This window comes from Oryctolagus cuniculus, chromosome 8 (assembly GCF_051225735.1).
Source record: "Oryctolagus cuniculus isolate XC-2025 breed Fujian yellow rabbit chromosome 8, ASM5122573v1, whole genome shotgun sequence".
Taxonomy (NCBI): domain Eukaryota; kingdom Metazoa; phylum Chordata; class Mammalia; order Lagomorpha; family Leporidae; genus Oryctolagus; species Oryctolagus cuniculus.
In genome coordinates this window covers 76491208-76779565 of record NC_142874.1, presented here as the reverse complement: position 1 = coordinate 76779565, position 288358 = coordinate 76491208, and the positions used below count along the sequence as shown (strand labels likewise).

The 288358-nt window shown below is 37.5% G+C and overlaps 2 protein-coding genes across 6 annotated transcripts; both read left to right on the top strand.

Annotated features, from left to right (window-relative positions):
• Window positions 1-51911: 51911 nt before the first annotated feature.
• LOC149125062 (cytochrome c) lies at window positions 51912-52819 on the top strand. The gene has a single exon (XM_089302584.1). It carries the CDS (start codon window positions 51987-51989, stop codon window positions 52302-52304), a length of 318 nt encoding a protein of 105 aa, XP_089158710.1. The 5' UTR covers window positions 51912-51986; the 3' UTR covers window positions 52305-52819.
• A 37565-nt stretch (window positions 52820-90384) lies between these two features.
• Window positions 90385-276591, top strand: LOC100350425 (bifunctional heparan sulfate N-deacetylase/N-sulfotransferase 3). 5 transcript variants are annotated; one of them, XM_051820057.3, is made up of 14 exons: window positions 90397-90997; window positions 101506-102644; window positions 157915-158002; window positions 163599-163753; window positions 183765-183950; window positions 190153-190281; window positions 241840-242022; window positions 244399-244495; window positions 250680-250803; window positions 255764-255938; window positions 258572-258742; window positions 260556-260665; window positions 272167-272269; window positions 273939-276591. In XM_051820057.3, exons 2-14 carry the CDS (start codon window positions 101676-101678, stop codon window positions 274056-274058), a joined length of 2610 nt encoding a protein of 869 aa, XP_051676017.1. In that variant the 5' UTR covers window positions 90397-90997; window positions 101506-101675; the 3' UTR covers window positions 274059-276591. The 5 variants fall into 5 exon arrangements, with proteins under 5 accessions (XP_089159009.1, XP_089159008.1, XP_051676018.2 ...); XM_051820058.3 differs by lacking the exons at window positions 272167-272269; window positions 273939-276591 and adding an exon at window positions 263777-268290 and having other exon boundaries at window positions 90393-90997; XM_089302885.1 differs by lacking the exons at window positions 90397-90997; window positions 101506-102644; window positions 163599-163753.
• Window positions 276592-288358: the final 11767 nt, after the last annotated feature.

Sequence of the window (288358 nt, the reverse complement as noted above, 5' to 3'; positions counted from 1 at the left end):
TCCCCCATGTGGATGGCAAAGGCCCAACTACTTGGGCCACCTTCTGCTGCTTTTCCCAAGCCATTAACAGGGAGCTGCTTGGTAAGTGGGGTAACTGGGACACAAAATATGGGATTCCAGCTTCACAGGTGGCAGCTTTACCTGCTACTGTACAACACTGGCCTCTCGAAGTAAAAATTATTTTAAAGATTTTATTTATTTGAGAGGTAAAGTTACAGACAGTGAGAAGGAGAGATAGAGAGAAAGGTATTCCATCTGCTGGTTCACTCCTCAAATGGCCACAACTGCCAGAGCTGCGCCAATCCGAAGCCAAAAGCCAGAGTTTCCTCTGGTGTCCCACATGGGTGCAGAGGCCAAGGACTTGAGCCATCTTACACTGCCTTCCCAGGCCATAGCAGAAAGCTAGATTGGAAAAGGAGCAACCGGGACTTGAACTGGCACCACAGGCAGAGGATCAGCCCAGTGCGCCACAGCACTGGCTCCAAAAGTAAAATTTTAAAGAGATTTATTTTATTTATTTGAAAGACACAATTACAGAGAGATAGATGGAGAGACATAGAGAGAGTGAGCCCTTCTGTCTGTTGGTTCTGTGGGGAGCAATCCGGACTGGACTAAGTTACTCGAATTAGGACTTATTCTATGCATCTGCTCTCCCACAATATGGCGCTGGGAGAGAAGTAAACAGCTTCCGCACAGCTGCCTCCAGTTCAACCAATTAACTGTAGGACTTGCTCCTGATTGGAGAGCAGCGTACTCAGCCGAGTTGGGATTGGCGGAGGAGGACTATAAAGGAGGAGAGAGACGGCATGCACCAGGAACATCTATGGGGAACATCTAAGGGAACCCGTGCAGCCCCCCAGAGAGCCGGCCGGCGGTGTGCCGCTCCCCTGCGGAAGTGGGGAATGTGGCCAGGGGGAACTGCCCTTCCACGGAGGTGGAAGGGATAGTAGCCAACCCGGGAAGAACCAGCAGCAAACCCGGGGAGGGCCGAGCAGACGAAAGAACAGCGCAGGGTCCTGTGTTGCTCCTCCATGAAGATGGGGAGCGAGATAATGGTGCCGTGACTCGGATAGGAAACTTAGGACGGATATGAAACTTAGGAGGGAAGAAACGGGAAGAACTAGGGAAAATATCGGAGAGACTAGCAAACAGCCTAGGGAAAAGCCGGACGAAAAAGGAGCCGGAAGAAGCTATTGAAAGCCTAGGCATAGACTCGGATACGGACTACGGGGGGAAGCTGGGAGAAATCTCTAAGGTCGAAAGCGAAAGTGAAAGCTAGAACAAACAGATTCGGACGCGGACTGTGGGGAGAGGCCAGGAGAAATGAGGGAGGAATATCGTTGGAGGAAAGCTTGGGGAAACATACCGGGTAGAGAAAAATGTTAGGGAAATTGAAGCCGCGGGGGCAGGCCGAGGCGGAGACGAAAGCCACTTTGGGATTCTCAAGTTAGCCCGGGAATAGGGGGCGAAAAGTTAAAACCAGAAGCTGAGACGCAAGCCAGATTGGGATCCGTCTGATTAGCCCGGGGAGCAAAGGACGGGAAGCCAAACCGTGGGGCGGAGACGTACGCTGGGTTGAATTCGCCAGGCTAGCCCGGGGAACTTGGATTGAATGCTAGTGGTGGAGACGCAAGCTACGCTGTGTTACTCGCGGAAGCCGCCGCGTGCAGAGAGAGCACGGGGCGTGAATAGATAGGGAACGCTGGCGTAGGCCGTGGTTCAGACACGAAAGGGTTAAGCGTGGAGACCGCGGACCGCGCAAAGCCGGGAAGCCGCGCAGAGAGGCGCGCGGGCTGAAGCAGCGCAGAGCCGGGAACCCGCCGGCGGGGCGAGGTGCCGGAAAGCCGCGGGGATAAGAGAAACAGAAGTTTGGAAGTGAAGTAAAAGAGAAATAGGAATGTTGGCAGACAGAAGTAAAATGGGAGAAATAGAAATGCCCGGAGATAGAGAAATAGAGAAAAATAAGGCCTCCCCTCAACATGCCAATTAGAAGGCTTGGATTCGGTCTGCCTAATCAAGTGAGGCGATGAGCACCTGCGGGCAGCTAGCAGCTTATGCGCTGCAGGTCACCGAAGACAGGCACGAATTAACATCAGTAAGGCTTCCCCACAATACAACAATATTAAGCTTGGATTCGGTCTGCCTGATTTAAGGCGGTAAGCGCCAGCAAAGCTCGACCAGAGTATGAGCTGCAGGTCACCGAAGATAGGCACGAACCAACACTAATAAGTCTCCCCCACAATACGGCAATGAGAAGGCTTGGATTCGGTTTGCCTGATAGGTTTTGTAAACACCTGCAGGCAGTTCTAGCAGAGTAGAGCATGCGCTGCAGGGCACCGAACACAGGCACGCATCAGCGCCTAAAAACCTCCTCACAATGGCGAAGAGAGGACCCGGATTCGGTTTTCCTGATTGATAGGACTTGTAAGAGCCTGTGGCAACTCTAGCAAGTAGAGCAGAGTGTGTGCCGCGGGACACCAAAGACAGGCGCGTATCAACGCTAAAAAATAAAAAGAAAGGGGGATCTGTGGGGAGCAATCCGGACTGGACTAAGTTACTCGAATTAGGACTTATTCTATGCATCTGCTCTCCCACAATATGGCGCTGGGAGAGAAGTAAACAGCTTCCGCACAGCTGCCTCCAGTTCAACCAATTAACTGTAGGACTTGCTCCTGATTGGAGAGCAGCGTACTCAGCCGAGTTGGGATTGGCGGAGGAGGACTATAAAGGAGGAGAGAGACGGCATGCACCAGGAACATCTATGGGGAACATCTAAGGGAACCCGTGCAGCCCCCCAGAGAGCCGGCCGGCGGTGTGCCGCTCCCCTGCGGAAGTGGGGAATGTGGCCAGGGGGAACTGCCCTTCCACGGAGGTGGAAGGGATAGTAGCCAACCCGGGAAGAACCAGCAGCAAACCCGGGGAGGGCCGAGCAGACGAAAGAACAGCGCAGGGTCCTGTGTTGCTCCTCCATGAAGAGGGGGAGCGACAGGTTCACTCTCCAAATGGCCACAATGGCCAAGGCTGGGCTAGGCCAAAGCCAGAAGCCAGGAGTCTCTTACATGGGTGGCAGGGGCACAAGCACCTGAGCCATCTTCTGCTGCTTTTCCAGGAACATTAGCAGGGAGCTGGCTCAGAAATGGAGCAGCCAGAACTCAAACTAGACAGCACCAGAGACAGTGGCTTAACCCACTATGTCACAATCCCAGTTCCTCAAAATAAATTTTAAAAAATCCAAGGTTGTCAACTGGGATAACCCAGTTGGATATCACACACACACACACAAGCAAAATTCATTTTTGTCTTTCACTTTCTTTTGTCTCACACTGCCAAAGAAACTGAACACAGTCTCACATAGCTGTTGTGAAATCACACTAAAGGGAGGTTATAGGGGAAAAAGCCACAACAATGCAAAAGTTGTACCTTATAAATTTATATTTATTAAATTGAAAAATGAGTAAATAAAAACTTTAAGCCATTTAAGGGAAACAATAATTTGGAGAAATTGGAACAGACTCAACCAACAAAATGAGGTCATCCGCATGACACAGAATTCCTAAAAACTATACAAGGGAACTGCAATATAAATGTTATGAGAATGGATAAGCATTTATAATTAGTAAGAGCAAAAAAATTTAAATTAAATATGATTTAATAGTGCAATTGAAAAAGAGAATGGTCACTGCTAAACATTAGTATGCACAATATTTGCATAGAAAAATATGCCATAACTCAAAAGCAAAAATAAATACAAAAGAGGATGAATGAAATATTCAACCATAAGGATAGATTAGAAGACAGATTACATAAATAATCAAGTAATAGGAATTTCAAAGAAGAAAGAGAATGGAGTACAAAGTAATGATAGATTAATTACCTCTCTAATTTAAAGACCTCACCTGTTCTCAGACATGATTAATTAAGGTAATTGAGAAAATTTCTGACTTTCTGGACTTCATTTAAATCCAAATCTTAAAAATAGAGTGGAGTCCTTCCTTCCCCCTCTGTATCTCCGTTTCCCTCTCCCTCTTCCTCTCAAGTAAATAAGTAAATAAATGCAAAAGCATGCAGGCATTGGGAACAGCACTTAAGCCACCACATGGAATGCCCGCATCTTATATTGGAGTGCCTGAGTTTGAGTCCAGCTCTGCCTTCAATTCCTGTTAATGTGCACTGTGGCAAGAAAGCAGGTGATGGCCCAAGTATTTGAGTCCCTACTACCTACATGAAAAATCTGAATTAAGTTTCCCACTTTTAATAATTTGGGGAGTGAACCAACAGATGGATAATCTCTCCACCAATCTGTCCCTCTTCATTTCTGTACTTCTCAAGCCAAACTAATTAATTAAAAAATGTTTTAAATATTTACATAGGAAAGTAACTAGTGATAGAGGGGCAGGGAGTTGAGATCATATCTAAATGTGATGATTCCCTGTGATAGTCTGCACTGGAACTTCCATTAGCAAGTGTTGACAGAGCCGCATATGTCTAGCCAACTGCTTATCACTTCCCCTTCACCATCTGGTATTCTGAAGTTCTCTCTATTTCATGTTCCATTTTACTACTCCAGATAGCTCTATAGGAATATCTCTTACTTTTCCAATTTTGATAATAATTTGAAAGTTCCAGAAAGAATTCTAACTATGTAGTACATATCTGATCCATAACTTCCAATTTGGCCCTTCCCTTTCCTCTGCTCCGCTGTTTTGGGACAACATAAAAAAATAGACACAGCATTTCAAATTAGCCCTTATAGTCTCTTAAATTCTGAGAACACCTGTTCATCTTTCTGAATAGTTATCTTGAAGCCCTTTTATTTTAACAGATAAAGTGGAACAAACCTGTGTACTCTTCACCCATAGTCAGAAGTGGGAGAAAAATGCAGGCTATGTCATTACACTCCAACAATGCTCTATAATGGAATCTTTTCCATACTGTTATCAATCTGTTATAGGATCAAGTTAAAGGACTTCTAATTTTGGTAGAATCCCTCTTACAGACTCAACCCCTGGTACCTAAGTCTTTAGGTTATGTGCATTCTTGCACATATTGCATGATTTTTTTCGGGGCAGGGGAGGGTAAGAGGCTTTAATGTCTCAACTGAACTAAGAAGAGAAAAAGATCCTATTTTAACACCATAGAATAAAAGTGAAGGAAAGTGAAAACAGCTCAGTTGAGTGGACAATGGAAGATGATCTGCAAAAGAGAAATGTTTAAAAGAAAATGAGAAAATAGGCAGAAAGTCTTTGGTGGATATGCATCCAATGTATTTGCTAGAATTTCCACATAAACTTAGAAAGATAGATGAAAAGAATATGAGATGTTTGCATATCAGAAACAAGATACAAGAGAAATTATGGATACAGCAATTTCATTTATTTATTTATAACTATTGAATAGACATTTATTGAATGCCCACTATGTTTGACAAAGGAAGTACGTGGTGAAAATGACGCAACACTTGCTTCACACAAAGAGTGGATAATTCCATGACCGAGACAGACTTGCAATAATATGTACCTGCAAGTAAAATGTACAGGAGAAAGAAATAGAAGCTTCAGTGATTGGCTTGCATTAAAGATTAGCAGTAATAAAAATTGACATGAAATGGACTGAGATGAAACAGAGACAATTGAATAATTAAGTGATATTTTAGTGAGTTCTACAAAATGAAAAGGCAAACTGCCCCCTCCACACATGCACTCATCCTCCAATAATAGATTTTGTTTCACTTTAAGTGCTATTAAGATTCTTCTCATTTTATTTTTTAATAGAAATTCTACTCAAACAATAAAGGAGAAAATGAAAAACAACAGATGTATACATTGGGAAAGGGGATACAATTATCACTAATAAAGCAGAAAGGTACATGCATAAGTGTATTTGCTGCATTATTGTTTAACAACAACAATTGCAACAGGGGCCAGCATCATTTTGCAGCAAAGCTGAGGCCTGCTATGCCAGAATCCCATATGAGCACCAGTTTGAGTTCCAGATGCTCCATTTCCAATCCAGCACCCTGCTAATGCACCTGGGAAAGCAGTAGAAATGGCAAAAGTGCATGGGCCCATGCCATCCACATGGCAAATCAGGATGGAGTTCCTGGATCCTGGCTTCAGTCTGGTTGAGCCCCAGACCTTTGCAGCCATTTGCAAGTGAACCAGCAGATGGAATATCTCTCTCTTTCTCTCTCTCTATCTCACTCTCTCTCTCTCTCTTGCCCTGACTCTCTGTAATACTGCCACTCAAGGGGCCAGTGCTGTGGCATAGTGGGTAAAGCCACTGCCTGCAGTGTCAGCATCCCATATGGGCGCTGGCTCTAGTCCCAGCTGCTCCACTTCCGATCCAGCTCCTTGCTATGGCCTGGGAAAGCAGTAGAAGATGGCCCAAGTCCTTGGGCCCCACACCCGCATGGGAGACCTGGAAAAAGCTCCTGGCTCCTGGCTTTGGATCAGCCCAGCTCTGGCCGTTGTGGCCAATTGGGGAGTGAACCAGCAGAGGGAAGATTCTCTCTCTCTCTGTCTCTCTCTCTCTCTCTCTCCGCCTCTCCTTCTCTCTGTGTGTAACTCTGCCTCTCAAATAAATAATTCTTTAAAATAAATACTGCCACTGAAATAGATAAAATAAATCTTAAAAAACTGGAAAGAATTAGAACTAATCAAGATATCAAACAATTAACATGTGAATTTTATCTTTGAAAGTTTCTACTAGGGAATATTTCTCATGTATACCTTATACAATAGAAAAAAATCCAAATTTTCAAAGTTTATTATGGGAAGTGAAGCATTCTGAAAAATATATATACAGTTGTACCTCAACACAGTTGGCTCCACATTTATATAGAATTTACACTTCATTAGGTTTCATAAGTAATGTAACGATAACTTAAGCTATACAGGAGAGGGCAAGAATTTAGCCTGGTAGTTGAGATGCTGGTTCAGACATTTGAGTCTTATGTCAGTTCTCGGGTTTGATGCCGGGCTCCAGCTCCTGAATCCAGTTTCCTTCAAATGAAGACCCTAGGAGGCAGCAGTGATGGCTCAAGTAATTGGGTTACTGCCATGCACATAAAAGATCTGGATTAAGTTCTCAACTGCCAGCCCCCCTCAATCCAGCATTTAGAGAGTGAACCAGCAGATGGCACTTGTTCAATGTCTATCTCTTCATCTTTTTCTGTTTTTCCCTGTGTGTCTGCCTCTAAAAAAAAAAAAAAAAAAAGTATGAGGGCTAAGGATGTGCAAAAGTCATCTACAAATACAACACCATGAACTGTCACAAATTTTGGAACTCACAGAGGATCCTTGAGCCAATCGCCCATCAGATGCCAAGGAGCGGTTGCATATACAAACTGTAGATGCTTTACCTACAACACACACAGACTGTATGTAACCTAACTATTCTACATCTTGACCTAAATTGACTAAAGAATTAGAGATATATTGATAGGGATGAAGGAATGAAAGAAAACTTACCCTGTTCCAACCTTGAAATTCTGACCCATAAAATATAACTAATTGATCATGTTTTAGTTTTTCTACTTCCTCCTACCTAAGTTTGCTAAATAGCAAGTGTAATACTAACTAGAAATACAGTAATCTAGTTTTTATTAATTGGATGTAAAAATAGTTGTTTGGAATTAAACAAAACTTAATTAGTAAACTGCAAATTTATCTTTGATGTTAGTATAAATATGCAGATATTTTCCAAATAGCCTTGCACTGGACAGCCTGACCCAAAGCAATGTTGCTGCTATTATCTTGTCATGTTTCTATCACTCTGGCTGCCCCCAAACTCCAATTATTTTGTATTTTATGCTTAAACTTGGGTTCAAACCAAAATATTTCTATGTGTTATTCAGATCCATTTCCTTGAACTAAATTTATCTAGCTCTAAAAAGACCAATAACCTTATTAACTAACACAAAGGTGAGATGAAATGTCTATTTTTTTGATAAATTTCTGTCCCAATGTGTCAGCATTTTAAACAATGAAATTCCAAAAGGCAAACTTTTGCCAATATATTCGAAAATATAGGGTCTTTTCTGGCCAAATTACCACAAACGTACATACACACAAAATATGTAAATCCACATTATTTTGACATAATATACCTCTGTAAATTACTCCCAGGAGATGGAAGGGTGCACAGGCCAAACCACCTCTCACTGGCCAGCAACCCCCTCGCCAGCCCCTGTGACTCAGAGCTAGTTTCTAATGACTCATGGCTCCCCCTTCCTCCAGATAACGGTCTGTACCTGACAGGAGCTCAGAAAAGTTTATGCCCCACCTTACAGTGCAGCCATGTACACAAACTCCCAGCAACGAACAGCTGACAACCATTCCCTGGCTTCAGGGAAGGGTGGTGAACGTGAAGTGGACTTCATGTTACAATTTATGCTCTTGAACCTTCCCGTGTGGACCCAGTGAGATAAACCAGATCCTTATTTAATTCTGTCCCCCTCCTCCAGGCTTCTTTCCCTTCCTTAAAAGGTTTTCTTGAACCACATCACTCCCTCGCTGAAGCATATGTACCCGAATCTCTTGTCTCAGTCTCTATGCCTGAGTAACCCAATCAAAAACAGTATATGAGCTGCTTTCCTCTAGAGGAATTGGGCACTTAACATGATTAATCCCTAAATTGACTAGCTGGTAAATGCATCACATCCACTTGTCAATGCAAATAAGAAAGAAATGAAAGCAAAATAGAGGGAGGGATGGGAAATGACTGTTTTCAGATTTTTTTTCTTTAAATAAATATATCCATTCCTGAGTTATATAGATGACACTTCAGGCCTGGAACAGCTTTCCCCTGTACCAACTCCCAGATCAATATTAGTCACAACCTTCATGCCTGTTTTCAAAAAATCATCTTTGAAAAGGCTGGGTTTATGAAACTAAATGCACATTTTTACAATATTTAGCTGTGTCTATAAATTCATACTTTTATTAGAGGACTCATAAATTAGTTACATATTTAAACAGACTGCATAAATCTAATTCATAAAAGCACTAAGATACGAAATAAAATATTTGCTTAAAATATCAGCAAAAGCAAAGCAACCACGTGTATTTATAATCCATTGGGGGAAAACAACTCAACCAATTCTATTTAGACGAGAAGTGCACATGCAGCTTCAATATTTTCAGAAATATTTTCCTCTGTTTTCAGCTTCTTTGTTAATGAGCAAATAAAGCATTCTGTCAGCTAAAACATAAAGGTAAGGAGTCTGAGAATAAGACATGCCATATGACCACTTTTTCTTTGCAATGCCAGAGCGGAATCTATAGAGAAGAAAGGAGGCTTGTAATGAGACATAAGTAGTTGTGAGAAAAGGCATCACAGGCGGTTTCCTGACAGAAAGACTGAGATGTAATCACCCCAAGCTGCTTTTGCAGCCGCTCTGCGGCACGTTTGCCTCACTGTCAGGAAGCAGGACGCCCGTCAAGACCGCAGACAGCAGCCGGAATCGCTGCCAACGCGCTGCCTACCGACGACAGATGAGTCTCACGCGCCATTTATTTTACTTGTGCACATTTTGATCTTGTGTTGTGTTATCTATAGAAAACACTGAGCCTGTATATCACTACAAAGGGACATGGAGAGAGAAAAGATTGTTATTCAACCTAGGAAAAGGGAGAGGGGAGAAAAAGCTTTGAAATTCATTTAAAATACTTGACAGAATCTTCCTGCTGAGCAAAGCAGAGATTCGTTTTAATCATAACTTCAAAAGATATTACATTTTACAGGCACATAATTAAAAATTTTGACTTGGGAAGAGGAATGGGATAATGAGCTTTATGCAATTCGTGTGTTATAGGTATAATTCTGTATATAGGAATGTCCCTTAAGTGAGCTAAGTCACATACACTGCTTATTTGACCTTGAACAAGAGCATTTACCCATGTGTTAATCTGTGTTGAAAATGGCTTAGTGGGTACATCTTCGATTAATAGAAGAGCAAATGAGATAAAATATACTAATGTCAAATAGATCAAGTTCCCTCGATTCCACAAAAATACAGTAAATTCTCATATTATCACATATTACAATGGTATCAACTTCCCATTCAGTGCTAACATCATAATTGACCCTTAAATATTTATTAAAGTACTACATAAAATTTAAAATAATGATTGTGTGTTCTAATATGTAGGGCTACATAGATGCCTGTGAGAACACAAAGGGAAACATGTTGACAGTATTGAAAAAAGTACTTGCCGGCGCCGTGGCTCACTAGGCTAATCCTCCGCCTTGCGACGCCCGCACACCGGGTTCTAGACCCGGTCGGGGCGCCGGATTCTGTCCTGGTTGCCCCTCTTCCAGGCCAGCTCTCTGCTGTGGCCAGGGAGTGCAGTGGAGGATGGCCCAAGCACTTGGGCCCTGCACCCCATGGGAGACCAAGATAAGTACTTGGCTCCTGCCTTCGGATCAGCGCAGTGCGCCGGCCACAGCGCGCTGGCCGCAGCAGCCATTGGATGGTGAACCAATGGCAAAGGAAGACCTTTCTCTCTGTCTCTCTCTCTCACTGTCCACTCTGCCTGTCAAAAAAAAAAAAAAAAGTACTAATTAAATAAATAATTGTCACTCATTTCTGAATGATTCATCTTGATACAATGTTGTACCTACAGAAATGGAATTACATGAAATTGGAACCATTCAATTGATTATTACAGAAGTTACTTTTAACCCTAATGAAATTATAAGGTTATGACCATAATAACAGCTGCTAAGTGTTGAGTGATACTGTGTGCTCCCTAAAAGTAGTACTCATGGGTTTAATGATGGCAGCCTTCCACCTACTTGAAACCTCCAAAAGCAAACTTATTTGGAAAAAGGGTAAAGACACAATGAAATATCTTCAGACAAGATCATTCTGGATTAGGAAAGGCCCTGAATCCAGAGACAAATGTCCTTAGAGAGAAAGAGCAGAGAGAGATCAGACAGATACACACAGGAGAAGGTCATGTAAAGACAGACAGGATTGGAATGCTACAATCCCAAGGAATCTTGTTCACCACCCGAAGCTAGAAGAGGCAGGGAAGGATCTCCTAGAGCCCTCCACAACAAAAAAAAGCATCCATGGGAGTGGCCACCAACACCTTGATTTTGGCCTCCAGAACTTGAGAAAATGCGTTTTTAAAAAGATTTTTAAGCCTCTTTGTGATAATTTGTTATAGCAACCATGGAAAAATAATACATTATTCTCATATCATCTTCTTAGTAATTATAAAAGTAGCTACTACCGTCCCATTTTCTGTGTTAAGAAACTACCTTGGAAAGGAAAGTCATTGATCAAAATCTGTGAGCAGGAAAGTGACTAAAGCAGGACAGACATCCAGATCTATCCAGGAGGTCCTTTCTTTTAAAGCCAACTTTAAGCATTTTCTTGAAGACACCTTTCACTCTTCTAACTCATGGATTCTCTCTCCTAACTCCATGGCTTTTCTCTGACCATTTACTTACCATTTCCTGAGAAAAGAAAGTAGGTTTTTGCTATGCATGCATTAAGATGATTTAATTAACACTAAGAAAAGATGCTCCCAAAGTGGGTTAAGGAAGAAAGAAATTATTAAAGGACCACTTGTTTAAGGAACAAAGCACTGTAAGCTCATTCCAAGCATTGGCTTGGGGTCTCAGAATTTAAGGAGACAACACTTGCCTGGCTTTCTGTGTGGGTGCTGAACCTCAGTAGCGGCTTAACTCTACCGCTTATTTATTCATGGTTCCTGAAAGGAGCCTCTAAGTTCCTAGATGATAGTTCCCAAAGATCTCAGAGATGCAATATCATCTTGGAGAAAATACTAACTGGTCCCACTGGAAACATGCCTCTTTGTACAAAGTGACTGCCAGAAGATAGCCCCAAAATCAGATCCAGCCTGGGACATCTATGTCTACTTCCCAGTGGTCAACTGCCATATATCCACAAGGATGAGTATGGAAATAGTTTCCCTTTCCTGTCCACTGTATTATTTTTTCTTAATATTCTCTTAACATCTACTTTTTAGCAGCTTCCTTGAGGTATAACTTAGATACAATGAAATTAACCCATTGTAAGTGTGCATTTCATGCAAATTGGCAGTGTACACAGTCCACCACAGCAATCAAAAAAGGAACATTTTCGTCACTACTAAATTTTTCCTTGGGCCCTTCTGAAGTCAGTCTCCTTTCTCCACAGCTATCCTCAGGCATCTATTATCAATTTTCTCTATATAGTTCTATCTTAGAACTTCATATAAATGGAATTATCACAGCATATAGTCCTTGGTGTTGATTTCTTTCACTAAGCATAGTGTTTTTGCAATTCACTCAAAATTCAAATGTCTTTTCATTGCTCAGCTTATTCATACTTATTGCTGAATTTCTATTATATGGCTGATGTACCATGATTTGTTGATCTATTTACTTGTTGATGGATATTTGGATTATTTTCAGTTTGAATATATTATGAATAATGCTGCTCACATCTGATTTTATTTATTCACTGCATTTATCTTTCTTTTCTGTTCTTCTTCCATCCTTTCAAAATGATCTTCCTCTTTCCCATCCTAAACTCCCCAAAAAATAAAATCCAAGGGGCCTATGACAGGGTTCTCAACTATGGATGATTTGGGTCCCAAGGAGATATAGGACACTGCCCACATTTTTTATTTTCATGATTTAGAAAGGGAGGTGGTCCTGGCATCTAGTGAATAGAAGAATGCAAGGATGATGTCAAACATCCTGAAATACTCAGGGCAGCCCTCCACAACAAAACAATAGCCAACACACACTATCCATAGTGCCAAGGTTGAGAAGTCAAGGCCTACAGAATGATATTAAACAAAAGGACTTATCACAAAATCTAGTACTCTGGTCTGATTGTCAGCTTCCCCTCAATCCTCATATGACAGATTCTAACACTCAATGTGATAGCATTTAGGGGTGAGGCCTTCTATGAGGGCTTCACACTTGTAGAACCTTACAAAAGAGGTTGAAGAGAGCTGCCTTTCCCCTTTCTGTGCATGTGGGCATAGCAATTAGTCCCTGCTTTCCCTCTTCCAATCCAGCTTTCTGCTATGGCCTGGGAAAGCAATGGAGGATGGCCCAAGTCCTTGGGCCCTGCACCCCATGGGAGACCAGGAGAAGCACCTGGCTCCTGGCTTCAGATCAGCAAGGTGCGTCGGCTGCAGAGGCCATTGGTGGGGGTTGAATCAACGGAAAAGTAAGACCTTTCTCTCTGTCTCTCTCTCCCTGTCCACTCTGCCTGTCAAAAAAAAATTTTTAAAAAAAGAATAAACTTTATTACTCATAGATTGTTCAGTCTATGGTATTTTGTTATAGAAGCTCAAATAAAACAAACTATTGTGAGGCAAGAATTTTAATAAAAATATCTTTCATATTTCTGAGAAAAACTACCCCAGAATACAGGATAACTTTTCACTTTTTACATATATAGGCTTTAGGTGGCAAGTACGTTGACTTCCAGGAAAAAAAAAAAAGAAGGTAAGATCTGAAACACCGAAAAGTTTAATAATTCTGTTTAGGAAAACCACACAATGGAATCACCTAGCTCCCTAGGAGAATCTTTAGGCTATTTATATCTGATCAAAAAGATCAAGTATGTTAGGATTCACCAACAGGCAAATGTCTATTATACCCCTGGCACCCACCAGCCATAAAGGGTAGCAGTGTTATGATATCCTCTTTCCTTCCCCAGAGAAATAATGCTTTCTAAATCAGAAACTCCTAGGCATCTCAACAATTGATGGCCTCAGCAAGGTGAAGGCCAGCAAATGAAATAATTCTTATCCTGAGGAAATGACCAGTCATGATAATGACTGACTCAAATTTTAGAATAATCTCATTTTAGAAACAAATTCAAGGAGAACTTGTACTAAAAATTATCTGAATTTAGCATAAAATATTTAATTCATCCAAAAATGTTATTAGTCTTCAAATCTTTTTGATAATATTCTAGAAAGAACATAGATATCAAGCTAGGCAGTTTTGAAATTTATTCAAAGCTCCAGGACTTGCATTTTATAAAAACAAGGCCAAATGTTTTAAAATCTCTTAGCCAGGGCATCTTCATCTATGAATAAAGGAAACAACTAACCTAAAGTTTGTGTAAGTAAGGTTCTAGTAATATATCATATGTAACAGGACTGGTACATGTACATTTGACAATGGTTGATTTCCTTACTGGTTTCAACTGTCAGCTTCAAACTCAGTAAATTTTTAGAAAGACTGGTGTCACCTTCAAAAATAATAATTATTAAGATTTTAAAATAAATATTTAAATATTATATTTATACCATACTTAAACAAGTATATTTCTTATCTAGTAGTCATGAAATCAGAGTAAAACTGATAGTACATAGGAAATTTCATGAACCCCACCAATGAAGCTAAATAATTCACAAAGGAAAACAATCATAAGATCATACTATTTGGACCTAGCTGAAGTCATGTATATATATTTTAAGTATAAATTTGGCACAGCAGTTAAGATACCACTTGGGATGCTGACATCTCATATCACAGTTTGGAGGATTGAGCTCCATCTCTGCTTCTGATTATAGCTTTCTGCTGATGTGCGCCCTGGAAGCAATACAGGATGGCTTATATACTTGGGTTCCTGTTTCCTCCCCACCCTCAGTGAAAGACCCACATTTAATTCGAGTTTCTTGCTTTGATCTGGCCCAGCCCTTTCTGTTGCAGGCCTTTGGAGAGTGACCCAACAGATAGAAGATCTCTTTTTCTGTGTTTTTCACATAGAGATAAAAAATATAAGTTTTAAATAAAGAAAATTATCTGTTTTGTCATTTGTAATTTATTAGTCCCTTTTCTCAATATGGTCATAATTTGGAAAATGTACTTCATTCAAAATAAATTATATAAAAATTGAACTAACCATACTGCTTGTGAGACAAATTATATCACCACTTTTTTTCTTGTGTATTATTCTCTCATCCCTTCAAATAAAACCTTTTAAAAGTTTATATTAATACTTCTATTTTGAGCTGTAAAATTGTCTGCAACATGTTATTTGTAAGATGTTATAGAAGCAAACTTATGCTATCATTTTCTAATTTAGAATGTGAATATAAATTCACACTTTCAATGGAAGTAGTATGCCTCTGTCTCTTCACTAATTGTAAATAAAAAGCGAAGGAGAGGAGAGAGATCAAAGAAGGGGAAAAAGATAAAGGATAAGAACCGTGTCCCCTTCACAATGAACAGCAGCCACAATAAGGAACTCCATTGTGTTTGTAAAGCACTTTCCATCCTGTTCTCTGGGGACCTGGTTACTTCTTGGTCTTTGAGCTTGCACCTCATGGAAAGTGCTAACACTCCTGATAATAATCTATTCAATGATGTATGGAAATCCTGTTCCTGGTTCTAAGAAGAAAATGGAAACAGATGTCTTTCTTTATGCAAGGATTCCTGAGGGAATTACATCACTAAGGAGCAGAAGGACTGGAAGAGGTGGAAGGAAAAAAAAGTCCATGCTTAGAGGCAAAAATGTGGAGTGGGACATTTATTTGACAGTCTCCTAGAAATTAAGTGCACCGTTGGAGTCCTGGAGACACATGGTTCTGTTACAATGGCTTTTCCAAACACATTTCCCAAATAGCCAATTCCATATGTATTTTTTGTTACGTTAGCTTGAAATAGGACTGCTGCTTCTTGATTGGAAAATTGACACTGGCTGTCATACGTATACATTTCAAAAATTAGTTTCTTATCTAAATAGCTATGACAGTTTCATGTGAAATTGAACTATTAAAGAAATATGTAAGAAAAGGAGGGAGAGCATTTGAAAAAAATAGAGAAATGAACTGGATCAAAAGGTGCTGAGATATATACCCATATACACTAATATTTATTATATCTCAAAAAGTTACCAAGATGATTTACATGAATGAAAATCTATTCCTGTTAGTTCTTTGTTCAAACTTTTTCATTTGCTTCTGATAATATAGACTCTGTAGTGGCGTAGAAAATCATTTCACTACAAGTGTCCTTAACATCTATCCAACTTCATCCTTTTCCATTTCACTTCTATTGGAAACACTCCAATAATTTAATCTCTTCTGTTGTTCACTGGCAAATCTCTTATATCTTAGCATGGAACTCCCCTTCACTGTGATCACCTGGATACTAACTCACTTTCCTTTATGACTCAGGCCTCACCTTTTGCAGGAGGTCTTCTTCCTTCACTCTGTCCACGTGACTAGAGATCCTCTTCCTCTGCACTAATCTTCTTTTACTGTGCATATAATTCCATTATACACTCCAAGATATTATAATTACCACTGTGATTACTACTAGATCACAAACTCCACATTATGAGTGTAGCAATCATTGTGAGCACCCAGTAAACATTGGTTGTGAGAAAACCTGAATGAGCAACTGATGAATGAGTGAATAAATTGACATCAATTAGAAATAGAGGAAAAAGGCTCATGAGCCTTGAAGAAGAAAAAGTTAAAGTCAAAGCAGAATCACATTAGTTCTTAATCAGAATTAAATAAATGTAAACTGAGTAGGCGTAGGATTCAGTCCTATCAAAGCAATAACACAACTATTATATAACATGCAATGTTTAAATATTCTCTTCTTGTCCCCACATAGGTACAAATCTCCAGTCTTCTGTAAGGTCTGTCCTCTAATATTCTTTGAGCTTATGTCAGTTCTCAAACCTACATTTGTACCTCTTCCCTTGACCTTCCTTTGCTGACCTGTTTTCTTCTTAGCAATAACTTTTGTCCCCACATCTGGTTGAAGGTGCTTACTGATGCAATATCTGGTGATGCCTCTCATGAGAAATCAGCACAGATACTGTCCTAAGAGTCCCAAATCCATGGGACTCAAAAAGGCACTAATGAGAGTGCTTGTTCCTGTATTTATCATTTTTTTGCTACCTAAGTGCTTCAAGTTGAACTATTGTGCTGGCTCCTCATCATATCTGGAAATGTTTTTCATGAAAAGAGCACTTCCTCCCCTACATTTCCATGTAAATGCTCAAGAAAATATATATGGAGTTTGAGAGAGGACCTGACCCCTAATGAATCCTTGGTTACATTCTCTCATTTCTCAAAGATCCTGTGCACCAGTTTTCCTTTCCTTACACAGCCAAAATGATGAGACTGTCATGTAAATAGACCACTGATTGCCTGTAATAACCAATTCCTCAAATAGACTAAGGAAATCTGAATTCTGTCTGGGTTCAGCAAGGATTCAGGCTACAAAAAGATTAGGCTGATGTCATAATTTTAGAGATGATGCCCCTCAAAAAGCACCAATGCTTCTTTTATGTTTTCTCCATGTGAGAGAAGAAAAGGAGCAAGGGTGAAATAAAAACATAAATCATCAAGATTTGCCTATGAAGTAACCAGAAGACACACTAGCATGATACTGAAAAGCAGTTTTGTATTGTTTTGTTTTGTTTTTGCTTGTTTGTTTGAAAATGGAAAGCTAAGTGAGACAGGCCACTCCAGTAAAGAACATTCACAATCACAGAGAATAAAACTTTAGAAGTTCTCTAAAGTCTTCCTGTGAAGACTCACATTCTATATAGTACACTCAAAAACAAAGAGATCCCAAAATGGGCTTTAAATTAATCAATGACAGCTTACTTCACGGAGCACTCTTCTGCAAACCAACTAATCAATGACAGGCCTTAAGTTTTGAAAATTTGTCATTTAAGAATAATCTCAACCCAATGAATAAGCTTCTAAAAGTCAATCTACGAAATATACTCTTACCAAGTGCCCATGTTTCTATAGCTGACATCAGCTCATCTCTAAAACTCTATTTAGGCTCTGACTCTGTATTTCCCAAAGACCAATCAGTGCCCTGCTATGCTCAGAGAGGATGTACTTAACCACCACAACTCTCCATGACTTGAGTAAACAACAAACTCAGCAATGCATGTACGTATCTGTTTTCAGATATGAATATTAAATGTTGCTGTCTTCTGTTGATAATACCAAAGTTAAAATGTGACATGGAGTCAAAAATCTATTACGAGGAATTTTAAGAGGGGAGGCAATAACTAAAAAAAACAGGTTGGACTTAGCATTGGACCTAGTCAATAAGAACAGCTATGCTATTCCCACTAAATGCCTTTTGGGGTCACTTTCTAATTCTGATCCAAAAAGCTGTTTGAACTTGCACACTCAGAGTCCTTCAAAAAGTTTGTGAAAATTGAATAAAAATGTATTTTGATGCACACATATTTTGAAATCTATGAATACAAATCGTGTATTTTTTTCCATAAGACAGATTTTTCTTAAACTTTTCTTTTTAAAAATCTATTTATTTATCTTAAAGTTAGACTTACAGAGAGGGAGAGGGAGAGGCAGAGAGAGAGAGAGAGACAGAGAGAGAGAGAGAGATCTTCCATCTGCTAGTTCACTCCCCAAACTGCCACAGTGGCCGGGGCTGGGCAAGGCAGAAGCCAGGAGCCAGGAGCTTCATCCAGGTCTCCCATGTGAATGCAAGGGCCCAAACACTTGGCCTATTTTCCACTGCTTTTCCAGGCACATTAGCAGGGAACTGGATCAGAAGTGGAGCATCCAGGACTTGAACCAGAACCCATTTAGGATGCGGGTGCTGCAAGAAACAGCTTAAACAGCTATGTCAGAGCACCGCTCCCCCTCCTCAAGAACTTTTAAATGAGTATGACTCAATCTCTCTGTATTAATATAATTTTCAAATTACATAGTAATATTGCTATAAATGATAAAGCGTTCACATATTGGTAGGCACTAGTTATCAATTCACACATCTTCACTCATACTTTGAGCAAGAAAAATGTGTGAAGAAAGATAACTCTTCCACCTGGTTCTTCTCTTTTCTTCTGTGCTCCAGATGCAATACATGCCATCGGTTTCCATGAGTTCTCCAGCTGCATTCCTATACTGACAGAAGTATGTGCATGTTCTTTTTAAAATATTACACAAAAATTTACACATATTATGAATTTGTTCCATTTCTAACAATTTTTCATTTTCTGTAGTTCTTATAGCTCATTTTATAACAATATGTACAGGGTCACTTTATTTTTTTAATGTCTGCTTAGCATTCCACATATAGTGTTTCATACTTTATTTATACAATGATCAATATGGGTATGTAGGTAGATTTCAATTTTCACTGTACCAAAAATTCTTCCACTAATGAAATTATACATAAATATTTGACACATACTGGGCTGCATATACAAGCTGTTGAAATAAATTATGAAAATAGAATTGCTTAATAATATAATATATACCCTTTGAATACTTTAATAGATATAGTCTAGTAACTCTCCATATAATTTTCACCAATTCACTCTCATCAGAAGAAAGAATAAATCTCCCTCCAATATATTTATCAATTTTGTTACCAAAAATGTTCTCCATCTAAAATATGAAAAGGTTTTTGAAACTTAAATTTATTTTGTTTAAGATTTGTTTTATGTAAAGTTGAATGTCTTTTATTTAAAATTCATTTTGATTATTTTCCTATAAAATCTGATTATGTAATTCATCCAGATTTGAATTATGCTTATATATCCTTTTAATTGATTTAGAGAAGCTTTTTATTTTTTTATTTTTTAAAAAGATGTATTTATTTATCTGAGAGTCAGAGTTACACAAAGAGAGGAGAGGCAGAGAGAGAGAGAGAGGTCTTCCATTTGCTGGTTCACTCCCCAGATAGCCACAAAAGCCGAAGCTGTGCCAATCCAAAGCCAGGAGCCTGGAGCTTCTTCCAGGAGTTCCACGTGGGTGCAAGGACCCAAGGAATTACTTGGGCCATCTTCCATTTCTTCCCCAGACCACAGCAGAAAGCTGGATTGGAAGTGGAGTAGCCGGGACTTGAACTGGCACCTTTATGGGATGCCAGCACTGCAAGTGGAGGCTTTACCCGCTATGCCACAGCGCCAGCCCTTAGGAGCTTTTTAAATTTTTGATTTATTTTTTATTACCTTTCATGTATGAGAGAAAATACATGGTATTTGTTTATTTTATCTAGCTTATTTTACTTGATATAATGATTTCCAATTTGATCCATTTTGTTGCAAATGTCAAGATTTCATTCTTTCTTACTGCTGAGTAATATTCCATTTTGCATACATATAACACATTTTCTTTAACCATTCATTGACTGATGGGCATCTATGTTGATTCTGTATCTTTGATACTGTGAATAGTGCTGTAAAAATATGGGAGTGAAAGTACCTCCTTAATTTGCTGATTTTCTTTCCTTTGGATATATTCCCAGATGTGACATAGCTGGATAAAATGGCAGATTTACTTTTATGTTTTAAGGAATCTCCAACTGTTTTCTGTAATGGAGGTAGAAATTTGCATTCCTCCAAAAGTTTATTAGGTTCCCTTTTATCCACATCCTCATCAGCATTTATTATTTATTTACTTTTTGAAAACAATGTAAAAGGAATGAGATGACACCTCAATTTAGTTTTGATTTGCATTTCTCTATGGCTAGTAACACTAATAATTTTTTCCTATATTTATTAGCCATTTATATTTCTGATTTTTAAAAATATTCAGACACATGGGTCATTTCTTAACTACACTGTATATTTTTTGTTGTTGAATTTCCTGATCTCCTTATACATTTTAAATATTAATATTTTATTAGATGCATAGTTTACAAATATTTTCTCCCATTCTCTTGATTGTCTCTTCACTTGTGATTATTTCCTTTGCTGTGCAGAAGAGTCTTAGTTTGACATAAACTTTTTTTGCTTTTATTGCCTATACATTAGGGATTTTATCCAAAAAATTGTTGCCTATGCCAGTAGTGTTTCCCCTATGTTTTCCTCTAGTACTTTTATAGTATCAGATCTCACCTTTAGATCTTGATCCAGTTTGAATTGATATTTGCATAGGCTTATGATAGGAGTCTTAACCTCAAAGCTCTTCATATGGAAATACAATGTTCCTAACACCATTTATTGAAGAGCTGTGGAGTCAGGCCTTTTTCCTGGGAGTGGTATAGTACGTTTGCTAAAGATAATTTTGTTGTAGATGTATGGATTTATTTCTTGAGTTTCTGTTCTGTCCTGTCAGCCTCTATGTATATTTTTATGGCAGTACTCTTCAGTTTTGGTTATAATAGCCTTGTAGGATGTCTTAAAATTTGGCATTGGGATGCCTCTCTTTTTTATTTGTGTTTTTGTTTTTAGTTGTTTTTATTTTGTTCCAAATTGGTTTGGCTATTCAGAATATTTTGTGCATATTTCACAAATAGGTCTTTGTTTACACATTTTCCAAATGTTTTCCCTTAATTTATTTACCTTTTGGTTTTATATATATTATGTTTTAACTAAGATACATTTGCATTTTGTAGTGATATTTTATGGCTTTTGAGTTTTTATATTGCTCTTCTTATCTGAAGTAATATGTTTTTGTTCTAAGTTATATTCTAATGCATTTTAATGTTTTATATGGGTTTGATGTAAAGGATGAGACAGAAATTTAACTATTTTTCCACATGTTCTTCAGTTGTCACTTATTCATAATTTCCACTTACATGGAATGCTACATAAAATTCTTGTAAATATCATTCATTGCCTATTTTTGTTAGTTCTATAAATTACATTAGAATCATGTTGGTTTAATTGTAGCAGTTTCATAACATGCTATAATAGCCAATGCTGCTAATCTTCCCAATTGTTATCATAACACAGAAATAAAAAGTATAACCAGGAATTATTTAAAAAAATAGCTAAATTCCAACAAATTATAAAATATAGAAGAAATGGATAGATTTCTGGACACATACAATTTACTAAAATTGAGGTTTGAAGACATAGAAAACCTAAGTAGAACAACAACTAAAATACAGATTGAATCCTTAATAAAAACCCTTGTTACAGAGAAAATATCAGGACCAGGCAGGAGTCCCCCTAAACTCCTATTATGAGGCCAGCATCACCTTAATTCCTAAACCAGAAGATATAACAAAAAAGGAGAACTAGACACCAATATCCCTGATGAACATAGATGAAAAAATTCTCAACAAAAAACTAGCTAATAAAATCTAACAACATATTAAAAATATCATCTACTCAGACCAAGCACTATTAATCCTTGGGATGCAGGGATAGTTCAATATTTGCCAATCAATAAACATGATACAACATAATAACAAATTCAAGAATAAAAACCATATGATTATCTAAATAAATGCAGAGAAAGTATTTATTACATCCTTTCATGATGAAAGCCTAAATCAAATTAAATATGAAGGAACATATCTAAACACAATCTGGGCAATATATGACAATCCCACAGCCAGCATCATATTTAATGGGGAAAGGATGAAAGATTTTCCACTAAGATCTAGAAACAGACAATGATACCCACTCTCAAAATTACTATTCAAATTCTTCTAAATGTTTTATCTAGAGCATTTAAGCAAGACAAACAAATAAAATGGACACAAATTGGAAAGGAGAAAGTCAAATTATCCCTATTTGCAGATGATACAATCCTATGTATAAGGGAACTAAAAGACTCCACTGAGAGGCTATTGGAACTCACAAGAGAGTTTGATAAAGTTGTAGAATATAAAACCAGCACACAAAAATCAGTAGCATTTGTGTGCCTAAAAAATGCCATAGCTGATAAAGAACTTGTAGCATGAGTCCCATTCACAATAGCTACAAAAAATTTATATACCTGGGGATAAATTTAACTAACCAAAATCATGAAAGGTATCTACAATAAAAATTACAAAGCATTAAGGAAACAAATAGAAGAAGATACAAAAAATGGGAAAAGTCTTTCAAGCTCATGGATTGGAAGAATTAATATAATCAAAATATCCATACTACCTGTCGCTCCCCCTCTTCGTGGAGGAACGACACAGGACCCTGCACTGTTCTTTCATCTGCTCGGCCCTCCCCGGGTTTGCTGCTGGTTCTTCCCGGGTTGGCTACCATCCCTTCCACCTCCGTGGAAGGGCAGTTTCCCCTGGCCACATTCCCCACTTCCGCAGGGGAGCGGCACACCGCCGGCCGGCTTTCTCGGGGACTGCACAGGTGTTCCCTCAGATGTTCCCCTTAGATGTTCCTGGTGCATGCCGTCTCTCTCCTCCTTTATAGTCCTCCTCCGCCAATCCTAACTCGGCTGCCCACACGCCGAGTACGCTGCTCTCCTCCAATCAGGAGCAAGTCCTACAGTTTATTGGTTGAACTGGAGGCAGCTGTGCGGAAGCTGTTTACTTCTCTCCCAGCGCCATATTGTGGGAGAGCAGATGCATAGAATAAGTCTTAATTCCAGTAACTCAGTCCAGTCCGGGCTGCTCCCCACAGATCCCCCTTTCTTTTTATTTTTTGGCGTTGATACGCGCCTGTCTTCGGTGTCCCGCGGCACACACTCTGCTCTACTTGCTAGAGTTGCCACAGGTTCTTACAAGTCCTATCAATCAGGCAAACCGAATCCGGGTCCTCTCTTCTCCATGTTGTGAGGAGGTTTTTAGGCGCTGATGCGTGCCTGTGTTCGGTGACCTGCGGCTCATACTTTGGTTGAGCCGCCTGCTGGCGCTTACCGCCTTAATCAGGCAGACCGAATCCAAGCTTTCTCATTGCCGTATTGTGGGGGAGACTTATTAGTGTTGGTTCGTGCCTATCTTCGGTGACCTGCAGCTCATACTCTGGTCGAGCTGCTTGCTGGTGCTTACCGCCTTAATCAGGCAGACCGAATCCAAGCCTCCTAATTGTTGTATTGTGGGGAGGCCTTACTGATGTTAATTCGTGCCTGTCTTCGGTGACCTGCGGCGCATAAGCTGCTAGCCGCCGCAGGTGCTCATCGCCTCACTTAATCAGGCAGACCGAATCCAAGCTCTCACATTGCTGTGTTGAGGGGAGGCCTTTCTATTTCTCTATTTCTCTATCTCCGGGCATTCCTATTTCTCCCATTTTACTTCTATCTTCCAGCATTCCTATTTCTCTCACTTTACTTCTAAACTTCTGTTTCTCTTATCCCTGCGGCCTCCCGGCGCCTCACCCTGCCGGCGGGCTCCGCCCCGAGGCTGCTTCTCGGCACCTCGCCGGCTCTGAGCCGCTTCAGCCCGCGCCTCTCTCATCTGCGCGGCTTCCCGGCTTTGCGCGGCTTGGCTTTGCGCGCTCCGCGGTCTCCACGCCCTTCGCGTCCGCACCACGGCCTCGCGCCAGCCCCGTTCCCTATCTATTCACGCCCCGTGCTCTCTCTGCACGCGGCGGCTTCCGCGAGTCACACAGCGTAGCTTACGTCTCCGCCACTAGCATTCAATCCAAGTTCCCCGGACTAACCTGGCGAATTCCAACCTGGTGGCCCACGTCTCTGCGTCTGGTTCCAGATCTTCGCCTCTTGCTCCCCGGGGTGACTTGAAGAATTCCAAGGTGGCTTACGTCTCCGCCTCGGCCTGCACTCGCGGCTTCATCCTCCCTAACATTTTTCTCTACCCGGTATGTTTCCTTAAGTTTTCTTCCAACAATATTCCTCTCATTTCTCCTGGCTTCTCCCCACAGTCTGTATCCGAGTCCAAGCCTCCTCCAGGTTTCACTTTCGCTTTCAATCTCCTAGCTTCCCCGCCATAGTCCGCATCCGAGTCTATGAAAGCTTTCACTTTCGCTTTCAATCCTAACTTCTTTCCCACAGTCCATATCCGAGTCTATGCCTAGGCTTTCAATAGCTTCTTCCGGCACCTTTTCCGTCCAGCTTTTCCCTAGGCTGTTTGCTAGTCTCTCTCTCCGGTATTTTCCCATTTCTTTCCTCCTAAGTTTCCTTATCCGTCCTAGGTTTCCTATCCGTCCTGGGTTTCCTATCCGAGTCACGGCACCATTATGTCGCTCCCCCTCTTCGTGGAGGAACGACACAGGACCCTGCACTGTTCTTTCATCTGCTCGGCCCTCCCCGGGTTTGCTGCTGGTTCTTCCCGGGTTGGCTACCATCCCTTCCACCTCCGTGGAAGGGCAGTTCCCCCTGGCCACATTCCCCACTTCCGCAGGGGAGCGGCACACCGCCGGCCGGCTTTCTCGGGGACTGCACAGGTGTTCCCTCAGATGTTCCCCTTAGATGTTCCTGGTGCATGTTGTCTCTCTCCTCCTTTATAGTCCTCCTCCGCCAATCCTAACTCGGCTGCCCACACGCCGAGTACGCTGCTCTCCTCCAATCAGGAGCAAGTCCTACAGTTTATTGGTTGAACTGGAGGCAGCTGTGCGGAAGCTGTTTACTTCTCTCCCAGCGCCATATTGTGGGAGAGCAGATGCATAGAATAAGTCTTAATTCCAGTAACTCAGTCCAGTCCGGGCTGCTCCCCACACTACCCAAAGCAATTTACAGATTCATTGTGATCCCAATCAAAATAACAAGGACATTCTTCTTGAATCCTAAAAGAAGGATCCAAAATTCATATGGAAACACAAGAGATTCTTAAATCTTAAACAGTAAAAACAAAGCTGGAGGCAACACAGTATCAGATTATAAGACTTATTACAGTGGGGCCAGTACTGTTAACTCTCTGCCTGTGGTGTCAGCATCCTGTATAGATGCTGATTCCAGTTCTGGCTGCTTCAACTCTGTTACAGCTATCTGCTGATGGCCTGGAAAAGCAGTGGAAGCAGGCCAAAGTGCTTGGGTCCCTGAACCTACTTAAGAGAGGCAGAAGAAGCTACTGGTTCCTGGCTTCACAGCAGCCCAGCTCCAGCCATTGCAGCCATTTGGGGAATGAACCAACAGATGGAAGATATCTCCCTGTGTGTATCTCTCTCTCTCTCCCTCATTCTATCTCTCTCTCTTTCTCTCTCTGTAACTCTGCCTCTGAAATAACTAAATAAATCTTTTAAAAAATATGGAGGTATTTCAAAAATCTTAAATTTGATCTACTATGTGATCCAGTCATCCCAAACCTGGGAATTTACCCAAAGGAAATGGAATCAGCATATGAAGGAGTTATAAACATGTACCCCATGTTCATTGTTGTTCAATTCACAATAGCTAAGATATGAAATCAATCCAGATGTCCATCAACTGTTGACTAGATAAAGAAAATGTTCTATATATACATGATGGAATACTTCTCAGCTATAAAAAAGAATGAAATTCTATCTTTTGCAACAAAATGGATGCAATGATAGATGATTATGCTTAGTGAAATAAGACAGGCCCCAAAAGAAAAATATCCCGTTTCCTCTGTTTTTTAGTAGCTTATATTTACAGCACAAAAATAGCAATACATATGAATGAAATTAACATCTTGAGATTTGATCATTGTTTATAGTCCTTTTCTATACTCCTTCAGAATAGTGGTTTTTTCCACTCGTTGAATTCTTTATTTAGTAGAGAATTAAGCATGTAGTTATAAAGTAAGTTGAAAGTATGCTACCACAAAAATCGAAGAAAAAAAAGGAAGGAGGAAGGAAGGAGACATGGTGGGTCATATCATTACATGCTTAAAATTGTATATATGGAATAGATGAGACCTATTCTCTTTATATAAATAAAGAAGTAACAATTCAAGTTCCATGAATCCAACCTCTATTGTAAAATCATTATATTTGATTTTTGAAAGGAAAATCTTTCAAAATCCCTAACATTATTTTTTTAATGTTTTAAGTTTTCTTTATTAAACAGAGTGGAGAAAATATTTCATGATCAAAATTATATATGCCCATATGTTATTCTATGCATTTGCAGCTCCCATCATTTCTCGTAACTTTATCAGTGCTACAAGTATTTGCAGAACTTAGCTTCATAATTTTTAAAAACAAAATGTACTTATAACTTGTGATATTTTTGAATTGATTATCTGAAGCCAACTATAAAGCTGACAAACAACATTATAACATTGAAAATGCACAGAAATTTCAAACAGCAAATATATATTAGAAATGTCTTAAGGGATAAATACCACTTGTTCTCCTTGATAGGTGACAACTAACTGAGCACCAAAAAGGAAACCTGTTAAAGTGAAATGAACACTATGAGAAACGGTGACTTGATCAGCCCTCACCCTGACTGTTCATGAGCAACTTAATATGTTATCCCTCTTAGTATTTTTTTGTTTGTTCTACTTAATACGTTTAGTTAAATACTATAATCAATACACAATTCTTCTTAAGTGCTGAAACTTAACTGAAAAGTGATCGCTGTTAAATATAAGAGTGGGAATAAGAGAGGGAAGAGATGTGCAATTCGGGACATGCTCAAGCTGACTTACCTCAAACGGTACAGTTAGAAACATACCAGGGGATTCCAATTCAATCCCATCAAGGTGGCATGTACCAATGCCATCTCACTAGTCCCAGTGATCAATTTCTGTTCACAATTGATCATAATGATAGGACTAAGAACCAAAGGGATCACATAAACAAGAATAGTGTCTGCAAATACTAGCTGATAGACTAAAAAAGGGAGAGAATGATCCAACATGGGAAGTGAGATACACAGCAGACTCATAGAATGGCAGATGTCCTAAACAGCACTCTGGCCTCAGAATCAGCCCTTAAGGCATGCAGATCCGGCTGAAATGCCCATGAGAGTATTTCAGGCATGGAAAGCCAAGACACTCTGGGAAAAAAAAAAAAAAAAAAAAAAAAACCTAAATGAAAGATCTCCGCGAGTGAGATCCCAGTGGAAAGAATGGGTCATCAAAGAAGGAGGTACCTTTCTCTGAAGGGAGGAGAGAACTTCCACTTTGACCATGGCCTTGTCTAAATATGATCAGAGTCGGTGAACTCAGGGGGCTTCCATAGCCTTGGCAGCTCATGACAAGAGCCTAGGGTGATTACTGATGCCATAAACAAGAGTGTCAATTTGTAAGTCAACAACAGGAGTCACTGTGCACTTACTCCTCATGTAGGATCTCTGTCCTTAGTGTGCTGTACATTGAGATTTAATGCTATAACTAGTACTCAAACAGTATTTTTCACTTTATGTTTCTGTGTGGGAGCAAACTGTTGAAATCTTTGCTTAATGTATGCTAAACTGATCTTCTGTATATAAAGAAAATCGAAAATGAATCTAGATGTGAATGGAAGAGGAGAGGGAGTGGGAAAGGGGAGGGTTGCGGGTGGGAGAGACGTTATGGGGGGGGGGGAGCCATTGTAATCCATAAGCCATACTTTGGAAATTTATATTCATTAAATAAAAGTTAAAAAAAAGAAATGTCTTCTCAGGATATATTTGAAATAACTGAAGAAGAAAATTGTTCTTCTCTCCTATAGCAGTTTGAAAAACAGTCACTTATACACCTGTCTGTCTTCATCTTCATAACCACAAGGCAAAACTCAACAGGATATGGTTTTTTGGTTTGTTCCCCTTCTTTTGAAAGGTTACTGCCTTCGTCCAAACATGGCCCATGGGTCCCAGATAAACACCAGCATCAAAAGTAGAGAGATGTTCTGTGGAAATATTTGTAACTTTCTAAAGAAACTTCAAGAATATCCATAATGCAGAAAGAAAACATTTTGCCTCCATAGCTGACTGGTTAGTCAGGCATTTAGGTGGCCTTGGGATAAAAGAAAATAGATTGAGTCAAAAGAATATGCTATAGATTTTAATTATTCCTTTGCGAACTACACCATGAACAGGAACTATAAAAGTTTATCATCTGATAAATTTTCCCTTTTCATTGAAGTATAAACCCAGCTTTAACAGCCATTGTGTTCTAAGCTATTGGCTCCAAATGGTTAGAAAGCAAAAAACTGCAGGCAGAGGCACAATGTTTGCATATGCTGCACCCTCTACATTTTAGCAATCTTGCATTTGTAAAGAGCCATCCTGAAGTGTCTAGCAATGCTTAATAAACTCAGATGGGAAAAAAGCTGCAACTCCCCTTTTAATGTTTCCTGTAGTAATGTTGACATTGCCTCTCCAAGTGAATGGTCTGTATAAATGAAAATTGGCATTAAAATGTGGTACATAAGCAAATCCAAGTGGACTTCTGGTGACACTGGTTAGAATAGCTGTTCTGTCTTCCTTTTGTTTTCATGGTGATAGATGTACACAGATTCATTGGCATTCCAGAATACACACTTGGGTAACAATATGTCAAGGGTGAGAACCCATTCATTAATTCTACAGAATTTATTGAAACCCTACTCTAACACAAGGCAGAATAATATATATTATAAAAACTATGCCAGTAAGTTACCTTATAGGGAAGACAAAATCAGCTATACTTCATGAAGGTATAATTTCATATTGTCAATGTATAGTCAACTCGATCAGATACTGGTTTATGTAACAATAAAAAAGAAAAAAAAATACAGTAAGGGTAACCACAGTTGCCAGTACTTATTGAACCAGTGACCACTGTAAACCAGTAACATTGCTGTCCTAAAATATGCCAGTATACTTCAAAAAGCTCCTGAAAAAAAATGGAATTAAAAGGTAATTCAGGAGGTGGAATTGTGGCCCAGTACATTAAGCCAACACTTGCAATGAGGATATCTTATATCAGAGTGCTGATTTGGGTCTCCACTTCCAATCCAGCTTCCTGATAATGAACATTCAAAGACAATACAAGGTGTTAAGTATTTGGAACCCTGCCACCTTTTTTTTTTTTTTTTTTTAGATTTATTTATTTGAAAGGCTAAGTTATACAGAGAGAGAAAGAGAGGCAGAGAGAGAGAGGTTTTCCATCTGCTGGTTCACTCCCTAATTGGCCGCAACAGCTGGAGTTGTGCCTATCCAAAGCCAGGAGCCAGGAGCTTCTTCTGGGTATCCCACACAGGTACAGGAACCCAAGAACTTGGGCCATCTTCTACCGCTTTTCCAGGCCATAGCAGAGAGCTGGATCAGAAGAGGAGCAGCCGAGACTTGATCAGGCGCCCATAAGGGATGACGACATTGCAGGCAGTGGCTTTAACTGCTATCGCACAGTGCCAGCTCCCCCTGCCACCCTTGTAAGTCACCAGGAGTTCCTAGTTCTCAGTCAGGCTAGCACAAATCTGGCTGTTGCTGCCATTTGAGGAGTGAATCAGTAGATGAAGTATTCTCTCTCTTTCTCTCTCTCTCTGCTGTTTCTCTTTCTTTTTCTGTCTCTCTCTCTGTCACTCTGCCTTTCAAATAAATAAGTAAATATTTTAAAAATATGTGCATTTTACATGAGCTTTTTGAAGATTCCTCATACATGCATATATTTGGAAATATGTATATAGTCTAATTCAATATAATTTAAACTTAATTTTAAAGCTATTTAAAGCTATGTATTTAAAGCTATGTTATTCCATAACATCAATCCAAGTCTCTCCTCTGAATTAGCATATCCTTGATAGCTAACTTATCTTGTGAGATGTCCTCTATTACTTCCTGGACATTCACACAGTCAAAAAGATAAATTCAAAGTCATCCATGAAGGGAGAACTCACACACTGCCACTCATAGTCAGAAGACTGTGTACCAGCTTTCCCAGGTAACTGGTGTTCCTACTCACTCACTACCCATGAAGACAGCAGGAGTTGACCCAGGACGTGAAAGTTGTGATGGGAAATCAAGATTGCTCTCTGATAAAGAGCAGGCAAATGGCAGGGGTGGTCCTTTCTACTTTGGGAGTGTAAGACCATGATTCAGGACTTCCCAAGGCTGTGGAGACTCTGACCCCAGATAGTGGTCACTTCTTCACCCCTCTTGCTTAGCATTTGTTTATAGGTTTCAAAATTCAGAGAATTTATTCTCAAAATGTACTTCAAAGAGCTGTGAGACTCCAGAAAGTTGCCTCCAGGAACACCCAACACAGACTTGACAGGATGAGGTCCTGCAACAGGCAAGTGGTCTTTGGCCTGTCCCTTCCTTTTCTCAACAGGACAGCGCCACTCTGTATTGAGACTTTACATTTGGGGTAAAATGGTTTGACTGTTTAAGAATATTTGAAAATCATTTACTTAGGAGCAATGTCATTAGTAAGGTTTTTGGAAATGAAAATATAGATCCCGTGGCACACATTTTGTTAATAAGTTTTTTGTATCATTTAGTATAATGAGTCATTCCAGCAATTCCTGAGATTTTATTTATAAATCTCATGACAGCTGTAGGTTTGAAATTATATACACTTATCTGTTAGAGAAGGAGAGAGAGAGAAAGAGAGAGAGAATCAGACCTCCTTCTCAGGAGATTGTGAATACTCTCCATCATTTTGGGTAGGTTGTCTTACAACAAAGAAGGGAGGGGGAAGGATGAGGGGAAATGGAGGTGTTTAAGGCCTGCCAGTGATGGTTTGCTTTAACAAATAACAATAAGTTGTTGTGTCCTTGTGGAGATACAGCAATGTAAAAGGCATTTATGCCTGTGCTATAAGTAAAAGACAACTCTCCCAAGAATAGAATTGTGAAGAACTCTCACTTGTGAGAGCTAAATTGTGAAGAAGTGAAGGAAGCATGGATTATATTTCAGAACTAGGAAGAGTTGTTTGAGGGTGCAGGAGAGGAATTAATATAAAATGGCAACAGCATCATTCAGATGTATGTAATGGGTTTATTCGGATTACCTCCAGTAATGAAAGCTTTATTGTAAAGATAAGTGTTCATATGAATACCACAGAAATGTCACAGGAATTCTGGAGCACAAAACATCACAGAAACCGACACACAGTTTGGATACTGGAAGCTCCAACAGAACTCTGGAGAATCAATAGATTTTCTTTTTACCTGTTGAGAGGCAGGAGTTTATTGCTACTCTGCCTGCATGATATTGAGCTGCTGTCTGTTTTTTGTTTCACAAACTGTCAACAAGAGCACCCATTCCTTTTAACTCTTTTTTTTTCTCACAGGTCTCTATCTCACTGCTTCTCTAAATGTCTTTTTCACCTTCTGCTTTTACTATCTAATATCCTGGCCCATGTTTCTAATGGAAGAGTCTAATTTTCTTAGCTGATCCTCATTTGGGCAGAGTTGTCATGTGTCAAGGTGCTTCCTGGGTCAGCCTATGCAGTGGTCAGGTGCACAGCCCATTGAAGAGTGAAGGAGTCACATGGTACAGAGCATGGCCACCCCATCTCTGAAAGTTAGAGCTCCTCATACAGGGGCTGTGGATGAGGTGATTCCCTTTGGACAGAATAATGTCATATCCAACAGAGGCACGATTGGAAACAGAAGAAGGGAACAAATTTAAAGAGGAGGATGGCGGAACAGAGTATGGAGAGGATGAGGAGCAGAGAAGTGGGAGCATGCAGAGATGGGGCATAACGGGACCCACATCAGGATCAGGGGAAGAATCGATGTGCTCTGGGGAACATTTTTTAAAAGTCCTGAATTCACGAGGAATATGACCATAAAGTCAGATCTGTTAGTTGATAAAAAAAATAGATAATAGACGATACTAGATTAGATAGGTAGATGATATAGATAAGAGAGGGAGAGAAACAAGTACAAATAGAACCACAGCAAAAGTAAGGTTGAATTTTAGTCCTAAGAAACAATGAAATTTCCACCAAATTCTTTGTCTTCAGCCTGTGTAGCTACTTCCATTAGCAGTGCTTCATTAATTTACCACAAGGGCCTGACTAAAGCTGATATCATGCATATTAAATAAGAAAATAAATAAGGTAATCATATAAAATATGAAGATTTGGGTATAATTAGCTAGTTATTTTGTGTAACTTTTAAATGAAAGCTGTTACATTAAATAGAAAAAGTATTTAAAAATGAACAAACTGCCCAAACTGGACAGGACACATTTATTGTTCCAAGAAAAGAAAGCAAATAAGGAAAGAGAGAGTGAAAAATGCAGTATTGAGGTGATTAAAAATTGCAAACTTCAAAATGAGACACACACGTGCATGTCTGTTGCTGAGATAAAAACAGTGTTCCTGAAGTGCGTGGATGTCATTTTTCTGCATCTACAGTAGCACACAGGCACCATGGCAGGTAGCCCTGAGAGGGAGGAGGAAAGAAGCAGAGAGAAACCTGGGGGAATCCTTTGTAGATATTAGAGGGAGGGCTCTGTACTTCCACGGACTTCACTTTTATTGGTGAGTGGAAAGGCAGAGATTTGTTGTAACCCACCAGATAGCCCTGGTAACTTTGACATACAAGGTATAGAAGCCAAAGTCATTTCCTATTTCCATCACTGAGACTTAGTGGTTTATATTAGTATTCCACATTCATACATGTGATTCATATTCCCATATTCACTTTGGACTCGGTAAGCATTTCTACCATTTCTGCCATTTCCTCTCAAATCCCTGGCGGCACTAAACACCCCATTGCTTGTGAAGAAACATTCACTTTGTATCATATTCACAGCAACTAGACCTACACTAGGCACCCAGGAGACATTATTTCAATGACTACTGAGTGAATGAAAGGTTGTTTGGTAAGTCCTATTATCTAGAAACAATGTAATGCAAAAAGCTAAAAAGAAAATAATAACTCCAAAAATACAAAATAAATTTTAAGATTTCATATCAGTAAAGGAACAACAGTTCCTTTAACAAGAGTTGTGACCAATAGGCTACAAATCTCAGAATGGTGTCACTGTCTTTAACTTATTTTTAGACAGAGAAAAGTACTAAACTTCGGCAAGCACCGCGGCTCACTAGGCTAATCCTCCCCCTTGCGGTGCCGGCACACCGGGTTCTAGTCCTGGTTGGGGCGCCGGATTCTGTCCCCATTGCTCCTCTTCCAGGCCAGCTCTCTGCTGTGGCCAGGGAAGTGCAGTGGAGGATGGCCCAAGTCCTTGGGCCCCGCACCCCATGGGAGACCAGGAGAAGTACCTGGCTCCTGGCTTCGGATCAGCGCGGTGCGCCGGCCGCAGTGCACTGGCCGCGGCGGCCATTGGAGGGTGAACCAATGGAAAAAGGAAGACCTTTCTCTCTGTCTCTCTCTCTCACTGTCCACTCTGCCTGTCAAAAAAAAAAAAAAAAAAAAAAAAAGGAAGAAAGAAAGAAAAAAAAGTACTAAACTTCTCCAATGTTGAAACAAAGTGTTCACTTTAAGGCATAATACAACTTGGCAAAAATATTCCACAGATTCTTTTGTTACATATACTGCCAAGTAATTGAGCAAAAATATCTTTTTGAATACAAAAAGTGAACGGCAAAGAATTGAATCAGTGTCACTTTTAATAAATATATTTGAAAAGTTGATTCTCTCAATTCAATTACATAGCACACGAAATGACTGGGCAAATTCTAACTTAACTCTGAGAACAATTTCCATATTGTTCTATAAGAAAAATACAATATAATTTACATTACAAAGTATTATTCAAACAGATTACCTTTAACAAAAAGATAAAAATACATTCTGTTTTGCAAGAACACTTGTCTGGATGGTCTAAAACCTCCTCATGAAACAGGAGGACAAGATGACACAATCACTGCTTCTAAGGTTAACATTTATGGCTAAAACACAGAACTATTGTGTCCTTGATTTAGAAAACTAAATCATAATTGCGTTTTCCAAATTTTTATTCTCGCATCTTATAAAAAAATGCTTACACACTAATAACAACACTGTAGTAGCACAGAAATAATACTTCCATCTTTTTCCCATGCTACTACAGATAAAAAGAGTGAAACACATCCTTTCACATTGGAGTATCAATTATAATTCTCTTGATATTTTAAAATGCCCTTCAAGTTATAAACAAGTATCTTTCAAATCATTTTCAAAATCTGTCATTTTGCTCCTAGTGGTTAACAGCTTAATTCACATGCTAAAGTGAGAGTTGCTGAAGTGCTTGTGATTTGAAAAGTGTCAGAATTGCTTGCCACACCCCACTCCCTACAGAAAACCTTAGCAGTCAAAGCTTTTCGATTGCAATGCCCAGAAACCCAACTCAAATCAACAAGTAAAAAAGTGTACGTTGGGGCTGGTGGTACAGTGTAGCTGGTTAATCTGCAACCTGCAAAGCTGACACCTCACAGGGGTGCTAGTTTGAATCCCAGCTGCTTCATGTCCAATCCAGCTCCCTGCTAATGTGCTAGGGAAGCAGTGCACAATGGCCCAAGAATTTGTGCCCCTGTAGGCACATGGGACACACGGAGAAATCTGGGGTAAGCCTGACCCAGCCCCATCCATTATGGCCATCTGGGAAATGAACCTGTGGAAAATCTCTCCCAATTACCCCACCCCGCTCCACTTCTTTAACTCTGCCTTTCAAATAAATATTTTTTCTAGAAGTGTATTGTTTCACATTGAGCAGGATGCCCTAAGAACCAGCAGTTTCAGATACTGCTGCAACTCAGTATCTTGATACCATAAACAAGCCATAATCTCTCTCCTTCTCTCTCCCTCACCTTTACTCTCTCCCTCTCACCTTCATTCTTACTCTCCCTCTCACTGGCTTTTCCCATCTTCCTTCTATTTTCCCCCTCTGTCCCTCTTTTTCCTTTGGTTTTTCTTCTCTGTCTCCCTCCCTATCCTAGCAATGTTGTAAATACCAAAGAAACATAAAATACCCCTTAGAATCATTCAGATTCTTGGAAGATATGAATTAATAAATGCTGCTACCTTGCTCCCATAAGATAAATAATGGATTTAGTATAAAGAGAAAACTGAATCGGGGCCGGCACTGTGGTCCAGTGGGTAAAGCCGCCACCTGCAGTGCCAGCATCCCATATGGGAGCCAGTTTGAGTCCTGGCTGCTCCACTTCCCATCCAACTCTCTGTTATGGCCTGGGAAAGCAGAAGATGGCCTAAGCACTTGGGCCCCTACACCTGTGTGGGAGACCTGGAAGAAGCTCCTGGCTCCTGGCTTCGGATCAGCGCAGCTCTAACCGTTGCGGCCAATTAGGAAATGAACCAGCAGATGGAAGACCTCTCTCTCTGCTTCTCCTTCTCTCTCTGTATAACTCCAACTTTCTTTCTTTCTTTTTTTTTTTTTTTTTTTTTTTGACAGGCAGAGTGGACAGTGAGAGAGAGAGACAGAGAGAAAGGTCTTCCTTTGCCATTGGTTCACCCTCCAATGGCCGCCACCACCAGCGCACCGTGCTGATTCGAAGGCAGGAGCCAGGTGCTTCTCCTGGTCTCCCATGGGGTGCAGGGCCCAAGCACTTGGGCCATCCTCCACTGCACTCCCTGGCCACAGCAGAGAGCTGGCCTGGAAGAGGGGCAACCAGGACGGAATCCGGTGGCCCGACCGGGACTAGAACCCGGTGTGCCGGCGCAGCAAGGCGGAGGATTAGCCTAGTGAGCCGGCGCGGCATAACTCTGACTTTCAAATAAATAAATAATTTTTTTAAAAAGAGAAATATGAGGAAACTATAAGAAATCCTTATGGGAAAAGGCCATTTGAATCGTACGTGGAGAAAGGGTTCAACATACTCTGAGTCAGGAAACTGGAGAAGCAATAGCAATTGCACTTCTGCTCTTGCTTCTCCCATAGTCTCCTGTTGTTGCCTAGGGAAACCAATGCCTGCTCTGTGTGCAGGGGTTCCCAAAGCCCAGAGTACCTGTGTAGGCCATCAGACCAGCGCAATCAGAGCAACACACAGTACGGTGTGAGAGAGGAGCTGAGGAAGACCATTGACAGATCATGTGCCCTCACATTGGGCCCTTCCCATATCCCAGAGAAGAGCAATAGGACATCTTCATGAGTGTGTAACTTGTGCAGTTGAACAGGGTTCTGCACCCAAAATGGCTCTGCTACTCTCTTCTTGAAATTCTTAATGATTTTATCTTTGGCAGGGAGATCAATGACAGTAATCAAAGTTGATAGGATGTAGTGAAATGGATACTCATGTTTATGGGGTTAAATGAATTGTCACAATTGATTTAAAAAGTAGTTTGTTAATGCATTTATACTAAAATATTTTAGGTATCAAAATTCTACTTCATAGAATGTATTCTCAGAAAATAATTCAAGATATTGATGAAGATTTATGCACAAAGCCATGCATTGCCACATTTTCTCTGATCACTAAAAACAAGAAGATCTAAATGGTTAGCAATGGGTAAGTAATACCCGAGTAAATTGTGCTGTATTCCTTAATTTTGTCATTCCATGTCTTTCATGTAATAATTAATTAATTTTGAGTTGATTTTTGCATATGATGTAAGGTAAGGGTCCAACTTAATTGTTTTTCGTAGAGATAAGCAAGTCTCTCAAAAATCATTTATTCAAGGTAATTATACTTTCTTCATTGTGTGTTCTTGATATGTCTGCCAAAAATGAATTAGCCAACTACAAGCAGTATCAGAATGAGGGACATATTTGAAGAAATAATAGAAATGCATTTCCAAAAATTAAAGATGACAGATATAAAATAGAAAGCACTACTTATCAGTAAAATCATGTATAATTGAGGAGTGGAAGCTTACCTACACTAACCAGTTCATGTAGAAATATATTGACAAGAGTATAAAATTTGGATTGTCATGTTTTGTAAAAAACATAATTTATTTTATTTCATTTCTCCATAAAGAATTATCTTTAGACATTTTGTATAGCACTAGTAAGTCAACATGTATATGACATTAGTGAATTTAGTCTGCCAGTCTTTATATTGTATGCTTCAAATGCATTCTTTGTTGCTTAAAGCTAAGAACATTTTGCAGAAACGAGTAACTGTTGTTTTTCTACTTTCTTAATTTGATTTGATTATGCATAACATTCCAGTTTGAGATGTAGCTATGTCTCTCTAGCTAACAGGAATTGCACTTTAAGCCATTAAGATTCTATTGTGTACAGAAGATTTAAAACCATCTTAGCCACTTTCATGAAATTATAAATTTTACTTTGACACTTTTTAACCACTTCCAGTAGCTTGTCATTTTTTTCCCTCCTCCACAGTATTAAGTATTTATAACTCCTCCATCCTGAACATATGCTGATTTTTTTTTTTTTTTGACAGGCAGAGTGGGCAGTGAGAGAGAGAGACAGAGAAAGGTCTTCCTTTGCCGTTAGTTCACCCTCCAGTGACCGCCGCGGCTGGCGCACTGCGGCCGGCGCAGCACGCTGATCCGATGGCAGGAGCCAGGTGCTTCTCCTGGTCTCCCATGGGGTGCAGGGCCCAAGCACTTGGGCCATCCTCCAGTGCACTCCCTGGCCACAGCAGAGAGCTGGCCTGGAAGAGGAGCAATGGGGACAGACTCCGTTGCCCCAAATGGGACTAGAACCCGGTGTGCCGGCACCGCAAGGCGGAGGATTAGCCTATTGAGCTGCGGCTCTGGCCTTGGTTTTATGGAATTAACACATAATTTAAAAGCTTATTGTAAATTTTTATAAATGCATACTTTTATTATTTAGAAATATACATTAAATGTATATTATTTGAAAACTACAAATTTGCTTTTTTTAAAGAATTTTTTTAAAGGAGAATTGAAAGATTTTATTTATTTGAAAGTTATAGGGAGCAAGAGAGAGACAGAAAATGAGATAGGTCTTCTATCTGCTGGTTCACTCTCCAGATGGCCCCAATGGCCAGGGCTGGGCCAGGAGAAAGCCAGGAGTTTCATTCAGGCTCCCACATTGGTGGCAAGGCCCAAACACTAAGGCCATTTTCTGCTGTTTTCCCAGCCCATTAGTGGGGAGTTGGATGGGAAGTGGAGCAGCCAGGACATGAACCAGCACCTATATGGGATGCCAGTTTCGAAGGCAGTGGCTTAACTCGGTATACCACAATGCAGGCCCCTGCAGATTTGTTTTTTAAACAAACTTGACCTATATGAATCCTCTAGCTTTGCTGCTGATACCTATGCACACAGGACAGGTATAGGTTTTCCCAGGCAACAACAGGAGGCTATGGGAGAAGCCAGACCAGTAGTGCAATGATTTTTCTGTCTATCACTACAGAAAGAATTCAAGTTTAATCTTGTGGTTAATTGTATTTCCTTAAAGCACACTTGTGGCCAATATAGAATCCATTTAACACAAAACAGCTTTGTGAAGTTAAAGGGGAAAAACATCTTGTTCCCCACCAGGGACAGAGAGGCAACATGAACCATATTACCACTGGCATAACAAGGATGAACAGTATAAGGTAGGTAAGAAATGGCTCAAATTTTTAAAAATTATTTTTGTTTGTTTGTTTAATGTGAAAGCCAGAAGTTACAGGTGTACAAAGAGGCAGAGGGCTCATATCTATTAATCTACTTCCCAAATGCCCACATAGCAGAGGCTGGACCAGGTGCAAGACAGGAGCCAGGAACCCAATCCCATTTGAGACTCAACTGCTTGGATACTTCTGTCTCCAAGGGTCTGCCTTGACAGGAAGCTGGAAGTCAAAGTGGAGCTAGGACTTTATCCCAGGCACTCCGGTATGGGGTGTATCTCAAGAGGCATCTTAACCAGGGCACCAAAAGTACATCCCCTAGTTCAAGTTCTAACACAAACAAGAGCATTCACATTCACACACTGAGTTGTTTTCCATGGGCCTTCACCAGATGTTATGAAAAGGCTAGGGTGCGGAAGAGGCTGAGAGATACTCCTCAGTGATGCAAATGTACAAAATTCCACACAGTTCTTAAGCCCTTCTCTCATATCAAGTAAAAACCTATAGCTGCTGAGAAACAAGTAGTAAACCATCCCACTCTCAGTGTCCAATCAAAACAGAATCTCCCAGCGGGAGGGAGAGTAGAAAGAAAATTTCTATGACATTGAAAAGTTGTTCAGATCTAGGGTCTTGCGCTGATAGGAAGAAGAAGTCTAACTCCATTAGGAGCACATGGGGAAACTCTCTCCTAGTCCATACATGCATTTATAGAGGGAAGAGATCGATTCATTAAAGGTGATGGAAAGAATGGTTGAAAATTACATACCTGGGTCCCAAGTACCCAGGGCTTGCCTGCAACTGAAGCTGGACCAGGACAAGTAAGAAACCTCCATCCTAATTATGAGGCTAAGACTGAGTAGAAAGCCATTCAAGATTATCATTGGAGGCTGAAGCAAAAGCATGGAGATGGAGCCTCTATTATAGCATTTACATTCAAGGAGTGCTCAGAGTAGAGACTGGACTAGAAACATGGAAAAAATGCATCCAGAACCCGAAACCAAAATCTAAGAACAAGAGAGCAGGAATCTGTATATAAATGAACCTGAAGAGTGTTGGGCACTGAATTTGGATATAGCAAAAGCAAAACAAAACCTAGCTAAACAACTGATTACAGTTATTAAATCATCAAAACCAATGACCAGAAAGAAATTATGAGTATTTCAGGTAGAAATATTATTTATGAAAAAACAATAAATAAAGTATTTTACAGAAAATAATCCAGAGATGGCTGAGATGTTGGAATGAATAGAATCTTCAAAATTACTATACTTATTATATTAGAACTTATGGTAAATGTGATAACATGTGTGAGATACACAGGGAAATATGGCAGAAAGATGGAAATAGTAGGAGTCAGATGAAAATATGAGAAATATGAACATGATATTAGAGACAAAGAATTCTTTGAGCGAGCCCTTCTGCAAACTGAAAAAAAGCTGAGGAGAGAATCAGCAAGATAGAGGCAGGTTGACAGAACGTATACAAATATCAAAAAGAAGTACAAAGTAGATCAGAACATCCAGGAGTAGCAGGACAATCACAAATCGTATAACACATGTAGCATTAGGCTCTAGAAGGAGAAATTAAGGGAAATGGGACAGGAGACATGTTTGAAGAGTTAAGGAACAAAAACAAATTACAGATCTGAGAAGCTTAAAGAAATCCAAGCAGGATATATTTTTAATTAGACATATTGCAGTCAAATTGCTAAAAAGTAAAGAAAAATAAAATCTGAAGACAAGCAAATAAAAAAAGAAATATTGCATTCAAATAAAGACAAGGAATTCAACAGACTCCTTGTCAGAAATACATAATGCAAAACTAGTCAACAACAAAGTATTTAAAGAAAAAGCTGTCAAAACAGAAATCTTTACCTAACAGAAATATCTTACAAAAACAAAGGCAAAATAAAAAACATTTCAGCTAGTCAGATTGGATAAGATGCTTTGTCAGAAGACCTGCCCAATCAGGATATTACAGGAAGTTCTTTAGGCAGCAGATTTGATACCCAATGAAATTCCTATTTACATAAAGAAATAAAAAGTGCTGAGGAGAACATTCAGGGTTTTACACAGGCTACATCTGTTGTGAATTTCAGCACACACTAAGGATCTCAGGCTACAACTCAAGAGTGTAAAATAATTATTAAAAAAAATGATAAGCTGGGAGTGCTAGGATAAAATTTTCATTTAAAATTTCATTGTTACTTCCTAAAGAAAGAACTGCTGGATAGTGCAAAATTAATTCAGTAAGGGCAATTAATTTCATCAGTCTAAGTACCAAACAGCGGTCTTGGTTTGCCTTAGAATGGATGCAAGAGGCAGGGGAGGAAAAGGGGGGTGATGCCAAGTAACTCAAGAGACATTCAGGAAGCAAAATCAACACCATGAAAAGAAGTGCAAGGTGGCTCCAAGGTTTCTTTTTCTCTCTTGAGTATACAGGACCCTTCTACACGGTTTATTTCCCAGGCAATAGAAAGTTAAGAGAGTATTCAGGAAACAATAAAACATTCATATAAAAGTTCCTTAGCTTGCAGGATGGCATTGTGGTGTAGTGGGTAAAGTTGCCATCTGCAATGCTGGTATCCCATACGGGTACTGGTTTGTGTCCCCAGTGCTCCACTACCAATCCAACTCCCTACTGATTGTTAGGGAAGTGCAGTGGAGGACACCCAGGTGTTTAGGCCCCTGCATCCATATGGGGACCCAGATGGAGCCCCTGGCTCCAGGTTTCAGCCAACAGAGTGGACCAGTGGATAGAATCTCCCCCATGCCCTTTCCTAACTGACTTTCCAAAAAAAAAACAAAGTTCCTCAGGTCCAAATATGGGTATTTTAGGATACAGAATACAGTATAATACAGTTTCTCCTAACGCGAACAGCAAATTCATACCATAGTATAGGTATTTCAGATATTTTAATTCCTCTCCATTTAGTCTGATATCTGGCTTCATGTACTGAGCTAGGCTACCATTTATGAAAACAAGTGTGACAAGTATACCTGTGTCAGAACCATTCAACCAAACTGTTTCTTCACAGTACACTGCTGTTAGTCGTTTAAGGACATGTTAACACACCACAGCATTGGTTTGTACAACCACAAAATTTGTAACTTGTGAAAAAAAATTTATCTTGCTATATGATTATTGCTATAGTTTGTTTCCCTCTAAAATGTCTTGAAGTTGCACACAGTAAAATCTATTTATTCATCCTGCTTTACTTGGAGTTCACTTCTACTGGATCTTTAAAAGCAGAGTAACCAAAAGCTCTGAGGTACAGGAATTTCTTTGGCATTCACAAATATATATCTAGACTCCTTTTTCTTAAATTCTTTAGATTATATTCCTCATCCCACAAGTATGGTTCTAAATTGCATATCTATAATATGAATACCAATAATAATGATAATGTCCCTTATATCTACATATACTTGGAAATAAACAAGAATATTAGTATAAACAGGTGAGACAAGTATATAAAAGGTGTTTTTCTCTGAATGTTTCATTCAAAAATTATCACATTAGTTCCATTGTCAACAATTACAATTATAACTAATTTTAACTGTAAAATATATTCAGAAAATATTTGTTACTTTTTTGTTTGATATGAAAGATTTTTTAAGTTTCATCATTTTCCCTTTCTTGGCAGTCTTGCTGAAATATAAGAAAAATAAATGGGAAACGTACCGCATGAGTGCAAGCTCTGGAGGCAGAACAGGATGTTGTAGAGATGACGACTTCTCTGCACCTGCAGTCTAGAGGTATGACAAGCTTGGTAGTGACCACAGCAGAGGCAAAAGTCAACTACGAGTGATCATAAACTTTATCTCACTTTATTTTAAATGCTCATTTATTTGTTTGAAGACAAGGAGACAGAAATTGTCCATCCTCTAATCACTCTCCAAATGCCTGCAACATCCAAGGCTGAGACAAGCTGAAGCTGGGAGCCAGGAACTCAATCCATGTGTTCCACGTAAGTGGCAGGAGACCAACTACTGAGGCTTCATTTGCTCCCATTTGCATCAGCAGGAAGTTGAAATCAGGAGCCAAACAGGACCTTGAACTCAGACACTCCAACATGGGATGCAGGCATCCGAGGCAGCTTCTTAACCACTGCACTGCATGCTCACCCACCATCAAGGCTGTTTTAAAAAGGACCACAATAGGGCCGGCGCTGCGGCTCACTAGGCTAATCCTCCGCCTTGCGGCGCCGGCACACCGGGTTCTAGTCCCTGTCAGGGTGCCGGATCTGTCCCGGTTGCCCCTCTTCCAGGCCAGCTCTCTGCTGTGGCCAGGGAGTGCAGTGGAGGATGGCCCAAGTGCTTGGGCCCTGCACCCCATGGGAGACCAGGAGAAGCACCTGGCTCCTGCCTTCAGATCAGTGTGGTACACCGGCCGCGGCGGCCATTGGAGGGTGAACCAATGGCAAAGGAAGACCTTTCTCTCTCTCTCTCTCTCTCTCACTGTCCACTCTGCTTGTCAAAAAAATTTTAAAAAAATAAAAATAAATAAAAATTTTAAAAAAGGACCACAGTACACTTGCTTAGAGCACTGCCAGATGCTACAGCACTGCCAGATGCTACAATTGAAAACACTGTCCAATTGCACCCTCATCCTCCCGTTCCCCTCCACAGAAGCCACCACAGTCTGGTTCTTTATTTCCCTTTAGCTTCTCTCAAATGTTTTATGATTATTTCTGGTTTATTCTTACTTAACAGAAACTAATGAGCAGATTGGAAGTTCTTCATGAATGTTTAGTGGAACCCTGCCAATTCAATGAGATGTCCCCAAACATTAGTAATCATATGGCTTTCCTCAGGAGCCATAGAGTTTCTCCAAAATATAGTCTTCTGAATAAACTTAATTGTCCTGGAATCTAGTGCCTAGAGGCACAAATCCCAATGGTACAAGAGAGGTGGATTGTCTCGTGATTCAGTATGTGTGTTTGTAACATCAACTTACCTTTGTAGTTTGGCAATGCATGCTTATATTCTGGAATGTCTTCTGTCCCTGGCATAGAGACTCTTGGTTCAATTTCCTTAAGGAAGAAACTTCTAGATTCCTGCCAAAGTCATGGAGCGATAGGTTGATATGAGTATAGAATGCAGCAGGGGGGCAAAAAGTTTAACTGACCTTCTTCAACTTTCAAACATTGCCTTATTTACACTTTTCTGTTCATAAGTATAAGAATTTACATTACAATAATCACCACTACCTTTTAGAGCAAATGAAATATTAGAGGCAATGATTTTGTAATTTCTATGATGATTTTATGCTCTTTTAAACTTTTTATTCATACAAAGGGAATAAACTTTATGTATTTCATATATACTGTATTAAGAGCATAATATTTTCCATCCTACTCTCACTCTCTCCTTTCTCCTACTTTTCTTATTTTTTTTAAATTTTACAATGACATACTTTCAATTTTCTTTGTAACCTAAGCCTAACCTTCCACTATATAAAGAATTCAACAAGTAGTAAGTAGTAAGTAGAAAACCACTGTTCCTCAAGAGTATAGGCAAGGGTTATAAATAATCATCACATCTCAAAATTTTTTTACCCAGTCTTCAGTTGATGGACATCTGGGTTGATTCAATACCTTAGCTATTGTGAGTTGAGTTGCTATAAACAGGAGAGTACAGAGATAGCTTTTTCATATGCTGATTTCATTTCATTTGGATATATTTCCAAGAGTGGGATGAAGGGGTCAAATGGTAGACTGGAGACCCAGAAGAAGTCTTAGCCTGGCTTCGAATTGTCCCAGTTCTGGCCCTTATGGCCATTTGGGGAGTGAACCAATGGATGGAAAACCTTTCTCTCTGTCTCTCCCTCTCTCTCTCTGCCTCAGATAAATAAATAAAATCCTTTTTAAAAGGCTGCTTAAAAGGTCCTCTATCTATTAAAATATCATAACATATAATAAGATACATTTAACTTGCAAAAATCGAGAACTTTCCATTTCTGTCCTTCTTCAATAATTTTATTTCTTTCTTAATACTTCCAGGGTTAGAGTTTTTTCTATAAACATGTAAATAATTGCATATTATAATAGTAATTTATAATTTTCAAAGCACTTTTGCCTGCATTTTCCCTCTAATTGCAATAGTGACATCAAGGAAATTAAAAGAATAGGTGCTGGGTTTACCTTCACTTCCCTGATGACAGTAGAAAATCTCCTAAGTGTCATGAAACAGGTGTGGCAAATTAAGGACTTATAACTGTAGGCCTGATTCCAATATCTTGGGCTACTTTCCCTACTGGAAAGGTTCTGAAGAACACACACACTATATTTGTGTGTGTGTGCCTGTGTGTATCTAACTTATTAAAGGCCAAAATTAGCTAAAGTTTGTGAAACACTAAGCATTCCTCACAGTGTTCACTTCTGATATAACTTCCAGATTTCAAAAGTAATTTTTACTTCATGACAACCTAGATCCACAAATTTAAGCACACTTCTGTGTTGATGGAAGTCAAAACCTATATATGTCATTTTTAATATTCCACAAGCTTCTGAGTGGCCTGCATAGTAAATGCAGCCATAAAAGCTGATGAATTATTCAGAATTATTTGTAACTCTTGTATTTCAGCTGAGCACCAAACTTATATCACAGAGTAACGTTTAGATTTAATTACTTAAACTATCCACAGAGAGCAGTGCATCCTCCCTTTGTAAATTCCAAGTGTTCTAAACCATAAAGGGACACTAACCACTTGTTAGGTAGAGTGCCTCATGTACATCTATCATTTTCAGCACTGGGTGTGTGTCCCTCCATGCCATAGCCACTGCCCTTCCTGGAGTTAAGGGATCCTATACTTTGTTCCCTCAATTACTTCCATTTGGCTTTGAAGCACAAAGAATATTTCAAACTGTCCATGAGGAATGCCCAATTTAGCATCACCTTCATTCCAAATTGATGTGACCCCTGTCCTCAGAATAGGACTCATTTCTTCCAGGAACTTGTGAATGTATTCCAGCTCATTTTAAACTGTCAATGTCACAAAAATGTATTTAATCCAGAATTCACCAAAGCAAACGATGTATAGAAATGGATCATTTCATCCCACCTCCTGTGGATAATTCCCAAATAGGACATAGGTCCTTGAAAAATCATGTCCTTTCTATAATCACATGAAAAATAGGCAATGAAATTTATGAAGTTTTAATACTGTGCTATTGCCTAAGCATTTAGTAAATTTGTTGGCTTACATAACTGAACTATCTAGATATATGACTGATAAAGTGATGATATAATTACTCTGACAATATCACATAGGACCTGTTCTTTTCCAACTCTCTGCTTTGATTTATGGCGATTGCCTGGAGTGTCCTGAGCCTTCTTGGTAGAAAAGTGCTTGCAGGGGAGGAGGGCAGCACTGTGACACAGTAGGTTAATCCTCCACATGTGGCGGTGGCATCCCATATGGGCGCCGGTTCTAGTCCTGGCTGCTCCTCTTCCAATCCAGCTCTCTGCTATGGCCTGGGAAAGCAGAAGATGATCCAAGTGCTTGGGCCCCTGCACTTGCATGGGAAGCTGGGAAGAAGCACCTGGCTCCTGGCTTCGGATTGGTGCAGCTCCAGCCGTTGCGGCCATTTGGGGAGTGAACCAATGGAAGGAAGACCTTTCTCTCTGTCCCTCCTTCCCACTGTCTGTAAGTGTACCTCTCAAATAAATAAAATAAAGCTTAAAAAAAAAAGAAAGAAAAGTTTTTAGGGGAATCACAAAATTCTTATCCTCATGGCCTAGAAAAACTGATCTTCCATTTCATTGGATTATTTACCCACGTCCCAACAGATCTCTATGGAGAAAAATTTGACCAATTCCAAGCCAATTCAATCATATTAAATTAAATGAATATTTTTTCAAACTGTAAATAATATCTTATCTGTGGGTCATACATTCAACACAGTGGCTGCAAGCAGTACTGAACACAAATAGAAATATCAGAGTGCATCCCTATTAATAGTATTGTTTGTTGGAATTTCCATAGTTTTATATAAATACTTATGATTTGGTTGGAAAGGTTGTGATTTTCTTTTGTATAAACCACAGTGGTAAAATGTGAAAGTTAGTATGTAGAGTCAATTGGAAATGGAATTGGTAGCAAATGAAAAATAAGCATATATTGCACAGTATTTATTTGCTACCCATTGATTTATTATCTCTCTAATATGCAAATTACTTGCTTTTTGTTTTCTAACTACAGTTTACTAAAGTTAGAGCAACAGCTGTTTGACAAATGTTTTCTGTGAATTTGGCAAAGCAGTATTTTTTAGAGGCCATTTAAATCTGCCATCTCTGCATCCTGAATAAGAGGTCTATTTCCCCATCTCTCAAGCTGAATCCTCCCACGCTGTGAAGTAAAACCCTTATTTCTAAAGGTCTCCTACACAATCAAATCCTGAATAATTTTCTTACCACTTCCAGTCTTCTTGATTCATGAAGGTTATTTTTATTTTTAATCTGAAGTCTTTTCTGAAACCAGTGTCTGGATAGCATCTAAGTGTGTTTGGAGATAGAGGGAGAAGACAGGACCAGCAATCAGAATTCCCAAGCACTGGCTAGAATCTTAGAACTTCAAGTTCTTGGTGGCTTAATTTCTTTAAATGTTAAAAGAAGTACGATGTTGAATTTCACTCCGAAGAGAATTTTATCTTCACATGACTCATCTGGGGAAAGGTAAGGTGAAGAGGATTATTGAGTTGTTAAGGTGGAAAAAATAACACCTTTTATTTCTGTGTCACAACATAGTAGGAACAAAAAAGTCTCCTTCCATCAGTTACCTCAGGCAAAACACTTCCACCAAGAGGCAACATACAAGAGGCTGCTGTAAAGGGATGAGTTTACTCTCACTATCTGCTCAGTCTGGGGCTATTGCTCCCTATATCTTGCACTGTAACTTTGCTTTGCCCACAAAGTCTTCATCTGTTTTTCTCTAGAATATTCTACAGACCTATGTCTTTATTTTCTTCTTCCCAGATGTTAATCCTGTGGTCTGGAACCTAGGGTGGTAAGAGGTGATAGAAGAAAACAAGTAGAGTTTGTTTTTATACTGGCTCTGCAATTTCTGTTAAGTCTCATGAACATTCAGTTTTAATAAAATAGAGATAACAAGTATTATGTTTATAAAATGAGTTAGCATGTGCACTACATGTAGCATACTGGATGTAGGATCTAAGTAGAAGGGAAAATATCAGTAAAAAACATGGTAAATAATGCTTAATTCTATCAGTAAAAATGCATTATGACATAGTATTCTACTGTTTTTCACCAGTCCTGTTAGCAAAACTAATCAAGGATGATTTTAATTGAAAGTGTTTTAGGTATACATAATCACATAGAGTATGTAAACAAAAACATCTGGAAGAAAATAATATTTACCTCTGTCAAGGCAAGTGTGGGGGAAAAGAAAGTAATAAGAACTTGAAAATATTTTTTAAATAATCCAATATCTTTTCCTTGAGCAACTGCTCCAATAACCCAAACTTGCCTATCGTTTAACATAGCTCTTTGAATCTTACTTCCTTTGTTCAGAACACTAGTGAGAATTTAATCTGGAAATGTTGTCAGGAAATTTTTAAGTTTAGTTTTTGTGTTTGTTTTATTTGAAAGGCAGATAATTAGAGAAAAAGAAATAGAAATCTTTCACCTACTTCCACTTCAGTCTTCAAATGCCTACAACATTTGGGACCTGGGCTGGGCCAGGCCAAAGCAAAAGGAACTCAATTACTTGAGCCTTCACCTGCTACCTCCCAGGTTGTACATTAGCAGGAAGTGAGAATTAGGAACAGAACCAGAGCTTGAACCCAGGTACTCTTATATAGGATGCAGATATTCCAAACAGTGTTTTAACCTCTATAGTAAACACCAGCCCCAGAAAATAACTATTGTTTCTCTTGTGTCCCTTGTGTGTTCAGCCATATATTGTGATGATTTCAAACCCAGAAAATAAAATAAAGAACTATTATTAGAATACACATAAGCATATGAGGATGACAAAGTTTCAGATCAAACAGTAGAAACCTACTCTACAAAGAACAGAAACCTAGAGATAAGCGGCCAATTGTGGAACACAAGCTAAGTGTTGTGGAATTACAAAGAAAACCTGGACAGTCTAAGAAGTCAGGAAAAACCTCATGTAAAACATGGGTCTACTGTATAGTTCTCCAAAGTACTACTTGTGTTTCCTTTGGTCTCTAAATAACATTAAATTTAACATGTATTTCCAAAAGCCTCAGAAACTTACAGAGGTGAAATACATACGGAAATGGTGTTTACAAAATATTGCAAAGTCCCTGCCAGTGCGATCATTCCAGCTAGCATTGCACTCATGTGATCTCCCGCTCTGCAGTTAAAAGATTGTTCCTATCTGGAACAACACTTGCAGGTTACTGGATCATCTGCAGCTGTGAATGAAGCAGTCTCCTCTGTTTTAAACCTGTCTGTGGCTGTCACATGTCAGTTGTTCTCAGATAGAAAATGCTTACACAGAGTTTAGAATGTAAGGCAGTTATTAGAAAGTGCTATTGGGCTCAGCACCTGTTGGAAATAGGGGTGGGAGAAGAGAACAAGACTGGGCAAAAGAAGCTGAGCATCAGTGCAATTTCAGCAGAGACCTCAGCTGGCCCTGTGGAAATGAGGTCCTATGGAAAGTTATAAAAATGAATGACCCTTTGGAGATGTCCTGAGTTAAAGGGATACAGATAACATTTTATATCAAATCAGCCATTGGATGAAGGTCACTCCAGAAATGCAATGTGACCCTGGAAGGGGTGACTTCTCAGCATAGATATAATCTGTATATTCTGTAGAGGCAGGACAGATTTTTTTTTTCGCTTATAACATTTCACCAACTGGGAGATTAAACCATTCGCCTTGCTGCAGTGGAAATTGGGGTGGTACATCATAGTGTTCACTGTGTGGTTCATGCCGTTCTTGCTGTACCATCCCAATAACACAGCACACAGTTCTGCTGTCCATCTCCATGTACATTCCTCTTCTTCTCATTGATGTTGCTTATTAAAGACCCCAAATTATACCCACCACTAGAAAGACAGGGAGAAGAAACCTTAGCATATCTGTCAGAAATCTGGAATTGGAGCACCTCCAGCCACAATCTGATCTATGTGTGTTGCTGGAATTATTTCTTATCCATATCAACTAACCAAGTGAGGGAGCAAGGACTCCATGTTCCATTGGAACAGCGGCATGCCTGCTGTTCTTTATAATCATTATGTTTGAACAAAGTAGGCCCCCAAAATGGAAAAACTGAAATATGTCCTCACACACTATACTAAAGTAGTACTTCTGCTGCTGTGTCACACCCTTCCAGGATCTAGAAAGCAGGAGGGTTCCGGACCCACTTCAGAGGAATGCACCTTTCTTATCCACCCCATCCTCACATTTCTCATCCAATTCTGAAAGAAAAAACACATAATAACCAAGGCATTTCCCACCTCCAACAAAGGTTGAATTCCTTTCCAGTCCAGCAAGACTTCTCACAAGAGATGAATAGGTGCTCACTCTTCCTCTCTAGACCTTCTCAGAAAACACTTCCCACACATTTCAGCAAAAATGATATTGTCATAATGTGAAAACAACACTGCATCTGGGCGATAGAGTTATATGAGGCTACTCTCCTGTACGTGTGGCTGAAAGACTCAGTCAAGAACAGTAGAAATGGAAGAATCTGGAAAATGTAGTTGACGAGCATAACATCATCATTCATTTCAACAGGGCATGCCAGAGATCTGGTGTTACAATCCACCAAAATTGAGTCATGAAGACAAAGAAAACCTAAACATACCAATAACCAAGACAGAAATTGAATCAGTAAGAAAGACTTTCCCAATGAAGAAAAGCACAAGACCAGATGGCTTCCCCACTGGATTCTACCAGACACTTAAAGAACTAACTCCAATTCTTCTCAAGCTATTCAAAACAATTGAAAGTCAGGGAATCCCCCCGAACTCCTTCTATGAATCCTGAATCACCTTAATTCTTAAAATAGAAAAAGATACAACAGAGAAAGACAACTACAGAATAGTACCCCTGATGAACACAGATGCAAAAATTCTCAAAAAAATACTTACAAATCAAATCCAACAACACATCAGAAAGATAATTCACCCAAACGAAGTGAAATTTATCCCTGGTATGCATAGATGATTCAACATTTACAAATCAATAAGTATGATACACTACACTAGCAAACTGAAGAACAAACACTGTATGAATATTCTAGTTGATGCAGAGAAATTATTTGATAAAATAAAAAATCTTCTCACAGTGAAGACCTTAAAAATTGGGAATAGATGAATTAATGCTATAACTAGTACTCAAACAGTATTTTACACTTTGTGTTTCTGTGTGGGTGCAAACTAATGAAATCTTTACTAAATATATGCTAAACTGATCTTCTGTATATAAAGAGAATTGAAAATGAATCTTGATGTGAATGGAAGGGGAGAGGGAGCAGGAGATGGGAGGGTTGCGGGTGGGAGGGAAGTTATGAGGGGAAAATTCACTGCAATCCAAAAGCTGTACTTTGGAAATTCATATTTGTTAAATAAAAGTTAAAAAAATTGGGAATAGAAGGAACATTTCTAAACACAATTAAGGCAGTTTATGACAAGCCCATGGCCAACATCCTATTGAATGAGGAAAAGTTGGAAGCATTCTCCCTAAGATCCTGAACCAGAAAAGGATGCCCACTTTCAACATAACTGTTCAATATAGTCCTGGAACTTATAGCCAGAGTCATTAGGGAAGAAAAGGAGATCAAAGGTACACAAATTGGGAAGGAAGAAGTCAAATTATCCCTGTTTGCAGATGACATGATTCTATATATAGGGCACTGAAAAGACTCCACTGAGAGACTATTGGAACTCCTAACAGAGTTTGGTAAAGTGGCAGACTATAACACCAACACACAAAAATCAATAGTCTTTGTATACAGACAATGCCATAGCTGCAAAATAACTTTTAAGATCAATCCCAGAGAGAGCGGGACGTCCAGCTTCCTGGTGCGATCCTTTAGGGCGCGAGCTACTAACGAGCGAGTTAAAAATGGGTGATGTTGAGAAAGGCAAGAAGATTTTTGTTCAGAAATGTGCCCAGTGCCACACTGTGGAAAAGGGAGGCAAGCACAAGACTGGACCAAATCTCCATGGTCTGTTCGGGCGGAAGACAGGTCAGGCCGTTGGATTCTCCTACACAGACGCCAACAAGAACAAAGGCATCACCTGGGGAGAGGACACGCTGATGGAGTATTTGGAGAATCCCAAGAAATACATCCCTGGAACCAAAATGATCTTCGCTGGCATTAAGAAGAAGAATGAAAGGGCAGACTTGATAGCTTATCTCAAAAAAGCTACGAATGAGTAATAGCTGGCCACTGCCTTATTTATTACAAAACAGCAATGTCCCGTGACTTTTTTATGTGCACCATAATTTAATTCTTATACACCAGAATTCAGATCATGAATGGCTGACAAAATATTTTTGTCCAACAGTCTAATATTGCCTTGTGTGGTTAAATAGGAAATTTTGGTAGTAATTCCAGTTCAGTGAATGCCCTCACTGTTTTCCCCTTCTAAGGATATGATTGGACTTAACTAACAAAACTTGTCAATGCCATCCCAAAACCTGTTGGGAGATTGGATTTAGATTTAAATGCTGGGGAAATTGCCTCACTGTCTCAGAACTGAACGAGATTCCCTTGTTCTTTACCTACCTAAGGCAAGAGCTGAAGACATTTGGAAATGTCTACTTCGTATTTTTGGTCTTAGCTGTGGCAATCTCATTAGAATTTCCTGTATCTAAACTTCTGCCTTTTACTTACTGAAAGGCATTTTAGTGTGGTTTATGCATATCAAATAAAGAATATTTAACACTTCTCACATTTTATAGATGATCTGTAAGGTCAGGTGCTTTGAACGTCAGCATGACCAGGTGAAGTAACAAGTTACACTTGCTGTTGAATTCTGTACTACCTTAGACTGAGTTAGAATTCAGGATTGTCTATAAGCAGCCATTTGGAAACACATAACACTGAGGAGCTACTGTGTATTTGTGTTTAGTAATGGTGCTTTTGCCAGCTCAATGGAAGGACTAAGGTAGAGGAGATACCATCAGCACAAAACCTCTAAAATATGTGATCACAAGACTTAAGAGAATTAAAAACAGAATTATAGATCATGAAAAAAAAAAAAAAGATCAATCCCATTATAATAGCTACAAAATAACTAAATATCTTGGAATAAATTTAACCAATAATGCCAAAGATCTATATGATGAAATTATCAAATGTTAAAGATATAGAAGAAAATATTAAAAATGGAAAAATCTTCCATATTCATGGATTGGAAGAATCAGTATTATCAAAATGTCCATACTACCAAAAGCAATTTACAGGTTCAATGCAATCCCAATAAAAATACCAACGACATTCTTCTCAGATATAGATAAAATGATGCTGATCATATGGAAACACAGAAGACTGAATAGCGAAAGCAACTTTATACAACAAAAACAAAGCTGGAGGCATCAGAATACCAAATTTCAAATCATACTACAGAGCAGTTATCATCAAAACAGCCTGATACTGGTACAAAAACAGACTTGTAGATCAATGGAACAGAATGGAAATTCTAGAAATCAATCCATGCATCTGCAACCAACTTATTTTTGACAAAAGAGATAAAACCAACCCCTGGAACAAGGACACTCTCTTCAGCAAATGGTGTTGGAAAAACTGGATCTCCACATGTAGAATTATTAAACTAGACCACTACCTTACACCTTACACAAAAATCAACTCAATATAGATCAAAGGCCTAAATCTGTGTAAATGGGATTACTTGAAGCTGAGAAGCTTCTGTACTGCAAAAGAAACACTCAGTGAAGAGGCAACCAACAGAGTGGGAGGAAATATTTGTGAAGAAATTGGTTAATATCCAAGAGCTCTAGAAATTCAACAATAACAAAACAAACAATCCAGTTAAGAAATGGGCAAAGGACTGTAACAGGAATTTTTTCAGGAGAGGAAATTCAAATGGCCAATAGACACTAGAGAAAATGCCCAGAATCACTAGCCATCAGGAAAATGCAAATCAAAACCACAATGATGTTTCAACTCACCCCAACTAGAATGGCTTTCATACAGAAAACAACAAACAACAAATGAGGGAGAATATGTGGATGAAAAGTTACCCTAAACCACTGTTGGTAGGAATGTAAACTGGTGCAACCACTATGGAAGACATTATGGAGATTCCTCAGAAATCAGAATCTAGGCCTATCATATGACCCACCAATCCCACTATTGGGAATTTACCCAAATGAATTGAAAACAGCTTATGAAAGAGTTACCTGCATCCCCATGTTCATTGCAACTCAATTAACAACAGCTAAGGACATGGAATCAACCCAGATGTCCATCAAATGAAGACTGAATAAAGACATTATGGTATATATACATTATGGAGTACTACACAGTGGTTAAAAAAATGAAACCCTGTCTTTTGCAACAAAATGTTTCAGCTGGAAACCATTAACTTAGTGAAATAAGCCAGTCTCAAAAAGAAAAATATCATATGCTTTCTCTGATCTGTTGTAACTAATAAGAGTACCTACTCCCTTTTAGTATTTTTTTTTGTTCTACTTAATACTATTGGTTGAACTCTGTAATTAACACACAATTATTCTTAGGTGTTTAACTGAAAAGTGATCTCTGTTAAATATAAGAATGGGAATAAGAGAGGGAGGAGATGTACAGTTCGGCACATGCTCAACCTGACTTGCCCCAAATGGTGGAGTTAGAAATGTGCCAGGGGATTCCAATACAATCCCATCAAGATGGCATGTACCAATGCCCTCTCACTAGTCCAAGTGATCAATTTCTGTTCACAATTGATCATAATGATAGGACTGAGAGCCAAAGGGAGCACATAAACAAGACTAGTGTCTGCAAATACTAGCTGATAGAATAAAAAAGGGAGAGAATGATCCAACATGGGAAGAGGGATACACAGCAGACTCATGGAATGGCAGATGTCCTAAAGAGCACTCTGGCCTCAGAATTAGCCCTTAAGGCGTTTGGATCTGGCTGAAGAGTCCATGAGAGTATTTTAGGCATGGAAAGCCAAGACACTCTGGGGGAAAAAAAAAAAAAACCCTAAATGAAAGATCTTTGTGAGTGAGATCCCAGTATAAAGAATGGGCCATCAAAGTAAGGAGGTAACTTTCTCTGAAGGGAGGAGAGGACTTCCACTTTGACTATGACCTTGTCTAAATAAGATTGAAGTCAGTGAAGAAGTGAAGTCAAAAGGCTTCCATAGCCTTGGCAACTCATGACTAGAGCCTAGGGTGATTACTGATGCCATAAACAAGAGTGTCAATTTGTTAAGTCAACAACAGGAGTCACTGTGCACTTACTCCTCATGTAGAATCTCTGTCCTTAATGTGTTGTTCGAAGTGAATTAATGCTATAACTACTACTCAAACAGTATTTTACACTTTATGTTCTGTGTGGGTACAAACTGATGAAATCTTTATTTAATATATGCTAAATTGATCTTCTGTATATAAAAAGAATTGAAAATGAATCTTGATGTGAATGGAAGGGGAGAGGGAGCGGGAGATGGGAGGGTTGCGGGTGGGAGGGAAGTTATGGGGGGTCAGGAAGCCATTGTAATCCATAAACTATACTTTGGAAAAAAAAGAGTACCTAAACTGTAATTTATAAGAGTGTATTTGACACTTAAAATGTGAAGATTTTGAACAGCCTTTGTCTCCACTGTTTAGGAACAGTGTTTTCTTTTTTTATTCATTCTATTTGTTGAACTATTTACTTAGTGTAGTGTTAATCTTATGAGTATAAAGTAAACTGAAAATAGATCTTTGTGAAATTTAAGAGTGAGAATAGGAGAGGGAGAAAGAAGTGTGGGAGCATGGGTGGGAGAGATGATGGGGTGGGAGGTATCACTTTGTTCCTGAATCTGTACATATGAAATGCATGAAATTTGTATATCTTCAATACATTTTTAAAAAGGAGGGGACCTACCAGCATTGTGGAAATAAGCCTGTAGCAAGGAAAGCAAAGTCCTAAGTGAATATTTTTCTCAATTTGGCAAAATGAGAAAAGCTCCTGCCTCAGAATCATATTTGAGATAAAAGCCCTGCTTTTTGGCTAATGAGTTTTGCTGTGTATTACTGGTTACTTTACCTCTCAACTACCAATTTCAGATTGGCAAATAGAGGGAAATATCATTATCACCATTATTTACAGGATGTTAGTGAAGATCTAATGAAAATAAATAAGTGATACTCCGATACAGCAAATGGCTGATAGTAGACACTCAGAAAACAGGAGCTGTGATTATCACTTCATTTGGAATATGATGGGGCTTGTCTTCTTCAAAGAGCAAGCTTTACTCTGTAATCAAGAATGTTTTGATTTATTTTATGTTACATTTATTTTCCTCTGTCAGCTCTCCCCTATTGAGTAAGATGTTTGAAAAGTTTGTTTTCTGCCTTGCTTTTATATGAAAATTAATATAATAATTCAGGTTCATGCACTAGCCAGATCACTAAAGGAGTTGAATTGCACCCTGTGGTTGGTCACCATAGTGGTTGCACCCATGGTAACTGGAGCATAAAAATACACCAAAAATGTTGAGCCTTGGACTCCAGAGTCTTCTTCATGGGGTATAACCAGGGCTCGCAGTCTGGTTATTATATTAACCATTTTGTTGTTTTTTATAATACCTGTATTATTACATAAAAAATATATCAAAATCTTCTTTGAGAAAATATAAGTCTAATATGACTAAGCATCATCACTCAAATGCCTACAAGGGTTTGGTGGGTAACTTACATAAGTAGAGCATATAAGATGTAAAATAGTTTTGAGAGACAGCAGGAAGTGTTCAGGGCATATTGTGGAGTATAGGATATTAATACAGCATACACTGTACCCTAAAGCAGACACATTAACAGTTTGAGGATATAGACTACACAGTGCTATAGATATATTTTATCTTTAAGGGAAGAGTGAAATAAGGTCTTGTATGTGAAGTTTATCAGTTATTCAAAGTTGACCACCAATTCAAAATTTAAAACTCAGTTCTGTCCAATTTGTGTAAGCTCTAAATCTCACATAAGAGGTAAAAAAGGGTAAGAGGATTGAAGTCATAATATGAACACTCTCATAATTACCTATGATTTTTCTTTATTAATAGTCCTTGGTATTTCATGCATAGAAAATATTCCCTTTCTAATTAAAATCTGGTGGTATTATAAATAAGGATTCAGGAGAGGACCTTGGTGCAGAACATACCAGCCTGGAACATTTAACAAGATCCAAGTGAGTATACATAAGTAACTCCATCAGTTTTCATTGTTAATCATTCACATGTATACTAAATTACATGTGTAATTACCAAATGAAGTCCTCTATGCTGATGTTCTTTGCTTCATGAACATAAATTAGAATTCTCTTTTATTTCCCAACTTTCAAATCTTTACTGTAATTCCATCCATTCTTCAATTGTGACTTTCCAGAGTCAATATTATTGTATTAATACTCCACCACTTCTAATTCTAAGCCAGACAAATGATCAATGGAAAAGGAAAGTTTGCCCAACTCCTTGACCTAGGTTGGGACACAATATAGTAGGTCACAAGACAGCATTTGGGGACAAATTTTCCCCACTGAGGGAATTGCAATGCAGAGGATCATTAGTTTCAGTGATAAGATTCCATCCAGGAGGAAGAATTGTGTCTAAAATAATATAGCCAAGTTAGGTTGATGTCCAAACATATGATGAAGGCTGTTTGCACATGCTACCTCATAGACCTGCCAAATTATGAATGCTGAGCTAATTCCAGCTAGGACTACCTCATGATGGCATAATTAATTATTACTATATAAAATGAACTCCAGGTTTATGATACTGTGTTCTTAGATCTAAACACCACGGAAAATGCCTGGTCTCTGAAAATCAGACAAAAATAACTAAGCAACAAGAGCTGCTATATTTATAGAGTGATTGTTGCATTTTCATGCTGGAGTAGTAATTTTACATGTGATGATATCATTAGTAGATAAATCTGTGTACTTAGATGAATACAGTGATGAAAAGTAAACCACACCAATCCTGAGATCTTGTCTAACAGAAATACTGGACACAATGCAAATGGTGTTAGGGTTTTCAACTGTCTTTCGGTTAGCTATATGAAAATCATGTACTCTCATAGCAAGCAAAGATCTTCCCATGGATTGCAGAAACCATGGTAAACTAGTTCCAGTCATGCCAGTAAGTAGCAAGATCAACATTGTTTAATGTGGGCATCTGTCTCATCCACCCATCCTTATAGAGGGCAGGGGAAGCTGTTCTCATACCTGACTTCCTATACTCTCATTGTTATTTTTCTTTGGGTTTCATTTACTTCATCTCCTCAGTAAGTTTAGCTGAGTTTCAGAATAATGTTATGACTATAAAATACAAACTAATCAAAAAACATTATGAGGCAGAATGCAGTTCGGTTTGAAGGAAAGGGTGTGGGGTATCAGAGAACTCCAAATAGAAGCAGATAGAGCTCTATGGTAAATATACATTAAGGGAGTATAGATGAAGACATTGAAGTACCAGGAAAATTATTTAGATATTATTAAGGTTATCAAGACAGAAGCAACTTTCTAAACTCAGGGTATTCAAGGCACAGCAATTCTCAAGAACAAGTCCAGAGCAAGCCTACTAGAAAGGACCTCAGAGTCCTACACCAAGTACAACATTTATCTCAGAACCTGTCTAACAGGGTAAGCTATGCAAGATTCCTGTTTTATAGAAATGTGGACCTCCCAACTTTTAGAGAGAAGACAAATTTAATGTAAAATTACCCAATATTCAATGTTGGTCACCAATTCTAAATTGAGGCATTGTTCATTACTAAAGGTAGCAGTTAAGAGATTCATCTATACAGACTACACATTCAAGGGCAGAACTTAAGAGAGGTTAGTACATCAAAAAATTAGTAAATTATACAGAAATAGGCTTATCAAATTTGAGGGAAAACAAATTCTTTAAAAATATTTATTTATTTGAAAGGCAGAGTTAACAAGGAGAGGAGGAGAGATAGAAAGATATATCTTCATCTACTGGTTCACTACCCAGATGGCTGCAACAGCCAGGAAACAAGAGCTTCATCTGGGTCTCTCAAATGAGTGGTAGTGGCCCAAACACTTTGACCATCCTCTGCTGATTTTTCCAGGCCATTAACAGGGAGCTAGATGGGAAGTAGAGCAGCCAGGACTCGAATCGATGCCCATATGGCATGCTGGCATTGCAGAGGTTTAACCCACTGTGCCCTAATGCTGTCCCAGAGGGAAAATTATTTTTACATTAGTTTTAGGAGGAAACAATACTTGTACAAATAATGTGTAATTTGGGAAATAAATACAATATATTTCTTTTCATTATGAATTAATAGAAAATATTTTTAATAATAACCATTTTAGATAAGTGGATAGCTAAATAAAAGCAATTAGGCATTTAATACATAAATTATTTAATACATAAAATATTTTAATACATAAAATATTTATGCCACATTTAAGATCATGCCAGACTTGAAATATGCCACTCTTTCCATAGGTTATGGCTTACACATTTCCTGTGAGCTATTAAAATCCACTCTGGGAATAGAATTCTCCAGAGCTGAGGAAAAGTTGCATTGATATGAGGCATTCTCACTTTGTGCTTAAAACTGTCATTCTTCCAGTCAAAAAGAAGAAAATGAACATGCTTCTTAGTCCTAGGTATGGAAGATTGTGTTTTCTTTGCAAATGACCAAAGTATTCTGAGACGAATTTTTTCTACATTTTATGTTATTTCTAGGTCCAGTGTGATACAAAGGTTACACTAAGGAAAGGAAACCAAGTAGAGCAGAGCATTTCCCTTAAGAACATCAACTGAGCCCCAAGGACTGTTTGTATATTGGATAGTAGTTCATTCCCCACTCATTCTGGGTTCAACGCCATATTCCTTTTTTTTTTTTTTTCACAAGAAAGCTTTACTTATTTGAAAGGCAGAGTTACAGAGAGAGAGAAGGAGAAAGAGAGATCTTCTATTCTTCTATGCCCTGGTTCACTCCCCATATGGTCACAACAGCCAGGACTGAGATAGGCTGAAGCCAGGAGCCAGGAGTTTTTTCTGGCTCTCCCATGTGGGTGCAGGGGGCCAAGCACTTGAGCCATCTTCCCCTGCTTTCCTAGGCACATTCACAAGGAGTTGGATCGGAAGTGGAGCAGCCAGAACTCAAACCAATACTGTATAAATGCACTTTTCAAAAGGGGAAATCCAAATGGCCTACAGACACATGAAAAAATGATCAGGACCACTAGCCAAAAATCAATAAATGCTGGTGAGGATGTGGGGAAAAAGGTACCCTAATCCACTGTTGGTAGGAACATAAATTAATAAAGCCACTACAGAAGACAATATGGAGATATCTCAGAAATCTAAATATAGACTTGCCATATGTTCCAGCCATCCCACTCATGGGAATTTACCGAAAAGAACTGAAATCAGCATATGAAAGAGTTATCAGTACCACCATGTTTATTGAAGCTCAATTCACAAAATAGCTAATATATGGAATCAACTCAAATGCCCATCAACCAAAGACTATATAATGAAATTATGAGATATGAACACCATGGAATACTACACAGTGGTTAAAACAAAACAAAACAAAATCCCAGGTGTTTTCAACAAAATGGATGAAACGTAACTGGGAAAAATCATACTTAGTGAAATAAACCAGTGTCAAAAGGACAAATACCATATGTTCTCCCTGACCTGTGATAAAACTAATAGAGCACCTAAAAGGTAATCTATGGAAGTGATATTGACACTTTGAGAAGCAATGACTTTGAACAAGCCAAGCCCTTGTCTTGACTGTTCACTCACTTTTCCCTTTTTCCTCCACTCCTCCACAGTCTCCTCTGTGCTCTCCCCAAACTCCTATCATAAAACTTCCAGGGCTTTGGGGCTTCTAAATAAAACACAATCTTGTTAGCTTCTGTTTTGTGACTATAAGAAAATTTTTCTCCTCACCTTACCCCTTATTCAAGAATCTACAAATATCTTTGGACCTATTTGGACAAAGGGTAGGGGGAGGACATAACAATACAAAGTAATAGCTCAACAAATTATATTGCCATATATGAAAAGTACATGCACGAAATTGCAGGTTGAGAAAAATTATCTCAAATGTTGGCCGAATAAATCAGGATTAAGAGAATTTGGGGCAGACTATTGGCCTGATAATAAGATGCTCATAACCTATATCAGAGTGCCTGGTTCAGTTTCCAACTCTGCCTCCTGATTTCTGTTTCCTGATAATGCAGGTTCTATAAGCTGAGCAAATGACGGCTCAAGTGATTGTGTCCCTGCCAACCATGTATGAGATCTGGATTTATACATTGAGCTTTAGTCTGGTGCAGTCCGGGATGTTGCAGGTATTTGGGGAGTGAATTATGGAGTGGAAGATTCTCTCTCTCTCTCCCCCTCCCTTTTTTAAACTTCTTTGTAAAAAGTCACAGACAATGAATATATCATTCTGATGAAACAAACTCTTTTTTTTTTTTTTAATTTTTTGACAGGCAGAGTGGACAGTGAGAGAGAGAGACAGAGAGAAAGGTCTTCCTTTGCCGTTGGTTCACCCTCCAATGGACGCCGCGGCTGGCACGCTGTGGCCAGCGCACCGCGCTGATCCAATGGCAGGAGCCAGGTACTTCTCCTGGTCTCCCATGGGGTGCAGGGCCCAAGTGCTTGGGCCATCCTCCACTGCACTCCCTGGCCACAACAGAGAGCTGGCCTGGAAGAGAGGCAACTGGGACAGAATCTGGCGCCCCAACCGGGACTAGAACCTGGTGTGCCGGCGCCACAAGGCGGAGGATTAGCCTAGTGAGCCGCAGTGCCGGACAAACTCTTAAAATAAGTAAAATTTAAAGCAAATTAAAAAGAATTTGGGTAATAGCTAAAGGTCATGGAATATAAGACTAAACCTCCTACATAATCCTTATCCAAGCTTTCTTGATTTATGACACTTTTTTATCTCAATATTTTTTCTTAGCACTGCTATACCAAAAGAAATACCCAATACTTCCATTTATTAAGTAATTGGGTTCAAAGGACCTAATTATTTATGTCCTTAACTCATAGTAATAATTTGAAAAACAAATATACAATAAGTGAAATAAGAAATTACATTTTATTTCACTCTTAGGTAACTTCAATTATTCATTAACAAGATGTTTATGCCTACTGGGCATTCCGTAATTGCTTAAACGTCAAAATCAGATAGGACACCACTACCTTAGTTCATGCCTCATGTTGTGTTCTGAGTCCTACTTCCCTTTATCACAACAATTGTTGAAACTTACCTTTGAAAAGACAGGAAGTCATCAAAAGGGATGCAACATAATCAAATGCTAAAACTTTCATCTATTCCAGAATAATCATTTTGGCAGTGTCTGGCATAAGTCCCATGTACTTTCCTCAATTTTTACAAAAAATCTTTGTCATTCCTGTGAATTCATGATGGCATCCTGTGTGCCCCAACATATAGTTTGGGAACGATAGGTTTTGATATGAATTTCCAGTAAAATACAGTGAAGAGTTTTATTTTTGTTTTTGTTTTTATAGCAGAATTACCTTGTGGAAGCAAAGTATTAGGAAGACTTATTGAAGATTGATAGACAAACTAGGTTGGGGAAAATAGCTAAAGAGGAAAGACTCAATAAGATATCCAATTCTGCTAAGACATTTTTTATGTTAACTATTGTTTAATACATGTGAAAACACTTGTAAATGGAGTACTTTTGAGTCAAATGTAAAAAGTAGGGCTGCTACATCATGAAAAAAATCAGAATGTAAATACTCTTGATTTACAGAATGTCATTCATACATAAGAAATGTCAAAAAGTAAATAATAATCCAAATTATTCATTATTCTGAAACTGCAAGATCTAGAATTCGGCATTCTGAAAACTTCCTTCTTGGAATAGAAATCTACTCAGTCAGCCAGGCAGCACAAAAAGCTCTGTTTAAATAGTATCTCATATAGAGATATCTTCTATTTTTACCTTTTTTTTTTGAGGAAACTCCATACTATTTTCCATAACAACTCTACCAATTAACATTCCCACCAACAGTGTGCATGTTTTTCGTTTTCTCCATATCCTCTCCAATACTTGTTAGCTTTTGTCTTTTTTATAACAGCCAATATAATTGGAGGAGTGAGGTGGTATCATATGGAAGTTGTGACTTGTGTTATCCTAACGATTAGTGATGTTTCCATTACTGAGTATATATCTAAGGTAAACAAAATCTGCTTTTCATAAAGACATTTGAACTCCCATTTTTATTATAACACTATTCATTATAGCTAACAAATGGAAACAGTCTAAATGTCTCTCCACTGATGAATGAAGAAAATGTGGTACAGAGACATAGTGGAATAGTATTCAGCCTTAAAAAATTAAAACCTTGTCATTTGCAACAATGTAGGGAAAGTAGAGATCATTGTGTTAAGCAAAATAAGCCAAGCACATAAAGAGAAGTATCACATGATCTCACCCCTGTATGGAGTCTTAAAAAAGAGTGATCTCAGGGCTGGTTCTGTGGCATAGCTGGCAAAGCCATTGCCTGCAGTACCAGAATCCCATGTGGGCATCAGTTCGAGTCTCGGCTGCTCTACTTCTGATCCAGCTCTCTTTTACAGCCTGGGAAAGCAGTAGAAATGGGCCCAAATCCTTGGACCCCTGCACCCTTGTGGGAGACCCTGAAGAAACTCCAGGTTCCTGGCTTCAGTTTGGCTCAGCTCCGACAGTTGCAGCCATTTGGGGAGTGAACCAGACAATGGAACACCCCTCTCACTCTCTCTGCCTCTCTGTAACTCTGCCTTTCAAACAAATAGATAAAAATCTTGTAAAAAAATAAAAAGAGTGATCTCATAAAAGTTAATATATATAATAATGACTGCCTGAGGCTGGGGAAGGAAAGGGAAGAAGGGCTGGGGAAAGTCTGATTAACAAGCACTAGGTTGTAGTTTGACGGGTGGAAGCTAGAGCTCTGTTGAAAAACAGGATAACTCTGGATGGTGTTAATGTACTGTATATTTCTTTATTTAAAAAAATTAAAAGATAGGAATTTGGATGTTTATACCATAAAGAAATATTTCATGTTTTAGGGATAAATGTGCTAACTCCACTGGACATTACACAGTGTATACATGTGCTGAAACATTGCATGGTATCCATAAATATATATAATTCACATGTCTTTTGTGTAGATTATAATTTAAAATAAGATAAGTTAATTAATTGTCTTAAAAGCCAAAGTTATCTATAGCATGGAAACATGATCAAATTTCTACTATTCTATCCGAAGGCTTCTTTTAGAAAGAATCATTTGCTCTAATATTGGCACAATGTTTATAACTCAGGATTTGGGAGTGTTTGTGCATGTGTATGTCTGAGAGATGGGGTGAAGGTGTTGTTGGAAGGAACAGAATGATTTCTGTTTGGCTTCCAGGGGAAATGTGAGGTTTAGAAAATGTGTATATAGGCATATGTAGGAGCATAAAACTAAAATACTCTCTAAAAGTAAAATACTCTCCACAGCTATGAATACCATTAATCCTAAGGACAAAAAATTAAAATCAGTCTTGCCAAAAAAGCCAAGGCCTAAGATTTAAAAAAAAAAAAAAACTGATTCTACGGGAATCTCTGGAAATCATTTGCTGTAATCTTAGACAAGTCACCACACTTCTATAAGTATTATAACTTAATTTATATAATAAAGTAAGATAAAGCAAAACAAAATGATTTGTACTAGAACTAGAAGTTCTGGGCTGATCAAGACTGGAGAAAACATGCAAATAAATAAATGTACTTTGACCCATTATGCTCTCATTTTTTAAGTTGAATTAATTTCCCATGCTAAAATGAGATTTCATATAACATTGTATTAATTTTTTAAGATTTTATTTAATGAATGCATTTTTTCATAGATACAACTTTAGGAATACAATGGTTCTTTCCCCCATACCCACCCTCCACCCAACCCCCCAACTCCCATACTATCTCCCTCTCCCTCTCCCATCTCCTTCTTCATTATGGTTCGTTTTTAGTTTGACTTTATATACAGAGGACCAACTCCATGTTTAACATAGACTTCAACAGTTTGCACCCACGCACACATACAAAATACGAGTACAGTTTGGGAACAAAATTTGCAGTTGATTCTCATAGTACAACTCATTAAGGACAGAGGACCTATGTGGAGATTAAGTGCACAGTGACTTCTGTTGTTCCTTTAACAATTAACACTCTTATTTATGACATCAGTGATCACCCAAGGCTCTTGCCATGGGCTGCTAAGGCTATGGAAGCCTTCTGTGACCATAGATTCCATCGGTATTTGGACATGGCCATGAGCAAAGTGGATATTCTCTCCTCCCTTCAGAGAAGAGTACATCCTTCTTTGATGACCCTTTCTTTCCGCTGAGGTCTCACAAAGATCCTCCGTGTAGGATCATAATACTGTATTTATTGTCTGCCTTCTTTTCAATAGTCATTCTATATTTTCCCAGAGCAACCAGTAATACCCGTCACAGATACTCTCTTTGGATTGAACACAACACTGTAAACAGATCCCAACGAGCTTTGTCTATTTATGCTACTAGTCTGGCCCTCACCAGATTTAAACTTCTATATGCAACCTACATGATCCCTAAATTCCCAAAATGTGTAAGTCCCCTGAATGGACACTGAAAAGCATGGAAGTGATTAGATATGTATGTACATATATGGATGGATTTATTTAATTCCATGAATAATTTATATTTTTGTTGTATATCTTTTTCATTAATTTCATTATCAAATAACATACCCTTGTTCTACAGCTTTAGCACTATTAAATTTAACCATCTATATGATTATATATGTACACACACATATAAATAATTTCATTGTAAGTAAATACAGATGTGTTTTATAAATCTAATGAATTACATGTATATAAGTAGACGAAATCAAGAGAACATATTTTACCAGATAAGCAAATCTAAGTAATGCACTCATACATATCTTCACAGAACACTTCGTAAATCTATCTCATGCTGCATCTGTGTTTTAATGCTTTTTTATTTTAATTTTTCAATTAGTTTTTGATAGATTCAATGTGATTTGTAGATGTAATTCTAAAAGCATAATATTCCCTACCTCCCTTCTTTCGTCCCTCCCTCCTTTCTCTCCTCTCTCCCGCTCTTTCCTTCTCCATTTCTTTTTTATTAATTTTTGAGATAACATATTTTAAAATTACATTACAGTAAAAAAGCCTAATACTTCATTGAATAATAAGTTTAGCCAGTAAAAACCAAAGAGACCCTACCTTAGTGCATCTGTTTGAATATATAGTGCTGTGAATCCATAATGTTAAATTGGAGATGAATGGGACTTAAGGTATGAAATACAGGAAAGTGAAAATTTCATGAATATTTCAATAAATCATCAATAACCCATTAGCTAATTAGTCGCTAAAATACAATATACACATTTAAAAAGTCAAAGCACATTTTCAAAGAAAAAAATCTCCAATTTACCTGTCTAAAACTCTTTAGCTTTACTTTCTTAGCTTATCTTTCTAGAGTATGTCCATATGGACTTGCATTTTATAGTTGAAATATATTTGCTATTCAGTTTTTTCCATTTAACCTGATATCACAAAACTTGTGCATGCTGAAGCATTTTTGTATTTTTTACTTAATGATACCATAATATCATATAAACTTACTGTATCTTGATTTAGCTAATTATTATATTCTGTTTTTAGAATTAAATTTATTCCTGATTTTTAATTATAATCATTGCTATAATGAGCTTCTTTATGCTGCTTCTTTTAAAGAATTTCCTCGGAGTAAATTCCCAATAGTAAAATTATGGAATCAAAGATATAAACTTTTCTATGATTTATGATTTATAGCATCAACCTGTTTTCCAGGCCATATCTGAATTCACATTTAATGTACCAGCTTTATTGGGAACTTGCCAGCATTAAGCTATTATAATTTTTAATGTTTTTGCTAAACTAAAAGTTGTTAAAATTGTCTCATTATGGTTTAAACTTCTGTTGCACTGAATATTAGTCATACCAAAATTTTAACATGGGCCTGGTATACTAGATCAAATGGTTAGATAATCAATTTTTTTGGTCCTAAATAAAACATGGGAGAGAGATATCCTCATAATGAATCCTAATACCAAAGGAACACTGGAAAAGAGAAGGAGATTGAAAAAGAACTGTCTGAACTTATCCCAACATGCAATGTTATAAACACAATCATTTGTCATGAAATCATCCAGCCACATGGAATTATTTTCTTCAATGTAAGTCCTACAAATGAGGCATCCTCATATTCTAAATATACCTATTTACTGAATAACCTGAAGGCATTTTCCTTTAGTTCTGAAATGGTTCTGTTATGTAAACCAAAGAAAATAAGATTCACAGAAAGTTTCTTCTTAAGGCTGCCTTGAATAAACAAAGGACTTTTCTTTTTCTTTTTCTTTTTTTTTATTTTTGACAGGCAGAGTGGACAGTGAGAGAGAGAGACAGAGAGAAAGGTCTTCCTTTTTCCGTTGGTTCACCCTCCAATGGCCGCCACGGCCAGCGCGCTGCGGCCAGCGCACCGCGCTGATCCAATGGCAGGAGCCAGGAGCCAGGTGCTTTTCCTGGTCTCCCATGGGGTGCAGGGCCCAAGCACCTGGGCCATCCTCCACTGCACTCCCTGGCCACAGCAGAGAGCTGGCCTGGAAGAGGGGCAACCGGGACAGAATCCGGCGCCCCGACCGGGACTAGAACCCGGTGTGCCGGCGCCGCAAGACGGAGGATTAGCCTAGTGAGCCGCGGCGCCGGCCAAAGGACTTTTCTTAATGGTAGAGCTCACAAGTAGGAAACAACTCAGGAAATTTTAATAAGGCTTCAACTTTGGAATTGTATCTAAATATTAAATATTCTTAGAGAGTGTATTAAAGATATTTTGTTAAATATTTTTAATGTTGGATTAACATGCAATATTTATACATTTTTATGTAGTATACAGCAGTACTTCAACAGCTATGCACAGAGCAAACTGATCACACCAGGCAATTAGCCTTTTCATTTCCTTATCTTTTGTATTTGGAGCCTATTAGTGCCTCTATTCCAGTTGTTTATACAGAATACAATAGGTCCATTCAACTGTGATTTTGTATCCATTCCCCAGCTCACCACTCCACTCATCCTCTAGTAGTCACCATTCTAAGTTCAGGTATCTATCGACTGATCTATAGTTATCATCTATCTCTATATAGACTTCCACATATGAAATAGAACACATGATATTTGTTTTTCCTGTGTTTGTCCTGTGTCTGGCTTATTTCACTTAGCACAATGTTCTTCAATTTTATGCATTTCATGCAAATGTTAGAATTTCATTTTCAGTGGCTGAATAATATTTTCTTTCTTTCTTTCTTTTCTTTTCTTTCTTTTTTTTTTTTTTTTTTTTGACAGGCAGAGTGGACAGTGAGAGAGAGAGACAGAGAGAAAGGTCTTCCTTTTTCCTTTGGTTCATCTTTCAGTGACCTCCGTGGCCGGCGCGCTGCGGCCTGCGCATCACGCTGATCCGAAGCCAGGAGCCAGGTGCTTCTCCTGGTCTCCCTTGCGGGTGCAGGGCCCAAGTGCTTGGGTCATCTTCCACTGCACTCCCTGGCCACAGCAGAAAGCTGGACTGGAAGAGGAGCAACCAGGACAGAATCCGGTGCCCTGACCGGGACTAGAACCCGGTGTGCCGGCGCCGCAGGCGGAGGATTAGCCTATTGAGCCACAGCGCCAGCCTGAATAATATTCTTGTGTGAGTGTTTGAGTAGGTGAGATGTTTTCTTTATCCATTCATTAATGGACTCCTTTACTGATTCCATACGGCAATTGTGAATGAGCATGAGTGTGGTAGCTCTTTCATATACGTATTTCACTTCCTGGGGAGACATACCCACAAGTGAATTAGCTGGATCATATGTTTAGTTTTTTGAGACGCCTCCATGTTGTTTCCTTAATGATTATGTTAACTTATGTTCTCAAAAAGAGTATACAAGGATTCCAGTTACTCCACATGCTTGCAGTACTTACCTCTTATCTTAAGAAAGAGAGAGAGAGAGAGAGAGAGAGAGAGAAAGGAAGAAAGGAAGGAAGGAAGGAAGGAAGGAAGGAAGGAAGGAAGGAAGGAAGGAAGGAAGGAAGGAAGGAAAAATAGAAGAGAAGAAAAGAGAAGGAAGGAAAGGGAGGGAAAAGGGGAAAAGGGGAGAGGAGGGGAGGGGAGGGGAGGCGAGGGGAGGGGAGGGGAGGGAAAAGAAAAAGGAAAAGAACTCTCAAGTGACCTAAACAGTAAGAATGAGGCCAGACTGGAATCAGGAGGCCAGAACTCAATCCACTTCTCCGTGGAGTGTTAGGTATCCCAAGCATTTGAAACACCACTGCTGCCTCCTAGGGTATGCATTATCAGGAAGCTGATATGGGGAACAGAACTGGGCCTCAAATCCAAGCACTAAGAACTGGGATGTGGGCATTCCAGGCAGAATCTTAACCAACATACCAAATGCCTGTCCCTCCCTTGAGTTTTTAATGATAATCATCCTAACTGGAATGAGATAGTATCTCATTGTGGTTTTGATTTGCATTTCCCTGATGGCTAGTTATACTGAGTATTTTCCCCCTGTATTTGTTGGCCATTTGTATTTCTTCTTTTGAGAAATACCTGTTCAGATCCATGACAAAAGATGTTTTCATTTATCACCAGCAAAGTCCATGTTTTCTGCTTTGTCCTCTTGTACTCTTGCAGTTACATGGTTTTTAAACTGTTTATCTGTGTCATCGCTGTTCTATATAATATCTTCCTCATTTCAACAAAACCTATTTGTCTAATTTTGACTACCACTAATGTATTAGAAGTATGTATTCCCAATAAAAGGATTAGTAACACTAAAGACTATTTGCAGAAATCACAGTTATCTTTCCATACCTTTGTTTTAAACAAAATAAGAAGCAATAGATATTGTATGCTTAGGATATATGCCAGGAAATTAAGTTAGAGTTGAAAAAGATAACTACCCAGGTGTAAATATTAGTTATTTAAATTTATTTCCTATCATTTTTCTTTAAAATTATGCTTTAAAGTGGGCTAATAATAAGTGTCTTTATTGTAATTCTGAAGGAAGTAATTTGAAAGCCTGTTCTTTATTTTTATTTGAATAGATTTATATGCATTTTGTCAAATAAAGAACTGCATTTTGGGAGGTTTTGCACTGCTGCAGAACATAGTTTAACTCAGTAAGTATTTCACAAAATAATTTTACAGAATTTTTTAAAAATACCGTTGAATCAAGGTCCCAATTCATCACAAACAATATTTATAGTTAAAGATGAAAAATATTACAATAAAGAATAAACACTGGGGCCTGTGCTGTGGGTAGTAGGCTAAGCCTCTTCCTGTGGGCGCCGGCATGCCAAATGTGTGCCATTCTGTGTCCTAGCTGCTCCTCTTCTCGTCCAGCTCTGCGCTATGGCCTAGAAAAGCAGTAGAAGATGGCCCAAGCACTTGGGCTCCTGCACCTGCGTGGGAAACCTGGAAGAAGATCCTGGCTCCTGGCTTCCTATCACCCCAGCTCTGGCCATTGCAGCCATTGGGGAGTGGGGAGTGAGCAGATGGAAGACCTTCCTCTCTATCTTTCCCTCTGTCTGTAACTTTAATTCTCAAATAAATAAAACCTTAAAAAAAATCATCACAGACATATATTGTATGTTTACTAAAAGAGGAAGACAGGAAGGCAGTGAGGGGAAGAGGTATTTCAAGAACTTCATACATAATTGATTAAATTAATAGCTTGGGTTTTTAAAGATACACCACTACCTCAGTTTCTGAAAAGATTTTTCTTTGGATTAAAAGGAAAAGTTAAGTTAAACAGCAATAAAATGAGCCATACTCAAACTGATAAATACAACATATCACAAAACATTACCTAATGCCAAATGCCAAAGACATTCACATTCACATAGGGAAAAAGTCAAAGTTATTACCTACCAACACTAAAATCTAATAATTATTCTGCAATGTCTATCTAATGCCAAAAAATAGCTAACATATATTTCCATTGGAAAAGAGAAATAAAAATTATAATTTTGTTATTTGATTGGTTAACTAGGAAACCTAAGATAAACAACTATAAGACTCTTTGATTTAACAAGAAAATTCAAAGTCAATGATAAAACACAAAATTTTATACTTTTGTTTTTCTTATTACAGTATTAATTAAAATTAAGACTGACTTCCACTCTCTTGCAAAGCATTGAGAAAACCCTTAAATACCAGGTGAAAAATGAAATAAAAGCAATATAAATACAGGTTAGAGTAAGCAAATTATTGTCAATAGTTGATTTTATCTTCATTAATAATGAAAAAAACACAAGTAAAAATAACATGGAAATTCCTTATTTTATTTTATTAAATTTCCAAATATTTGATAATTCTCAAGTAATAGAAAAGAAAAAAAAAACTCACTTTGTTAAGAAGACCTGGCACTACTTATTAAAAAGAAATCAAGGATATATCAAAGGTATGTATTAAATATTTTAAAATACTTACCCCACTTGATGAAGTTATACTTCCAGAAATGTGACCAAAAGAAATAATCAAAGATATGAACAAAATTGTATGTATATACCATTACCATTTGTACATCACAAATATCTGTGATGGGAGCAGATATTGAAAACAGTCAAAATAGGCTGGCACTGCCTGTGGCGCCGGCACACCCGATTCTAGTCCCGGTCGGGATGCCAGATTCTGTCCCGGTTGCTCCTCTTCCAGGCCAGCTCTCTGCTGTGGCCCAGGAGTGCAGTGGAAGATGGCCCAGGTCCTTGGGCCCTGCACCCGCATGGGAGACCAAGAGAAGCACCTGGTTCCTGGCTTCGGATCAGCGAGGTGCGCCGGCCGCAGTGGCCACTGGAGGGTGAACCAACCTCTCTGTCTCTCTCTCTCACTGTCCACTCTGCCTGTCAAAAAATAAAAAAAAGAAAATAGTCAAAATGCTCAACAGTACAGAAATAGTCTGTCAAATTCTACTTACATAAAAATTCATTTGTTTTCATGTATGTTTATGTATGTGTTCAAGTACAAATACACATTCATATGTGTATAACATATAATATTTATTTTAATTTTTATTATACATACAAAATACACAGAAAATGGAAGAATAAAGTAAGTCAAAAATTGCCTGTGCTTTTTAATAATTTCTATAACATGTATTGTCTTAATCAGAAAAGCAAAAAGGTTATTTAAATGAAAATTTTAAGTGGAGGTATTTATTGATTTTATAGCATGCTCACAATGTCATAAAGAAATCACTCTCCTTCCTGATTAGAAAAGTCAAGAATTGATAACTTTATAGAATTTATGAAAATAGTAGATAGATTTCTCTAGGTAACTGGAGACAAAGCCAGTATTACTGTGTTTTGATTTAGGAATTATTGTGCCACTTCAATTTTTCTCCCAATCAGAGTATTTAAATTATTGTATTATTTATTTAATATAAAATTTAGCAAGTTATTTGTCTATTATCTGCTATTTTCATTATTAAAATGAGATAAGATTTGGGTAATAAGCTTGTGCTCAATTAGCTCACCTCCTTTCTGCTGAAAAAGGAGCAAAAACTGCTACATCTAAAAAAAATATTTACTGATGAACAAAAAATTTTGGAGGTCTTATTCTCTTGTTTACCTTTTGACCTTTTGATCATACAATCAAATCAAAACTTGTTTTTAAGAAATTTAAAAAAAAATTGGGATCCCGACTAAATTGGCACTTAATATTGCTATATATCTGTAACACAATTTTATTTGAAGGTTTTCTTTTTTAAAAAATATAAACAACTATGCACTTTTCTAGCCATGAAATATGTACTACTTAATTTTTGGAGCAAATATTGCTCCAAAATAAACCTTTCAATAAACCTTTTAATATCCAAATTACTTGTCTTTTCCATTTGACCTTTCTACACATCAGTGGAATCAAACAGGAAAAATCAAAGGATCTCCACAACCCTAAGCTTAAAAGCATCAGAGAACAGATTTTATGCAAAATATTTCCCTGAGGCTAAAGGGTGAGGTCACACAACCTTTCTTTGGCTTCTTAAAAACTCTTAATTCTTTGCCTTGGCACTTTCTGACAAAACAGCAATCAGGCTGTGAGTGATACTACTCTACAGAGTGATAAATTGTAGCACAAGATAGTGCACATTTATGAAGTTAATGATAAATGATCCTTTTCTCTATTAATGCATTACTTTATTCACCATAATTATTGATTGCCTAAAAGCCATTCTTTGTGCTAAAGTACTTTAACCAAAGAGCCTTATTAGAAAGTTCATTAGTGACCTCATAAAATGACACACACAGGCAAAAGGAAAACAATTAAGAGTGTTAAGACACATAGCACAAACTTAACAATGATGTATACCACTGGAAATTTTTCATTAGAAATTACATTTTAACAACTAATACAAAGAGATATCTAAAGCTTGCACATACTGGGTTCTGTCCAAAATGGATTCCAACTCAGATTTCCTTCAGGGAATGATCAATCATACAGCAGGCATCAGAAAGTCAAAAAACAGTGTAATATGTAGAAATATATTCTCAGTAGAACTCAGAATAAGATACCCACATACAGAAATAATGAATCTGGAGGAAGAGAATGTGTTGTGTCCTTACATTATTCTTTACCTAGTAAAGCATAATATGCAAGGAACTATGAAAATCATTTGTGTTTATTCCATTTATATGTGTCCATAGAGAATTTTTTGGACTTGCTGATATTGAAGGAAAGAAATATGATAGCAGTTAGCCAGAGAAATGTTACATTCGATTGTTAAAACACAGAATTCGTCTTTACTGATATATGATTAGCAACATGTTCCAAATGGTTGTTAGAATCAGAAAAATTAGAGATAATGCAACTAGAACTCTCATGCCTAAAAAATACCTTATGATAGCAAACAACATGGCTTAGTCAACACAGTGAAACAAAAGTATTCCAAATTCTGCCTGCTGTAAATTTTCCATTAGGAACATGTTTATTAGAAAATGAAACAAATTCAATTAATTGTTTTCTGTGGAGGAAACTCTTACAATTTCATTCCATAGATAACATATACAATTAGCAGACTATAACTATTTTCTAAGAATTAATAATTTATTTGATACTTGAGTGTTTATCCCCGAGCTCTCTTTTATTGTTCTGTTAGTATACTTCAGACTTCTTGTCAGGCCATTCCTGGGAGATCTATTTTAAAGCTATTATGAGAAGGATCAGAAGGAAATACATTGTAGAAGGCACATGTTTAACAGTATCACAGGTCTGTAAAGAGGTAAAGTGGATTGATGAGTGCTTTAAAAAGGAGACTTGAAAAAATTACTAACACCGCTTATTTATGCAATGTTGCCCTTACTATTATTTGTTTATTCAACCACAAAAAATAATGACATCTAACACTACAGTAACTCTAAAGTTGTTACTTCCTTTTTAAAAACACTTGTTAGGGCCAGCGCTGTTGCATAGTGTGCTAAGCCTCCACTTGGCGGTGCCAGAATCCCATTTGGGTGCCTGTTCCTGTCCTGGCTGCTCCTCTTCCAATCCAGCTCTCAGTTAACGGTTTGGGAAAGCCGTGGAGGATGGCACAAGTGGAGATGACCAAGCTCCTGGCTCATAGCTTCAGATCAGTTCAGCTCCGGCCATTGCAGCCATTGCGGCCATCTGGGGAGTGAACCAAAGGATGGACTACCTTTCTTTCTGTCTTTTCCTCTGTCTGTAACTCTACCTCTCAAATAAAATAAATAAAAAATTTAAAATCACTTGTTATAAGTCAGTATTTAATCAATGATAAACACACTCTGAAATGTTCTCAAAAAAACTTACCATTCAGACTCAAGTTCTTTATTATTTTAACTATACATTTTAGAAGATAAGGAAAATCATTTCCTATTGGAAGCTGAGGATGAAAGCTAAACTCTCGGGGCCAGCGCTGTGGCACAGCAGGTTAAAGCTCTGGCCTGAAGCCTCGGCATCCTATATGGGTGCCGGTTCTAGTCCTGGCTGCTCTTCTTCCAATCCAGCTCTCTGCTATAGCCTGGGAAAGCAGTAGAAGATGGCCCAATCCTTGGGCCCCTGCACCCACATGGGAGACCTGGAAGAAGCTCCTGGCTCCTGCCTGCTAATCAGCCTAGCTCCAGCCATTGTAGCCATTTGGGGAGTGAGCCAGCGGATGGAAGACCTTTCTCTCTGCCTCTACTTCTCTCTGTAACTCTGTCTTTCAAATAAAAATAAAATAAATCTTTAAGAAAAAAGCTAAACTCTCAAATCTAACCTAAGATCTGGGTTCTAGGTTAGGAAAGTACCATACTGCTGGAGAGAAAACAATGACTAATTTCCAGCCAATGCTTTTTACAAATGGTAGGTCTACATATATGACATTACTCCCAAGACAAAACTAAATCTATTTTTCTTTCCTAATTCTGCACAAAGGCCTCAGGCTGCATATCCTGTTTTTATAGCTTTTCCCATTAATACTATATTTGATGAGAAGTACTGAATCTATTCTCTCCAGTGTAATGTGGTAGGCATATATAAAATCAATATAAGATATAAGATATGAGGGCACTGGGGGCATGGGAATAGGTGAACTCATACTCTGATTGGCTCCAGGCCTCATATATTATCTTCAAGCATACTTGATTGCAAATGTACATTCTCCTTTCTTCCTCTGCAAATTTCACAGGGAGTGTATCTATACATAGGAATTACATGTTTTCTCCCTGCGATTCAGTCAGTGGAAGGAGGAAAAAAAAGATGTTAATAAGTGATAATATATTATTTTAAAAATCAAGAGAAAATGCTACTCAGAGGAATTTCAGAAGATGCCCCTGGAGTGTGTGGCACTTACAGAGTGGTAAAGATCCATCATCATCTCTAATTTTAGGACCTCAGTCAATAATTTTATTTTATTATTCTCTTCATCCCTCTTCAAGCCTCTTCAATCATCCCAGTTTTATTTTCAGTGTTTTTCTTTGCACCAAAACCTTGCTGAAATAAAATGTGACTGTGGAATCATTATAAGATTTGTTGGCTGTGTGATGGTTAAGATTGTGTATGCATTTCCTTTATCTTCTTTATATCTTTATTCTCCTTCTAGGGGTGTAACATAAGACTAATATTATACTTCTTGTGGCAACAAATGCTTTTCTGTATGTAATAAAACCAGAAGCAAAGGGAATCACACAGCACTAAATTATTCTGAAATTTTGGTTTGAAAATAACACAGACGAGAAACTAATAGATGGCTACAATGTCTATAAGGTAAGTTGCTAACAATACTCATAGGTCATATTATTTTCATTTGTAAAGATAATAATAATTCAAGCAAAGTAACTACTGTGCCCCCAAAATATGATACCTAACAAATAGAATCAATTGACTTAGGAAATAAAGAGATATTTAAAATTCTTAAATTGCTTATAGCTAAGAGAAATTTAGGAAAAATAAAAATAGAGGATCTCAAACTTTAGCGTGCACAGAAATCATTTAAGAAACATGCAGCTTCCAAATATGTCACCATCAAATATTCTAATTTAATAGATATGGGCAGAATTTTGCTTTTTAAAATTTTTTAAAATTTAAAAAAAATGTATTTATTTGAAAGGCAGGGCTTTAGACAGAGTGAAAGACAGAGGTGAGGGGGGGAACTTCCATCCTCTGAGTCACTCCTCAAACAGCTGGAATGGCCAGAGCTGGACCAGGCCAAAGTCAAGAACCAGGAATTCCAGCCATGAAATGCCACATGGGTGGCGGGTACCTAAACCCTTAGGCCATCATGCCCTGCTTTACCTTGTGTATTAGCAGGGAGTTGGACTGTTTACAGCAGTTGGGACTCGAACTGGTGCTCTGATGTGGGATGCTGGAGTTATACGTGGCAGCTTAACCTACAGTGCCACAATGCCAGCCCTGGGATCTGTCTTTTAGCAAATATTCTCAATGATTCAGACTCCTAGAGTCTATTTGAGAAGCACCTATGCAAAAGCATCCTTCAAGGACTCTTGACTCTAGGTCTAGCATTGTTTCTGATATACTGCAACATCTTTGGCTTCTATGGAATTTTGAAAATCCATTTTAATTGAGAAGCTATTAAAACTGATACTTAAATTGAACATATTAAAACTCCAAAGTGTTCATTGAGTTTTAACCATGAATTACAGAAATTAGCAACTTGTAATGTTATCATTTCTCCCTGGGAGCACTTGATTTTGCCTTCTTTGCTATACAGCAATCAATCTGTCTATTTCCATGTTACTGTGGTTCTAGCTTCAGAGAGGAATGATCAAAATCTGTTTGGTGGTTTCTGATCAAAGATATAGCCAGACTCAAAACATGAATTCTTATTACAATAGACAGTAAAACTCAACAAATTCCAGTTACAATAGCTACAGTATTATTCACATAATAAAGTAATAATAAATAAATCATAATGATAAATTATAACGATTCAGTAACAAGCGATAGAAAGTAAATAAAAATAGCTCAAACTAGATAAATGCTTGTGCTCACATGAGTGCTCCATAGGACCTAGATCTCTCCCAGCTCAATGCCCCATAATGCTGAAGGTATAATCCTCAACTTCCTGGTCCAGCTGATTTCCAGGCAACAAGATGGCAGATGACACAAAAAAAAAAAAAAAGAAAAAGAGGGCCAAGCATATGTCATCTGTCTCTGAAAAGTGTGTTAGTTATCTATTGCCACGTAGAAAATTGCTACAAATTTAGCAACCTAAGCAACAGAAGTTTACTATCTCACAGTTTCCATGGGTCAGGAGTAGAAGTGTACTTAGCTGGTTCCTCTGCTTAGGGTTTCATGATGTTGTCAAGATGTGGGTTGGGCTGCATTCTCATCTGGGGACTCAAATGGGAAAGAATGAATTTCCAAGACGACTGCAATTTAGCAGAATGATTTTCCTATGTCTCTAGGACTGAGGTTTCCAGATTCTGGCTGGCTTTTGGATGGAGACTTCCTTCATATTCTAGAGACATAGTTCCTAAGGACTGTCCACAGTTCCTAAGGATGACCAATAGTTTCTTAAGGCCTACATGAACTTCCCCAATGCGGCCACTTTAGTAAGCCAGAAAGGAGAGCTTCTAGATTTAGTTTGCTAGTAAAATAGAATCTTACATAGTCTAACATAATTAAACCCCTGCCTTTGCCATATTCTATTGGTCAAAACAAAAAAGAAATCAGATGTCCTGTGCACCCTCCAGGGGAAGAGTATTTGACCAGTGTCTAAACGCTAAGGTCTAACACTAAGGAACATGGGAGTTTCTCCAATATCTATGCACCACAGGAATTCTCCATCTTGTTGTCTATTGGCTAGAACTGAGCCACAGTGCCTTAGAAAAAAGTAGGCTGTTTTACAGAACAGCTATGTATTCTGCAATAAATACTATTATGGTGAAAGAAGAAGAGACTGAATATCAGAAGACAATGAGCAGACTGTCTTCCAATTAGGAACCTTCCAATGAGAACTTTTACAGCAATTAAATGAGATGAGGAACATGGTAGCATCTGGCATAGATTACAAAGTGGTCAAATGATGTTGTATTCTATAATTACATCTACTAAATTTATTATTCATAATTAACCAATATAGAATTCACTTTTACATTAAGATTTAAGTCTCAAGTAGTCAATTCAACTTAATATTACTAATTATTTCTGTTCTGTCAGACATGACAAACATGAAAACCCCACCTTTAAAAAATGTTGTGTGTCCTATACAATGTTTTGCAAATTTCATAGCACTTTCATAGATATTTTATTCTCAATTCAACCCTACAATGGGTCCATTGTTCTCATTTACTAGGTGAAGTTAAGTAAACAGTCTGCAGCTAATTGCAAAGTGGCCCAGCCAGAGGTTGGAACCAGGTTGCCTTCCATTACACTATAATATCCAAATTCAATAACGTGTTTTCATTGAATATATATGTATACTGTGAGTATATTAAGTATATTGAGCTTTTGAACAAATATTAAATGATGTTCAGGTCTGAGAAATGTGGAAATATACAGATAATTATTTAATTTTGTTTGTTTTCTCTGCCTTACTCTCTCCTTTTCTCTCTCTTTTTGTCTGTTTCCTTTACCTGATAGAGCTCCAACCAAAAGGAGTGATGAAAAGAAACAAAAAGAAAGAGAGAGAGAGAAAGAAAAGAAAGGAGAGGGAAGGCAGACCAGTAGGAGGTTGCTAAAGGATGAAGAGTCTTTAACATTTGAATAAGTGGCTTGAAGAGAATTTTTAAATGAAAGAAAATGATTAGGTAATAGTGAATCCAACTCTCTGGAATACAATTATATTGGTTGCAACCAATTATATTGGTTGCAATTATATTTGGTTGCAAACACAGATACTAAGTTGTTGCTAGAATGTTGAAATTAAACTCTGTCATGTATATTCTCTACCCATCATTCTCTATTACCCTAAACCTTTTGTGGTTGTGATTTTTATCTGGCAGAACAAAAGAAAAAAATTAGACTAGATTTGATTCATTGAAAGTTAGTCTCACAATAAGTGTCTCTAACCCCTTAACATCTCAAAGACCCCTCATACTCTCATCCTCTCCCAGCCTAAATCAAGTAGCCTGCTACTTACTTGCATTATCCAGTAGTTTTCATTGTGGCACTTACAATAGTAATGTGTTTTAACTCATGCTGAAATTAAATCAACCATGAAATGATAGCTGTTTATAATAACATGAAAATCATGTTAAGGACTTCTGTGTAGCTTGGTAACTCAGCACTGTATTTCTGTAGCACATTACAAGCATATTTACAGAAACTACATACATACTGAGAGCATTCAAAAAGTTCAAGGAATATGTAGATTACAAAAAAACTGTGCACAGATTTCAAAAATGGTTTGCACCAAAATAAACATGTTTTGATTCTTTTTTCATGAGTTTTTTGAAGTAACATCATATTTACTGATATGAAAGTATTCATAAAGCCGCACAGTATTATGAAATGACCCTGTGTGGAATAAAATTCTGACTTTCATCTATTTTTCTTGTCTTTCTTTTCCTCCAACCCACACACCATCCACCTCAAAAGTCATCATTAGTGTTTTTAGACTTGAGAACATTATTGACACTTGCTAAGCCTGGTTTTCTACTTCTACCCAATTATGATAATATACACTTCATTGTGCTCTTGTACAAACCAAATAATACAACACGTACAAAGCTACAAAATATGATGAGTGTTTATTGTGTTATATCTATCATCTCTGTTGCTATTATTGTATAGAAGTTCATTATTACTATTTGTCAAAATGGTTTTTAGTGAAAATTCTAAAAAAAAAAAAAAAAAAAAAAAAAAAGACAAACCAGAGATGAGTACACACATAAAATTACCAAGACTTACATCAAGGAATGCTAATACATGGTTTATTATTAAAAGTAATACAATTTAAATCAATACGGATCTTCTCGCTTCCTCTGGCTTAAATCCTATAGTATACAGAAAGTAATAGGTTTCTGTATTGAATTATAGTTAAGTTCTTTTCACAATGCCAGAAAACTGTTGCCTTCCAGAGTTCTCAGCTTAAATAGGAAGTAATTCTGTTATGACCCCAAGCCCTTAAACTCAATTGAAATTTTTTCTTTTTCTGCAAATACAAAACTATTATGAGTTTTAAAATTGTAGTTGGTTTGTGCTAACCTCATACCCATTCCCTGATCAACAAGAGATTTAAGTTCTAAATGCACAGTTTATATATAATATCATAGTCAAAAACTGCAAAGAGAAACTTTCCACAATTGATTCCTAAATAAATTTTACCTAGGGCTTATGGAAAATAAAATCTCAAGAATAAAATCCATTTGTCCAATCAATTCTTATTTATCTTTTCTATGGGTTTGAGCTATAATTCTGTGAAAGGAAAATAAAATGATCTTGGATCTCAATGATTAAAGTGACATTTTGGAGAAAAATATTTTGAATTTGACCATTAGCTCCTGCAATTTCATTTCATTTATGTCATCTGTGTTTGATTTTATGTGAGTTGTAAGAGAAATGAGAACAAAACATCTGCTACCTTTTCTCCCAGAATGCAAAAGATGCTGAACAAGACAAATTTAGTGCTGGGTGAACAGGGTTTCCATTGTCTATTTCTACCATTCCTACTGAGGGCACTTGATCCCATTTGAGGGAGAAAAAACATATGCATATATTAAATTTTCACTTTATTTTGTACTCACAGTTCTCCTACTCAAATGTTTGGTTGGAGAATTCATCAAAAAGCCTCATGTGTGAGAACACAGGCTTTATCAGTCCATAATATCAGGGCATCTTAATTTTCCCTGTTGTTTCTGTGTTTTCTAACAACTTCTCATATCACAATTTCAAACACATACTTTCACAGGAGCAAGACAAAATTAATTCATATAACCTCCACGTGTTGAATATTTATTATTTTCTTCAACCTCTTGAAATCCTAGGATCAGATATAAAGGAGAAACATACTAAGATAGTAGGGAAAATATTATGGAGTCTTTAGGAAGCCCCTCTATAGACAAATTGAGAGAGAAATCATCCATTTTACTCTCATAATGAATCTCTCTTGCACTATATGGCATGGGGCCAAGCTATAAAATGATGTTTTAATGTTGCAAGCTAGATCAAAGAAACACCTTAATGATGTTCAGTCTTGCCTGAATATTAAGAGATAACTTTGACAATTCACACAATATGTTCTACAATCTGATGATTGCTTGCATTTCCCCTTTCAGATGGAACAAAACAACATCTATTTTAATAGTTTATGCTAAACCTATAGATAGGAAAGTGTTTTTACTGCCAAATAGTCATCACCCAAGGCTTATAATTAACTACAAACCTTATGATCAGTACATAAAAATTTAAACTAATCTCACATAGGGAAAAAGCTATTTTTGAGGATAACAAATTTTAAAATTAAGAAGAAATTGGACCAATGAATGCGTAGAGAGGCATTTCTATAGCTAAGAATTGTCTTTGTAAAAAAATAAGACAGTAAAATAACATGATTTGCTTCTGCAGGGATAGTGTGAAACCTATTATACTAAGAAAATAATTTTTTTCTCTTCTTTAGTGTGTTTTGTTTTTTAAATTCTTTAAAGATTATTTATTTGAAAGTCAGAGTTACACAGATGGAAAGAGAGATGGTCCATCTCTTGGTTCACTCTGCAGAAGGCCCCAACAGCTGGAGCTTGGGCCAGAAAGGAGCCAAGAGTTTCTTCCAAGTCTCCCACGTGGGTGGCAGGGGCCCAAGGACTTGGGCCATATTCCACTCCTTTTCTCAGGTCATTAGCAAGGAGCTGGTTCAGATGTGAAGCAGCCAGGACTTGAACCAGTGCCCATATACTATGCCGGCATCACTGGAGGCAGCTTTATCCACTATGCCACAACACCAGTCCCCTTTAGTGTGTTTTAAATGGTCATTGATGTGCCAAATCCTCAAGGAGGTAAGAGTGCAGGATCTCTTATCCTACTTCCAAATCTTCCTATTTTCTACCATGTAAAAGATTTTATATATATTTGTATTATATATTTTATCATTTAAATTTGATAGTTGTAGAATTATATAGAAATATAAACACAACAAATATAACATATAACTTTATAGTTATATAAGCATTTAAATATTTTATCATATATAGTGTATTTATATATTTATATTTTATATAAGCCATTTTCTATGATGGCTTACATCAATAATTATATAAAAACAATTAAAACATCATGTTTACCATATACTTATTATAATTAAAACAGAATTAGTTTCAGAATCCAAATAATTTATATTGCAATAAATGTTCATTGTTATAGCCTCCTAAAAAGTCACAATTTGTGTTCTCAAGAATGCGCTGATCCAGGGCTCTCCAAATTTATTCTCAGAGAAGCAGCATCTGTATCACCAGGGCACTTGTTCAAATGCAAACTCTCAGGCCCTATCCTTGATCTACTGAATTAGAACCTCTTGAGGATGGTGCCCAAAGCTATGGTTTAAGATTTCCTCCAAGTTATACTGATGCAAACTATAGTTTGAGGATCACTGTTCCAGTGTAGTCTATTAAGCTTTACATTGGTGTTTCATAACGTAAGATGAGACCACTGTACTGCTAATTCAACTTTGTTTTTCACACGCAGTATTTCCAAGGACACCTAGAAGCTGGTAAAATGCATCTTTCTGTGCCTTTAGAGTGGCCTGATTCCCCTTTCATTTACCTTCCTCTAAACTCTTCATTTTTTTCAGATTTGGGTTTTGATCGATATTCACTTAACACTTCTTAAAACAATAAAAAATGACAGACTATATTTCCTTGGGCTGAGTTAGAAGTTGCTAGCTAGAATATGACTTCTGTTCAATCTTCACCACATTACCATTATCTTAGCTTAAGAGTGTTATCTATTGTTAAGTCCATGTTGAAGATTTTTAAAAGTTCCTTTATGTTCAGTGAAGAAGTGGGGGGGGGGGCATTTGAGGGAGAAAGACAGAGAAAGCCCATTAGCTGGTTCACTCCCCAAATACTAGGAAGCTGGAAACTTAATGCAGGTCTCCCAAGTGAATAACTTGACCCAATCACCTGAGCCATTTCCTACTGTCTCTTAGGGTGCGTATTAGCAGGTAGCTGGATTCTGGAGCAGAGCTGGGACACAAACCCAGGCACTATGATATGTAGGGATGCCAAGCAGTGTCATTCAATTGCTGCACCGAATACCTGCCTCCAAACTGAAGATTTTTAAAGAAATTAGAAATACACTTATTAGCTGTTTCAGATAAAAATTACTCAAGTGCTTTTTATAAATATTTGCATTTTAAAACATCATAATATAAAAATATATGGCTTTTTTTTTTTTTTGACAGGCTGAGTTAGACAGCGAGAGAGAGACAGAGAGAAAGGTCTTCCTTCCATTGGTTCATCCCCCAACTGGCCGCTATGGCCGGCACACTGTGCTGACCCGAAGCCAGGTGCTTCCTCCTGGTCTCCCATGCAGGTGCAGGGCCCAAGTACTTGGGCCATCCTCCACTGCCTTCCCAGGCCACAGCAGAGAGCTGGACTGGAAGAGGAGCAACCGGAAATATATGGCTTTAAGCATTGAAAAATAGAATTCTACAAATTGAAAGGAGTTTCTCAAAATTCTTTTATATATATTTTTTTTGACAGGCAGAGTGGACAGTGAGAAAGAGTGACAGAGAGAAAGGTCTTCCTTTTCTGTTGGTTCACCCTCCAATGGCTGCCGCAGCCGGCACGCTGTGCTGATCCGATGGCAGGAGCCAGGTACTTATCCTGGTCTCCCTTGCGGGTGCAGGGCCCAAGCACTTGGGCCATCCTCCACTGCACTCCCTGGCCACAGCAGAGAGCTGGCCTGGAAGAGGGGCAACCGGGACAGAATCCGGCGCCCTGACCGGGACTAGAACCCTGTGTGCCGGCGCTGCAAGGCGGAGGATTAGCCTAGTGAGCCGCGGCGCCGGCCTCAAAATTCTTTTATAATCAGCACCCTACAGTTAGTAGCATGCAGATGAAGACCAAAAATCAAACATTACAAGTCATTTTTAACTTACATGAAGCATAAATTATTAAATCCCTACATCATCATAAGTTATTATTCAATGCCTTTAATTAGAGTGACTAAATATAAGAATTCAATATACTTAGCAGTTTTGCTCTTTTTTCTTCCTTTTAGTTATTTCTGTGGACATTTAATTTATAAGCAGATACTTCTTTTTGTATTTGAAATTTGGATTCCTGAAAAAATATTTCATATTGCAAAGGAATGTAAATTAGTATAGCCATTGTGGGATATAGTATGGGAGGTCCTCAAGAAAGTAAAAACAGAAGCATCATAAGATCTGGCAATCCGGCCGGCTCCGGAAACAGTATGGGAGGTCCTCAAGAAACTAAAAACAGAAGCATCATAAGATCTGGCAATCTGGCCGGCGCCGCGGCTCAATAGGCTAATCCTCCGCTTTGCGGTGCCGGCACAGCGGGTTCTAGTCCCGGTCGGGGTGCCGGATTCTGTCCCAGTTGCCCCTCTTCCAGGCCAGCTCTCTGCTGTGGCCAGGGAGTGCAGTGGAGGATGGCCCAAGTGCTTGGGTCCTGTACCCACAATGGGAGACCAGGATAAGCACCTGGCTCCTGGCTTTGGATCAGCGCGGTGCGCCAGCTGCAGCGTGCCAGCCGCAGTGCTCCGGCCGCGGCGGCCATTGGAGGGTAAACCAATGGCAAAGGAAGACCTTTCTCTCTGTCTCTCTCTCTCACTGTCCACTCTGCCTGTAAAAAAAAAAAAAAAAGATCTGGCACTCCCACTACTAGGTATACATCCAAAGGAAATGAAATCAGTCTGTCATTTGCATCTTATGGCAGTACAGTCTGTATTTGCATTTTATGGCAGCACTAACTACTACAGTCAAGAAATGAAAACAAGCTAAGTGTCCATCCACTGGCGAATGGATAAAATATGGTACATACACATAATGGACTCCTGCTCAGCTATAACAGAATGAAATCTTGCCATTAGCAACAATGTGAGTAGAACAAGAGGCTGCTGTGTTCACTGAAAGAAGTCAAGCACTGAAAGACAAGTAGCACATGATCTCAGTCAGATGCCAAATCTAAAGTAAAAGGTAGAGGCCGGGGCTGTGGCACTACACTTTGGACTGCCTACAGTGTTGGCATCCCATGTGGGCAGCAGTTTGAGTCCCAGCTGTTCCACTTCCAATCCAGCTCCCTGCTCCTGGGAAAGCAGCAGAGGATAGCTCAAGTGCTTAGGCTCCAACTGCAAATGTGGGAGACCCAGATGAAGTTCCTTGCTCCACCAGGGCCTGGTCTCAGCTGTTGTGGCCATTTGGGGAGTGAATCAGAGAATAGAAGATCTCTGTCTCTCTGTAACTCTGTCTTTCAAATACCTAAATCTTTTAAGAAAACAAATAATAAATGATCTCATAAAATTTAAAAGTATAATAGTAGTTACCAGAGGTTAGGGAGGGAAGGGGAGAGGATGGAGTGGGAAAAAGTTAATTAATGGGTACTATGTTATAGCTAGATAGGGTAAGAGGTTCTAGGGTTCTATCAAATAGGGTGACTACAGATCATGTTAATGCACTGTGCATTTTGCTATTAAAAAACAGAGATATGATTTTAGATATTTTCATCATAAGGAAATGTTAAATGTTTGAACAGATAAATATATACACCCTAATTTGACATTATACAATGTCTACGGGTGTGGGGAGCAACCCGGACTGGACTGAGTTACTGGAATTAAGACTTATTCTATGTATCTGCTCTCCCACAATATGGCGCTGGGAGAGGAGAAAACAGCTTCTACGCAGCTGCCTCTTGCCAACTTGAGTGATGACCTCCAGGAGCTGATCCTGCTCCTGATTGGAGGAGAGCAGTGTACTCGGCGTGTGGGCAGCCGAGTTGGGATTGGCGGAGGAGGACTATAAAGGAGGAGAGAGACAACATGCACCAGGAACATCTAAGGGGAACATCTATCTGAAGGAACACCTGAGCAGCCCCCGAGAGAGCCGGCCGGCGGTGTGCCGCTCCCCCGCGGAAGTGGGGAATGTGGCAGGGGGAACCGCCCTTCCACGGAGGTGGAAGGGATGGTAGCCAACCTGGGAAGGACCAGCAGCTAACCCGGGAAGGGCCGAGCAGACGAAAGAACAACGCAGGGTCCTGTGTCGTTCCTCCACGAAGACGGGGAGCGACATACGGGTACCAAAATATCACGTAATACCCCAGAAATATGTATAACTTACATATGCTTGTTAAAATATGTATTTCATATTGTCTAAGGGATTCGCAGAAGTGGACAAAAGCCTGAGCCTCTTCCATTTTTTAAGGCCCTCAGTATTTATGTAAATAGTGGTAATAGAAATGCGCAGGCTGGAAAGCCCTTTAAGGGACTTGGCCAAGAGCTGCATTTGAGTCTGATGCTATTTGCACCACGTTCTTAGTGCAGTTTACTTGTACAGTCTAGTCTTCACAGACTTCTGGAGCTCCTAATTCAAGTCACACTGGAAATCATGAATGTCTTTCCAATAATTCAGGGATTTCTAAGGTCTTTCCATACTCAAGGGAAAAAAAAGCCTCATCAGAATCAGTGGTTAACCAGGAGGCAACAAAACCAAAAAGCACAGTGAATACAAGTCTTCATGTTAGTTTCAACATAGGTTTACAACCAGAAGGATCCAGGGGATAGCTTTGGCTCACCAACCTAACTTTCTAATCATTTATTTCAGTGATGGCTAACAGGTCAGAATATCTTCCCAGGTTCTGGTGTATGTGTGTTTGCCATGAGGAAAATCTTTAAAAAAGTGTACAGGAGAGTATGTTGGGGGTGGGACTGGGACATGGGGAGTGGTATTTCTAGGACTAATATACTGAAACTGATTCAACCTCTCGTTGAATACTGAGTGATTTCAATGGCATGGTTAGTCAAATTCATGATCTTTTGAAGCTTCGCAGATAGGTTGGAGCATTTTATTACGTATTTTACTGTTTAATGTCAACGTGGGCCTTTTAATTTGTAAACTATGGAAATGACTGTGGGACTGTGGAAAAATTTACCTATTTACGTTAAGTTTTAAAAGTCCACTTCTTAGCATGTGTGTTGTGTCCAGCCTGTGGTTGTCTTAACTAATAAATGTGGTTTTTTTAAAATAAAAAAAAAAAAAAAAAAAAAGAAATGCGCAGGGTGGTTACAAAAAAACTATGGATTGTTCCAAAACTTTAAGCTGAACCTATTTAGCTCATCAAGAAATGTTGCATTAGTTCATTTAGAGATGACTAAATTTGAGTTGCTTCACAATTATGAGGCCTTGTACTAGTAGGCCTTCTCCATCTCTACTTGGACATTGCTGCAATTCATTGTTGTCTCTAACTAGTGTTACACTCCATTGGAATATCTCTCTGCGGGGAGGAAAAACTGTTCCCTAGCTTTCATGTCCCTGGAATGGGGAAATAATACAGCAAAAGAGAGCTACAGAGGGCAATGATCATACACTTAGGTATGATTCTTCCTTACCACCTGATAGGTAAGAAGCCCAAGTACGGCTTTTGTAGGCTTCCAGAAGGAAAGAAATATAGGCAACATGTCAATGTGTTACTAAACTGGCATAAATGTTTCAGGCTTAACACTTCCAGACCAGAACTTTAAGATTCTACTATGTCATGGTAAAGGATGGCATAACTCTGTGATGTCTATATTTGCAGATAGATAGTTGGAGGTAGCAGCAGCTGGCCAAGGCAGAATCTTTCTCCCAAAGCAATGAGAAATTTGATCATGTCTCTGGTCCATTCTAACCGAAGAAAACCAAAAAATACAGTCATGAAAACATCAAATACCTTATTCAGTAGAAAAGGTTTTCTAATTTGTTTGGGCCCAGAAAAAAAAAATTTTAAAAGAAGAAAAAGTGAATGCCATTTCTGCACCTGTCAACATACTCTGAACCATTCAAGAATTCCTGGATTTACCGATCTAGTCAGTTCTCTGAACTCTTGTAGAAGACCCTAATCTCCTACCCTTTTATCAACATAGTGTGAGCAACTGAAGAGCAGGGAAATCCTGGTCTTCGTTTTCTTTTCAGCATTATTTAATTTCCAAAGCCATTTAACAGGTGCTTTTTTTTTTTTATGAATAACATGAAGAATGCATGATGCTAGGAAGACAAAGGCTCTCTGGGGTAAGATGTACATAACAAACATGCAGGGTCTTAAAGTTCCTGAAAGGTCCAAGAGAGCTATGGGAGATTCCAACTTAAAAAAAAAATAAATTAGTCTAATACGTGCCATCTGGCTGAAAAGTCTGCTATTCTGACATTTCTGTAAGCATCTAGAAGGAGTAACCCGGTATAGTCACTTTTGTAAACCCTGTTACATGGAGCAAGAGGAATAAAAACTTTGTGTCTTCTTAAATTCCAATGAACTCTTAGAGGAAACTAGGCACTAACTGAAGGTCTTTCTATACATTTCCAATCGCCTTCATACAGTTAATAAAGGACCAAAACCTTTACATTCTGTATCGCTTGGGTTTCTTTTGGTTCCAATTAGTCCACTTCTTAATGGAAGCAAAAACCAAACCAAAACCAAGTCCCAGGACGATCCTCTTTGTCTTGGGCCAGTTATCTGGAGGATAGAATGCTACCGCTGGCTGGATCTGAATGGCAGCCACCCAGTGTGTCTGAAGCAAGTGGGCTGAAGGCTGGGGTGGTAGCTGGGACCTCCAAATAAACACGGGTGTAGTTTCCCAAGCAGGAGTGTGTGCTGGGACACTGCAAGATAGCATTCGTAGACTCCACTTGTTAAAACGCTCACCTATGTTGTGGTGGTGGCCCCCAGAGAGACTGTCTCAGAAACCCAGTCGTTCCTCAGGGAACTATCATGTCGCACCCTGAATCCCAAGCCGCGTTTCCATTTGCTGGCCTCCCGCTTGTCTTCAGGGGCTGAGAACCAGACGGCCTTTCTGTAAGCGGGCAACAGGGAGAACTCTCGTTTTACAGCTCGCAGCCGCCTGCCCTCCGCGGGGCCAAAGGCAGGGGCGCGACCAGACCGGACCACGCCGGGGCGCCCCACCTTCCCAGCGCCGCCTCAGGCACTCGCGCCCGTTTCCCGGGCTGCAAGCCCGGCTGCTCCTTGGCCGCCGCCGTCAACCCGTCCACAGGGCGATCGGAACCGCAGACTGGGGAGCGACCCCCGGGGCCTCCTCCTCCGGGTCGGGCGAGCTGGACGCGCGGAGCCGACCAGGGTGGGAGGCGAGCGGATGGAGGCGGCTCCCGTCCCTCATCCCCGCCTCCGCCCCTTCCCCGGGCGGGCACGCGCGGCCCGGGAGCGGGGAGGCGGCGTGAGGGCGGCGGCGGCAGCGGCGGCGGCGCAGCCGGGCGGGTCCCCGGTTCGCGTCCGAGCTAGCACAGGAGGTTCCCGCACACACGCGGCGCTCGCCCCGCAGCCGCTTCCCTCAGAGCACCGCCCACGCGGTCGGCGCAGCCCGTGTTGCCGGCCGGTTGGGCCCGCGGGGACCCCAGGCGCAGGAGGGGACAGACGACTGCCACCCGGACGCCGCCGAGCGCCGCAAAACAGCCGGGCCACCGCGGAAAACTGCTGCGGTCTTGGCCCCGAGGGTAGGAGGATGCGGGCGAACAGCTGCAGCCCGAGGTAATCACGATGGGTGACGGTGGGGGCCGGTCCTCGCCCAGAAACCCGACCCAGGCTACTTGAAATGCGCACTCCGGCGGTTGCTCACCGCGATCAGGACAAGTTTCTGGAGGCTTGAAATGAAGGGGTACTGAAATCGGCACTTGTTTTTATTTATTCAGCTTCATTTCTACTGTTTAAATAAGTTTATTTAGACAATGAAAAAAAATAGCCTCTTGGGTGACTGTGGGTTTGTAAATATAATCGTAAAAGTTTTCGTTCTGGGATTGTTTGCTTGTGCATCTTTATTAACCTGTTAAGTCGTTGGCTTGTCAGAAAATTGACGTTTAAAAATATTCTTTGAGGAGCATTACAAGTTCGCCGTGGCGTTCGGGCGTCGTGTTATTTATTGGCTTCGTTAGCATCTGTCTTCCCGAAGTGGTACCAAAGCCGGTCCCTTGGCGAAGGGCCTTGCATGTGACACTCTTGCCCTCTAGTGCCTCAGCAGCTCGGTAGCAGTCTGATGGCTAATATTAATAAGATGTTACATAACGCCAGGGTGCTGGGCCAGCTCTGGTGTTGCTGGCACTTGTGAAGCCAAGAAGCTTGAGCTGATGGTAGCCGGTGCTGCTGTTTCAGCTTCTATCTATTCAAAGTTTGTCAAGCCATTTTCAGCCCTCTGAACTTTAATTCCAGGTAAGTGTATCCATTTAATTTACACTGGATGTTAATGACCCACTGATAAATGTAGGGGCTTTTAGCAAGAAATACTTTGTTTTCAACTAATCTAAGTATTTCAGGATTGAACAGGTGCCTCCTTTTATTCTTAAGAAATAGAGCATTTGGATCAAATTAAATGAAACAAAAGACTGTCTTATCATTCAGGGTAATTTTAAAGCTTCTTTTTTTTAAGATTGAAATATTAAGGAGGTGTCTCCTGATAGTTGTTTAAGATCTGCACCACCAACTTTTAATTACTCTGCAGTAGGTTTATCAAACAGACCATATGTCTGTTGCCCTAGTAGAATTTTTAAGTAACGTCAGAGATTTAAATTTTAACACCTACCTGTCTATACAACCATGAACCTCAACAAAGCTTTCTTTGGATGTAATTCATTTTATAAATTCTATTTAATATTGTACAATTAATAAAGTTTAATGTAGCTCTAAAGAAATAATCTGAGTGTTAAATGCAGAAGCTTTAAATGAAAAGAAAATAGAAAAATCTTGTATTTACTGGAGCTACTTTTTGAGAGGGGGCAGGGAAGAACCAAGTTACATTATTTAAAGAGGTTACCCAGATCATTTTCCAACTAGCTTTCTAATATCTGGACACTTTTTAAACCTCAAAGTCATTTAAAGTTCAAATTTTATCTATAATTTTATAAAATACTGGGAAATATCAATGTATGTAATCTGGAAGAATTTTGAAGGTAATACTTTCAAACAGTAAACATGTATTAAAATACAAATCAAATATTAAGTCATGTGTAAATCTAATCTCGAGCCCATTCTTTTTTAATTGTCCTTAGAAAATATATTCTCAACTACTGAACATGCTTTTATCATAAGACAGCAGAATGATATGGAAAAGAAACCGTTTTTTTTTTTTCTTTTTTCTTCAGTTTCTTCAGTTATCTCTCCCTATCAATATTGTATGTAGGAAGTTTTCAAAAATGAGTTTGAAAGAGACTCTTTTTAAAAATAATACTGAATCTATCAAGAAGCTTGCCCTAACACAAGCTCTATTGTTTTATTATTTTTCCTCTCTCTAGTTAATGTAGTATCCTGCCATCTCTATTTTTCTATATGATCTTGATAGTAAAACAGCAGACTTACTTCTTTGTGTAACTAAATGTTCATTTTTAAGTCAGTCACTTGCGTTACTAATTTCATCATAGTCTTCAGAATGAGGTATTCTCAAGTTACTAAAATGTTTTCAATAAAGTAAAACTTTTTTCTAGAAATATCTGCTACAGAGTATGTGGGTTGAGCTCTAATGTACCTTCTCTTTCAATAAATTTTCTTGAAAAAGTATTAACTTTTAAGGATCACAGTAAATATTAGAGTAAATTTGATTGCAACTGAAAAGTTTGTTAAAAAATAGAAGAAGAGATAAATAAACATGTGAGGATCTTTTCCTAGGCCATATATTTTGCTGAAGAAGATAATATAAGCTAGGATCTACATATTTAATGGTTTTCCTATTATTTCAAGATTTTAAACCATAAAGAGATTATAAATTTTTCATTTAATTCTGGGAATCTGATTATGTCATTTTCTTGGAACCTCGTTGAGTCTTAGCTGTTCTTGGGTGACTAGGACCAACTTTTAAACTTAATGTGCTTTTGTTGAGGTATAAATACTTTAAAAGAAAACTGCATCTGAAAACCTTGTGATTTGTATGCAATATAAAAAACAGGGAAATATAATAAAGAATAAAAACACTGTTCAGAATTTTAAGAATGCCTTGGACTTCTAATTGCATGAAAGTTTAGACAACAGAGAGAAGGACTGGAAGTTGACTGCCCATGCATTTGCTGTTGGAGATAAGCGTTCACAGTGAAAAGCCTGAACTCTGAATGCCTGTCCTGATTATGGGATGCTGCCAGGCCACAAAAGTAACAGCCACATTCTAATGATAATTAGTCTGAAGAAGACTCAAAATTATTTTATGACTTAAATTTCTAGGATTGTAAGATTCTGTTAGGATTTGGAATTTGTCAGTTTGTGTGTTTTTAGTAAAAACCTGTATCTTTAGGCACCTGGATATCACAATGAGTGATTTAGCCTTTGCTATTACTCTAAAAATTTCTCATCAACTTCATTTAAGTATGTGACTAGAGAAAAGGAGTCAGGCGCTACTACAATTAATGTCTATAATAAATCATCTCACAAAAATCTCAACAAATTACTGAGGGCTTTTTCTCTCAATTACGTGTTGCAGAACAGGAGCTTAAAAAATCAACTCTTATAGTTCTATCTTAAAACTTCCAGTGAGCTCAGTGATCACTAGATATTTTACGTGTATTTTTATTTTTAATATCTGGTTATGTTTGGATATAGCATGAAAGTACATCTGGATTCTGGGCCTGGTTGTGTCAAGATAGGAATGAGCTTGGACAGCTCCCTTGCTGGCTCTGGACCTTGGTTTCCTCACCTAAAATTGAGGATATCAGAGGCCCTTTTCTATACTGTTTGTTGTTTAAAATTGTAGAAATTTCTCTACAAGATAGGATGAGTACACATGAAAAGGTGTTGTACAAAACTTAACTTGTTGATAAGTGCTGCTGTCTAGACTTTTACTAGTAGAGATATAAGTTATTAAAATAGCAGTTCACATTCATATATTGGTGACCTTGTCACAGCTGTTGTTCTAAACCCTTCATATATTTTTACCTCATGTAACATTCACAAAGATTGTTTATGGTATAGACTATTCCCATTTCACAAATGAGAAAGTCAAGGCACTGAGAGGCTACCATCTTGTCTGCAATCATGTTCCCGGGAAATGGTTTTAGTCTGGCTCAAATGCATGTGCCTTTTTTTTTCTTTTAAAAAATATTTATTTGTTTTTTTTTTAATTTTTAAAAATTTTTTATTTAGTAAATATAAATTTTCAAAGTACAGTTAATGGATTACAATGGCTTCCCCCCCTTAATTTCTCTCCCACTCACACCCCTCCCATCTCTCGCTCCCTCTCCCATTCCATTCAAATGCATGTGCCTTTAATCTCTATTCTACATTGACCTTCAAAGATTGTGTGTGATATGCTTCTTTTGTTAAATGGTTATTGATTTATTGTTATCTGCTACAAAGAGAGAGAGAAAGTCTTCCATCCCCTGGTTCACTCCCCAAATGCCTGCAATAGCCAGGGCTCGGCCAGGCCAAAGCCAGGAGTGGGATACTCTGTATGAATCTCTCATGTGGCTGGCAGGGGCCCAAACACTTGAGCTATCATCTGCTGCCTTCCAGGATGTTATGCATTATGTTATTCATTAGCAGGAAGGTGGATGGAAAGTGGAGCAACCAGGACTCAAAACCAGCAATTTAGTACACTGTGCTGGCATTGCAAGCAGCAGCTTAACCCGGATCACCACAAGGCCCACCCCAACATACCTCTTGATATAATGTGTCAAGGTCATGGACCTCTGCAATCATTTCTACCATATGAAAGAATCATTCCTTTGTTCAAGAGATGTTTATTAAGCACCCACTCTGTACTAAGCATGAAGCAATACCTAGGACAAATAAATGTAGTATCTTTCCTGATGAGAGATATGCAGTTTCATTTAGGTGATTTCTTTCTCCTTTCCTACTACCCAACTTGGGTTGTGTGTCACCTGTTTTAAAAAGTGCCCAAGGTGACAAAGGAGGAATTTATCTGACTTCTTCATTAATGAATCTAGAATAGAGAATGATAGAACCATACTTCCAGCCTCCTCAGGACTTAGTATCATATTTCTTCATTGTTTCTTTCTGGTTTTTGGCAGTGTCTTCTTTCTGCAGATTGGCTGCCTTAACTTCTCTGGTTCATGTAACCTGCCCTAAAACAGCAGAAAATTGATCTGTAACTTTGCTTCTTATGGTCCAGGAAACCAGTGAGAGGTTGGGTTACCACTCTCTTATTCTCATAATTCTGATGATGGACAAAGATCATGAAGGGGTGGATTAGATGCTCAAAGCTGCATTGACATCACCCTGCTGTTCTGCATCCATTCTAGTTTAGTATAAGAAGATATAAACAGATATTTCCCCCCTTAAATCATACAAGCAGAACAAACGACAAACAGCAGTAAAATAGTTCTCTTCTTTTGCCTTGCTGGATGGCATAAAACTGAGGGAGGTGAATAAAACGTATTCTTTCCTTCGTAATTTTTAAATACAAAGAGAAAGGGAACATTACAATAGAAAGTCATTTTCCATGTAATGTACCAAACAAAGCTAATGCCCCCAAGTGCAGCTTTTCCCTCATCCATCTTTTTAAAATCCCAGTTCCAGAGACAGAGTGTATTCTTGGTTGTACTCCATGCTAATCAGCTTCTTACTTGCCTACCACAGCAGGGTTCAATTAACATGACACAGTTTCACACATTCTTTCGCAAAGAAAAGCATGTTCTTTGTCAATTTTTAATATTACTAAATTACTTTCAGCAAATTCATGTAATATATTTGAAGCCTCCAAATGCATTTTTCAACACTATAAAATACAGTTAATTTTGAGAAAGGGGAATCTTGTCAAGATCTCTTAAATATCTTTCATTTATGTGAGAACCTGAAGTTCTTTAGTTATTAATACTCATTTTCCAGATGGAAATTTTTTTCACATTTCTTGTACTGCCAACTTTAAAATGATTCTCTTTCATTTAGAAATTGATTTTTACTTTGGGATGGTAGTGGGTGTTAGTGGGGGAGAAAATATAGGTTACATTGACAAGTAGGTACTTCCTCTTAGAGATACTGCATTACTTTGCAAGTATGTTTGTTATAAATTCAGTTCTTCACTGTGCATATGGAATGGACTGTGATTCCAATAACTAATTGCTCCCTATGCATTTTGTTAATAATTATATAATGACTAATATTTTCTTGGTGGAGCATTTATAAAAATAGATGCATTGCAAAGCAGCTCTAACCACACTGAATTTTGGAGAAACTCAGAATGAAAAAAAAAAAAAAAACAGGTATTTGAGTAAGTGTCGGTGAAAGGCACATTCCAAATGTGCTGATTTATGGCTCTGGTCAAGGTGGTCACTGACATTTGCAATACTTATATTATGGCTCTGACTGTTTGAGGCCAGTGTGAGTGATGGATGGACCTGTTCATGGAAGATGGTTTGACTTGAGTTTGCCCTAGTTTGTGAATGCAGTTGCTATTTATAAAATTTAATAGAGGCTTTGTTTTACTCATTCCACAAGTATTCAGTGGGATATTCTTACCTTCTTTCACTGAGTTAGACATAGGAAGATAGAGGTAAACAAGACAAGGACTTTCAGATGATTCCAGTCTATGGAGAAAGATAACAAAATTGTTTAATTCTAACTAGGGAATGTGCTTCAGAGGTAAGATAGAGGATGCTGTGAGTGTGTTTAACAGGGAGGCCTTACAGACTTGAGGACTCACGAAGACTTTTGTGAGATTGGGACATTTACATTTACAACCATAGGTTTAAGTGGGTGAAACCAAGTGAATTAGTAGAAGCATAATTCCAGACAAAGGGAACAGCATGTGAGTAGACTCTGAGAAAAGAAGTTGGCTCTTTTGGGGAACTGAAAGAGGGTCCTTTCATCTGGAACTTAGAGGGGAGTACATCTAACCAGGCCTGAGAGGTAAGAGTGAGAAGTAGACTGTACTGGGTCTTGCAGGACATGAATAGGAACTTAGATGTTAATCAGCAAGTTAAGTAAACAATACTGATGGATTTTCAGCTGGAAAGGAATAACTGAAGTTCCACTGTGGTGCTGCACTTAAGAAAAGTGTAGACGGAGCCAAGAACACTTGTGGTGAGATTAGTTCAAGTGAGTGATATTGCCACAATAAAAAGATGTGTGCACTGGGTCAACTAATTTGGGGAAATGGAAATAAGAGGACTTGGGTTTATTTAGATAAGCAGGGTTGAACTTAAATAAGGTGCCAAGAGTGAGACACTAGTGACTGTAGGAAGATGAAGATAGTTTTAGGAGGAAGATCATAAATTCAGTTTTGTACAGGTTGAGTTTGTTTGTGACATGACTCCCAGGGAGCTAAACAGTGGCTGGCATGTAATAAGAAAGGACATAGTTAATGTGAGTTGTTGTTGCTATTATATCAAGTTGATAGTTCAATTTGAAGTTCTATGGCTTAGAGGAAGAAGACCTGAAATAAAATACACATTTTGATTATACTGGAGCATAGATGATAATGAAAACCAAGGTGTTCAGGGTGTCTGTGATCTCAACTAAGGAAAGGGGGAGAAATGAGTAGAATCCTGAGGACAAGGTATTTGTTTTGCTGCTTAGTGAGCTTCTTGCTTTGCACCAAGACCCATCTGACTTTAGATCCCTGCACCACAGGTGGACTTCTGTGCTTTCCATAATGTCACTGAAGCTGAAATGTTTGTAGCTGTCTCTTTATAGACCCTTGATGCATTTTTATTAGCCATCATCAGGATATTTCTCTCCTATATTATTTTTGTCATCATCATCCTAATCATGGTAACAGGTAAATTTAGTTCATTCTATGTGTCAGACACTATTATAAGAGCTTTCCATAGCTTATCTCATAGTCCCATTAATATCCTATTAAGTGGTTACCACAGTGTCCTCACATTCTTGGGTGGAAACTGCAGCATCTAAAGGTAATAGCCACCCTATATCCATACTGTTACCTCAATGTTCCTTGCGTGGAAGAGACATAATACTGTCTGTCTGGGTTTTTAACATCTTTGATGCAAACTCTCAAAATTTAAATTTCAGCTCATAATCTACCAACTATGACATCTTGAGCAAGCTTCTTAACATTTCAACATAGTGTTGGCTACTTGTATGTGTTCCTTAATGTTAGCTGTGTTGCTGTTGTCATTCTACCTTCCTCTCTGATGTTATTTCCTCAGTGTGCCTTATAGAAAAACCTGACAAAGTAGTGATGTAACTTTGTTGTGCCTGTGTTTAGTCAAGAACACCTGCCTAACTTGTTTGTTGTTGTTAATATACAGCTTCTTGGTCATTCAGCACAGGTTGAACAGGGAACAGAATTCAGCCACAACCATGAGCTCTATACTGTTGATAAAGATAGCCAGGTCCATGGGAACTCTCCATATGCAAACCAGTTTGCTGCTGCTGTAGTTACTGAGAGAAGACTCCTGGTCATGAAAGTCTGTAATTTTCAATATATTTTTGTGAGAGCACTTCAAGGATACAGTCATCACTATACTGTTACCATGACTATTGATCATGTTAGTCATTAAAAATATTTTATCCTATCATTTGAAAGATTACTGGGAATACCATAGGCCCTATACTTTTGGAAATTTCAGTCTAACAATGAAGGGAGACATTGAACAAATACTTTTGTTAGAACTACTTAGTAAGTGCTGTGATAAAGATTCCAGGGGTTGGTGCTGTGGTGCCATGGGTTAAAGCCCCTGCCTGCAGTGCCAGCATCCCATATGGGGTGTCGATTTGAGTCCTGCTGTTCCACTTTCAATCTGGCTCCCTGCTTTAATGTGCTGGGAAAGCAGTGGAATATGGCCCAAGTCCTTGGACCCTGCATCCATGTGGGAGACCCCGAAGAAGCTCCTGGCTTCTGGCTGCGTATCAGTCCAGCTCTAGCTGTTGCGGCCATTTGGGAAGTGAACCAGTGGATGTAAGATTCTCTCTCTCTTTCTCTCGCTCTCGCTCTCTGCCTCTGCTTCTCTGTAATGCTGCCTTTCAAATAAATAAATAAATCTTTAAACACACACACAGAGCTCTGCTTTAAAAAAATTCCAGGGAAGAGCATGGTCTAAAAGGAGGAAAATGAGTTGGCCAGGAAAGGCTTTTATGAGAAATTGGGTCCCTGTAGTGTGTGAAGATTTGCCTGTGACCCATTGGTTTGCCTACCTCCAAGTGCTTTGTAGAGCATTGTGGTTTTGCTAACTCACATGTATCATTTAGTCATTCCACTCGCTTGAATATTAAGTATGTATCAATAGTTCAAGACAATTTCCACTCTAAGCCTTGCTTCCACTAGTGACACCCCACATCCTTGCCAGCATTTGTTGTTCGTTGATTTTTGTATGAAAGCCATTCTAACTGGGATGAAGTGAATCTCATTGTGGTTTTTATTTCCATTTCCCTGATGGCTAGTGATCCTGGGCATTTTCTCAAGTGTCTATTGGCCATTTGTATTTCTTCTCTTGAAAAATGCCTATTCAAGTCTTTTGCCCATTTCTTAACTGGACAGTTTGTTTTGTTGTTGTTGAGTTTCTTGAGCTCTTTATAGATTCTGGATATTAATCCTTTATCAATTGCATTGTTTGCAAATATTTTCTCCCACTCTGTAGGTTGCCTCTTCACTTTGTTGAGTGTTTCTTTTGCAGTGCAGAAACTTTTCAGCTTGATATAATCCCACTTGTCAATTTTGGCTTTGATTTCCTGTGTTTCTGGGGTCTTTTCCAAGAAGTCTTTGCCTCTGCTGATGTCTTGCAGGATTTTGCCAATGTTCTGTAATAATTTGATAGTATTGGGTCATAGATTTAAGTCTTTGAACCATTTTTAGCAGATTTTTGTGTAAGGTGTAAGGTAGGGGTTTTGCTTCATACCTATAAATGTGGAGATCCAGCTTTCCCAGCACCATTTGTTGAAGAAACTGTCATTGCTCCAGGAATCGATTTTAGCTCCTTTGACAAAGATAAGTTGGTTGTAGATGTGTGGATTGATTTCTGGAATTTCTATTCTGTTCCATTGGTCTACCCATCTTTTTCTTTTTTCTTTTCTTTTTTTTCTTTTTTTCTTTTTTCTGTTGGCTAGTACCAGGCTGTTCTGATTATAATTGCCCTGATCCTTACTCTTCCACTCTTCATTCATGTCCACTGCCCAGTATTATACTCACTCCTGCTTCTATACTGTTCTGTGTGTGTCTCAGATGTCTCAGATGTTTATTCAAGTTCCCTTGTTCTTCATGACCCTACCCAAATCTTGTCCCCCAGAGCATTTGACAGACTCTGCCACTTGCCTGATCTCTTTTTTCTTTCATCATATTGTACTTATTTGTTGCTAGTCCACAGTCCACATACTATCATTCTGGTCATGGTGTCTGCTTTGTGGGTTACAACCTTTTAAAGAAATTCACTATACTGAAAGTTTACATTTTAAATAGAAATATAGTTAGCCCATAAATATTTGAATGAATGACATAGGATATTCAGATACCTCAAATATTTGAATGAATAAACTACAGTATGTAATTTATAGGGAAAATAGTCTGAATATCCTAAAGATACATTCCAGATTATATTATTCACAAAGATAAATGTATTATTCATAATACTATTCACTGTTTATTTCACAGGTGGATTTTATACAACTTTAGTATATAGAACACCACAGTGTTCTTGGTGAACATGTATTATGACCTCATCATTTCATTTGGAAGATGCTTAGGCCAAAATAACACAATTAATAAGAAAGAGAGGTGTAATGAACCCATATGTATGGCAAACATCAAATACAATGTTTTTTCACCAGCACTTTTTATCTTATTAGGTGGCTTTTAGCCTTCCAATAAATAATGAAAATACTCATCAAGACCATGAGGCTTGTTAAATTTTGATTGAAGAAGCACTTTTGTTTCTTGCTTATTATTTTTTACACCTGCTTAATTTTCAAAGGTTACCAAGATATGAAAGGGATTTGAAACTATTGTGTAACAATGCATTTCATGATAGCTCAATGGTTTTCACTATTTATAAAAAAGTTTATTTTTCATATAATAATTGAACCTTCTCACCCAAAGCAGAAATAGAATTATACAAAAAGAGAATCTATTAATAAACATGATATTTCCCAAGAGCACCTGCTTCCAGCATGACATGACCTCATATCAGAATTGAAGGAACCTTGGCAAGTGTTTCACTCCTCATGTTTGTCTCACCACATGACTATCAGTTGGGTTGTGGGACCAAATCTGCATTTTCAAAGAATTATTCTAATGTAAGTAAATATTATAGGGTTGGTTCTCTAATGAATTTGAAAAATATCAAATGACAAAGTTCATTGTCAGCAATTTTTTAGAAAAGGAAAACACTAGGTTTTAATTGTGGTACTTAATTATAATATGTTCAAACTATTATAAACGTTCAGTGCATGTGATTACACGAATAGCCTTTGTGTGTATTTTATGATGTGTACATGTGACTTCTCTGTGATATGATCTTTATATTATCTATAGTCTGATGAAAAAGTCCTCTAGTAAAAAACAAAATCCTTGTTAGTTCAGTGTTTTTGCCTTTTAAGCCAGAGTCCCTGTGCCTGTTGAACTCTTTCCCTTATTCTGTCCCTGTCAGGTACTCATCCAGATCTGAGAAAAATCCAGAAAAGAAAGGAGAGATTTCCTAACATACATCATTACAGTTCATCTGCCTCATAGTCTACCACTTATCCCAGTCAAGAAGATAAAAATATGTTCAAATTAGTGATACAGACTGAATGTTTCATATTCTGTTTTATTTTATTCTATTTTTCAGACTATATTTCCTGTGAGTCCTGATCAATCAATACAAATGTGCTGCAATGGTGACATAAACTATTGACTAAGACTGGGAAAGTAGCTGAAACACCATCTTTTCTTTCACATTTTTTTCATGGTGCTTCCTTTGGAATAGTCAAGGAACATACAGAAGACGTGAGTTTTATCATGAAGCTTCACCGACATTTTCAAAGGACAGTTATTCTGCTTACCACTTTTTGTATGGTAAGCATTATTATTTCTGCTTATTATCTGTATAGTGGCTACAAACAAGAAAATGAGCTCTCTGAGATGGCTTCAGAAGTGGACTGTGGTGACCTCCAGCACCTGCCATATAAACTAATGGAAGTGAAGACAACGAAAGTTTTTGATGCCTCGAGGACAGACCCCATCGTCCTTGTGTTTGTGGAGAGCCAGTACTCATCCCTTGGACAAGACATCATTATGATTCTGGAATCAAGTAGATTCCAGTATCACATAGAGATTGCTCCTGGAAAGGGAGATCTCCCAGCACTTACAGACAAAACTAAAGGCAAATACATTCTCATTATTTATGAGAATATTTTAAAGTATATAAATATGGACTCTTGGAACCGAAGCCTCTTAGATAAATATTGTGTAGAATATGGTGTGGGTGTCATTGGATTCCACAAAACTAGTGAGAAGAGCGTACAGAGCTTTCAGTTGAAAGGTTTCCCTTTTTCTGTATATGGAAACCTTGCAGTAAAAGATTGTTGCATTAATCCTCATTCTCCATTGCTCCATGTGACCAAATCTTCTAAGCTTGAAAAGGGTTCTTTACCTGGAAATGACTGGACAGTTTTTCAGATTAATCACTCAGCTTACCAACCAGTAATATTTGCCAAAGTGAAGACCCCAGAAAACCTTTCTCCTCCCATCTCTAAAGGTGCTTTTTATGCCACTATCATACATGACCTGGGGCTTCATGATGGAATCCAGCGAGTTCTTTTTGGAAACAACTTGAACTTTTGGCTGCATAAGCTCATCTTCATAGATGCCATTTCATACTTGTCAGGGAAGAGACTGGCATTGTCTTTGGACAGGTACATCCTTGTGGACATTGATGATATATTTGTGGGAAAGGAGGGGACCAGAATGAACACCAATGATGTGAAGGTAAGGTTCTGTCATCTCAGAACTTGAAAGTTTAGTTTTTCTCTCAAAGTGATTTATACTAAGACTACAGAGTTTCTCAGGACATGGCAAGCTACAGTAATATGGGTTAAGTACCAAGTAGAAACCATTTTACTTTCCAGACACTATCTACCTCAAAAAAAAAAAAAACTATTATTAACGGAAGATTTATTCCATTTAAATATGAAATCGAAGTTAATTTGTTTTAGTGAATATAAATACTCCCCCAAATTTTTAAGAATTATAGATCTTATAAGTAAGCTACTTCAGATATTTTTTCAAATTAACTCATTTTCTCTTGTATTTTTTTGAAACTGAAAATTAGCATTACTAAATATGGAGATCAATAACTACACACTTAATATATGCATATTAATAATGTTCATATTACTATTAATATATTAATATTTATAACATTAATATAATACTATTTATAGACTATTGTATAGTAATATAGCAATAATATATTAATATAGTGTTATAATATTTTAATAAATAATAGATATATTTATATTTAATATAAGCATATTTATTCAGATATAAATGCAAGGATTTAAGTTGATTACATTGACTACTTCTGGTACACATATGAAGCTCGTGCTTAATTTAAATTGCATTGCAATTGTCATTGTGTAAAACTACTTTATTTAAACTGGTAATATTCATTTAAAGGTAATTTTTCATTATTACAAGTTGATTACATTACATAAACACTCTTGGTTGTTTGCTCTTAATAAAACTTAAAATGATCTACTTTTACCTTAATTGCTTACTCAAAATGTCATGGAATTCTATCTCTGTTATATTACATACTGATTTCTCTTAAATGTGAGAGACTTTTTTTTTATTTTTTTTTATTTTTTTTAAACTTTTATTTAATGAATATAAATTTCCAAAGTACGACTTATGGATTACAATGGCTTCCCCCCCATACCATCCTTCCCACCCACAACCCTCCCCTTATGTAGCTTTTATTTTGTAAATCTTTGAACTTTTGGTAGAAAATCTGTAAGTCAGATGTCAAAAATATGGCTGGGAAATTGTTCTTTCCTATAGTTACTAAAAATTTGGCAAATAATAGTAATGTTCATCACATGAGTTAAATAAGCAAAGGAAACTTGAAGAAGCATTTAATGTTATTATAAGAGTATGAAGGTTAAAAAGGAAAGAAAAATTTTCCATATTCTTGTCATTATTTCAGTCTATTCCTTTAGTTCGATGGGAATTAATAAAGAAGTTCTATTGAAGTTTCCATTAAGTCTTTTGCCATTCACTTTTGAAAGTAAAGCTGAATTAAAACCTGCTAGTTTAAGCATTTGTCATATGCATAAAGATTGCCAACAATATATGATTCTCTTTCCAATTTTTCCTTTTCAAATTATTATAAAATGTTTTTACAATTTATACATATTATGATGTTAAATTATCATAATATGTAGCACTTTAATTATTCCAGATGAATCTCTGAGTTTTGTATGCAAAACCCCTCATGTACTCTAATATTATACAAAATACAATTTCATTTTTTATTGTAAAGGTTAAGCCATTTTTAGGGTATAAAAAATTAAAGGCTTATTGAACACATTAAAGATTAATTTAACATGTGTACTTTATGAGTTGCTCATATTTAAATATTAACATATTGTATAAATCACCTAGAGGTTTAAAAGTACATTTTTAATTATTTGGGTTTTTAAACTACTTCTAAGTTGAAATGTGTGATTGTCTCAAAACACTGATTCACTGCAGACAGTTACCCTGACTGTATAAGCATCCATCCGTTTGTTCTCTACGTAGTTATCAAATTTCTACTATATCTGAATCATAAACTGAGGTCCTGTCCCTTTATAAAGAGATGACAGGGGAGAGTACAGAGAAAAGCTATCATGATGAGCATTTATATCTTCAGTAAGTGATACAGCCATATCACATGCCAGGCACTAACACAGGCACAGGGGATACAAAGATAAAATTCAGCTCCCTCTTAATGTATGTATTGTTTTGTGGGGAGATAAATAAGTAGATACCTTGCAAAATGGTAAGGAGAATACTAAAGATGTCTGCATGTTTGATGTAAGTAAAGCTGTGAGAAACGGTATAGTGTGCACTGTGTCCTAGAAACTATTAAGTACATGAGATGGAGTTATGCGATGATTTGGGAGGGTATATCAATGACACAAACAAAAGACCTCAATTTCTTCAAACACTGAAGGGATAGAGGCAGAAGCCCAGTTGCAGTGAGTTCAGGAATGGACCACAGCTTCAAGAGGAAGAGGAAATAAATATGGCGTCCTCAGTGGAGAAATTTTGATATGAAAGAGAGAAGTAAAATTAGACAGCAGTTGCAGGGTGTACTGGTGTTAGGGTGACCAACCCATCAATCCATGCTGATTTGCTCAGGACTGGGAGTATTTGATGCTAAATCTTAGAGGGTCCTAGAGTTAGTTATAGTGACTCAACTAACCCAGAGAAGGGAAGGAACATCAAAGATCATGAGGGCAAGAAAAGCTTGTGGATTGGGTATCTAATAGTACATAATTAATAAAATATTTTAATCAAGTCCCTTTATTTAGTAATTACTATTTATGAGCAAATATTTTATTTTCTCTATTTGAAGTATTAGGAAAACTGAAAGAATGTGAGAAAATTAAAGCTCACTTAGTCTATTTCTTTCAAAGTTAGAGAGATAACATAAATTTTAACTATGAAAACAGTTTTTGCATAAATGGTTTTTTAATTTCTTATGTGGAACAAAAAATGTTTCCTTATTTAATGGGAAACTTAGAATAGCAATGCACTATCAGCCTTACCTACCTAGCTGTTGAATAATATGAGCATGTTTTAAAGAACTTCAGAGCTATGAAAGAAACTTTGACATAGTACAGAATGTATGACTCTTTGTGCCATAAAAAAAGAAAAACAAACAAACAGAAGGAGGAGCCTAGGGTGGTATCTTCCTTAGTCTAGGAATATGCAAGCCTGCAGGCATTAATATCAAAGAGGAACATTGTTTAGACCATCCAAATAGTCTTACAAACATTTAATTTCAGTTGAATAGAAGTCAGAAAAATGTGCATGTGTGTGTGTATGTTTGTGAATGTGTTGTATGCATGTTTTCTTGGGCTATTGGGTTAGTTTCATGATTTTAGAAAATTCAAGTTCACATGTAGGACCTAACCTTCGTGAGACTAAGCCTACAGAATAGATTTGTAGAAAGGGGATGTGATATTTCTATTGTTAAAAAAAGCTTCTCCCAATAAACCATTTTAGTTGTACATGAAACCACTCCATGACCCAATCAACATTAACAACCCATATTCTCTTTTACATACTTGAATGCACTCTTGGCCTAAGATCCATTATGCCATTATTTCAATGTAACATTGAAGACGAACAAGAAGATCATCCACCTTCTCTTCTATCCGAAGATTCTGTTAAAGGTGGTCATTTAGGGTTTTCTTGAACACTGTAGTTGAATACTCTCAATAAATAAAAAATAAATAATATAAATATGTACATATATTCTGTTCTCTCTCTTTACTCCTCTTCCTCTCTTCTCCATCTCCCCCTCCCTCCCTCCTCATCTCTTTCTGTGATAACTACACATTCCCTTTCTAACTCAGACAAACTTTCTAACATCTACCTGAAGAGGTGCCTCTGACTCTTTCTGGAGGAGACCTCTTTCTGGAAGTACTCAGCTCCCCCACCCCTTATGTCAGGATCCCAGACCTTTCATACTGTTTGCTTACATTTCAATGATTTATACTTACATAACTGTGGATTAGCTCTTTAAAAAAAAAAAAAGGCTATATTTTTAAAGTGGCATCAGAAGAGACAGTAGATCTTAAATGTTTAATATAATGTCATGAGTGACTTTATCATTATTTTCCCTTCTAAAGGAAGGTTGCAGAGTGCCTAGAGAAAAGAAAGTGCTGAAAATAGAAGTAGGAAGCCATAAAACTCTAAGAAGTGGTATCAAGCTAAGAAGACTTGGCTGGCTTTTCCAGTATTGCTTGGGGCCAGCCCTGAGAGGCTGTGACTAGAATGTAGAGAGGTGAACTCTGTGTGCTTGACTTTGCAGGCTCACATGAATATTCACTGCTCCAGCTAAAGAAAACCAGGAGCTTCATAAAACCACTGGGAAAGAACTTACCATACCAAATGTTTAGGGGTGGAGTGGGAGTAAGGCAATGGCAATCAATTATTCTGTCATAAGTAAAAATGGAAGCTCCCAAATATTTCTCCAGGCTGTTCATTATTTACATGCTCTGCTTGGATGTCAAGTCTTGCACGCTGTAAACAGTACTAATCCTTTCTTTTTGCCTTAAATAACACATTTCTGTAACTCCTTTCTAGTGTCTTTAATGTTTCTTATTTTTTATTTGCTGACATCCATTTTAATTGTATTCCACTGTGGATACATGTGTCTTTCTGATAACAATACCATAAATTTGCTAGGATGGCTATATAGTTGTATAAAATATTCCTCATGTATTTAGGAAATAGTCTAAAATTATGGTATACCTATTAGTTTAATTTTGTTAATTGAGTTTATACAAATCTATATTCTTACCACTTTGATTTTTAAAATGAGTGAGAACAAAGAATGGGGTGCTTGTTGTCAGTAAAAGAAGTGTGTTTACTTCAACTCTGATGGTGAATTATAAGTATTCCATTTTATCAAATATTGGCTTATATATTTTGAACCTATGTCAAGTTCATATATTTTAATTTAATATTTCATCATTTTGTGGTTAACTTTTTAACTACAGTAATTTTTTTGCCTTTAGAGTTGTTTATCTGATACTAATACAGCTGTCTCAACTTTCTGTTGGTTACCATTTGAAAATTATGCCTTATTCCATTTTTTTTTCATTTTGGTCACTTTATTAAATGACATTAAATAGTTTTAAGTTTCAACTACTAAACAGCACTTTGAATGGTGAAAACACAGATAGTATATTGTCATACTTGAATGCTTTTCTTTAAAAACACAATTCCAGTCCTTATGTATATTACAAAACAGCCTTAAAGGAAGAAGTGACATCTTTTCTACAGTACTTAAGATACTCAATACAGAACTGAAAAGCAGTCTAACAGAAACAAAGGCAAGGTCTTCACAGCTGTATGATTTCAGCAGCCAAAGCTGGATGATGGACTGAAACATTACTATACAACTGGGACAAAACATATACAGTATCACAATACTAAGCAAAAACGCTTTACACCCAAAGAAATAAAACAGGTTACAAAATGTGGAGAATTTAGCAGGCAAAACTGTATTACAAGCAACATTTTAAATCGTCATTTTTAAGCCATTGCAACTATTTAAAACATCTAAAACAAATATAAAAATGAGCCTTTTAGTATCTTATTGACATGATTTTGTCTTTAAATATTTGTTAAAACTTGATGTTATATTCAAAGTACATATTATGTTGCTAAAATGTCAAGTGAGAAGAGTGTATGCAAAGTGGTCCAAGTTTTATTTCGAACTCTCTGATTTCCAATTAATCCTCCTAAGTATTCTTCTTTATATCATAGTTTTCATCCATGGTGAAAAAGATTTAGAAGACTGCCTAAAATTTTCACATCTATGTCTTTGAGTAAATAATTTAGACCGTGTTAAAAATTCCCAAGTCTAGTAAATCAGGTTCAAAGTATTCTGGACTTGTAGAAATACCAACTGATAACAGTTAGCCAGAGCATACTGCCTTCAAATATTTATCTCATAAATCTTGTCTCTTTTCATCTCTTCTAAAGTAAACACACACAATTGTCCCCCCCTTCTATGTGTGTCTTTGCACTATAAAAAGGTTTTGAGAACAGCCTCCAGATGAATTTCACTTTTTTATCTACTATGTGAATATTTGTCTTTTAATTAACCAGATCAGCCTACACACATTTAATTAGATTATCAATGCATTTGGATTTATTGCAGCTATATTATTTTGTACTATATACTTGACCAGCTACTTCTGTTTCTTTTGTTTCTCTCTTTTATTACTTTCATTTGCATTGTCATTTTCTATCTGGTTTAAAAGTGTATGTTATTTCTTTTTTTTTAACTTTTGTTTATTAAATATAAATTTCCAAAGTGCAACTTTTGGATTATAGCAGCTTTTCTCCCCGATAACCTCCCTCCCACCTGCAACTATCTCATCTCCCACTCCCTCTCCCAACCCATTCTTCATCATGATTCATTTTCAATTTTCTTTATATACAGAAGATCAGTCTAGTATATACTAAGTAAAGATTTCAAAGTTTGCACCCACACAGAAACACAAAGTATAAAGCACTGTTTGAGTACTAGTTACACTGTTAATTCACATAGTACAACACATTAGGGACAGAGATCCTACATGGGGAGTAAGTGCACAGTGACTCCTGTTGTTGATTTAACAATTGACACTCTTGTTTATGGCGTCAGTAATAACCCAAGGCTCTTGTCATGAGCTGCCAAGGCTATGGAAGCCTCTTGAGTTCGCCAACTCCAATCTTATATAGATAAGGCCATAGTCAAAGTGATAGTTCTCTCCTCCCTTCAGAGAAAGGTACCTTCTTCTTTGATGGCCTGTTCTTTCCGCTGGAATCTCACTCACAGAGATCTTTCATTTAGTTGTTTGTTTTTTTTTTTTTTTTTTTTTGCCAGAGTGTCTTGGCTTTCCATGCCTGGAAAAGTATATGTTATTTCTATTCCTATAGTTATTTCTCCAGAAACTTAATTAAACATAGTATGTTACAATAGTGCCAATATTAGTACTTTCAACCCTCAGTCAGAAAATATAAGGCACTTCATCTCCAGTTGTGCCCACTCTCCTTTGCCTTATTGGCCATTCTTTTCTGGTTCTTAACTATGTTGTTGCTATTCAACCCAGTATGATATATTACATTTTATTTTTTTCTAACATTATGCTTTTAAAAGATTTATTTTATGTATTTGAAAGGCAGAGTGACAGAGAGAGGGGGAGAGACAGAGAAAGAGACCTTCCATCCACTGGTTCACTCCCCATATGGCCACAACAGCTGGGTCTGAGCCAGGCTAAAGCCAGGAGCTAGCAATTCCCACATGAGTGGCAGGGGCCCAAGTACCTGTGCCATCATCTGCTGCTTTCTCAGGCACATTAGTAAGGAGCTGGATCAGAAACAGAATGTCTGAGACTCGAACCAGCACTCCAATACAGGATGCTGGCATTGCAGGTCATGGCTTAACCTACTGTGCCACAATGCTGGCTGTCTACCATCAACGTTTGATCAGATTAGCCAGGTGTCTACTGTGATTTTTGCTAACCATTCCTCTTCTTGTGTCTGCTAGAACTCTTTGATTCTCCCCTTATCCCCCTTTTCAGTAGAGTATCCAGAGTGATGGCACTAACATACAAGGGTACTTCCAAAAGTTCATGGAAAAATGGAATTAAAAGATAGGTTTGTTTTGGTGCAAACAATTTTGAAATCTATGAAAATTTTTTTCATAGTCCGCATGTTTTACAAACTTTTTAAAGAGCCCTTGTATGCATTGGCTTCACCTTTTTTTGTCACCCAAATAAACATCCTTTAATTGCATTTTCCATGAACTCTCTGAATTACTTTGTATAATTTATATCGGCTTCTCTTCTGCTCAAAACCTTTCAGGAACTTCTAATCTCACCAAGATTAAAGATCAGAGTTCTTACAATCTTTTATCCTTTCCCCTTATCTCCCTAATCACACATCTGCTCCTTTCCCTCCCTTACTCTGCTACAGCCTCTCTAGTCTCCTTCCTGTATCAGGATTTTATACCTGCTGTTCTTTCTCTCTAAAATGTTCTTTCCCTTTATTGGCCTATGGTTCTCTTCCTCCCTTGCTGACACATCTTTTCCCAGTTTTGGGGGGGAGGGGCAATATTTCTATCTAGGTGGGTTTGTGTTTGTTTGTTAAGATTTATTTTATTTATTTGAAAGGCACGGTTACACACACACACACACACACACACACATGCACTCAGACACAGAGAGAGAGAGACAGAGACAGAGAGAGAGAGAGACAGATCTTCATCCACTGGTTCACTCCCTGAATGGCCACAGCAGCCAGGGCTGGGCTAGACCAAAGCTAAGAGCCAGGAGCTTCATCTGGGTCTCCCAAGTGGATGCAGAGGCACAAACACTTGGGCCATTCTCAGCTGCTTTCCCAGGTGCATAGTGAGCTGCATCGCAAGTGGAGCAGCCAGGACTGGAACCAGCACCCACACAGGATGCCAGTGTAGCAGGCGGCAGCTTTACCCACTATGCCACAATACTGGCCCTGTTTGTTTTTACAGAAACCCATTGTTAAAGGCTTAAGAGCACACTACCAGACATACTGCATGTGAAAAATCTTCAAAAAGTTCCTGGAAAAAAATGTACAATGAAAAAAAACTATGTATCAGTTTCAAATTATTTTACATCAAAATAAACTTACCTTGTAATTCCTTTTTTTCCACAAAGTTTTAAAGGACCTTCACATTTTACTTATTTATTTTGGTTTGTGACTGATTGCTAAATATATCAGGTCCATGAGGGCAAGATTTTCTTACCTGCTTTGCACACTGAAGTAGCCTGCGAACCAACAGTTTGCCTGGTTCAGCATATATTTGTTAAATGAATGAAAAAAGAATGAAATTCTTTTTGAAATACATCCTTTTTTAAAAAAATTTATTTAAGTTATACAAGTTTCATGTATTTCATATATACAGGATTAGGAGCATAATAATACTTCCACCCTTTAGAAGTTCCTCTAGTGAGAATCTATTCATAGTAAACATTGCCCTCATCTCTTATAGCTAGTTTTGTGAAGTTTACAATGCTTATTTAACAATCCCTTCATATATAATGACTTATGTTCATACTGGTAAGATTGATAGCTCATGGAAGCTACCTGAACACTTGTTATAGTAGAATATGACCAATTCCACTGATCCCTCATGGCTCATAATTTTTAAAAGATTAAGAATTTGTGGCTGTCCTTATTACTGTATATGAAATGTTTGCTTTTCTGTCTCCCTTTTTCTCCTTTGACTTCTGTTTTAGTTTGATAGAATATTTATTTCTAAATTTATATGATGTGACAATAATATAAAGGAAAACAAATCATTCTCAATATTATTATCACACCCTTGGTGTGCTAGCAACTATACAACTATACAAAAGTTATTTTTTAGGAAACAATTTTAAAATTTAACATAAAATATTTTAGCAAAAGGAAAAATCTATATTGTAACCATAATCTATTTATACTTACCACGTTGTATTAAATTGACATTGTGAGATGGAATGTATCTCTATTGCTATTAATATTCAAAAGTCATTTGTTATGCAATGACATTCAAAAAGAATGAGTTCTAAATTATTTAAAGCAGGCAAAATGCTGTCACTGAACACATGAATGTATAAACAGAATATCTGGTGACTGGTTACATTTATAATGTACTGCGCTGAATCTACCTCAATTGAGATAAAAAGTAGGTCTGTCGTAGGTGACGCCAGCCCCCGACCAGGCAGTGACCATCAGTATATTGCAAGAAGAGAATTCAAAATAAAGACTTAGGTACTAGAAATATCTCATTCAGTTCAGGAAATTATGTACATTTACTCTGTCAGAGTGCTTTTATAAGATCTTCAAAGGATACATGTATGTTTTTATTTTTATTTTATTTTTATGTATTTGACAGAGTTAGACAGAGAGAGAGACAGAGAGAGAGAGACAGAGAGAAAGGTCTTCCTTCCGTTGGTTCACTCCCCAAATGGCCACTACGGCCCGTGCACTGCGCCATTCCAAAGCCAGGAGCCAGGTGCTTCCTCCTGGTCTCCCATGCGGGTGCAGGGCCCAAGCACTTGGGCCATCCTCCACTGCCTTCCCGAGCCATAGCAGAGAGCTGGACTGGAAGAGGAGCAGCTGGGACTAGAACCACTTGGGCCCTGCACCCCATGGGAGACCAGGATAAGTACCTGGCTCCTGCCATCGAATCAGCGCAGTGCACCGGCCGCAGCGCGCCAGCCGGGGCGGCCATTGGAGGGTGAACCAACGGCAAAAGGAAGACCTTTCTCTCTGTCTCTCTCTCTCACTGTCCACTCTGCCTGTCAAAAAAATAAATAAAAATAAAGATTTATTTATGTATTTGAAAGGCAGGGTTAGAGAGAAGCAGAGGCAAAGAAAGAGAGAGAGAGAGAGGTTTTCTATCCGTTGGTTCACTCTCCATATGGCCACAATGGCTGGAGCTGGGCCGAGCTGAAGCCAGGAACCTGGAGCTTCCTCTGGTTCTCCCATGCAGATGCTATCTTCCACTACCTTTCCAGGCCACAGCAGAGAACTAGATTGGAAGTGGAGCAGCCGGAACTTGAACTGGTGGCCATATGGGATGCCGACACACTTTACCCACGATGCCACAGTGCCAGCCCCAATCATTACTAACTTTTTTTAAAAGCATGCAAAGATAGAAAAAGTAAAAAAAAAAAAAAATCTGATATATTGTCATTCTCTGGGAAACATGAATTAATAGCTCAAGCATTTTTATATTAACTTTTATAGGCTACCATACTTAATGTATACTGAAATACAAAATAGATATAAAAATAAAAATAATTTGCTGCAAAACAAATTATTAGATCTACTTGATATACTTAATGGACTATATGTTACCAAACAAATGCAGTTATCTTTTAATTGAACTTGTAGGTAGACTAAAATTTTAAAATTAAAATTTTATCCATATAGTACATATTAGAATTTTACCTTAAAATATTACTTGCTTTCTTATGTTAATATTAATACTTAATATGATTTTACATGATTATTAATAGTTACAAATCATACAGATTTTAAAAAGCTATGTATTTTGCTATTGCTGTGCAAATTACTGCCAGTTTTGTAGCTGAAAACAACTAAGGCTTATCATTTTATGGTTCTGTAGTGAGATGTCCAGTGTGGGTCTCACTGAGTTAAGTTCAAAGTGCTAGCAAGGCCCCTCTCCTTTCTTGAAACTCTAGGAGAGAACTCATTTCTTTTCCTTTAACCCTCTTCTAGTGTCAGCCCACATTGCTTGGCTCATGTTTCCCTTCTTTCATCCTCAAAGCCAGCAATGTTGCCTATCCCTGTGCCTTCATTCATGGCATATCTTTGTCTTACTAACACAGGGAAACATTCTGCCTTCAAGGACCTGTGTGATAAGGTTGGCCCACTTGGATAATCCAGAATAATATCTCTGTATTAGAGTCCTGCTGTGTAAGGTACAGATTCACAGGTTCTAGGCATTAAAACATGGATATCTTAGAAGGGCAGGTTGGGGAGACATTACTCTGAATACCATAAGCTATGCTCTTCATGTAATCATGCCAGCAAATTTTTGTAACAACTGAACTTTCCAAAAGATTTGACTACTATACAACTGTTTTCTTCACTAGAGAATAAAATTTTGGGAGCCAGCGCTGTGGCACAGTGGGTAACGACCTCGCCTGAAGCGCCGGCATCCCATATGGGCACTGGTTCAAGACCTGGCTGCTCCACTTCCCATCCAGCTCTCTGCTATGGCCTTGGAAAGCAGTAGAACATGGCCCAAGTCCTTGGGCCCCTGCACCCACATGGGAGACCTGGAAGAAGCTCCTGGCTTCGGACCAGCGCAGCTCTGGCCATTGTGGCCAATTGAGAGGTGAACCATTGGATGGAAGACCTCTCTCTCTTTCTGCCTCTCCTCTCTCTGTGTAGCTCTGTCAAATAAATAAATAAATATTTAAAAATTAAGAATAAAATTTTGATGGCATACATGTGATTATATAATTAATTTAGCTCTAAATCAATAGTAATTAATTGAGAGAAATTAAATGATTGTGATCTTAAACTTCCCATAACACTAAACAATGAGTGTTCAAGTATCTATTTCTTCATTGATGCAGTTTAGGAAATTTATCTCTCCAAAGATGCCTCATTTGGAGCAGATGTGTGACTATCATCAGTTCACTACTTTAGTAGCTCTAATGTAATGTTTCTAGCAATGCATATGTTACGAGACTAATTAAAAGACCGTTCTGGGCCGGCGCCGTGGCTCAATAGGCTAATCCTCCACCTTGCGGCGCCGGCACACCGGGTTCTAGTCCCGGTCGGGGCGCCGGATTCTGTCCCGGTTGCCCCTCTTCCAGGCCAGCTCTCTGCTATGGCCAGGGAGTGCAGTGGAGGATGGCCCAGGTGCTTGGGCCCTGCACCCCATGGGAGACCAGGAAAAGCACCTGGATCCTGCCTCCTGCCATCGGATCAGCGCGGTGCGCCGGCTGCAGCGGCGGCCATTGGAGGGTGAACCAACGGCAAAGGAAGACCTTTCTCTCTCTGTCTCTCTCTCTCACTGTCCACTCTGCCTGTCAAAAAAAAAAAAAAAAAAAAAAAAGACCGTTCTAACAACCAGGTGTTCAGGACTCTCACAGTTATATATGTGCTGGTCACCCTTTTCAGTATATATTTCTTCTCTTTTCCATTTTATTCTCTTTGATTTTTCTTCTTGCATCTTCCTCAGCTTCAATCACCGTATTTTCTTTTATTGGCCTTTTCCTCTTTGGAATCACCATTGTAACTGCACCTGTCTAACAACTACAGTGCAGTTCTATTCTTGATGCTTAGTAGTTCTCTGTTTAGCTCCTTTGGTGTCTGGGTTAGTAAAGTAGTGCTTCTTTTCTCCTACATTGATTCTCGCAACTTTATTTTTATGGAACTGTGTCTTTTATTTTTCCTCTCTCTGTTATATGTACTAATTATAATCAGTTTTCCTAAAACAGAGGGAAAAAATATTACGTGTGGAAATTCAGCCAGCTGGTTGAGGCACTGAACAATGATCCATCCAAAAAAATAATAAGAATACCTTCACTGTTCTTTATTTTGGATTAAATAATCTGTATAACACCAGAACAATATACAAGGTGACTTCAACAAATTTATGGAAAATGGAATTGAAAAACAAAAATAAATATTATATAATATATATGCTTTATTTCTAAAAATAAGTTCCATCAAATTTAAGGTGCTTTTCCAAGCGATGATACCCATCATTTAGTCCATCTGTAAAGACATGAGGGTCCTGGAAACTTAACCATATCAATGTAATCCTTTTTTTATTATAAACTGAAGAACAATACATACCCTTTAAAGACAAGTCATAATTAGCCATAATTAGGCTTTAAGATGGATGTCTAATGATTTTCCATTGAAATTCTGGCATAGTTACTGTCCTGCACTGTCCTGGTAGGGAAGCACTCTCTGGTGATGCTTTCCTAGACACTTTCCTGCTAAACTTTGGTTAACTTTCCCAAACCCTCACCTAATAAACAGTTGGTATCCTTCTTTGGCCTTTCAGAAAGGCAAGAACAAATTTCCTTAACATCCACAAAACTGTGGCTGTGACCTTTGCTCTTGACTGGATCACTTTTGCTTTGTCTGCACCACTTCCAACTCTTGCTAACCATTGCATTGATTGTGCTTTGTCTTCAAGATCATATTGGGAAGACATGTTTTATTTACTGCCAGTTTGTCACAGAAATGCATCAAGATCTTGATCCCACTTGTTGAACATTTCTATTGGAAACTCTGCAGATGATTTAGGCACAATGGCTTTGGCACCCAACAAGCATGAAGTTTACTCCACTTTAATTTTTTAGTCAGAATCATGTAGGATGAATCAATTGAAATATGATCTGTGGTGCTGGGTATTTTTTCTGCTGTTAATCATAAGTCCCCTTCAGTTAGATCATGAAAAAGATAATTATATCCTCATAAATTGATGAGGATGATCTACCACTGCTGGCTTCATCTCTAACCTTTTCTCACTGCTTCTTACAGAGTTACCCATTTGTAAATGTCTGATTTGTTTGTAGGCATTGTCCGCATAAACTTTTTGTCTCATAAAACATTAATGATTTTGCCATTTTTTCATCCATATTTCACCATAAATTGGATTTTTTTCTTGCTTCAATTTGATCAGAATTCCCATTCTTTTGATATGGACTGATTTCAAACTCATGTCTTATCCCTTGTGATGCCTCAGACTTGTTCTTGTTCAGACATGTTGTAACAAGTTAATATGAATTTACTATGGTAAAAAAAAAGGGAAGTCAATGCTGTTTTGTCATAATATTAAGCATATGTTAAAGCATAATGTTAAGCATAATGTTAAAGCAAATGTTAAGCATAACATTTTGAAGACCCCTCATATATCAGAGTCATTGCTTTTTTAAGAATCCTAAGTGACACAGTATTTGATTTCACATAGAAAGACAATTTACTATTTTTTTTAGATCTGTTTATTTATTTAAGAGGTAGAGATACAGATGGAGAGAGGGAGAGACAGAGAGAAAGGTCTTCCATCCTCTAGTTCACTCCCCAAATGGCCACAAAGGCCAGAGCTGGGCATATCCAAAGCCAGGAGCTAGGATCCTCCTCTGGGTCTCTCTGTGGGTGCAGAGCCCAAACACTTGAGCCATCTTCCATTGCTTTCCCAGGCCATAGAATAGAGCTGGATGGGAAATGGAGCAGTCGGGACTCAAACTGGTGCCCATGTGGGATACCTGCGCTGCAAGCGGAGGCTTAGCCTACTATGCCACAGCGCCAGTTACCTACTCGACTCTCTTGAGTGAATGAATTGAGTGGTTTTGACAATAAACTCTGAACAAGGTTCGAGTTGCTGTCATCAGAGATAGTTAATATCTGTACCCTGCCAGACTTGGATTTCTGATATATGGAAAAACACCATTGGGAAATTTTGTGTAACATTTTAACAATAATTATTTGACAGTTTTTCCAGTAGAATAAAGGCATTGTAATGAAAACCCATTTTAACGTTAACATAATTGCTTTGACAGATTAGGATAATAGTCAAAAGACTTTTGCACAATTTGCTAATCTGATCTAGAAATGCAAAAAGTATTGAAAGGGAATAAAGAGATGAGAAAACATTTCCCCAGTCTGTGACATTTCTTTTCTGATACAGGGTCATTGTCATTAATTGACTAAGGGGCAAATGATCAATGGAAAAAAGACGTTCATTCTTGCTTTCCCTTAATTTCTAGTGGCATTGTCACTTGTAACTTCCCAAGAACTAATTAGTGCTCGTTTATCATTCTCAGAAGAACCAGCTCCTCTTTGCCCTTGAAAAAGCTCTATTTCTTTAAATGAGATCCATCTCTAATGGATGACAGTGACTAAGAGGAAGCTTGTCAACCTTTTGGAACAGCTCTGAGCCTCAGCATGGGCTAAGGAGGCCATGTTTTGAATGAGCAGTATATAAAAATTGACACAATGTCAATGAAACATCCTCAAGAGGAAAGAGAATCCAAGAGGGTAATTCACTGCATGTCTTTGTTCTCAAGCCATCAACACATTTCATACAGGTTCTCTATTAGGAGCAAAATCATTGCTGAATTTAAACTAAACCTTCAAGTTACTCACCTGTAATATATTCCCTGCTTCGTAACTGTACTTTTATTTTGATAAGCCTAAAATATAGATATTATTTAAAGTCACCAGTGATGAACTGATTTTTAATCTGTGAGTGAACAAAAACCAAGGTGTTACAATAGTTTAAGGAATAGAATTTGCCATCAGCATCATCTCAGTATCATTTCACTCAGAGATATTTAGAGATATTTACTCACTTACCTATTATTTTCATGAGTTTACAAACCACAGAAAAAGCAAGAGAAATCACTTACAGTGTTCGCTTAAAACACATATTGGGGCCAGCACTGTGGCACAGCTGGTAACCCATTGCCTGCAGCACTGGCATCCATATGGGCACTGATTCGTGTCCTAGCTCTTCCACTTAGGATCCAACTCCCTCTAATATGCCTGGGAAAGCAGCAGATAGCCCAAGTGGCTGGGCCCCTGAACCCACGTGGGAGACCTGGAAGAGGCTCCTGGCTACTGGCTTCAGCCTGGTCCAGACCTGGCCATTGCAGCCATTTGGGGAGTGAACCAGCAGATTCATTCTCTCTCTCTCTCTCTCTCTCTCTCTCTCTCTCCCCTTTTCTTGCTGTAACTCTGCGTTTGAAATAAATAATGTTTAAAGAAAAAAATACAGATTTCCCAATATCACATTCACAGATTTTTGATATGGTGGATCTGGAGAGAGCCAAGCTCACCTAAATTATCTGAATGCATTGGATACAACATAGTAATGGAAATAAATGTGTGAAAGCACTTTACAAATTACCAATGATTATCTCTGGGGTTAGAAAATTGGATTTAATCTTTTTTAAGTTCACCACCACTTGTAATTCCGTGAGGTTCTTTAAATCATCACTAAGGGAAGCCTAGCACCAATTGCCTTGAGCAGAGTATTTCTATGGTGAGATAGCATGAGCATAACACCCTCTTCTGAGAAGTGAAATTTCTCCATCACTCCATGTGCTGCACTGTGTCTAACAGCTCTAAGCAGAGGCCCCGTGAGAAGGCTTGCTTGGCCTCTGAGATGTTAGCCTGTTTGGGTCATGTAATTCCAAGACACTCTGGTTTCCATGAATAACTTATTATCTGTTTACTCTATCACTAGTCAGATATTTTGAAGGTATTTATATAGTTGCTTTCAACCATCTGTTATTTTAACATATTCTGTAAACTTAATTCAAAACAAGTGTCCCAGTAATGTCCCAACCTCCATCTCTTGAGAAGTTTGTGATCATTGTTCTACTCTCAGTCTGTAGACTTCAAGCATTCTCCCCTTGACTTTCCCATTTTTATAGACTGGAAAGTCTTTTATTATTTTATCTGTCTGATTATTTACTTTTCCTTACATGGTGAACATAATATTCTTGTTGAAAGAGTTTGGAATTTAAAATAAGGCAGGTCAATGTGTGTCCAAAATCTGAGTATGGTCCTTTCTAGCTGAGTAACCATGGGCAAGTTTCAAACCTCTTGTACCATCAGTTTCTGTATTTAAAATGAGAACAATATCTACTTCATTGCACATATGTCATCACCTGTGAGAATGACAGTCTGTATCAAGTACCTAATACCAGTAGGCCCTTCATAACTTTAAGTTATTTTTATTATGAACATATGCATTGAAAGGAAATATTTGAGCAGCAATTTGGAAGGAATTCTAAAATGCATAAAATCAATTCTCCTAATTACTTTAGGAGCATAAGGTCATCCAGAAGAAAATGAAATCAGATTTGGTCATTCATTCAAAAAATATTAATTGGTACCTACTATGTGTGAGGAATTCTTCTCAGAGTTGAGATTTGGTGGTAACCAACTCAGACAAGTTCACAGGAGACAGACAATAAATACATAAGCAAATGAACAAATAAAATAATCCTAGATAATCCTGGAATGAGACTAGTTCAGAATAGCAGGCAGGGACCAGATTATATAGGATGTGGTAGACCACGGAGGAAAGCTTGGATTTTATGTTAATTGCAGGGAGCAGCCCTGGAGATGTTTGGCAAAGCAGTGCTAAAGATTGATTTAGGCTTTTGGATTTTTTATGATTGTCATTGGGAGAACAGTCTATAGAAAAATAATGGAAGTGACAGCCCAGATGGCCATTGTAGTAGAATGAGCAAATGATAAGGGTAGCATAAAAGAGAGTGGCAAGTTCACAGATGTGATATATAATGAAGACGTAACTGAAAAAACTTGTTAATGGGTGCCAAGTGGGAAGCATTCAGAAAATAGAATCGAGGGTAATGCCCAAGATTTTGACTTGATAGCAAGTGTTTCCTGAATAGGGAAATACAGACAGGGGAGGAGGAATACAGTATATTGCAGTGGTCATAGGCATGCCCTGTAGATGCAGATTAAGTTTTCACCCACTTTCATCCATTGCTAGCTAGTGTTGGCCAGTTTACTTAGCATATGTACCACAGTTTTTTTTGTGAAAAACTAGAATGGTAGTAGTACCTGTCATGGAAGTGTGCCTTAATAATTAGATGATTAAATGCTTACTACAGTGTCTCATCATGGTGTAACTTACTAAGGGAGGAGGAGATCCAAGTGTGACATTTTGTACTTGTGAAGTTTGTGATGCCTTTTAGATATCCAAGTGGAAATGCACAGGCAATTGAGTATTCAAGTCTAGAATTGAGGAAGAAGTCAGGTGGAAAGATATAAATTGGGAACTCATTAGCATATTGATGGTATTTAAAGTACTGGCACTAGTTGGAATTACCTAAGAAAAGAACAGTAAAGCAAATAAAAGAGAACCAACCGTGGGACACATTTGCCATTAAGGTCCTGGCTCAGATATACTTAAATGTCACAGAAAATAGCTTAAGAATCTAAGTGAATTCTTTATCCCATTCGTTTTTTTAGGGAATGCCCTATTCCTAAGTTAATTCATGAAAGTCTCATTTGAAGATCTGAATCACAAACTGTCCTGTATTTTGTAGTTCACGTATATCTTCCCCATCAGATTATAGGATTCTCACAATAAGATTATGTTGCACACAATTTTTTATGTCCTGCACTGTACTTAACACAGAACAGTATACATCAGCTCTCTCAGTAAGTATTGGAATAATTATTTTTTTAATTTTTATTTAATGAATATAAATTTCCAAAGTACAGCTTATGGATTACAATGGCTCCCCCCCCCATAACTTCCCTCCCACCCGCAACCCTCCCCTCTCCCACTCCCTCTCCCCTTCCATTCACATCAAGATTCATTTTCAATTATCTTTATATACAGAAGATCAGTTTAGCATATATTAAGGAAAGATTTCAACAGTTTGCACCCACACAGAAACACAAAGTGAAAAATACTGTTTGAGTACTAGTTATAGCAATAAATCACAATGTACAGCACATTAAGGACAGAGATCCTACATGAGGAGTAAGTGCACAGTGACTCCTGTTGTTGACTTAACAAATTGACACTCTTGTTTATGGCGTCAGTAATCACCCTAGGCTCTTGTCATGAGTTGCCAAGGCTATGGAAGCCTTTTGAGTTCGCAGACTCTGTTATCAGCCCTTAAGGCATTCAGATCTGGCTGAAAAGCCCATGAGAGTATTTCGGGCATGGAAAGCCAATACACTCTGGCAAAAAAAAAAAAAAAAAAAAAAAAATGACCTAAATGAAAGATCTCCGCGAGTGAGATCCCAGTGGAGAGAACGGGTCATCAAAGAAGGAGGTACCTTTCTCTGAAGGGAGGAGAGAACTTCCACTTCGACTATGACCTTGTCTAAATATGGAATAATTATTTTTAACAATTTTAGGTGAATAATATGTCTTTTGCTTGGTACCATATGAAAAGTACCAGATACTGAGGACATAAATCATTTTGCTGTAGCGAGGAATATAAGCTCAACTCATGTTATTGGCAAGAGTTGGGGAGAGGAATGTAAATATAACTCTATTAGAAAACCAAAGATGAAGACAGGAATTCAGAAGTAAACTTCCATTACTGGAGCCTGTCTTCCTCTACTATGCAAGGGACAAATATGTAAAGTGAAAAGATAATGAGTCTTTAGACTTGAGCAAATTTCTGCACAAATCTGATTCATACAACTTACGTGACCTGAACAAGTTACTTAACTCATGTGAATCCATCCTCTCATCTTTAAAATAGGTATGATAATATCACATACCTCAGGAAGTTAGAGAAGTCTACATGAGTTTGTGCCTGAACAGTTTTGGTACTCATATACTGGTTTTCTTATGTCTCCTACAAAGTAGTGTATATAATGGAAGATTGTCTGCACTTAGCTGCTTGTTATTCTCAGTACTCAGATCACAATTACGTACAATCGTGCACTGTCTAGCAGTAGATATACATTCTGAGAAATCCTTCTTTAGGTAATTTCATCATTGTGAAAACATTGTAGATGTACTAATACAAACGTAGATGGTCTAGGTCAGTCAGTCACTCAGGATAACATTTGATGTGGTCGAGAAATGCAATAAACACAAGAGGTGTGATCATAGCTGCTATCAAGAAAACACAGCCTACTCATTTACAATGACTTCTTTTGTGTGTATATATATATATAAATATATATAGAAGGGATATACTCAAGTTATTGAAAAAGAAACATGGTATAGTAAATACCTAAACCAGTGACATAGTGGTTTCTTATAATTGTCAAGTATTATATACTATACATAATTGTATGTGCTGTACTTTCTATTACTGGTAGTTCAGAAGTTTTGTTTACATCAGCATCACCACAAACATGAGTAATGTATTTCACGGTAACATCACTAGAGGGTAGGCATTTTTTCAGCTCTGTTATTATCTTGTGCTACCACTGTGGAATATGCTGTCAGTCATTGACTGAAACACCATTATGCAGCACATGACTGTACCTATAAAACTCAGTTTCTTCTTAAAATAAGACATAAAATGGAAATGGTGAGTTGTGTGAGTGTGTGCATGCATGTGCATGGGAAACAGATCTGTGGATCCAACAGTATACTGCCCTATAAAAATGCGTTGTTGGATTTTACATAAGCTTATTTATTTGTTTCTAAATGAAAATATGAGACAGGATCTTTAACATGCAACAGTAGGGATTTGCTACACTTTGCCAATTTTTGGCTTTTAAACAGAACTAGCAGCATCCAGAGGCAAAGACAGTTATGGTCTCATTATTCCTACTCCCCAGAGGATGTCTGTGTTAATTAAGTACATTTAAAGGGGAAAATACATCTCTTTACTGTGTCCATATAAGCTACTCTTTACTTCTGATGATTGTTACAATTTATTAACTGTGAATTATTTCTATTTTAAATAAACTCTTCTTTTCCCACTCAAGTTGCCTGATATAAAAGTTACATAAGATTACAAACCATTCATTTGGCCTCTTGAGAATATAAATTTGAAAAAAGAAATCCTGCAGCATTGAACCTCAGAAGAATTTAACGGCTTTTGTGAATCTAGTACTGATGCTCATTTTCAAGCCAGGAGCAAACATATAAATCATGTTCAGCACAGTGTACCTGTCTTTAGAAAGCTGTTCCCAGCCATGTATATTTATTAGTTTTTCATGGTTTCAAGCAATATGTTTTCATCGCTCTCTGTTTTTTGTTTGAATGCACACAGACAAATTCCTCTTACAAAACCTCTCTGGTACATCATAAAACACAGCCTTTGGGGATGATTATTTTCCCACTTATGTCCTTCTGCTGTTTCTGCAGATGATACCTTTAAAATGGTGTCTTTTGCTGTCCATAGATGTTTACAAGTTTCCTTTTGCCACTTATCAAGAACTGTGAAGAGTTAGATTTCACTTACAAGCAAAAAATGAAGTCTATCACACTTTTCATTGGTGCTGGCAGAAGGCATAACACTTCTGGGTCAGAGAGGAATGATTTTATCAGAGTACTGATATCTGAGCTGGTTTGCTGAGTTCTAGTTCCTATGAGGTGATATGAAGAAGGTCAGGTGATACCTGCACAGGAAACAAATTACTTTATGAAAGAGAAGCTAAATTTTGGTAAACCGCATCTTTTATAATGGGCAGTAAACTGGAATGACCTTTGCTCCAGAAGTAGTTATTGTCTGTTTGTAATGAAAAGTAAGCAAACTTGTCCTTTGTTCCAATGGAAGACATTATCTTCAAGGCTGTTTAAAAATATTCTTGAAAAAACTAGTCCAACGCAGACAGTCAGTACCTCTGTTCATTACACATACAGAATGTGAGATGGTCATGAGCTGTTTTCCAGTACCACTAGGGTTTTTTCTTCATGGATATGTGTTATAATTTAAGGATGCTTTCCATAAATGAGTGTTTATTTTAATAGGGGTTTATTACTATGTGCATGTAATCCCAAAATCACATTGTTCTCTTGAAAATGTCCCCAATTCTTTTCTTTTAACAAAATGAAAATCATTTTAGTTTGTGCTGAATTTACTTAACTTTTGCATACCTCAGTTTACTGAGTAAAATGAATAAATAGTAGTACTTCAATGAGTTGTTGAGTAGATTAAATCTATTTTTAGGAACTGGCTATGGAATTATGACAGAAAATCCTCTCTACTCTTCAGACCTCATTTGCCAGTTGGAACAATAGGTTCACAGTGTAGCAGAGATTAGGGATCAATCTGAATTCTTCTAAAAATGATATCCATCTCTGTGTATTTGACTTGGGCAGGGAAGGATGGGAAGATATACAAGGATGAACAAGTCTAGAGATGTAATTAAAACATGAGGACTACACTATCTCTTACTATCTCTGGGATTCCTGCTAAATGAGTAGATTTTAGCTACTCTTACCACAAAAAAAGTTTGTTTTTTTAACTAGGTAACTATGTGAGATGATAGATATGTTAATGTACTACCTTATAATAACCATTTTATCATCCACATGCAACTTAGGGCTTAACATGTATATCTTAAATGTATACAATAAAATTTATTTTTAAAAAGTTAAAAGCAAACCTGTTGAAGTGAAATGGACACTATGAGAAACAATCACTTGATCAGCCCTTGTCCTGACTGTTGATGTACAATTTAATACTTTATCCCTTTTAGTATTCTTTTGTTCTACTTAATACTATTGGTTGAACTGTTTAATTAACGCACAATTATTTTTAGGTGTTTAAATTTAACTGAAAAGTCATCCCGGTTAAATATAAGAGTGGGAATAAGAAAGGGAGGAGATGTACAATTTGGGACATGCTCAATCGGACTTGCCCCAAATGGTGGAGTTAGAAATGTGCCAGGGGATTCCAATATAATCCCATCAAGGTGGCATGTACCAATGCCATCTCACTAGTCCCAGTGATCAATTTCAGTTCACAGTTGATCACACTGATAGGTCTAAGAGTCAAAGGGATCACACAAATAAGACTAGTGTCTGCTAATACTAACTGATAGAATAAAAAAGGGAGAGAACGATCCAACATGGGAAGCAGGATACACAGCAGACTCATAGAATGGCAGATGTCCTAAATAGCACTCTGGCCTCAGAATCAGCCCTTAAGACATTTGGATCTGGCTGAAGAGCCCATGAGAGTATTTTAGGCATGGAAAGCCAAGACACTCTGGCAAAACAAAACAAAAAAAACACACAAACAAAAAAAGAGGACTTAAATGAAAGATCTCTGCAAGTGAGATCCCAGTAGAAAGAATGGGCCATCAAAGAAGAAGGTACCTTTCTCTGAAGGGAGGAGAGAACTTCCACTTTGACTATGACCTTGTCTAAATAAGATCGAAGTCAACGAACTCAAAAGGTTTCCATAGCCTTGGCAACTTATGACTAGAGCCTCGGGTGATTACTGACGCCATAAACAAGAGTGTCAATTTGTTAAGTCAACAACAGGAGTCACTGTGCACTTACTCCTCATGTAGGATCTCTGTCCTTAATGTGCTGTACATTGTGATTTAATGCTGTAACTAGTACTCAAACAGTATATTTCACTTTATATTCTGTGTGGGTGCAAACTGATGAAATCTATACTTAATATATGATAAATTGATCTTCTGTATATGAAGATAATTGAAAATGAATCTTGATGTGACTGGAATGGGAGAGGGAGCGGGAGATGGGAGGGTTGCGGGTGGGAGGGAAGTTATTGGGGGGTAAAAAGCCATTGTAATTCAAAAACTGTACTTTGAAAATTTATATTTACTAAATAAAAGTAAAAAAAAGAGATACTTCAAAGGCTTGGCCTAAACACTTAAAAAAAGTTATATTCATAATATACTAGATTTGGTCAATTTTTATGATCCAGAGGACACTTTTTATACCACAATCTATTGCCATATCCATAGATCAATCATAATTGTTTTTCTCATGCTTTCTGAATATATGATTCCTAGGTTAAGTGTGTCTCAAATCTGTCTCAGGAACATTAATGACAATATGACATCTTTGAGAATTGCAAGCATGATTTCTGCTCTACAGTATGTTGGCTCTTACACTAAGAATTACATTGAACAGAATATACCAAGTGATAATAAATGTCAACCAAGGCTAAAATCAACCTAATTGAGAACACAGAAAATTAGATTAACTTGCCGCTAACAAGGATTTCAGTCTGAAAAAACAACAGATTCAAGCATGTTTGAAAATGTTCTATGAGGTTTTACAAATGGTGACCCTATTTTAAACTCATATTTGAATCTCAAAGACATGGTGACTACATCTTTTGCTTTTCAAGAATTTTCATTGGTATCAACAAGTTTCAAGCTATATCATAAGAAAGGATTGGGTGTTGTCTCGATCTCTAGGTAATTTAGAAGAAGCAGAATAGTCTTACAAAATGATTAGCAAAAGCTGTGTGTTGTTTCTTGGCCTGGTCCAAAGGCCAACATGCATCCATGCCAGTGCATGAGAGTGAGGAGTCCAATTCAAAGGCTAAGCTGTATGCACTTAACTGAAACCTGATTTAACATATGCTCCTGCCTCCAATACTACTCCATGTTTATTTATTTATTTATTTTAAACTTTGATTTAATGCATATAAATTTCCAAAGTACGACTTATGGATTACAATGGCTTCCCCCCCATACCGTCCCTCCCACCCACAACCCTCCCCTCTCCCACTCCCTCTCCCCTTCTATTCACATCAAGATTCATTTTCGATTATCTTAATATACAGAAGATCAGCTCAGTATACATTAAGTATGGATTTCAACAGTTTGCACCCACACAGAAACATAAAGTGAAAAATAATAGATGATTTTTTTTAAATGATGATGAAATCAGAGCAGACCTATTGTCATGTTTAATCCCAGTGAGAGTCAAGTTGGGAATTGATAATTTCTTTCTTTTTTTTTTTTTTTTTTTACAGAGGATCAGTTTAGTATGCATTAAGTAAGGATTTCAACAGTTTGCACCCCCATAGAAACACAAAGTGAAATATATTGTTTGAGTACTCATCATAGCATTAAATCTCAATGTACAGCACACTAAGGACAGAGATCCTACATGAGGAGTAAGTGCACAGTGACTCCTGTTGTTGACTTTACCAATTGACACTCCTGTCTATGGCATCAGCAATCTCCCTATGCTCCAGTCATGAGTTTCCAAGGCCATGGAAGCCCTCTGAGTTCTCCAACTCTTATCTTGTTTAGACAAGGTCATAGTCAAAGTGGAGGTTCTCTCCTCCCTTCAGAGAAAGGTACCTCTTTCTTTGAAGACCTGTTCTTTCCACTGGGATCTCACTCGCAGAGATCTTTTGCCAGAGTGTCTTGGCTTTCCATGCCTGAAATACTCTCATGAGCTTTTCAGCCAGATCCGAATGCCTTTAGGGCTGATTCTGAAGCCAGAGTGCTATTTAGGACATCTGCCATTCTATGAGTCTGCTGAGTATCTCACTTCCCATGTTGGATCACTCTCCCCTTTATTTACTCCATCAGTTAGCGTTAGCAGGTACTAGACTTGTCTATGTGCTCCCTTTGACTCCCAGTCCCTTCAGCATGACCAACTGTGAACTGAAACTGATCACCTGGAACAGTGAGATGGCATTGGTACATGCCACCTCGATGGGATTGAATTGGAATCCCCTGGTATACTTCCAACTCCACCACTTGGGGCAAGTCAGCCTGAGCATGTCCCAAATTATACATCTCTTCCCTCTCCCATTCCCACCACCATGTTCAACAGGGATCACATTTCAGTTAATTTTCAACACTTAAGAATAACTGTGCATCAATTACAGATCTAAACCAGTCATATTAAGTAGAACAGATAAAAAAAACTACTAAGAGGGATAATGTATTAAGTTGTTCATTAACAGTCAGGGCTATGCTGATCAAGCCACCGTTTCCCATAGTGTCCACCTCACTCCAACAGGTTTCCCTCTTGGTGTTCAGTCAGTCGTCACCGATCAGGGAGAACATATGGTATTTGTCCCTTTGGGAATGGCTTATTTCACTCAGCACGATGTGTTCCAGATTCCTCCATTTTGTTGCAAATGACTGGATTTCGTTGTTTCTTACTGCGGTATAGTATTCTAAAGAGTACATATCCCATAATTTCTTTATCCAGTCTATCGTTGATGGGCATTTAGGTTGGTTCCAGGTCTTAGCTATTGTGAATTGAGCTGCAATAAACATTAGGGTGCAGACCTCTTTTTTGTTTGCCAATTTAAATTCCTTTGGGTAAATTCCAAGGAGTGGGATGGCTGGGTCGAATGGTAGGGTTATCTTCAGGTTTCTGAGTAATCTCCAGACTGACTTCCATAGTGGCTTGACCAGTTTGCATTCCCACCAACAGTGGGTTAGTGTCCCTTTTTCCCCACATCCTCGCCAGCATCTGTTGTTGGTAGATTTCTGCATGTGAGCCATTCTAACCGGGGTGAGGTGAAACCTCATTGTGGTTTTGATTTGCATTTCCCTGATTGCTAATGACCTTGAACATTTTTTCATGTGCCTGTTGGCCATTTGGATTTCCTCTTTTGAAAAATGTCTATTGAGGTCCTTGGCCCATCTCTTAAGAACCCAGTCCTCATTCAAGCATTCACATTTTACCCTAATAGTTGACTTAGACTCCTACCATTGTTGCACTGAATCAAATATAGGTTAAAACATGCTTTTTTGAATTAGCACCTTGGGAATTTTCTTTAGTATATACTCTGCCCCCCAAAAATCAATTATCCATAAAGTAATATTAAAATCACACTGGGGAAATGATTGCTCCTTAACACTGGAATCAAATATAGATTGATACCAGAATTAAGACCCTGCATTTCCTGAAATATTTATTTATAGCAGCAAATCATATCAAAAATCTTCTGAAAAAATACTTCATGCTCTCTATTGAACATTGAGAGAGCTGCAAAATAAAGGAAAAAAGAATGACTAGTAAGAAGAGTTCAGACAATAGTCTTAAAACTGCCTAAAGATATTTAGAACTCATATATAATCTTTACACAGACATAAAGAGAAAAACATGCTAATAAAAATTGCTCTGACTCTAACTGAAAGTGAATGTACAGTCTCTGTAAATAATAAACTGATAATATAATCAGGGCAAGCCAATCAATGGATATAATATACAAAGTCAGGAAGTGGGGTAAAAAAAAAAAAAAAGTGCAGTCTTTTGTTGAAAACATTGTTGGATCCAGGCACCTACTCTTGCTCAAGTTGGTTGATCCTCTTCATTTTTTGTTTCTATTCTCATGTGTTTGTTTTCCCTTTCTATGGCTGCAAGAAAAAAAGGGCTCTTATATACTCTTGGATTTTGTAATAATTTTACATATGCTTCCTTTTTGGTTTTTTGTTTGTTTTGCCCCATTTCAAATTTTTAGGAGGAAAAAAACAAGATATATAACATGGTCTCATGAGAAAACCAGATCACAAAGCTGTGAAATGAAGAATGTCACTCTGTCAACCCATTCTGCTCTCTCTAGGAGTTCAATTACTGTATTGGCTCTTATCTATTCCACTGAGCATTTACTGAGAATATCAGCTATTATAGACTACTACCTAGCTACATGACCATATTGTTCCTTCACATTTATCTGAAATCCTTTCAAAAATTTCAGTGAAGATTTTTGTTCTGTTCCATACTACTGTCATTTATAGGAAAGCTTTGTTATTTTACTTGAATGTGATAGTGAGTAGGCTTTTTATTTTCTCAGAAACATACTCCTCCCCTGTGGCTATTCTGAAAAGTTCTGACTTTCTTTATAACTTTTTAATACCCATAACTCCTCCATCCCTTGCATACAATGTTCATAATAATTCAATTATAATATCTTACAATCAAATCTCATTCCTAGAGCTTATTTAAACTCTCCACTCTTCTCAAAGTTTGTGAGGTATTTTGGAAACTTGTCTTTACATTGAGTTATGAAATAAAACTAAGACTCAAACAATGTAGTAAAATCTTTTCAAAGTTTGCCTTTAATTCATTGATACGATCCAGAGCCTCATGTGTGCGTCTCCCTAGAAACCTTCATTTTAACAGATTTTTTTTCAGTACTCCTAACATCTTAAAACTTGTTCAGACACCACCCACTCGCCCTCTGACACCTTCTTCCTGATTGAAAGAGGCATTTATGTATGAGTCACCTCCTGCCAGCTTCATAGGAATTACATAAAAGCAGACTGCTAACCATCCTGGCCTAAGGACAGAAGAATCACATTGAGTGTGAAAGAAAAAAATCATTCTTGCAGTGGAGACTCACAGTAGAGCACTTGCGAATCTTAATGCTCAGAGGACATCAAACCTTAATCAACACTCTATATCATGGATGAGTCAACTCTTGGATGCTATGCTCTCATCAGTTGGGATCTATTGCTTGACCTAATCAAAATCCATTTTAAATGTGTTTTGTTGTGTGTGGTAAACAAAAAATGAAAGGTTAATTCACATCCTGGGATGATTTTACATATACTAGTGGGGAGAATATGTTTTAAGAAAGAAATTAAAATGAGAGCATTTCAGAAAGATTTTGTAAAAACAGAAGTAAACCATGCTTACTTTGGAACACAAATTTTGAAATCCATGCATAATTTGAACTTTTTGAAGACCTCTGTATACATGGATTTCAAATTTTTTGTATGAAATCAACATATCTTTTTATTCCACTTCTCACAAACTTAGAAGCCACCTCTTATGAGCAAAACTCATATCCTTTCATGAGGATACAAAATATTAATGTGGAAAGATTTAAAAGACAGGGTTTGTGGCAGAAAATGTTGTTTTGTGTTCTAAAAAATGAATTTAAAGACTTTCCTATATAGTAATTATATCTAGAAAGTATATTAGTCAAGACATTTTTAGTTTTCTTGTATCTAGACAAGAAATCGTAGACTATATGGAAATATGGCATTAAATCCTTTCTTCCTCTTACTGACTGTGTGGGTTTTAGCAGGTCTCAAGATATCTGAACTTAAGTTTCTTTAAATGTAAAGAGTAAAATAGTGCATGTCGTCACTCTCTTGAGTTATTGTAATCATCAAATGAGATGGTATGTTTAAGCTTTTGGAGACTTTTAAGCAATAACATATATAATGTTTTATCATTTTATCTCAAAATCCTATCTGCAGCATTCTAGGATCCTCACTAACTGTTCTTTTGGTGAGACAAAATATGGTGCTACATTGAAGCTGCTAGGAGTGCTGGGAGGTGACAGTTCACTCTTTGCTTTCCACAGGGGTGGTTGTGGGGCTCCTGACTTGACTACTCTTGTGCAGGATCACCAGGAAGGCAGCGCATACAGAGAATCCTGGGAGGTTTCATTATTCCATATATCCCTTTCCTATGCTCCAGCCTTCCCATCCGCGCATTCAGATTCATGCAACTTTGGAGAACACCACTGCATTTCTCCGAACACCATGCCCTCATATCTTAGAGCAATAGGATTTTTCTCAGCTGTCAGTATCCCTAAATCATCAGTATCAGACTATCTTAGGAATTTGAGTGTGACACAAATCATCACTGCCTGTTGGGATTGGAAATTTGGATGACACAGCTCTTCAGTGTTCATACTTGGCTTGCATAATGGCCAAGGTTTGGGGAGGTGAGGTGGGAGTTGACAACATATGTCTGAAATGCACATATATTTGTGCTTCTGAGAATGATAGATTTTTAAAATATTCTCTTCCAGTTTGTGTACTAGGCTTTATGCCTTTCTTGTAAAGGATAGCACACAGAGGACAATAAATGTACATACTTAAGGCCAAACAAAGACTTCTTACACTTTTTCCTGGGGGAAACAGTTTGAAGTCCAGAAGCAGAAATTATAATGCCCAACAAGCAGCCCTAACAGTTCCCAAACGGGACAGGCTTCCCCAAGTAGAACCTGTGAGATGCTGTCAGACACAATCTGAGATTGTCTTTCATAACAAGTGAAGTTTTCTGATGAGGGATGTTAAAGGAGAGTTATAATGTAACACATTTTTTCTTTTTTTGGTTTCAATTCCCAGCCTTGTAGAAAATAATGAAAGAGTTGGCAATATGACCATAGTCCCAACTTGGGTTTTCTGTGAATGTGCCAGTCAAATAACAGGAAGACAGACATCACACAACCCTGGTAATATCTACAGCATTGAGTAAAAATCAGAAGTGGGATAACTTGAAATAATATTTTAAAATGTATTTCCTCAAAATAATCATGATTCAGAATTTGATGAAAGCAGATTTTTTTTAGGGTTATCTAGTTACTCACATTCAAATACTTTTCTGTAATAGAACTTTGGTCCAAAGAGAATACATGTTTTTCCCAAGGCTAGACTGAAAGCATTTAATAGTGGATGAGAAGCATTCCGACATTCACAAAATGCAAGTATTATGACACACAAAATTGTCCAAACCATGTGCCCCTTCTTCTTCTCAACTAAATAAAAATAAGGAGTGTCCAGGGTGTTATTGGATACATCCTGCTGGTAATACTATGCTATCTGAAGAAACAACACCACTTCCACTCCCAGTTTAGTCAGTTTCTTTACAATTTTTCTTGAAACGATGTTAGTTTTTACACAATCCATAAAAACAAGCTTATAAAACAAACAAATGGCGATTTAGTTTTTGTTAATTTTGTATAACTATTTAATCTCTAAAATACTTTTGTTCAACTAACAAAGAATATTATAGCTGTTTTTATGGAAAGCCTTTCAAAAATTCACTTTCCAGGAGCAGGCTCTTAACTAAGAACTAAAATTCCCACATCTCACTCTGGAGTTCCTGAGTTACATTTCTGGCTTCAGCTCTTGAATCCAACTTTCTGTAATACAGACTGTAGTGAGCAGTGGTGATGACCCAGGTAACTGGGCTCCTGCCACCCACATGGGATACCTGGGTTACATTTCCAGCTCCTGGCTCTGAACCCAGTGTAACCTTCCAGTTGCAGGCATTCAGTAAGTAAACCAGTGGGTAGGAACGCTAGCTCTCGGTCGCTCCCTCCCTTTCTCTCTCTCTCTCTCTCTCTCTCTCTCTCTCTCTCTCTTTCTCTCTGCTTCTCAGATGAATAATAAAGCTATCAAAGAGTCCACTTTCTAAAGTACTGTGTATATTTTTAACAATAATTTGGAACATAAAAAGAACAAAGTGGATGCTGACTTCCTGGACAGTTCAGTCATGCCTTAGTTGAGAAGATCAGGTGTGAAGTCACAGCTTCTGTGTCCAGAGTGTTGCTGGTTTTCTCAAAGTTAATCGCCTCTATTATGCTGTTATTATTACATTCCAGTTAAAGGACACTGTAGTTCTTTGTAGGTCTATTCAGTTAAGGCAGTTGATCATCATAGGTAGGTCTATTCAGTTAAGGCAGTTGATCATCATAGGTTCAGGAAATGACAATTTTAACTGTCATTTAGAATTTAGGATGACTGAAATATTTGTGGAAAAGGAACATTTTCTAAAGTCTTTTGCAAATTTCTTAATCTTGTCTGGATTAAATCTTTGTTCTATAATAAACATAGAAGCAGACAAAATAAACTTGCAGAGATACACTTTGGAAACAAATCAAATGATTTGTAAACTCTGTTAGTAATGAGATCTGCATTTCAATGGAGTCTAGACACTAATGAGGAACCTATGGAATCTGGACAATTGCATTATTACTGTATTTTAATCTTAGTTGTATTTGAAGTTATCTTTGTAAACAAGAAAATGATTTTCCCAGTAAGGAATTGAATAGGTGTTATCACAGATCCCTTTTGAAGTAGCTAAGAGACCTTCTTCTGGGTTAGGGGTAGGGAACGTCTAGCAGGCAGGCCGTATAAGGTCCACAAAATCATTTAGTCTAGTCCTGCCAAGCAATTGCTGGCAGTACTTGAAATTCAAGAAATCTATACCAGGCTAATTTTTAAGTTGATATTTTATAAATATCCTTGAGCAAAAACAAACAAACAAACAAACAAACAAACAAAAAACTCCCCACCCGTGTAGTGTAGTCTTCGGTAACTAAAAGGTCATTGACGGACATCTGGGTCACTGAGAGCGAATGACTACCTGGTGGCTTAAACAGAAAAAAAAAAAAAAAAAAAAACAACAAAATACCAGTAATGGCATTTTTCCATTATTAGAATCACCTTACCAACTATAACTCAAAATTTAAATTAAGTCAGTGATTTATTATTAGAGGAAATACTGAGGATGACCTGAGGTTACAAAGTAAAACTTATTTCAAAGATTAGATCACTGAAGTTTATTTTTTATGCTTCATCTGCATAACTGCAATCCCTGCACCAATTAAACATCAACATCTGGCATGTATTCCTGACTTCTTCCCAAAAGAGAGGCCTGTTACCAAGAATTTTATAAATGGTTTTATCTTGAGAATGAAAAGAGCTTCCTGAAATGAGGTGCACACTACTGATCCTGACCAGATGAAAAGTAAGACAGGCTTAGAGAACAAAGTGGAAACCAAGATGATAATTATAAAAGAAAATCTAGTCAAAGAAGAAACACATGCCAAGCTTTCTTCATCATGGAGATAAATCTCACCCCTATTTTTGCTCTGTGAATATACCTGAAAGGAGAAAGCACAAAGTGTTAGAGTACCATTAGGAAGGTTGTACCTGCCACCAACACAAATTAATAAAACAAACACAATCATAGCAGAGGACCATCTGATGCTCATGACATTCTTTTACAGCATGCCTGACTACTCATTAGGAATCAGAAGCCATCTAAACTATGTACACCTTCATCTGTACATCTAGCACAGTCCTGCTGACACAGCCTGGAGGGCACTGAGTACTGCATTGGCTCCTACTTTTCACAAAGAGATAAATAGCAAATATTTTAACAGCAAATTTTGAGAACAAAAGTTTGGTTCTTCTATGGGAAATATATTTTTGTGGCATTTCTATAAATCAGAGCTCATTCTAAAATGGAATGGATTACTCTTATTCAATATAGTACTAAGATTTTAGCAAGAGCAATTAGGAAGAAGAAAGAAATTCAGGGCCTCAAAAGTGGAAAAGAGGAAGTCAGATTATCCATATTTGCTGATGACACAGTGTTGTACATGGGAAAACCTAAACATTCCATCAAAAAGCAGTTAGAATTGATAAATCAATTCAGTAAAGTTTCAGGTTACAAGATAAACATTCAAAAAGAGTAGCTTTTTAATGTGCTAATAATAAACTCACCAAGAGAAAAATCAAGAAAGATATCCCATTCACAATAACTACAAAAAAATCAAATATTTAAGAATAAATTCAAACAAAGAAGGAAGAGCTCTACAATGAAAATTATCAAACATTGATGAAAGAAATCATCAAGGACACAAAAAATGGAAAGAGTCCTTGCTCATGGATTGGAAGAAGCAATATCATTGAAATGTCTGTACTACCTAAAGCAATCTAAAGATTCAGGGCAATCTCTATTAAAATACCAGTGGCACTTAAGAATAATTGTGTATTGATTACAGTATTCAACCAAAAGTATTAAGTAGAACAAACAAACAAAAATACTAAGAGGGATAACATATTAAGTTGTTCATCAACAGTCAGGGCGAGGGCTGATCAAGTCACCGTTTCTCATTGTGTTCATTTTGCTTTAACAGGTTTTCTTTTTGGTGCTCAGTTGTCACCTATCAGGGAGAACATGTGGTATTTGTACCTTTGGGATTGGCTTATTTCACTCAGCATAATGTTTTCCAAATTCCTAACAGGGATCACTTTTCAGTTAAAATTTAAACACCTAAGAATAATTGTGTGTTAATTACAGAGTTCAACCAATGGTACTAGAACAAAAAAAATACTAAAATGTATAAAGTATTACATTGTACATCAACCATCAGGACAAGAGCTGATCAAGTCACTGTTTCTCATAGTGTCCATTTCACTTCAACAAGTTTCCCCTTTGGTGCTCAGTTAGTTGTCACCAATCAGGGAGAACATATGATATTTGTCCCTTTGGGACTGGCTTAATTCACTCAGCATGATGTTTTCCAAACTCCTCCATCTTCTTGCAAATGACCGGGTTTCGTTGTTTTTGACTGCTGTATAGTATTCTATAGAGTACATGTCCCATAATTTCTTTTTTTTCTTTTTTTTAAATTTTTTTTATTTATTTTTTTGACAGGCAGAGTGGACAGTGAGAGAGAGAGACAGAGAGAAAGGTCTTCCTTTTGCCGTTGGTTCACCCTCCAATGGCCGCCGCGGCCAGCTTGCTGCGGCCGGGCACCACGCTGATCCGATGGCAGGAGCCAGGTGCTTCTCCTGGTCTCCCATGGGGTGCAGGGCCCAAGTCCTTAGGCCATCCTCCACTGCACTCCCTGGCCACAGCAGAGAGCTGGCGTGGAAGAGGGGCAACCGGGACAGAATCCGGCGCCCCGACCGGGACTAGAACCCGGTGTGCAGGCGCCGCAAGGCAGAGGATTAGCCTAGTGAGCCAAGGCGCCGGCCTCCCATAATTTCTTTATCCAGTCTACTGTTGATGGGCATTTGGGTTGGTTCCAGGTCTTAGCTATTGTGAATTGAGCTGCAATAAACATTAATGTGCAGACAGCTTGTTTGTTTGCCAATTTCATTTCCTTTGGGTAAATTCCAAGGAGTGGGATGGCTGGGTTGGGTGGTAGGGTTATCTTCAGGTTTCTGAGTAATCTCCAGACTGACTTCCATAGTGGCTTAACCAATTTGCATTCCCACCAACAGTGGGTTAGTGTCCCTTTTTCCCCACATCCTCTCAAGCATCTATTGTTGGTAGATTTCTGCATGTGAGCCATTCTAACCGGGGTGAGGTGAAACCTCATTGTGGTTTTGATTTGCATTTCCCTGATTGCTAGTGATCTTGAACATTTTTTCATGTGCCTGTTGGCCATTTGGATTTCCTCTTTTGAAAAATGTCTATTGAGGTCCTTGGCCCATCTCTTAAGTGGGTTGTTTGTTTTGATGTTGTGGAGTTTCTTTATTTCTTTGTAGATTCTGGTTATCAACCCTTTATATGTTGCATAGTTTGCAAATATTATTTCCCATTCTTTCAGTTGCAAATATATAAGCAAATTAAAAAACTCAAAAACCAAAAACAATCAGTCCAGCTGAGAAATCGGCAAAGGACCTCAACAGACAGTTCTCAAAAGAAGAAATACAAACTGTTCACTAACCATTAAGGAAATGCAGATCAAAATGGCAATGAGATATCACCTCAGCCCTATCAGAATGGCTGAAGCCCAAAACAGAAAGTAACAAATGCTGTGAGGATGTGGAAAAAGAGGAATAGTTATATACACTGTTAGTGGAAATGAAAGTGCATCCACTGTGGAAAACAGTGTGTAGATTCTTAAAAATCCACAAATAGACTTGCCATATGATACAGCGAACCCAATATTGGATATATACACAAAAGATACGAATGCACTGTATTTAAGAGATACCTGCACCACCACGTTCACAATAGCCAAAATTTGGACTCAACCAAGATGTCCATCATCAGAAGAATAGAGAAAATATGGTATATATACACAGTGGAATATTATTCAGCTTTACAAAGAATGAAATTCTGTAATTTGCAGCAAAATGCACAGAACTGGAAGGTGTCATGTTAGTGAAATAAGCTGGACATAGAAAGACAAATACTGCATGTTCTCCCTTATATGTGGGTGCTATCATTTATTTTATTTTATTTTATTTATTTTTTTTTTATATTTTTTGACAGGCAGAGTGGACAGTGAGAGAGAGAGACAGAGAGAGAAAGGTCTTCCCTTGCCGTTGGTTCACCCTCCAATGGCCGCCGCGGCCAGCGCGCTGCGGCCGGCACACCGCGCTGATCCGATGGCAGGAGCCAGGAGCCAGGTGCTTTTCCTGGTCTCCCATGGGGTGCAGGGCCCAAGCACCTGGGCCATCCTCCACTGCACTCCCTGGCCACAGCAGAGGGCTGGCCTGGAAGAGGGGCAACCGGGACAGAATCGGCGCCCCAACCGGGACTAGAACCCGGTGTGCCGGCGCCGCTAGGCGGAGGATTAGCCTAGTGAGCCGCGGCGCCGGCCGGGTGCTATCATTTAAAAAGAAGGAAGGAAAGGAGGTAGGAAGGAGATGACTGTGTATATCAGTATTGCTGCAAATACAGTTTTATGAAACTTTGTTTTATACCTTTGTCAAACCAATGATTAAGAATGTTTTACTACCACAGTTTTAATGATTTGTGATTATTTTAAAATTTACTGCATATGAGTGGGATGGTCATTTTTCCATTCAATTATTATTTATAGCCATTGTCTATATTCCTACTAAGGTAGGGTCTTTTTGCTTTTTATTTGTTAAACTTCTTAGTCAGTGAAGTGTTAAGCCTTTTTACTGTAATGCAAATTTAAAATGTTATCTCAAATACTAAAAAAAGGTAGGGAGAAGAAAGGAGGGTGGCAGAAAATGGAGGGAGGTGGAAAGAAATAACATTAGGTTCTTAGAAACGTATATACAAACCATATTTAATCTGTTAAAAACAAATTAAAAATTAAAAATTTTTAGAAAGAGAAGAGGGATAGGAAAAAAAATGCAGTGGATTGCCCCAGCTTATCAAGGCCCATGTGATGGCTATGAAGTCATCAGCCAGGGCCTTTTGTACTCTGCATTAACTGGCCTGGAATTCTTTAACCTTTAAGTAAACAACAGATGAATAAATATGCTTCAGAAGCTTGAAATTATACAAGCTGGGATAACAATACTACTATTTTTAATTATTAAATAAAAAAACCTGATGTTGAAATTGGGAAACACAATTTCTGACTGATATTGATCTTGTAATTTACTTGTTACTTGTAATAATCAAAGCTTTATTAACTCAAAAGAGAGATCAAAAGAGAGAAAAAAAAAGTCAATAAAGAAGGAAGCTACTTCTCCTTAGGTATATTAATAAGACATAAGTAATTCGCAAATATCTTGTGAACTCATCTTGAGTATTACATGATGCTTGTTTAATTGAGGGGGAAAATTTTAGCAGCTGAACCTCAGGCCAAAATTCTAGACGTTTTATGAGGCAGAAGAGTACGATTAAAGCATATAATAAGCATCTATAAAGAAATAAAATAAGCCGGCGCCGCGGCTCACTAGGCTAATCCTCCGCCTAGCGGCGCCGGCACACCAGGTTCTAGTCCCGGTCGGGGCGCCGGATTCTGTCCCGGTTGCTCCTCTTCCAGGCCAGCTCTCTGCTGTGGCCAGGGAGTGCAGTGGAGGATGGCCCAGGTGCTTGGGCCCTGCACCCCATGGGAGACCAGGAGAAGCACCTGGCTCTTGGCTCCTGCCATCGGATCAGCGCGGTGCGCCGGCCGCAGCGGCCATTGGAGGGTGAACCAACGGCAAAAAGGAAGACCTTTCTCTCTGTCTCTCTCACTGTCCACTCTGCCTGTCAAAAAAAAAAATAAATAAATAAAATGAAAATAATGTACATGATAAGAATTATATTTTGAAAATTAGGCTGGCGCCGCGGCTCACTAGGCTAATCCTCCGCCTTGCGGTGCTGGCACACTGGGTTCTAGTCCCGGTTGGGCACTGGATTCTGTCCCGGTTGCCCCTCTTCCAGGCCAGCTCTCTGCTGTGGCCAGGGAGTGCAGTGGAGGATGGCCTAAGGACTTGGGCCCTGCACCCCATGGGAGACCAGGATAAGTACCTGGCTCCTGCCATCGGATCAGCGTGGTGCCCGGCTGCAGCGCGCCGGCCACGGCGGCCTTTGGAGGGTGAACCAACGGCAAAGGAAGACCTTTCTCTCTGTCTCTCTCTCTCACTGTCCACTCTGCCTGTCAAAAAGAAAAAAAAAATTAACAAATTATTTTTGCTTTTATAACTGGTAAGCAATTAAAAATACAACGTAATCACAGTGGGTAATGGCAAAAACTACTAGGATTTTGTAGATAAAGCAGAAGACCCCAACAAAGTTCTTTTTTTTGTAGGAGCCATGTAAATCTGTAGAACAAGACCCCAGGAGTACAAAGCATAGGCAGTAACATGTTCATCTTTCTCTTAAAAGAGAAATGCACTAGTGCAATAGGTTTGAAATACCAAGGTTAATAATGTCTAAGTTTTATTCTACAACTCTGACCTGCTTCTCTGTGGGTATCAAGGTATAATGACGCACCTTTAGTTCAGTCGTTAACAGAAGACTTTCTAATGAGGTTCCGGATGCTAAGCATCTCCAGAAGATCGTCTCTATGAAAAAACTCCTAAGATCTTTTTCTTTTGAGTTGCATTAATACACTTTCCCTTCATCTCTACCAAAGCACAGCCCACACAAAGTTAATACTACCCATTGTAGGGATGTGTATTTTTTAACTTCATATTGACTATATTTTGTAGCTCCATCTTTTTTCCCTTTTCCTTAATCATTTATATGTAACATTTATAACATTCCTTGTTTAAACACAGCTGTAATAATGTTAAATCTTCTTTTTAGAATTATCAGATATTTAGATTTTATTGTGTTGATTACGTTCTAGCTGGTAGGATTTGCACAGATTATGTCATCCAAAACTTAACAACCCTATGAGGTAAGTATTGTTACCATTTTTATAAGAATAAAAAACTGAGATATAGGAAATTGGCATACAGGATACAGGAACTTGCCAAGGTAAATTCTTACTGTCCTTGGAGCTGAAATTCAAGCCTGGGAAGCCTTCCTAAAGAAACCAAACCATTAATTACCTTATGAATAGCTTTCCAATTAGAATATTGTCAAAAGTCACAGGAAGTTATTCTGGTAGTTTGACTTGGCTTGAAGTCCTTGTCTTATGTTAGATAGCTTCTATTTCTAGCTTCTTTAGATTATTTGGTTGTCTCTGGCTTTCCATCTTAAGGGTCACCATCCTTTTTCCTTGTCCTAATGCCCCTCTGTTTTCCCTCCACATGATCAGTCCAGAGAGCCAAATTGGTCCAAAGAAATCTTTTTCCTTCAATTTTAGTTCCTTTTCTGGCTGCAGAACTAGACTTCAACTGCAGGCTTAAAAATGCCAGCCCAGAATCGTTCATTCATTTGTTCATTCACCAGATGTTTTAAACCTATGAAATACAGGGAATCTCTTACCTTTGTATTAATCAAAAGTAAAAAGAAACAAAGTAAAAAATAAATAAAAAGCACGAGTGTCTACTATGATCACTGGGCAGTTAACAGTGACTAGGAGAGGCAAACTCCCTTTTCTCATGTTCCTGTGTTTAGTTGGAGTAGACAACAATGAACAAGTAAGTATACACGTATAACATATCAGTACTGATGGTGTTGAGGACCAAACAACATAGGGCAAAGGAGAGAGCAAAGTCTGGAAGCAGAGGATAGGAGAGTGTTGTTGCTAAGCTTATGAGGATGTTCAGGGTAAGCCCTCCGATAAGAAAATATTTGAACAAATATAAAACAGAAATGTGAATTTAAAATGTAATCTGTGGAAGAAATTTAGGAGCAGAGAGAAAGAACAGCAATAGCAAAGACCTGGAAGTAGAAATAATCTTGTGTTTCTCTAATAATAAGGCCTTTGGGCTGGAGCTATGTGAGAATAAGTTGATACCTAAAATTGCTTGGCTTATCTATAATTCAGTCAAGAATGTCATTTGGCCTTAAACATATGAGCCACTTCCAGAAAGCTTAGAGTATATTAATTAATATTTTCATGAATTTTATTTAGTGCCTTATAATTTAAAATCATTTTCCCAAATATAACCTCATTTTTCTCCTCAAAACCTCCTGTCACTGAGAGAAGAGTCTAGTGTGATAATCCTGGCTGTGAAAAAAAGACATGACACACGGTAGGCACTCAGTAAATGTATCTTGAATTAATGAGTTGATTTAATTCCACAACACAACTTTTAATTTATCAACTTTTTCACACTGATTATTACTGACTATCAGATGTTATGTTATAATGTGACAGTGCTTCCAAGGCTGTGGAGATGTATGTTGGGCTATTTGCCTCCACCCTAATTTGTGTATGTATTTATTTTTATGGTGCTTCACACTTTTTCTAACTCTTCCATTAAGTTCTGTAGCATTTTCCTGGCAATCAGTTTCTCTAGGCTCCTAATTTATCACTATCTAATCTATTCTATTCTTGGAAACCAGATCACAAAATTTGTCAGACCCACATGTAAAATAAATTAAAGTGACTCCAAATAAGAGCCATGCAACTTTTCTCAAACAATAAATTTGTCTTGGTCCATTTGTGCTGCTATAACAAAATACCATGGAATGAGTGATTTATGAACAATAAAAATTTATTTCTCACAGCTCTGGAGGCTGGGAAGTTCAAGATTAAGATATTCGCATGTACGTTGTCTGGTGAGGATCCTGTCTTTATGGTTCTAAGATAGCACCATGGTGTTACACCCTAGCAGGAGGACGAATGCTATGTCCTCACACACAGAAGGGACTTGGAAAGGGGCAAACCCACTTCCTCTGCCCATGATTGTTCTACTCTTGTGACTTAATTACCCCCTAAAGTCACCACCACCTGAAATTATCACATTGGCAATTAAATTCCAATATATAAATTATGAGGGACACATTAAGGTCACATTACTATTTTCTTCCTAACAACTTTTCTGATCTCATAAATGTTATGCTTATTTCTACATTTGCAATTAGTTTCTAGTTGATTAAAGTTGCTAGGCAAAATATCACCCCTGGGCTTTTTCTTCAGTTGTCTAGAAAAATAAAATTATAAAGCATTTCAGTCCACCTAAAACAGTTTCCACAATCTGATCTGAAGCCACATTTGCAGGTTCTTCATTGAACTAAAACTGATCTCATTTGTCTGTAGTATCCAGAACTCACAGGTTTGTCTGGGCTCTCTGAAGCCAGGACTCTCATCTAGTACTGATGATATAGTCACTTGGTGCAACATGATTATAAATGTGCCTCTTGCAATGCGGTACCCTTAACATGTCCTTTCTGTGGAAGCCATTATATCCACCTGTTTGCTGCCATAAAAGTTTTCAAATATTCTTTTTCTGATTGAGAATTATTATGGGTTTATCACTTACTGATTTCTTATTTCACTCTTACAACAAATAACTATTGGTGGCCTACTGTGTACCAACTGCTGCTCTGGGTCTTGCATATCCAGCCTTTTAAAGACAGAGGTTGTATCTACTGTCTTGGAAAGCTAAATGAATGATTCTAATGGAGAGGGCTAAATGATTGGTTGCAAATAGACATATACCAATAGTAATATAAATAAATTTTATTAATACAAAAGAAAGCAGGGAAAACAGATACAGAGTAATAAGCTAGGTATCTTTTTAAAATAGGGTGGTAGGTGTTGGCATTGTGGCATAGAGGGTAAAGCTGTCACCTGTTATTGCAGGCATCCAATATGAATGCCAGTTGAGTCCCAGCTGCTTCACTTCCTATCCAGCTGCTTGCTAATGGGCCTGGGAAAGCAGTGGAAGATGGCCCAAGAGCTTGGGCCTCTGTACTCACATGGGAGACCCACAAGAAGCTCTGGGCTCCTGGCTTTGACCTAGCACAAACCCAGATGTTGTGGCCATTTGGGGAGTGAAACAGCAAATGAAAGATCTCTCTGTGTCTTCCTCTCTTTCTGTAAATTTGCCTTTCAAATAAATAAATAAATCTTTGTTAAAAAGAGGTGGTAACTAAAAAAATAAGTATGTGAGTCAATGGAAATGTTAATTATATTCACAACCATTTGAAACATGTTGTACACTGTAAATGTATATAATTTGTCATTTATCTCTTAATAAAGCTGGGAAAACTTTTTAATGAAAAAAGAAAGAAGAGAGAGTGGTTAAGGAAGATTTCCCTAAGGAGATTGTGTTTATGAGTATTTGAGGAAAGTATGTTTTTTAAAAATTTATTCAAGAAACAGAGAGACAGACGGACAGCAATAACTCCTATTCAAATATACTGGTTCATACTCCAAATGCCCACAATGGCGAGTGCTGAAGCTGGAAGTTGGGAGCTGAATCCAAGTCTTCCATGTGGGTGACAGGGTCTCAACTACTTGAGCTGTCATCCACTGTGTCTCAGAGTCTGCATTGGCAAAGAGCTGGAATAGGAAGCCAGAGCAAGAAACTGAACACAAGTCCCACTGTGATGTGGGACCCTTAAGGGTGTCTTAACTGACATCTTTACCACAAGGCCAAATACCTGCCCTAAAAGCATATCTTCAGAGGACATAGCAAGATAAAGACCTTGATAGGAGAATGACTTGGTATGTTCCAGGAATAACACTAAGACAAATATGTTTCGAGATGAGTGAGTAGGAAGGAGAGTGTTAGAAGATAAGGTCTGTGGCAAGGGTTAAATAGTGTAGGGGCTTTTGAACCTCAGTTGTTCATGATCTTCTCAACAGTACATGATGTGTTTGACTTGATTTTGTTTCTGTACAATTTTCTGAAAGCCAGTGTGGAGCATCGATGGGAAATAATTTTCATAGGTGTAATTCCTATAGCCTTTTAATAAAGTTCAGGAAAATATATGGATATAGAAGCACTCATAATTGTATATTCTGATTTTTTGCTTATTGAAGTTAAATTCACTTATATAAAATTATCCATTTTAAAATGATTCAGTGACATTTAGATTATTCACAATGTTGCACAACTACCACTGCTATCTAATCCAAAACAAGTTCATCACCCAACACGAACCCATTACCTATTAATCGGTGATAACCCCTCTCTGCTTACCCCAAAAAGTAGCATTCTGCTTTCTGTTTATGGATTTATATACTAAACTCTAGATATTTCATGTAAATGAAATCCTAAAATATGTGAACTTTTATGTCTGGCTTCTTTCACTTAGCATAATTTTTGAGGTACATTCATATAATAATATATGTCAGCACTTTATTTTTATAGTTGACTTGTATTCCATTTTATGTACACACACACACACACATATACACACCACAGTTTCTCCATTCATCTACTAATGGACATTGTGATTGTTTCCACCTTTTATTGTTGTAAGTAGTGCTTACTATGAATGTGTGTGTACAATGTCTTTTTTTTTTTTTTTTTTTTTTTTTGACAGGCAGAGTGGACAGTGAGAGAGAGAGACAGAGAGAAAGGTCTTCCTTTGCCGTTGGTTCACCCTCCAATGGCCGCCGCGGCCGGCGTGCTGCAGCCGGCGCACCGCGCTGATCTGATGGCAGGAGCCAGGTACTTATCCTGGTCTCCCATGGGGTGCAGGGCCCAAGCACTTGGGCCATCCTCCACTGCACTCCCTGGCCACAGCAGAGAGCTGGCCTGGAAGAGGGGCAACCGGGACAGAATCCGGCGCCCCAACCGGGACTAGAACCCAGTGTGCCGGTGCCGCAAGGCGGAGGATTAGCCTAGTGAGCCATGGCGCCGGCCTACAATGTCTTTATGACCAGTATTTTCAGTTCCTTTGGGTATATACCTAGGAATGGAATAACTGAGTCACATGGTAATTCTGTATTTGACCTTTTGAGGAATCATAAAATTGTTTACCACTATGGCTGAACCATTTTATAATCTGAAAATACTCTTATTCTTACATTCTATAAGCACTTGCTTCCTTATACCTTATCTTCCCTAGTTTGGAGCTATTTACTGTAGATATCACATTTTTCCTAAGGTGCAACCTGATTAGATAGTTCTTCCAAACCAACTGAAAGGACTTTTACTAGAAAAATTAAGGAAAATAAAATTAATAAACTATAAAGTAAAACTTTAGAGGCAATAACTTTAAGTTGTATAATTCATAGCCCAAGTGTGACTATAGCCATGATATCAATAGGATACATAGATAGAGACAGTAAATAATTAGATATCTCCTACTGATGATCCTATTTCTCCAGAGAACCCTAAAGAGTAATACTCCATCATGGCTTGGATGGCCGGACGGACAGATAGGGAATTGGCTTATGTGATTATGAAAGCTGAGAAATCCCAAGATATGCAGTCATGAAACTTGAAAACAGGAAAGCCCATGATGTGATTACTGGCCAAGTTCAAAGGCCTGAGAACCAGGAAAGCCAATGATGTGTGTTCCAGTTTGAGGTTGGCAGGCTGTATTCTCAAGAGTTGATGCTTCAGTTTGAAACTGAAGGCAGGGAAAGATCAGTGTCCCAGATCAAGATAGGCAGGAAGAGTTCCCTCTTATAGCAAGATGGTGATCCCTTTTGTGTTTCTCAAGTCTTCAACAGAATGGAGGTCCCGCCTACTTTACGGAGGGCAATCTACTTTACTTAGTCTCCCAATTCAACTGTTAATCTCATCTATAAATGCCTTCACAAGCATACTCAGAATAATGATTTACTAAATACCTGAGCAATACATGGACCACTCAAGTTGACACATAAAATGAACCGTTGTAGAATATTTTTGAATCAACATGGTTTCTAGGACCTTAACTGAATTCTGATGACTCCAAATATTCCATTTTCCTAGAATATTTCTTTGTTCAAGACCCTGATGCTTTTTAAAATTTTTCTTGTTTTATTTGAAAGGCAGAAATAGTGAGAACCATCTATTGGTTCACTCCCAAAATGTCCACAACAGCCAGGATTGGGCCAGGTGGAAGCCTGTTACCTAAAATTCAATCTGGGTCTTCCACATGAGTAGCAGAACCCAAGCGCTTGAATCATCATCTTCCAAGGTCTGCATTAGTGAGAATCTAGAAACCAAAGTAAAGCTGAGACTCAGAGGAGGCATTCTGTCATGGGATTCAGGTGTCCTAATCACTTTCCCAAATGCAGTGCAACCTCTTTCTAGAATATTTCTCATCTGAGAAGTCATAATACACTTTTCTTATGGGGCTCATACAGTCATTTATTAAAATGCCTACTGTGTTACAGGAATTGTGCTAAACACTGGGCAACAAAGATTCCAAACACTTAAAGAAAGAGCAGGCCTATAAATAAATAAATTAGAATCTGTGTTGAACTGTTGGAAATCAAGGAATAGGATGCTGGTTCTTAAAGTGTGGTTTGAAGTCACCTATATCAGAATCACCTGGGGTGTTGTGGTCATGCTTCAGTATTGTTCAGAAACTCTTGGTTGGAACTTAGTCTGTATTGTAAGCCTCTCAGATGATCTTAATGTATATAGAAGTTTGATAAGCACAAAAATATAACATGCTTTATTTTAGCATTTTTGGAGTTACTTAAAATGTTTTTCAAGATATATTTTATTCTTTTAAAGGCAGAGTGAGACACACACACAGACACACACACACACACACACACACACCTAGGGGTTGGTGGGGAGAGATCTTCCATCTTGCATCCACTGGTTCACTCACCAGGCCAAAGAAGTGGCCAGCAATTCCATCCAACTCTCCCATGTGGGTGGCAGGGGCTCAAGTATTTGGGTCATCTTTTACTGCCTTCCTAGGCACAAGAAGCTGGATCAGAAACAGAGTCAAGCTGGGACACAAATGAACCAGCACTTCACTAAGGAATGCCCATGTGACAAGTTCCAGCTTAATATACTGCATTACAATGCCAGCCCCTAAAATAAAAAAATAAAAAATAAAAATTTTATAATTACCTTCTTGAATTTGAATATTTTGAATTTCTTCATCAAGATTCAAGACAGTTTGTAAAAATAAAATAATAACATAATATTCCACAATGTTTATTTTCAAATTTTTATAATTTTATTTCACTATTAGATCAATCAGACTGCATTCCTGCCCTTATTCAGCATATTTCCATTCCTGACATCATTCCAGGCTTTGGGAATGCTACCATGAGCAAGACAGACATAATTAGCACCTCATGTAGCTTAGAATCCAACTTCAATGTCACATTTTGTTTTTAAGGTAGAACACTTTTTTTCTTTAAGATTTTTTTTTATTTATTTGAAAGTCATAGTTACACAGAGGGAGAAGGAGAGGCAGAGAGAGAGAGAGAGAGCTTCCATCTGATGGTTTACTCCCCAGTTGGCCGCAACGGTTGGAGCTGCACCAGTCAGAAACCAGGAGCCAGGAGCCTCCTCCGAGTCTCCTACATGGGTGCAGGGGCCCAAGGACTTGGGCTTCTTCCACTGCTTTCTCAGGCCATAGCAGAGAGCTAGATTGGAAGTGGAGCTGCCAGGACTCGAACTGATGCCCATGTAGGATGCTGTCATTGAAGTTTTGCCACAGCGCCAGCCCCACCACATTTTTTTTCTTTTTGGAGATGGGAGCATTTATGTGTGTATGTGTGTGTGTATGTGGGTGGGTGGGCAGGTGCACATGTATGCGTTTGTAAAGATTTAGCGTTTTCACTTGCTGAGCAAAACAAGTATGCTAACTGAGAGATTGCCAAGTTACCTCTGCAAATATTCAAGGAAATCTAACAGGCTCTGGCATAAGTCTAAGTGGACTGGGGTGCCTTTGTTCCCTCATATGAAAACCTATACCTTTTTTTCCTTTGCTGCTTTGTTGCTGAAAGGAAGTATGTTAAAATATTAAGATCTTAAAATCAGTTATGATAATATATAAAATTCCCTTCCTGCATAATTGAATGAATTAGACATAACTAACAGTTTGCTAAAGATGCTGTATTTTCTGTATTATAAGGAACTATGAACTAGTTTTACATTTATTTCTTCTGAAAAGAGGCACATTAGTATTTTGGCTATTTAAGCATATCAACCATAAGCTAGATAGAACATTTATAACAATTTCAAGCAAATATTTAGAGTAGTACTTACTTAATAGCTTCCTATTTTCCAGTTCACATATCATTATTTGCTGATCTCAGTCCAGCAAATATTCCAGGAAAATCATCCATTATCTGTGAAGTTTAGATGTTATATATAATGTATGTTCTGGACCCATTAAAATATGTCACAAATAATTCAAGATTGCTATGTGACTCCCTTCTCCTTGTCTTTCATATAAAACTTTGTCCTTACTGTGTTACTGCAATACAAACAGTAAAACATAGAAACACTGAGGTAGAGAGTGATGCATTCATTCATGTCATTTAGAAAGAAACACAAGGTACTGTGAAGGTTACTGTAAAAGAGCTGTTCGGATCATCTTCCTCTTTAGTGTTGATTAAACAACCTCAAAAGTATTAAGACTCAACTTGAAAATGTAGTTTAAAATTCTAGGCATATATTTTTTTTTCTTCATACAAGTAACAGGAAGAAATGGAAAATGTAATTTGGTGACAGGACAATAAAGAGCTTTCATGGACAAGAAAGGACAAAGGAATCATTCATAACAAACAGTTTCTGTGTGTTAGCAAAGTTGTTAGGGCTACCCATCTATTTTCATTTTCAGTTGGTATTCATACCAGACCTTATTATTCCTGTTTTGGTATTTGAAAAGATTCTATAACCCGCCCAACCTTATGAAGTAATCAAGTAGTAAAACATCCTGAGTCACTCTGATTGCAGATCTACTGAGCCTTCATCATGCCATGTTGAAGAGGCCATACTCAAAGACTGGACATTCAGCAGTTGGTGTCCGTGGCCTTAAGCAATTTAACAAATAGGAGGATAATCTCTAAGATGACTCACTGTAATTAGCAATTTCCCAGGTGAAATCTCATAATGAACATAAAGAACACACTTCAACCTTTGGTTGCTATATTTTAGGTTGGCAGGAAAGCATCATCTCCGTATGTGTGTAGGTTTGGCATTTAGAATATGATCAGCTGAGTGCCGAGTGATTGCTTCACCATTAGGAATGTTACTAAAGTAGGGAATACATGTCTACAGGTTTCTTGTCAAGAGAGTTCAAATACTGTTGGAAACAGTACCCAAGTATGATACTTAGCACCAGCTTATTCACCTCCCTTGCATTTCTTTCTTATTTCTGTGCTGAATGTCAACTGTGTAGGTTTTCAAATAATAAAGTTGATCCTGTCCTTATTGCTCATTGTTTTCCTCTAAATGTGTCTGCTCCCTGATTGTGCATGATGTCTCCTAATATTAACCAGCATATTGCAGTGTTTTCCTTGTCTATAAGCAAGTCTTATACACCATCTTCCCGGTTGCATACCAGGTCAGAGGAAGATAAAGGTGATCTTAGAGTATTTCAGGCATGGAAAGCCAAGACACTCTGGCAAAAAGATCTCTGTGAGTGAGATCCCAGTGGAAAGAACAGGTCTTCAAAGAGGGAGGTGCCTTTCTCTGAAGGGAGGAGAGAACCTCCACTTTGACTATGACCATGTCTAAACAAGATAAGAGTCGGAGAACTCAAGGGGCTTCCATAGCCTTGGAAACTCATGACTGGTGCATAGGGAGATTACTGATGCCATAAACAGGAGTGTCAATTGGTAAAGTCAACAACAGGAGTCACTGTGCACTTACTCCTCATGTAGGATCTCTGTCCTTAATGTGCTGTACACTGAGGCTTAATGCTATAACGAGTACTCAAACAGTATATTTCACTTTGTGTTTCTATGGGGGTGCAAACTGTTGAAATCTTTACTTAATGTACACTAAACTGATCTTCTGTTAAAAAAAAAAAAAAAAAAAAAAAAGAAACTATCAATTCCCAACTTGACTCTCACTGGGATTAAACATGACAATAGGTCTGATCTGATTTCATCATCATTTAAAAAAAAAATCATCTATTATTTTTCACTTTATGTTTCTGTGTGGGAACAAACTGTTGAAATCCTTACTTAAGGTATACTAAGCTGATCTTCTGTATACTAAGATAATCGAAAATGAATCTTGATGTGAATGGAAGGGGAGAGGGAGTGGGAAAGGGGAGGGTGGTGGGTGGGAGGGACGGTATGGGGGGGAAAGCCATTGTAACCCATGAGACGTACTTTGGAAATTTATATTCATTAAATAAAAGATAAAAAAAAAAAAAAAAAAAAAAGGTGATCTTAGAGCACCCAGAGCCCTTCAGTAATCGGATGTCCAACTGCACACATAGTGCACTGAATGTTCTTTAATTTGAATGATGGGGGGTAAACATTCCTCATTTTGTTGGTACCCTGGTTAATTTTGTGTGAATTTGACTGAACTAAAGGATGCCCGGATGACAGGTAAAACATCATTTCTCCCTGTGTATATGTCCTTGGAAGAGATCAATATGTAAATTGGTAAGATGAGTAAAGCAGAAGGCTTTCCCCAAGCTGGCTATGCCTTGTCCAATACATTGAAGTTCCAAATAGAACAAAAAGGTAGGGGCAGTGTGACTTTACTTGTCTCTGCTTGAGCTAAGATAGCCTTAGTCACAGGTGGTCCTGATTCTCAGACTTTCAGACTCAGAACAAGACTTATCACAATCACCTGCACCCCAGTTTTCAGGCCTGATGATTCAAACTGAATTACAGCACCAGATGCTTCTGCAGTTTAAATCCACAGCCACATGTGCCAATTTCTATAATAAATCTCTATATTTGTGTCTATAACTACCCATCTGTTTCTCTGGAGAATCCAGAATAATATGGCAGGGCATTCACTGACCAACCTAGTATTTCCATTCCTCAGAATTCCAGAAACTAAGAATGGCAGCCAGTTACTGTGGAAAGAAAGTGGAAAGAAGAAAGCCATTTAACTGTCTTAGAGAATCACGCCTACCATGGTTCTGTATGCCAGGGGAGAAGTGTTCAATGTTACAGCAATCTGTAACAATAGAAACAGTGAACTTTGAAGTCCCAAATCATTGTTTAAATCAATTCTTCAGCATTTTATTTGCTTTCTGATCAAATGAAAGTTTCTTAAACAATTTAAGTCTCATCTACCATGTCTAAAATATGAATGCTAATCTCTATTATGCGTATCTCTGATGCCTGTGTGCATATGGATCCATAGGAACAGTAGCTTATAAAAAGCTGTCCAGTTGCTATCGTTTACTTTAGCAGATATAGATATTTATATTTATGCTTGGTAGTATTAGTTGATTAGGAAACATAAACTAAGATTTCTGTGTGCAGACACAGTATGTTTGCCTATTGTTGAAAAATCATAAACAACACTGAAATTTCTTCATTTTTAATATGCTTCACCTGTCTAGTTTTTTCATTTTTGAGATATGAAATGGATCAGAATATAATCTAGAAATCACAAATAAAGCATTACCAGATATTCTACCAAAGAACGTCACATGTATAATGAATACTAATATTACTCTCCATAGAAAACTTTTTACAACTACTTTTTATTTTAATTTTTGTCTCTCTAATTTATTCTATTTGATATATTCAACTTGTTAAAGTTGCAAGAAATTTAAAATTTGAAAAAACCGTTTTGAAAATTTTTGCATTAAGTTCTACTAAAAATATAATTTTATTATCATTTTAATCAAATATTATGTTTTATTTTATTGCTCTGAAATACATTTTCAAATCTGCTGCAAGGTTATTTTGCCTGCTGAAGAATAGTTATTTTCTGCTTTAGAAATGGCTGTAATGCCATTTCAATGCCATGTAAGTAGGTATTGCTACATGGAGCATTATTTGTATTCACCAAAAAACAACCTAAAAATATTGCAATAAAATGAAATTATTAAATTACAGTACACTTATTTGATGTGACATATGTCTACATCCGTTAGAAATTTAGTTTTGGAAGATGAATATGATAAGGGGAAAGCACATGACCTACTGTCAAGTGAAAAATTCAGAACTGTATTTTTAATCCTAATTGGCATAGCTCTAATTTTTACTTTATGGCTCTAAGTTACCTAAATATTTGTATATCTGCATCTGCCTGGGTTTAGTTACTGAAAAAATAAGGAAACATTGCAATATTAACTTATCCTAGGATGAATTTATTCATCTTAATTTTAATTTGAAAAAATGTTATTTCAAAAGTAATTACTGATATACAGAATTGCAAGTTACCCTCATACTGTATACTGAAATGCTTAAGAATAAATTTCGACTTTTCAATAATCAAATCACATTTGAAAGTAGGCATCAGGGCTGGCGCTGAGGCATAGCGGGTAAAGCCGCAGCCTGCTGTGCCTGCATAACAAATGGGCGCCAGATCGAGTTTTGGCTGCTCCACTCCTGATCCAGCTCCCTGCTAATGCACCTGGGATAGCAATGGAAGATGGCCCAAGTGTTTGGGCACCTGCATCCATGTGGGAGACCAAGAAGACGCTCCTGGCTCCTGGCTTGGGAGTTGCACAGCTCCAGCTCTTGTGGCCATCTGGAGAATGAACCAGTGGATGGAAGATTCTCTCTCTCTCTCTCTCTCTCTCTCTCTCTCTCTCTCTCTGTAACTTTGCCTTTTGAATAAAATAAATAAATCTGAAAAAGAAAACAAAAAAGAAAATAAAAAGAAAGTAGGCATCTATGTTCTAAGGGCTCTCAGACTGAAGTCTGAGGAGCTGGCTACATGCCGCCTCTTCTGGTTGTGGTGATTACTCAACCTGTGCCACAGACCATGTATTCTGCATGACAGAGAGGGTCAGCTTGCCCAGAGTAAACTGGTGCTCTGTGATACTGGAGCATTGATTTTTCATATTATAATTAGATTTTTGGATAATACCACCACATTTTAGACTTGTTGCATATAGAGAATAAGGTGTCATTTTAATAATACTTTGTTTACTGTATGAGTAGACTATTATATTTTAAAATAGAATATTGCTGAATAAAATCTTTCTAGGAATGAAGAGTTTGGTGAAAAGGATACAATCTAAGAGTACTTAAGCTTCTTGCACAGAATAGGCCAATGATGAGCATATTTTCAAAACTTTGAGAATAATGGATGAATTTTTAACATTGTTCTCATAGATAGTCAAAAATCTGGTTTATAAAAGCAATATAAAACATGAGAACTATTGCAACTTATCATAAGTATATCAATATGATCTAGAAATAAATCTCTCTCCTCATCATACATAGGCATAATTAGTATCTGCCATCTGTTTCAATGTCTTTTATGCATATAGTGATTGTTTATAGAATATCTAGTAGATGTGTAAAATGCCAACTCAGACCTGAAAAATCAGGGCTAATGCAGTACTTTGAATCAGAGTATTCTAGTTGATTAAGAAGTTAGTTCAGAGGTAATTCACTTAGCTTCAAAGGGTCCAAGAACAGGACAGACTTACTTGTTTGTTTCCTGGTTCAAGAAGCAATCAAGAATCACAGAACAAAGTTCAAAATCAAGTTTACTTAGTACAAAAAGAAAGATGTCTCATTCATCCAATTGTAAGAAGTGTTGAACACACAAGAAAAAAATAAAATGGATTTTGAGTCTGTAGTTTAGCCATGGCTTAAAAAAAATAAGATCTCTCTGTCTCTCTCTCTCACTATCCACTCTGCCTGTCAAAAAAATAAAAATAAATAAATAAGAAGATGCAATGAAATATGAAAAATAGAAAAAGAAAAAAGATAAGATCTAAGGGGAAGGAAAGATAAAAAGAGCCAGCCAGTTTAACTCTGGAGAAGAAATGAGAAAGAAGAGGAGAAGGGAAAGTAGGAGAAGACCAAAGGTAAATAAAATGATGAAAAAGATAAATCTTTTTTTTTTTTTTTTTTTTTTTTTTTTTGGCAGGCAGAGTGGACAGTGAGAGAGAGAGACAGAAAGAAAGGTCTTCCTTTTGCCACTGGTTCACCCTCCAATGGCCGCCGCGGCTGGCGCGCTGCAGCCGGCGCACCGCACTGATCCGAAGGCAGGAGCCAGGTACTTATCCTGGTCTCCCATGGGGTGCAGGGCCCAAGTACTTGGGCCATCCTCCACTGCACTAGGCTAATCCTCCGCCTTGTGGCTCCGGCACACAGGGTTCTAGTCCTGGTCGGGGCGCTGGATTCTGTCCCGGTTGCCCCTCTTCCAGGCCAGCTCTCTCCTGTGGCCTGGGAGTGCAGTGGAGGATGGCCCAAGTGCTTGGGCCCTGCACCCTATGGGAGACCAGGATAAGTACCTGGCTCCTGCCTTCAGATCAGCGCGGTGCACCGGCCACAGCGCACCAGCCGCAGCGCGTCAGCAGCGGTGGCCATTGGAGGGTGAACCAACGGCAAAAGGAAGACCTTTCTCTCTGTCTCTCTCTCACTGTCCACTCTGCCTGTCAAATAAATAAATAAATAAATAAAAATAAAAAAAGAAGGAAATGAAGGGTGGAACTTGGTACAATGGTTACGTGATCCTTGTTACACACAGGGGAGACTTGTAATGAGTTCCTGGCGCCCCACTTCAGCTCCTGTTGCAGGCATTTGCGGAGTAAACCAGAAGATGGGATTTATCTCTCTCTCCCTCCCCTCCCCCATAAAATAAGCAAATATTTGTAAAAAGAAGTAAATGAAGTATAAATGTAGACTGTCTTTCATCTAATAACAACACACACACACATACACTGTTGACAAGTATTCTATCAATGCCTAGCTTTTATGGAGCTGTCAGAATAGGTTTACCAAAGACTCATGATATCTGTCATAATTTTCATAGCAATTCTGTGAGTTAGATCACTGCTTCACCTTACACCTGAGGAAGAAGTTTAGAGCATTAGAATTAATTGTCCTATATCATTTAAAATAAGAACACCATATTAGTAGTAGTAATAGTAGTCATGGCAATGGTAGAAGGGCAGCAGCTAATAATTATTGAGCATATACTCTGTTTCAATCACTATATAGGATAGTTATGGCTTAACTTATCTCACTTAACAGTGCTTGAAGGTAGTTATTATAATTCCTACTTTGCAGATGATGAGGCTGAGACTTAGAAAGTTTAATAACATGGCAAAACTGAACAAGTGCAGTTCCAGAAGTCTTAGTTGAGAAGATCTGACTCCTAAGCCTCTCCTCAGAGCTGGGCTTTAAATCCTGGCCTTCCAAGTCCCTGGCTGATGCTTCTTCCATGAGGGCAGAAAAAGTAAAAACAAAAACAAAATAATCACTCACACCTTGTACCTCTCCCATACCAGCATCCAGTGCATCACCTAGAAGTCCCATTCCTTGAGGACCTCATCGTCTCAGCTGGCCAAATTCTCCACCCTGTACCAACACTGCTTCCTCCTTGTGAAGATAGGACCTAACCTGTCCCCAGTGACATTGCCACCAGTTAATACTTTTACTCCTATAGTTAAATGTGGTTATCCACTCACAGGCCTGTGTTCCATTAAATACCATCAAGGTCCACAGATTCTGTGATTCAGTTATCCACATCACAGAGTTTGTTCCATGAAAACAAAATAGTGACAGAAAAAGAATTGGATACCTAAATTTCAGTTCTGTTCCTCTGTTTACACTCAGGGAGAATCACTTGAGTTTAGATAATGAACATAAGCATGAGTTGTCATTGAAGAAAAACCTCTGTATTTATTCCCCCAAGATACTGGGACCATGAACATGATTGGACAGGACTTCCACATATCAGTTCTACTAAGAAAGCAAGATTTAGTTCTGGGCCCAGTACTACTGAAAATGGATGTGGGACAGGAAAGGAGGATAGAATCTGACACAGTAGAATAAAAACGGCATTTAACTTGGCTCTAGATATTTAATGTAGGACTATAATTTTTACCATTTTTTACCATTTTGATTTGTAAAAATGGGCAATTTCATTTTCCTCAGTTTCTTTACATGAGAACTAAGATCTTATACAAACTTGTGCTATTTTCTATCTAATGGAGTTAGGCACTCAGCTGCTTTAGTGTCTGTGTGCACCTGTGTGTGTAAGACAAAGAAGGAATAAGAATTGCAATTTAGAGGTCAGCATTGTAGAGCAGTGGGTTAGGCCTCTACCTAAAATGCTGCTATCCCATATCAGAGTGCCAGTGTGAGTCCTGGCTTCCAATCCAGCTCCCTGCTAATGCACCTAGGAAGGTGGCAGAAGATGGCCCAAGTGCTTGGGTCCCAGCCACTCACTTGGGAGACACAGATGGAGTTCCTGGCTCCTGGCTTGCACCTGGCCCAGCCTCAGCTGTGTGGCTATTTGGAGAGAGAACCAATGGATGGTGGATGGAGGATATCTCCTCCCTCTCTCTCTCTCAGTAACTCTGCCTCTCAAATAAATTTAAAAAAAATTTAAAAAAATAAGTATTTTGTTTGTGTGCCTGTTTTTTTAAAGGACAAATTAGAGATCTCCTTTATCAAGCCATCTGTGTTTGAGCAACAATCACAACCTTTTGGAAATCAAATTTAAGATTAAAAAGTTTTTACTTTGAAGACCAAAGATGTATCTGAGAAATAACAATCTATTTCTCTCAACATATGTTCTTATATGGCTTCACTTAAAATGAGTATATTTCTTTTGGCAATTGGTGATGTATGTCCCTAAGAGGTAAAAAAAGAGATATATTTTGTGGACCAGATTCTAGTTTCCATGATACACATAAATTAAACTTTACATTTAATTTCCTTTGCCAGATCACACTTTTTCTTGGTTTATTGCAAGCTAAAGGATAAATATATTTATGTGATACAGTTTTCAAAAGTTATCTCTGTATTTTTAAGCTGATAAAAAGATCTACTTTCCATCATGTAATTCTATATTACATGTATATTCTATATTCATGTATAAAAGGAGTGAATTTAGTCTCTGAATGCAAAAAGAAGATATCTTTCTAAAACTTCTCAATGTTTTTTTTTATTATTATTTATTCCAGGCACTGCTTGATACTCAGAATCTTTTGCGTGCACAAATCACAAATTTTACATTCAACCTGGGATTTTCGGGGAAATTTTACCATACAGGTAAGGAAAAGGATATAATTGTTTTCACAAGGCCTCTCTATTTAAAAGTGTACAGTACTCTTGCTCACACTATCCTACATCCCCTTGGTCCCCCCTCCCTTTTCATATTATTCAACTTCATTTAATACATTTTATATAACCTTTATAGAATGTTAATGGTTTGAAAGTTGATGATATTATCTAATGACTTTCTTTTTTATTGAGCTATAATTTACATACATGAATATAAAAGTATACAAATAGTAAGTGTATTGTCAGGTGAATTTTCACAAAGTCGACACAGCTGGGTAATCAGAAGGCAGATTGAGAAAAAAATGCAACCAGAATCTACCTGCCCTACCTCCAACCCCCTGGGTTCACTAGCTCCAAAGAAAACCCGTATCCTAAAAAAAAATAATAATAATAATAATAATATCCTAAAGTCCTTGAGCCTGGGTTTGGCTTGTATATAAAAGACCCCATACAGTATGGGCTTATCTGTATCCACCTTGTTTTCTTCAATATTATTTGGATTTGATAGATTATTGTGTGTTGGTTATAGTTTTTTCATCATCATTGCTGTGTAGTATTTATTTTATTGATTGAACATACTAAAATGTCTTTATCCATTTCATTCAATTTCTTTATTCATTCCATCCCAATGTAGACAATTGGGTTGTCTTCAGTCTTTGGTTTTATTTGTAATATTCCTTTTATGAACTTTTTTATACCTGTCATTTAAAGGACTTAAATATTTTCTGTTGGTTACCTAGTAGCAGTTGAATTGCTAGTTATGTGGCACATTTATGATCAGCTTTAGTAGAAAACACTTGTTTAGAGTAGCTGTAGCCAATTTAGAATCCAAACTGTGTAACTGTTATTACTTTACATTCTTCTTGATATTTTAGGTTTTTCAACTTTTTAAAAAGATTTATTTATTTACTTGATAGGCATAATTACAGACAGAGGGAGAGACAGAGAGATCTTCCATCTGCTGGTTCACTCCTCAGATGGCCACAACGGGGCCACAGGCTGGGCCGATTCAAAGCCAGGAGACAAGAGTTTCTTCCGGGTCTCCCACATGGGTGCAGGGGCCCACGCACTTGGGCCATTCTGTACTGTGTTCCTAGGCCATCAGCATGGAGCTGGATCAGAAGTGGAGTAGCTGGGACCAGTGCCCATATGGGATGCCACTGCTGCAGGTGGATGCCTAACCTACTACACCACAGCACCAGCCCCAGATGTGGGTTAATTTTTAATGTTAGCCCACTGGGTGGGCTTGTAGAGAAATCCTATTATGATTTTCATGTACATTTTTCTGAAGAGTAGTAAATGAGCTTCTTTCATGTTTTTATTGGCTATTTGGATAGCATTGTTTTTAGAAGTATTTGGATTTTTTTTTATTTTAGGATTTCTGCTTTCACTTGTTGATAGTACTGATACTTAGAAATTCTTTGTATGTTCTTAATGAGTCTTTTGTCAATTTCATGTATTACAAACTTTCTTACTCTGTGTGGGTTGTCTTCTCACTTTCTTAATGGTTTTTTTTGATGATAAAAAATGGTAAGGTACTTCAAAAAGTTAGTAGAAACTGAAGTTAAAAGATGCAGAAGTGTTTGAAATCTATGTGTACAAGATGTCAAGTTCGTCGAAATATGTATTGTGAAAAAAACTGCATGGATTTCCAAAAGTTTTGCACCAATATGAACTTATATTTTCCACCAACTTTCTGAAATACCTTCTTAGAGCCTTTAAGAGGTCACAGAAAATTTTAAATGAAACTGATAAGGAAAGAGCAATTGAGAAATGTTTTGAAAAATCAAGATGCAATAAAATTATTAGAACACACTACCATTTACATGAAAATAACAGAGAAGGATCAAGCATTGTGGCACAGTCAATTAAGCCACCACTTTGGATGTCTACATTTCTTATTTGGATGCCAGTTCAACTCGTGTCTCCTCGGCTTCCCATCCAGCTCCCTTCAAATGCTTTTGGGAAGGCAGCTGATGATGGCCCAAGTACTTAGTTCTTGCCACTCAGATAGGAGACCCAAATGGAGTTCTAAGCTCCTGATTTTAGCCTAGGCTATCCCTTGCTGCTGCGGGCATTTCAGAAGTGAACCAGGGAATGAAAGATCTTTCTCTCTCTCTATGACTCGTTAAAATAATTAAATAAAATTTAAAAAAATAGAATGAAATCTACACATCTCTAGATATATTACCATTAACTTATTTTATATCTTAGGAAACTTAAAGAGTAGTTCAGTAACTTGCTTACAGTCATGCAGCTATTAATATAGATAGAGAATATTTATGAAAGGATTTATGATAAATGGTATGAGTGGGCAACTGTTTGAAGAGAATTTGGGAACTGCATAAAAGGAATGAAAGGAGCATTTCCTTTTTCCTGAGCATTTCCTTTTTCCTTTTGCATTTTATATCATTGTTTGTGATCTGTTGAAGTAAGTAAACAAGTAACAAATCTTTTAAATTGAAATATTTAAACAAGTTTATCAAATAGTTCTCTACAATGGAAATGTTTCTATTTAATCTTTAATTTGATGAGGTGGCTATGAATTATCTTGTATGTACTTAATAAATTCCTTCAAGGCTTTAATAAGCTTATCATGATGAGAATCTACCTGTATACCACTAACATCAATGTAATTTCTACATGCACAAAAATAACCTTAATAGAAATTCTGTTTTTAGACAAAATTAATATTGCATTCAGGAATTAATTAATTTTTGTTTTCATGGAAACTATAGAATTAATTAATGTCTGTTTTCATGGAAATTATGGAATCATAACACTTAACTCTAGTGCATTCATATCAATCATTGTGTAATACACTCAATATGTGGAAATATACATCTTCATGTAACTCTGGGTCTCAAATTAAATTTTGTAATTTTAAGAATACCCTTGACATAAAAAGCTCTGAAATCCTCATTCCCCTGAATTACTTAGACCAATATATAAATAAACTTTTTCTGTGGTTATTTTAAGATTTAACAAATGGAAACTTCATAATTATAACTTTGTTTTATGATTGAATACTTACTGTCCTTACTGTAACCTCAAAAATGAAAATAGAATTAGATATATATTCTAAATCCCTTGTTTGTAAGAAAGATCTACTACCTTGGCAGAGACATATTATGTGCTTCTTTTTATCTGCAGAAGTTAAACTTACAACGTCATTAAATCTCACAATGGGAGACTCCAAGAACTTATGGAAGTAGAAGAGTGCCCATAACCTCTTCTTAAATATATCCTAATTTGGGGCTAATTATTGTGGAATATTTGACATCATTTGAAGAAAAGAAAATTGCCATACAAAGGAATCTCCCATGCCAGATCAGGAAATATAGAAAATGTAGTATGTTTGGAGGAAAGAGAGATTTTTCAGAAGAGCCACAGTAGCAAAACCAAGACAACTCAGATTCAGAAAAGAAAACACTGTTGGCAACTAAATTTTGGAGATTTTTTGTTTGTTTGTTTTGGTATATTATTGAATGCTAGAGAATGACTCCAGCCAGCCCCACCCTTCCTTCCTATGTCTGAAAGATCTCATCAGGTTTTTGTTTGATTGTTTGTTTGTTTAACTTGGGCAACTCCCAGAACTCAGAATAATACAGTATCCTCTCTCTAAACCAGGGAAAGTAGAGCAGAGGAAGAAGTGAAGGCTAACATTTGAAGTCTTCTTATCTGTGTATAATAAAAATGTTTCCACAAAATTATAGCCAGTATTGTCCAAGACCAGTAAAACCACTTTTCAGTGAGAACACATATAGAATTTATTACTGAATCTTTCAAGATTTAGATACTATAAAATTCTTCTCCTTTCTGAGTAAGAGTAATTTCTTTTTACTACTACAAATTCTATCTTCTTCACCCTGTCTTGAAGGGAAGGAGAAAGGTATCACTGTCATGACTCTTCAGGAGAGAACTTCATTTTGATTTGTTGTAATTTATTAAGGGTTTATGCATTTATGTGAGAAATGAATAAAATAAAAATCATCACTCTCTTTTAGTGGGTAGTCACCATATTCAAGGTATGCACTTTTCATGTACCATTTTTTTGAGTCTTAGGAGTTTTCTAGATAAGAGCATAGAAACTGAGAGAAGCTCAAGGTGAAATACCTAGTTAATTGTTAAAAAAAAAAAAAAGTCAGATCCCAGTTCTTTGCATTTAAAATATTGGATTTTTATTTTTAATTGGAAATTTTTTGTTAGGGAAGTTTAGTGACAGTATTTCCCTTATCTTTCTTTGGGCTTTTTGGATTCTCATATTACCCCAAATCACTGAAAACCAATAATATCAGTAAATTTTATGACTGAATTAATTAACAATGTAAAGATCAATTTTATATTGAATTAGTAAATGTTTATCTCATTTCTAGACTCAACATTTGGTTAGTGAATGATAATTAAAGGCCTTAAATTTTGAGTTGCTAAATCTGAGTCAGATTCAGTTTCTGCATTCAGGTTCTATTCCAAGCTTGTCAATGATTTGGGACCAGATACTTCTCTCCAAAATATCAACTTCTTTATCTGTAAAAGGAGGTTAGTGGTGGCCCTCACCTCATGGATTGTGAGGTTTAATTGAGATGATTCTTGTAAAACACTTAACACAAAGTCTGACACAAGATAAACTCACAATCAGTGATGGTTTGTAATATTAGAATAGGAAAATCACAGAGGCAAGTTATTTTAATAGGTACATAGAAGTAAATTTTAAGCTGTAATAACTGTATAAATGAGTGTGGCATAGTTTTGTAATAACTTAAGAAAGGACACTCCAAACAAAAAATTTGACTTCTCTTTCCCCTCTCTTTGTCTGATTTCAACAAGGGTGGGCAAAGGAGGGGAATGTAGGAGGCCAGGATAATCCATTCATGAAAGCAACAGATCTCTTAGTATAATTACTTCTGATGTAAAGCATCCCCAAAGTAAGATTAAGGAAATCAGATGAGACAGAGCTATAAAGAAAAAAAAAAAGAAAGAAAGACATACAGTTATGCCTACCATGAATTGAGATAAATCTGTCAGATGGGAAAATGTTACAGTTCCAATCTTGCATGATTCAAATGTTTGAATATTTGAATCACAGATTTTTGTCATGATATTCAGAAGAGAACAACAAATGTCTGAACTATCTTTCTAAAGAACCCAACATTTGTTATTCTGTCCTGATAAATAAACTTTGAGCAAAGGACAACTAGAACAATCAAGGAGAGATGATGGGAAAGATGCAAGAGAACAAAGGAGTTATAGGTGACAGGGAATAGAGATTAAAAACATTAAGAAATTTTCATAGGAAATCTTAGCTCACCTTACCCACTCTCACATTTCAAAGGAAGTAGAAATCAGTAATGAACTGACTACTGGGAAACCCCAAGAGACTTCTGCCTGTTTTTAATTTGAGAAAATAAAACTTCAACAAGTTAATATGGAGTCCTGAATTCATACAAAATGTAAAGTGGCATCTTCTAAATTAATATATAGAGGTAGATGTAGATAGATGATAGATAGATATAGATAGACAAACAGGTAGACAGAGAGATCAATACAATTGGAATTAATTGAATAATCTTTTTCCTCCCTAAAGGAACTGAAGAGGAAGATGAAGGAGATGACTGTCTGTTGGGGTCTGTTGATGAATTCTGGTGGTTTCCTCATATGTGGAGCCATATGCAGCCCCATCTCTTCCATAACGAGTCATCTTTGGTGGAACAGATGATTCTCAACAAAAAATTTGCCTTAGTAAGTAATTCACTTAGACTATTGCATTGAACTCATGTCTGCTAATCAGAGAAAGGACAAGACATTTATGCTGGAACCTTTCTGAGGCTTTTGGCATCTTGGCCCTTATAAAGGAGCATTTCTATGTGATCATTAATATCTTGATATCTTGTCAATATATGTCTCCTGAGTTGGTGTTAGATGTTCAGCACTGTACTTAATGCTTTGAGGAATCCAATTTAAAAGAGACTTCGCAAGTCATTAACAAGAATAAGTTACATGACATTATGACCAGAGTTCCTAAAACATGGCTCCCACCCAGAGGCATTTTCTGCTACAGAATGGAGGCCGAAATTTTTAACATTTATCCAATCAATCCCTATGGTCAAAAGCCCACAGTTCAAAGAAATGTGTCATTAGAAATGGCCAGAGACATATTCTTATGGAAATTGGATTTCAGATATACCCTGAATAAGAATAAAATTTAGGTATCAAGATGATTTGGAGTAAAAGGAGCCTGAGGGAAAAGACCAGGTAAGAGCCCATAATGTGGGTACAGTGTAATAATGATTCAATCTAAGAAAGTGATGGGAATAGAAAGAAAAACATTTAAAAGATGCTTCAAATGTACATATTATATGGATTGAACATTTGCTTGGCTGAAACAAGGTACACTGCTTCATAGTGAAGGGTTTATTACTTGGATCAGGGAAATTTACAATAAAAAATAAGTATGTTGTAAGAGGAAATTTTGTTATCAAAGAACGTAGTGACAACCACTTCTGTGGTATTCTCCATCAACTGCTAGAGCTGAGGAGGTTAAACAGTTAATCCTCATGATACCTAACTCAAACTTAGACAATAAAGGGTTATGATTTATAAACTGGTATTTTGTAGTGGGGATATAATAGATGGCAACCATAGTTGTTATGCTCATTGTATTTAGTACATAAAACTGCCATTTTCAATTTTTTCCTAGTCTTCCCAGATATTGGAGTAACTGATAAATAACCATAATTTTTAATTATAAAAGCTTATTTTTCACTACAATGACATTTGGCTAAAGTGTATTTTATAGAGTTTCTGAATATATGTTAATTTCATACTTATCATTAAGGCATTTGGGTTCCAAAACTTTACTGTTGCTAAATTTAAAAATGCAGTGAGAGAAGATCAAGGCTTTCAGTTTTTATTCTATATTTATTTTATATATGATTTATCATAATATCCACAACAATATGAATTATAGATATATTTATTCTCCATTTATAAGTGAGGAAACTGAGATTCGGATAAATATAGGGCTCATTCATGATTATAAAGCTTAGTAGTGGAAATATTACGATCAGAAACCTAGGTCTTTTAATACTGCATAAATTATGTCAGCCAGGTTTCCTCACTAGTCCACAAACTTGATCAAAAGGTATAAGTCTACATTTCTTTTCTGCCTGCTACCCCAAGGGAGGATTTAGCCATCCTGGTAATATAAGGAAAAAAATTGGAGAATTTGAAGTAGAACTCACAGGGCAACCTTTCCCTTGTGTCCCTTAAAATTCACTCTTACAGATAGTCTCAAAGATGTTGGAAAGGAAGACAACAACTGAATCTTAGAAGCTTCATGACCAAATAGCATTTATCAGGTATAGTCAGATGAGCACAAGTCACTTTATTTTAATGGAAACTATTCTGGATGAAATCCTGCCTCAGCCATCTACTTTGGAATAAGCAAATAATTAACATATGTAATATTGTGTTTTTAAATTGGGCTACATTCTACTTATATCCTACAGAGCTGAGAGGGTTTTTTTTTTTTTTTTAAGATTAATTTTATTTATTTGAAAGACAGAGTTACAGAGAGAGGCAGAGACAAAGAGAGAGGTCTTCCATCCACTGGTTTACTCTCCAGATGGCCGCAATGGCCGGAGCAGCGCCCATTCAAAAGCAGGAGCCAGGAGCTTCTGCTGGGTCTCCCACGTGGTGCAGGGGTCCAAGGACTTGGGCCATGATCTACTGCTTTCCTAGGCCATAGCAGAGAGCTGGTTTGGAAGAGGAGCAACCAGGACTAGAACCGGCGCCTATATGGGATGCCAGCGCTTCAGACCAGGGCTTTAACCCACTGCGCCACAGTGCCGGCCCCCAGTGCTGAGATTTTAAAGTGGACATGGGTGCTTCCCAAAGAAGGAAATGAGTCTTTAGCCAAGAATAGAGGAAATGAATAGAAGCACTTAAAATAGCCTTCCAACTTAGAGAATCTGAGACTGTGATCCACAATTCTTTTGTTGGGCCTTGTCTGTCACCATTTAAGCCAAACACCTGTGATTTTCATTGAGTTTTAGCAAATACATCCTATCTATTTTTCTTTTGCATAATTGGACAGTTCTGACCCACAATGGAATTAGATGTTCATTTTAATTTAGTTTTGAAAGCTCTAATAGTTTATTATGGAAGCAAATCCTTTAAGCAAACTTTCATTTCATGATTACAGCTATCAGGCAATGCAGCTTTAGAGGGAGATTAGAAAAAAAATTGGGTTTCAAAACATTGTCTAATTCAGGTATTAAACTAAATTTTCAACAGGGAATTTTTTTAAGGTACCAATTCTGAAGCAGATTAACTAAAAACATAAATCACTGGCCTATAACACAGCTTCAAATACCCATTTTACAGATATAAAACTATGATAAAATATTTAAAGACCAAAATAACATAGTACTTAAATCTCAAAAAAATTATGAGTAGTATATATGCTCAATTGAAAAATAGACCTAAATTTTAGCAAATGGTAGTACTGTGATTTTTAATAATGAAATAATTAGTAGTAGATATGTTTATCATAGAATTGTTTGCCAATATCAGGTGATACTTAACATCATTATAGACAATACTATTAAAGTTAATAATGCTAGAATAGACCTCCTAAACACATTAAAATCTTACTGTGTATCGCGCTTTTGAATACATTACCGTAAGTCTTTCAAATAGTACCTATTTTCCGTCTCTTTTTCAAATTCAGCAGAACCTGTTAATTTACATTATTGGAATGTCTGTTGTCAGTTACTCAACTTTTCTGATTAGTGAGCATGTTAAGCTTTCCAATACAAAAATAAAGATTATAGCATCAAAATATAATTTAAAATACATTGAAAGACTTGCTGCCTCTTATGATAATTTTTTAATTAGTTTGCTTGCCAACTAGAGAATTAATAAATTGTATTATTTTTAGTGAAGCACTTTATGGAGAGGCACACCAGGTTTTCATTTGATTGATCTTGAACTCAAAGTATAACTGTAGTAGCCATAATAAAAACCTGGAGTTCCATTCAGGATGCAGAGTTCCCTGAGCTGGTAGACTGCTTCTAGAGCTGCACAGTTTAAGAAAAATACTCACCATTATTCAGAGCAGGGTGACCAATATGGTGAAATCTATAATTTACTTCATAAAATGAATGGTTGAAGAACTTGAAAAGGACAGAAGACAGAATGGAAGGCTAAGAGGTGTGTGAGTACTATCATGGATAATATTAAATCTAAGCATACCCACACGGCCATATCATTTATTACAATGTTGAAATCTGACATAACTATACTCCTATCTCCACTATTACCTTAGACCCTCTCTCAGATGGTCTCAAACCTCCCAACTATCAGGTAAATAAGCCTGGCCTAGAAAGAATCCCATCTGGTGGAAGTTCTGGTTGGTCATTGGCATGGCATGCTGATTGTTAAATATATGGAAATTCACTCCTGAATATGAGAAATAAATTTATAATTTAGAAAGGACTGGAATCTGTGTACTCATAAAGGAACTCATGAAAAGATACATTCCAATACATTTAAGAAGCAGAATTCTACTCTAGGTAAGTATGTGTACAGAATGGTGCTACATCTACTAGGTCCTCAATAAATATTTGTTAGATGAAAATGTAAATAAGTATGTCTATAGCCTTAAGATTCTATCTTTACTATCATAAAATGTAGCTCTGATTATTAGTTCAGTATGGTTAAGTCTAACACATAAGCAGAAGCCTTGAAAAGATAGTGCTGGTGCTATGGTATAGAAGGTTAAGCCTCCACCTGTGGCACTAGAATCCCATATGGGTGCTGATTTGAGTCCCAGCTGATCCACTTCTGATCCAGCTCACTACTAATGCTCCTGGGAAAGCTGTAGAAGATGGCACAAGTCCTTGGGCCCTTGTACCCACATGGGAGACCTGGAAGAAGCTCCTGGCCCTGGTTTTAGCCTAGCCCAGCCACAGCCATTGTAGCCATTTGGGGAGTGAACCAGTGGATGGAAGATCTCTTTCTCCAACTCCTTCTCTCTCTGTATCTCTGTATTTCAAATAAATGAGTAAATCTTGGGGAAAAAAAAGAAATAAAAATACTGTGTTACTCACTGTTTCAAAGAAAAGGATTCATGTCACACCATGAAGTTACATGGGGACTTACCAAGGTTGGACAGAAGGCAGAGGGAGCAAGGACAAAATTAATGGCAGTAGTGTTGCATTAGTCAGCTTTTTGTCTCTACAATGAAATACATGGGAAAACTAACTTTATAAAGAGAAAAGTTTATGTAGCTCCCAGTTTGAGAAGTTCAGATCCAAAATCAGATGGCTCTACTAGCTTGGTCTCTGATGACGGCAGCAATGGTGTAATGTGGAGCTCAAGCAGAGGAAGGATCCCATGGCAGGCCAAGAAAGAGTGTGTGTATGTGTTTGGACCCCACTCAAGTTTCGTAACCAACTCTCTCAGAATTATCTTCTGGGGGCACACCTCCAGTGACCTTAAGACTTACCACTCAGCTCCACATGGAATAACCATAATTGGATGAACTTTTCTTCCTCTTTATACTTTAATGTATGATTTGGGGGTTAAACATCAGCATTGTATTTGAGAGCCAAATCCTGTTCAAACCTCAGCAAGCTTATTTATCATGTCGTATGGAGTAAAGGTGATACAAGACAAAGTAAGAAAGCTTAGGAGTGAGTACTTTGAATAATTTCAGATATAGGGGCTGGCTCTGGCCTACTGACACTTAAAATGAAGTGATTAAAACAATGGGATAGCTGGCACCGCGGCTCAATGGGCTAATCCTCCACCTGCGGCGCCGGCACACCTGGTTCTAGTCCCAGTTGGGGCGCTGGATTCTGTCCTGGTTGCTCCTCTTTCAGTCCAGCTCTCTGCTGTGGCCCGGGAGGGCAGTGGAGGACGGCCCAAATCCTTGGGCCCTGCACCCACATGGGAGACCAGGAGAAGCACCTGGCTCCTGGCTTCGGATCAGCGCGGTGCGCCAGCTGCAGCGCACCAGGCCCCAGCGGCCATTGGAGGGTGAACCAACAGAAAAAGGAGGACCTTTCTCTCTGTCTCTCTCACTGTCCACTCTGCCTGTTCTAAAAAAAAAAAAAAAGTGGGATAGTTACTCATGATATGAATTTCTGATAAAGGAGCTTTGAATTTATTGATTTACACTGGGAGAATATGCTCTCAGGTGTTTGCATTGATACCATTAAGAATCGGCTAGCCCTGAGAGTGGTAGGCCCTGGATGTCTGAAATATGAGTACAGAAAATTTAAAAATAAAAGGATGTTAATAAATTTAAATGTCTCTCCAGGTTATGTATCTTGAAGCAGTCTATAAATTTCCAAGCCCCCTCATCATTCCAGTTGCCATATTTGTACAATTTCCAACATATTCTCCTTCCCAATATATACTGACCCAGTATGAAAATTGTGGTTCATTGATATGGTTTCACTAGAAAAAAGAAGCATAATTTTTTTCATAGGCACCTTACACTAATTAATGTAGCCAAAGATCACATTTTATATATATATATATATATATATATATATATATATATATTTGACAGGCAGAGTGGACAGTGAGAGAGAGAGACAGAGAGAAAGGTCTTCCTTTTCCGTTGGTTCACCCCGCAATAGCTGCTGCGGCCGGCGTACCGCGCTGATCCGAAGCCGGGAGTCAGGTGCTTCTGCTGGTCTCCCATGCGGGTGCAGGGCCCAAGCACTTAGGTCATCCTCCACTGCCTTCCCGGGCCACAGCAGAGAGCTGGACTGGAAGAGGAGCAACCAGGACAGAATCCGGTGCCCCAGCCAGGACTAGAACCCGGTGTGCCAGCGCCGCAGGCAGAGGATTAGCCTAGTGAGCCATGGCGCTGGCCACACATTAGATTTTTTAAAAGCTTCATGTCATACTTTCATTTGCCAGACCTTTTATCTGTGAGCTGTTTATTAGGCCTTCAGGTATTTATTTTTGTCCAATAGTTTTTAACTGACTGTTAGTCTTTAAATTACAGTTGTCCCTGTAAAATATCATTTATGTTTTATGTGCAGTGTATATCAACATCCTGCTCAAGGTTGATTTTGTTATTTAACTTGCTTTGTGTCTTTCCACATTTTCTATAAATCCTAGATTTTATAAATCTGGCTTTTACATCTTCATCAAATTGTTGGTAAAGTTGAATAAAATAATCTTAGAGTTAAAGAATTGTGACAGAGCCATAGAACCTGCATCCCAACTTAACATTTGACCAATAACCACTTTTATTTCAGAAGAGTGGGCAAATCCAATGTAAATCTATTTAATTTTAATAATATCCTTATGTATTATACAAAGTTTGTGAAAGATCTTGCCAAAATCAAGCATTGAGATCCATGGGGCATTTTTTTGTTACCAGTTTAGAAGTTTCATTTGAAAGGCAATTAGATAGTAAAGTATTAAACATAATAGTTTCTCATAGTTATCACTTTCTTCTTTATTATTTCTTAATAACTTGTTCAGTTATCCCTTCTGTGATTTCATAGGGTTGATATTAAACACATTGATCTACAGTTTCTAAAATGTTATCATCTCCTTTTTCGTAAAGTTTAGCATATTTTCAACTATTGTTTTCTTCTTCTCTATGATTACTAAAAGTATTTGCACATCAAATGTATGAGTTTGATTTTTTAATGTAACAGAAGATGTGCTCTTCTCAGTCCAAAAAAAATGAAATAGTTTAGTTTATCTTACTGTCTTTTATCTAATTTTGTTTATCTCATAATAAATATTCTGGAAATTATGCTGTTTGATAAAGGAGGTAGAAGCAAAGTAAATATTGGTAGAAGGAAAGTAAACGTATTTCTACATTTTTACTCTACCAACATGTAAACTATTTCAGACTTCTTCCCCTTTTACCAGTTGCGAATGTGATATAATACTCCTTGCTTATCTTTCGCTGATCAAGTCCATTTTAAATTACCAATTTGTGAAAAACAAATTACTCTGAGATTTAGCTTCTTTGGCATTATTCTTACAACTTTTTAAAACCGCTTGCTTTGTTGGTTTTTGTCCTTGGTTATGTGCATTTCCTTTCATCTCTTCTATGTGTTTAAACCTTTGAATATGAGAGCTCCAAGCTGAACCTTTGTTATGTGTCTGGAACATTTACGAATTTAATAAATTTATTAGTTCTCTTATTAATCTTCTTTAATTCTCATCACAACCTTCCTGCTGTCATCTCAACCTTAACAGAGGATGAAGCTAATACTTGGAGGGATTAATTGCCCCAAATCACACAGCTAATTCATAGACCTGTCACTAAATTCAAAGTTTTCTGTTAATGACTGTGCTAAATAGAAGTTTTCTTTTAGGTTTCAAATACTCATAATTTTCAGAGGAAATTAAATTTTTTGAATTTCCTATCCTTTAGTTTGATTTCTTTGGCATATTCCTACAGTTATTTCACAACTACTTTTCTTTCAGGATTTTAAAAATCTGCTTTCTTAAATGAAGATATCATGTATAATTACTTTCATTATTACACATATTAAGTACTTTGAATTCCCAAGATCACAGTGTCGTCTGCTACCCCAGAGTTAAAGCATTTCCACAAAGAAGGCAGAATCCCAATTCTTTAGAATGGGACTGGAGACAAGCAAATTGGAAGAGAACTGATAAACTGAATTTCTACTGAAGTAATAGAAGAAGACGAAATAAAGGCCAATTTTAACTAAATTAATAGTAGTGAGAGTATAAAGGAGAGGTATGTGAACACTATTTCTGAGATAGAATAAATAGAGATTTTAATTGGATGGATGATGAGGAAGTGAAAAGGAATTAGAAGTCAAAAATAACATCCAGGCTTGAGCCTCCCACTTCTCTACTTTTGAGTACTTAAACATTTCCAAGTATGTGCTGCTGCTTTTTCTTGGGAAGTTCTACATTTCAGTTACTTATGGGTACTCCCCTTCCACCCACACTACAGTGATTCAGAATTTCTTCTCACCTTAGGAACTTAGAATCTTTTGTGTGTGTGTGTGTGTGTGTGTGTGTGTGTATTTCTTTCCAGATACCTTATTTCTCATTTGTTTGGGAAGGTTTCATACTCTATAACAAGGCAGAGATGGTTGAAAAGTATTCCTCAAATTGTTTCCCTTTTTCTCTAACAGAAATGCAAGATTTCTTCTCCAGCACATATAAATGGTAATTTAAACTGGTTTCATAAAAAGAAAGATAAATTTAGAAAATGTACTACATGAAAATAGTCTCTCACTGTCCAAATGTATGTGGACACAAAGTGAACTAAAGCCTTTTATATATCATCCTAGATACTTACTGGTGGGCCGGGGCCAGATGTGAGCATGAGGCCCCAGGCCGGGGCCGGGGCGGACGGGGTGTGTGTCTTTTTTCTGGATCAATACATGTTGCTCCTGAATTTTGTTTTATCTGTCTTTTTACAAATTACATTTACTTAAAACTGAGGGAGAACTTCTTTTTCTGAGAAGCAGTTATAAACATAGCAGAGGGTGAACTGGCAGCAGAAGAAAAAATAAGAGTAAATCCATTCAAGTGCAAGCCTTGGGTCTGCTTTGACATTTTCTTTTCTTGTCCTCCATGTTCTCCATCATCCAACAATTTCTGTCACTTTTTCCTTTGCACAATCTCCTGCTCCTTTTCAGAATTTCCAGTCCCCACTACACTTGCATCTCACACCTGAGTCACTGCAGCAACCTCCAAACAATTCTGTTTGCCCATTCTTCCCTTCACTTATTCTCGGATCATGAACATTGTGAAACTCAAAATTCTATGATTCTGCACTTCTGTATGTAACAGAAACTTGCATTTCCATTAGAGAAATTCTTCACTCTTCTGAGGAAATACAGGAAGAGAAATTGTTGAGTTCCAGATACTTACCAGATTATTGTGCTGGCCCTTTCTATGCATCCTTAATTAATACCCACAGTCATCTGTAGTCTGATATATCCTCTTGAGCGGATATGCTTTTCCAAGATCACACAACTAGTGAAATCTGGAGAGAGGATTTTACCCTTGGGTCTGTTAATTCCAAAGTCCATGCAACCATTAATTGTTATAATTTAAAGGGGTCATGCTATTTGATACTGTTATTGATGGCTATTATACAAACCTAATAATCAGAATGTAAAGGGCTATATTTTGAAAACAAATTTGGAGTATTAAAATATTACTTTTTGCAATGTTTTTCTCTTGAATATCTGCTTAAATGATTCACATAATATCTTAAATTTATGCACCTATCACCACAAGTATTGCTGTCTTGGTGACTGTTCTACATACCATAAATTTTTTGGAGGCAGAAGTGATGGGGAAAGGATTTTGAATTTGCCTTTGCTTTCTTGTCTTGCTTTTTGTTCTTTCAAAAAGAAAGAGGATAATTTGAACTGAATAAAAGCAAATTAAGTGATATTCAACAACTTTCTAATTTTATGTTTTTGATTCTCTACAACTCTATGAAATATTAGTTCTCTTGTCCTTACTTGGCAAGCGAAGGAGTTGAGGCTTGGTGTAGTTGAATAACCTATCCAGTATCCTCTGAGCAATGAAGAGCTGCACTGAGGTAGAGTGCAAGACTCTGAAAACTAAGCTCTATTCATAATGCTGTATTGCTCCCTTTCCCCAAGATTCCTGGTACACTGATAACTTCATTATCGTGAGTCTGCCCTTTTTTGGCTCTGGGAAGAACAAGATTCTTTTCTCACTATACAGTTAATTAAACGCTACATACACTCTTTTCCAGAGTCAAGTAACTTCAGAATAAAGGTCACACTTCTGTGTTGCGAATTATTACAATGTCATTCTATTTCACAACATCAAAACATCTCATTTTTAATACTCATAATAATGAATTGTAGGAATACATTTTGTTATCCAAGCATATATGACAAAGTATATCTCTTTCCTGTGGCTCCTGGATCCCTAGGAAAAGCACCGATCTGGAAAGCTAACCTAACCATCAGAATTGTAGTTTTTAAAAACTAGGGTTTCCTTACTTAGGCTTAATTGATTGAATCAGCACCCATGTGAATTAATGCAAACTAATTCTCTCCAACCCACAGGATAGACTAGTATTATCTGTCTCAAAGATACCAACACTAATTACGTGGTTGGGCTTTCTGGCCAAATGCATCCTGAGTGATCTTGTTAACATAAACTTACATACACTACCACTGGCCATTATGAATAACAAAGATACTCCTGTCACTCCAGAAATTTGGAGAAGTTAGGGGTTATCTCTCAGAAACCAGGGACGTTAAATAGCAGCCAAAGTCTTTACTATAGGACAACTGCCAATAGAGGATAATCTTAAACCCTTAAACCCAATCTATTAAAAACAATATATTTATCACAACAGATTTTCACAAGTCATTTGGCAAACAGAAATTTTTATTATGAATTAAAGAGCATCATGTAGAAAACTAGAGAGATATCTAGTGGCCAAATGTATAAATGTTATCCAAGTATATGGGAATGATCTATCAAATTATTTTAGGAGGTTATTACTTAAATATCAGAAAAATCAAGTATATTAGTTTAACATTAGACTATTGATTAAAAATCATGCATTTATATTTAGCATTTAAATAGAAAAATTTCTAAAACCACAAAAGATTATTTAAAGAAACAAAATTTTAAATTAAATCATAGAGACTATTTGCATGCTTTTATATTGCAATTGAGAAGAAAAATCAGATTCCTACACTATTATATCTTTTAGTATTTTTCATTTCAAACTTTATGAGAGATAACATCATATATCAGAAATTAATTTTAATATTTAAAATGTGAACATGTGGTACCACATCTCCAACTTATAGACATATCCTGACATGCCTAATTTTGTTCTAGATTAAGAAGAATTTAATTTCATTGAAATAGTAACTTTATATAAAATTAGCTACCTTGTCAATAGTTACTACAGACTTCCCCTTAAGGAAAGTCCAATATGGGAAGCAGTCCACACAGTAGACTTTTAGAATGATATTTGCTGTAAATAACACTTTGACCTCAGAATCAACCCTTAAGGCTTCCTGGTCTGGCTGAAAGGCCTGTGAGAGCATTTCAGGCATGGAAAGCCAAGACTCTGTGGGAAAAAATATCCTACACGAAGGATCTCTGTGAGACCTCAGTGGAAAAAAAAGGGCCATCAAAGAAGGATGTACTTTTCTCTGAAGGGAGGAGAGAACATTATGGCTGTGTCCAAATACTGATGGAGTCTATGGTCACAAAAGGCTTCCATAGCCTTGGCAGCCCATGGCAAGAACCTCAGGTGATCACTGACGTCATAAATAAGAGTGTTAATTGTTAAAGGAACAACAGAAGTCACTGTGCACTTACTCTCCATGTAGGACCTCTGTCCTTAATGAGTTGTATTATGAGAATTGACTACAAATCCTGTTCTCTAACTGAACTCTATATGTTGTGTGTGTGGGTGGGTGAAAACCGTTGAAATCTGTGCTTAACCTGGAGTTGGTCCTCTCTATATACAATCAAACTAAAAATGAACCATAATGAAGAAGGGGATGGGAAAGGGAGAGGGAGGTGGGATGGGAGTCAGGGTGGGAGAGTGGGTATGGAGGAAAAACCACTATATTCCTAAAGTTGTACCTATGAAAAATACATTCATTAAATAAAAACTTAAAAAAAAACTTCCCCTTGATCATAGCTTGTGTAATAGGACTCTATCCCCAGGTGCCAGAGACCCTACTAGTTCTCATAAACTGAAATTTTTTACGACAGGAAAACAGATAATTTTGACAAGTTTTAAAATGAATATTCAAGGAAATAGTTTCATAAATTGATTTTTTCCTATTTTTAAATATATATATGTGATTATGTGTGTGTGCCTTTTATATTAAAAGGTTTTAATTTCATTTTCCTAAGATGTTCCAATCATCTGGGAAATGTATTCTTTTATTTAGGATATAGTATCTCTAGTGGTCACAGTTCTTAAGGAAGTCATTTTAAAAATCAAAAGCAAAAAGAATTTTTTTCTAGGGGCCAATGGTTGAGATATCATTTGGTACCCCCACATCCCATACTGAATTGCCTGGATTGGAGTCCTAGCTCCACTCCTGATTCCACTTTCCAGCTACTGAGCACCCTGGGAGGCAGCAAGTGATAGCTCAAGTAATTAGGTCTCTGCCACCTATGTGGATGACACAGATTGAGTTATGAGCTCTTGGCTTGAGACTGGTCCATCCATGTTAGTTGTGGGCATTTGGGAGTGGACCAGTGGATGGAAAGCATCTCTCTCCTTTCTCTGTCTCTGTCTCTCTCTCTCTCTCTCTCTCTCTCTCACACACACACACACACAAATAAATTAGATAAGTAAATGTAAAAATTAATTTTTCTGGAAACAACTCCAAAATATACCATTAAATTTAGATGGAAGTTTTGTACTAACCCTATGTAAACTCTCACTACTATGAGATCTTTAACCAAAGCATGAGCTTTGATATACTGAGGAAACAAAATGTTCCAACCAAAATGAACTGCAGGGAAGCATTTAGAAGTGTTTCAAATTATGTTGTAATGAAGTTTTAGATTTTTTCTGTAGAGTGCAAAATGTCTGTTTCATTTCCTATTATTGTGGGTTATTTTAATTACATTAGTTTGCATACTTGCTAATCTGTGAAATATGGTAATAAGCAATGGATCTTTTAGTCATTAATGGAAATTAAAAAGGTTCTTCTGTTTAGAAAGATTGAAACAAAGACAAACATTAAAAGTAAAGTACCATTCTTAATTACTAGCAAAGGTTTAAATAAAGAAATATTATCAAAGATAGTACTGAATAATGGTTTCTTCAGTAATGAAGTTAATTATGTTTCTCAATTACCTGAAGTTTGATTGTTTTTCTTTTTTTCCTTAATTTTTGGGGGAATTTTTCTAAGAACAACAGCACCATTTTTTTCCTCAATAAAATTACATTATCTTCATATTCTTTATTGGGATGTGTAATTTAGGAAAATCTTAATTTTTAATATTCTGTAAATTAAATATATAAATTGATAACAACAAATAAATATGTCTGTTTTGTACTGGAATCTTAGCTCTAGCCTCAAAAGTGTTTTAAAATGCTTGTATAAATATTAAAATTTCCTTTTGAGTTACTATGTGTCCATTCTTCAGATGAAATGACAGTTTGAGATAATTGAGAAAGTGCTCATCAGAATGAGAGCTAGATGGTCAGAATCACTTTCCATACTTGTTCACTAATATTTGTCAGGCTCTTGCTATTGGCAAGACATCGGATGTATAGCAGTAGTAAAACAGCACTCAGACTTGGCAGAGTTTGCTGCTTAATGTGGAACAGATACATTAAGTAAATAATTATGCAAATAAATATTTGCAAACTGCTGAAAAATGAATGAAAACTACTAAGAGAAGGCCTAATGAACACTTCATTTACATTGGGACTTGTGGGAAAAAGCACCTCTTAAGAGATATATATATATATATGCACATATATATATATATATAATCTAAAAGGAAGGGTCAGATTTATCCAGGTGAAGGGTTGGAGTAGGACCATTCATGGCTGAAAAAACCACATATAAGGGGATACTGCTGTGGAGAAGCATTTGGTGAGTTTCAGGAAATAGTTAATGTGACTATAATATTATGAATGGTGGAGGGCGATGCAAAATGAGGGTAGAGAAGCAAGGATTATATGATGCAGAGCTTGTGATTATGTGAAGAATTTTGTAATTTTAGTCAAGAGGAAACCATGGGAAGATTTTGAGTGGGAAGTCACATGATGATTTTATGTCATTTAAATGTATATTTGGCTCCTCTGTAGGATACAGATTGAAAGGAGGCAAGAGAGGAAATGGGTAGAATATTAGGAGCCTATGCCAGAAGGCCATTGGATAAGATATGGATTGAAATAGCGTGATGATGGTGACATAATTGGAGATAAGTGGATAGATTTAAGATGTATACTGGATGTAGAACTGATAAGACATGATATTGGACAGAATTTGGCAAAGAGTGAGGAAACCAGGAGGCATTAATATTAATATCTGTCTTTTTTGGTACAGCATCAGGCTTGAATTGGTTATTATTTTTTTAAAGATTTATTTATTTATTTATTTATTTGAAGGTCAGAGTTACACAGAGAGAGGAGAGGCAGAGAAAGAGAGAGAGAGAGAGCTCTTCCATCCTCTGGCTCACTCCCCATCGGCCGCAAAGGCTGGAGCTGAGCTGATCCGAACCAGGAGCCAGGAGGTTCCTCCGGGTCTCCCATGTGGGAGCAGGGGCCCAGAGACTTGGGCTGTCCTCCACTGCCTTCCCAGACCATAGCAGAGAGCTGGATCGGAAGTGGAGCAGCCAGGACTCGAACCAGCACACACATGGATGCTGACAGTGCAGGCGGTGGCTTTACCTGCTGTGCCACAGCGCCGACCTCTTGAATTGATTATTGACAGTGACATTTAATGATATGATAGAACCATAGGGAAAAAATGAACTGGTTGGGATAAGACATGGAGACCATGAACCCACTTTTGAAACTAAATAATTCCATCTGTGTTCTGTTTAACTTATAGCTCATAGTAACATAGCCATATTCCTTAGTCTTTTCAGTTCATACCCCTCACTAATAAAATCTTGAGATAAACTACAAAGTTCCTGGATCTAAGATGTTACTTTCAATCACGGATCAATGGAAAGACTAATTTAAATTTAAAGCTACCATGTCAACTGTTTTAGGCTTTCTGCTTCTTATTACAAAGTAGTATGGGTTTTTTCTCAAATTTGAAGACAGAGTAGTCAGCTGCAAATCTAGTATTATGGATAAACCTAAAACATCACAATCTGCCTTCTAGAATGTACTATGTGTAATCTTAGCCCAGACTTTTCTTTTCACTAAGATTTCAGGTGTTATCTCTGATACTAAGTGCAAATTTAGGGACAAACTAATGTTGCTTGTATTTAAAACTGATTTAAAGAGATCTCCTACTAATGCTCAGTGATTCCCAGACTAGAACTACATGGAAGTGGTTTTGGTGTTTGGACAGATCTGAAGGAAGCAGGCCCAGGACGGAGTAGAGGGGTAGAAGTCATGGTTTACCGTGGAAGCCTCAGGAGTGAGAATCCTGAAATATACATACAGTGGTAGTAGAAAAAATAACGTATGTTTTTTGGTGAAAAAAGTGTGGCCCAGGAGTTTCATACTTTCTACATTATAGTGAGTACTAGGATCGTAACACAGGAAAACAATGGAGGTAAAATAGTAATGATAAGAGTAATAAACAACAGTCATTGCATGTGTATCATGTTTCAGGAACTGCACCAAATACTTTTCCATTTGAGTGGAGTACTTTTCTGTCAGCAATGTAGAAAACGGGACATGAGGCTTAAACCTACGGTGGTGATAAATAGGAGGGTGAAATGTCATGCTATGTCTGACTCCAATAGAGTTTTCTACCACTGTGCCATGAACACACAAACAAGAGGTAAAACTACACAGTTTCAATGTTTCTTTATTGTTAAAAGCTAGAAAGAAAAATATAAACTGCATATACATTAATTGCCAAATATTGTTGAACAATCCTACATAAGGAAAATGTCACCTCTGTGTTAGATCATCTGTTTATTACATGGGGTTCCTGAGAACACAATTGTTTATTTTCAAACATTTAAAAACTACCTTGAGTTTTTGATCAGCATAATTTCTTACAAATTTTCAGGAACAGCATTTGAATTTTATGAAGTAGCTCAGAGGTCATTATGAATTTCACCTTTGTTCTTCCCCATACTCTTCAAAAAATTGTTAATCTGAGATTGTTCATTTTATTTTATTTCAAAGTCTGTAATTGAAATTAATTAATTAATTTATTTATTTATTTTTATTTGACAGGTAGAGTTATAGACAGTGAGAGAGACAGAGAGAAAGGTCTTCCTTCCACTGGTTCACTCCCCAAATGGCCGCCACGGCCGGCGCTCCACTGATCTGGAGCCAGGAGCCAGGTTCTTCCTCCTGGTCTCCCTTGTGGGTTCAGGGTCCCTAGCACTTGGGCCACCCTCCATTGCCCTCCCAGGCCACAGCAGAGAGCTGGTCTGGAAGAGGAGCAACCGGGACTAGAACCAGCTCCTATATGAGATGTTGGCGCCCCAGGCAGAGGATTAACCAAGTGAGCCGGCACCTGAAATTTATTTTTTTTCATCTTGTCACTATCTTTTTCGTCTGGTCCCTATCTTTCTTTTTTCCTTTCTTTTCTTCCTTCTTTCCTTCCTTCCTTTCTTTTTCTTTCAGATTTGGAGAGACAAATAAAAGAAAGAAATGCAGATAGAGAGCTTCCATCCACTGGTTCACATGCAAAATGCCCACAGCAACTAGGTTGGACTAGGACTGGAGCCAGGAACTCATTCATTTCTCTCACATAGGTGGTAGGGACCCAATTGCTAAAGCCATTATCTCCTGCTTCTCAGGTCGGCAAAACAGGAAGCTATAATCAGGAGCCAGAGCTGGAAATCCAATCCATCTACTCCAACCTATGTGGGGCAGTGGAACACAGGCATCTCAACCAGTGTCTTAACCAATTGGCCAAATGCCTGACCTCTCGTATTAATTTATTTACTTGTGAGAGAAATAGAGACAAAAAGAGTCAGAAAGAGTAACACACCTATTCTTACACCAGTCTAGATTTATACTTCACTTATCCTTTCCAACACAAATTGTGTGTTGATATTCTTAGCTGTAAAAACTTCAGTTTGAGTTTCTAGAAACCAGTTAAAAAGAAAGAAAATGAGATATTTTAACCCAATTTTTAGTGGAGCTAAGTGGTATATTAATTGTGTACTTTTGATAATTTTTACAAAGGATATAGATAAAATGAAGTCTTTCCCTGTAACCCTTCAGAAACACAGTTACAATCTGCACCATTTCTGATACCATCCATTCTTTCCCAGAGCAGCAATGGGATGATTCCTATTTCTAGCATCTTGAACTGTAGTTGATTAAACTGAATTTTGGACAATGACCAGAGTTTACATTCCCAGTGGAGGAGAACAGTATGTATAGTGTACAGCCAAGATAGGAAGGAAATCATAAGAAATTGGAACAAGGGCTGAATGCTGATAGAAGGTGTAGAATCATCTCCAACCTCATTCTAACTGGTTGGGACTAAATTTTGAGACTTTTTATGCCATGTAGAGGAATATAAATGGTAATGGCCTGTAATTTTCAGCCTATTATCCTTCAGTGCCCAAGTAGTTCACCTATTTCCTTCCCTTCTGCTAGTAATTAGGTTGGAAAACAAAGCTAGCCACACCTTTTCCTGTCTTTTTTGTATCTATTTGTAACATAGTTCTATAATTCAGTCCAGTTAGCAGCCTGATACTATGGTTCTTTGTATGTGAAATTGCTCTTTGGCTTGAAGAAAGCCATAACTAATTCAAAGAAAGCCTAATTTGAGGGGAACTTTTGAAGACTATCAAGCAATTGAAAATATAAATGGAAAAATTTCAAAAGTCACTCAGTAGAAAAAAATACATGCTAGCCACATAAGCCATGTTTTTCTAAAACACATTTTATCTATTGTGCCTCTACAGTTTTCCTTTATTTCCCAGAGACTGCATCAGGATTAATGGGCCATGTTAAGTGAGGAAAATCAACCACAGTTATACAAGGTTGTCATAAATGCTCTCCAAAAGCCAAATTTCACATAGATTTATTTCTGAAATTGACAGAACCTGAACAGGACCAACTGAATGGAAGAAGCATTGTGGAACTGTGTGTGGGTGTTTGTGCATGTCTGTATGTATTTTTAAACTTTTTAAACAGGATTCATTTTATGTATAAAAGTTTGATTTCTGATCAACTAAGTTCCCAGAGTTTTTAGGTTTTTTAATGCTTTTTATGTTTACCATAAGAATTGCAACTCAAGAAAATTGTTCTGTAGAATTTTACCCCATTTTCCAATCAAAAGAGCATGCTTCTCCCAAGGCAGGGGACATTGCCTATTACTGGCACACATGCTGGGGAACCGATAGAATTGGTCGAAACTATGCAACAGCATAATAAAATCCTTTCAGTAGCCCTGGTAAACCTGAGACAGTTCATCATACCTCTAACAAATATTGGTTTTATTTTGTGGGATATGCTGAATGTTGTTTGTACCACCTGTGGAAATTGTGAGCCATTCAGGAATTTTTCTATTTTCCATCGAAGTGTTAAGAGTGGCATAATGGCTGGCGCCGCGGCTCCCTAGGCTAATCCTTCGCCTTGTGGCGCCGGCACACCTGGTTCTAGTCCTGGTTGCCCCTCTTCCAGGCCAGCTCTCTGCTATGGCCCGGGAATGCAGTGGAGGATGGCCCAAGTCCTTGGGCCCTGCACCCGCATGGGAGACCAGGAGAAGCATCTGGCTCCTGGCTTCAGATCAGCACGATGCGCTGGCCGTAGCGCGCCGGCCGTGGTGGCCATTGGAGGGTGAACCAACGGCAAAGGAAGACCTTTCTCTCTGTCTCTCTCTCTCTCTCACTGTCCACTCTGTCTGTCAAAACAAACAAACAAACAAAAAGAGTAGCATATTAATACATTTCAGTTTAGTTCCATAATGTCAGAAATTTTTCAAAATAAAACTAAAAGATGGACTGGAAAAAAAATTGTGAGTCATACAAAAAACAGGCGACTAATAAGAACATGCTGAATGTAGATACTTTTTTTTTTCCACTTTTATTTAATGAATATAAATTTCCAAAGAACAGCTTATGGATTACAATGGCTTCCCCCCCATAACGTCCCTCCAACCCGCAACCCTCCCCTTATCCACTCCCTCTCCCCTTCCATTCACATCAAGATTCATTTTCGATTCTCTTTATATACAGAAGATCAGTTTAGCATACATTAAGTAAAGATTTCAACAGTTTGCTCCCACACAGAAACATAAAGTGTAAAATACTGTTTGAGTACTAGTTATAGCATTAAATCTCAATGTACAGCACACTAAGGACAGAGATCCTACATGAGGAGTAAGTGCACAGTGACTCCTGTTGTTGACTTAACAAATTGACACTCTTGTTTGTGGCATCAGTAATCACCCTAGGCTCTTGTCATGAGCTGCCAAGGCTATGGAAGCCCCCTGAGTTCACTGACTCTGATCATTTTTAGACAAGGCCATGGTCAAAGTGGAAGTTCTCTCCTCCCTTCAGAGAAAGGTACCTCCTTCTTTGATGACCCGTTCTTTCCACTGGGATCTCACTCGTGGAGATCTTTCATTTAGGGTTGTTTTTTTTTTTTTTTTTTTTTTTTTTTCCCAGAGTGTCTTGGCTTTCCATGCCTGAAATACTCTCATGGGCATTTCAGCCAGATCCGAATGCCTTAAGGGCTGATTATGAGGTCAGAGTGCTGTTTAGGACATCTGCCATTCTATGGGTCTGCTGTGTATCTCACTTCCCATGTTGGATCGTTCTCTCCCTTTTTTATTCTATCAGCTAGTATTTGCAGACACTATTCTTGTTTATGTGATCCCTGAATGTAGATACTTTTAATGGTTTGTTAGAATCGCAGACCTGTCCCATCCCCTCTCAAACACAAATGTATCAACACTAATACTGGTGGAGTGATCCAGACATCTTCGTGTTTATCACTTTAAGTTCTTCATGCAGTAAGTATGTCTGTGTTTAAACAAATGGATTAATAGTATTGAAAATTCTGGGGTAAAAATAGAATCATGATCAGTCTTTCCACTTTCAATTAATGTTTGCTTTATCTTAGGAGCATGGCATCCCTACTGATATGGGCTACGCAGTGGCACCTCACCATTCAGGTGTCTACCCTGTACATGTTCAGCTTTATGAGGCCTGGAAGAAAGTTTGGAATATTAAAATCACCAGCACTGAAGAATACCCACATCTGAAACCAGCCAGATACCGGCGGGGCTTCATCCACAAAAACATCATGGTGAGCTTTCTCCGGTATGCATAGGGTACAGTTAATTCTTCCAGATTTACATTCCTCATTTTAAGAAAGAACAAGAGAAGAGCAAAGTGTTAAAAGTGTGACTATAAGAGCTCCAAGCTGCAGGAAGCATATTTGTCATATCTAAGCAACGGATACTTTAATTAAAGTCATTTCTTTTCAGTTATTCAAAAACAACTAGGAAAATGCTTTTTTAAACTCACACTACTGCTTGGTAAGCAGGAACTGATGGTAAAATACTGAGAAAACGTTTCATCAGATTTGCACATAATTTTTAGAAACCTTCATTTCTTCAAATTATTTAGTAGGTAAAACTCATACCAGCTCTCTTGGTAAACTGTGCTGCCGTTGGATAAGCCAATAAAGCCATTTTTCTTCTTCCTATGCCAGTCTGAAAAAAACTCAGCTATATGCAGCCAGAAGCCAAATGTGAAATCCTGCATAATTATTAACATGATAATATAGAATAACAATAACAGAGAATGTTAATTGAATCATTTTCCCTGTTTCTCTCCAGAGCTTCTTTTGTTTTATTTTGTATTTATACACTGGTGGCAAATGTATATTGTCAAAATGTTACCACATGATACTTGGTTACACTACACAAAGTCATTAAATTCTAATTTTTTTCTCTAATAAAACAATCAAACTTCACGAAAAGCACTATGTGATTAGCCACCCTAACTCTGTTAAACTGATATATTTTAATAGATGGCTACCCTCCACAAATAGGTGAAATTGACTTCTATTCAGATGCTTTTCCAGTGTCTGCAAAAATTAAGTGGATAATGACATTTAACTTGGATCAACTCCATCTTCACTTTACCCTCAATAAAAACTGTTGGAAATGCTAGACTAATGGCCACATTTTAACCCAGTCTGCCCTTCCTCTGAACTGAAAATGAACTTAGTGTGTCTCAAGGAGACAGCCTTCTGACCAGAGAGAATTTAGAAGACCTGAGTTCTATTAAAATGTAAAAGCATTCGTTGCTCCCCTGCCTTAAAATCATCGGTAGTTTTAATAGTGAAGGCTTTATTCAGTGTTCTCTTTTGTTTCTGTTTCTCTCTGCATTGCCAGAAAATATGCTTAGACATGTCCCTTAAGATATGTTCGTTTTTCACTTCTTCAGAAAAATACTTTACTTGTATTATAAATGCATGGATATTACAGGTAATACAGACTTTTGTTTTGATAGAGCTGTCTTTATGGTTCTACATTTGCAGCAGTTCATGGAAACCATCTATATTTGATTTATGAGCCCTTGGATGAGAATTTCCAAGTGGGAAATGCTCAGCAAGCAATTAATTGTGCATTACAAGAGAAAGGACAGGGTTGGGTGCCATATAAATAGATATTCAAATTGAGACCACAGAAGCCAATATGACCTCCTACCCAGAGAATGCAAAGAAAAAGAAAGGAATTGAGAAGAGAACTTCAGATCTGCCCGTATTTGCTACATGAAATGAAGGAACTTGGTTTTTTTAATCCTCTATTCAACAATCAAGCTTTTAAAACCTAAAATGAAACTCATTCTCTTTCCGTCAAACTAGTTATTGATCCTGCTATGCCTAATTGAGATCTGTAATTTGAACATCACACTGAGAAGTCACTTCTAATCTGTTCCTAAATCCCATGAAGAATTCCTCTATAGCATCTTTTTAATTCCTTTCTTACAGGTACAATCTTAATTCATTCCCTTGACTTTCATGTGCTATGAAGCTGGTTCCAGTTTGTCTGTGTACAGCTTCAATCTACTCTCCCTCTCCCACAACAATCCATCCTACAGATAGTGCCAACCTCTTAATCTTCCCAAATGCTGCCTTCATCTTTGCCTCCCTAACCTTGATTAGTTCTAGTTGTTTCCACACCCTTTAATATGCTCTTCAGGGACCTGAAAACCAATCTGGACTAAGTCTTCCTTTCTATTTATTTCCCTGTAGTGTACACTGAGTTGTTCCTATGCCATTGCCATTCTTTCCACCTGAATTACTTTCTGGCTACACTTTACCTATTTCTATCCACTTTGTTCTTCAGTATGAAGTCCTATATCTTAAATAATTGAATGTTAAGCACTTTGGTATATCCCAGGACTCTTTATTTTAATTCCTGGTTGTTAAATGCGATTCTCTGTAGAGAGCCAGAGACCTCTAGGCAGTTAGACTACACACTCTGACTACCTCCTTAGTGTTTCTAATTAAGATGCCCATTTGTAGAGACTTTCATTACTCCTGCTGGAAGCCCCATAGGTGATCTTTATTGGTAGCTCCAGGAGCATTTGTTGGCAGTTGTGCCTGATTGAGGCCTTAGCTACCTTATATTAGCTTCACTTTCCATTGACCAGGATTCTTGCTGGCCATGGCCTTTATAGCCAACTCTCAGTTACTGTCAGTAACTATAAGGCTTCTAGGAGTTCATCAGTGTTCCAAAGTTTGAATTTGATAATGTCACACTTTCAGAATCAAGTCTCGAGAGAGTCCATTGCAGAATACCTAAAACTATCTCTTATTACTTCACTAAGGAATATGGAACTGTTTCAGGAAACACATTCAGCATCTTATAGCAAAGCATTTAAAGATCAAGGCTGTGGAGTATGATCCATTAACTTGTCTCCTCAACCTTCTGTAATGACCTACTGGCTTTCCTCAAGCTCAGGGTAGTGCTTATACTCTCAGCATAGGTAGTCTTCCTCAGAGCTGAGGGTATAGCTGGCACTTCCTGTTCACTATGTTCTAATTCAAATAATTTACGACAGACAAAACTAAAATTTCCTTTTACTGTTTTGTGTTGCATAGAATCATCTAGGTAAATCAATGATGGCTTTTAATATATGCCTTAATTTTCCCTTTGAGATACTCTAATTGAATATTAAAAGTGATTTAGAGGGGCCAGCGCTGTGGCACAATGGGTTAAAGCCCTGGCCTGAAGCGCCAGCATCCCATATGGGCTCCGGTTCTAGTCCCAGCCGCTCCTCTTCCGATCCAGCTCTCTGTTATGGCCTGGGATTGCAGTATAAGATGGCCCAAGTCCTTGGGCCCCTGCACTCATGTGGGAGACCCAAAAGAAGCTCCTGGCTCCTGGCTTCGGATTGGCGCAGCTCCGGCCATTGTGGCCATCTGGGGAGTGAACCAACGGATGGAAGACCTCTCTACCTCTCCTCTCTCTGTGTAACTCTGACTTTCAAATAAATAAAATAAATATTTTTTAAAAAAGTGATTTAGAGTCACACACTTTTAAAATCTACATCAACCTAGAATTTTTATTACATATGGGCACTTTATTGTTTAGCATTTGCTATCTCTCCTTACCTTGATATATCTTAAATCCTTAAAAAGTAAAATACATGTGTTCTTCCATGTGAACTGACGTAGAATTCAGAATTTAGAATAAAGCTTTAATTTCCAGGAATTGACATTTCTAAGAATTGTTAGGCAATGTATTTAATTCAGTTAGAATTTCCTTGTATTTAGCTCTTTTTTATCTTTGACTTTGTGCATAGCAAAATAAGAATGTATAATGCTTTTAAACATAGACATCACTGGAGCTGATACTCTGCTTTAAACTGAAATTCTTTTAACAATTTCAAGATAAAATTTCTCCTAAGGCTTTATAACTTTTACCAATTTACTAAAATTAATAGAATATATAGAGTTTTGACTTACACAGCAACGTATGCTGTTTTGATTAAACTGAGAATTGGGTTTTCTAATGAAACTTTCCAGTGACTAGATTAAATTTTATTACAATACACATTCTTGCTAAAGAAAAAAGAACAAATATATTTGTAGAGGGTTGCAAACATGGAAAGTCCTGAACAGTAATATCTTCAAAACATTTTACTAGCCCAAATGTGCTTTCATATCCAAAACAATATAAACAAAGATCAATTTGCTTAGGACAATAAGCAGGCTTGCCTGTGTAAGATGCTGTCAAATGTGGAGCTCTCCAAAGTCTATTCATTATATTTCTGCTATTTCAAGTGTATAGTGACAAAATGCAAGTCATCATAAAGTGATTACATAGGATTTACCTGAAGACTGTAACATCTTGCACAGTTTCAGTTTATACCTTTTGTGTTTGCACCAATATTTTGCCATAAAAGCTGTAGGAGTGTGCTTATGACGAATGTGAATTATTAAAGCAAATAATGACTTTCCTATATAAAGGATAAAAAAGATGACCTTTTACTAAGTTCTGATTTTTATTTTTTATTTATTTGTTTATTTTGAAAGGCAGAGAGATAGACAGTGATGTCTCATCCAGTGGTTCTCTCTCCAAATGCCCACAAAAGCTAGTGTTGGGACAGGCTGAAACCAGGAGCCAGGAACTCAAATGGGTAACAGTGACCCATGTTTACCTGATGACTCCAAGGGTGCAGAATGGCAGGAAACAGGAATCTGTAGTCGAGTCAGGACTCGAATCCAAGCCATTAAGTATGGGATGTGGTCATCCCAAGTGGTACCTTGACCACTATGTGAAATACCTGCCTCACCTTTTCTCATTTTCTGTTACACGTTTTAAAAGTTGCTAATCGAATGGATGATCTCTTTCTTTATTTGGAACTAGCAGACTTACACTTAGAATTTTGAGCAATTGCTACAGCCTGCAGTAGTCTTTCCAACTAGAGTAGATGCTGTGATATGTGTCTCAAATATTTGCATTAGTTTAAAATTTCATTTCTTAAGAAGCATGTTGTTAGTAATTGACTTCATATTCTAATGCATTTGTGGAATTTGGAGAAAGTATTCTTTAAACTTTTGCTTACTAGAAGTATAATGTATCACAACTTCAATATTTTTAAAGTCTCATTTTTTTTATTTCTTAAGAACTGATTTGGGAACTGGCGCTGTGGCTCACTTAGTTAATCCTGCACCTGCGGTGCCGGCATGCCATATGGGAGCCGAATTCTAGTCCTGGTTGCTCCTCTTCCTGTCCAGTTCTCTGCTGTGGCTGGGAAGGCAGTGGAGGATGGCCCAGGTGCTTGGGCCCCTGCACGCACATGGGAGACCAGGAGGAAGCACCTGGCTCCTGGCTTCGGATCTGCGCAGCCCCGGCCGTAGAGGCCATTTGGGGAGTGAAAGTGGAAGGAAGACCTTTCTCTCTGTCTCTCTCTCTCTCACTGTCTATAACTCTACCTGTCAAATAAATTTAAAAGAAAAAAAAACTGATTTGGAGATTGAGAATGAGTGGGGGATGGGAAGTTGACATTGCTTGGGATGCCCACATTCCATATTGGAGTGCTTAGTTCGAATCTTGGCCTCAGTCCTGGTCCTGCTTCTAATCCACCTTCCTGCTAATGTGCACCCTGGGAAGCAGCAGGTGGACTCGGGTCACTGACCCTCATGTGAGAGACCCAGATTGAATTTTGGGATCCTGATTTTGGCCTGTCTCAGTGCTAGTTTTTGCAGGCATTTGGGGAGTGAACCAGTGGATGAAGATTCTGTCTCTCTTTCTCTCTGTGTTCTCTCTCTCTCTCTCTCTCTATATATATATATATATACATATATATATTTATCTCTCTATATATTTCTGTGTGTGTGGATGTCTGCCTTTAAAATAATGTGAAAAGTTAAGAGTCCTTAAAATATTTCAGAGCCTAATTCAGTTTCAAAATATTTCTTCAACATTCTTCTATATCAATATCACCTGAAGTAGAAATATGTTCCTTAGGCTGGCGCTGTGGCACAGCGGGTTAACGCCCTGGCCCGAAGCGCCAGCATCCCATATGGACACTGGTTCAAGCGAGACCCGGCTACTCCACTTCCCATCCAGCTCATTGCTATGGCCTGGGAAAGCAGCAGAACATAGTCCAAGTCCTTGGGCCCCTGCACACGCGTGGGAGACCTGGAAGAGGCTCTTGGCTCCTGGCTTCGGATCAGCACAGCTCGGGCCGTTGGGGCCAATTAGGGAGTGAACCATCGGATAGAAGGCCTCTCTCTCTCTCTCTCTCTTCCTCTTCTCTCTCTGTGTAACTCTTTCAAGTAAATAAATAAATCTTTTTAAAAAATGTTCCTTTTATATCAATATCACTCTCTGTTTCCTAGAGTTTGAAGGATTTTCCAGGCCATAGCTTGAGTTGAATAATGACAACAGTTTGTACATCATCTTTTATGAGAAAAAAAATAAATTTCCCCAACTGAATTGGTTGAAAGGAACGTGGTCCTTACTTGGTGATTTTTCCTTTAGGTTCTTCCAAGACAGACCTGTGGGCTTTTTACTCACACAATTTTCTACAAAGAATATCCAGGAGGTCCTAAGGAGCTGGACAAGAGTATTCAAGGCGGTGAGCTTTTCTTCACTGTGGTCCTCAACCCAGTAAGTACTTGGGAGTCATCCTCCAAATAATAAAAAATGGCAAAGTAGGTGATAACTACCTTGACAGAGAAGCAATAAATGTTCTATTTCTAAAACAGTAGTAAAAGACAAAATGGAACCACATCTAGGAATAGGAACAAACTAACTCCACATGTAAAAGTGATGTGAGAACTTATGGCGGAACTAGGAAGTGTTCCAGCAGATCTCTTCTACATTAGAAAGTGACCAGAATTTACAAATCTTGCTTTTATTAATAATAAATTTTTTCACCTATAAAACTCTCCTGTCTCCACTGGAGACTTTTTTTTTTTTTCAGTTGGCCAACTACTACCTCTGTTCTTCTTTCTCTTGCTATTTAAAGTATAAGCAAAACGCTTAATACGTTGTAAGTAAAATGGAGAGGAATCGGATAAGCAACTATAATCATTTTTCTTAAATCCTGTTTGATCTTCTCTTGCTAGGTTAGAGGCTGAGGCAGAGCAGCCCTGTGGAAAGGGCTACTGCTCTTCCTCTTCTACTTGTTGATCCATGTTTGTCAGTTCCATGAGAGACATTTGCGCACATTTCTACTTGGGACAAGTATTATAAAATTATGTAGTGAAATAAGAAATTATTGAAATAAGCTAGATAAGGAAAATAGATTTTATTTCACTTCTGAAAATCGCTAATACAAAAAGGAAAACTAGGTTTATCAGGAAATATGTGTTTGCTATAAGCATTCGCCGTGTCTAAGATGAAAAGAGGTAATTATGTCCAAATGTGAAAAAAACTTCCATTTCTGTAAAAGTGGGACAAGATACAGATAAACAAAATAAAATTTAAAGTACTTCATTCTATAGATCCTGCAAATAAAAGTGCAGATATTTTTCATCATCTACTTGTATTCAAAAAGTGTATCTATTTTTTAGCTCTTAGAAAATGAGATAAAAGTAAGGGTAATTCATATGATGAACTAAGGGTAACATCCTTGGGTAAAATCTACATCTGTATTTTTGGAATGGACTGGTGTTTGGCTTCTTGAAAGTTTATCAACCTCAAGACTCCAAAAATATAACTAATTCTGATTTATATAGCAGAAGTATTCTGATTCCCTTCACTTTTCTGGGTCTCTTCATATGGCTTACTTGTTTTTTTGTTTTTTTGTTTTTTTGTTTTCAGTTCAGCCAGTAATGCTACATAGGCAAGTGGGGTTAAACTAAGGCCAGATTATGAATTAAAGACTCTTAAAATACTCAGAAAATACTAACACTTTAACCAATAATTTATAAAGACCGTTTAATCTGTAACTTCTAAAATGATGGTGTTTTACATCATAGAATATGAACAGTCATCTGATGGGTTCCTTCAGGCAATTGGTTGTATTTGTACTTAAGGAGTCCCTGGTGATATTATTTTAGAACTTTCTAACCAAGGCTGGTGCCGCGGCTCACTAAGCTAATCCTCCGCCTTGTGGCGCCAGCACACCGGGTTCTAGTCCCGGTTGGGGCACCGGATTCTGTCCCGGTTGCCCCTCTTCCAGGCCAGCTCTCTGCTGTGGCCAGGGAGTGCAGTGGAGAATGGCCCAAGTCCTTGGGCCCTGCACCCCATGGGAGACCAGGAAAAGCACCTGGCTCCTGGCTCCTGCCATTGGATCAGTGCGGTGCGCAGGCTGCAGCACGGCGGCCATTGGAGGGTGAACCAACGGCAAAGGAAGACCTTTCTCTCTGTCTCTGTCTCACTGTCCACTCTGCCTGTCAAAAAAAAAAAAAAAAAAAAAAAACCTTTCTAACCAAATGAGTTTCTTTTAATGTGGAAAAAACTCAAAATTAGATCATCCACACATAATGCATTTATATTAAGAATTTCACCCATTTTGTGATTTTAGAAAAATTACATTTTTATTAAAAACAAATTATTTTCTTAATTTAAGAATCTTATACAAAAGCTTGTGTTAATCTTGGACACTAATTTGTACTAACTGAGCAAAAGTTCTGAATGTATATAAGAGGAAATGTTTTAAAACAACAAATATTTTTAAACTTAAACAGTTTTAAACTAGATTTTTTTTAACTAAACTAGATTTTGAATTACTTTTCAGGCCTTAGTCAATAATTTTTCACAACTTTATTTCTCTTAATGAAAAGATTCTTAGGAAATAACAGATGAAAAATGCTTCACAAAACTGTTTTTCCTTGACTAAGAAAACTTCAGTAGACAATTATTTTCAGATAACTACTGCAAATAATATCAGTACTAAAAGATAAAAGGAATACAAAACTAGCTGCTTCTGTCACATCAATTCCAACTTTTAGAATCAGCTCTCCTTACCTGGAGACACATTGTTAAGGATTCATTTAGACTCAGCCCAGGTCTAGTTAAAAGGAACACTGCTATCATTAGTTAGTGATGTTTGCTTTGCAGAATGGAGGGGGGAGTGGTGTTTCTCATGAAATCTCCAACCCAAAATCAAATGCTTGGATAAAGCTTATATCAAAATTAAGAAAAGTTCAGGTGCACAGTGGTATGCTAGCAAGGTAGAAGATGACAGTATTAGGTTGGGATGACGCTCTGAAAGCTTTAATGGAATCAAGTACATACTAGCTCCAGAAAAAATATGAATTTTATTTATAGTGAGTCTAAAAGATAGCCATTGACAGCTTACGTAATACCCCAGGCAATATTAATTGTTTAAAAATAAATTATGAATTTGTGAACACATAATATTTGTTTTTCTTTTCCTTTCATGGAAGTCCTGTTGCAGCCACAATTTGGAATCACATACCTTAAGCCACGGATGCATGTGTTTTGGTGTCCACTCCATGTATCGTATTTTACTGGCAGGTCAAACTCACCTGCGGCCCAGGGGCTGTAGACAGGGTTATATCAGTATCACTGCATGTCAAACAGTAATAAATTAAAACAAAGGAAAAAAATCACAAAAAAGAAATGCCATTTTCTGAGAGTGTTAGATGAGGTTGTTTATTACAAAAAGGTGTCTGTGTTTTGAAAATAAAGCAATTAGATACACTGAAATATATTTGAGTTTAAAATAATATAAATAAGACATTAATTAATGAGGTTTTTAAATTTTTTCCTGTACATCAACATAATATGAAAGAGTCATGATATCTTACTAATAATGGAATGAGAAATAGCTCTCAGAGTTAAACTGGAATAGATCAAGTTGAAGATAAAGACTCTTTAAATAGAATGACTATATGGCCTGAAATATTCTACCATTACCAGAGCATTATTCACTGCTAAAGATATGCAATCTGAATTTAATACAAATAAAGACTTACAGAGACAAATATTACCACTGAATAGGGGAGAGAAAACCTTGGCCATCTCTAAGTGAGTATGCTCAGTGTCACAGCCATGGACATCTGTGTTGTGTGCTGGATGCAGGTATGACTAATAGACTTTGAGTTTCAGGTGCAGTAGGGATGTGGGCCCATTAGGCTATCTATTCCTCGGGTGACTAGGAACTTAATCCTTCTAATTCTTCTATTTCTTATTCTAAATTCAGCCAGCAACCTTATGTTTAAGGCTTATTTTCCCATTTAGTTTCTATTTGAGAAGAACATGATGATCACAAGAACTTGTACACACTGTGACAGTAATTTGCAAAATAATAAGTATTATTTCTTTTAATTGGTGACAACTTCTCATGTAACCTAAAAACCAGGAAAGGTCCCTGTAACAATACAGACTCTAATATTTCAGTTCTTCTCTCATTTATAAATCCTAATTTAAGCTAATAAATGACAGCATTGGTTTCATGAGCTTTACTAATTTTTTCCCCCTGAAAAATTGACACTCTTTCTCTCAGTGTGCTACATCAGACTTTGGGGTCCATCAGGCTGAATTACACACACTCAATTGTTTTTCAATTGATTCAGGATGGCAGTGAACATTACCATTGGAGAGCATGTGAAAGCACCTTGGGGTCACTCTTCATTACACCTAAACAAGAACAAAATTCCAACACAAACATATGGTATAACCAGAAACAGATATTCTTGAACAATTCATAATTCTTTTGAGTATTTTATATATATAATATATATATTTATGATACATATACAAAAGGAAATAGTAGGAGTAGACTATCCATTTTAACAAGTTTCTGTTTCCATCTATCTTAGGAAGATGTGACAATATTTAACAAGTGTGACAAATGGGGTAGTTCTGAGTTAAATAGGATTATACCTTTTGTGGAAACCATATTATCATCCCAGATGCTCTGAACAAATATATCACCTTCTTTCTCCTGTGTTCTTATTTTTAATCACAAGATGTTCTGAATCTCTGCTTATGCTCTTGTTCAATAAACAAATTCTAGGTATTGAGTCATGAATAATTGGTATCTGTGAAACACTTTTCCTCCCCTCAACATGCTTGATAAACTTGTTTGCTTCATGTACAAGTATTAATCCAACACGAGAGTTATGAATTGTCACAAGATTGAAGCTCTTATTGAATTTGCTTGTAGTTCAAATACAGCAAATCCTTGATCTGAGAACAAGATTAGATTGCCTTCATCAAACCAGTAGACATCCCACAGACCCAGTAACTTTCCTTAACTTCTACATTTTATTAAATACTCCTCATCATTATGTCTTTCAATATGATACAGCATCCTTTCAGTATATGCGCCATACCCTCCTACTCAAATCAGTGAAAGGTGAATCTCTCACATTAAGAAAGAAGCATAAACATGGATGTGAATACTTTAAACTGAGAATAAACATGGGTGGATTACAGTTAAAATAAAACCACAAAATTCACTTTAGAAGATTATCTTCATAAAAACAGAAATTAAACCACATGGAACTTTTTTAAAAAATTATAATGTGTGCGTACTGTATGCTTAATGATAAAATTTATCTGAAAGTAGACAGCTTTTTTCCCTAATGAGAAATTTTATTTAACTTTATTTTGTGATTTATAGTCCCTGTAAACATTATGGTAACAGAACACTCTTTATTGGAAAGTAAATGAATGTTAACAACAACTTCCCTCCTTCTGTCACACTGCCTTTCAAATAATAAATGTTTTTAAAAAACAATAACAACAATGATCTTTGGATAGTAACAAAGTGATTCTTGAACATGAAAGAAAGATCCAGACAATGCATCAGAATCTCCAGAGAATTATTTTGGGGTTCTTCACATTTACCATGTACCTTAAGCTACTATATCTCATTTTAAAATTTTATTTTTAATGGACACATAAAAATTGTATATATTTATGGGATACCATGTGATTTTTTCAGTACTTGTATTCTCTGAGTTAATGTTCAAGTCAGAGTAAACAGGTCCTCTAAATTATGTTTTTCTGGTGAAAATATTCAAAATCCCTTCTTCTGGTGTTAAAGAATATTTTAGTATTTACCATTACCTTTAGTTACCCTATTGTGCAGAACACCAGCATGTATTTCTCCCAATTATACCTGTAACTTAATACCAGTTGGCCAGCCTTTTCCCCATCTTTGCTTATTCTCCCCAGCCATTGATTACCACTCTTCTGCTTTCAACTTCTATGAGACCAACTTTCTTAGATTTCACATGAGTGAGATCAGGTGGTATTTGTAATTCCATGCCTAGCTTATTTCATTTAAAATAATGACTATAGTTCCACCCATGTTGTTGAAAATGACAGAATTTCATCCTTTATCATGACTGAAGAGTATTCTTTTATATACATGTGTCACATTTTCTTTATCAATTCATAATTCAGTGTACACTTAGGTTGTTTCCATTTCTTGGCTACTGTAAATAGCTCTTTAATAAACACAGGAATGCAGATGTCACTTCAAAAATGTCTACTTAGGTCTATTATCCGGGCTTAATTGGATTTTTTTTTTGATGTAAAGATGTTTGAGATTCTTACACATTATGATTATTAACTCCTTCCAGCTTACAGTATGCAAACATTTTATCTATAAGTTGTCTCTTTGTTCATGGTTTCCTTTTCTGAGCAGAATCTTTTTAGTTTAATGTAATCCCATTTGTCTGCATTTGCTCTTTTTCCCTGTGCTTTTCAGGTTTTATGCAAAAAATATTTTAGGGTTTATCCAATGTCCAAAAATTGTTTCTCTAGTCTTTAATCTATTTTGAATTTATTTTGGTACATGATGAGAGGTAGGGGTCTAGTTTCATCCTTTTGCATGTGAATATCCAATTTGCCCAGAATCATTTATTGAAGGCTGTCTATTGTCCAAAGCATGTTCTTAGTATCAGTGAGGAAGATTAGTTGTCTGTAGATGTATAGCTTAATTTCTAGATTCTCTATTCTATTCTACTGGTCTATGTCTGTTTTGTTCTTTAAGATTTATTTATTCATTTTGAAGGAGTTGAGAGAGAGAGAGAGAGAGAGGATCTTCCCTCTGCTGGTTCACTCCCCAAATGGCCGCAACAACTATTATTAGGTAAGGCCAAGGCCAAGAGCCAGTTGCTTCATCTGGGCTTCGCACGTCTGTGGCTGGGGCCCAGACATTTTAGCCATCTTCCACTGCTTTCCATACCCATTAGCAGGGAAAGTTGTTACTTTTCCTTTTTTCACCTCTGATTTTATAGATTTGATTCTCTCTCTCTCTCTTTCTCTCTCTCTCTCTCTCTCTTTTCTTGTGGTTAGTTGAGCCAATGCTATGATAATTTTTTTTTCAGAAAACCAACTCTTTGTTTCACTGATCTTTTGTATTATTCATTTCAATTTTGTTTATTTCTTCTCTAATTTAAGTTATGTCTGTTTTCCTACTATTTTTGTGTTTGATTTATTATTTTCTAGGTCCTTGAGCTGCATTGATAGCTCATTTATTTTGTATCTTTTTAATTTCTTGATGTAGGCACCAATTGCTGTAAGCCTCTCTCTTAACCCTACTTTTGCTGTTTTAAAATGTTGTATTGTCATCTTCATTTGTTTCCAGAAATTTTTTGATTTCTCTTTTGATTTCTTCTATGACCCACTGTTCATTCTGGAGCATGTGGTTCAGTTTCCATGTGTTTGCATACAATCTAGAGTTTTTTGAGTTGTTCATTTCCACTTCATTCCATTGTAGTCAGAGAAGATGCATGGTATGATTTCGATTTTTTTGAATTTGCTGAGACTTGCTTTACGGCCTAGCATGTGGTCTATCCTAGAGAAAGTTCCATGCACTGGTGATAAGAATATGTGTTCTGCAACTGTAGGCTGAAAAGTTCTGTAGATATCCATTGGGTCCATTTGGTCTATCATGTCAATTAACTCTGCTTTTTTTTTTTTTTTTTTTTTTGCTTATTTCCTATCTGGTTGATCTGTCCACTGGTGAAAGTGGAGTACTGAAGTCTCCTATTGCTACTGTATTGGTGTCTATGTTTCCCATTAGAATCATTAACATTTCTTTTAAATAGCCAGGTGCCCTGTAATTGGGTGCATATGCCTTTGTTATAGTCATATCTTCCTGATGAATTGATCCCTTAATCATTATATAATACCTTTCTTTGTCTCATTTAAAAGTTTTTGTGTTAAAGTTTATTTTGGCTACACCTGATCTTTTTTGGTATCTGTTAACATGGAATACCTTTTTCCATCCTTTCACTTTTAGTCTGCATGTATCATTATTGGTGAGATGTGTTTCTTGTAGGCAGCAAACAGATGGGTCTTGTTTTTTAATCCATTTAGCCAGTCTGTATGTTTTAACTTGAGAGTTGAGGCTATTTACATTCAAGGTTACTACTTTTTTTAAAGATTTATTTTATTTATTTGAAAGGCAGAGTTACAAGGAGAAGTAAAGACAGAGAAAGGTCTTCCATCCACTGGTTTACTCCCCAAATGGCCACAATAGCTGGTGCTGGGCTGATCTGAAGTCAGAAGCCAGGAGCTTCTTCTGGGTCTCCCACATAGGTACAGAGGCCCAAACACTTGGGCCATCCTCTGCTGCTTTCCCAATCACAATTGCAGGGAGCTGGATTGGAAGTAGAGCAACCAGGAGTCGAACAGGCACCCATATAGGATGCTGGTACTGGAGGCCAAGGCTTTAACGTGCTACACCATAGCTCTGGCCCCTGAAGGTTACTATTGATAAGTAATGACTGGGCCCTGCCATTTTTCTGTAAATAGTCTATTGTTTACTTTGTACTTCTTTTGCAATTTTATTGGGAATTTTTCTGCATTCACATTCTTTCATAGTTATGACTATGTTTTTGTGTTTCTGTGGGTAGCACATCCTTAAGCCTCTTTTGTAAGGCTGGATTGAGTGTCAACAAATTCTTTCAATTTCTATTTGTTGTGGAATGTCTTTATTTCACCTTCTTTCATAAATGAGACCTTTGCAGGGTACAATGTTCTGGGTTGACAGTCTTATTCTCTTAAGACTTGACTATAGCTTGCCATTCTGTCCTAGCCTGTAGGGTTTTAATGAGAAGTCATTAAGTAGACTCAGCTGTGAGTATACTTGGAGATCCTCTGAAAGTAATCTGACATTTCTCTCATGCACATTTTAGAATCTTTTCTTTATGTGTTACTACAGACTTCAATGTGTTGTGGTAAAGATCTTTTCTGGTCACATCTATTATGATTTATTTGTGCTGCCTATACTTGGATGTCCCTTTCTTTCTCCACATTGGGGAAGTTTTTTGTAATTATTTCACTGGATTGGCCTTCTAATCCATTCTCTCTTTCCATGCCTTCAGGAACTCCTAAGAGCTGTATGTTGGGTTAGTTGATATCATCCCATAAATCTCCAACACTGCTTTAATTTTTCTAGTTTCTTCTTTTTTTTTTTTTTTTGTTCTGACTGTAACATTTCCAGAGATTTGTCTTCTAACTCAGATATTCTTTCTTCTGCCTCACTGAGTTTGTTATTAAGTCTTTCCACTGCATTATTTATTTGATCTATTGAATTCTTCATTCCTAATCTTTCATTTTGGTTTCTGTTTAAAAATCTCAATTTAATGGGAAAAATTTTCATTCATCTCATGTATAGATTTCTTTAATTCGTGGATTTGCTTGTGATTGCCTTTGAGTAATTCTATGATTAAGCTTTTGAATCTTGCTTCTGGCATTTCATCAATCTCTTCATCGTCACATTCTAGTATTGAAGTGCTGCTGTGTTCCTTTAGGGGTGTCATGTTGTCTTCCTTATTCTTGTTTCTTGAATTTCTGCATTTATTTTTAGGCATTTGTGGATATACTTGGGTTTTTTTCCCCCTCTGATGCCTTTTATCTTTGGACTATGCCTCTGTGGCTTAGTGAAGTTTCTGCTCTCTCAGTGAATACCCAGAGGTATGTGCCAGTGGGTGCGTAACAAGGTGACACCCAAGTTTTTTTTTTATTTATTTTCAAAGTGGAGAGTTTGATCAGCTCTGTTGGCATAGTCTTATCCTCAACCTCCTCGCCTCCAAGGCAACCAATGCCAGGTGTTAGCCCCAGTGGGTGCAATATTCATCCATGCTGCCACAAGAACTACACAAAAGATTTGTGCAGTCCTCAGTGTGAGGACATATCCCACTGCCATGACCCACCCCAGGCAATCAAGGATCACTGAGCCTGTAGAGCTGCCTACAGAGCCACACCTTGTATCTTCCCACATAGCCACAGTGTTTCCACAGTCCCAGCACACAAGACTCCCACAGTCCCAGGGCCCCAAGGATCACCTTCACCCTTCCAGTCCATCCCATCTGCATAGAAGCAGAGATGTTCCCAGAGCCACCTACCTGTGGGTACTCCACTCAGGCAGCCTGAGCCCCAGAGCCTGTGACATGCTTGGAGGCTGGGTGCACCTCACAATCCTATGTGGGTGCCCAGTCCCCTGTAAATCCTCCTAGCCACTCGGGCATCTCACAGCTAGTTGCTGGGTGCACAGCCACATGCTGGTACAGCTGTTACGTTTGTTGGAAATGGTGCCTGCTGTCTCAGCCAGGGCACTGTTGTAGATTTCTTTGGGTAGCATGGACATTTTAACAAAGTTTATTTTTCTTTTTTAACATTTTACTAAAATACAATATGCATACCAAGAAATGTACATAAGTGAACAGATAAATGAGTTTATTTTGTCATCTGATCTCACTCACAAACTAAAACCCAAATTATGATGATACTATTACTAGTAGCCCAAGTTCCTAGCTATAAGCCATGAAGAAAAGATATCTTTCCTTTTTTCTTGTCTTCTTCAATTTCCTTCATTCCTTTTATGCTGTTCCTTGTAGAGCTCTTTCAACTCTTCAGTTAAACTTATTCCTAAGTCTTTCTTTTTTGAAGCCATTTTAAATATGATTGCTTTCTTGATTTCTTTTTCAAATAATTCACTGTTGGTTTATGAAAACACTGATGATTTTTTATGTTGATTTTGTATCCTGCAACTTTGCTAAATTCATTTATTGGTTGTGATCATGTTTTGGTGGAATCTTTGGGTTTATCTATATATAAGACCATTTCATCTGTAATAAGAGACAAATTAATTTCTCCTTTCCAATTTGGATATCCTTTATTTCCATCTCTGCCTGCTTGCTATAGCTTGGACTTTCAGTAATATATTTAATAAAACTGGTAAAGGTGATTTTCTTTTTCATGTTCTAGATCTTAGAAAGCTTTCAGTTTTTCCACATTCAGTATAATTTTAGCTGTGAGCTTTTTATATGTGGCCTTTACTATGTTGAAATATATTTCTTCTATACCTAATTTAGAGTTTTCATTATGAAGGTATTTTGAATTAGATCAAGAACTTTTCTGGAGTTATTAAGATGATCAATTTTTGTTCTTCATTCTTTTTTGTTTTTATACTAGGAATATAAATTGTTTATGCATAATGTTTGCAATACTACACTAATTTTTTTATTTTGAGACATAGGGATATAGAGGGCTGCTACCTACAGGCTCACTCCTTAGACACTCTCTATTGCTGGGGCTAGGCAAAGGCCAAAAGCAGGAGATGATAATGCAGTTCAGATTTCCCGTGTGGGTGGTAAGAGCCCTATCACTTGGGTCATGACTGTTGCCACTGAGGAACCGCATGAATAAGAAGATAGAGTCAGGAGATGTAGTGAGAATCAAATCCAAGAAATATGATGTGGGACACAGGTGTCCCAACAACTGGACTAAACAATCTCAAGTTACCTGTGCAGTTACCCTTACAAGTGAGTTTTATAACATTCAATCTTTTCTTCTTACTCATTATCATTCTTTCTTTCAGTTTGAAAAATTCTCTTCAGCATTTCCTATAGGAAATATCTGATGGTGATAAATCGCCTCATTTTTGTTTATCTGGGAATGTCTTCATTCCTTTAATTTCTAAAGAATATCTTTGCTGCATAGAGTAGTCTTGGTCAGCAGTGCTTCTTGCTTCAATGCTGAATATCTCATCCCAGTCCTTCATGACCCTTAAGGTTTCTACTGAGAAGTCTGTTACATGAATTTTAATGCTTTTATGTGTATTTGTTTGTTTTCTGTTGCTGCTTTGAGAATAATTTTTTCTTTAGCATTTGAGAACTTGATTATAAAGTGTCTTGGAGTAGACTTGGTTTAATTGAACATGACTGGTAGCTTTTGACGTACCTGGACATTTATATGCTTTTCTACGTTTGGAAAATTTTGTTATTATCTTCTTGGATAATTTTCTACTCCTTAAGTTCTCAAGTCCTTCTTATACCTCCATAATCTAAACATTTGATCTTTTAATGCTGCCCCAACATCCCTGTAATCTTTCCTTATTCCTTTATTCATTTTCCTCTTCTCCTCATCCAATTGTGCGTTTTCAAATTACCTGTTTTCAGTCTCACTTGATTCTTTTTTCTGTTTGATCTATTCTGCTATCAATGCCTTCTATCATATTTTCCATTTTATTTGCTATACTTTTAAGCTCAAGAATTTGTTTTTTTTTTAATTACTGCAATCTCTGTTACATTTGTCTAATAAAGTGCTGAATTGTTTCGGTTTTCTTAGTTTCTTGAGCTTTCCTAAAACAATTACTTTAAATTTTCTGCCTAAGAGTTCAGATATATTGACTACCTCATGATCAATTTCTTATTTTGTCTGTTAGCCGAGGTCATGGTTCCATGAAAGTTCTTGATGCTTGTTGCATATAATAGTAACTTCTAATTGAAGGCTTAGAATTTATTCCATTCTTTGTGGTCTGACTTTCATTATTCCTATCCTTTCAGAAATTCCAAGCAGGATGCTTATTTTCTCTGAGCCTGTGACCACTGTTATGTTTCAGCACTGGATGATGCTCTACTGGTCACAATTCCTTGGTTTGTATGTTGTCTCTGTTTCAGCACTACCGGGCATCCCATGCCTATGCTTTCCCAAATCTCCAACTGATGTATTATTCAGCAATTGAGAGAGGGGCTAAAAAATGTAGTTCATACCCACCAGCTTCTGCCTGGGTGGCAGGATGGTCACAAACAACTCACAGGCACTGACCTATGGACAGGTACCACAGGATTCTACCTATTAGTGGGCATTACCTTGGACATCCTGGACCTAGACTCCTCTACAGTGACTTGTCTCCTGATTTCAGCATGTTCCCCCAATTGGACTGTGACTCTCTCTGCCTTGTGCTGTCTGCCTGCAACCACACAGGGAAGGAATTGGGGGAGCAGTCCTGTGACCAACACCAAAACCCATAGCCCACTAAGAGCAATGCAGTGACAGGACCAACACCATGCTGCTATGGTCTTCCTGCCACTGTGGTATACTTTTGGCTGATAGTTCAGGGACCAGTGATACAAGGTATCAAAAATGTAGGCAAAGGGAAATGAAAGACACATTCTCTACTACCAGAAGCATAATAAAACCTAATAAAAACTCTCAACTACATTGCAGAGTATACTACAGGAATACAGGGAACACATCTAAATCTCAGCAAAGTTGCCTAAGGAAGGTGATAGTTATACATTTTTTAAAATGTAATTAACATATTTTTAGAGCAATATATATCATGCATCCACACTGGTTCACTCTCCAAATGCCTGTAATAGGCAGGGTTGGGCCAGAATGAAGCCAGTAGCCTGGAACTCAATCCGCGTCACCCGTATGGGAGACAAAGACTCAAACACTTGGGTCATCTTCTGCTACCTCCCAGTGTGTGTGCATTAAAAGGAAGCAGAAATATGTGTGTAGAATTCCAGAAATCTTAACATTCCAGGATCACAGAACATAGAGGATATTCTGAGTTCAAGGTAGCACTAGAATTCATCAAAATGAGAATTAGGAGTCTTGCCTTAGTGATTTGACATGAATACAACAGATTTTTTTCATGTTTCTGAGTTCCTTTTATCTTCCGCCTATCTCACAGATACACACATACCACACATGAGAAGGCTTCAAAAAGGTCATGAAAGGTGGGAGGGGAGGTGGTATTTAGCCTAGTGATTAAGATGCCAGTGAAGATGCCTGAATCCCATGTTGATTTAATTGGGTTTAATACTTGGTTCTGGCTCCTGACTCCAAGTTGCTGCTAAAGCACATCTTAGGAAGCAGCATAATTGGATCAAACAATTGGGTCCCTGTCATCCATGAGAGTGACTTAGATTGAGTTGCTGGCTACTGGGTTTGGCTAGCCCAGTCTGAGCTGTTAAAGGCATTTGGGCAGTGAACAAATGAGAGATCTGTCCCTCATCTCTTTCTCTATCTGTGTGTGTATGTCTCTTGAATAAATAAATTTTAAAGTTCATGAAAGATGAAATTAAAAGATAATAGAATTTCCATGAACTTTTTGTAGTCCCGTTATGGATAGAATATGTATGTGTATGTAAATAATGTATATAAAATATATAAATAATATATAAATATTTATTTATATAAATATATAAATGTATATATCTCCCTCAAAAGTGATATTTCTTTATGATTGCTACACCCTCAGTAATTAATATTGCACATGGTCCAATGTGATTACATCAGATGTTCTCCTTTTCAGGATTCCACATCAATTCTGATTGCTGACTGCATTATACTCTTGTATTTTTAGGTGAGATTTTTACACAAGGAAATCTGTTGTCCAGCTCACCATTTTGAATAAGCCCAAATCAATCCTGGCTACATAATGCCCATCTTTTCAGAAAAGGTGTGGAAAAGCAGGTACTATGTCTGCTCAATCTAGCCTGGATCTGAATCCCGTGAGAACAGAAAGTATGGTCACAAGCCAATCCCAGATATTTGTAAATAAGGTGAACCTCTTTAGAGAGTCTAAATATTAAATATTAATTTTGAAACCTATCAAGTTAAAGTAAGCACCTCTCTTAGATGAGATGAAATAAATTTTTTAGCATTTTATCATCTGTCTTACTTCTATAGACTGTTTTGTTTATAACCTCGACTCTAGGAAGAATTCCTAGCATGTAACAGGTGCTGCATGTCCAAAACTATGGGTAGTGGCTTCTGGCAAGGCAAATTATGACCCCCCCCCCATAATAGAATACATTCAGCCATGAAATAACATGGTTTACAATACATTTTATTTTATTTTATTTTTTGACAGGCAGAGTGGACAGTGAGAGAGAGAGACAGAGAGAAAGGTCTTCCTTTGCCGTTGGTTCACCCTCCAATGGCCGCCGCAGCCGGCGCGCTGCGGCCGGCGCGCTGCGGCCGGCGCACCGCGCTGATCCGATGGCAGGAGCCAGGAGCCAGGTGCTTTTCCTGGTCTCCCATGGGGTGCAGGGCCCAAGCACCTGGGCCATCCTCCACTGCACTCCCTGGCCACAGCAGAGAGCTGGCCTGGAAGAGGGGCAACCGGGACAGAATCCGACGCCCCGACCGGGACTAGAACCCGGTGTGCCGGCGCCGCTAGGCGGAGGATTAGCCTAGTGAGCCGCGGCGCCGGCCTACAATACATTTTAAAGATATGGCAAATATTCATGAAATAGTTGCAAAATTACTAACAAAATAATTAGATAGGGACATGGAAATAAAAAGTAATAAATTCAGCACAACTTTAACATAACAGTGATTATGCTGTATCACAGGATTGAAAATGCTTTCCATTGTTTTTTGTTTTTCTGGTTTTTATAAAATGGCTGCAATAGGCAGCTGTTATTCTTACCTCCAGAAATCTACACACATGCACACACACATGCAGAGATACACACTAAATGCTGCATTAAAAAATAATTATAACAAAGAATACCTAATAGTGAAAGACATAAAATGGAATTATTTTGTGTTATCAATATATCAGGCATAAAATTAGTATTTACTGAGTTCCAGAAATTCTCTATCAGTATTGTATTTTACCTAACACCTGCTTCACAGAGTGGTTATTTGCATATACATCTTTTACTACATGAGGAAGCATTCTTACTACAGAAGTTGATCGATATGTATCTCATTTTGTGCTTCCCATTGTGCTTCAGCCAATGTTTTGAATCCAAGAAGAGGTCATTAAATGTTTCTTAAATGATTGATTAAATACATGAAGCCTTTTGTTTCAGAGGCTTGACTTGTTTTATGACATATACAAATGTGAATAATAACAAGCCTGGTTTAACTGTATTCTGGCAGATGCTCAACTTGAAAGTAAATGAAATTTGGGGTTTACAAAATGTTCAGTTTTAACAGGTTTTCCCAAGTGATGGTGAATTAGCATGACATAGAAAATGGACTTTTAAAGCTGGAAAAGACCAGAACAACGATCAGGTCAATCTCCTAATTTTAGGTAAGGAATAAGATTTCAACAAGACAGCCTGGCTAATTCAAGGTTGTCTCTGTGGTCTTCTAATCCCATCTTTTCTGACTCCTACTTCAGGGTTTTTAGCACTAAAAACACACTGCTTATGCATTCCTGATAAAATTATTCTTAATGTAATGTGCCTTACTTTCAAAAAAAGTATTTATTTATTTGAGAAGCGGAGTTAGACAGAGAGTGAGAGACCAAGGGAAAGGTCTCCCATCCACTGCTTCACTCCCCAGTGGCTGCAAGGGCCAGAGCTGGACCAATCCAAAGGCAGGAGCCAGGAGCTTCTTCGGGTCTCGGGTCTCCCACATTTGGGCCATCTTCCACTGCATTCCTAGGCCATTAGCAGAGGTCTGGATCAGAAGAGGAGCAGCCAGGACATGAACTGGAGCCTGTATGGGATGCACGCACTGCAGGCACTGGTTTAGCCTACTACACCAGCCCCCATACATTACCTCTTAATGTGACTGAGTTACTGGGTACTAAGAAAATTTCAGGCCATTTTCTAGGAAACAGCAACTCATCTCATGTTGAGTAAAAAACAAAAAAAAAAGTGCTTTTGTGAAAACCTGTAATAAGCAGTTATAGCTGAGGGAAAATGTCTAATGTACTATTAAAAAACCATTAATAAAGAATTATATTGTTTAAATCTTAGAAAAATAAATCTTAGTAATGTTACTTATAAATTGATTAAACATATAAAACCAAATATTTCAGCTCATCTAGCATCCATATCAGTCCTCTTTTTTAACTGGGGATATTTTATTGAGTTTATTATTTTAATGTTTATGTTCTTAAATACCAACTGTAGTGCTATATATTTACTTGCTACTGTAATATTTAAGGCCGCAGAGGGGAGGGTGTGTGGTGCAGTGGTTAGGACACAGCTTGGTATACCCACATCCTATATGGGAATCCTAAGTTTTCAGCTCCAGATACCTGATAATGTGAACCCTGGCAAGCAGTAGGTGATGTGGTCCAAGTGCTCAGATCCTTGCCTCCCACATGGAAGATGTGGATTGAGTTCCAGCCTCCTGGTTTCTGCCTGAATCAGCCTCCAGTGTTGTAAGCATTTGGGTAGTGAATCAACAGATGAAAGATCTCCCTCATCTCAGGCTCACTGCCTTTCCAAATAAGTAATTTATTTTACAAAAAAAGAAAACTGCAAGAAAGCATTACTAAATCCTTTTTACTTCCGCAGTTAAGAAAAACAGGAATATAAAAACTCGAGTCATTGAAAGAGATATTGTTAAGAAATTTAGGAAACTGGGCATTGAAGAAATGAACATTATATTATTACTTGTTTAATCCTTTGCTAGTTTCCTATAGCCCTAAGTGTAAATAGAAAATTCTCCATTTGGAAAACAAAAATCTGACTTCTGTCCACTCTTCTGAACCCTTCTTTCAAACATCTTTATAGGTATCTTTTCTTTTCATCCATACTAACAACCCACAGTTCCCTGAAAACTCTCATTCTTCGTCTTAAAATGATATCACCTCAAGTTGGAACACCTTCTGAAAATCTGAACTCATATATAAAATTTTTATGAAATACGTCCCCCAATCCTCTGAGTTCTTATATGTCTCTTCTGTGTTCTTATAGCACCTGGGCATAATCCTAATACAACTTGACCACTGTAGTAACAGCAGTGATATTTATCTTCTAGCCATTGTGAGTTCCTTGATAGAAAACATCATATCTTCTTCTATTTTATGTTCACAATACACTGCAAAATTTTTGGTACATAATACATTATCAATGACTAGCAGTTCATTAATTTCCTATGCCTTCATATGGACTATCTTTTCATTTTGAAAAAAAAATATTTCATTGAAATATATGACTACAGAATTCACATGACTCAAGAGAGCTTTCATTCTTTTTCAATGTAGCATCTAGAGAGACCTTTTGAAAATCAAAGCTATGAGGGAAGGGAAGTGTACAATTTGGGACATGCTTAATTGGACTCGCCCCAAATGGTAGAGCTAGAAACATGCCAGGGGATTCCAATTCAATCCCATCAAGGTGGCATGTACCAGTGCCATCTCAGTAATCCAAGTGATCAATTTCAGTTCACAATTGATCATAATTGTAGGATTAAGAGTCAAAGGGATCACAATAACAAGACTAGTGTCTGCTAATACTAACTGATAAACAAAGGAAAGAATGATTCAACATGGGAAGTGGGACACACAGCAGACTCATAGAATGGCAGATGTCCTAAACAGCACTCTGGCCTCAGAATCAGCCCTTAAGGCATGCGGATCCGGCTGAAAAGCCCATGAGAGTATTTTAGGCATGGAAAGCCAAGACACTCTGGCAAAAAAATAATGACCTAATGAAAGATCTCTGCGAGTGAAATCCCAGTGGAAAGAATGGGCCATCAAAGAAGGAGGTACCTTTCTCTGAAGGGAGGAGAGAACTTCTACTTTGACTATGACCTTGTCTAAATAAGATCAGAGTTGGTGAACTCAAAAGGCTTCCATAGCCTTGGGAGCTCATGACAAGAGCCTAGGGTGATTACTGACGTCATAAACAAGAGCGTCAATTTGTTAAGTCAACAACAGGAGTCACTGTGCACTTACTCCTCATATAGGATCTCTGTCCTTAATGTGTTGTACAATGTGAATTAATGCTATAACCAGTATTTTACACTTTGTGTTTCTGTGTGGGTGCAAACTGTTGAAATCTTTATTTAATATATACTAAATTGATCTTCTGTATATAAAGAGAATTGAAAATGAATCTTGATGTGAATGGAATGGGAGAGGGAGTGGGAGATGAGAGGGTTGCGGGTGGGAGGGAAGTTATGGGGGGAAAAAGCCACTATAATCCAAAAGTTGTACTTAAATAAAAGTTGTACTTAAATAAATTAAATAAAAGTTAAAAAAAGAAAATCATTAAATCTATGAAAAGAGACTCAGTTCCACTCATGTTATGAACAATGCAAAGTTAAGCTATATTGAAGTAAATTTCTTATCTAAAAGTTTGATAACAAAGAAAAAGAACAAGAAAAAAAGTGAAAAGAAAAAAAAATTTAATTTGACAAAAATTCTGAAGATTGATAAAATATTCTGTTAGTAAGGCTTTGGGAAAATAGGTGCTCATACATAGATAAAGAAAAATGGTGTAGTCCCTAATGAGAGAAATTTAGCAACATCTATGAAATATAGATATGCATTTACACTTTGCTACAATAATTTAACTTCTAGCCCTCTACATAGAATTACCATAAAATCTATTTTTATGCATAATATGAATGCAACCCAGTTTCTCAAATATTATTCATTAAACAATTATTTGTACTTCAATGAGTGGGAAAACCTTCATATTTGTTGATAAGAGACCAGTTACATAATCTCTGGTATAGCCATTAAAGAGCATATGATATGCTTTTGCATAGAATGAAGATCTCAGAGTACTATGATTTTCACAATATGTGTATATTAAGTGAAAAAAGGAAAAAAGATGGGAAATTTAAATACATATTAATATTTGCTGTTGTACAAAAAGAAATACAGAAAGGTTACATCAAAATAAATGAAATGTTTTCCACCTGGGAATAATAAAAGAGTGGGGATGCAAATGGAGGAACATTTTATTGAATATACCTTCTTATATAACTTTAACTTTGAACCAGGAGTAAGAGTATACCTTTTTATATAACTTTAACCTCAAACCAGGAGTAATGTACATAGCTAAAATAACAAATGAAAAAGGATCAAGAGAAAAAATAAAAATGGCAGCAAAAGAGCCTATTTGATATACCATATCCATTTGATATATGACAAAGAATAAGTAAAATAACAAATACAGTATTCTGACTATATTTCATGAAAGATAAAAACAAAATCTGCATGCAAATTTTTACCATTATTAACAGATTTTTGTTCTGGCATTTTGTTGTAGTTATGAAAATTTCTGTGTATTACAGAGAAAATAAAGATATCAGTGCCTATAGAACCTGAGTTTTTGCTGTAAAACAAGGGATACAAGTATGGAAAAGAGGATCTTAGGAGAAAATTTGATAAGGGAGTGTTTAAATTTGAAATAAGGAAATTAGAAGGAATCTAAGATTTCCTGAATTTACTGAAAAAGCCTATAACCAATGATACTGAGTAGCAAAGAGCTCAACTGGTACTCATCTCTTAATTTCTAAAAAATATTGCAACTCAAAGTAACTAAACTGGTTGAGGGGGGCCACTAATTCCAAGTTAAAAGATGTGGAAAGCATTCTTGACACATTGTGCCAGAAATAAAGGAAACATTGAAAGACTAATAAAGATTACATTAAACAAGATAGAAATCAGCTTGAAAAAATTCTTTGTTACTACATTCAAGACAACTTGAGCTTATGAGTCCTTGAGTAAATAAATCAGTGAATCCCTCTAATTGGGAATTACATACACAAGTTCAGAGATGATGCATCCACAGGATAGGTTTGAGAAACCCTTGGAATCTCTGGTCCAGTTGATAACTGAAAGGCCTTCCCTGAACAAAGCTAGCTTCTTAAAGACTAGGAGGTGAATGGTCACTGTTTTTTCAGATATGCAATATCCCAATATAAATTAACGAGGTATATGAAGAAACACAGGACCAGCCCACTCAAAGTTAACAGAATAAATCTCCAGAAACTAACTCTAATTATACAAAGATTAATCAGTTATCTGAAAGATGATTCAAGCTATCCTGCATAAAGATGCTCAACGTATTTAGTAGAAAACTGCATTTAAGATGAGAATTTCAACAGAGATGAAAAATATTGAATAGAATCTAATACAGATCTGAGAACTAAATATTACAGTAACTGAATTGAAAATTGACTGTAGGGAATCAATAGTAGATGTGAGCAAACAGATCAAAGAATCAGAGAACCTGTAAATGAACATTTGAAACTACAGTAGTTCCCCTTTTATCCATGAAAGATATGTTCCAAGACTCGCTTTGGATGTTTGAAACCATAGACGGTACGAAATCAAACACATAGTGGATTTTCTCCTGTACATACAAGTTTAAATGCAGCTCCCATCTTTTTAAAGTTTTATTTAATTATTTATTTTTATTTGTCAGGCAGGGAGAGAGAGGTACTCCATCTGCTGCTTCACTCCCCAAATGCCACAGCTGAGCCAGGCTGAAACTGGCACTCAGGAACTCATTCCAGGTCTGCAGCACGGATGGCAGTGACCCATGTACTAGAATCATCACCTGCTGCCTTCCTGAGTGCACACTGGCAGGAAAAAGAGCAAGGACTTGAACCTAGGCACTTTGGTATGAGATGCAAGTGTGACAAATAGCATCTTAATTGCTCCAAACACATTCCCTGTCTTTCCCATCTTAAATAAACACTTAGCACACACTGTGGATATAACTTTTGCAGTTTAATGAGACAGAAAAACTGGTACAAGTTTATTTTACTTACCCAAGAATTTCATGGATAGAAGATTCATTTTGACCATACATCTTAATGACCTCAGCATGATTTTTTTTCTTAATTTATCAGGTCATGAACTTTACTATTTCACACAAAGGAAGCATTTTACAGCTGCTCTTTGGCATACATGAATTGTTTTCATAACTATTCTTATACTTTGGGGTCATTATTAAGTGAAATAAGGACTGCTTGACTACAAGCACTGTGATATCATGACAGTCAATCTGAATAATCAATAACTGATTGATGAACTGGAGGGTTGCATATAAAATGTGTAGAAAATAAGGTGAACAAAGGATAATTTATATCTTTGACAAAGTGGAGCAAGATGGTACAAGATTTCATCATGCTACTCAGAACAGTATGCAGTTTGAAAGTCATTAATTGTTTACTTCTAGAATTTTTCATTTAATGTTTTGAGGACATATTTGACCACATGTAAATGACTGTACAAAACTAAATAATAAGGGATCACTGTATACAATCAGAGCAAAAAAAAGAAAAAGAATGAAAAAGAGTTAAAAAAAAATCTAAGGAACTTATGGGACACCATGAAGCTGACCAATGTAGGCTCTCCAAGAGTTTCATAAGGCAAAAAAAAGGAAGGAATAAGAAACTTATTTGAAGAAATAATGGCTAAAAACTTCCCAAATCTGGAAAAAGAAATGGCCATCCAGATTCAAAAAGGCCAACTCCAACTAGAAAGAGCTAAAAGGCATCCATATCTTCACATACTACAAAGTATAAAAGTGAAAGTTTTGGAAGCAGCAACAGAGAAGTGACTCACCACATGCAATGAAGCCTATAAATCCACCATTGAATTTCTCAGCAGAAACTTTACACAACAGAAGAGAGGGGGAAGATATATTTAAAGTGGTAAAAGAAAAAAACTGCTTTGGATGTTCATATCCTGTATCAGAGTAGCTGGGTTCAAGTTCTGGCTTTACATCCAATTCCAACTTCCTGCTAATTTGCACCCTTGGAGGAAGCAAGTGATGGCTTAAATAGTTGGGTGCCTGCCACTCATCTGGGAAACCTGGATTGAGTTCTGTGTTCCTGGCTTTGGCCTGGCTCAGTCCTGAGTATTATGGGCATTTGGTATGTGAACCAGCAGATGGAAGATCTATGTCTGTCTTTCTGTCTGGGCCTCTCTCTTTCTCTTTGTATTTCTTTGCTTTTCAAATAAAATAAAATAAAAGGAAAGGAAAATATTGCCAACAACAGTCCTTCAAAAATGAAAAAAATGTACTTTCCCAGATAAGTAAAAATTGAGAAAGTTCACCACTACTATACTTGAATTTCAAGAAATATTACAGGGAGTACTTTAAGTTGATACAGAAAAACTCGAGACATGAAAGCATAAATTTGCCTCATATATAAACAAGTAGAGCATACTGTAAAACTATAATAGTGGTGTATAAATCTCCTAATTACAATAGTATAAAAGACAAAATTATAAAAAAGTATAAAATATGTAAATTAATACACAAACACAATCCTAAAATTGACTTGGAACCACAAAGGGCTCCCAGTAACCAAAACAATCTTGAGACAGAACAACACAACTAAAAGAATCATACTTCCTGATTCTAAAACACATTATATAATGATAGTAATTAAAGCCATAATAGAGGGCCAAAAATGTAATGTATATGAGGAAAATTAACATTTTGAGATTCAATGGTTATTTACAGCCCTTGTCTCTACTGTTGAGGAGTAGTGTTTTTCTTCTTCTTACTATTTATTAAACTCTTTACTTAGTGTAGGGTTAATCTTATGAGTATAAAGTATATCATTATAAAAATTAAGAGAAAGAATAAGAAAAGAAGGAGAAGGAAGCATGGGAGTGTGGGTGGGAGGCAAGGTTGAGTGGAAAGTATCACTGTGCTCCTAAATCTGTATATATAAAATACTTCAAAGTTTTTCACCTTTAAAAAATTATAAGTAATTGTTTTTAAAAGAGCACTATGATACTGACATAAAGGTAGACATACAGAACGATGAACAGAATAGAGAACTTGGAAATAAAACCACTCCCATGGTCAGTGTGTGTTTAACAAGGGTGCCAAAAATAGTCATGGTTGAAAGGATGATCTTTTCAATAAGTGATGTTGAGAAAACTGAACATACTGCAATAGAAATAGTGAGTACAATGGTGGTTGCCATGTGCTAGGGAGGAGGGGGAAAGTGAAGTTACTGAGTAATGGGTATAAATTTTCAGTTGTGCAAGATAATAAATTCTAGAGATCTGTTGTAAAACATTGTACTTATAGTTAAAAATATTGTACCTTAGACGTCAAAGCAGGTGTCCGGCGCCATTGCTCACTTGGTTAATCCTGCACTTGCGGCACCAGCATCCCATATGGGCGCCAAGTTCTAGTCCCGGTTGCTCCTCTTCCAGTCCAGCTCTCTGCTGTGCCGGGAGGGCAGTGGAGGATGGCCCAGGTGCTTGGGCCCTGCCACCCGCATGGGAGAGCAGGAGGAAGCACCTGGCTCCTGGCTTCAGATCGGCACAGCACACCGGCCGTAGCGGCCATTTGGGGGGAAGATCTTGCTTGCTTTCTACTCTCTTTTTTACTCTCTCTGTAACTCTGCCTTCAAGAAATAAATAAATCTTTGAAAAAGACAGTTTAAGAGTAAATTGCATGTTATATATTTTAAAAAACGAAATGTTTAAAATACTCTTTTTATTTGATAGTGTATTTAGAATATCAATCTCATCATGTAGGAACAAATAAATCTCCACAAACACTGATATATTTTGGACCATTTTAAAAAATTAGTATGTTAAAAAAGAAAGATGACTATTCTAAAATGCATAATAGTATAAAATAACGTAATTTATAAACTATAAACCTTCATTAGTTCCAGAATTTTTAAGAATATGTATCGAGGAACCAGTGCTATGGCACAGTAGGTTAAGCCTCCCCCTGCCACACCAGCATGCCATATGGGTGCCAGTTCCAGACCTGGCTGCTCCACTTCCAACCCAGCTCCCAGCTGGTGGCTTGGGAAAGCAGTGGAAGATGGCTCAAGTGCTTAGGGCCCTGCATCAATGTGGGAGACCCAAAAGAAGCTCCTGGCTCCTAGCTTCAGATTGACCCCGTTCCTGCCATTGCAGATATTTGGGGAGTGAACCAGCAGATGGAAGATCTCTCCCTCTCTCTATTGTAATTCTTCCTTTCAAATAAATAAATAAATCCTAAAAGAAAAGAATATGCATCTATAAAAATCAATTTTCTTTTTTTTTCTAATGATTGCTAGGTAAGAAAATATTCTCAAACACAATGACTTTATAAAACATTAATCCTTTTATAATTCTTCATGCATTCTGTAGGTCAGAATTCAGGAATAATTGAAGTTTTTCATAAGATTGCAACTAGATGGTGACTGGAGCAGAAACAAACAGGTGGCTGGAGCAGCTGTGAGCTACAGGCTATGTGCTCCTGAGAGTTCAGTTGTAGATCTTATTGGGATTGTGGATCTTTCTGAACATCATGGAATATTGCTTTCATGGAAGGTGTTAATCATACAGATAACTGGATAATTGACCCTTCTGTTTTCCAAGATGAGAGGGTTTTTCACACCTTTCCTTCCATACCAGTGAAATCTGTGCTAAGTAGGACTTGTTGGTAAATTCAGTGTGGCAACAGTGCATAGACAGATATTGTAAGCAGTGAGCAGTGTGTATCCTGGGACATCAATAGAAAAACATATTCACCTCAGTTCTGCTGAGTCACTCTATGCTTCCAGGTCCTCTTTTGTAAAATGTCAGTATACTGGAATAGTAATAAAGCCATCTCTCATTTGAAATTAGATGTGTAGTAGACGTTAGAAATCAAGGTTTCAAAAGTATTAGTAGGCCATCAGAATGCTCATTGCAGTTGGCACCGGTAAAGTGAACACACCTCAGATGATAGTCCCTATTCAAAGTGAAACAGAGAGCTTAGTTGTAGATTTGGAGCAAAAAGGATAAAGGCAAGGAAATTTGGCCAGCAGTCCTTTGTAGTCAAATCGTGAATCTGAGGTTGTCATTCTTCAACCTTTTAATTGTTTTACTTCCAAGGGTCTATCTTAAGGAAAGAGTCCTATATACAGGAAAAGTTCTCAATGAAGTGGAGAAAGAAAATGAAAACAAGCAAAAGGCGCAGCTGAAATGAAATGTTTAAATTATATCCATTTAGTAGACTACTATGCAGATTTAAATTTTGTTTATGAATATTTTGGTAGTAACATGAGATATGAAAGCTATATGCAAAAATGTAAAATTATTCTTATAAATTGTCAAAAATATATGCTTTAATAATTGGGTGTTTTTTCTTTATGATTTTCTGCATTTTATAATTTTAAATGACTTTCCAACATTTTTTCTAACAAGGAAAAATGATTGACTTTCAATTACTAACACAAGTTTTCTTATTAGCAAAGAATGATTAACCTCATCTAATTATGAATTAACATTTATACAAATTATTTCACACAGTATATTAGGGGATTCCATAAAGCAATATTTTTTGAGTATTTAAGGAATTTGTGGATCTTTTAAAAGACCACAGGATAATCAATACTAATAGTAATATTTCTCAGATATCTGTAATATTATACTTTCAAGCTGTAACAACCATAATGATTGCAGACAAGGAAATAAGGAAGAATGGCCCCTTGAGAATGGAGAGAAGGGAAGGTCCTCTGCTAGGCCATGTGCTACCTGCCTTTTTACTCATCCCTGACCTTATTTCATTCTCACAACCCAGTGAGGTTTTATAGACTTGTATATTTTCTTACTTGACTTCATCTTGCATCAGAAATTCTGTGAGGCACATTACTGATGAGGAATCTGGAGTTCAAAGAGGTTACATAACTCAACCAAAGGGAAACAAGTGATAAGAGAGTAAGCATTCCTTCCAACTGCAGCTGTGCTTCGCTGATAGGACATCCTGGCCCACATGCATATCCTAACAGCCTCATTTTTAAACAGCATCTAGCCACACTGCTTAGTCTGATTTTCATTGTGGGGGATACATTATACACAAACCATTAGAACAAGAAAGGAGAGAAAGAACACTAGGGCAATGGCAGTGGGAAATGAAAGCCGACAGAAAGAAAAAAAAAAAACAAGAACTCAAAAGACGGAGTGTAGAAATGTGGAACTATTATAAAAAGACATACAACACATGCAGTACTGAAGTAATCACTTTAAATTATTTATTTTCCATATACTTTGTAGTTTAGGTGGAATGGAACATGTAATTATTTTGCATAAAGGGTACCCTAGCTTTCTCCTTCCAGGGTTCTGGATACAAGATATTTGTTTTGCTTTTGCAATCCATGGGAATCCAGTAGAAGACTTGTAAACACAAACTAATTCGTAAACTGAGGACCTTCATTCAAAGCAACATGCAGATTCAGAACATTCTTTTTGCTTATCTACCAAACTAAAAGGTGAAGAATTAGCTTAACAGCTATTTGGCTACTGATATGCTTTGAGATATTTTTCTAGTACAACTTAAAAATGCAATTGAATCATCAACTGAAGCTTTCTGTGTGAATGTGGTTTAAATTGAAAGCTGCACTTTGTATAAACATAATTTTTGTGGTTTAACTTTAGGCTGTTCTCTGCGATCTTCCCATATAATGGGAATGCGTCAGAAGCACAGCTTCGTTTCCTGTGTAGGCTGGAAACTGTTAACTGTAAAGTTTGGAGACAGTCTGAGAAAGCTTTTTGCCATATGTTAAACTAAACTTGATATGAAAAATTATATCAGTTTCCAGTTTCCCAGAGCATTAAAAAGAAAAAAGGATCTCAAGCTTTATAAATATAAAAAAGCATGTGTCTGCACAGGAAATTCTACTCTGTTATTTTGCAAATGATCCTTACTTATATTTACAAGAGAAATCAGATCTGATGAACCATATAGGAAGTAATGTACTATTTTGTTCAAAATTTTGAAATATATTTTCTTAATTTTGTATGGCTAGCTGGATGTGAACTAACCATCATGATACAGAGATTCAACAGTGCTGCCCAGCATAGTCCTAAAGCATTTATGTTTCCAAGTTAAAGAAGATGGAATATTTTGATAAAGTGCTGCTGATTTAAACATTTTTCTCAGATGTAATTTTTGGGTCTAAATGTTCCCATCACCATTTCCAATTCAGAAAGATTCATAAGCATTCACAAAATGTTTGGCATTATTTTCATGATGATTTTCAACTTCTCCTTGACTCTATGAACCTCAAAAGAATCTCTCCATAGACACCCGCCCAGGTTAAAATCTCCTTGGGTTTAATCTTTAGTAGTCTTCTTAAGAATTCCTCCTTCCGCATTGTCACCTATAATTTTATAATTCCTTTACTTTGAATGAGCTTTCTGTGCAAAAAGCCATCCCTTTCTTTCACATTGTTACTTGTAAGATTGGCAGCTGAAATCCATAACCCTGATCATTCATCAGAGGACTCCACATTACTTTTATACTGGTGCCTCTCTCCCAGACACGACTTTAATAAACCCTTTGGCTTACTTCACCAAGTCAGTGCTTCAATGTTTATCCTTCTTTTCATTGTTCCCTTGACTCATCAAGGAACCTATCCATGCCAGTATTCCCAACCAAACACAAACCACTTTTTAATTCAATTTCTTTTCTTTTTTCCACCTTTATATTGCCTCATTTTCGTTACTTAAGTAATTGCTCCTCCAGCTCTTATTAACATTTCTTTCACCAATATCATATTAATATCATATATTAAAAATTATTACTCATCCACCACCAAGTGATCACATTTACTACCTACTATTTGCTGGCTTAAAAGTTGCTGTCTCTTCTGTGATCTTTGCTTTATGAGAATAAGCTTTGGGATAGTATGTTTTCTCCCTGTATCTTTTTTTTTTTTTTTTTTTTTGAAAGGCAGATTTAATGGGGTGGGGGGGGTGGTAAGGTGGGGGGAGAGAGAGAGAGAGAGAGAGCGAGCTTCCATACGCTGGTTCACTCCCCAGATGGCCACAATGGCCTGAGCGGTGCCAATCCGAAGCCAGGACCCAGGACCCAGGACCCTGAACCCAGGAGTGTCTTCCAGATCTCCCATGTGTGTCCGGGGCCCAAGTGTCCGGGCCATCTTCTACTGCTTTCCCAGGCCATAGCAGAGAGCTGGATCAGACATGGAGCAGCCAGGACTAGAACCGGTGCCCATATGGGATGTCAGCACTGCAGGAGGGAGGCTTTACCTGCTATGCCACAACAACAGCCCCTCCCTGTATCTTATTATAAAAGGACAAACATTGTTTCCCAGATAAAAATAATACCTACACTCTTTACACACTGGGAAGCATTAGCTATGGGCCTTCCTAAATAGAGGATGCAGTTGAACCAAATCCTTGGGGCAACTAACAACCTCAGTTGTGTGGTTTGCCACTGCCAGTTCCTGAGGATGTTTAGACATACCAAACTTCTGTCTCAGCTTGAACCTGAGTAGGAAAAAGATTGATAACCATTAAGACAGGCAGTTCCACTGTGATCTAGAAAGCCTCTCGGGAAGAGAATCAGAGTAACTCCTGTGGAATTTTCTTCCTTGTTTGCAACTATCTCTTTGTCTTTTTCTCTGAGGCTAAATCTCAGGTGGTCAGAGACTGACTTGCCAGTCTGTACTTCCTTCCATTAACTTCCTTAGGGCCAGCATATTGCACTTTTTTACTTCTAGTCAAAGTGGAGCAGACAAGGCAAATGTATATCATGATTTGTAAGCATTAGTAAAGTTTGTCCTATAAGAGGTTAAAACTTTTGGCAAATTTTTATTGTTTATTTCAGAATATTTAATTTAATTTAAAATAATGACTTAATTATGGTAAATGCCATTTTTAAAAATTTATGTTTAAAAAAATCTGTGGGGTAGGTGTTGTGGCTCAGTGGGTTAAGCTGTCATTTTTGACATCACACATCCCATATAGGAGTGCCTGATTTGAGTCCCAACTATGCCATACTTCTGATTCAGCTTCCTGCTAATACACATGGGAGGCAGTAAATGATAGCCTAATGCTTGGATTATTGCCACTCACAAGAGATACCCAGATGAAGTTATGGACTCCTGGCTTCAGCCTGACCCAGCTCCAGTTGTTATGGCCATTTGGGAAATGAATGCACAATAGAAGACATTCTCTCTCTCTCTCCCTCTCTCTCTCTTTCTCTCTTTCTTTCTTCTCCCTCCTCCCCTCCCTTCCTCTCTCTTTCTGTCACTCTGCCTTACAAATAAATAAATCTTTAAAGTAAATAAAAATTTTAGAAGTTGTTAGCAAATTTATTCCTTACATATTTGACACATACCATCCTTACATTTAATATTATAAATTATTTTAAGAGTTTCATCTTAAATTATATTGCATAATGTCTTTATAACATTATATGCAGATAGAAAATGAAATAGAATTGTGGTAATATAATGGTCATGGCAAAAGGTCATTTATTTCCATCTTTTCATCTTGTTGATATGCATCCTTCTTGACCTGGGAGAATTAAGCTTTAACACGCTACTGAATCAAATGCATGTGAGGAGTTCACTTCTCTAGCAGTGGATTCTTGTGAGAATTAAGAAAACAGGCAATCAAATCATCTTCTCCAGGGTAGAATTTTCTCAAGACACTGGTTAAAGAAGGCTATATTAAGAAATAGTTTTAAACCTCTAATATGAAACACCTATTATGTTGAGAGATGGAGCAAGAAAGCTTTATAAGCTATGACCCCTTCACTTAAAGAATTTACATTTTACTTATAATACATGTCAAAATTTCCTTCCTTTTTAAGAACTCCTTCCAACTTTAGGGAACTCAAATCATAAATAAGAGCCTGTAAGCCTATCTGACTATAGCTCTAGAAAGGACTTTTATTACTATTATGGGCAGTAGACAAACTTGTCCTTTGCTGTAGAGGGAAGCACTATTACTTTCTTGTGAAGTTATTTACCTCAAAAATTTATTTAAAAGTTGTTTACCTCAAAGGGCTAATTTAGAACAAAAGCAGTCAATGTCTCAGTTTATAAGACTTAACTGAGGGGCCAGCCTTGTGGTACAGATGGTTAAGCTGCTGCCTGTGATGCTGGTTCAAGTCGTGGCTGCTTCTCTTCTGATCCAGCTGCCTGCTAATGTCAAGCAGCAGAAGATGGTCCAAGTCGTGGGGCCCCTGCCACCCATGTGGGAAACCTAGTTCCAGGCTCTTGGTTTCGACCTGGTCCCTCCTCAGCTGTTGCAGCCATTTTGGAAATGAAACAGTAGATGGAAAATGTTTCTCCCTCTCTGTTTCTCTGTGTCACTCAGCCTTTCAAATAAATAAAATAAATCTTATACAAAGAAACGACAACAGAAATTTGAACGACTCCTTGAGGTCATGCCTTATCAAATACATAATCAGATTTTAACACTACTAATACTACATTAGAAAATATTCCTGTGTATGAATAGTAGTCTATACATTGAGGTTTCCAAAAATTACTTTTTATCAAAGTTAATGTTCCTCCAAGCTCTCATTTCTGCTAACCTGACTAAGAATGTAATTGCAACCATCTGAATGATGATAACTTTGGTAGGGGTGGGGGAAGGAGGGTGGAGGTTCACTCTCAATTAGACTTACAGCAAAACCTAGAAAAGTTACTTAGTACATGGGAAATGAAGTAATATCCTCCACCCCCAACATATCACTGTTCAGTTGTTCACTTACATTATCTTTGTGACAAGCTTTATTTCCTAAACTGTCTTCTTCAGTCAGAACAGTTATTTAGTGGCTTATGTGCTCACAGACAATCCCTGGTATTTTCCCTCTCGGACACATAGCTACCTGGGTGACTAATTTTAAGTCTTTATTTTTAAGTGGTTATTTTTAAGTATTGTTCTTGCTTGTCCTAGTCTTTTATCATCTATTTAAAGAGCTGGTTTCTGTACTAAATTGGTTCTTACAAAGTATTTCAATATTTTAGGAATGACTTTATTAGAGCTGTCCTAAAATAAATAAATAAAAATTCTAAATGGTTTTAAAATTTAGAAACTTTAACAGTTAATGACTAGCTTTTAAAAAACAGATAGTTTCTTAATTCACAAAATAATTACATTGTTGGATATTTTCATTCCCTACCACAACCACCAGAATGAAGTCAGCCTTCTAAGAAAATATAATTGAAACCTCCTGGTAATGAAGCTGATCTTTGTGATTACCTAAATTTAATTCATGTACATGAGCCCAAATCAGATTTTCATATGGGTCAATTTTCTTGAAGCATTTTTTTTATTCTGCCTAATATTTGAAGTTAAATTCAATACGTTTATGGACATTGAGTTTAATTTAATTTCTTCTTGATATCTTCATTATGCTATGGAAGCCGTGCTTTAAAACTAAGATTTAAAACTAGAAAATAAAGATATTTTCATTGCAAAATTGAATATAATCTTTGTGCTATGTGCCTACCTAAAAGAGATTTTTCTTAATGATTCGTTTTTAAATCTGTCATAAACTGGAACTATATTCATTATTTTGGCACTTGGTGAGTTTAATGGAACAAGAACAGCTGTTGTCTGGTCTCTAAATAACTGCAAGAGGATTTTTCACAGTAATGTAGAGACAATAACAGAACAGCATGAGCAAGTTACACAAAGCAAATTAATTGAAAATTGGTGGTCTGAGAACTGGAGATACTCATTGCATGTAAACATTTGTTCAAGAAGCTAAAGTAATAATGTATTAAGCCCATAGAATTACTTCTTCTGCCACCTAACAGAAATGTTAATTGTTAATCAATCATTAGCTTGTAATAAAAGGGCTGAACTTGCAGTTCTGAATGTATAGCCAGAAAAACTAAGTGAGAAATATAAATGTTCTGAAAACGACAAACCTCTCCAAGCTAAATTGGTTTAAATTACATTAACCCTATGACTGTACCTTTGAAACCTGTCCCTAATTGAGAGCAATTGATTTACCCTTCCAGCTTTCCTTTAAAGCCTATCAGACTCCAAATTCAAAACGTTAAGTGCCCTTTGCCAAATTATTCTGCATTCGAGCTTTCCTTTGGGATTCTTAAATGATGACTAAGGCACAGGCAGGTAGGAAAAAAAAGTACCCAGTGAATTTACTCCTTAGAAATTAAAATGATACTTTTTTTCCTCCCATTGAAAATGGTTATACAATTCATGAAAGTGCTTTCTTTGCATAAAATAGCTATTATAGGGTCCAGTGCTGTGGCACAGTGGGTTATTGCCCTGGCCTGGATCTTTGGTATCCCATATGGGTGCTGGTTCTAGTCCCGGCTGTTCCTCTTCCAATCCAGCTCTCTGCTATGGCCTGGATAGCAAGTCCTTGGGCCCCTGCACCTGCGTGGGAGACTTGGAAGAATCTCCTGGCTCCTGGCTTCAGATAGGCGCAGCTCCGGCCGTTGCAGCCATCTGGGGAGTAAACCAGCAGATGGTCTCTGTCTCTATCTCTACCTCTCTGTAACTCTTTCAAATAAATAAAATAAATCTTTTTAAAAAATAAAAAATAGCTATTGTAATACAAAAATATGAAAGATAGTGAGAGGGTCCATCATGCCAAAATTTCAAATGTCTCACTCATACCCAGGATAAAAAAAGGTCAACTTTCTGGCATTTAAGGAGAATTTGGGAAGATGATTTTTAAAAAGAGTCATGCTGTATGGCGAGTATGAGTCCCTTTACTTGTGTAGAGCAGAGGGGTGAGTATTTGTCCCATTGCCCATCTCAGATCGTTGTGTTTTTTTTTTAATTTTTTTTAAATTTATTTATTTGAGAGATAGAGTTGCAGACATAGAGAGGGAGAGACAGAGAGAAAAGTTTTTCATCTGCTGGTTCACTCCCCAAATGGCTGCAACGGCCAGAGCTGAGCCAGTCTGAAATCAGGAGATTCTTTGGGTCTCCCATGAAGGTGCAGCAGGGTCCCAAGCACTTGGGCCATCTTCTACTGTTTTCCTAGGCACTAGTAGAGAGCTGGATCAGAAGAGGAACAGCTGGGACATGAACTGACACCCATATGGGATGCCAGCGCCACAGGCGGAGGCTTAGCCCACTAGGCCACAGCGCTGGCCCTTCAGATACATCTTGAGGGTCTCCAAAACCATCATAGAGCCTGATAAATATTCCTTGCAGGAGTGAGACAAAGTTGGTTTCTGTCTCACAACTGACAAAACTAAACTGAGAGGAGAGATTTGCTAAAATAGTCTGTGTCAGACAAAGAGACAGCCAATTCTGGGAATTACAGCCCCTCATTTTCAAAATCAAGACCCACATATCACAAGGCCCAGATATGGAACTGTTGATAGGAATATCAGATCAGCCTGAGATCCTTTAAAAGGAGATGCTGCTCAAGAGGTCTCCTAACAAGGAACTGGAGGTGCACTGGTCTCGGAAAGGAAAGGAAATTGCATCAGTGGGATCAGAAGTGGAGTCTCCAAGGATGTCAGACAGTTTTAAACACATGTCATCTCTTCTTTTGATATTGACTGATAGATTGTTAGAATGATTAATTAAAAAAAAAAAGAAAAAGAAAAATAGAGAGATTCCATCAACTAATTCACTGCTAAAATGCACAACAGCCAGGTACGGGCCATGCTGAAGCCAAGAGCCAGGAAACCCATTCTGCTCTCCACATGGGAGGCAGGGGTACAAGTACTTGGGCCATCCTCTGTTGCCTTCCCAAGCACATGAGCAGGAAGTAGTATTGGAAGCAAAACAGTCCAGGATTGACCTGACACTCTGATACAGGATGCCAGAGTTGTAAGCTGTGGGTCAACATCAGCCCCAATGCATGCAGTCTTAGACAGTATCACTTAAATGATAATTCTCTATGTACCTTTCCCTGCTTCATCTGCATGTCTCAAATACTAAGGGATCAGAAACTTCAGTAAGTAGGAGGAAGAGTAAAATCATCCACAAGAGAAGACAATGTTGGTCACTTTTCCCAGCCCCTCTTGCAAATCTCTTTCACAAGTCCTGGCTCAATTAAAAAAATTGAAACTGAATATTGCAAAAAGTTTAGAGTTATGGTTATTTTCTGGACCAGAAAACTTAGAAAAAAAGTCAAGTTTCCATTAATGACCAAAAACCACATGAGAATTTTCTGTCACCTGAGAGACTAAGAAAATTATTCTGCCTATATTATCCTTAACCCAGGGATGAGGGAAATATCACCCACACTGAGTGAATTCTAAAAAGACAATGGAAAAAAGGTAATTATATTGCTTTCATGATTATACCACAAATCTTAAGTGTTTAATTTATGGGCTACACAATACTTATCTAAATTTGAATATTTTAGTAAGGGATTTTATATTAACATGTTTATATAATGAGCATAAATACAATATGAAAATTTATAGGATGGAATAAATACTATTTTTAAATGCCTTGGTAATCATCATAAACTCACAGTAATATTAGAAGATGTAAATCCATATCTCACATCATTTTCTTTAAAATTTTGAAATTTGGAAGCTCACTGTTTTCAAATCTGATTACATCATCATTGATTTTATTCCATTATGTGGCTGTTAACAGTGCATAATAGAAAGAGCACAAGTGATTATTCTGTGACTTTAGTGTCCTTCACTTATATTTTCATTATTCTTAGCTATGAGCCATGGTTTCTTAGGAATCTCTTAAGCCAGTTGGATATTTTGTGGCAAATGCATTTTTCTCAATTTAAATGTTGCATCTGAAATTTATAAATTGATAAATATACTACAAAGCAAATAATATTAGCTATTCATAACAAATGAAGCAGATAGAGGCAGCAAGACTTTGAGATTAAAAGTAGGTTAGTTGGGGCTGGTGCTTTGGCGTAGCAGGTAAAGCCGTCACCTGCAGTGCCAGCACCCCACATGGGCGCCAGTTCAAGTCCCGGCTGCCCACTCCACTTCCAATCCAGCTCTCTGCTATTGCTTCGGAAAGCAGTGGAAGATGGCCCAAGGACCCGTTTGGGAGACCCGGGGAGTCTCCTGGCTCCTGGCTTCAGATCTGCGCAGCACCAGCCATTGCAGTTGTCTGGGGAGTCAGCCGGCAGATGGAAGACCTCTCTGTCTCTCTCTGTAACCCTGCCTTTAAAATAAATAAATAAAACTTTTTTTAAAAAAAGCAGGTAAGTTACTATACCCAAATAATATTTGTTAATATTATACACCATGGCACTGAGAGTATACCATGGCCATGTGAAACAGAAAATCCTACAGCTTCATAATTTACCTGATTATAGAAAGATTAAAATGTTCTCTGAATAGCTGACTTATTTGCTGTACACATGTAGTAAAAACCAAATGAACTCCAAAGAATCCTTGCTCAAGTGCCATCTTAAGAACATACCAAGTAATTATAACAGGTTAACCTTGGTGGCAAGAATTTCAAGACAGGTGTAAATAATGTTTTATCCAGTGAAATTATTCCCTGCATTTTCTCTGATAATGTATATTTCTTGGGTGATTCCTGTGTTGTTTGCAACTATACTGAGCTGTGAACATGTATTACTTCCTTGAATCCTCATAAGTAAAGCACCCAGAACTATCAAAACTACCATTTCTTCCTCCACAGTCTGATGAAAGATAGAAAATTTTTCTACCTCCAGTGTTCTCATTCATGTTTGATTTCTCTTTCACCTGGAACTTGCTAAAATCTAAAACTACATAGTCAGAGCTAACACTACTCCCAAATAATAGTTCCCAGTTAGTAAGAATCATGAAAAAAAAAAAAGAGATGCAGTGATTTGACATGAAGAGGGCAGTTTTCCTCAGAGCTCAATCATAATTTTTCAGCATTTATGAAATCTAGTAGACTGTCTCTTCCTTTATGTTTTGTTCCTATTCACTCCCCTGAGGAATAGGGAACTGGAACCAATGTGATGAATGTAAGCCAAGTGGCATGGTAGATACCAGCCGTTAAAACTTGCATTCTGTTTGTCTGAGGAATTTCACATACTTTAAATTTTTTTCTTAATATTGAGGTCAAACATACAAATCAAGATGCATCAATGATGATGACCAAATCAATGTTATTTACAACAATAAAAATTTATAAACAAGCTCAGTGACCAACAACAGAAAGTAAGTTGTGATGATTAGTAAGACTGATTACTATTTGGTCATTAAAATACACATATGGATATTTTAAAGCATTTTAATACTTCAGTAAAAGTGCTAAGAAATATTGCTAAGCAACAAACACTGTGTACCAAGTTACACAATACTTTAACATATATGTGAGATATTTTATATTAAAAACAACTTATTTAGATAAAATTTGTAAAAATATGTAAGGCCTTATATATAATATATATAAATATTTGAGGCAATTTTTGAGTTTTTTTCAATTTTCTATGTTTTTTACATTGAATGTAAAATTTTTAAGATGATTTATTTATTTGAAAGGCACAGTTACTGATTGAGAGAAGGAGAAGTAAGAGAGGGATATTCCATCTGCTGGTTCACTTCCAAAACGGCCACAATGGACTGGAGCTGAGCTGGTCCGAAGCCAGAAGCCAGGAGCTTCTTTTGGGTCTCTCACATGGGTGCAGCGGCCCGAGCACTAGGGCCCTCCTCTACTGCTTTCCTAGGCACACTAGCTAGGAGATGGATCGAAAGTGGAGCAGCCAGGACTCGAACCAGTGGCCATATGGGATGCCATCCTTACCTACTATGCCACAACACTGGCCCTGAATGTGCAATTTTTAAAAGAGGAAAGGCTGTCTACAATGAGGACGAATTTAATTCAACAAATTCTTATCAGTAGGCTATTATACAATTAAATTAACACTTATTTAATGAACCATTCACATAATTATAGACACAATGGAGACTATAACATTGTTCCTGCTCTTAGTGAGTTCACAGTTTAGCAAAAGGAACATAACAAGCGAAAACAACTTATAACAAAAAGTTTAAGAGAGCATAAGTTTCAGTTAAGATATAAAGAAGCCACTTCAAATTGGAAGATGCAAGGATGAGTGAAAACACAGGAGGGTATTCTGTGTAGAACAGGCTACATCACAAATGCATGGAAGCAAGAAAAGTAAAGAAGGTAAATGGAAACCTCTGCAGATGGAGAAGGTAGGGGTAGATCATGATGGACTCTTGAAGCAGTAAGGTCACTGACTCTAGAACTACACCATCTAATATGCAGCCAACACTTGAAATGTGGCTATTTAAAGACTTATTAAAAATACAAAGTATCTCATTAATTATATTTACATGGATTATATGCTGAATGGATAATATTTTAACATATTAAATGTATTATTGAAGTCAATTTCACTTTTTAGTTTTTGTAATGTAGCTACTAAAAATGTAAAATTGGGGGCCAGCACTGTGGCGCAGAAGGGTAAGCCTCCACCTGCAGTGTTAGCAGCTCATTTGGGAACTGCTTCAAGTCCCAGATGCTCCACTTCCATCCAGCTTCCTGCTAATGTGCCTGGGAAAGCAGCAGAAAATGGCCCAAGTGATAGGGGCCTTGCAGTCATGTAGGAGACCCAGAGAAAGCTTCTGGCACCTGGCTTTGGCCTAGTCCAACCTCGGCCATTGCAGCCATTTGGGGAGTGAACCAGCGGATGGCAGGTTCTCTCCTTCTTTTTCTGCATATATGCCTTTCAAACTAATAAAACTTAAAAAAAATGTAAAATTATCCATGTGACTCCTATTATGTATCTGTCAGACAGCAGTGTTCTAGGGGATAGATTAGAGGAGCATAAAATTGGAAGGAGAAAGACCAGCAAGAAAGCTTTTAAAGAACTCAGGTAAAATAAAATGAGAGATTAAACCAGGAAATGGGGCCGGTGCTGTGGCACAGTGGGCTAAGCCTCTCCCTGCAGTACTGGCATCCAGTATGGGTGCTGGTTCATCCCCGGCTGCCCCTCTTCTGATCCAGTTCCCTGATATGGCCTGGGAAAGCAGTAGAAGATGGCCCAAGTGCTTGGGCCCCTGTACCTGCATGGGAGACCCAGAAGAAACTCCTGGCTCCTGGCTTGATTGGTGCAGCTCTGGCCATCGCAGCTATTTTGGGAGTGAACCAGCGGATGGGAGACACTTCTCTCTGTCTCTCCCATTCTCTGTAAGTAACTCTACCTCTCAAATAAATAAAAATCTTTAAAAACAAAAACAAAATTAAAAAAGGAAAGTTCAACTAAGGATAGACATGAAGAGTTGGGATTTTAAAAGAGACTGTTATGGGCTGGCGCTGCGGTTCACTATGCTAATCCTCCACCTGCGGCGCTGGCACCCCGGGTTCTAGTCCCAGTCGGGGCGCCGGATTCTGTCCTGGTTGCTCCTCTTCCAGTCCAGCTCTCTGCTGTGGCCCAGAAAGACAGTGGAGGATGGCCCAAATACTTGGGCCCTGCACCCACATGGGAGACCAGGAGGAAGCACCTGGCTCCCAGCTTCGGATTGGCGCAGCGCGCTGGCCGTAGTGGCCATGTTGGAGGTGAACGAACAGAAAAAGGAAGACCTTTCTCTCTGTCTCTCTGTCTCTCTCTCACCGTCTAACTGCCTGTCAAAAGAGAGAGAGAGAGAGAGAGAGAGAGACTGTTATGACAAAACCAGATCAGTTGATTAGGAAGGAGCTAGTAAGTATCTGGAATATTGTCAGTAATGACCTTAAGCCAAAGCCAAATTAAGTCATGCAAAAAGACAACCAGATCCATTGTAAAGATTTATTCATTCAGCTATTTATTTACTAAGCATCTGCTAGATGCTAGTTATTATCTAGATGCCTAGGTACTAAGGATCCGGCAATGATAAAACAAATGATGTCTCTGCTCTCCTAGAGCATATTTGTACTCTATTTTAAACATATGCGTTCAATTTTTCGATGCTGAAAGTGAGATAGCTATGGAAAATTCAGATAAAAGTGATGATTAGATACCTAATGTTCATATATAAAATTTACGAGAAAAGTATGGATAGTAGCTTGAGAATTTGGGATCATGTTGATGCCATGTGGAGATAGCATGTGAGGACAAAACCCTAAGAAATGCTAGCTGTTTAAAGGTAATGTGGAGAAAGGAGAATCAATAAAGGATATAGATGGAGAAGAATTAGGAGAAACATTTTCCAAAAAGCCAAAGACAGAGAAAATTAAGTACAGTTAACTATCAAATGAAGCAGATGGTTAAAATAATATTAAGACTACCAAGTATCAATGTGATTATATAGCTAAAAGGTTACTGATAACCTTTGAAAAGGCATTTATTTTCAGATAAAAGGAAGGGACAAACACCAGATTGCAAAGAACTTAAAAAGACCCCCGAAGCACAGGCAATCAAAGTAAAAACAGACAAATGGATTATATCAAGTCAAAAGCCTCTGCCCTGCAAAGGAAACCATCAACAAAGTGAAGAGGCAACCAACAGAAAGGGAGAAGGTATTTGCCAACTATGCAACTTATAAAGGGTTAATATCCAGACTCTATGAAGAACTCAAGAAGCTCAACAACAACAAACCAAACAATCCAGTTAAGATATGGGCAAAGGACTTGAACAGGCATTTTTCAAAAGATGAAATTCAAATGGCCAACAGACACTTGAAAAAGTGCTCAGGATCACTAGCCATCAGAGAAATGGAAATAAAAACCATGATGAGGTTTCACCTCACCCAGTTAGAATGGCTTTCATACAGAAAGCAACAAACAATAAATGCTGGCAAGGAAAATACACTGTTGGTGGGAATATAAACTAGTACAGCCATTGTTAAAAATAGCAAGCAGATTCTTCAGAAAGCTGAAAATAGATCTACTATATGACCCAGCCATCCCATTCCTGCTTATTTACCCAAACAAAATTAAATCAACATATGAAAGAGTTATCTGTACCCCTATGTTTATTGCAGCTCAAGTCACAATAGCTAAGATATGGAATCAACCCAGATGCCCATCAGCCAATGACTGGATAAAGAAAATGTAGTATATATGCACTACTACTATGCTGTACTACTACTATTTATACTATTCATCCATAAAATAGAATCAAATCCTGTCTTTTACAACAAAATAGATGCAACTGGAAACCATCATACTTAGTAAAATAAGCCAGTCCCAAAAAGACAAATACCATATGTTCTCTCTGATCTGTGGTAACTAATAGAGTACCTAAAAGGTAATCTATAGGAGAGAAATTGACACTCTGAGATGCAGTGATTTTGAACAACCCTTGTCTCCACCATTGTGAAACAGTGTTTTAATCTTAGTATCTGTTGAATGCTTTAGTTAGTGGAGAGTTAAGCTTAAAATTATAAAATAAACTGAAAGTATGTCCCTGTAAAAATTGAAAGAAAGAATAAGAAAGGAAGGAGGAGGTTAGGGTGAGATTGTGGGTGGGAAGGATGGTGGAATGGAAGTATCGCTACGCTCTTAAGCTGTATATATGAAATGCCTGAAATTTGTTCACCACATATAAATTTTTAAAAAACTGAAAAAATGAGAATGGAAGTGAGGAGTAAGGCAGCATGTATATACTGCTTCTTTGAAGAATGTGACTGAGAAGGAGAGTGGTAGAGGAGATTAAAAACTCAAGGAGAGCCTAGGACATAATGGAATAAGATGTCATAGTGGTTGAAAACAGATGGAATGAAAGCACTGGGAGATACACATGAATTAGTTTAGAATACAGAATGGAACACCTTTGCCTGCCACTGCAGATGTCAGGAGGAATTTTTGTAAGACAAATGTGTATGGAAAAGGGTAGAGACCTGAGAGAATTCCTGCCTGATGGTCATTATTCCCTAGTTTTTATGAGATACTTAGCTTGGAAGTTGAGTAGGAGTGAGATTGAGCAGAAGGCTTCAAGAGAAGTATGAAAGTTTGAAATAGCTGCTAAAGGGAACTGAAGAGCCAAGTGACAAGAAATAAAAAGAATATCCAATAGTACTTAGGATTCAATTGAGATTGGGAACCATATGCTTATGTGATATGAATAGCTCCCATTGTGTTTTTCTGTAGCTGTACTGAACAGTCCTTATGTAGGAGTGAAATAATTAAATGGAAGAATTGATCCAAAATCTTAGATTGGCAGCACTGAAAGCACACAGACGATTTAGGAATTTGATGGTTTTTAATGTTTTAATTAAGATGTTAAAAGAATGCATATTGTGGGGTACCCTGTGCTGTTTCTATACATGTATTGATTGTAGAATGTTCAGATTAGGGTAAGCATATCTATCCCCCCCACAAATTTATCATTTCTTTGTAGTAAAAACATTCCGAATCCTTTCTTCTGTTTTGAAATATATACCATGTTATTGTCTATAGTCACCCTACTGTGCAGTAGAACAACAGAACCTATTTCTCTTATCTAACTAGAACTTAATACCCACTGACCAAACCTTCCCACCTCCCCTTCACTCTATTATCCCTAACCTCTGGTAACCCTACTCTACTCTGAACTTCTATGAGACTGACTTTTTTAGAGCCCACATATGAATAAAGCTATGTGGCACTTAACTTACTGTGGAGGAAATCTACAATTTTTTCAGTAGTTACTTATTTTTTTATTTGAAATGGGGGAGAGAGAGAGGTCTTCAATCTGCTGGTTCACTCCCCAGTTGTCAGCAACAGACAAGGCTGAGCCAAGCCAAAGCCAGGAGCCAAGAACCCCAGATGAATGTTCCATATGGATTGCAGGGTCCCAAATACTTGAACCATCATCTGCTGCCTCCAGTGGTGCTGTTTAGCCGAAATCTAGGTCAAAGAAGAGGCAGGAATCAATACCAGGCATTCCAAAATGGAATGTAGACATCCCAAGCAGTGGTTTAACCACTGTATCGCAATGCTCACCCCACTATTTCGAATGAATAGCACTGAAAAAAAAATCGACCCTGGATTTCCCAATTTTTTAAACAAAATTTTTGGTGCCAACTCAAGGCACATACTATATAGCATAGGCAGTTCAGAGAATAAAATAAAAGACCCCATGCCAGCCCCCATGAACATTACAATCCAGAGATAAAAAAGCATAGTAAGAACCTGGGTAGGAAAATGTCAGAAATATAAAACTAGAGAGTTCAAAAAGCACAACCAAGAGCACCTATGTTGTATTTACCTAGAGAGATCTGAAAAAGTGGGTGTGACATTCTTGGACACATAGGCTTGAGTTAAATACAAAAGTAAAGCAGTGTATTCTAGAAAAAAGAAACTATATAAACAAAGCTATGGAAGTAGGCAGCAAACATTGGAAAACAGCAATCAAAGAAGCTGTTTTGTCTTACCCTCAATACAGAAGGGGTCTAAAAGAAGATTGGGAAAAATATTAGTAAACTATGCAACCGATAAAGGTTTAATAACCAGAATCTACAAAGAGATCAAGAAACACCACAACAACAAAACAAATAACCCAATTAAGAGATGGGCCAAGAACCTCGATAGACATTTTTTAAAAGAGGAAATCCAAATGGCCAACAGACACATGAAAAAATGTTCAGGATCACTAGCCATCAGGGAAATGCAAATCAAAACCACAATGAGGTTTCACCCCACCCAGGTGAGAATGGCTCAGATACAGAAATCTACCAACAATAGATGCTGGCAAGGATGTGGGGAAAAAGGGACACTAACCCACTGTTGGTGGGAATGCAAGATGGTAAAACCACTATGGAAGTCAGTTTGGAGATTCCTCAGAAACCTGAGTATAATCCTACCATACAACCCAGCCATCCCACTCCTTGGAATTTACCCAGAGGAAATTAAATTGGCAAATAAAAGAGCTGTCTGCACCTCAATGTTTATTGCAGCTCAATTCACAATAGCTAAGACCTGGAATCAACCTAAATGCCCATCAACAGTAGACTGGATAAAGAAATTATGGGATATGTACTCTGTAGAATACTATACAGCAGTAAAAAAAATGAAATCAAGTCACTTGCAACAAAATGGAGGAATCTGGAAAACATCATGCTGAGTGAAATAAGCCAGTCCCAAAGGGACAAATATTATATGTTCTCCTTGATCTGTGACAACTAACTGAGCACCTAGAAGGAAACCTGTTGAAGTGAAATAGACACTATGAGAAACAGTGACTTGATCAGCCCTTGTCCTGACTGTCGAGAAACAACTTACTACTATATTCCTTTTAGTATTTTTTTGTTCTGGTTAATACCATTGGTTTATCTCTTTAATTAACACACAATTATTCTTAGGTTTTAAATTTAACTGAAAAGTGATCCCCATTAAATATAAGAGTGGTAATAAGAGAGGGAGGAGATATACAGTTCTGCACATGCTCAATCGGACTTACTCCTAATGGTAGAGCTAGAAACGTGCCAGGGGATTCCAATTCAATCCCATCAAGGTGGAATATACCAATGCCATCTCACTAGTCAAAGTGATCAATTTCAGTTCAGAGTTGATCATAATGATACGTCTAGGAGTCAAAGGGATCACATAAACAACACTAGTGTCTGCTAGTACTAACTGATAGAATTAAAAAGGGAGAGAACAATCCAACATGAGAAGCGGGATACACAGCAGACTTGTAGAATGGCGGATGTCCTAAACAGCACTCTGGCCTCAGAATCAGCCCTAAAGGCATTCAGATCCGGCTGAAAAGCCCATGAGAGTATTTCAGGCATGGAAAGCCAAGACACTCTGGCAAAAAAAAAAAAAAAAAAAAAACCCTAAATGAAAGATCTCCGCGAGTGAGATCCCAGTAGAAATAACGGGCCATCAAAGAAGGAGGTGCCTTTCTCTGAAGGGAGGAGAGAACTTCCACTTTGACTATGACCTTGTCTAAATAAGATCAGAGTTGGCAAACTCAAGAGACTTCCATAGCCTTGGGAGCTCATGACAAGAGCCTAGGGTGATTACTGACGTCATAAACGAGAGTGTCAATTGTTAAATCAACAACGGGAGTCACTGTGCACTTACTCCCCATGTGTTGTCCAATGTGAATTAACGGTATAACTAGTACTCAAACAGTACTTTACACTTTGTGTTTCTGTGTGGGTTCAAACTGTTGAAATCTTTACTTAATCTACACTAAATTGATCTTCTGTATATAAAGGTAATTGAAAATGAATCTTGATGTCAACGGAATGGGAGAGGGAGCGGGAGATGGGATGGTTGCATGTGGGAGGGAGGTTATGGGGGGGGAGGGAAGCCACCAAAATTCAAAAGCTGTACTTTGGAAATTTATATTTATTAAATAAAGTTTAAAATCAATAAATAAATAAATAATAAAAATTTAAAAAAGAAGATTGGAAAGGTATGCTGAGGCTGTGTGTTGTAACTTAGGATGACACACTAAATGGAATTAGAAGGCTTGAGCCAGGATATTACAAAATAGGAGGTTTTTGTGGAGATATCACTAGAATAGCCTTTCTGCTCAAAATTTTTTTATTTTCCAAAAAAACACATGCTCATGTCATGGTACATAATTTTGAAAGTGATGGAACTCATATTTTTCATGATTATAAAAATGAAACTTAGAGTTTAATCACTGTGGCATAAAATAAACTGTTTTCTTGATTCCTTCATAAATAATATTTCTGATCTGGGGCTGTACGTCAAGGAGGAAGAAGGACAAGAAGTAAATTATAGTCTACTTGTCATCTGCTACACCTTTAAAATTCCATGAAATAAGGTAAAAATCAACATGAAGACAGCCTTTTAAGCAGAGAAGTTTTAAGGTAGTATTCATTTGAAACATCATGTGGAAATGGAGAAGAATTTTGGTTTGATAAAAAAGGATTGAGGGTGAGTGTTTTCAGCAGTTATGATGCCACATGGGGCACCTGCATGCCTTATCACAGTGCTAGGATTAGAGTTCTGGTTCCACTCTCCATTCCAGCTTCATAATTATGTGCAACCTGTGAGGCAGCAGATTATGGCTCAAGTACACATGTTAGGAGACCCAGATGGAGTTCTAAACTCCTAGCTTCAGTCTAGTCCAGCATTGGCTTTTGCAAGCATTTGGGAACTGAACCAGCAAATACGAGACTGCTCACTCTCTCACTCTCTCTCTCTTTCAAATAAAGAAAATAATAAATAATCTTTTTTTAAAAGGATCATACATGTCTATCTGAACCAGTTTTATCTTCCCCTTAGCAATCTGTGCCTCACAATACATCTGTTAGCAGTGCAGAAACCTCCAAAAACCATGATCAAGGGTACCTACCAAGTTGTTCATTGTGATAGGGACAGCTCTAAGTCTATACTACTGAAATATATGGTTAAGATAACTCTATTTTTAAAATGTACTCAAAAAGACCACTACAGAGCCACCGTAGCTTTGATGACTTGAATTTCTCTTTGGTATAAACATATATAGTTCCATGAGAAATAAACATTTCCCTGAGAAAACTGAGTCTACTCAATTTTCCTCGAATCATGTTCCACCAGCAAGTACATCAGGACAACTAGAGGGGAACTCTCTAAAATGAAGGTGCCACGACCCCCTTCAGACATAGAAAAATATATTTTTTTGAGAATGAAGCCTGATGGCCAGACTTTAAAACTTCCTAGATGATTTTACATAAGATAAAACATTTGAATCTGGTCACCCAGGATACTAAAACTAAACAAAAGAGGTTGGCTGAGTGTCGGAGGTGGGAGGAAGACATTTTTGTTGTAAATTCTGTCTCCTGAATTCTGAATCTTTTCACAAACAAAGCTTAAAAAATGAGTATAATATTTATATCTGCACCCCAGTAACCAGGCAGAGCATCTGGCAAATGACAGTACAATCAGTAAAACGTCATGGATTTGAACTGAGCAGCGTGGTCATAAACGGCATGGTGTATAAGAAATAACTGATCTCTTACATCTTTATTTTCTGTTCACTTCTGCTGACCTCAACAGAAGTAGTGCTGCACTTTCAACAGCTTTTGAACCAAGACTCATGTTTCTGTCCTAATTCTTCTTGGTGATATTTCAGGTGTCCCCCATACGTGGAAGTGAATGGATTCAGAGGGTTTATGCTGGATGTACAGATAATCTTTCCCAAATGTTTTTCTTAGCTCCAATCACAAATGATATCTCTTTCCTTTCTCTTAAATAATACTATAAACAGTATTTGTCATTTTGCCTTGTACAGAAAAAAAATCAGGTAAGTATCTTGATATAAATATCAGTGTCAGGCTAGAAAGATATTCTTTTGACCTCCACACAAAGTAATGCTGATAAGGAAGTAAACATTAAGTACCCTGATTTGATCAGTATAAATTGTAAACATGTATTGAAATATCAGACTTTACTCTATAAATATGTGCTATTACTATAGGTTAATCAAAAAAAGAGTTTTAAAAAACAAAGTTTTAAGGGAATGGAAGCAATACTTTTAGAAGAATTTGTTCAACTATTATATAAACTTTATGCCTTGGCATAGTTTCCAATATTTGAGTTTTAGACAGCTAATTAGTCTTTTAGATAACAACTAATTACTCATAGTATGCTTATTGCAAAAATTGCTTAGAAATGCAAGTATAATAACATTTCCTTCTCATTGAAATCTCCAAATATTATAAAAGTAAGTTATTTTGACCTAGTTCACCTTAAAAAATAAATAAAACCTCAGTTCTGAAACACTTAAAATTATAAAAGCATCTTGTTTTTAAAAAGGCTAATACCTACTTTCCCTGAACTGGTAACCTTTCGAGCTTTTATTTGTTTCTGTGCTGTGCAGAGATTATTGTCAGATGAAGCACTGCCAAGAAGTGAAGTGGCTTTATAAATATCACAGGTCAGAATACGGGTAAAGAAGGAATGTTGTGGGAAAAGCAAGCTATGTTTTTGATCAAAACATTCTTGTTGGCCGGCGCCACGGCTCACTAGGCTAATCCTCCACCTTGCGGCGCCGGCACACCAGGTTCTAGTCCCGGTCGGGGCACCAGATTCTGTCCCGGTTGCCCCTCTTCCAGTCCAGCTCTCTGCTGTGGCCAGGGAGTGCAGTGGAGGATGGCCCAAGTGCTTGGGCCCTGCACCCCGTGGCAGACCAGGAGAAGCACCTGGCTCCTGCCATCGGATCAGCGCGGTGCGCCGGCCGAGCGCGCTGGCCGCAGCGGCCATTGGAGGGTGAACCAATGGCAAAGGAAGACCTTTCTCTCTGTCGCTCTGTCTCTCTCTCTCACTGTCCACTCTGCCTGTCAAAATAAATAAATAAATAAATAACATTCTTGTTACGTATCTATTCCCACCAATCCAGTTGTACAGAGCATCCTAACTAACAAATAATAAAGAAAACTTGGGACAGGTCACATGTTCAGCAAAAGATTTGAACACTCTCTCAGAGAAACTGTTGTCATTCGTTTAAAAAGAAAGTTTAAAAGAAGTGATGTGTTTTATTTCCTAACAAATTATGCTCTCTTATGGCCTTGTATTTCTTTAAGAACAAAATATAAATCCCAGACTTCAGTCTAAAGTCTAAATGGATCATGAGGTGACATGCGCTCCAAACACATCAGCTTAAATAGTCCTCTTGCTGAGGGTGAACTTTGCATTATGTTAAAGTGAGAATACAAAAACAGAATTTGAAGCCTGGGAAAGGTCCCCTGCTTGGAGGCTAAGTATTAGCTTTTGCTTTACAGGACTAAATTCAGGAGCATATACAAAGGAACTTCAAAAAGTTGATAGAAAAATGGAATTAAAAGATAAAAAATGTTTTGTTGCAAAAAAAATTTTGAAACCCCATACATACCTATTCCATAACATGCATTTCCATGAACATTTTGAATATCTCTTATAGTCATGTATTTCAAAAAATTTTTAAAACAAAATTAGTTTCTAATTCCATTCTCCATAAACTTTTTGAAGTCCCCTCATAAATATCATCTTACTTCTTGCAAATCAGATTTGGTTTCAGCAAAAGCGTTACCATGGGCCGGCGCCGCGGCTCACTAGGCTAATCCTCCGCCTAGCGGCGCTGGCACGCCGGGTTCTAGTCCCGGTCGGGGTGCCGGATTCTGTCCCGGTTGCCCCTCTTCCAGGCCAGCTCTCTGCTGTGGCCAGGGAGTGCAGTGGAGGATGGCCCAGGTGCTTGGGCCCTGCACCCCATGGAAGACCAGGAAAAGCACCTGGCTCCTGGCTCTTGCCATCGGATCAGCGCAGTGCGCCGGCCGCAGCGCGCCGGCCGCGGCGGCCATTGGAGGGTGAACCAACGGCAAAGGAAGACCTTTCTCTCTGTCTCTCTCACTGTCCACTCTGCCTGTCAAAAAAAAAAAAAAAAAAAATTAAAAAAAAAAAAGCGTTACCATGAACTAGCTCATAATTCTTGAGCTGACTCTATCTTTGTCAGAGACAGTAGCAGTTTTTACTTTCTTTAGTTATGTAGGGGAAAAGTGTTACTCTGCTTTAATTGTCACATCATAAAATATTCTCTGAGCTTGAGAAGTGAATGTATTAGTAGCACCAAGTTAGAGAGCATCTCTAAGTTACCCATTTGCTGTCCAATGCAGATATTATTCAAGTGAAATATGACACATATATATTTATTGATAAATCTTACATAAAATGAAGAAAGAAATTTGAACTGGTGGCTAACCAAGTTAAATATATATATATAATTTTCTAATTGTATTAATATTTTTTCTTAAGAGAAAGGCAACTTGAGTATCAATTTGCTATTTGTCATTGAGCTACAATTTTGATGTAGAATATAAAACAAGTAGACTGCCTCTGGCAGACATTGGGAAAAATGTCCAAATTTAAGGATAAGTTTCATAAATTTTTCAATAGCCTACTGTTTTGAGAAATTTTGGAGGAAAAACAAAGGGATAAAAATAGAGTTTGGGGATTAAAGCTACTATAAATAAATAAGCAGAAAGTTAAATTTTAAGTCTCAATTTTCAGAAAGACCCAAAATGGGAAAAGTATTAGAAGCATTATTCCATCATGGAATAGGTGTGCTTGTAGCTATTTAAAATTACCCTCAAATTATTTTGTTTGTGAAAGTTCTTAAGGTTTGATATAAGTCCAGGCAGAGTGAAGAAAAACATAATTAAGTATTCTTCATCACAGAGATTTTCATATGAAAGCCTGAAGGATTTGTTCCATAGAATGTAAGATTATTTTCCTCTTATTCATAGCTGTAATTAATTACATTTTTGATTCATTATATCAAATATGAATATAACTTTGTCCTCATCACTGCCATTTTACCACAATGAATTTTCTTGAATGTTTCTTTCAGCCTCTTAATGATCAGTTATATTCATTATTATAATAAGAATTATTTCTATTTATTCACATGGCATTCAGTATTTTAGGAAAGTATTATTATCCCATAAATTATTTTTATGATCTTCTTTATAGCAGCATAAATATCACCATGGTTTTCTTTGCCATTGAAAATTTCATACTGAAGAGTTTTTTTCCATTTGTCAACAACTAATGAACAAAAATTATTTGCATTCATTTAAAGTAGTAGCTTTAAAAAAATACCAGTTATAGAACTCAGACCAACTTTATGAAGCCTACAGAATTCCAATTTATTTTATTGCAAAAAGTTCCCTGGGGCCAGCGTTGGGGCAAGGCAGATTAAGCCACTGCTTTTGAGGCCGGCATCCCAAATCGGAGTGCTGTTTCAGTCCCAGCTACTCCCTACAATCCAACTTCCTGATAATACACAAATGATGGCAGCCAAAGATGGCTCTTCTAGACATTGGGAAAGAAAAAACTGATGGAATACCTCTCTCTGCCTGTTTCTATCTCTAGTCCTCTGTCTCTCTGTGTCTGTCTTTCAAATAAAAAAAGGAATTAATTAAAAAAAAAAAAAAAGATGGCCCAAGTACTTAGCCCCCTGCTACCAATGTGGGACACCAGGATGAAGCTCCTGGCTCCTGGCTTCAGCCTTAGCCCAGATCCAATGGTTAGAGCCATTTGGAGGAGAACCAGTGGTTAGAAAACTTCCTTTCTCTCTCTCTCTCTCTCTCATTTTCAAATAAATAAATCATGCACACACACAAAAAAACTTCTCAAGCCACCAGCTTGTTGTGATTATTGCTTCTAGGAAATGCAAATTAGAAGACATTCAGTTAATGCTAATAATAACAATTCATTATTTACTTATACCACCTAACTTGAAGTACTACAGTATAAACCCAAATAAGTAGATTGAAATTACAAAACCTCAACCCCCTGAAATCCTGCTGCTTCACATGACTAGTAGTCCACCTATTGTAAAGTTATTATGTGTTGTTATTCTTAAGTGTTGAAACTTAACTGAAAAGTGATCGCTGTTAAACATAAAGAGTGGGAATAAGAGAGGGAAGAGATTTGCAATTCGGGACATGCTCAAGCTGACTTATCTCAAACGGTAGAGTTAGAAACATACCAGGGGATTCCAATTCAGTCCCATCAAGGTGGCATGTACCAATGCCATCTCACTAGTCCCAGTGATCAATTTCTGTTCACAATTGATCCTAATGATAGGACTAAGAGCCAAAGGGAGCACATAAACAAGAATAGTGTCTGCAAATACTAGCTGATAAAATAAAAAAGGGAGAGAATGATCCAACATGGGAAGCGAGATACACAGCAGACCCATAGAATGGCAGATGTCCTAAACAGCACTCTGGCCTCAGAATCAGCCCTTAAGGCATTCAGATCTGGCTGATTAGGCATGGAAAGCCAAGACACTCTGGCAAAAAAAAAAAAAAAAAAAAAAAAAACCAAACCCTAAATGAAAGATCTCTGTGAGTGAGATCCCAGTGGAAAGAATGGGCCATCAAAGAAGGAGGTACCTTTCTCTGAAGGGAGGAGAGAACTTCCACTCTGACTACGACCTTGTCTAAATATGATCAGAGTCGGTGAACTCAAAAGGCTTCCATAGCCTTGGGAACTCATGACAAGAGCCTAGGGTGATTACTGATGCCATAAACAAGAGTGTCAATTTGTTAAGTCAACAACAGGAGTCACTGTGCACTTACTCCTCATGTAGGATGTCTGTCCTTAATGTGCTGTACATTGTGATTTAATGCTATAACTAGTACTGAAACAGTATTTTTCACTTTGTATTTCTATGTGGGTGCAAACTGTTGAAATCTTTACTTAATATATGCTATATGCTAAACTGATCTTCTGTATATAAAGATAATTGAAAATGAATCTTGATGTGAATGGAAGGGGAGAGGGAGCAGGAGATGGGAGGGTTGCGGGTGGGAGGGAAGTTATGGGGGGGGAGCCATTGTAATCCATAAGCTGTATTTGGAAATTTATATTCATTAAATAAAAGTTTAAAAAAAAGTTATTGTGTGTTGATATCTAGCGTGTTATTCAGTATCAGATTTGTTGCAAAATTGTGGGTATACAATGCCTGTTGAACTCACTTTTTGTTATGAAATATATTAAGATGTCAGAAAAAAATGTTCATTAAATCTTACTGATAACATCTTGGAAGTATGCATTTATATAATGAGGGTTTTGCAGGTATATTCAAAACGTTGTGAATTAAAAACTTATATAAACTACTTAAGAAAAAACATCTACATTGCTATGATTACACTGCCCTCTACTGTTAAAAATACTTGCTTACAGTGAAGTTCATGTGTTTTTTTCAGATCAGCATTTTCATGACCCATTTGTCCAACTATGGGAATGACCGACTGGGATTGTATACATTTGTAAATTTGGCTAATTTTGTACAGAGCTGGACCAACCTGCGACTTCAGACTCTGCCTCCGGTGCAACTGGCTCACAAGTATTTTGAGCTCTTTCCTGATCAGAAAGACCCTCTCTGGCAGGTAAAACTGGTTTCATAATTGGTATAACTAATTAATTCTACAAACGTATCTTTAGATGTATGAGATAATCCAAATCTGAAAAGTCAAGGCATCTAAGAAAACAAACTGTATTTTGAAAATGTTGGTATTTTTGAAAACTACTTCTTCCTGATACTATTGCTACATCTTGAGTTAAACTCTCTGTTGTGTTGCCATCAGAAGTTACAGAATTATGAAAGCTCAGTAAAGGATTTGGCGGTTGCAATATTTTCATCAGGAGTCAGATCAATTTCAGACTGCAGTAGGATGAAAGACTAGAAGATTATAAACAGGTTGTATGGTAGGCAGGTAGCCAGCTAACTAGAGGGTCTATGAGAAATGTGCAGAACTATGAAGCAGACCAACAGCCACAGAATGTGGTAACTTTCAAAAGTATTAAATGGGAATGCTTTTGGACATGAAGAGTGGTATGTTTCATGGGAAAAATCACCAATTTTCTTAAGAGAAAATAACACATGAAATGGCATATTCAAACCACCGTAGAACAGACTCATCAGAAGTGAAGGAACTACTTTGAAGTTGTCCATTCTAAGATCTGTGGAACTCAGTAATCTTAGCAAAATAATTGCCTAGTGCTTACTGTGTATTAGACTGAGTACTTTACATAATTTGAAGCATTTATTTCTCACAAATAACCTATATGGTAGGTGTAGTTGTTATACCCATTATACAGATAAAGAAACTGGGGCACAGAAAGGCAGAGGCAATTAAGTAAAGTCACATAGTCCATGTGTGGCAGAATGGGAATCAGTTCTAAGCCGTCTGGCTCCATATGTTCTAAATGCTACTAGGGTTTGCAAACAGAGCTGATTGTTTCATCAGTAACAATCTTCAGAAGTACAGTTCAATAAATTTCACAGAATTTGATGGTGGTAAAATCTGAACTCTATTTTCAACTCATTCAACTTTGAACTGAGAGCTGATTACTTCCTGAGGACAAATAGATGACTTCAGATAGAACTGCGCATTTCTCAAATTAAAGCTAGTAATTTTGGTGGAAGGTAGTTAGTCTAGTGGCTAAGACAGCAATTAAAATGTCTGTGTCAAATACCACTGTACCTAAGTTCTAGTCTCAGCACTGGCAGTGGTAGTGGTGATGGCTCAAGAAGTTGGATTTTTGCCATGCATATTATGGGAGACCTGGATTGAATGCTTGGCTCCTTACTTTGGTCCAGCCCAGCTCTGGCCATTGCAGGCATGTAGGGAGTGAACCAGCCAATGGAAACTCTTTCTTGGTCTGCTTCTCAAATGGAAAAAGAAAAAGTTATGATTGTGGGAGTATGACCACATGTTGCTTTTCATTTGTTATAACAAGAATCTTTCCATCTTAACCATGACAAAACATCACCAGGTATGAGCCACTGGGGAGATGTGCGATTTTGCTACTAATTTAACAACTTATTTTAATATTGAAATCCTTATAATTTCAACTGACAAGTTTAAAACTAATTTTTTTTCCAGAAGAGCAGGCAAAGAAAGTAACTGATTTAGTCTTCAAATTTGTTGTTTATTTAAAATAAGCAGGTTTATTTAACTTCATATGTCCACGGTATTAACTGAATGGAAATAAAAAGTGGTCCTGTGTGTCTAATCCTTAAATACTATTAAAGGGCACTATAATTCCCTCTTTTTCTACATAATAGTAATTTATAGTTAAAATGAAGGATGTTCTAGATGTATCTTGCACAGTGTGTTTTGGATTTAAGTATTATAAAGCAAAGCAGACCCTTTAAGGTAGTAACTCACCATCATTTTACTGTACTGCTGAAATTTAGTTCTTTTTAGCATCATACACTGTAAAATAGAATTTTTTGATGTATATTTACCGATCTTTGAAGGCAGCTGAAAGGAATTTGCTTTGTGAATACTTCTATTATGGCCATATCCTTAGTCCTTTTGAAGCACAGTTGGAAAGCTCAGTTACTTAGAATAAAAACCCGACACCTTATATTTCAGTTATATATTGGATACTGAGACTGAATCTTCTTTTAGGTTATCAGGAAGCATAGTGTCTGCTTATAAACAATAAAAGCAAAAAATTAAGACGCAGAACTACCAGTTGCAGAAAAAAATTAAAAAATCTGTCAGTGCAATGAGGCTGTTTACCCAAAGTGGAAATACTACACCCCAGCCCCATCGCACCCCCACAGTCTCCTCTGTAGACATTAACATCAGGATTGAAGAAAGCTGTTAGCTTTCTGTGATACCACTTCTGGGTTTCATTTCATAAAAAGAGCCTAATGGCCTATTGTAGTATCTTTTAAGGACAAAAGTTGGGGAAAAAAGAGCACATAATGGATGCACCCAAAAAACAGATCTCCATATTCTTCCATTTAGAATCCTTGTGAAGACAAACGCCACAGAGACATTTGGTCTAAAGAAAAAACCTGTGATCGCTTACCAAAATTCTTGGTAATTGGACCCCAGAAGACTGGTGAGAATTTTTTATTATGATACACCAAACAGTGTAAAAATGCTGATGATGAGACAATGAATTCATGTCAAAGGGTTCTTAAACTTCCTATAAATGCTGTATATCAATACTATGTTATTTCCTAAAGTAATCTTTGCTTAGGTCAATAATATACTATAATCTCATCAAAGTGTTTTCTAAATGAAAAAGATGAAATAGGTGTCACACAGTTTGAATATCCAGCCATCAGTCTAGTGACACATAGTATTTTTCTCAAATAGATAAGTTTAAAAGTGTTGTTAACATTTCTAAACCAAAATTAATCATGTATTTAGAAAGTAACTGAAAGTATTTTGTGAAAAGCCCTATAACTCTTTAAATTGCTTTCAGAAAAATAGTCTCTTAGGCTACCATCTTTCTGATATAGTTTATTTCTAACCTATTTCTCTCTCTCTCTCTCTCTCTTTTTTTTTTTTTTTTTTTTTTTTTTTGACAGGCAGAGTTAGAGAGAGAGAGAGAGACAAAGAGAAAGGTCTTTTCTGTTGGTTCATCCCTCAAATGCCTGCTGTGCTGGCCAGCATGCTGTGCTGATCCAAAGGCAGGAGCCAGGTGCTTCCTCCTGGTCTCCCATGCCAGTGCAGGGCCCAAGGACCTGGGCCATCCTCCACTGCCTTCCTGGGCCACAGCAGAGAGCTGGACTGGAAGAGGGACAACCGGGACAGAATCCGGCGCCTCAACCGGGACTAGAACCCGGTGTGCCGGCGCCGCAGGCGGAGGATTAGCCTAGTGAGCCGCGGTGCCAGCCTCTAACTTATTTCTTGCAGAGATGCCTGTTTTTTAAAAGTCTAAAAGATGCCGTTCTCTCTGTCTCTCTCATTGTCCACTCTGCCTGTAAAAAAAAAGTCTAAAAGATGTTTGAGAAGCATAATTCCTAGACATAAACAAAACTTTGTGCTAAGAAAGGTATTTATTCATACCCAGGAGAAATATTTTGTACCTTTTCTTAAAGTGGTGTGCAATTTTTCCCCCATAAATTTCTTGTTTCTGTCAGAATTAGTATTAAAATGAAACCCAATGGAAGCTTTAAAATGTCAGACATTCAAGCTGTATCTTCATGATAAATTATTTGCCGCCCTTAGCTTCTGGCTTCACAGAAAACAGCCATTGCAACCACAATACTTGCTAAGGGGAGTATCACACCATAAATAACTGAGGAGAATTCTATGCAATGTACATGGAGAGTTTAGCCTATTCAGTTTTTGATAGTCCCATTTGCAAATATCCATTTGAAAACAGCAAATGCAACAAATACTTTTTTGTGTCCTTATTTACTTCTCTTGTCCTTAGCTATCTAAAGTAAAAAGACAACTAGGAAAATCCTGACACCAAAATCTCTTCAAGTGAACTCCCACTGCCATCACAAAACCTTATCATTGCTGATCACATTTTTCTGAAGCTAGGCTTATCAAATTTGCATCAGAAAGCTCTGCAGGATATGCTTCTTCTCTCATTGTGCTGGATATACAGACATTTTAATACTTTGGTTAGATAGCAGAATTAAACTGAAATTTAATTGGATTTTGAAATGTTTACATTACAATTTGGATTAATATTTGCCTTTAAAAAATTTTTAATAGAAATTTCTTAATAAAGTTGATTATCCTTACTTTTATTAAGAAAAAGTAAGGATAATCAAGTTGACTATCCTTACTTTATTAAGAAAAATTTACTTATGATAAGATTCACCCATTTAAAATTATAATTTTATGCATTTTGGAAACTGTACTCAGAATTATAATCACAACAACATTTAAGATATGTAACAGTTTTGTCATTAAGAGGTTTCTCCATGTTCCTTTATAGTCAGTTCTCTCCACAAGTAACCACCTTTTGCTCCTATAGTTTTTCTTTTTTTAGAATTTAATGAATAAAGAAGTATAGTGTATATCCCTTTGTATTTGACTTTTCATTTAGCATAATAAATTTCTGAGATTTATCTGTGTTGTGTATATCAGTATTTTGTGAAATTGATTTTTTTATTAGACAAAAGTGTCTTCTGTCCGTCGCCTGAGAATTAAATAGCATCATTTTTAATTTTTATTTTTCTCAAAATTGTTTTTCTGAATAATTCTTCATAAATTTCTACTTATCTGTGCAGTCAAATATGTTTTCAGTGTTGAAATGTGCAAAAATACAAAAATCAATGTTTTCTGAATGGTTATTTAAATGTGTGTATCTGATTATATTGTTGAGTTAACCACTAACAAAATATATATGCAGAAAAAAAATTTTTTTTTTGGAAAGGCAGTTAGACAGTGAGAGAGAGAGAGACAGAGAGAAAGGTCTTCCTTTTTTCCGTTGGTTCACCCCCAAAAATGGCCGCTATGGCCAGCACGCTGTGCCGATCCAAAGCCAGGAGGCAGGTGCTTCCTCCTGGTCTCCCATGCCAGTGCAGGGCCCAAGCACTTGGGCCATCCTCCACTGCACTCCTGGGCCACAGCAGAGAGCTGCTCTGGAAGAGGAGCAACCGGGACAGAATCCGGCGCCCTGACAGGGCCTAGAACCCGGGGTGCCAGCGCCGCTAGGCGGAGGATTAGCCTAGTGAGCCGCGGCGCCAGCCCGATGCAGAACAATTTTAATACCCAAGAATATGTGTACATAAAGATAGATTTTAGAAACTACAACTTAATCACTGGAAAATTACATTATGCCTTTTATTGATTCTATAATATAATTAGATTATAAGAAATTTTTCTCTTTGACTAATTGGTATTAAAACCAAACAACAGGATTTAATATAATTCTTGAAAATAAAATTTAGGCCGGCGCCGCGGCTCAGTAGGCTAATCCTCCATCTTGCGGCGCCGGCACACCAGGTTCCAGTCCCGGTCGGGGCACCGGATTCTGTCCCGGTTGTCCCACTTCCAGACCAGCTCTCTGCTGTGGCCAGGGAGTGCAGTGGAGGATGGCCCAAGTGCTTGGGCCCTGCACCCCATGGGAGACCAGGAGGAAGCACCTGGCTCCTGCCATCCGATCAGAGCGGTGCGCCGGCCACAGCACACCGGCCGCGGTGGCCATTGGAGGGTGAACCAACGGCAAAGGAAGACCTTTCTCTCTCTCTCTCTCACTGTCCACTCTGCCTGTCAAAAAAAAAAAAAAATTAAAAAGAAATGTTTTCTGAAACATTTCAGAATATTTTTATTCTAAAATAACATTCAGAAATAAACTGTTTTCGGCCAGCACCACATTCACTAGGGTAATCCTCCACCTGCGGCGCCAGCACACCGGGTTCTAGTCCCGGTTGGGGTGCCAGATTCTGTCTCGGTTGCTCCTCTTCCAGTCCAGCTCTCTGCTGTGGCCCAGGAAGGCAGTGGAGGATGGCCCAGGTCCTTGGGCCCTGCACTGGCATGGGAGACCAGGAGGAAGCACCTGGCTCCTGCCTTCGGATCGGCACAGCATGCCGGCCATAGCGGCCATTTGGGGGGGTGAACCAACAGAAAAGGAAGACTTTTCTCTCTGTCTCTCTCTCTCTCACTTTCTAACTCTGCCTGTCAAAAAAATAAAAAATAAAAAAGAAATAAACTGGTTTTTTTTAAGTTATAGCCATACTTATTTTTCTCACAAAGATTTATTCTATTTACCTTAAAAAATGCTTCCTGTATTTTTACTTATATAATCAAAATATAATTATATTTTATATAAGTATTTCTGAATTATATACCTTACATAATTAAATACTTTACATAATATCCAGATATGACATTATTTAGGGGCTTTCACATAGGTTATTTCACTTGACCTTCACAAAACCCTGAGTGAAATGTTTTATTCCCTGCTACACAGATGAGAAACCAAAATTCAGAGAGACTAAATAATTTTTGTTCAAGTTAGTAAGCACTACAAATAAAAGTTTACCCTGGAATTGATCTGACCACAGAGAACATGTTCTTTCTGTTTTATTGTAGATAGATATCAGGTAATAAAGGATTATTTCCCCAATGGTTGAAATATCGTTTCATGTTTCTTTTAAGTCTGTGATTTTCAAAGGATGGTTGCCAGGCCAGCAGCATAGGTAACACCAGAGAACCTGCTAGAATGACAGATTTGGGGGTCATACCATAGATTTGTTGAATAAGAAATTCTGAGATAGAACCCAGCTATTGGTATTTTAACAAGCCATCTAGTTGAACATAGGGCATGCCAAAGTTTGAGGTCTTCTATTTCAAGTCAACCTTGAAAAAACGTTTTTAATTTATATATCATAGATTACAATGTATCATTCACTATAGTTGTCTATTATTGTAGATAAAATATTCATTGTCTACATTGTCTAGATTAAATCTAGAAACTTTTTGGCTTTCAATTCATTTTTCTAGAATATATATATTTTTAAAGATTTATTCATTTATTATTTGAAAGGCAGAATTAGAGAGAGGCAGAGAGACAGAGAGAGAGAGGTCTTCCATCCATTGGTTCATTCCCCAGTTGGCCAAAATGGCCAGAGCTGGGTCTCCCACATGAGTGCAGGGACCCAAGGACCCAGGCCATCTTCCACTGCTTCACCAGGCCATAGCAGAGAGCTGGATCAGCAGGGACTCAAACATCTTTACCCACCATGCCACAGCATCGGCCCCTAGATTTTATTTCTTTTTACAGTTATTCTTAACAAATTTTCCAATATAGATATGGTAGATTTAAGTATAATACATAAAAGAAAGCTTACCAGACAAATAAGGAAATTCAAAAGTTTATAGAAATGGCAACATGACACCATTACTAAGTTAGATTAGAACAGTAATTTCTCCAAGTGAGAGAAATATTATAAGGCCATGTCTGATTACTGTTGCTATCTGTTGGCCTACAATACAATTAACAAGTACTGCTCCATCAGATTGTACAATACTGCAAGTCACATTTGAGTAGAGAAGTAGAAACTTGATGGTATATTTCTCTCTTAAGAGTACTGAGTACCTTGACCAGAAATTTTTATATTATGATCTTAAAAACACAATCTTAGCTGCAAGTACATGGTTAGGTCTTTAGCAAACTAAACTGAAACTGCCTTATTTTCTCTAATAGCAATCTAAGTTGTATCCTTTACTGCCTAACTCAGGTTTATAAAATACTAATTTATGATTTAAAAAAATAATATTCTTGCTCCCCAAGAGTCACAAATCTATATGCATACCAGAGGTATGCTATTCTCTTTCCAACACAATGCAAATTTTGTAAGTTATATGACTAAGAAAGTATAAAATTCTTTTTTAATTTTTTTTTTTTTTGACAGGCAGAGTGGACAGTGAGAGAGAGAGACAGAGAGAGGAAGGTCTTCCTTTGCCATTGGTTCACCCTCCAATGGCCGCCGTGGCCGGCGCGCTGCGGCCAGCACAACGCGCTGATCCGATGGCAGGAGCCAGGTACTTATCCTGGTCTCCCATGGGGTGCAGGGCCCAAGGACTTGGGCCATCCTCCACTGCACTCCCTGGCCACAGTAGAGAGCTGGTCTGGAAGAGGAGCAACGGGGACAGAACTGGCGCCCTGACCGGGACTAGACCCCGGTGTGCCGGCGCCACAAGGTGGAGGATTAGCCTAGTGAGCCGTGGCGCCGGCCCGAAAGTATACAATTTTTTAATAAATTTAGAAATTTAAGCAGTTCTGACACTGTTCTTCTATAGTCAGAAGATTCAAGCCTAAGTAAATTTATTGAAACATTAAATTCTATCTTGAATTTAATTAGTTCAGAAAAAAACTTTATAGAAAAACTCAACTGTTTTTATACATATACACTTATATAATATATTCAGTTTATGTAGTGCTTTATTAATTTCTAACTACATTCAGATACATTATGTCTTCTCATTCCCAAAAGATGCCTATGAAATAAGCAAGACTGGTATTTTCCACTGAGAAAGCCGAGACAAATAGAAGTTGAAAGCCAAAGTCAAGAAGCAAATTAGTGATTGAACAGCAAATAAAAGCCAATTTTTACAAATTCTACAATAGGCCTCTTGTCCTCACACCACTCTATCTCTAATTTTTAGACTGCTTCTTTTAAAATGCTGATTATCTACTCAATTTAATTCAAAGGATATTTATAATTAATCTGGGTCATTATAATATTTGAATTTATTTATGACTTTGAAATGTTAATATTAGGAATCTGTCTTTTCATTTAATTAATTTCTAAATCTCTATTGTTTTTTAGGTACCACTGCTTTGTATTTGTTCCTGGTTATGCATCCTTCCATCCTTAGTAACTCCCCCAGCCCAAAAACCTTTGAGGAGGTACAGTTCTTTAATAGAAATAACTACCACAGGGGGATTGATTGGTAAGATGGGTTATTAGTATAAATCTAAAAGTATATGTACTATGTACAGTATAAAATAGCACTAAAATGTAGAAATATGTAAGTTTGTAGCCTCAAAAAAATTACCATCTTTGCCTAGGAAATCGACTGAATAACATGAAGGCACACAGAAATTATTCATAACAAACTCTTCTCAGTTTATGATGGGATTTATTGTCTCAAGAGGTCCCCATGTAATTTTGACATTCATTATCCCTCTCTCTTTTTGTTAAAGGATTGTGTGGTGGCTCTAATTAGCTAGCTCTTATTTATTTATTTATTTATTTATTTGAGAGACAGAGTTAGCAAGAGAGAAGGAGACAGAGAGAGACATCTTCCATCTATTGGTTCATACCCCAAATTATGTCAAGCAAGCCAGGAGCCAGAAACTCTATGTAGGGCTCCCTTGTGAGTGGTATGTGGCCCAAGTGTTTGGGCCGTCTTCTGCTACTTTTCCAGGCACATTAACAGGGAGCTTGATTGGAAGTGAAGCAGCCAGCATCCCAGGCAGCAGCTTCACACGCTGTTCTACAATGCCCCTGAACCATCATTAGCTGACTCCCAGAATATATTAGCAGGAAGTTGGATTGGAAGTGGAGCAGCCAGGACCCAAACTAGCACTATGTTGTTGAATGATGGCATCCCAAGAGGCAGCTTAACCCTCCGAGCCACAGGGTTCACCCCAGGATTAATTACCTTTGATGTAACTACAGATATGAAGTCAAAGAAATAAGGATTATATTCCTCTCTACTTGTAAGAAAGCACTTTCATATCTTTCTCCTGTGAACTTTTTATTAAATGATGCTATAGCCCATATATATAATTTTCTATTTTGCTTTGGCATAAAAGATTTTAAAAAAGAGTAAATGTATATACAATCATGAGTAGTGAAAGCTATAAAAAAGCTACAATATAACATTTCTTTTACCTTTGAATTGAAATTAGAACTATATCAAGCATCTAAAGAAAATAGTCAAAAAATAAAAATGTCAGATATACAGAAAATAGTTATATAGTAGCAATGGATTGTACAAAATAACATGTTAATCATAAAATGTAGAGTCTTGCTATTAAGGTATAAATCAGAGAGTGTTATAAAAGACTGGAATGCTTATAATAATTTTGGAGCATAAACAAACATTTTGCATTTATTTTAGCACAAAATAATGAATAAATTAAACTTTTTATCAACTACATGATCTCAGTTTTACAATTTACATATCAACCACCTCAAGAGTTGTTTGTGGGTAATTCAAATAGGAAGATAAAGAAATAGATTGAGGGGGTGGCATTGTGGCACCACAGGTTAAGCAATACCAGCATCCCACATGAATGCTAGTTCAAGTCCCAGCTGCTCCACTTCCAATCCAGCTATCTGTTGATGAACCTGGGAAAGCAGAGGAGGATGGCCTAAGTACCTGGACCCCTGCTACCCACATGGGAGACCTAGTTGGATTTACAGGCTCCTGGTTTCAGCCTGGCCCAGCCCTGACTACTGTGGCCATTTTGAGGAGTGAACTAGAGGATAGAAGATCTCTCTCTTTTTCTCTCTGTAACTCTGCCTTTCAAATAAATAAATCTTATATATATATATATATATAGAGAGAGAGAGAGAGAGAGAGTATAATTTGAGTACCCACTAGAATTTACATCTATTCTAATCATTATTTCACTGCCAATTCTTCAGTGTAGCACTTCATATTACAACTGCTTCAGCTGCTATTTACCACTAACCTAAGTATATACACTAATATTAATGTAATAAAGTTATATTAACATTAGGACTAAAAAGAGTGATTAAAGACTGCTTTGGGGGCAGAATGGAGTGTGATACTGGGATTCCTTGAGACTTAAGGATAACTGTGCGAATAACTAACTTTTTTATCATAAATTTTATCCAAAAAATGTTGATCAGAAGCCAGTAGTGAGTAAAAGCCCTGTAATTAGGAACAACAGCAGCTACCAAAATCCTTAAGGAATTTATAAGGAGATGGCATAAAAGAGTAGAAAACTAAAGAAACATGCCAAATGTAAGCATTTTTGATTGGCACATTATGTTTATAAAAGATAATACAAGTTATAATAGTACCTGAAAATGTCAGTCTACAGCAATAACTATAATCGTCTCTATAACATCAAAAGTGTTCACAGTCTTCAGAGTAGCCTTTCTGTGAAACAACAGTACCTCAGCCATCCCTTTGGAACCAGGATGTCATAAGGTTGAAGATTGTGTTTCAGAGTTCCAGGGTCAATTAAAGAACTAACCCAGGAACGATTAGTTAATCTATTCTTTTGAAGAACTGGGTAGGACCAGGAGTGTGACTGCTTGGGATGCCGAAATCTCATATTAGTATTCCTAGTTCAAATCCTGGTCATTTCCGTTCCAGCATTCCTGGAGCAGGTGATGGCTCAAGTACTTGGATACCTGCTACCAATGTGGGAGACCTGCACTGAGTTCCAGGTTCCTGGTTTTGGCCTAGCCCAGCCATGGCTGTAACAGGCATTTGGAGAGTGAAACAGCAGATGGATGTTTCTCTTCCATGTCTGTTTCTCTTCCTTTCTGATTAAAATAATTTACTTTTTTTATGTAAAGGAGATGTGGATTAAACCAGGGCTGCATTAACTGACAAGCAGCCTCAACACAGGTTTGGGAAATAAGTAAGGTAAATGAATATTTGAAAATTTCAACTCTGACAAATTAACCAAGATTTATAATCAGAAGAACTAGGAAAAATGTTTTACTTTTATATATGCAAATATTTTATCTTATGGCTTGGTATTATTATTTTCAATTACTTGAGCATGTAGAAGAGCTTTTTTGGATCACTTGATGTGTAAAAAGCCGTAAGATCTTGTCAGTACCTCTAAACATCTTAATGTGGTTTAGAGTAAAATCAATTAGAAATACTCAGGGTCAACCCAAATAACAAATAAAATGTGAGTATTAGAAAAATCACATCTTTACGGTGAAAAAAAATGCTAAGTTTAATGTTTTACAGAAGTAGCAAAGCTTAAAAGAGAAAGACATTCACTTTTTTAAAACCCAATTGTTAAACCACTCTACTTTATACTCCAGTTCTTCGGATAACCTGAATTCATATTCTCCAAATGTGAGCCTACCTGGAAAGCTTCCAGATGCTATGCTGAAACTATGAATCTAAATTCCTTTTATTTACTTGTTTCAAACCTTTTCCAGGGACCTCTAGGTACTAACCACTGTATGTGGGACTATAGGGGAATAAGACCCTGTCTTCTCTGTGAAACTATGGGGTCAGTCAAAATCAATGCTCCATAGGTCAGAACTGCTTGAGGAGATTTCAGAAGCCTGAACTGTTGAGGTATAAAAGACTGCTGGGAAGGTGGAAGAGATTTTAGGAGTCAAAAGCTCTCTAATTTCAACAGCTGTGCACTTTTGTGTGTGTGTGTGTTTGTTTGTTTTTTTTTTTTTTTGAAGCCTTTCTTGGAAAAGGCTACTTTGACACAGGTGAGACCAGATACCACTAAATACCCAGAATAACCTCAGCACCCCTGGAACTAATGCGAACCGCTAAGAAAGAAAGATCTTGAAATTTGGCACTTTCTGTAAATACAGTATAGACCAGACCAGATAGCAGATCAAACTCTCAAGAAATTTTGTGTCACTTTTTCGATCTGAAAGGATGCCAGAATGACATACCACTAACAAGGCAATTTGCAGAAACATAAAGGGATTTCTTTACTGCTTTGAGTCTTAAGACATTACTTTGTTATATCAACTAAACATTGCAATGTGTTAACACCTAAAGCCCTAGTAGAAGCTTGATCGTGTGAGATGACATGATCTCACAACTACATATAAATGAAGGTCTCACATGATCTTCCATCCAAACAAAATAACATTCTAAAAAAGAAATCATCCTGTGAATGTTCAGTAATCATTGTTCTACCTACTCTTTTGTTCAGTAATCATTGTTCTACCTACTCTTTTGTTCAGTAATCATTGAATTACCAACTCTTGGTCCCCTAAGTCATAGTAGCTTATGAGTTAAACAGGATGGGGGCTATAGTAGTAAGGCTATTTTTATAAAATGTTAATCATCTCTACCAGTTAAATTTTTATAGTCTAAAAAGTTCTTTCCCTACAGAAGTTGTCCCTTAGTCCTTCAGAAATATGTATTACCACATGCTGCATTATATTTGGCAACTTTTATACAGGTGGAACATTAAATAAAATCCTATTATTGCAGTACTTAAGCCTTATAAGTATCCCTGTGTTCACTCTACTGGTGATTTGAATTCTCATTATACTTAAGGATACTGGACCTGACCTTGGGAAATTTGATAGGATTTTATATTTATGCAGAAAACACACACACTTTTTAAACCTTTCTTATAATCATTCTAAAGCTCTATGTGAAAAAACTAAATGAACAGGCCATATTGCACCAGATATGTTCTGCACTGGATAAATATAGTATCAGCACAACACATGAGTGGGAACAACATTATTTTACTTGCAATAAAGTAAAAACAAGTTTTTTCTAAAGCCTTTAAAAATGTCTTTGAACTGAACATACCACCTTTTTTTGTTCAAATCTTTTTGTTGAGTATTTAACATTTTTCTCTGTACAGTATTTTTGCATTTAAATACCCTGTATATAGTTAGGCTGGTTGTTATTACAGTTTGGTCATTCTGTGTCTTCATTTTTGTTATCTCTCTTAAATTTTGTCCTGATAGGAAGCAAAATAAAAACAAAATGTATTTAGAAAAACATTTTCAAAACACATTATTCTGTTCTGGTTATTTTTTCCTAGCTAAGTATATAGGACAAATGCCTTAAAGAAAAAAAAAAGTTTTTGTTTAGGAAATAAATGAATTTGTGGGATACTTTTAATGTCTTCAGTCACCAGGATATGAGTATAAACCAGAGTCTTAGTTTGAGACAAATATTCCTTTTCCAGGTATATGGATTTCTTCCCAGTCCCATCTAATGTCACCACCGACTTTCTATTTGAAAAGAGTGCCAATTACTTCCACTCAGAAGAAGCTCCTAAACGAGCTGCTTCTCTGGTCCCCAAAGCCAAGATCATCACCATTCTCATTGACCCATCGGACCGAGCATATTCTTGGTACCAGGTAAGCAAACATAATGTGTAAATGAATGAATATAAGCTGTAGTCCACTAAAATTTTACTTATAAAAAATAGGCAGTAGGACATAGATTGTTGACTCCTGTTCTAAAAGAATTTAAATAACTATACTGAAGAAACAACTTAGTAGGAAAGCTAATATGAGATTTCATTCCTGAAGACCCAACCTACCTAAACTTAGAATCTAAGTCGTTCTCATTTGAGGGTATTTTAGAAATTCTGTGGAAAATGAAAATGAAATATATGTTTATTTTGGTTCCAAAAAATTGAAATCCATGCATACATAGGTTCTTCAAAGAGCCTATGGAGAATGGAAAATTTATGCACAGATCTCACTTCTGCACCAAAATAAACTTGTCTTTTAATTACATTTCCATTAACCTGTTGAAGTACCAACACATACTCATTGTGATTATGTTTATGATGTTGTGTAGAGCTTAGCCACAAGTGATCATTTTGAAATACTTCAACAAACTAATACTACTACTTACATGTAAAATGCATTTGCATTTTAATTTCACTAAAAATAATATTTAAAAAGGCCTTTCATGGTGATATTTTAATCACCAAATGGAAAAACTCAACAGACTGTCAAAATTATAAGAATATAACAAAACTGTTAGTGACTTTAGACTCTGGGATACTTAGTTAACATTTTTAAGTTTTATAATTTAAAAAATGCTTCCCTAATATTCACACATTCATCCATTCACCAAATAATTTTAATGACTACCATTGCAAAGTATTGAGCTAAACATGATTTCAAGATAAGTTAATAAATGTGCTACACTTGAGACTACTTTGTCTAATTGAAAAAAATATGTAAAGGTAATCATATAAATTAGAACATAGTAAGTGGGATACAGTCAGTTAGACAGTTGTTCAAAGTGATAAAGCCCATCTGAGAAAGCCCACCTGGTACAACTTTGACTTATTAACCAGGTGCAGTACAGCCTGAACACCAGACCCATTGGTATTTCCCTAAAAGGAAGGATTTGTAAGGGGAGAAATTTGGGTAAAATTAAAATGAGGAAGTGTTTTGATGTGTGCAAATAGAGCTATGTGTGCAGAGGTTATGAGTAGACCCCTTCAGAAAAGTAGACAATGGGTCCTATTTCCTTGGCAGCTATGAAGTTTAGCTATATGGAATATTGTTTGCACAAAATCTTCTTATCTGAAACTCTGCAATTGGGTTGAGTATAAGGCTATTGTATTAAAATGACCCACATAATGCAGATCCTGCACACAAGAGTGCATTGTTCATTCTCAGGTAGCTAAGTTCTTGAAAATTATGCTAGAGAATATGGTTCCTCAGTCCTTTGGTTACTTAACAAAAGCCATGTTTCCTCGTCCACAAGCGAAAGAAAGTCCACAGACTGTCAGGAAAGGTTTTGTAGCTAAGGTAGAATAGGAAAGGTCATACAAAGCAGATGGAATCTTTGATAGGACTACTGATAACTTTGATAGGAATATTGCATAACACGGAGTGGAGACATCCTGAAAAGCTAAGATCCAGAGAAATCCACAATTTCACTCCAATTATTCATGCCAGACCTGGAGCCATCTTTTAAACGACAATATACAGCAAGTAGTCAATTGACTGATTTTTCCACCAGGTTTCTTGAGAAAAGAGAAATAAGCCTAAATTGACTCAAAAAGAAGGAAGAAAATTGGAGCTTGGCAACCATTTAGCTCCTGAAAAATTGAGAATTTAAAGAAAAAAGAGGTTTCAAGGCTGCAAGCTAACAAAACATCCTAAATATTGCAAATAAATCATTCCACAGTGGCAAAATGCAGGCCTTAACAAAGTCTAGTAGAGTTTGTAGTATAGTAATTTGAATCTCAATTGCAGTAAATTTGCTATTCAGCTAGATGTGGTAAACATTCACAGACTCACCACTATGCCTGAATATTTATTGGTCAATTTAAGGAAAAGGTGATTTCCTCAAACCCATGGGCCTGAGCCTGAATCATTATGAAACACTTTGCTATTTGGATTGCTGCTTTCTGCATTTTCTTCACAATAAATGATTCTGATGCACTGCAAAGGTTACCATTAGAAAAAATAATCTTGGCTTTTAGATACTAAGTAATATACGATAAAAGCTGCGGCTTTCAGATAATGTACATGTCAGAGTTTTCAGTAGTTTCTCCATTTAAAATAGCCAACAGGGCTTTTCTAATCTGAAACTCCATTAGCAGATGGAGCAAACCCATTTGGCAGAACTAGTGGGGGGCTTGTGTATTATGGATATTCACTGGACATGATAAATAGTCTGCTTACGGGCTGAAAGGGGGCCATTAATGCAGCTCTCAAAAGTTCACTTTCAGAATAAAATATATACTCTAAGGAAACAATTTGTAAAGTTAGTTAAGGAATCCTATCAATAAGAAGTCAGCCTCTACCAAATAAGTTCTCAAATATATACTCTGATCAGTGTGGTAACTTTAAATCCTTATGCTCCCAGCAAACACTTTCCTACTTTATTAATTTCAAAACAAATAACTCCAGCAGTGAAGTATTCCTTCCTCTAGCTCTGAGAATTGTCACAAAGATTGGTTTTTAATTATTTATGCCTATGGTTCAAGTTAGCTTAATTATCCACCTTTTCCTCATAGCATCAGCGATCACATGAAGACCCCGCAGCTCTGAAGTTTAGCTTCTATGAAGTGATCTCAGCCGGGCCCCATGCACCCTCTGAGCTGAGAGCCTTGCAGAAGAGATGTTTGGTCCCTGGGTGGTATGCCAGCCACATAGAGAGATGGCTTGTTTATTTCCCCCCCTTCCAGGTATGCAGCAATAAGAATTTATGTCATGTTGCAGTCTCATTAAGTTAATGACTTAGCTTCAAGGATAGAGAAGTTTTTTTTTTAACTCATTGAAACATTACTAGCTATTATTCTTTAGTTACAAATAATGAGATTATGGTAAAGAAAAATAGATAGGCAGAGGTAGAAAAACTGTTTAATTTTCCATCTAAGAGGGTTTCATAGTAATTCTCACTGCTTTGTTTTCTAGTGCACACCTTTCTTGACTGTAAAGAATTCAGAAACTTTAGAATCTTAACTCATATTCTGAGATTAATGAAGATTGAGAATCTCTTAACAAGACTAATGTTAACTTACTTAAGTGCCATTACTTGTTTTTGAACCACCTGCTAAATTTCTCCTAAGTCCTGTATTTTCTTCAGCTTCATTGCTTTTCTTAACTCATATTCTGAGATTAATGAAGATTGAGAATCTCTTAACAAGACTAATGTTAACTTACTTAAGTGCCATTACTTGTTTTTGAACCACCTGCTAAATTTCTCCTAAGTCCTGTATTTTCTTCAGCTTTCATTGCGTGAACCTGGATTACAAAATCAACTTCTACATCGGTTTGCATAAGCAATCCAGTGACATCAGATACAGTGGTCGAGAACCATGCTAACATGATAGCTACTATCACATATAGCTCTTTTAATGTATAAAAATTAAATAAAATTTAAAATTCAGTTCCTCATCTCCATTAGCCACATTTCAAAGGCTCAACAGCAACAACTCAGATGCAGCAGCTATAGAGTTGGTACACATTACAGAAAATTCTGCTGGATAGTGTTAGTCTAGACTCAATAGAAACAGTGAAGAAGGGTGGGCAGGGGTCACACTGCTGACTTTCTAGCCTTCCATAACAGTCTCCTATCATTTAACTTGCTGGGTCCACCCTCACCAGAGTAGCACACAAATTTTCCCCCATAGTTTCTTTTTTTATTATTATTATTTTTTGACAGGCAGAGTGGACAGTAAGAGAAAGAGAGAAAGGTCTTCTTTTTCCATTGGTTCACCCTCCAATGGCCGCCGCAGCTGGCGCACCATGCTGATCCAAAACCAGGAGCCAGGTGCTTCTCCTGGTCTCCCATGCCAGTGCAGGGCCCAAGCACTTGGGCCATCCTCCGCTGCACTCCCGGGCCACAGCAGAGAGCTGGACTGGAAGAGGAGCAACTGGGACAGAATCCAGCACCCCAACCGGGCTAGAACCCAGTGTGCCGGCGCCACAAGGCGGAGGATTAGCCTAGTGAGCGCGGCGCCAGCCTCCCTGTAGTTTCTTGAGGAACTTCTGTCCATGTTCAGATTCTCAGAATATCTTACTTTCTTCTCCATGTGAGATTCTCAAAACTTTATAATGCTATTCCTGAAACTTGTAAAGAATGACATGTTATCTGTGTCACCACACCTGAGCTTATTACAACTTTTCCTCCTATCTACAGGGCTCTTTCTCAGCTTAAATGATGGAATTGTGTTTTGTTTACTTTTTAAACTTAGTTCCCATTTGTGATTTTGTAGTCACATTTCTAAGCTCTTGGTCTTCACAACTGGATCTGTTGTTTTCATGGTGTTTGCAGGACTTCTCAAATTACAAAACATGACTGTACTTAATTAGTGTGATTTATTTCTTGTTCTAACTCATTAATGAGGATGACTTGATTGTGTCTAACTATAATGCATGAAAATCCCCTCAGGACAGTGTCTCTGAATAAGTTCAGAGTGCAGAAATTTTTCATTATACAATTAACATGTCTTATCAATGTGCACTGTCTTTATTTTTATTTCACTGGTAATTTAGTTGCTAATTATCGATGGGCAGCAGCTAAGAACGGATCCTGCTACTGTGATGGATGAAGTACAGAAGTTTCTAGGAGTGTCTCCTCATTATAATTACTCAGAAGCTTTAACGTAAGTTTATATTCTAATCAGTTTATTAAAGTTTCAGTGCAGAATTGATTTTAAAGAAACTTCAGTTTGAAGATGCAGTTGTCACATAGTTATCTGTTACATGTACATTCTTTTCTGGTTTGACATTAACTAGCTAGGAAAGAATATTTCAACAGTGTGACAAAGAAATATTCTGAATCCTCTATTGATCCTAAGTATGCAAAGATATCCCTTGGAATCGAGACAAACAAAACAATTGTAATCTTAAAACCAACAACAAACTTTACCAGGGACTACTTGAAATAAGTTGCTAAGAGCTGAGTCTACAGACAATATTGGGACCCCTTAGCAGTATTGATATCCTATGTAGTCTGGGAACTGACTCTTCTTTCCCTTCTGCAATTTTCAGAAACAATATCTGACAGCAAGAAATAGCCCAAAAACTGAATGGATGGGCAGAGACAGATGTACCAAATATTTCTTAAATTATTTCTTAAATATCTTCCATTTTTTGCTGCTTCGCATTAACCCACTAGGAGTCTGACCTTGTCACCTCTCCTTTAGAGACCTCAGCAGTTATTAATCTAGTTGGATTGTCTTTGATTTTGTTTTTTTTTTTTTGTTTTGTTTTGTTCTTGTTTTGTTTTTTGCTGGTTTCCTTTGATATTTCTGGATAATTGACTGCATCAGGGCTGAGACCTAGAGGGAGGCAGTAGTTTTTAAACTTTTATAAACAACAAACTGTAGAACTCTTCAGTGTTAGCAAAGTGAAGAGCCACTATCATCGATGGAAGTTCACCTTCTGTACTTCAACACAAGTTTTTTTTTTTTTTCTTGTATGTTTAGAATGCTCAAGTGTTTTTGAACTTAGATAAACTGTATTATATTTTTTAAAAAGCAAGCCACTCCAAGAGTAATGTATATGCCGAAAGTGTCTTTTCAATTTTGTACCCTACGTGACTCTTACTTCACCCTCATCCTGACTCTGGATTTCACTTAGTATTTTTAGATATCTATCTTACTTTAGTCCACTTATAATGATTGATAATCAAATTTATATGGGTCTTTGTTCTTATTTCATGTTTAGAGCAATTGGAAGATAATGAGTTGAATGGGCCATGGACCTCTTACTACACTTTTTAAACATGTTAGGCTCATGAACTGAAAAAGGCTGTATTATGAAATTCTTTCATTGTTTTCTTCGATATAAAACACAGTTCCATCAATGGGTTTTCCCTTTTATTATACTCTCTATCTTACATCAATTTAAAAAGTGAGAGGGATTCCCTTATTATCAGCATCCCTTCCAGTGAAAGACTGGCATAAAGACATCAAATACTGCTGCTATCTTGTATAAATCATATGCAGAGACATGGAAGAGAGACATTTTTGGTTTAGATGACAAAGGAGTAGGTGGAACTCTGGAGTTTTGTACTTCCTTCCTGAGATTTATTTTCTTTGTTGATACTATTAATCTTCTGACCTCTGTTTTTTATACTACTAGTACTGTCAGAGTTTTGTAGAGCTTAGTTCAAGTACAAACACAGACGCTAGCCTTAGGTATTTAACATTCAACTTAACCCCAAAGAAAGATGAGTGATTTTAGTTTGCAGTTAGAAACTCAAGTCCACTTTCTACTTTATATATTTCTATGTATCTCTTAGAAAAGAAAGCTTTTACTTCCTAAATAGTTTTCTATTTCAAGTCAGCTTATCTTGGGTCTTTTTATATAGAGCATAGAGCAAAAACATTGTATTTCAAGAAAAAGAAGTAGAGTATTCTATAAAGATATAATCTCTTTTCTTACAGAATAGTCCTTGACCCTTGTGCTATGTGTTTGTCCCCTCTGCATCCAACACAGCAGCAAACTTTTTATCATCTCTGCTGCTGATAAAAGACAGTGTAAACTTAACAGAGCAAATATCAATACAACATACTCTATACAAAGAACTGTCCATCACTTGATATCTAGGATGTATTTAGATAAAATTACCCTTATATAATTCTCTACTTTGGATGGAGGCTCAGTAGGTGAAGTAGCAAGATAAGATATGTGTAGTTCCAAAAAAAAAAAAAAATGTGGTTCTTTTTTATATTTTCTTGTCATCTGTTGTCCTGAGAGGCTTTGTAAAAACCAGCAGTGCGGCTGGTGCCACGGCTCACTAGGCTAATCCTCCGCCTTGCAGCGCCGGCACACCAGGTTCTAGTCCCGGTCGGGGCGCCGGATTCTGTCCCGGTTGCCCCTCTTCCAGGCCAGCTCTCTGCTGTGGCCAGGGAGTGCAGTGGAGGATGGCCCAAGTGCTTGGGCCCTGCACCCCATGGGAGACCAGGATAAGTACCTGGCTCCTGCCTTCGGATCAGCGCGGTGTGCTGGCCGCAGCGCGCCGGCCGCGGTGGCCATTGGAGGGTGAACCAACAGCAAAGGAAGACCTTTCTCTCTGTCTCTCTCTCACTGTCCACTCTGCCTGTCAAAAAATAAAAAAAAAAATTTTAAATAAAAAAAATTTTTAAAAAACCAGCAGTGCAATTGTTACAGAATATTTGAAAGTTTCATGTCATTGTCTTGGGTCTAAAGTGATCTTCTTTCCATGCCCTTTGCAGTTGTTCTCCTGAGTCCTGTTCTTGTGGTTTAGTGACTCTTCTTATTGTAGTGAAAGTTGCTTCTATGGTACTTTGGAAATATTGATGATGACAAGAGGTTCAAAATGTATATTCTTAGAATATACCTGTTGGCGAGAGATCCTTTTAGCACTTTGGTGGTGACTGTGAAGACACATTATCACTTTGGTGGTTTTTAAGAAAGTGGGGTTTTTTTCCCATCAAAAATGCTCTAAGGATGTACTAAACCTAAAATCCTTATGAATTCTCAAGTAATCACATAACTGGTGATTTGTACACAGTATAAATAAATAGAACTAGCTCTATACAAAACTTTTATTATACAGTCTTGGCAAGAAAAAAATACTCTAAGCTGATTGTCTTCAATATGTATTGCAAATTCCAGTAACAAAACTATTTTTAAGAATGACAGAGGTCTGGTGCTGTGGTGGAGCAGGTTAAAGCCCCAGCCTGCAGCTCCGACATCCATTATGGGTGCTGGTTCAAGTCTTGGCTACTCCATTTCTCATCCAGCTCCCTGCAAATGCAACTGGAAAAGCAACAAAGGAAGACCCAAGTACTTGGGCTCCTACACCCACGTGGGAGAACCGGAGGAGGCTCCTGGCTCCTTGGCTTCGGATTGGCCCAGCTCCAGTCATTGTAACTCTGTCTTTCAAATAAATAAAATAAATCTTTAAAATAAATGGCAACAAGTCTCTATTGTTAAGACTTGTGGTTATTCCTTTCCACGATTGCTAACAAAGTGTTCAGATTTTTAAGTTTCATGCAAAGTCAATAGTCTATGATGTCTTAAAATACTAAGTACTGTTGTTATGAGTTTTAAATGACACATTGAATATTTTTTTTAAAAAATCTGGTGTCTCAATGAGTGTCCATTTGATTTGAAATGAGCAGTATAAGCTTAAAACAATAGACAAGGGAAGTTTTTCATTTGATGCTGTAAATTCACACTTTATAAATCTTGTTTCACAAAACCTTAAGCCCTAAATTATAGATTGATGTACTAACGTTACCTTTCTTGTAATGTGTTATGCAGTGTTTTGAACTCAGCTTACTATTTGAGAGAAAGTTGGAGGACCAATGCTTAGCATGGAATTGTACAAACGTATAATCTAAAATGAAGAACATAAGTTTTTAATTTTCTTTGTTTCTGAGTCAATTAATGTATTTGTTAAAATGAATAAAACCAGACTGTGTTACACAAAATTTTAACACTAATTTATTTTAAAAACATCAATAAATGTGAAACAAGAATTGGAAAGCTAGGAGTTGAATTGCTTTTTTCTTTTTGGTCTGTTTTGTTTTGTAGTTGTGTTTTAACTGAGTCATAAAAGCCTGAATCTGCTTTAAATTTCAGAAGGTTTCAACTGTCTTCAATATCACTTCCCTGGCAACCAAAATTTATATTCTCTAGGAAGTCCTTCCCAAGCCATCCACAGTATATGGATTTGAAAATAATAGACATAGTAACTGAAATTTGTTGGTTTTCTGGATGACCTATAAAACAACAACTAGAAATGCTAGGTAATGAAAAAGAGAAAAGTCTACTCTAATTTTTTTTTGACAGGCAGAGTTAGACAGTGAGAGAGAGAGAGAGAGAGACAGAGAGAAAGGTCTTCCTTCCATTGGTTCACCCCCTAAAATGGCCACTACGGCCGGCGCACTGCGCCAATCCGAAGCCAGGAGCCAGGTGCTTTCTCCTGGTCTCCCATGCCGGTGCAGGGCCTAAGCACTTGAGCCATCCTCCACTGCCTTCCCGGGCCACAACAGACTGGAAGAGGAGCAACCAGGACAGAATCTGGCACCCCAACAGGGACTGGAACCCCGGGTGCTGGCGCCGCACGCAGAGGATTAGCCAAGTGAGCCGCAGCGCCGGCCTACACTAATTTCTTATAATAAATTTTAATGTGATTGTTTTGTTTCAAAACAAATATATATTTATATATTCTAAATATTTTTATATATTGCCTACTAAAAATACTATGTAAGAAGTGGTTACTTGGCTTAGTAGTTAAGCTGCTGGTTGAGATGCCAGTATCCCATGCTGCAGAGTGTGGGTTCAAATCTTGGCACCATTTCAAATTCCAGCTTCCAGCCTAAGTGAACCTTGGGAGTTAGCTCAAGCTAGGACCCTGCCACTCACATGGAAGACCCAGATTGAGTTCCCTGCTCTGGGCTTCAACCTGGATCATCACCAGCCATTGTGGGCATTTGGGGAGTGGGCAGGTTGATGGGAGTTATTTGTCCCTTTGTCTGTCTCTGTCTCAAGAATGAATGAATGAATGAACAAATAAATAAATAAATATTATGTAATAGTTATTGTTAGCTCTGTTTTTCAGATGAAAAAGCTAGGGTGAAGGAAAATTAAGGAAAGTCCATTCAACAAGTAAATTAAGGAGACAATTGAAATGCAATTAATTATTCCTGGTCTCTACAACCAGTGTGTGAAGGTCTTCATATCGTACAAGATGTTAGAACCAGAGGAAAACAATATTGTGAATTTTCACTAATGAAAAGTATCTAACTCAGCAGGAAGCATTTCATTTAAAAAACTCTGAACTTTAAAATGAGTTTTTAAAGTTGCCTTAGACTATATGATGAACAAAATCTATCTTCAGACATACTGAATGTTGCAAAATAAATATGTGCTTAGATATGCAGATTAAAACTACTTTGAGACACTATTATATATCCATTAGAATGGCTATAATCCAAAAGAGAAACCAAATGGCCATAATCCATAACACATCAAATGTTAGCAAGAATGTGCAAAAACCGGAACTCTCATATTATTAATGATAATGCATATAAATGGCCACTTTGGAAAGCAGTTTTGTAGTTTCTTAAAAATTAAAAAGAATCTTATCAAATAATCCAGCTCTGCTCCTACCCCAAGATCAATAAAAACCTAAATCCATAAATACTAAGTGAATGTTCTTAGCAGCATTATTCAAAAAAGCTAAAAAATAGAAACAATCCAAATACCCATCAACTGGTGGGTGGATTAATTTGGTATATCCATCCAGTAAGGGGGTGTTGGGGGAAAAGAAAGTGTCTAGAAGTTGAGTGATTGCTAGTTGACAGAAGGGATTGACTATAGTGGGCCCTGAGGGTGTTAGGAGAAGGATAATAAATGTTCTAAAACTGACTCATTAAACTGTAAAACAATGTTAGTCAGGGGAGAACTGTTACCAAAAAATTTCTATGCTTGTCCTGGATTAGTTATATCTAATTGACAATATTTTAATTTTGAAAATATTAAAACCGCTGTTTGCTATCCATGGATATATTATGTCAGTTTAAAGGTATCACAGACATACTGTAACTTTGTAAGTATATTCTGAATGTTTCCAAGGATTCAGTTCCACAAAGGTAGAATCAAGGTCATGTTTTCATTAGTATAGACATGTACCAGTTAAAGATTCAATCACTGGAGAATCTGGGTGCCTCTGTCCCCAAGTCTCTTCCAGTTATTGTTAAGTGCTCCTGGGTGATATTCCACAAAAGCTTAAGAATAGTTGTTATTTTGCTTGTTAATACAATAAGGTTTTGACTTTATTTGTGACTCTGGAGATACGATAAACAAAGCAACCCTACCTCCAGGATAGGGTGGCCAAAGAGACAGATTCTGAACAATATGTAACACATAATACTTCCTCAAAAATGTTTGCTTCCTGACAGCCTTGAAAGGATGGGCCTAACCATGACACTGCTGCTAGTCCACATAAAAAGTTGTTTCCTCACTGTTCCATCAGTCATTACTCATATAAAGGGACATGGTGCTATTCTAAATATATTAGAAGCTCTGTCTCTGTCTTCTATCAAACTTCTTTACTTGGGCTCTAAAAGGCATTACTATGTCCCCAGATTCACAAGATCTTTCATCAACAGCACCTGTTATTTGTGACTTCTCTGTAGGACAAGACCTAGTCCCTAAGGCTACCTGAAAAATGGACATGATCTTCCATCTATCTCTTTATTTATTTTGTTCACATGAATACTTGAAAGGCAGAGCAAGAGAGAGGGAAAGTAAGAGAGATAGATCTTCTGAAATGGCTGCAACAGCTCGGCTGGGCCAGGTGAATGCCAGAAGCCAGGATCTCCATCAGGGATTCTGATGAAGGTGGCAGGGGCCCAAGCACTTAGGATATCATCTGCCACTTTCCTTGGCATGTTGGCAGGAAGCTAGATCTGAAGCAGGGCAGTTGGGATTTGACATGGCACTCTGCTATGAGATGACCCCCTTTCACCCTCTTGACTTTCTCCTATCCACCCTCACATACCTACCCTACTTCCTATGAACTTATGCATGCACATATCTGGGCTAGGTGTCAGCTAAACACATTTTTTTTTTCTTCAATAAAACCCAGCATGACACCTGGCTGTATGAGATCCAATCAATTAGTAGAGATAAAAGGAAAACTTTTCTTTTGATTCTTAATTTTTTTTAGATTTTATTTTGTTATTTGAGAGTCAGAGTTATAGAAAGAGGAGGAGACAGAGAGAGAGGTCTTCTATCCATTGGTTCATTCCCCCGATGGCCACAATAGCCAGAGCTTGGCCAAACTGAAGCGAGGAGCCAGGAGCTTCTTCTGGGTCTTCCACTTGGGTGCAGGGGCCTAAGCACTTGGTCCATCTTCCACTGTTTTCAATGGCCATTAGCAGGGAGTTGGATTGGAAGTGGAGCAGCTGAGACTCACCCACATGGGATGCTGGCTCCACATGCAGAGTTTCAAACTACTATGCCACAGTGCTGGCCCTGATTTCTTAATTTTGACACATGTGAAGTTTGGTGTCTCTTAGAAAAACCTTTTCTCAGAAGACTGTTCATTTTAACATACACCATATCTATGATCTAATCATGTATCTACAGTAAAATGTGTTAGCATTTTATATAGCATTTATAATAATACCTTTTCTGGATTCTGAATTTTGTTCATTTGAACACTTAAAATGAGTTCAAATTCAACAGTGGAAATAGCTGATAGAAAAATGTTAATGAAAAATATTACTTCAGTAGCAGACTTCCGGAAATGTTGTACTAGAATTTCCCAGAGGATTTCATGTATAGATTATTTAAATAATATTTTTTTTTTTTTTTGGACAGGCAGAGTTAGACAGTGAGAGGAGAGAGAGAGAGACAGAGAGAAAGGTCTTCCTTCCATTGGTTCACCCCCAAATGGCCGCTACGGCCAGCGCGCTACACCAATCCGAAGCCAGGATCCAGGTGCTTTCTCCTGGTCTCCCATGCGGGTGCAGGGCCCAAGCACTTGGGCCATCCTCCACTGCCTTCCCGGGCCACAGCAGAGAGCCGGACTGGAAGAGGAGCAACCAGGACAGAATCTGGCGCCCCAGCCGGGACTAGAACCCAGGGTGCCAGCACCACAGGCAGAGGATTAGCCAAGTGAGCCGCGGCACCGGCCTAAATAATAGAGTCTTTAGAAATACTCTCCGTATACCTCTGAATATGAAACTAGTTTATTCAGTTGCCTGATTCAAACAATAATATATAACAGCATGAATATATATGTGATAGCCTGATTTCACACAATTGCTTTAATAATAATAAACAGGCTTTGCATAAGTGGGATATGCTAATTTTATTGTCTCTGATACACAGAAGCAGAAATCTAGGTTTGTATTCTTTTTACAGGGCTATAATTTTAAACCCTACAAGACACAAAGTAAATAGATAAATAAGTAAGTAAGTAAACAAACCCTACAAGATTAGCTACATAAAGACTAACTTTACACACTTATGACTACTACTCCCCTCACACACACACATACACACACACAAATCACACTATAATTTTAAGTCTACTTTATTGATGTATAATTTTACATGCAATAAAATCATCTGCTATAATTACACAACTTGACAAATTCTGACAAATATATATAGTTGGATGCATCACTGAAGTCAATATGTGGAATACAGCCATTAATCCAGAAAGTTTTCTCATGCTCCTATGCAGTCAATCCTTTCCCCTCACCCCAGCGCTGACTACCTGTCTACTTCCTTTTGCTTACCATAATGCTTTTGAGATCCCTCCATCTTACATCTCTCAGCAGGCAGTTCTTTTGGTTGAGTAGTCCTCCATTTTTTGAGTATATCAAATTTGCTTATCTTTTCCCAAGTTGATGGACATAAGGGTCATTTCCATTTTTAGCTATTATGAACAAAGCTACTAAGAACATTTGTGTAAAGATCTTTTTAACTTTTTTTTCACCTTATTTATAAGACAGATAAAGAGCAAAAGGGCTTCCATCTACTGTTTCAATTCCCAGATGCCTGCAACAGCCAGGGCTGAGCCAATCTGAAGCTAGGAGCCTGGAACTCCAATCTGGTTCTGCCATGTGAGTGGCAGCGACCCAAAGTATTTAAGCCATCATTGGCTGCTTCCCATAGTGCACATTAGCAGAAAGCTGAATAGAAAGCAGAGGTGTGGGGACTCAAACCAGCCACTCTGTATGGGATGCAGTGTCCCAAGCTGCAACTTTTACTGCACCTAACACCTGCCCTGGGTGTAAAGACCTTTGCACAGACACATATTTTCATTTTCCTTGGGTGAATACCTAGAAATGGGACAGCCAGGGCATATAGTAAGTATATATTTAAGTCTGCAACAAATACTACAAAAGTAGCTATGATATGTTTTAATTTCTACCAAGAAAGCATGGTGTTTCTACTTGTTCCAAATCTTTAGTCACACTTGGTAGTAGTCTTTTAGTTAATTCATGATTGTAAATGCCTAGTGGTATCTAATTTGTAATTTTAACTTGCATTTCCTAGGGATTAATATGTTGATCAAAATTTCATTTGTTTATTGATCATTCACATTTGTTCTTTGGTGAAGTATCTTACAATTGTTTTATTCAGTTTTTACTGGAATTGTCACCTTCTGTCCACTGATTTACCTACCAAAATGGCCACAATGGCTTGGGCTGGACCAGATGGAAGCCAGGAACTTCTTCATGATCTCTGAAGTGGGTGCAGGGATCCAAGCACTTGGGCCCTCTTCAGCTGCCCTCCCAGGCACACTAGCAGAGAGCTGGATTGGAAGTGGAGCAGCTGGAACCTGAACTGGCACCCATTTTTGATCCTGGCATTGCAGGCAGCAGCTTAACCTGCTACACCACAGCACCATCCCCTAGATATTCAGTTTATCCACTGTATTTGTTTAAAAGATAATCCTTTCTCATTGAATTATCTTTGCACTTATCTTTTGAAAATCAGTAGTAGACCATAGATGTGTAGCTAGCTCTGGACTCTATTTTGTTCTATTGATCCTTTGGCCCAATAATGCCAATACCACACTGCTATGATTATTGTACACATTATAGTAGATCTTGAGTGAAATTAAGTAAGATCTTCAAATTTCTCCTTTGTTTTCAGATTGTTTTAGCTTGGCTAAGTCTTTTATATGTCCATATACATTTTAATCATTTTAAATTTCTACCAAAAAGAAAAGAATTCATTGCAGTGTTGATTGAAATCATATTGAATCTATAGATAAATTTGGAGAGAGATGATATATTGAAAATATTCACTATTTTGATTTATAAATATGGTATTGCTCCCCATTTTTGTTTAGGTCTTTTATAATTTCTCTTACAATGTTTTGGAGTTTTCAGTGTGCAGGGTTTGCAGAAGTTTATTGTTATTTTTACCCCTAAGTGAACCAACGGCAAAGGAAGACCCTTCTCTCTCTCTCTCTCACTGTCCACTCTGCCTGTCAAAAAAAAAAAAAAAAATTTACCCCTAAGTATCTCTTGTTTGTATGTGAATTTGAATGTGTTTTAAATTTCCCACTGTTCATTGTTCATACTGCGATTTTAGACGAAATGTTGGAAGTAGCCTTCAGAAAAGTTATACAGATTAAAGATAAAATAAAGGGATCATAAATGACAGTTCTTACTAATGTTGAATATAGACAGTAGAATCACTGAATAACAAAAGCACTGTTAAAGAATTATCACTTGTATTACTTTTACTTTAAAACTAAGAATGAAAATTCGTGCTTTATTTACAATGACTAATAATATAAACATATCTAACAATCATTGAAGAAAAGGCTCTAAACTTAGTCATGAAGCCTAAACTTGAGTAATGACCTGAATAAATAAAAATTATGTAATCCAAGATAGATAAGTCTTGACAAAACATTTCTTCTAGTTCATTTTATATTCAACTAGTTTTAATGAATGTTCACAAGACCAAACACTATGCTAAGTGCTATGAAATGGGAAGAATACTATACACCATATCCTTCAGGGATTATAACAGACTCAAATGACAGTTACATGAAATATTTTGGCAAATTAAGTTATAAATTTAACATGTTATTCTTTTTATTATAATTATAGCAGGTAAATCCCATTTATAGGTACTAATACTTTAACAGGGAGTTCAATAAGAAAAATAAGGAAATAACTATGGAAAAATATTAAATGTGTGATAGCTAGAGAATCCTAAAAGTAATCACTCCATTGGACACCTTTTTCATTACCTTGTAGTTATATCGTGTAAGTACTATTTAAAACCATAGGCATGAACAAAAACTGACTTGTCATTTAAGCCCTATAAAGGAAAATATTGGGTTTAAGATTTATGAATTTTTCCTTCCAGATAAAGAAGCTGGCCTCATTAATTTCTATTAATAGGAGACCTTCCGTTGACAATTTTTCTATTAGCAAACTGGCAAACTTACAAGTATGACAGATGGACTGAGAAATCAAAAGTATGCCAGAAGATTATATAGGGATATAGTAAAAAAAAAAATCAGTTATTTTGGTTCCTAGATTGAGATCTAAATTTTAAAAATTAATTTATTGGTTATTTTAGCTTATAAATTGCTTAAAACACTTTTTGGGTTTTTAAAAATTTTTTATTCTTTTAGGTTTGATTCTCATAAAGGTTTCTGGTGTCAGTTATTGGAAGAAGGTAAAACAAAATGCCTTGGAAAGAGCAAAGGAAGAAAATACCCTCCAATGGATTCTGATGTAAGTATAGAATTTAAAAATACAAAGTGAATAAGAAAAATGATAAAAAATACTATGTCCTTTTGTTAAGAAAAGGGACTAAAGTCAAAAGTCAACCTTTCTAACATTAAAAGTGACATGTGGGTTTCAGTACATCTAGGTAGCTTTTTTAGATTTTTCTAGTGATTTATTACTACCTGTCATGTAAGAATAAAGGAAAACAATAAAATTTTCTATTCTGAATCATAACAAAAAAGATTAACAATTCATTCTAAAAAGAATAGCTGCACAGAAATTTTAGCACATTTAAAAATGTTACTTGTAATCAAGATAGGAAATATATAAACTGAAAATAGAACCAAAAGACTTCTTTTTTTTCCCACTGCGAAAGTCATTGTGCAGTGGCCTGGTGATAATATAGAAACTGATACAATATACTAACCTTGGAACTGATAGCATACTATAAAATGAGAGAATTAATGTATTTTCCAAATGTCTGACATTCTAGCAGATAATTTAGATTTTGGGGAATAGAGATATACATACTTTGTGGTATTTAGCACAGCATGCTTATTCCATCTAGAATGATGATATGGCAATCACTTAATGCTATAGTTTCCTCAGTGTAATCTGTATTTTTACCTTGATCTTCATTTTACATAAAGATTTGTTAGTAATTTTTATTTGATAATCAGCCTGATATATATGTATGTAGTTTGCACATAAGAATGCAAGTATGTTATAATTTATAATTGTGTTTAGAACTCAAAAAATTAAAATAGATTTTGGTGTCCTACCCCTAACATTGTTTAATATATTTTAATATATCATGTTAACTGGGAATTGTAGAGTGGACTGAGAATTCTAAGGTGATCTGACTTATTTGAATACTTTTATCTAACAAGGCCTACTATTTTTTGTGCCAGTCCTAATGAAGACAAGGCCTGGGCTTAGTAAGTTCCTAATTAAACTCACTATAGAAAGCATTGGGGGCTGGTCTTCTACTATTCTAATAAACAAACTGCATTCTCAGAGAACTCTAGTTTTCTTCCCTTGATTATTAAAATATGCCTTCAGAGTACTAAGAAAATAATCCTAACTTATTAAAAGAAACTGAAGGGCAATTTCTATAGTATTTCAAAAAAGTATTATAAAATATATTCTTATCATGTATGTCAAAGCCATTTTTTTAATGTTTATTGGAGCTAAAATGTTTAAAAGACACTGTGGAATATTAGTATTTTATTTTACTTTAATCCAACATGGACATACTGAGATATAAATTTGGTTGTAGAGAAAAATAAAAACAACTTTTTAGGATATTAATTCTAGATGGCTTACCAAGTTTACTATTTAATACATACTAGATTTATTTGAAGGAGTAAAGTGGCTGATTTCATACAAGTAGTGTCCAGAGAGGAGGCAAGACTAAAAAAAGCCTTCACAGAGGTAATGGAAATAAATAAAAAATGTGTGGGACACAGTAGTAGACAGTACTGTTGCCACACTGCTTGCTTCTCCTCCTGCTGAAGAAAAATGCCAATACCCCTCCTCAAGTCTGTCGGCAAAATATCCCAAGTTGTGCTAAATAAGCAATCCACATGCTTAATAAAGATTTTAATACAGATCTGGTATACTTGATACTTTATTTAGACAAAAATAAAATGTGCTTTTTTCTCTTCCCACTCAGAGCAGAGCATTTCTGTCAAGCTACTATCGAGATCACAACGTGGAACTCTCAAAGCTGCTGCACAAACTGGGGCAGCCTCTGCCTTCCTGGCTGAGACAGGAGCTGCAGAAAGTGAGATAGCATTGAGAGAAAATTCCTGAGAATTCACCTTCCACATTACATGCACTTTTTCCAAAGCTTCCAGAAGCTACCAAAATGCTGTTGAAAAATATACCTCTTCAAATGAGAAAAAAGAACAGTACCTTCCATATGCTGGCATGTGGATTAGAAAAGAAAAGAAAACAAAAAAGTACCTGTTGAAAGCCTTGAGGTCTATGGCCTTCCTCTTAACCCATATCTGAGCCTGTGGGATTATTGTAGACTACTGTACATTCTTGTGGAAGTCAACAGCAACCAACATAAACATGAACCACAAATGCAGAACTGTTCCATTCTATAGTAATATTTACACTTTTATATATCAACTAAGATTGTGTCTCTGTAGATTTTATAGACCACTATTTGCCTGTACAATGTTTTCTTATCCTTTGATTCTATAGTGTCCTATAAAACAAGAAACAAAATAAACATCACAGTGTAGCATAAAATGCCAAAAGCATAACATCCATAAAAAATGCTTGCCAAAATTTCAATCCACTGAGTATTTAGAAAGCATTGTAATTATAATTTGTGCTAGATTAGAGAGTGAAAATGTTATATGTCAGCTTTATCTGCATCAGAAAAAGATAAGTATTATAACAAAAAACTGATATTTTTCATATCCATAGTCTAGTACATACATTTATGTAAAAAATTATTAACTCCATCATAATCTATTGTATTGAACATACATTTTAAAACTGTTGGGTGATAAACAGAAATTCACTGAATATATCAAAACAGTAAATAACAATGTAAAATTTATTGACAATCCTCTAAAAATAAGAAATTGTAGGGTTCTAAAGATACATCATTGAGAACTCTCCATTCATTTGCTATAAACTGCAAATTTATTGTAGTAGTCCTCACTAGTTCTACAAAATTGCATGCATAAAGTCTGACATACCTGTGTCATCTCCAGAGACAGATTGACTTCTGACTGTGAATAGCTTTTTTTTAAATGATCCCTAGATGATGTGTATTTACATTAACTTATTTAGAAATTACATTTTCCAGGTAGTTCCGAATACAATTGTGTAGAGATTTATAATGAAAAACAAATTAATATATGATTTTTAATCTGATATTTACAATGGTACTTTTGATATAAGGCAAAGAAAAATAAACATGGCAGAATTCCATTTTTGAGACTATTTCATACATCATCCTCATGGAAGATAATAGAACATAGTTAAATTTATGGTTTGCCTACTAAACTAAATGCAAGAAGTACAAAGATGAGCAAGGCATGGTTCTTGAAATAGTTACACTTAAATTTTAAATGGTGTATATAATGAACAAAGTACTCAGAAAAGGGTAAGACATTACTTATTTTCCTGTATTGTTTACTTAATTTTTAAATGTATATATACATAAAACTTAAGTAGTAAATAAATTCCCTACTATGATTAAATAAGCCTTTATAAAATACTATCAAGACATGATTTTAAAAATTCAAGGAAAATCTATAGCCCAAATATTAACATTGTCATAACATGTAAAACTAAACTCTACCAATTATTCACTAATTATAAACAAAAATTTGAGTTTCTTCCACTTACTGAATATCTTAATGCATATTATAATTATTAGTTGTGTTTTTTAAGTTCTATGTACCCAAAAAATAAGCTGATCTTTAAACCAATTGTTAGCAGGAAGAATTGGACAAAGGATCAATTTTTAAAACACTTGACTATAAAAAAACTGTTTTCTTACTTACTGCTGCCTCTTTTGAAGCAAAGCATTCTAGGAAAATTATCACTCTTTCATCTCCACTAACTTGCAAAAATGGTTTAAGAGAGTCAAACATACTGCAGATAGGCTCCAGCAGTTACATGCATTGTCATGTTTCATTTAGCAACACCATTCCTGCTGATAAAAATGAAAGGGAAAGTGATATATTTATGCTTTAGTAATGAGATGCATATTTAAACTTCCAAACAAAGCTGCTAATGGCATAACTTTGCCTAGATGAACTGGGTTGACTGAATAGCTCACTCTTCAAAATAAATGTCAAAAACAAACACAATGCTTATATAATTAAAGGAGAAAAAATAAGAGATAATACCACAATTAACTCAATCACAAGTACATATATTATGCTATTAGAATTACAAACCGTTGAAAGAATTTTGACTAGTCAGTATAATTCGGAGACAACATCAGATTATAGAAAACATGCATATTTTCCACAATATATATTCCAACTGATCATTATGCTGTTCTGAAAATAGCATAAATATAAATGAGAAAAGAAAGAGAGGTAATGTGATTTAAAACTTGCATTGTATAGAATTCCCTTTTTCATTGCTTAAAATATGAAGCTTCCTCAGGAAGAAATGAAATGGTTGTTTCAATGTTTATAGTTATAATATTCTTGTCATTCACATTGAATGAAAATTACTGGAAACATTTTTTTCTCTGAGTTTTTTAAAATAAAAAACCTGGATATAATTCTGATAGTAGCATGGTACCTCATATGTACAACAATAAACTCTGACAAGAAAACAAAGAATTTGATCCTGATGATTGGACAATAAGTAGGTATTTGGTTGGTTTTGCCTGGGAGTGAATGGAAAGTAGTTACAGAATGTAGATACCACTAATCTATTTCAAAATGGAGAGATGTATGGAAAGCTATAACTTTTCATAGATCCTTCTCCTAAACTTAGGTGCTAATTACACTGATTTTTTTTTCCAGTTGTAATAAATATAAAGCAACTCCTGGGTCACTCATGGGACCCTATAATAAGAGATTAAAGAGAACCACACAATTGTTACTTAAGACTTGAGGGCCTGATTTTAGCATGTCTTACTCATAGCACCCTGTTTTGCTCCATACACATAAATGCACCCCTTTCTTTCTCTAGAACTTTAAAAGGTGTTAACTGTCCCCCCTTCATAAAAAATCTAGCGAAAGAATCTCTGCCCAAAAAAAAAAAAAAACATGAGGGAGAGTGGGGAGTTAGACATTTTTCTTCATTATCCACAAAATTTATTTTCTCTATCCTAATCACTTGTTTTTTTCTCAACATCAGGTTTTCTCATATTTCAACCCACCCTGTCTGGATGCACCAAGTGAATTCCCCATAGGCTCGTCTCTCCCACACACAATGCTCCAATCTGAGTCCTTTCCAAATACACTATCTTATGTTCCATCTATTCCAGGATCAGTTGGTGACCTGTTAATCAGTGTTTGTGGATTATAATGATTTCTAAATATTATGCTTTCCAGAAATAACATCCCTGCAGTTTCTAGGAGATGCATTTTAGCACCCAACAAATAACTATAATGGCACTGAACTGGTCAGCTTTTGATGTGAAGTTTTTTGCTAATTTTACTTAATATTATTGGATATTTTATATATATGTATATATATTATAGTAAAGTTCTGCCAAAGCTGACTGTTCTTCATTATAACCATTACATAACTGTTGCTTTCTTCCTGCCTCTACCTCCTCTTAAAATACATACATTTCCATCTCTAAACAGTTACTAGTCATGGTAGGGGTAATTAATCCTTTGTGGTTGAGTTCTTAAATTATATCTGGGTTGGCTTGGAATGTTAACATCTTTTCACTTACTTTACCTAGGAGCAGACTCAATTTCACAGTAAAGGCTCTCCATATTCAATAGGAGTTAGACATTAGTCTATGTGTGAATGGGCCCAAGGAAAACAGGAACTTCATGCAGTTAAATGAGGAAAGGAAAGTAGAAGACTTAGAAGCATGCCTTGAAAATAACTGACATTTACACACCAAAAGTCCTACCTAAGTCTGATAACCTTGTAGGGAGGTCTGTACTCCCAGAGACATCCCAGGGAAACCTTCCCAGCCCAGTGGCAAGAGAGCTATTTGGTTCAATAACAGTACACTCAAAATCCCTGGAGGAATTTCATGAATTCCATGCCCAGAAAGCCCTCTGACCAGCTTATCTGAAGAAAGGGGGTGGAGGACCACAGGAGAAACAGTGGGAAAAGGTGTACCCATACCCAAAAAACTTCAGTCTGAATGCAAACCGCTCAGTTCTTTGCTGAGCTGCCCACCTGGCCTGACAGGTGCAGCCTCTTCATTAAACATTGCTAGCTTGCTTACTACCAATCTCTGTCTCATATCTGAATTTCTTTTCTCATGGATAAAACCTTTGTTCTAGCCATCTCTGATAACATACAGAGAAAGAGAAATAAAACATGGAGATTATGTGTGTATAATTTATAATACAGAAATAATTTATTATAGGTTATTAGCTCATGTGAGTTTAGAGGGTGAGAAGGCCCACAACCTACCATCTGCATTCTGAAGATACATGAAAGCCAGTGATGTAGGTCAAAGACTTGAGAGCCAGAGAGTCAGTGGTGGAGATTTCAGTCTGGGTTCGTAGCCTAAGAATCTTGAGCACCAGTACAGGAAAATAATATTGCAGTACCAGCAGCCATGCACAGTTAATTTGACTTTCCTCCACTCTTGTTCTATTCAAGCCTTCAACAGATAGCTGATGCTCATGGAGGGGACCATTTGCATTACTTAGCCACCAATTCAAATCTTAATCTTACCCAGAAACACCCCCACAGAAATGTTTAGCCATCCAGGCATCCTGTGGCCCATTCAAATTGACAAATAAAATAAACCATCACATTTACTTAGTAATTCCTTTCAAAGAAATCAAAGTAAATTTCACAAATTAAATGCTCACAGTGTAAGGTTTCGAAAATGTTGTTGAGAAGAAGATATTTGCCCACATTTTGCCATACAGAAAACTGAATTAAAATGAGTGAAATGTGAGACATTTCCAAAGCATACAGAATCTGTGACAAATCTTACATATAACTCTACATCAAACTGCTTTTTGGTTAAGAGCAAATAAATTAATGTAGGAAATGCCTGCTGTCTACATTTCTGATGCCAAAATGCTCTATTTCAAATCAATAACTGAAATGGAAACCAGTTCTTGCTCTTAAATATTGTGCATAATTTATACAGTTGAACCAGAGAAGATGAATCTTTTTTTTCCTATTTGGTAAATAATACTCTCAATCTGAACTTTTTTTTCAGCTTCAGCCACTTTAAACAGAAACAGAAGTTCAAAATGCTACATACTCCTAGTACTTTGGTGTATCATGAAATAATTTATGTTCTTCAAAGCAAATAAAATGTTTAAGTCCACAAAACAAATATACTATCAACAATAAAGTTTACTTCACATACAAATGAATAAATTGGCAAATTTAAAAGAATTTGGATTATAATTTTAAAAATAATAAAAATATAAAACATGGTATCCTTAAATTCTCCTACCTACAAATCATCTTGATAAAACCATATTGTTTCTATCCCCAACTAATTACAGAAAGTTCTCTGTACAATTAGAATACCAGAGATCAATTCTGCTAGTCTTAACATCTCTTCTTATTCAAGCAACATAGGGTAGGTTGCATTTTGGACTTCGATCTTTCCACCTGTCAATCGAAATTAAATGTGATCTTTGGTGAAGAGAGGATACTGTTTTTCCCTTGCTTTATCTTACTATATAGGGATAAATCAGTTATTGTAATTCTCTTTCACCTACTCTGCCACAAAATGTATATGGGCCAAAGTATCTTAATCTTTATTCCATGTTCTTGCCCCTACAGAAATAAGAATCAAAGCAAAGGAATATACAGTGCACAAGTGAGAACAGGATTTATTTAAAAGATGGGGATTGGCCGTCGCCACGGCTCACTAGGCTAATCCTCCGCCTTGCGGCGCCAGCACCCCGGGTTCTAGTCCCGGTCGGGGAGCCAGATTCTGTCCCGATTGCTCCTCTTCCAGGCCAGCTCTGTGCTATGGCCCGGGAGTGCAGTGGAGGACGGCCCAAGTGCTTGGGCCCTGCACCCCATGGGAGACCAGGATAAGTACCTGGCTCCTGCCATCAGATCAGTGCGGTGCGCCGGCTGCAGTGCGCCAGCCGCGGCGGCCATTGGAGGGTGAACCAATGGCAAAGGAAGACCTTTCTCTGTCTCTCTTTCTCACTGTCCACTCTGCCTGCCCAAAAAAAAAAAAAAAAAAAAAAGAGAGAGGGAATGAATATAAATTGTTGTATGAGTGTAGGCCACCCCCATAAGAGATACCCATCATGAATGGGCCAGATAATTGTCTATAAGAGAACCATCTCCTGTGAGAGTTTTAATTTGTGTGAGGCCCTCTGGGGGCTTCACAGTGTTTCCAAATGGAGTTTAACTTCCACAAGGTTAACAAGATGTCTCTTCCTTTCTAATCCCAGAGACACAAGTGCATCATTGGAAAGTGAGTATACTGTATAGATAGTTAAGGGTATAGAGTTATAATGAAGGGCTGACAGAAGTTGTAATTCCAGGTCATAATTCCAGCTCACCTATTCCTACCTAATCTTCCCACCTAGTTTCTTCAAATCAAAGGGGAGAGGCTTCAGTTAACCTAAATGGTAAAATTGTAAGCAGAAATGAAGCTTGAATAGCTCAACCTTTCTCCATGACTTCATTTTTCTTTGTTTTACTACTATTATTATAATTGTACATATTAATGGGGAAGAATGTGACAAATCAACACATGTATTCAATGTGTGAAGATCAAATCAGGTCATTTAGCATTTCCATCTCCAAGTATTATTAAAAGTCTTTTTGGATTAATAATAATTGTACATACATATGGGGTACAGTGTGACATTTCAATAAATGTTTACAACATGTCCTGATCAAATGAGGGTAATTAATGTGTCCATCTCTTTGTCATTACTTTATGCTTAGAGCCTTTAAGTTCATCTCTTTTATTTCCTCATAAAATACATAATAGGTTCTTGTGAACAATTTTCACCCCACTGTGCTATGTAACACTCAGAGCTTACTCCTCTGTCACTGCAGCAGCCAGTTTGCCTCAATTCTTTTCCACTAATGCATTACAGTTCAGTTACATGAAAGTAGGAATAGCAAAGCAAAGTTTATTAAAGCACATTCCAAGAGACAAATAAACCAATCAAGAGAAAACATGGCACCTTTTTTTCTAGTTTCAGACTTTATCCCTAAAGTATGAAGGAGGTTGACTGGCTGTGATGGTCACAATTTTTGATTGACAAATGGGAGTTGCATACCTTGAGCTCTCTGTGTATGCAGCTTCCATTTATGTATCTGGAATGCCCACCATGGAGAAGGGGGCAAAACTGCAATGTTAATTATATTATAATCATTGTATAATAAAAAAGGGTCATTCCAATGTCAAACTGTACATATGCCATAAACTTACTTTCTAGGTTTGGCTGAGTTCCCATTTTATCAGAACACTTCAATTGCAAGTTAAACCACAAAGTGGGTGGTCTTGGATGGGTCCTTGGTTTCACCTCTGGAGAAGGGTCTTGTGGTACCTCCCCAGTCATTCATGTCTCTGACACTTCTATGATTTGGTTCCCACTATCCAACTTCCCTCAGATTCCACTCCAACACTTCCCAGCCTCTCTTAATCACTATTTTATGTTCAGATCACATTTGTTAGCTTGCATATATGAAGCAGAACATGTGATACTTGTCCTTCTGTGTCTGACTAATTTCACTTAATATAGTGCATATGAGTGTAGTGTTGACAGAGCATGCTATGCTCCCCAAATTGAGCAGAAATTCTGAGAGTGAAAAATAAAGAAGCAAGTGCCATGTAAGATTAAAGAGGTTATTAGGGAAACATTCATAAAGAACTCCAGACCTAGGGCAGCAGACTTCTTCCATTTTCATTCATTTTGCTATAAATGTCAGTATTTCCTTCTTTTTTATGGCTAAATAATATTACTTTATGTGTGTATATCTATATTAGATTTCCTTTTTTCATTCATCTGTTTCTGGACACCTTGGTGGATTCCAAATCTTGGCTATTGTAAATAGTACTACAATAAATGTGGTAGTATTTTTTAATTTCTTTTCTTTTTTCTTTTTTCTATTTTCTTTTTTCTTTTTTTTTTTTTTTTTTTTTTTTTTTTTTTGACAGGCAGAGCTAGACAGTGCAGCACTGCGGCTCACTTGGTAGTATTTTTTTAAACAATTTTATTTATTTATTTGAGAGGTAGAGTTACAGACAGTGAGAGGGAGAGACAGAGAGAAAAGTTTTCTGTCCACGGATCCACTCCCCAAGTGGCCACAATGGCTGGAGATGTGACGATCTCAAGCCAGGAGCCAGGTGCTTCTTCCCGGTCTCCCATGTGAGTACAGGGGCCCAAGCACTTGGGCCATTTTCTACTGCTTTCCCAGGCCACAGCAGAGAGCTGGATTGGAAGAGGAGCAGCCAGAACTAGAACCGGCGCCCACATGGGATGCCAGCGCCACAGGCAGAGGATTAACCTACTGCGCCACGGCACCGGCCCCTGTAGTTTTTTTTTTTTTTAATTTATTTATTTATATGTGATGTATAGTTACAGACATAAAGACAGAGAGATAGAAAGGTCTTCCAACCACTGGTTCACTCCCCAAATGGCTGCAATGGCCAGAGCTGGGCTGAGCCGAAGCCAGGAGCCAGAAGCTTCTTCCGGGTCTCCATGATGGTACAGGATTCCAAGGCCTTGAGCCATCTTCTACTGCTTTCCCAGACCATGGCAGAGAGCTGGATCAGAAGAGGAGTAGCCGGGACTAGAACTGGCACCCATATGGGATGCTGTTACCACAAGTGGAGGCTTGGCCCATTATACCACAGTCCCAGTCTGTAAGTATTTCATTAACATAATGATTTCATTTCTACTGGAGATATATACCCAATAATGGAATTTTTGAATCACAAGAAAGTACTATTTCTAGAATTAAGTAATTTCCATACTGTTTTCCATACTGGCTGCAGGAATTTACCTTCCCACCAGCAGTGTATAAGCATTCCCCTTTCTCCACAGCCTGGTGAAAATTTGTTACTTTTTATTTTTTTGATTATAGTCATTCTAAAAGGGGTGACATGTTATCTCATTGGTATTTTTTTTAGACTTATTTATTTATCTGAAAGTCAGAGTTAAACAGAGAGAAGGAGAGGCAGAGAGAGAGAGTTCTTCCATCCATTGGTTCACTCCCAAACTGGCCACAACGGCTGGTGCTGTGCTGATCCGAAGCCAGGAGCTTCTTCTGGGTCTCCCATGTGGGTGCAGGGGCCCAAAGACCTGAAAGATCTTCCACAGCTTTCCCAGGCCACAGCAGAGAGCTGGATCGAAGTGGAGCAGCAGGGACTCAAACCGGCACCCATATGGAATGCCAGCACTGCAAATGGCAGCTTTACCCGCTATGCCACAGTGTGGCCCCCACATTGGTTTTTAATTTGAAATTCCCTAATGGCTAGTGAAATTGAGCATTTTTTTTTCTTGTGGGCTCTTTGTATTTCTTTGAGAATCATCTGTTCAAGTACTTTGCCCATTTCTTAACTGGATTCTATCTGTTGAGTTTATTGAGTTCCTTAAATATTTGGATATTAATATCTTTTGGAGGATGACTAACTTGCAAATATTTTCTCAAATTCTGTTAGTTGTCTCTTGGCTGTATTGATTTTTTTCTTTGCTGTGTGAAAGTTTCTTAAGTCCTATACAATGCCATTTGTCCAATTTTGCTTTTATTACCTGTACTTTGGAGTTTTATCCAAAAAAGTCTTTTTCTACCAAGCATGAAGTATTTCCCCTATGTTTTCTTCTAGCAATTTCAGTTTCAGAGTTTGTATTTAGGTCTTCGATCCATTTTCAATTGATTTTTATGGGATCTGTCTACAAAAAAAAAAAAAAAAAAAAAAAAAAATTTCCCTTGTCTGCTCTTGGCCTATGTTGAGTTTAGTATAAGTTGACATTTTGACATTTAGGCACATTATTTAAAGTACAAGACAACCAAAAGAAGATCTAGAAATGAAAATGTATATATAAACTCAAAAATCAGGAAGATGACCAATAGTATAATAAGGAGTAATAATAATAATAAATGAGATAAATGCCTCAACCATCATGCAAGAAGCCAACAGATACCGATGGAAGTTGATAGATTAAGAAGTTAAGGTAAAAGGCTAATAGAAATTATGGTAGTAATCAGCAAAACTTAAACAGAAATGATAAAAAGTGACTTACCTTTTTTTAAAGTTACAGAGAGAGGTCTTCCATCCTCTGGTTGACTCCCCAACTGGCTGCAACAGCAGGAGCTGAGCTGATTTGAAATCAGGAGCCAGGAGCTTCTTCTGGATCTGCCACGTGTGTGCAGGGTCCCAAGGAGTTGGGCCATCCTCTGCTGCTTTCCTAGGCACATTAGCAGGGAGGTGGATTGGAAGTGGAGCAGCCAGGACTTGAACCGGCACCCAAATGGGAAGGCAGCGCTGTAGGCCAGGGCTTCAACTCGCTGTGCCACAGCGCCACCCCCATGACTTAACTTTGATAAGTGGGACCAGAGAGAAATATTTGAATTGTGTCTTACAACTGCATGTATTACTTTTACAACCAAACAGCAAAATTTCTCATTTAAAGAAATAAATCTGTAAATATTCAAAATCAACAGCATGTGAGGAGACAGAAACAAGAGATCTGTGTAGTAGCTAACTTCAGCATCAAATGTTGGGTGTTGAATATTCAGGAAAGATAAAACCGCTGTCATAGTTGGAGTCTAAGCATCATAGTATGATACTCTAAAAATATACTCTGTGAACCCTTGGAAAACCAGAGTCCCCTTCAGAAGGTCCACAAGATCAGAATGATTTTTACAATAATACTAACTCATGATATGCCACAGTCATAGAACTGATAAATTCACCAATTGTACAAAAGCAATAACAGGCAAAACTGCTGGTGCTTCAACCTAAATTGAGGCAATGGAATCAGTCTCTACCAATACTCATAGTTATTATACTCTTTATCATCACATACTCATTTTTAAAGAGTCAGTATCACTTTAAAATGTCCTCGGTGAAGCACTAAAAATATTATATTTCCACCATTGAACACATGTCTTTTTTAATATTTTGAATGACAAAATGTAAAGCACGCCTAAAAAAACCTCTGCTTCATACCGAAGTGGGTGGTTGTCTCAAGGAAAAGCACTTGAGCAACTATTTGAGTTGCAAGTTGGACTAGCCACTTTATTCCTGGAACATCACTTTTACTTGAAAGAATGACAGGAAACTATATTCAGACTTGAATAACTGTCAGAAATTCTCTTGACAATGAACAAAGTGAAGCTGTCACTTCAAAGAAAACAATTGACAGCATTTGTTATCAATCATAAAATATCAGCTTTCAAGTGAAAGTTAAAATTTTGTGGCACTCATAACTGTTACCATAGGCTTGACAGCATACATGAATATAAAGATCTGTCCGATGTGATTGGTGGTAATATTAACAAAAGTAATTTCCTAATATGATATATAGTGAAAAGTGTCAACATTTAGGAAATCTGTACAACTTACTAAACCAATATTTTCCAAATGACCAACACCTGAGGTCACAAAACCATTATATATGGTACAATCATTGTAATGGTATAATATTAATTGTTAGGCAAGGTAAATCAGTAGATTTTAATGAATAAAAGTATTGAGAGTTCCTTGGTTTGGTTTCAAATTTCACATTGCAAATATCATTTCAAAAAATAGCATTTTCTGAGCCCTAGTGTATCAAAGAAAAATATCCACAGTTACCTGAAAAACTAAATATATGCTTCCATTTCCCTAATATATATGAGTGCGAGGCCATAGTTTTATTACATTCTTTAACAAAAGCAATATATCAAAATAAGTTGAGTTCAGAAATAGATTTCAGAATGTGATTCTCTTCTATTAAGCCAAACACTAAAGAGAGTTTTAAAAATATAATACAATGATACCCCTTCATTTTATTTTGGAAAATATATTTATTTTTCACTAAAACTATAACCTTGTTATGGGTTTTGCTTTTGCTATTTTTAAATTAGCTTTTTAAATTTCTAAATTTTAATTCCTAATTAAAAAAAAAAAAAACTACCTCTCCCCTCCACCACATTACCATTCTACTCACAGACTGGAAGTTGTTTGGAGATGAAGGAATACTGGCTAGAGAGAAGAAAGAAAAACATACATTTGAGTTTCTTCTCCCCTTCTCTTCCTCTTTGGAGTCAAGTTGAGCCCTGAAAATGAAACTATGAGAGATCTCCTTCAACACTGAGGATCAAACAGTAGAGATTGCGGTTTCCTACTTCCCAATCAAGGCTTTGCAAATCAGCAACTTCCTCCGTGTTCTCTTCCCACTAATAGTGTGGATTCCCCATCACCAAATAGTAGAAATAGTACGTGGCATCCCTTAACATAAATGGCCTGAGATTGCACAGATTCCACAGTGACTCAAGAATTTATAAAGGTTTCCATTCTCCAGAGAAGTCTCAGAAATCACTTAGAACAGGATTGTAGAAGAAAAAGGGACCTGAAAGGTGGCATCATGAGGGCACTTAAAAACTTGCACAAACATGACTATTAGCCAGAAGAGGAGCTCAGACCAAGGAAGTTAGAGGACATTTACCAAGGACCAAATCTGATGAAGTTCATTCAGTGCCAGCAGAGTACAGATGGTGGCAGAGGCCCAAATGTGACCTTCTAATCTCATATCTGTTGCCATGACCACCTTGAGAAGAAAGAGAAGTTCCTAATTTTAAATTCGACTAGATTTTCTAAGAGACTTAGAAATCCTTGATGTATAAAACATCTTATATGGGAACAGTTATTGCAAACTAAAATGCTACATTACTGTACAAATTATGAAATTTATACCTACTACATAAGCATCATCTCCCCAGGTCCATATAGCAACAATGGAGACTTAGGGGGAAAAGGGCAAACAACCAGGGCAAAGGTTAGTGATAGACTCTCCTGATAGGCTCCTTGAGATGAACTAGGGATAGGCATCTGGAGGCTAAAGGTGGAGCACATCTGTAGAATCTAATATTTCTTCAAAATAATCCTGCGGTAGACATACTGTTAAGAGTAATGCCCTTGTATAATTCTACCCCCTTTTGTCTAGGCAGTTCTTGTGAGTATAATGTGATAGTGAGTCCCTTGACTAGCATACCTGATATTTGACCTGTCAAAGAATTCTGTTGGCTCTATCTTCAATTCTAACCCAAACTGACCATTTCTTACCAACTCTACTACTGAATGCCACCCTATTCTGAAATGCCATCATCTTTATCATTTGCATCTTTGCTCACATGTCATCTTCTTCATAAGGTCTGCCCTGACAACTTTATACACAACTTCACCCTTCCTCCCTAACTTGAAATTACTGATTCCTATTACCTGGTCTAATCTTTTACCCATAGTAACTAACCTTATAACTAACTATATAATTTACTGATTTTTATTTTACCTATTTTTTTCCCCTACTTAAATAAGCATCTTGAGGCAGGCTTGTTTGTTTTTTCATCAGTGTATACCCTTGTATATATGTCTAGCCTCTCAAGCATAAAAGGTGCTCAATAAATACTTGTTGCATTAGTTAATTTAACAATAAACAAGTGGGAATTGAAGATGGAAGATGAAAGGAAGGATATGGTTTTAATATGGATTTTTAAACATTTAAATGCTAGAACAAAAGTATAACATTTTATACAAAAAAATTGATGAAGATTGGGGCCAGAATTGTGGCATAGTAGGTTAAGCTGCCACCTGCAGTGCTAGCATCCCATATGGGCACTTGTTGAAGTCCTGGCTGCTCCACTTCTGATCCAGATCCCTGCTAATGCTCCTGGGAAAGCAGTGGAGGACAGGGCCCAAGTGCTTGGGTCCCTGCACCCACATGGCAGGCCTTGAAAAAGCTATTGGCTCCTGGTTTCTGCCTGCCTCAGCTTTAGCCATTATGGCCATTTGGGGAGTGAACCAGTGGAGAGAAGATCTCTCTCTCTATCTCTCCCTCCCTCCTTCTCTCTCTGTCTCTATCTCTTTAACTCTGCCTTTCAAATAAATAAAATCTTTAAAAAATTTTGATGAAGATATTATTTATTCTGTCATATATGTCAGTCTTTCTTCTAAATAACAAGAAATAAATTCAACTTTAAATAATAAAGAATTCCCTTGAAAGAATTAATAGCAAAATAATTTTTTCTAAAGGTTTGTTTGACAATCAGAGTTACAGAAAGAGGGAGAGACAGAGAGAGAGAGAGATCATCCATCTGCTGATTCACTTTCCAGATGGCCACAATGGCCCAGACTGGGCCAGGCTGAAGCCAGTAGCCAAGAGATTCTTCTGAGTCTCACACATGGGTAGCAGGGCCCCAAGCACCTGGACCATCCTCTGCTGCTTTTCCCAGGCCATTAGCAGGGAGCTG

Excerpts from the sequence above, each read along its gene's own strand:
- LOC149125062 (XM_089302584.1), top strand. The coding sequence starts at position 51,987 with ATGGGTGATGTTGAGAAAGGCAAGAAGATTTTTGTTCAGAAATGTGCC.
- LOC100350425 (XM_051820057.3), top strand. The coding sequence starts at position 101,676 with ATGAAGCTTCACCGACATTTTCAAAGGACAGTTATTCTGCTTACCACT. Across the intron at positions 163,754-183,764 it reads TCAACAAAAAATTTGCCTTA|GAGCATGGCATCCCTACTGA; the intron begins GTAAGTAATTCA and ends GCTTTATCTTAG. Across the intron at positions 190,282-241,839 it reads TCACTGTGGTCCTCAACCCA|ATCAGCATTTTCATGACCCA; the intron begins GTAAGTACTTGG and ends TGTTTTTTTCAG.